This window comes from Bufo gargarizans, chromosome 10, assembly GCF_014858855.1.
Source record: "Bufo gargarizans isolate SCDJY-AF-19 chromosome 10, ASM1485885v1, whole genome shotgun sequence".
In the NCBI taxonomy this organism is placed as follows: domain Eukaryota; kingdom Metazoa; phylum Chordata; class Amphibia; order Anura; family Bufonidae; genus Bufo; species Bufo gargarizans.
Window position 1 is genome coordinate 42,163,105 of NC_058089.1, and position 288,358 is coordinate 42,451,462.

Here is a 288,358-nt window from a genome sequence, read left to right on the forward strand (position 1 = left end):
TGACAAGGAGAGAGGAGGAGGAGGCAGCTCTTTACCTCAGTGTTGTAAAGTAACTTGTCCTCATGTGTGATCAGGACAGGTTCTGTGTGAACTAATGGGACAGCGGCCATTTTGTTTCTCCTGGTGATTGCTCCCTAGACAAAATGAGCCATTATAAATAATGAAAGGTATTCGAGAATATATTTATAATAAAGTAATATTTAAGTATTTTCATTTTCTTAATTCCCGGAGAACCCCTTTAAAGGGAACTGATGTAAAGCAACAAAAGGACCATGACGCTCACAAAAACTGTTAAGCATTGTAAGACATGCTCATGTAACACTGGTATGGAACAGCTTTTTGTCAAACATTCTAAAATGTCAAAACTCAATGTTCTGATGGTCAGTGAACTCTGATAAAAGTTCTGTGCTATATATAATTTATGTATCTGTACCTAAACCTCTAAAGACTCGAAGGCACAATCAAATTATAATAAGGCCCCTTCACAAATACAAAAATAGCAATAATATAAACTGAAAATTAAAGAGCAGCTAACCAGGTACTCTAAGTGTAACAATGACCTCAGCATAATAAAGTATCAATATATAGCTATTGTTTTGCGCAAGGATATATAGTTTTGTAGAAATCATACAAAGATGTGACAGATGCACAACTAGAATACTAAAGCAGTAAGGTCTGCATTGTATAATAAGATATGGCACTAGGTCTGTTTGTCCTATCAGGTGTGATGACAGACCCGTCTCATCTGCAGCTTTTATAATATATATATATTTATTTTTTCAGTCAGCTTTGCTGGTCAAAAAGGGAGAATATACTGAAGGCTCTGATTTATTTTCCGTATTAGGTTATTTTCAATAAAATTGTTCTAGCTCAGACTGTAGTAGTGTCTGCTTTAAAGTGCAGGGCAAAAATACAAAACACTGTGGTTCCCTATTCCTGTCATAGAATGTCCTTGTCTTTCTATATTGAAGAGGACCTGTCACCACTCCTGCCATGACTGTCTCAGTAACTACAATTCTGGAGCATCTGTTCTTATGACACTATATTGTGCCAATCTGTTATTCCTAATAGAAGATGATTAGGAATTGCCAGCAGTTTACAAAAACGATGCTCCTGATTGCTAAAAGTTGTGGTGTGTCCCTGCAACGTGTCAGTATCAGACTGTGCATGGACCCCCCCCAGTAACACCCAGTTGTACCAAGTATTACTAAAATACAAACATGTCAGGAGAGGTGACATTTCTTCTTTAATGAGAAGATCCAAGATAATTAAAAATCTTGGATCAGCCCCCTGAATAGCCTAAATTAACAAAGGATGCTACATTTATCTGTTTCTTCAGCTGGAGAAAGAGGCAAGTATAGCAACCTTTTTTATTTTGGACCATTAGGGGTGTTGTCCAAGATTTTTTATTATTTTAGACAACCCCTTATGTAGGGAATGTGTAGATAGGTTTGGTCATGAAGGTTGGAAAGCGTATATAGAAAGGCACTGTTAGCATATCTTCTTAGGTGGCATTGCTGGAATGGCTGTGGTTCAAGATGGTGACTTGGGCTGGCGGCCGGCAGGAAAGACGTGGTTTATTCAGCTCTGCCATCACTTTTGTTTCTTGCGTTCGGGGGGAGCGCCAACCGCTGGCTCCGTAAAGTGACGGGTGGAGTTGCCCAAGCGGTTTGTAGCCTGTTGTGGTATTCAAAGCACAAAAAAGCATTATTTCAGTTAAGCTTATAAAAAGGCATATACAGAAATTTATATTATGACATTTGCTAAAATACACACCACACCAATAATGTTTATACATACTAATATATGGCTGGACAAACCCCATCTGCTTTGGTGACTAGAAATGTGGCTGCTCCTGCATGGAAGAATGAGCAAAGAGACTGCTGGAGAAAAGGGACCGCTAGGAAGTTCTGATGGAGCTCCTGTAAGTGCTGGAGAAGTTGTGCATGGGGTGGGCTACGGTGACTACCAGGAAAGAAGTGGGATTGCTCTGATGACTGGAAAACACTATTTTTAGTACAAGTAGAAAAAAGGATCCCTGCTGTGTCTACAATTAAAGGGGTTCTACGCTTTTTTTTTATATTGATGACCTATCCTCATTGCCAACCAACTGTATGATGAGAACCCAGCACTCGTGAGAGCGACGTGTTCTCTTCACTGTTAACCAGCTCTCGTCGACACTGCAGCGTCGAGCTGTGTAATTATAGCTCCTCCATCCCATTCACTTCAATGAGACGGCTCTGTTTTATTGGTCTTGCTGATCGGATATTGATCAATATAGGAAAAGCGGAGAACAGCTTTAAAAGGGTTGTCTCATCTCAGACAAAGGGAGGCATATGGCTAAGATATGCCCTCGTTGTCTTATAGGTGCGGGTCCCACAAAGCAACGCAGCCCCACAAAGTGGTGGCTGGAGGACTCAGGTCCAGGCACCATCAAGCACTCTCCCCATAGAAGTGAATAGGAGCGCACGGTGCATGACGGGCTGCCGTTCCCATTCACTTCTATGGGCTTGATGGAAATAGCCGAGCCAGTGCTCGGCTATTTTCGGCTGCCCCTTAGAAAATGAATGGAGGACGGCTGTGCATGCGCAGGGTGCAGGTCCCAGCATCAGGAAAATTACATCAGGGACTGGGAGGACCCGAGAGCTGGAAGCAGCAGGGGGGAAAAAAAGGGGGAAAGCATGGTTTCTTTTGTTATTTAAACACATGTACAGAGGGGGGCTGAGTTTTTATTTAACTAGAAAAACAAGCAAAGCGATCGCTCATCAATTGGGTTGCTGGCTCCAAATATTCAGAACTGGCAACTGGTAAGGATCTATCCAGAGCCACTTCTGCAGAGTGGTTTTCCCCATAAACTTCAATGGGGTTGTGTACATAAACAGAAAATCCACACCAAAACCGTGAAAATTAGTCTGGATTTTTTTTTGCGCGGTTTTGGTGCAGATTTCATGCAGATTTTCTGCACACAGATCAGCGCCATGTACAGGCACTCTAAAGGTGATGTGTTACACGCGCGGCTCCAGCCTCAGTTATCTCACTACAGTTAGCATTAGTTTCCAGGGAGCGGTGTGAAACAGCAATTTTGCCACTGTTCTTTCCCCATTGTTCACTGTGCAGGTTTAATGTCATGTTAATACTCTGGCTGTAACGAGTGCGGGATAACATACGTGCACAAGTTTTGTTGTTTTTTCTCAACACTTTTGCATAATAAAACCTTTTTTTTACTGATTAAAGTGGAAAACCTGTCCATCACAGGCACTGCAGGGTTGGCAGAGGGAGGCTTTTCCCTCTAACTCCATACATGCCACAGTCGCTATAGCCTTTAGTGTCTAAGGGGTAAATAAAACAGTGCTATGTCTCCCCAGTGAATGCTGCTGTGCAATACAGCAGTGCCACCTGGTGCCAGCACATGAAAACTTCAGTAGTCCTTTAAACACAGTGCTGAAGTGTAAAAGGGGTTGTCGGAGATAAAAAAAAAATCTTGGACAAGCACCTAATGGTGTAAAATAGTAAATAAAATAATATTGCAGTGGGGATGTACCATACACATGCACGTCATTGTCAAGGTGACATGCATAGTGATTGTTAGGTATTTGGCACCACTACAGCCAATCGCTGTCCTCAGAGGTAGATAGATGAAGCGGTGATTGGCTTCAGCGATAATGTGCTATATACCAGCATGTCAAGGGGGATCAAACTAGTGGTGCAGAGAATGGGGTTGGAAAAACAGGTTCGTAGAAAATAATTTTTTTTTTTCTTGGGCCTTGTCTAAGAATTGTCATTATCTCGGACAACCCCTTTAAGAGAGAACACTTAAAATTGGTCAGCAGTTCACAAGTACCATAGTTATTAAGGTCAATGTAGCAAATTTGCTGAAATTTTAATTGCGACCTACAGTACATTTAGTATTTTTTTTACTTCACTTGAGAATTTTTTAAGTTAGTTCATATGAGCCAAACCGCAACCCAGTCTGCAGGCAGCACTGCGTTAGGGTTCTTGTACCTCATCAGTACAGCGCAGGGTACTGGCCGGCTGAATGAGATGGCGCAGACGCAGCTCTCATTGAAAGACTCAGCATTGTATGGAAGGCTGCTGAGCTGCATCTAAGGCACTTTATTCTGCCAGCAGGTACCATGCTCTGTACTGATGAGGGACAACAATCCCAAAACAGTGCTTCCCCGGATGGGGTTCTGGTTACACAGATTAGTCTCTGTTCCAATTTTTTCTAAACTATAAAACTTTCTCTCTAGAGGTTGAAGTGAAAGAAAGCCCTATGTAGGTTCAGACGTCTGTACTAGCCTGTCTGTCAATTTATACACCAATTGCCAATTTCAATGGGGAGATGAAACGGTTACAATGAAATGAAATCCCAGACTTCACCTTACCTGATCTAGAACATAATTTGCACTGGAGTCTATGACTTTCCCAAGGTCTCTGTACTGACCCGAATACTTGATGTAGCCCCAGGTCAGGAGTGCAATGAGAAGCAATCCCATTGCACAGTTAAACAGCTGTGCCACCACACCTAAGCCCACAAAGCCTGTGATGCCAGAGGCCATATACAATGCCGCCACCAGGGCAAGTAGCACAGCTGGGGTGCGGAAAGCAGTGAAGATGTTTTTGCCTTCATTGTGCTTGCAGAAAGCAAAGTACATGTCCCCAAGGTCCTTCTCCAGCTCCTCTCTGTACTGTCGGCTGAACTCCACTCCTCCCATTTTCTTTGCCCTGTCGAAAGAAGACAGTGCCTCCTCTCTGCAGCCTGCCTCTCGATCTCGCAGGACATCAGGAGACACATATGGTTTTTCTCCTCCACAAATCTGTTGAGAGATGACAGAAAGAAAACAAGCATTACAATTAAATGTATGTTATGAAGGAAAGTGCCATGCAAGGAGAACTAGAAACCTGTACTGCCACATCGGACTCCATTGTGTTAAAATTAAAGGGTTCACCCTATCTGGACAACCTCTTATTATAAGACCTCTTTGGGCAAATGGACAAAATGAGACACAGCAAAGCTTTATTCTCACGGTGTTGGATTCAAAGTGACCATATATTATATGCAAAAAATGCGGATCGGATGCGGACCCAAAACACAGTTGTGTGCATGAAGCCTTAGTTGGAGACACTTTAGTGCCTCAGACTCTTCTAATGCCTCCTTTGACATACAGCCTCCCTGGCGAGGATCTGCGACCTGCTGCTTTATGGCTTCTCCTCTTTACATGAGAGTTCAGTAGTTGGCACTTCTCACATCCAATACTGATAGCTACACCAGTGTTATCACACTTGGCTATACTGTACTAGCCTATGTGGCGTTTGGCGCTGTATTTTTATTTGGTTGTTTCAGCGCATATTTTATGGCCACCCATTTATTCGAACAGGCACCTCTCAGCTTACCATCAGGGGTTACAGAAGTCACACCTGTGGTAGTTCCTTTGCCAGATTCTTTTTATTTTTACGATACAGCCAAATGTTAGCTGATAGGAGAAATGCTGGCAATGTTGAAATATAAGAATATAAGAGTCACTACAAACAATACCAAATTCAGGATTTTTATGGCTTACCAGTTTTGCAAAATTAAAACACTTTCTAAAAATTGTTTTTGTGCCATCAGCCATAACTTTTGAAACATTTTTACATCAAAGGATTTCTGTGAGACATTAAAGAAGATAAAGAAACACATGAGATAGAAATAATTATCCATACTAATAAAATCCCTGTGTGCGACCTGAGGGCTGGTGTCCGTGCGCGTGTGCCGATTATTGAAGTGTGCATGCGCAGCACACCACACGCTCCAGCGTCAGTGACAGGAGAGGACAACAAGGATGGCGCTGGGGACCGAGGGTACAAACGGACTGGGGTTATTGTAGTAATGTCACTCAGTGTCACCTGTAGACTGGAGGTGGTCACTGGCAGCTGTCCATGCATACAATACATACTATAGATATGTAAAGGGATGCCGAGCCATACATGTAATAATACACATACTAAATATATATATATATATATATATATATATATATATATATAAGCTTCGCACAGGTATATTTCATTTAATGTTTGTGTGTGTCATTAAAAGATATCGACAGTATCCCCCATAACAGTGACCTCTACAGCACCACGCCCCACTGTCTGCTGAGCTGTGTATCCAATCCTATCCTGTGTGATACTGTCTGCTGAGCTGTGTATCTAATCCTATCCTGTGTGATACTGTCTGCTGAGCTGTGTATCTAATCCTATCCTGTGTGATACTGTCTGCTGAGCTGTGTATCTAATCCTATCCTGTGTGATACTGTCTGCTGAGCTGTGTATCTAATCCTATCCTGTGTGATACTGTCTGCTGAGCTGTGTATCTAATCCTATCCTGTGTGATACTGTCTGCTGAGCTGTGTATGTAATCTTATTGTGTGTTTTACTGTCCACTGAGCTGTGTATCTAATCCTATCCTGTGTGATACTGTCTGCTGAGCTGTGTATCTAATCCTATCCTGTGCGATACTGTCTGCTGAGCTGTGTATCTAATCCTAAATGTGAACTTATATTGGCTGATACACGTCATATGACTGAATATTTAAGGAACTGCAAACTGCTAAAACCTGTGATCAGTTGTTATGGAAACCTGGAGTAGGACCTCCGAGCTTCTATTGGCTGATAAGGGACATATGACCGTGTGTATGGCAGTTGGCATATGAAGAGAAACACTTGCAGGCTTGTATTGGCTAAAGCAGGTCATTTTTTGGGAATAGCTCAGAAACTGTACGTCCTAGAGAGCTGAGACCAGGTCTAAAAGCTTCCTGGACACCTGATGTACCTGTGTGCCAAATTTGGTGAAGATCGGTCTAGTCGTTAGGTCGCGCATAAAGAACAGACAGATGTCCACACAGACAGAAACTCACTTTTATACACAGTACAGACCAAAAGTTTGGACACACCTTCTCATTCAAAGAGTTTTCTCTATGAAAATTGTAGATTCACACTGAAGGCATCAAAACTATGAATTAACACATGTGGAATTATATACATAACAAAAAAGTGTGAAACAACTGAAAATCTGTCATATTGTAGGTTCTTCAAAGTAGCCACCTTTTGCTTTGATTACTGCTTTGCACACTCTTGGCATTCTCTTGATGAGCTTCAAGAGGTAGTCACCTGAAATGGTCTTCCAACAGTCTCTAAGGAGTTCCCAGAGATGCTTAGCACTTGTTGGCCCTTTTGCCTTCACTCTGCGGTCCAGCTCAACCCAAACCATCTCGATTGGGTTCAGGTCCGGTGACTGTGGAGGCCAGGTCATCTGGCGCAGCACCCCATCACTCTCCTCCATGGTCAAATAGCCCTTACATAGCCTGGAGGTGTGTTTAGGGTCATTGTCCTGTTGAAAAATAAATGATGGTCCAACTAAACGCAAACCGTATGGAATAGCATGCCGCTGCAAGATTCTGTGGTAGCCATGCTGGTTCAGTATGCCTTTAATTTTGAATAAATCCCCAACAGTGTCACCAGCAAAGCACCCCCACACCATCACACCTCCTCCTCCATGCTTCACGGTGGGAACCAGGCATGTAGAGTCCATCCGTTCACCTTTTCTGCGTCGCACACAGTGGTTGGAACCAAAGATCTCAAATTTGGACTCATCAGACCAAAGCACAGATTTCCACTGGTCTAATGTCCATTCCTTGTGTTCTTTAGCCCAAACAAGTCTCTTCTGCTTGTTGCCTGTCCTTAGCAGTGGTTTCCTAGCAGATATCCTAGCAGGCCTGATTCACACAGTCTCCTCTTAACAGTTGTTCTAGAGATGTGTCTGCTGCTAGAACTCTGTATGGCACTGACCTGGTCTCTAATCTGAGCTGCAGTTAACCTGCGATTTCTGAGGCTGGTGACTCGGATGAACTTATCCTCCGCAGCAGAGGTGACTCTTGGTCTTCCTTTCCTGGGGCGGTCCGCATGTGAGCCAGTTTCTTTGTAGCGCTTGATGGCTTTTGTGACTGCACTTGGGGACACTTTCAAAGTTTTCCCAATTTTTCGGACTGACTGACCCCATTTATAAGGCAAGAAATCTCACTTATTAAACCTGACAGGGCACACCTGTAAAGTGAAAACCATTTCAGGTGACTACCTCTTGAAGCTCATCAAGAGAATGCCAAGAGTGTGCAAAGCAGTAATCAAAGCAAAAGGTGGCTACTTTGAAGAACCTAGAATACGACATATTTTCAGTTGTTTTACACTTGTTTGTTATGTATATAATTCCACATGTGTTAATTCATAGTTTTGATGCCTTCAGTGTGAATCTACAATTTTCATAGTCATGAAAATAAAGAAAACTCTTTGAATGAGAAGGTGTGTCCAAACTTTTGGTCTGTACTGTATATTACACACACACAAAGCTGCACTGATGAAGATTGTTTAGAATGTTGCTTAAATTTTGTATTTAGGAAGCAAATGAACAATAAAAAATACAAGAATACATTTAGTACATAAGGAGTCCATAGCCTTTAACCCCTTAGGGACACAGCCTTTTTACACCTTAGGACCAGGCCATTTTTTGCAAATCTGACCAGTGTCACTTTAAGTGCTCATAACTTTAAAACGCTTTGACTTATCCAGGCCGTTCTGAGATTGTTTTTTCGTCACATATTGTACTTCATGACACTGGTGAAATGAAGTCAAAAAAATATTTTTTTTTGCACCAAAAAATACCTAATTTAACAAATTTTTGGAAAAATTAGCAAATTTCAAAGTTTCAGTTTCTCTACTTCTGTAATACATAGTAATACCCCCAAAAATTGTGATGACTTTACATTCCCCATATGTCTACTTTATGTTTGAATTGTTTTGGGAATGATATTTTATTTTTTGGGGATGTTATAAGGCTTAGAAGTTTAGAAGCAAATCTTGAAATTTTTCAGCAATTTACAAAAACGACATTTTTAGGGACCAGTTCAGGTCTGAAGTCACTTTGCGAGGCTTACATAATAGAAACCACCCAAAAATGACCCCATCTAAGAAACTACACCCCTCAAGGTATTCAAAACTGATTTTACATACGTTGTTAACCCTTTAGGTGTTGCACAAGAGTTATTGGCAAATGGGGATGAAATTTGAGAATTTCTTTTTTTTGTCAAATTTTTTATTTTAACCCATTTTTTCCACTAACAAAGCAAGGGTTAACAGCCAAACAAGACTGTATCTTTATTACCCTGACTCTGCCGTTTACAGAAACACCCAATATGTGGCCGTAAACTACTGTACGGCCACACAGCGGGGCGTAGAGTGAAAGGTGCGCCGTTTGGTTTTTGGAGGGCTGATTTTTATGGACTGGTTTATTTACACCATGTCCCATTTGAAGACCCCTGATGCACCCCTAGAGTAGAAACTCCCTAAAAGTGACCCCATCTAAGAAACTACACCCCTCAAGGTATTCAAAACTGATTTTACATTCGTCGTTAACCCTTTAGGTGTTGCGCAAGAGTTATTGGCAAATGGGGATGAAATTGGAAAATTTCATTTTTTTGTCTAATTTTCCATTTTAACCCATTTTTTCCACTAACAAATCAAGGGTTAACAGCCAAACAAGACTGTATCTTTATTACCCTGACTCTGCCGTTTACAGAAACACCCAATATGTGGCCGTAAACTACTGTACGGCCACACAGCGGGGCATAGAGTGAAAGGTGCGCCGTTTGGTTTTTGGAGGGCTGATTTTTATGGACTGGTTTATTTACACCATGTCCCATTTGAAGACCCCTGATGCACCCCTAGAGTAGAAACTCCCTAAAAGTGACCCCATCTAAGAAACTACACCCCTCAAGGTATTCAAAACTGATTTTACATTCGTCGTTAACCCTTTAGGTGTTGCGCAAGAGTTATTGGCAAATGGGGATGAAATTGGAAAATTTCATTTTTTTGCCTTATTTTCCATTTTAACCCATGTTTTCTACTAACAAAGCAAGGGTTAACAGCCAAACAAGACTGTATCTTTATTACCCTGACTCTGCCGTTTACAGAAATACCCAATATGTGGCCGTACACTACTGTACGGCCACACAGCGGGGCGTAGAGTGAAAGGTGCGCCGTTTGGTTTTTGGAGGGCTGATTTTTATGGACTGGTTTATTTACACCATGTCCCATTTGAAGACCCCTGATGCACCCCTAGAGTAGAAACTCCCTAAAAGTGACCCCATCTAAGAAACTACACCCCTCAAGGTATTCAAAACTGATTTTACATTCGTCGTTAACCCTTTAGGTGTTGCGCAAGAGTTATTGGCAAATGGGGATGAAATTTGCAAATTTCATTTTTTTGTCTAATTTTCCATTTTAACCCATTTTTTCCACTAACAAATCAAGGGTTAACAGCCAAACAAGACTGTATCTTTATTACCCTGACTCTGCCGTTTACAGAAACACCCAATATGTGGCCGTAAACTACTGTACGGCCACACAGCGGGGCATAGAGTGAAAGGTGCGCCGTTTGGTTTTTGGAGGGCTGATTTTTATGGACTGGTTTATTTACACCATGTCCCATTTGAAGACCCCTGATGCACCCCTAGAGTAGAAACTCCCTAAAAGTGACCCCATCTAAGAAACTACACCCCTCAAGGTATTCAAAACTGATTTTACATTCGTCGTTAACCCTTTAGGTGTTGCGCAAGAGTTATTGGCAAATGGGGATGAAATTGGAAAATTTCATTTTTTTGCCTTATTTTCCATTTTAACCCATGTTTTCTACTAACAAAGCAAGGGTTAACAGCCAAACAAGACTGTATCTTTATTACCCTGACTCTGCCGTTTACAGAAATACCCAATATGTGGCCGTACACTACTGTACGGCCACACAGCGGGGCGTAGAGTGAAAGGTGCGCCGTTTGGTTTTTGGAGGGCTGATTTTTATGGACCGGTTTATTTACACCGTGTCCTGTTTCAACCCCCCTGATGCACCCCTGGAGTCGAAACTCCCTAAAAGTGACCCCATTTTGGAAACTACGGGATAAGGTGGCATTTTTTGGGGGAGTATTTTTAGGGTAAATATAATTTTTGGTTGCTCTATATTACATTTTTGTGAGGTAAGGTTACCAAAAATTGAAATTCTGATATTTCATCTCCATTTGCCATTAACTGTTGAGGAACACCTAAAGGGTTAATAAAGTTTGTATAATCATTTTTGAATACCTTGAGGGGTGTAGTTTCTTAGATGGGGTCAATTTTAGGGAGTTTTTACTCTAGGGGGGCATCAGGGGGGCTTCAAAAGGGATATGGTGTCAATAAAAAAGGCCATCAAAATCGGCCTTCCAGAAACCATGTCGGTCCTTTCCTTTTGCAGCCTCCCTTTTACGGATACAGCAGTTTACGACCACAAATGTGGCGTTTCTGTAAACTGCAGTATCAGGGTAATAAATTTTAACTTTTGTTTGGTTGTTAACCCTTGTTTTCTTACCGGAAAAAACGGACTGAAATGGAAAAGTGCCAAAAATAGCGGTTTTGGCACCGTTTTTTTGTTTTTTTTTTAACCGTGTTAATCTGGGTAGTTAGGTCATGGGATATTGTTATAGAGGAGATTCTTACGGACGCGGCAATATCTAATAAGTCTACTTTTTTTTACAATTATTTAGGTTTTTGACTATATTATCTTTTTTGATACAACTTTTTTTTTTGGGTATCTCTAAAGTCTAAGTGTAATTTTTTTAATTTTCTTTTAGCCAATTATCTTATGTGGGGGCTCATTTTTTGCGGGATGAGCGGACGGTTTTATTGGCACTATTTTGGGGGCTATATGACTTTTTGATCGCTTGCTATGAAACTTTTTGTTATGTAAGGTGACAAAAAAAAATTTTTTGCACCTATTTTTTTTTTTTTTTTTTACTGTGTTAATCTGGGGGGTTGGGTCATGGGGTATTTTTATAGAGGAGATTCTTACGGACGTGGCGATACCTAATAAGTCAACTTTTTTTTTACAATAATTTAGGTTTTAGACTATATTATCCTTTTTGATTCCCTAAAAAAAAATTTGTATCTCTAAAGTCTAAGAGTCATTTTCAATTTTTTTTTTTATCTGATTATCTTATGTGGGGGCTCATTTTTTGCGGGATGAGATGACGGTTGTATTGGCACTAATTTGGGGGCTATATGACTTTTTGATCGCTTGCTTTTTATTATGTAAGGTGACAAAAAAAAACTTTTTTTGCACCTTTTTTTTTTTCTGGACCGTGTTAGGCTACTTTCACACTAGCGTTCGGGCGGATCCGTTCAGAACGGATCCGCCCATAATAATGCAGACGGAGGCTCCGTTCAGTACGGATCCGTCTGCATTATTTTAGCAAAAAAAAGCTAAGTGTGAAAATAGCCTAGTACGGATCCGTCCAGACTTTCAATGTAAAGTCAATGGGGGACGGATCCGCTTGAAGATTGAGCCACATTGTGGCATCTTCAAACGGATCCGTCCCCATTGACTTACATTGAAAGTCTGGACGGATCCGTACGGATCCGCACGGCCAGGCGGACACCCGAACGCTGCAAGCAGCGTTCAGCTGTCCGCCTGTCCGTGCGGAGGCGAGCGGAGCGGAGGCTGAACGCCGCCAGACTGATGCAGTCTGAGCGGATCCGCCTCCATTCAGACTGCATCAGGGCTGGACGGCTGCGTTCGGGTCCGCTCGTGAGCTCCTTCAAACGGAGCTCACGAACGGAATACCGAACGCTAGTGTGAAAGCAGCCTTAATCTGGGGGGGTTAGGTCATGGGGCATTTTTATAGAGGAGATTATTACAGACGCGGCAATACCTATGTCTACTTTTAATAAATTATTTTAGTTTTTTTGGGTGTCTCAAGTCTGAGAACCATTTTTTTTTTTTATCCCATGTCAGTCCTAAATTGGGATATAAATTTAGTACTCCATGGAAGTGTGATACTCCCTGAAGCAACCGTCAATGCAGAGGCCCGGATGATCGGGGCATGTGTCGCACTGAGTAGTCGTGTCCTTCCGTATCCCCCTCCTGCGACACACTCTGCACTTTTTTTGGGTTCGTCCCTTCTTTCCAGTATGGGGGACCACACCTGGAAAGTGTTGGCCAGGGACGATCCGGGCGCCTACAGTTCCCGAGGTACTCCGGCCTGCTCTTTCCCGGTCCGAAAAGATCAGGGCCTTGAGGACTGCCTCATAGAACTGGAGGAATGTCCCTGTGCTGCCAGCGCTTCGGGATAGTACAAAAGAGTTGTACATGGCAACCTGCACCAAGTAGACCGCAACTTTTTTGTACCATGCCCGGGTTTTGCGCATGGCGTTATATGGCTTGAGGACTTGATCCGAGAGATCAACTCCTCCCATATACCGATTGTAGGCGACGATACAATCGGGCTTGAGGACCGTTGCCGCGGTACCTCGCACAGGGACAGGGGTGATGCCGTTACCATGAATTGTGGACAGCATAAGGACATCCCTCTTGTCCTTATACCTGACCAGCAACAGGTTTCCAGTGGTAAGGGCACGGGTCTCACCCCTGGGGATGGGTACCTGGAGGGGGTGGGCAGGGAGGCCGCGTTGATTTTTCCGCACGGTCCCACAAGCGGACGTGGATCTGGCGGCAAGGGACTGGAACAAGGGGATACTGGTATAAAAGTTATCCACGTACAAGTGGTAACCCTTATCCAGCAGTGGGTACATAAGGTCCCACACGAGTTTCCCGGTAACACCCAGAGTGGGGGGACATTCTGGTGGTTGAATCCGGGAATCTCGCCCCTCGTACACACGAAATTTGTAAGTGTACCCTGAGGTACTCTCACAAATTTTGTATAGCTTCACGCCATACCTCGCCCGCTTGGAAGGCACATACTGGCGGAAAATGAGTCTCCCCTTGAACGCAATGAGAGACTCATCAACCACGACCTCCCTTCCAGGTACATAGGCCTCCATGAATTTGGCCCCAAAGTGATCGATGACCGGCCGTATCTTGTACAGACGGTCATGGGCAGGATCACCTCGGGGTGGACATGCTGCATTATCGGAATAATGCAGACATTTCCTGATGGCCTCAAACCGGGAGCGTGTCATAACCGTACTGTAAAGTGGGGTCTGATATAGGACGTCCCCACTCCAGTACAGCCTGGCACTGGGTTTCTTGACCAGGCCCATATGCAGCACGAGGCCCCAAAATGTCCTCATTTCGGCTGCACTGACCGGCGTCCAGCCACCGGGCCTGGCCAAAAAGGAGCCCGGGTGTTGAGCGACGAACTGTTGGGCGTACAGATTCGTCTGCTCCACCATCAGATTTACCAGTGAGTCACTGAAAAAATGACAAAAAAAGTCATATTCAGTGTAGCCCACTGTGGAAATCTGGATTCCTGATTGGCCTACAAAATCAGGAATCACGGGCTCGTATCGCTCTGGGCTACACCAGACAAGTTCACCGGCAGGGTGCTCCGGTGGATTTAACTGGTGGGCCGGGAAACCAGTACGAGCCCCAGAGCTGCTCGTACTAGTGTGGGCCACAGGGTCCCTAACATGGCGGTCCCCTTGCTCCGCCTGGCGGCGTCTCCGCCGCCTTGGGGGCTCATCATCATCGCTAGATGATGAGGAGGATGCGGATGACAACAGGAATGTGGGGTCATCCTCATCCTCACTGGGACTCTCGGACTCGGAGGCAAGCTGGGCGTATGCCTCCTCGGCCGAGAACGTCCGGCGGGCCATAGGGGAGTGTGTGTCTGCGTGTATATGTGCGTGTGTGTAACTCTTTATTTGGTGTGCGTGTGTGAGGGGGCACGGGTGTTCACGAACTCACCCTAAAACTAACAGAAAAAAATAAATAAAACTAACTAAAAAAAAGGGCAAAAAAGTGAGGAAAAAAAATTCAAAACTGCTGATCAACCGTCCGAAGTTGATCAGCGGTGGGGTGTGCGATGCGCTTACAGTGGCCGGACGCTAAGTGCCGGTCACAGTCAGCGAACTCAAAAAAAAAAAAAAAAAAAAAAGCACCCCAAAAAAGGTGGGGGGGGGGGGGGCAAGTGGCAGGGGGAGGGGGGCAAGTGGCAGCACCCCTGGGGGGTCTAGGGTCACACAGCTGTGCTGTGGACCCCAGACACCCTAACTAGGGTGATGCAATAAAAAGTAAAAAAAAACTAACTTTCCCTTTTTTTTCCCTGCCTATCCCAAACTTTCCCTAGCTGTCCCTATGTACCTGATGGGGTGCTGGGGCACAGATCGGGTCCTGGGGGCACAGATCAGGGGTGCTGGCAGCGATGGTGGACACAAGCAGGCAGCTCCTCTCTCCTCCGGCGCTGGAACACAAAAGGAGGAGGAGAGGGGCGCCTGCCTCTTTTGAATCTGCCGCCGCACCGCCCCCTGACCAATCAGAAAGCGATCCTGAGTGGTGATGTCACCATCACCACTCAGGATCGCTGGATGGTGATTGGTGGAGTGAAATCACACCACCATCACCATCCTGTTCCGGGTTATCGGGTCTTCAGAGACCCGAATAACCCGGAAACGCAGAAAACCGCAGGTCTGAATTGACCTGCGGTTTTTTGCGATCGCATACATGGGGGGGTCACCGGACCCCCCGACGCATTTGCCCCAAGTGCCTGCTCAATGATTTGAGCAGGCACGGGGTTCCGATCGCCGCCGGCCGCGCGGCGGTGATTGAAAATGCACAGGGCGTACATGTACGCCCTGTGTCCTTAAGTACCAGGGCACAAGGGCGTACCTGTACGCCCTGTGTCCTTAAGGGGTTTAAAGGGGTTGTCTCACTTCAGTAAATGACATTTACCATGTAGACACAGTTAATACAAGGCAGTTGCTAATGTATTGTGATTGTTCATATTGCCTCATTTGCTGGCTTGATTCATTTTTCCATTGCATTATACACTACTCGTATCCAGGGGTTACAACCACCCTGTAATCCAGCAGCAGCGTCCATATGGGCCATTTACAGTATACGCACAGGATAGGTCAGAAATATCTGATGGTTGCGGGCCCCACCTCTGGGACTCTTTCTTATCAGCAGAACGAGGCCCTGTCACACCCGACGGGAATTGAGGTTAGTGCTCGGCTATTTTCAGAAGTGCCATTAAAGGAAACCTGTCACCGGGATTTTGTGTATAGAGCTGAGGACATGGGTTTCTAGATGGCCGCTAGCACATCCGCAATAACCAGTCCCCATAGCTCTGTGTGCTTTTATTGTGTAAAAAAAAACGATTTGATACATATGCAAATTAACCTGAGATGAGTCCTGTACGTGAGATGAGTCAGGGACAGGACTCATCTCAGGTTAATTTGCATATGTATCAAATCGTTTTTTGACACAATAAAAGCACACAGAGCTATGGGGACTGGGTATTACGGATGTGCTTGCGGCCATCTAGCAACCCATGTCCTCAGCTCTATACACAAAATCCCAGTGACAGGTTCCCTTTAAAGTGAATGGAGAGAGCCACGCATGCACGGCCATCTCTCCATTCCAAGAAAGACATGATGAGGCCCTGTTCTTGACATAGCATGAGTCCCACCTTTAGAAACCGATCCTATTTGACATTTAGACACATCCTGTGGATATGACAGAAACGTCCTAAATAGGAATACCCATTTAATAAAAATTACTCACCTTCTCCATATTGCTGTTGTATAAATCCTTAGCTGAAGCTACAGCTGCCAGGTTATTGGCTTCTGCTGTTGCCTGAGAAGAGAGGGGCACATGTTTTTTTTTGTTTTATTTACACACAAAAACTGGACAACATAGAAGGAGTTTTTGTAATTTGCAAAGAACTACAATGTTAGTCGTACCTGTAGCATAGATTTGGGGTGGGGTAAATCTTCACCTTGATAAATCTTTATGTAGGCCTTTAAAAAAAAAAAAAAAGATACGAACACATTATTAATCGAAAAATGTAATTCTTTAAAAGATTATTATAACTGAAAACCACAAAGCAGTAAGAACATAACGTTGGTCTCCAACACTGTGCAACTAATTTTATTAATCAATATTTAACTGATGAATCAATGCTGGCACATGGAAAACCAATGAAATGTAAGGAGCAGACTGAGGATAAAAGGTGATTTTGTGTATATGTTTTCATTCCTGCCCTGGGTGTTCCTTGGGGATTTACATCACTTTTGATAGCAAGGATAGCGAAGCATGCAGAGCTGATCTTGTCCATCAAAATGAAGAAAACTTTAGCAGACCAAAGATATAACCATTGTCAAGCAATAGGGTTCACTGGGCGCTGTTTGGCTCCACCGTATGATGGCTTCTGTTACAAACAGATTATTCAAAAATTATCTGTAAAGAAATATATACAATAGATTCAAGCTAATATTTTGCTATTGAACAGTTTACCTTAAAATACTCCAGAAGTCCTCTGCAGGTTACTTTCGAGCCATTTATCTCTTTTTCCATCAGGCTTTTGGGGCCAAGGACAAGAGGAACCAATTCAATGAGCTGCTCTGTGAATTCCGGAGCAATATCTGTAAGAAAAAAAAAAAAAAAAAAAGCAACTATAACTATGAGCAAGCCAGGCATATTTAATTAAAATAGGAGCTATTTTTTATCAATTCTAATTTGCCTTGACCAGGGTCTGCAGTCTGCCTGCGATGCCATGACTCACTTCGCTGGGCGGCTTCTGCGCTGCTGAGAAAAGTGCCCGGCGTAGGCGCAGAACGCAGAGGCTGAAGCGGCCTCAAAGCAGAGGGGACGCAGGCGCGCTGTGATCCCGGGCGCATGCGTCGGATCTCGGAACGTCGGGGACAGCAGAAGCCGCCCAGCTAAGTGAATATTGATGAGCTGGGCGGCGCTTCAGAACGGTGGTTGGGGGAGGCTGCCTCGGCAGAAGTAAAGCTGAAACGCCGCCCGGTGGGCAGAAAGACGAGCAATTCTAGCAGGTTATAAAAACATCATTTTACAGTATTCATAAGGTGGACAGGGGTTAGACTTATATGTTTTTATTACACAATAGAAGACCTGTGCATACATATATACAGCTAATTATGCTTATTCGGCCTGTCAGTGTCCCTTTATAGTGTGTCAAAAAAGCCATTTTTTGTCACCTTACATCACAAAAAGTGTAATACCAAGAGATCAAAAAGTCATATGCACCCTAAAATAGTACCAATCAAACTGTCATCTCATACTGAAAAAATTTAGCCCCTACATAAGACAGTCAACCAAAATGAAAAAAATAAATAAAATATGGCTTTCAGGATATGGAGACACTAAAAAAAATATTTTTTTTCCAAAAATGCTTTATTATGTAAAACTGAAACAAACAACCAAAAAGTCATATTTGGTACTGTCGTGTCCATAACAACCTGCTCTATAAAAATACCACATTATCTATCCTGTTAGATTACCATTGTAAATAACAAAAAATAAAAACTGTGCCAAAACAGCTAATTTTTTGTTACCTTTCGTCACAAAAAATGTAATATAGAGCAACCAAAAATCATATGTACCCTAAACTAGTACCAACAAAACTTCCACATTATCCTTATGAAGGGTGTGGTTTCTAAAATGGGGTCATTTTTGGGTGGTGTCTATTATGTAAGCCTCACAAAGTGACTTCAGACCTGAAATGGTCCTCAAAAAGTGGGTTTTGGAAATTTTCTGAAAAATTCAAGATTTGCTTCTAAGCCTTCTAACGTCCCCAGAAAATAAAATGGCATTCGCAAAATTATCCAAACATGAAGTAGACATATGGGGAATGTATAGTAATATTTATTTTTGGAGTTATTACTATCTATTATAAAAGTAGAGAAATTGATATTTGCAACCGTTTCCAAATTTTTGGTAAATCTTGTATTTTTTTTTATAAATAAAAATGAAAGTTTTTGACTTAATTTTACCACTATCATGAAGTACAATATGTGACGAGAAAACAATCCCAGAATGGCCTGGATAATTAATAGTGTTTTAAAGTTATTATCACATAAAGTGACACATGTCAGATTTGCAAAAAATGCCCTGGTCCTGAAGATGAAAAATGGCAAGGTCCTTAAGGTGTTAAATCTTCATTAAAGAAGACCCTTCACTGTTTTTTTTTCCTTAACTGAGTATCTGTACATGGAGATTACCCTCCACTAGGGGATTTTTCTTTTTTGAAACACGCATTGGTTGCCCCGCTGTGACCCCAAAGTTTTGGCGCCATATATGTTAATGCAGAGCATTGGTAGAGGGAGGAAGAGACTCAGTGGGCGTCTCCTTCCTGACGCTGTCCAATCGCAGCGCACTTCTTCACGGCTAGGGAAAAGTGTGGAGTGCACACAAAAGGTATCCATATTTTTCAGAAGTATGGTTTGCAAACCAAAATATGGATGGGGCTGTGAGCTTTAAAAGAGGACCTTTCACAGTTTTTTTTTCTCAGCTGAGTATCTGTATATAGAGTAGGGCTGCACGATATGTGCTAGAGATCTATTTGCTTGTATTTTTAAGGCAAAAGCGCACACACAAATTACTGATTATGCTGAAATGTAGTTATGCTCAACTCAAGAACTGAAATGCACAGCGTTTTTCAAAATAAAACATCCTTTACTAGATTAAATAACATATTTGCAGGGAGGGGCTTTTTATATAATTTCCTCCCAGCACTAAGCACTGCTGGGAGCATACGTACGCCGCCAATCACGTTAGGGGAGAGCAGTCAGGTGGACTGCTGCTCCAATCATCACCGCCGCCTCCACAGAAGCGCTTGTTGGCAGCACCGGAGCCCAAGGCGACGTCACAGTTGTCCATGCTGCCGCCATAGGACACCATGCCTCCGCCAAATCGCCATATTGCAATCAATTATCGCGATACGATTGCTTTGGCGCTATAGCGTGCAGGCCTAATATAGGGAATACCCTCCGCTGATGCTACAATAATTTATCTTTTTTGAAACGCCCCTTGGTTGCCCCGCTGTGATTCCCTGAAGTTTTGTCGCCATATATCTCAATGCAGAGCATCAGTACTGGGTGGAGACGTCCGCTTTTCTCAGTGGCCGTCTCCTTCTTCCTGGCAGTGACGCTGTCCAATAGCGGTGGGGAAGATCTCACAAGAACAGTCTATATAAGCAAGTACTATACTCGCTTACATAGCCTGTTCTCGTGAGATTCACCAGATCTCAAGAGAACAACTCTTTTCTCACTCCCATCAATAGAAATTACTATTCTTGTCCACCATAAAGACCAGAATAGAACATATTCCAGAATTTGCAGAACGGCAACATGGATGTGCAAAAAATACAGATGAGTGCATGGCCCCATAGAAATGAAAGGGTCTGTGTGCTAGGTGGATAGGTCACTGAAGAAAAATACGGCTGTGTGTATAAGGCCTAGAGGAGAAAAACTATGTAATCTTAAAAACCTCTAACCAAAACAGTAATGTTTACACCCAATGTAGAAGGTGTAAATGCTGATCAGACCTTGGAGTAAAAATCAGATGGAGAGAAATTAAGCTGTTTGTATTCAAATGAATATACTCAGTTTTTTTTTGTTTGTTTTTTATTTAGTTAAATGTCACATATTTTAAAAGGATACAAAACAGGCGTAATCATAGCAGCAGCTAATTATTTTTTTCCCTCGGAGACCACAACAGGTATATGAAAAAGCCTAAACCAAAATGAAGTCCTCCTGTGTATGATCTAGGGAAGACTTTTTCACTCTATATGGGTACTTTCACACTTGCGGCAAGCAGTTCCGTCGCTCTGCATGCAAACGGACAGCATTTGTAGACGGATAAGGATTAGTCTCACAAATGCATTGCAATAACGGATGCGTCTGTCCATTTGTCAGACGGAACCGTTTCTATAATTTTTTTTCACAGTTTTAAACGTCTGCGCCTGTGCAGACCGGAAGGACGGATCTGGCATGTTTAATGCCGGATCCGGCACTAATACATTCCTATGGAAAAAAATTCAGGCAAGCGTTTTTTTGTCCGTAGATAAAACCGCAGCATGCTGCAGTATTATCTCCATCCTGAAAAGTCAAAGAGACTGAACTGAAGACCTCCTGATGCATCCTGAGCGGACTTCTCTCCATTCAGAATGCTTTAGGATAAAACTGATAAGTTATTTTCTGGTATAGGGCCCCTAGGATGGAACTCTATGCCGGAAAAGAAAAACGCTAGTGTGAAAGTACCCTTACTCAGAATGCCCATTTGAAAAACGGTGTAATATTTTAATTATTTCAACAGGAGATAACACATTCAAAACATACAATGCTCATGACTTCAAGCTGGGAATAAACACTGGATACAATGTTTGTTACAGAAACAAAGCAGGACAACTCATCCCAGCAAAAATTACTTTGTACATACATAGACAAAATCTGTTCTTCTAGTGCCGAAAAGTATATAGGCAGCGACCATCACATCAGACCTCACTGAATGTAGGGGGTACGATCTCTTCTTGGGGAGAGCGCCTTAATCGGCGTGAGGAGGCTTATAGGCCATACATGCTACTCTAGAATTCTAGGAAGAAAGGGATGTAAATGAGCTCTTGGCAAGCTCTGCCTCTAATGCCACCAGAAGTAAGGCAGCTATCCTATAAGTCAGTGATCGACCCTTTAAATGGGCCTTTGCTGGTATTAGAGGCTGAGTTTGTTAAGAGCTCATTTGCATCCCTTTCTTTAAATCCTGACTTGGGCCTCTCACCCAGTTAAGCCAGTACTCTCTGTTCTAGACTGATGAGAGGCAATCACCCCAAAGCAGCTGTCTGCAGAGGAGATGCTGGCTTACTTACTATCCAAGTCATGTCTCAAGGCCTATTTAAAGGGTTGAACGCTGACTTAGGCCTATTGCACACGACCGTATGGCTTTTTCAGTGTTTTGCGGTCCGTTTTTCATGGATCCGTTGTTCCGTTTTTTGTTTCCGTTGTGTTTCCGTTTCTGTTCCGTTTTTTCCGTTCGGCATATACAGTATACAGTAATTACATAGATAAAATTGGGCTGGGCATAACATTTTCAATAGATGGTTCAGGAAAAAACGGAACGGAAACGGAAGACATACGGATGCATTTCCGTATGTGTTCAGTTTTTTTTGCGGATCCATTGACTTGAATGGAGCCACGGACTGTGATTTGCGGGCAATAATAGGACATGTTCTATGTTAAAACGGAACGGAAAAACGGAAATACGGAAACGGAATGCATACGGAGTACATTCCGTTTTTTTTGCGGAACCATTGAAATGAATGGTTCCGTATACGGAACGCAAAAAACGGCCAGTAAACGGGAAAAAAAAACGGCCGTGTGCAATAGGCCTTATAGGATAGCTGCCTTACATCTGGTGGCATTAGAGGCAGAGCTTGCCAAGAGCTCATTTGCATCCCTTTCTTTCAATACCTCACCGAGAAAGGAAACTGCATAAGTTTTCCAAAAAGTGCCCGTGTTTTGCAGTTTGGATGCTAGAACTCTTTTGACCGGTGATGTCACTTAGAATGCCACCATCTGGAGAGCATCCACATTAGAACAGAGAGCACAGTCACAACTGATCGTTTCTGGACACTATCCTGCCAGTCGATTATCAGTGTCCGTATTGATAGACTATTCTACACCAACATAGAAGAGGATTCTTTACTGTGAGAGCAGTGAACTCTCTGCCTGAGGAGGTGGTGATGGGGAGTTCACTAAAAGAGTTCAAGAGGGGCCTGGATGTATTTCTGGAGTGTAATATTACAGGCTATAGTTACTAGAATTCTGTAGAAGGGTCATTAATCCAGGGACTTATTTTGATTGGAGTAGAGAAGGAATTTTTCCCCTAAAATGAGGAAAATTGGCTTCTACTTAATGAGAGCTTTTTGCCTTCCCCGGGATAAACCTTTGTAGGGTGAACTAAACAGACGTATGTCTTTTTTCAGCCCAAGTTACTATTAATAGACTATTATTATTGATAGATTATTTTATTGTGAAACATATTTAGTCATCGGTATATTGTCCAATGAAATATAGTGGAAGTTGAACCACTGGTTGGATTTTGGATGGTATGTAGGAGCGAGATCGTATTATTGGATTTAGTCAACTTAATATTATGCTTTTAATGAAAATGTTCACAAACCTTTCAGACGGCCATCAAATTGAGGACTAGTTGCAACCTTAAGCCCAGGGTGTGGGAGAAGGAAACAGCTCACACTGGTAAAACAGGAGTGAATGTGTTTTCTTACATTCTGGATCTCTTCATGCTGATCTTGCTTTACCTGATCGGCAAGGGTAGAAGGTTACAAATTAGAGTTTAAATACAAAAAGCCAGGCTGTCTCAACAATGAGCTAAGAACATTTCTCCATAGCTATCCCTCGTCTTCTGAGTTAATGATGTTTTACCTTTCAGTCTCAGAGCAACCAGAGCATTAGTGGTATCACACTGGAAGCCCATGATGACTCTTACTTCATTGCATAGTTAGGGTACTTTCACACTTGCGGCAGAGGATTCTGGATCCGTCTGACAAATGCATTGAAATACCGGATCAGTCTCTCCGGTGTCATCCGGAAAAACGGATCCAGTATTTATTTATTTTTTGCATTTTTAAAGGTCTGTGCATGCGCAGACCGGAAATCAGGATCCGTTTTGCTGGAACACTTGGGGCCGGATCCGGCATTAATGCATTTTAATGGAAATTAATGTTGTATCCGGCATTCCGGCAAGTGTTCAGGATTTTTGGCCGGAGAGAAAACTGCAGCATGCTGCAGTATTTTCACAGAACAAAAAACGTAAGCGGGACTGAACTGATGCATCCTGAACGGATTGCTCTCCATTCAGAACGCATTAGGATAAAACTGATCAGTTTTTTTCCAGGTATTGAGCCCCTAGGACGGAACTCTATGCCGGAAAAGAAAAACGCTAGTGTGAAGGTACCCTTATAGGGAACCTATTAAATTTATGATATGGATGTGTACAATGTATACTAAGAGAAATGCCACACAGTCTATTTAATGTGTATCATAATTTTTGCTACAGAAACTTTGTAGCATCATTTTTCCTAAATGTGCACAATTGAGAACTAAGGGAACCTAGGAAGAAAGCAGGCAAAGTCAATCCTTTAAGTATATGTTACTTACCCTTAATCTCTTTTCTAGAAACTTATTACCTCCCTCAGCTCCATATGGATACTCATAGGGAAAGCTCCAATCACGAACCAAAAACATCAAGGTCTAAAAGAAAAATTTAAGATAATAAAAGAAATACAGGCAGATACTTAGCGGTCATGCAGTACCATCAGGAAGGCATCTGATTAACTCCAAATGTATTCTGCTGCAGGACAACAACCCCAAACATACAGCCAATGTTATAAGGAAACATCTTCACTGTAAAGAAGAGCAAGGAGTCCTGGAAGTCATGATATGACCCCACAGAGCCCTGATCGCAACATCATCCAGTCTGTCTGGAATTGTATGAAGGATGTGTGCAAGCATACATCAGCAGACGATCTCCGGTTAGTTCTCCAAGAAATTTGGAAAAACCACCTTACTGAGCTTCTTCAAAAACTGTGTGCAAGTGTACCTAGAAGAACTGATGCTGTTCTAATGGCAAAGGGTGGTCACACCAAATACGGATTTGATTTAGGATTGTTGCGTTACGAAAAATTTTATTCTATTTCAATACAGTAAAAAAGTATTATGATACCATGCAAAAAAACTAAACCACCAAAAAAGCCGCGTGCATTCAGCATAAAAAAAAAAATGGCGAATCGCGCAGTTATTTATTTTTTCTGTTTCGGCATTCACTGCATAGGAGATTTTTTTATTTATATTTTAATAGTTTGGACCTTTTGGACGTGGCGATATGTTTATTTATTTACAAAACAGGGAATGTCGCACTAAAATGGGGTGGAGAACCACACAGAGGTGCACCCACTTAACAGACAACACCCAGTCTGAAAGTGATAAATAGTATAAATAATGGAAGTGGGGCACACTCTAAAAAGTATAGGGATCTTTATTAACGCTATTAATGGTAAAGCAATAAAATGACAACAAGTGTGTATTAAATTGCAGACAAAAATTACAGCAGGTAAAATGTGGACAATAAAATAAATCCTAAATATGATCATAAAAACACAGTATCTAAAAACACATTAAATACGGCACTATATTTAGTTTGTGCATGGATCCCAATATAAACTTTAGATTCGGATAGCCGATAGATTCGGATGACCGATCAAAGGTATAAAGTCACTGGTTTTACTTGGTATAAAGTCCTATTTGTGGGGTTAATATGAATAATCCTCTCCTGCAGAAAATCTTTACTCGCCAATAGTGGCAGTGATCAAAGGCGTATGTAGACTGAAAGTTTAGTCATTCAATAATCAGACTATCCATACGCACAGCGGCGTCCCGCTGTATTTGATGTGAAAGCGATCGCTTGTTAAAGATGTATAGAGGCTTACCCGAGGGTCTTTTGATACTGGATCATAGGCTCTCGACTCGGCGTACCTATCTTGGCTCCGGTCTCAAGAGCTGATGCTCAGATTGGAATTTTTTCGCTCCAGTGAAGTTCGTTTGTTGCACGCGGTGTAGATGCCCTGCGTCACCGGCGTGATAGCAATAGTTCGTTTCAACGGTTCACTGTTAAAATAGCGCTTATCCAGACTTCCTCGGTTTTACAAGATCTCTCTATATAGGGGTATTAATACCAATTAATCCCCCTATATAGAGAGATCTTGTAAAAGATTAACCCCACAAATAGGACTTTATACCAAGTAAAACCAGTGACTTTATACCTTTGATCGGTCATCCGAATCTATCGGCTATCCGAATCTAAAGTTTATATTGGGATCCATGCACAAACTAAATATAGTGCCGTATTTAATGTGTTTTTAGATACTGTGTTTTTATGATCATATTTAGGATTTATTTTATTTTATTGTCCACATTTTACCTGCTGTAATTTTTGTCTGCAATTTTTTAGAGTGTGCCCCACTTCCATTATTTATAATGTTTATTTATTTATTGTTTATACATTTTAAATTTTAAATTGGGAAAGGGGGTGATTTATACTTAATATTTTGGTGTGTTTTTACTTTTTTTTACATTTTTTATTTAATAATTTCCCCACTTAGGGGCTAGAACCTGGGATCTTTTAATCCCTTGTCCTATTCACCCTGATGGAGCCTTATTAGGGTGAATAGGACTTCACACTCTCCCTGCTGCCCTGTGCATAGTACACACAGCAGCAGGGATGTTACCATGGCAGCCAGGGCTTCAGTAGTGTCCTGGCTGCCATGGTAACCGATCAGAGCCCCAGGATTACACTGCTGGAGCTCCGATCAGAAGCTGCCACTAATGAGAAGCGGAGGGGACCCTGTGGCCACTGCACCACCAATGATTTTAATACTGGGGAGAGGGGGCGCACTGCGTCACCAATGATAATTAACCTTTAATACAGGAAGCGAGTGTCAGAAGCAGATCAGCGGCAGTTAACCCCACAGGTGCCACACCTGAGTGGGTTATCTGCCGCTGATCGCAGCTCCCTGTCAGAGGCTGTGTGCCGGCTATATGATTCTGCTGCCGGCACCTGCCTCCTGTATTAAAGCTTAAAGAGGACCCTTTCATGGTCCAAACATTGTAAACTAACTATCAGGATATGTAGAGCGGCGCCCAGGTATCTCACTGCACTTACAATTATTACTGGGCGCCGCTCTGTTTGCCCGCTGTGGCCCCCGGTATATTCTCCCGCTCTGTATGCTAATTGCTAGCATCGGAGCAATGGTGGAGGAGACTGTCCTTTTTCTCAATGGGCGTTCCTTCTCCCTGGCTGTAGCACTGTCCAATCAAAGCGCAGAGCGTCACAACCAGGGAGAAGGTGAGGTGTTTTTTTTCTCCTCTTTCTGGCGCTCTGCGTAGTGATTGGACAGCACTACAGCCAGGGAGACGGAATGGCCATTGAGAAAAAGGGCAGTCTCCCCCCCATTACTCCGATGCTAGCAATTAGCATACAGAGCGGGAGAATATACCGGGGGCCACAGCGGGAGAACGGAGTGGTGCCCAGGAATAATAGTAAGTGCAGTGTGATCCCTGCGCACCGCTCTACATATCCTGATAGTTAGTTTACAATGTTTGGACCCATGCAGGGTCCTCTAATTTCATTGGTGGCGCAGTGCGCCCGCCCCTCCTCCTCCCGTCTCTCTTCTTATTGACAGCAGCAGCGGCACAGGGGGAGGGAGGAAGTGACTCCTTCTCCCCTGTGCTGCTGAGGGAACATGACTGGCTGACATGTTCTCGGATGCTAGGCTGCGCAGTAAACTTGCTTTGCATTTTTTTTAGTTCATTAAATAACTATTCACACTTCTATTTTAAAAAAAAATCTTACTTTGCAACATTTCCACACTGGCCTAAAACGTTGGCAAAGTACTGTAAAGAACAAAAAGGAGTCACATAGTATATAACAAGACGACAGTTTCAGGAAACAGAGTACTGAGATGTGACAGAACAAGTTCATAACCATCACTGGTTAACCTTGATGGACTGGTGTCTTTTTCAGCCTATACTTATATAAAAGTGAGGTGGAGCAGCCACTTCTCTAGTCTTGGACGCAGTGCAGATACTGTATTGCCAGTTCCTGGGCTACAATGAAAACAAACAAAAAAACAGGAAAACTGTTCTTCAGCCACCTGAACGTAGCTTATTTTTGTTGAAAGTCTCAGACTAATGCATCTCAGATACCTAGTGGCCAACAGGTTTATTTTTTATCATGAATACCGGTGTGACTCACTTGGAATGGCTTCAAGAAGATTTCGTCCATAGCTAAACGTCCATATTCAGTAAAGAGCTGAAAATAAAGAAAGGGAAAAGTCACTATATGAAATGATCACCAATTATCGCCTAATGCTGAGCCCTCCTCTTATGGCATTGATCACGCATTAACACTAGAAAAGAAGTGACCCTGTGCAACATCACCATTCAGCATCACTATATCATTTTTTTAAAGGAACCCGTCACCAGAGTTTTCATTACTAAATGGGTATTTCCATCCGGTAGGATAAAAGTCCAATAGGTGAAGGTCAACCTCTGGAACCCTCTCCTATCTCAGGAACAGCACCCCAAAAGAAATGCTGAACAAGATGCTGATGTGCGGCCATCCCTCTATTCATTCCGAAAACAGTTGAGCCTTTAGGAATTCCTATAGCAGTGAATACTTTTGGAGATAAGAGCAGGTTACAGAGGTGGAACCTGCATCTCTTGAGATGTATGGCTCAAATGTCCCAGATGGGACAACCCCTTTAAAATACTATGATACATTTTGCAGACATGTCCATGTGGAAATTGCTTGCTTTACTAGGAGGGAGAAAAAGAAGTAATAAAATCCCTGTGCAGTGCTCTCCGATAGTCACCTGGCTGTGTGTTTTTGCTTGGTAACTAATGGTGTAGGGTAGGATGTACACACAGCATTTTAACAGGTTTCTTGTGCCATTTTCAATCACATTTTGCCACTACAGCCAGATGTCACTTTAAAACAAAAATACTGTAAAATCCACATACACAGCATTTTTCCAGCAGTGTTTTATAGTGTGCTTTAGATTTTTTTCCCTGCTCTTTATTTCTATAGACTTCTCTATAGGATTTAAAAAAAAAAGTAAAAAGATAAAATAAAAAAATTGTGCAAAATGTAATAAAATAAAAACATCATGAAAAGTAACTGGAAATGTGAGGCTTTTTTCTTGCAAAAAAAAAAAAGCATGTGAAGAACGCTTAATAAATACACCCTAATATAACATGACAGAGCTGAAGTCCAGTGTTGATCCAGATGGTAACCGCATCTTCCTACACCTACATAAACATGCATACTCAGACTGGCCGAGAATGCATGTTTATTATAAATTAAAAAAAAGAAGAAGAAAACTAGTACAATGTAGATGCAACATGGACAATTAGAGCCTAAGAATTCTTCAACTTAGTAAAAGGGGTCATTAGGTAATTAGTATTGATGACCCTGCATCAGGCCTGACACCCTGGACCCCACCGATCAGCTGTCAGGAGACGCCAGATGCCTCATGAACGCTGCACCCAATTCCTAGGCCTTGTGATGTCAGCATACATCGGTCACATGGCTTACTTTCAGCTAAGCCCCATTCAAGTCAATGGGGCTAAGCTGCAATAGCACGCACTGCAAGTCTGCAACTATACAATATATGTCGTGGAAAGATCACCGATATTATTTCCCGGATAACAACTTTAATTACTAATGGCATAGGAACTCTGAAGAAAGTAAGCAGTGATCAGCGGAGTGGTGACACAGGAGCTGGGGAGGGGTGAGCATTTATTTTATTTCATTCCTTGCTCTTGTCCACAAATTGCTAAAGTTCAGAAAATCCCACAGATGCTGGTGCTTTGGCTTCTTAGAGAACTACAGACTACAATCTACTTTCACAATATTTCAAGTTCTGGTAATGTCACTGGTTTCCAGTGGTAGTGTGCAAATAGACTACTAGTGAAGAGGGAAACAATGGCAATCACATAAAATACTGCAGTGATACAAGTACCGTAGGCAATCCGGGTTTAACGTTAACTCATAAATAATCATTCTTTACGCCATGCCCCAAAAAAATGAAACCTGAAAAACTATGTAAAATAACTAAAGATAATTATCCTACCTGAAGTTGCTGGAGGTCGTCCTCTTGTATGTTCTGGGACAAGTTGTAAATCTGTATGGTAGAGATGTAAAAAGAAGAACTAGATGCCGTCATCAGAAATTCAGAAGGTGTTATGTTCAGGGCTGCAGTAAATGATTATTTTAGAAATAGAGTATGCTTAATCGATTATGTTTTTACAATTAATCAAGTACTCTAATAAGAAAAAATTAATTGACTTTTTCTTTATAAAAACTCATCAGACCCCCCTGCCATCAGTCCCCAACACCCTTAGTTCCCACCCAGTGCCATTAGCTCAGCAGGGACAGTGATGTCACTGTGCAGGGACAGTGTGCACAGTGATGTCACCGTGCAGGGACAGTGTGCACAGTGATGTCACCGTGCAGGGACAGTGTGCACAGTGATGTCACCGTGCAGGGACAGTGTGCACAGTGATGTCACCGTGCAGGGACAGTGTGCACAGTGATGTCACCGTGCAGGGACAGTGTGCACAGTGATGTCACAGTGTGTGGTGTGATGTCAGGGTGCAGGGATATAGCCTCATCAGAGATGGGCTCAGGACTGTTGACACTTCCTTTCCCCCACAGGCTTCAGTAGGTTGACATGTAAGGTCACCAGCAACCTGAGACAGCAGCAACCAGGCAGCAGAGGAGACCCATGAGGGAAACAAGCAGAGAATAATAACAGTTATAAGTACTACAAGGAAACAAAACCCAAACCGCCCTGAACCAGCCCGTAACGACAGGGGGCGCTCTAACACCCTATGCTGCCAGTCATCAGCCCCTCTGAACAAGGCCAGTGAGCACTACTACCCTTACCATCCTCTGGCCATACCGACACACACAACTCTAACTAGAAGTCCATGCTCCACCACTGGGCGGTAAACATGTTATCATAGGGGTTCTCTGTGCCAGGACACACATGGCGAGCACTAATCACCCAGTGCCCCTCCACACGTGCAGCCACTTACCAGCCTTCTGTCGATAACACTCCGATCTGTATTGCCTCCTCCGCTGCTCTGCACACAGCGTCGGGTCATAGTGCGCGCTTATGTGCACTATGACCTGACGATGTGTCAGGATCCAGTACAGTGTGTTGCGGGCCGGCGGGTGACCACGGAGCGGTGAGTAATAGCAAATGCTTTACTCCTGCTCCGTGGTCACAAACGAATCCTCAATGCAAAATATTTGCATCGAGGAATTTTTGGGGGTCGAATTACTCGATTCAATCAAGTAATCGTTTCAGCCCTAATGCAGTTATTTATGGGTTAGATAGAATTACAAATATGTAGAAAACATGCAATATAGCTTTCAATGAAAGTGGACAGGAATATTAACAGACGCACCCAAGTATTGCTGAATATTTCAGGGCTGTCCAAAAAGCAAAAAATAGGCTAATATCAAGGAATATGCTAAAATAATAAAGTAACCAGTACTCACCTGTTATACCCCATACACTCTAGTGGTCCCTGACAGTCTTAAATTACTTTGCTGCCGTGATGACAAGCTGTACACCCATGTAGCCAATCATTGACCTCAGAGATGCCTGTATCTATGGCACAAAGCTACTGAGGCCAGTGACTGGCTGCAGTGTTCACATGGGTGTATGGGCAGGTCATCGCTGCAACAAAGTATTTTTAAATTTAACATATTAACAACTGTTATATAAACAACCCCCTTGAAGGCCTCAATAATGTGAGCAGACTGGTTGCCTCCGCTTGTAGAGCTGCCTGAGTGAGAGGGCATGACCTCACGACACACAGCGCTCTGGCACTTGCATATACTACACATTGGGGAGATTCCCATCAGGCTGCTTATTCATTATGGCATATCGTAGGCAGGATCACATCATTACATCTACTGTAGAGCAGTGCAGTGTGTAGTAGTGGAAACCAGTCCTGCTCACATCCTAGGGCGGGTTGCTTTTGGCCATTTTATATCACACCTGTAGAATCCCTTTAAGGAGAATGTGTCTAATGTACACAGGATCAGAAAATCTCTTTAAGAGGATTTCCTACACTGGACAATTAGTAACAGGACAAGCCATAAAAGTTGAATCATAGGGGGCCCACCAACTGGGATCCCAAAATCAATAGAGGGTAACAAGCTGCCCATTCCTCCTCACTGCAGGACCATGAAAAAGGAGATTTTTGTGAAACTCACCTGTAAAATCTTTTTCTCGTCTTTTCCATTGGGGGACACAGACCATGGGTATAGCTTAGAGGTATTAGTAGGAGGGACACTATGCAAATGAAAGAGCTCCTCCTCCTCGGGCTATACCCCCCGACTCCACCAGGAGGAACTCAGGCGTTGCACAAGCAGTAGGAGAAGGAGCAAGAAAAAATCATGGAAACCATCGGACCAAGCCATAAGGTCCAACCAGAAACAGAAAACTGAACTAAAGACCCCTCCTGCAACAGGAATAATGGGTGGGAGCCGTGTCCCCCAATGGAAAAGACGAGAAAAAGATTTTACAGGTGAGTTTCACAAAAATCTCCTTTTCTCGTACTTTTTTCCATTGGGGGACACAGACCATGGGACGTCCAAAAGCAGTCCATGGGGTGGGAAAAAATATCAGCACCGCCAGGAGGAACGCCCAACGGTCAAACAGGAACCACAGCCTGCAAAACCCTGCGGCCAAAGCCGCATCAGCCGAAGCCAGTGAATGCAACTGACAAAAATTTGCAAAGGTATGCAAGGACGACCAGGTGGCCGCCATACACAGCTGAGACGCAGAGGCACGATTGCGTCTTGCCCAGGAAGCCCCCACCGCCCTAGTGGAGTGAGCGGCAATCCTAGCCGGGGGAACTCCACCACAAGCGCGACAAGCCGCGGAAATAGCCAAGCAGATCCAGAGCGCCATGAACGGTAGACGGAAGCAGTAGCCGCGAGATACACCTTCAGGACCTGTACAACATCCAGGGAATGCAGAGTGCGTTCCTTGGGGTTAGCCGGAGAAGGACAAAAGGAAGGCAGGACAAGATCCTCATCAAGGTGGAAGGGAGAGACCACCCTGGGCAAAAAGAAGGGGACTGGACGGAGCACAACTTAATCCTGGTGGAAAACCAGAAAGGCTCCTGACAGGAAAGAGCGGCCAGCTTCGACACCAGTCTGACTTAAAAGCTCGTGATGGGATGTGAACTCACAGCCACTGCATAAAAGCCCAGAACTTTAATCACTACGCTATGTAGCTGTATCAGAAGCTATGGTCACAAGGAAGACCATTTTCCAGATGAGAACAGTCAGAGAGACCCTCCTCAAAGGCTCGAAGGGGGCCGACTGCAGAGCGCGCAGAACCAAATTGAGATCCCAAGGAGACAAAGGGGGAACATACGGGGAACCGAATGCGCCACCCCCTGAAGAAAGGTCACCACCGGACCCTTAAGAGCAAGGGACCTCTGACGGCCCGCGCCGAAACCTGACCTTACAGGGAACTAAGCGACAGTCCCTGCACAAGCCCAGACTGAAGAAAAGACAGTACCATCAAGATGGAAAAACGAAGGGGAGGGAACCCCGAACCCTCACAAAAGGACAGGAAGGCCATCCAGGTACGATAGTAAATCCGGGAGGAAGAAGACTTCCCCGGACTGAGCATGGTCCTAACCACTGAATCCGAGAACCCCATCTTCATCAGGATGGCGGTTTCAACAGTTACGCCGGTAAACGAAGAGACCGTAAATTCTGGTGGAAGAACGGGCCCTGAGACAGTAGGTCCTGTCTGTCGGGAAAAGGCCATGGGGCGTCCGCCAGCAACCGAGCCACGTCCGAAAAACCACGCACGGCGAGGCCACTCTGGGGTGATGAGAACGGTCGGATTCCCTTCCGCCTCGAACTGGCGTAGAACCTTTGGTAGGAGAGGAAAACAGAGGAGGCTGAAGTCCTGCCACGGAGACACCTGCGCATCCATCCGTACGCCTTCGGATCTCGGGCGCGAGCCAGGACCACTGGGATCTTGTTGTTGAACCCGGACGGTCCCATCTGTGGCAGATTTCTTCGAACCCTTCTGGATGCAGAGACCACTCGCTTGGATCCACCTTGTTGTGGCTTAGAAAGTCCGCTGTCCAGTTGTCCACTTCTGGAATGTAAACTGCTGACAACACCGGAACGTGCGTCTCCGCCCACGTCAGAATTCTCTTCACCTCCTGCATCACCATCCGGCTGCGGGTCCCGCCCTGATGGTCGATATAGGCCACGGCCGCGGCATTGCCCGCTTGAACCCGCACTGGGAGGCCCGCAAGGAGAGAGGTCCAATAGGAGAGAGAGAGCGGAAAAAAATCACCCTCAGTTCCAGAAAGTTGATTGGAAGGCGAGACTCTGCCGCCGACCAAATCCCTTGAACCGTGCGAGACTGGAAAACACCCCCCCAACCCAGGATGCTGGCATCGGTGGTGACGATGTCCAGGAGAATGTGAGAAAGGAACTCCCCGACCTCAGGTTCATTGGGAACAGCCACCAAGGGAGAGCTGCCCAAACCCGCTGAAAGGTAAAGGATCTCCTGTTGCGCCAGGCGAGTGTGAAACTGGGCATATGGAAGGCCTCGAAAGAGGCTACCATAAGACCCAGGACCTGCAAGTATTCCCGAATGGAGAGGCACGGGGAGCGCAGCAGATGCGACACTGCCCCCTGGATCTGGGAGGACTTGAAGGCTGGCAGAATACTTTGGCAGCCGAGGTGTCCAAAATCATCCTCCGGAAGGAGAGCCTCTGGGACGGGAAGAGGCAGGAGTTTGGGAAAGTAACCAGCCAGCCGAACCGTTCCAGAGTCTGAACAGTGATCCGGACTCTGTCCTTGGTCTGCGGTAGAGAGGGGGGCCTCTATCCGGATATTGTCCCGATAGGGCAGCAAAGGAATGCCCCTGGTACGAAGAAGCGCCATGAGCGGTCCAGGACCGTGGCAAGGACCCGCGGGGTGGTCGCCAACCCGAAGGAAGGGCGACAAACTGACAGTGTCGACCCTTAATGGCGAAGCGCAGGAATCGATGGTGGGATTCCGCAATCGGGACATGTGATAGGCCTAGGAGCAGCAGGGCGGGCTGACTGGGCCCTCTAGTGCCGGGAAGGCTGGTGTAAAGGAAGGCCTCTTTGCGGGCGACCTGAGACCCCCGGCGGAGGAAGCAGGCGACGGCCTACCAGATGAGAAACGGCAAAAGGCATGCAGAGATGAACTCGTCCAGCTGATCCCCATAAGGTCTGGAAACCCCAAAGGGGAGATTAGCAAGGGAACGCTTGGTGGAGGCGTCAGCGTCCCACACCTTCAATCAGATCTCTTCGCGCTGAGTGACAGAGATGGCCAACCTGCGGGCAAAGAGGGAAACAATGTCCCTAGAAGCTTCGCAAAGAATCTTAGAAGCCTGAGACATCTGGAGAACCAACTCCAGTGTGTCAGTAGCCGCATCTCGTACCGCCAGTTCCTGGTGGTGGTGCTGTAACCACACCGAGAGAGCACTGGCTACCCCTGCTGAGTGAAAGGTAGGTCACAGGGACGTGCTGCCAGCGAAAAAAGGACCTGGAAGAGAGTCTATGCGTCTGTCTACAGCATCCTGGAAAGAGGAACTGACTAAGACAGGAAGGGCCATATAATTGGCTAATCCGGCCACCGGAGGATCCACCTTAGGGGGAGGAGACACCTCTCCTCGCCGTCAGCAGGGAAAGGAAAGTATATTCATGCGCTGGGTGGTCGAGAACCTTATTAAGACTACCCCAGGCCCTGGACATGACCGCGGAAAAATCCCTCATGGACCGGGAACATGGTAGTCTCCGACTGCCTGGACGGAAAAAGGGGGAACTCCTGACCAGTGGAAGGAGGAGAATCCCCTTGGAGAATAAAGGTGTCTCGGACAGTCGCCACTAAGTCAGCCACCCTGGTGGAGAGCTTAGGCGAGGGGTCCCGCTCCATGACCTAATCAGAGCCGGAAATTCCCCTTCAGACTTGCGCTCCCTAAGGGAGGGGAGAGTCGCCCGAACGCGCCTCTAGACGAGGGGGGGGGGGGGAGAGCCGGAGCCATCCGAGGAGGGATGCTGCTGCTCACGCTCCCTGTTAGTAGTCGGGCGTCTTCTGTGGAAAACCACTTAGAGAGGTGGTTGGCGTCACAGGATTTGAAAATGCCCTATAGTCCAAAAAGGACCTGGCTCGTCCGAGCCGGATAATTCCCCTTCGGATTACTCTCCCTAGGGAGGGGGAAGAGCAGTCCGAAAGCGCCACAGGCGAGGTGAGGGGGGTGGAGAGACGGAGACATCCGAGGTGGGATGCTGCCGCTCACGCTGCCTCTTCGTAGTCAGGCACCCACTGTGGGGACCACTGAGAGAGATGGAGTCGTTAGCGCCACAGGATTAAAGGACATGGTTGCCTTGGCGACTAAGACCAATTTAGCGGCCGCGCTGGACATGGCAGATGCCCAAGCGGGGACCGCAGGCTCCCAGGGACGTGGAGGAGGGGTGGAGGAGGGGGGTAAGGCAGGGATGCAGGTAATACTTATCTGCTCCTGCAGATCTTCTCCCTCGACTCCAGGACCAGCAGGGATGCACCTCTTCAGGCTTCTGACTCCTTGTCCAGGAGTGCAGTGTTCTGGTGGAGGGTGGCAGCAGGAGACCCAGTAGCTGGTGGGATACCGGAGCTGCAGGTCGAGCCCGGATCCACTTGTCTTCTTTGGGGGGCAATGGAGGCAGCCAGGCAGCGTCCAAGGACAGCGGCGGGCACTCCACGGGGGACCAGGAAGGCGCCATGCCGACCTGTGTCCCCATCTAGAAAGAAAATAACAAAACGGAGTAGAGTGATGAGGAGCTGCACGGCCGTGAGCAAACAGAGTCTCCGGTGTAAGGAGAGTCAGAGCGGCATGCCGAGGCTCCGCCCCCCCCCCCCCCCGAACGCGTCATTATGGCGCGAAAAAAGCGCGCGAAATAAGCGCGCACTAAAAGAAGCGTGCGCGCGAAAATATGCGTGAAAATAAGCGCACGCACGAAAATATGCACGAAAATAAGCGCGCGCACGCGATTTAAACAAACACCACGACTCCCCTCACGTGGTGCAGCAGGGGTTAACGGGGCCATGGAGGAGCGGCCTGCCGGCGGGCGCTGAGAGAGCGCAGCAGCCAAGGCCCGACGAGAGAAGCGCTGAAGCCCACAGTTTAAGGGGGAAGAGATGCCAGTACTCCAGTGCCAAAATGAAGAAAAATGGATTTTTTGTACTCACCGTAAAATCCTTTTCTCGTAGTAGGCATTGGGGGACACAGCACCATGGTATATGCCCAGCTGCCACTAGGAGGCTGACACTAGAAACAAAAAAGTGTTGGCTCCACCCAGGTGGGCTATACCCCTCTGCTAGAGCCAGAACAACTCAGTCAGTACCAAAAGCAGTAGGAACGCCACACCTGAACCAAAAAGAAACGGAGTGCCAACAAGTCTTGAACTGGGGAACCCGACAACCACAAGCAAACGCCGGAACCACGAACAAGAACAAATGCTCCAAAGAAAGGGAGGGATCTGTGTCCCCCAATGCCTACTACGAGAAAAGGATTTTACGGTGAGTACAAAAAATCCATTTTTCTCGTGCGTGGCATTGGGGGACACAGCACCATGGGACGTCCCAAAGCAGTCCCTGAGGGAGGGAAGAAGATCGCCAGACGGCAACCTAAAGCACCGCTGCCTGCAGAACCTTACGCCCCAGGCTGGCATCAGCAGAAGCCAGGGAATGAATGTGGTAGAATTTAGCAAAAGTGTGAACTGACGCCCAGGTGGCGGCCCGGCAAAGCTGGGCAGCCGAAGCCTGATGACGCACCGCCCAGGAAGCTCCGACTGCCCTAGTCGAATGAGCGGTCAACCTGGAAGGGGGAGCGCGACCCTTCGCGGCGTAGGCCTCCTTGACAGCCGACCGAACCCAGCGAGAGATGGTGGCCTTGGAGGCAGGCAAACCTTTACGAGGACCCGCCGGAACCAGGAAAAGAGAATCCGAACGACGGAAGGGTTCCGTGAGGCGAAGGTACCAGCGGAGGGCCCGAACAACATCCAGGCAATGGAGAGACTTCTCCCGAGGGTGAGAAGGATTAGGGCAGAAGGAAGGAAGGATAATCTCCTCATTGATGTGAAACGGGGTGACAACCTTAGGGAGAAAAGAAGGAACGGGACGCAAAACGACCTTGTCCCGATGGAACACCAGAAAAGGCGACCGGCAGGAAAGCGCCGCCAGTTCGGAAACCCGACGGATAGAGGTGATAGCCACAAGGAAGGCAACCTTAAATGACACAAACGACAGAGAGATGTCTGCCAAGGGCTCAAAAGGAGAGGACTGAAGAGCATCAAGAACAAGATTCAGGTCCCACGGCTCCACCGGAGGACGAAAAGGAGGGGCTCGGCGCGCGACACCCTGCAGAAAAGTCTTAACCTGAGCCCGCGCGGCCACAGAACGTTGAAAAAGGACCGAAAGGGCAGAAATCTGCCCCCTGAGAGAAGCCAGGCGAAGCCCCTTATCAAAACCAGCCTGAAGAAAGGCCAGAATATTAGGGACCGAAAAAAGGAGAGGACGAGAACGTGCGGACTCGCACCAAGCAAAATACGCCCTCCAGGTCCGATAGTAAATACGGGCCGACTGGGGCTTCCGAGCGCGAAGCATCGTCTGAACGACAGAGTCCGAGAGACCACGGGCCTTCAGGATCGCGGTCTCAACAGCCACGCCGTCAAACGAAGCTGCGGTAAATTCGGGTGGAACAGAGGGCCCTGCGAAAGGAGATCGCGACGCAGGGGAAGACGCCATGGAACGTCGGCGAGCAGGAACACGAGATCTGCGTACCACGCCCTGCGGGGCCAATCTGGGGCCACCAGAATCGCCGGCACCCGGGCCGCCTTGAGACGCTTGAGCACTCGAGGCAGAAGAGGGATGGGCGGAAAGAGATACAGAAGGTCGAACTGGGACCAAGGCAGAACCAGGGCATCGACCGCAAGAGCTTGCGGATCCCTGGACCGCGCAACATAGCGCGGAAGTCTGTGATTCAGGCGAGACGCGAAGAGATCCACGTCCGGAACTCCCCACCGGAGACACAGTTGATGAAACACTTCCGGGTGGAGAGACCATTCGCCCGGGTCGACGAGCTGACGACTGAGAAAGTCTGCCGCCCAATTGTCGACCCCGGGAATGTGGACGGCGGAGAGAACGGGAACGTGTTCCTCCGCCCATCGCAGGATCTGAGAGGCCTCTCGCAGGGCCATCACGCTCCTGGTGCCCCCCTGATGATTCAGATAAGCCACGGCGGTGGAGTTGTCCGTTTGAATCCGGATCGGGAGGCCGCGCAGACGGGAAGTCCAGTGCGACAGTGCTAAGAAAATTGCCCTGAGTTCGAGAACGTTGATCTGCAGGGAGGATTCCTGAACAGACCACAGACCCTGAACCGTGAGGGACTCGAACACCGCTCCCCATCCCGAGAGGCTGGCATCGGTCGTGATCACGCGCCAACTGGGGGGGAGGAAGGACCGGCCCAGGGACACCGTCCGGGGAAGCAACCACCAGGAGAGATCCAGGCGAATCTGAGGAGGGAGACGAACGAGGCGCTCGAGACCCTCCGGGGACTTGTCCCACCTGGACAAGATGAACATCTGCAGGTCCCGAGAGTGGAATTGGGAATAAGGAATGGCTTCGAATGAGGCCACCATCCTCCCCAGGACGCGCATACATGTCCTGATGGTCAGAGAGGACGGCCTGCGGAGAAGATGTACCCCCGCCTGAAGAGAAGACACCTTCTCCGGGGGAAGGAACACCCGCCCGAGGCGAGTATCGAACAGCATTCCCAGAAAGAGCATCTTCTGGCGTGGGACAAGGGAGGACTTGGAGTGGTTGACAAGCCACCCGAACTGAGCAAGAGCCGAGAGGGTGATGCTCAGGCTGGACAGATTGTCCTCGGGAGACGGGGCCCGAATCAGAAGGTCGTCCAGGTAAGGCACCAGGGCGACCCCCCTGGCACGAAGAAGAGCCACTAGGGGAGCTAACACCTTGGTGAAAACCCTTGGTGCGGAGGCCAGACCGAAGGGAAGGGCTACAAATTGGAAATGAAGCGAACCCACCGCGAAGCGAAGGAACCTTTGATGGGAGAGGGCGATGGGAACGTGGAGATAGGCATCCTGAATGTCGACCGACGACAGGAACTCGCCCAACTCCAGGGAGGCGATCACGGACCGGAGGGACTCCATGCGGAAATGACGGACCCGGACAAACCGATTGAGCGCCTTCAGATCCAGGATAGGGCGGAGTGAGCCGTCCTTTTTGGGGACGGTGAACAGGTTCGAGTAGAAGCCCCGAAAACGTTCTGACTCTGGAACCGGAACGATGACCCCCAGAGCGCGCAGGGAATGAATGGCCTGAAAAAAACTGTCTGCCCGGGCGGGAGACATGGGGGGGGACGTCAAGAAGAAACGACTGGGCGGAAGGTCGGTGAATTCGATTCTGTACCCAGAAGAGACCACCTCGAGAACCCAAGCGTCTTCTACGTTTGCCCGCCAAACATCCCGAAAGACAAGCAGGCGCCCTCCCACCATGACGGGGATCGAGTCATGCTGAAGGAGGCTTAGTGGACTGGGGACGAGCGGGCTTGGGCTTGGCGTGCCAAGAGGGCCTGGACTTGAAGGAAGGCCTGGAAGGCTTCTTGTCAGATCGGGCAGGAGGGGCCCGAGAGGACCGAAAGGACTGCGTCCGGGAGGACGACCCGGGGAAACGACGGCGGCGAGGCTGATTCTGAGGAAGAAGAGAACTCTTACCTCCAGTGGCCTCGGAGATGAGCTCCTCTAAGCGTTTCCCAAAAAGCTTTCCACCGAGAAAGGGAAGAGAGATAAGAGCCTTCTTAGAGGCGGCGTCCGCCGCCCAGGAACGAAGCCAGATGGTGCGGCGGATAGCCACAGAGTTGGCGGCCGCACGCCCAGAGCGGCGAGCCGATTCCATAGAGGCGTCACAAAGAAACTTGGAGGCCTGATAGATCTGGGAGGCAAGCACTGCCAAGTCCCCCTGGTCAGAGTCAGCAGGTAAGGCACGGAGAAGCTGCTTTGCCCAAACAGCGCATGCCTTGGCGACCCAAGAGGCGGCAAACGCAGGGCGGATGGCGGCGCCCGCCGCTATGAAAACAGACTTGGCCAAGGAGTCGACCCGTTTATCAGCGGGATCCGACAAGGAAGCCGCATCAGCCAGGGGAAGTGTAGTAGCCTTCGCCAGACGAGCGACCTGAGGATCCACCAGGGGGGGAATCGTCCAGAGATTGACCGAATCCTCAGAGAAAGGATAAGGGACATCAGAAGCCTTGGTGAGATGAAGGCGCCGGTCAGGGTGACGCCACTCCTTGGCAAGGAGAGCGTCCAGATCCTCGTGATTGGGAAAAACCACCGTGGACCGCTTAGAGCGGCGGAAGGACACCGCCTCCAGGGAGGAGGACGAGGGGACGTCCTGTACGTGGAGTGCGTCCCGAACGGCCCTGATGAGATCCTGCACGGCTGCCGACATCGCCGAACACCGCTCAGATTCAGAATCTGAAGCGGAGGAGTCCCCAGGAGCGGCGGAAGCGGCTGAAGAAGAAATCTCACCGGACTCAGACCTAGCCGGGGAGCGATCCGGGGAAACTGAGGAGGAGTGGGACCCAGCCGAGACCGTACGTGGTCGTTTGCGGGACCGAGAGCCGGAGCGAGGATGGGAACCATCGCCAGGCGCATCACCAGCGGTAGAGGCCCTGCCAGAAGCGGCCGCAATCTGGGCAGGGAGACTGTCCAGAGACTGTGCCAGGGATTGGGAGAGGCTAGCAAGGCTACCTATGGCCTGGGACAGGGTAGCAGCCCATTCCGGGAGAACCGACAAGGTAGAGGCCGCAGGAGCGGACTGGGCGGGCCCGGGGGTGAGGCACTGCACACAGAGGGACGTAGGCTGGCCGCATGGGAACTTCCTATTACACACAGAGCAGGCGTAATGAGTGGAAATGGCGGCAGGGGGAGTGGGGGCCTGACCAGAGGAAGACATGATGGCGGTGGTGGAACCTGAAAAGAAGAAGTCAGCCAGAGGCTGCCTACCACGACCAATGGTGCTGTGTCCCAGAAAAAACGAGCGCTGGAGATCCGGAGCGCAGGAGGATATGGCGACGCACGCGACCGCTCAGCCCAGGCACAGAGAAACCGTTCGGCAGAAGAACCGCCCCCCTAGCAGCCCGCGCTGGCGCTGGATTGGGCCGAAGGAAGAGAGACCTCGGGAGGAACGCCCACAAGGGGAGGGGCAAGAGAGGAAGCCCGGGAAGCGCAGGAGGCGGAGACGACGCCCGCCCACGTGACCGCGGCCTAGGCCGAGCAAAAGCCGCGGCCTCTAGTATGCGCTCCCCATCCTCAGGGCGCAGTCGGACGCAGAGGAAAGCGCCGCCGCCGGCAACCCCCGCCCGCCAGCGCAGGAATAAAACAGACAGCGCCGAGGACAGGCAGAGGAGAGGACACAGCCACCGAGGTAGGAAAGGGCGAAGGCCGAAAATGGCCGTCTTAAAGGAGCCGATCTCCATTAAAAAAGGCTCCAGAAGGGAGACCCCCCTGAGAAGGAGAGTGAAGGAGAGGTGCCCCCCCAAAGGCCCAGCTATACTAGGGGAAGATGGGTTGGGGCTGAAGCTCATACTCACCCTCCGATTAGTTCAGGCGCAGCATGACCACCCCCTCGGCGGACTCAACACGGAACCGTGGGTCCGCCGGAATCCACTGCAGAAGCAGGTCACGTTGGGGACTGGGTGGCTGCAAGGTACCGAGTACGCGCCCGCAGGGGGGCAACTAAGGTGGAACACGATGGAGCCGCCCCTGCAACCTGTAGAGGAAAAAATTAAAAGAAATAAAAATAAAATAAAAAATTAGCAGAAAAAGGACCTGCTAGCAGGTCATGTCTGCCTCCTACGGACACTAGAACTAGACTGAGTTGTTCTGGCTCTAGCAGAGGGGTATAGCCCACCTGGGTGGAGCCAACACTTTTTTGTTTCTAGTGTCAGCCTCCTAGTGGCAGCTGGGCATATACCATGGTGCTGTGTCCCCCAATGCCACGCACGAGAAAGTGCCCCATTAGGATCCTTCTTCAAGCTCACCCAGGTAGCCACAGACAAACAGACACAGAGGGAGGGGGAGGGACTGGGCAATACTTATCTGCTCAGCATGCTCCCTCGATGTCCAGACCAGCAGGGATGCGCCTCTTCAGACTTCTGACTCCAATCCAGGAGAACAGTGCTCTGGAGGAGGGTAGGCAGCAGGCGTCCCAGCAGCTGGTGGGATGCCAGAGCTGACATGTTGAGCCTGGATCCACTTTTCTTCTGTGGGGGGATGGGAGGTAGCCAGGACACGTCGAAAGACGGTGGCAGACACTCCACGGGGGCCAGGAAAGCGCAATGCTGACCTGCGTCCCCATCTGAAAACAGAAAAAAATAACAAACAGGAGAAGAGTAAGCGTCACCTCCTTGGACAGACACTAAGCAAAGACTGAGTTCCTCCTGGTGGAGTCGGGGGGTATAGCCCGAGGAGGAGGAGCTCTTTCATTTGCATAGTGTCCCTCCTACTAATACCTCTAAGCTATACCCATGGTCTGTGTCCCCCAATGGAAAAAAGTACGAGAAAGTAGCATCCTAATGTACTCGATTGCTTCTGTCAGCCCAGACAATGAATAGAGAAGCAGTGCGCTCAACCGTCCCTTTCTTGAAAGTTTATGGGCCTGATGGAGTAGCTGCCTACAGGTGTTTTTTTGAGCCCATACACATTTATGGTACCTGCACACGATTCTGATTACGCATGGTTTCCCGCGCAGAAAATCCACAGATTAGTACAGTACCAGCAAATATATGAGAATAGACAATTCACATGTACACTTTACGGATTTGTTCTGCACAAAAATTGACTCAAAATCTGCAGTATGTCAATAAGGTTTGCAGTTTTAGCTGCAGATTTAACCATTTTCAAACGAAGGGTGAGATCTGCTGTAAAACCGCATCAAATCTGCATAGAAATGTTTAAAGATCTTCTGCGTGTTCACCTGCCCCCGTGTGCCGGTACCCTTAGAGGGAATCGGTCACCTGGTTTGACCATATTAAGCTGTCACCATTGCCATGTTTAATAAAATACCTTATTTCCTGCAATGGTTTCATTTTGTTAAAAAAGCGATTTTTGTATTATGCAAATGAACCTCAAAGGTGCCCAGAGGGGTGTTATTCTTCACCCTCTGAGCCCAGTAACGCCCCCCTGCAGTCCTTATTACAGGGGAATGCATGTAGGTGTTAATACAGGCATGTCAGGAGTGGTGAGAGCTCCTCTAATGTCTGGAAGAAACCAAGCACTGCTCACCACCTGCCCAATACCATCCCTACAGTGAAGCATGGTGATGGCTCGATCATGCTGTGTCAGTGTTTTTAAGCGGCTGTGGCATGAAAACTGGTCAGGATTGAGGGAAAGATGGTATGGAAAAAAAGAGATATTTTGAATGATAATCTGATCTGTGCTCTGGACCTCAGACCGGGCCGGATGTTCACCTTCCAACAAAACAATGACCCTAAGCCAAGACTGTGCCGGCATACATACATAATTCCTCTAGGTAGCCATCTTATATGCTTCTGGCATATGTAAAAAAAACTGTGAACTCTCATCTTCCTGAAGCCTGGGTCACCTATGATATAGATGGACACTTATTACCACTACTCTGTGAGGCCAGCTATAAAAAGGTCATAAAAGCTATACCAGGCCCAGCTCATCCTGTCCTATAAGATAAGATCAGCTCGCTGTCAAGCCTGGCTGGAGCGTGACATCATTAATTTCCAGGTCTGGTTTGAGGAGAGCTAAAAGCCCTTAACCACTTCAGCCCCGCTAGCTAAAACCCCCTTCATGACCAGGCCACTTTTTACACTTCTGCACTACACTACTTTCACCGTTTATCGCTCGGTCATGCAACTTACCACCCAAATGAATTTTACCTCCTTTTCTTCTCACTAATAGAGCTTTCATTTGGTGGTATTTCATTGCTGCTGACATTTTTACTTTTTTTGTTATTAATCGAAATTTAACGATTTTTTTGCAAAAAAATGACATTTTTCACTTTTAGCTGTAAAATTTTGCAAAAAAAACGACATCCATATATAAATTTTTCGCTAAATTTATTGTTCTACATGTCTTTGATAAAAAAAAAATGTTTGGGTAAAAGTTATAGCGTTTACAAACTATGGTACAAAAATGTGAATTTCCGCTTTTTGAAGCAGCTCTGACTTTCTGAGCACCTGTCATGATTCCTGAGGTTCTACAATGCCCAGACAGTAGAAAAACCCCACAAATGACCCCATTTCGGAAAGTAGACACCCTAAGGTATTCGCTGATGGGCATAGTGAGTTCATAGAACTTTTTATTTTTTGTCACAAGTTAGCGGAAAATGATGATTTTAATTTTAATTTTTTTTTTTCTTACAAAGTCTCATATTCTACTAACTTGCGACAAAAAATAAAAAATTCTAGGAACTCGCCATGCCCCTCACGGAATACCTTGGGGTGTCTTCTTTCCAAAATGGGGTCACTTGTGGGGTAGTTATACTGCCCTGGCAATTTAGGGGCCCAAATGTGTGAGAAGTACTTTGCAATCAAAATGTGTAAAAAATGGCCTGCGAAATCCGAAAGGTGCACTTTGGAATATGTGCCCCTTTGCCCACCTTGGCTGCAAAAAAGTGTCACACATCTGGTATCGCCGTACTCAGGAGAAGTTGGGGAATGTGTTTTGGGGTGTCAGTTTACATATACCCATGCTGGGTGAGAGAAATATCTTGGCAAAAGACAACTTTTCCAATTTTTTTTATACAAAGTTGGCATTTGACCAAGATATTTTTCTCACCCAGCATGGGTATATGTAAAATGACACCCCAAAACACATTCCCCAACTTCTCCTCAGTACGGCGATACCACATATGTGACACTTTTTTGCAGCCTAGATGCGCAAAGGTGCCCAAATTCCTTTTAGGAGGGCATTTTTAGACATTTGGATCCCAGACTTCTTCTCACACTTTCGGGCACCTAAAAAGCCAGGGCAGTATAAATACCCCACATGTGACCCCACTTTGGAAAGAAGACACCCCAAGGTATTCAATGAGGGGCCTGGCGAGTTCATAGAATTTTTTTTTTTGCATAAGTTAGCGGAAATTGATTTTTTTTTGTTTTTTTCTCACAAAGTCTCACTTTCCGCTAACTTAGGACAAAAATTTCAATCTTTCATGGACTCAATATGCCCCTCACGGAATACCTTGGGGTGTCTTCTTTCCGAAATGGGGTCACATGTGGGGTATTTATACTGCCCTGGCTTTTTAGGGGCCCTAAAGCGTGAGAAGAAGTCTGGAATATAAATGTCTAAAAATGTTTACGCATTTGGATTCCGTGAGGGGTATGGCGAGTTCATGTGAGATTTTATTTTTTTGACACAAGTTAGTGGAATATGAGACTTTGTAAGAAAAAACAAACAAAAAAATATATATATTTCCGCTAACTTGGGCCAAAAAAATGTCTGAATGGAGCCTTACAGGGGGGGGTGATCACCCATATACACTCCCTGATCACCCCCTGTCATTGATCACCCCCCTGGTAAGGCTCCATTCAGACGTCCGTATGATTTTTACGGATCCACGGATCGGATCCGCAAAACACATGCGGACGTCTGAATGGAGCCTTACAGGGGGGTGATCAATGACAGAGGGGTGATCACCCATATACACTCCCTGATCACCCCCTGTCATTGATCACCCCCCTGTAAGGCTCCATTCAGACGTCCGCATGATTTTTACGGATCTATGGGAACATGGATCGGATCCGCAAAACACATGCGGACGTCTGAATGGAGCCTTACAGGGGGGTGATCAATGACGGAGGTGATCAGGGAGTGTATATGGGTGATCACCCCTCTGTCATTGATCACCCCCCTGTCATTGATCACCCCCCTGTAAGGCTCCATTCAGACGTCCGCATATGTTTTGCAGATCCGATCCATGTTCCCATGGATCCGTAAAAATCATGCGGACGTCTGAATGGAGCCTTACAGGGGGGTGATCAATGACAGGGGATGATCAGGGAGTGTATATGGGTGATCACCCCTCTGTCATTGATCACCCCCCTGTAAGGCTCCATTCAGACGTCCGCATGTGTTTTGCGGATCCGATCCATGTATCCGTAAAAATCATGCGGACGTCTGAATGGAGCCTTACAGGAGGGTGATCAATGACAGGGGGTGATCAGGGAGTGTATATGGGTGATCACCCCTCTGTCATTGATCACCCCCCTGTAAAGCTCCATTCAGACGTCCGCATGTGTTTTGCGGATCCGATCCATGTTCCCATGGATCCGTAAAAATCATGCGGACGTCTGAATGGAGCCTTACAGGGGGGTGATCAATGACAGGGGGTGATCAGGGAGTGTATATGGGTGATCACCCCTCTGTCATTGATCACCCCCCTGTAAAGCTCCATTCAGACAGGGGGTGATCAGGGAGTGTATATGGGTGATCACCCCTCTGTCATTGATCACCCACCTGTAAAGCTCCATTCAGACGTCCGCATGTGTTTTGCGGATCCGATCCATGTATCCGTGGATCCGTAAAAATCATGCGGACGTCTGAATGGAGCCTTACAGGGGGGTGATCAATGACAGGGGGGTGATCAATGACAGGGAAGTGATCAATGACAGGGAAGTGATCAATGACAGGGAAGTGATCAATGACAGGGAAGTGATCAGGAAGTCTATATGCGTGATCACGCCCTTGTCATTGATCACCCCCCTGTAAGGCTCCATTCAGACGTCCGTATGCGTTTTGCGGATCCGATCCATGTATCCGTGGATCCGTAAAAATCATACGGACATCTGAATGGAGCCTTACAGGGGGGTGATCAATGACAGGGGGGTGATCAATGACAGGGGGGTGATCAGGGAGTCTATATGGGGTGATCAGTGGTTCATAAAGGGTTAATAAGTGACAGGGGGGGGGGGTGTTGTGTAGTGTAGTGGTGTTTGGTGCTACTTTAGTGAGCTGCCTGAGTCCTCTGGTGGTCGATCCAAACAAAAGGGACCACCAGAGGACCAGGTAGCAGGTATATTAGACGCTGTTATCAAAACAGCGTCTAATATACCTGTTAGGGGTTAAAAAAATCACATCTCCAGCCTGCCAGCGAACGATCGCCGCTGGTAGGCTGGAGATCCACTCGCTTACCTTCCGTTCCTGTGAGCGCGCGCGCCTGCGTGCGTTCACAGGAAATCTCGGCTCTCGCGGGAGGACGCGTATATGCGTCCACCCAGTAGAGCAGGGCCGCCGCCAGGACGCAATCCTGCGTACGGCGGTCCTGAGCAGGTTAATTAGCTCTGGGCATAAAACCAGTCCACTTTCATATTTCATTTATGAATCAACTTATGCCCTTTCTGACGCCAGATCCAGACTCTACAGAGTATTGTGGTTAATTGGGTATCAAATATGACTAGAGGATGTGATTCTGTAGCTGACCTATGGGTGGTAGAAGAACTACAGGTCCCAGCATTACCGTGTGTGGTCTCATTCTGTATGTAAATAAATAAGGATCGCAAATATGTATTCTGTATAAAAATATGCCAATGTATCAGGGAGATACGGGCTTAAGTATAATCCTCATTGTAGGAACTGAACTTTGATGGGGTCATAAAACACTTGGGGGCCAATCCCTAAGCTTCACAGTCACTCTGCTGCCATTGGCTGACAGGAGTAAGTCTCCTGCCCATGGGAGAGTTCATAAAAATCCATGCACAAGGACAGAGGAGAGAGACCCATGGAACATCACCAGACACTTAATTGGACATTGACGGCATATCCCTGTATCAGAAGAACTTTGAGGGTCTCCCCTGATACATACTGAAAAGGGGTTTGCAAGGATTCAAAAAGGACATATGAACGACCATCTGAAACCCTCCAGAGAAAATAAGTATTCTTTCATCTTTTTCCCTTTCATTTGAACTGTCGTGATTATTTATATTGTTATTATTATTCTGTAGATTTATAGTCATTTTCATTAGACTTGTATGCACTGCCTTTTACCGCCTATTAAAGATTATAAAATATTCTAAGCTGCTGAACAACGTACCTTGCCTTTGAAGAGACGTTACCAGGTAGTTAGTTAAATTGCATTTAGGAATTGTAGTTGGGGGTGATTGACTGCGGTTGGTCAGTAAGTGATATCCGGTTCATCCACTGATCTGTGTGATAGTGAATTACCCGGATAGTCGGCTCGTGGACCGGGAACCCACGTGGTGGCAGTTACCGAAGTATAGTGGGGGGTGTTAGCCAGATGGTAATACCCCGGTCACGTGAGGTCTCTGTGTGTGCGCAGACTCCGTCACAGACCACTACGTCACAGCTGTGGGATCCGGAGCGATCGGATCCATAGTTCGTGACAAAGACAACATAGGAATGGTTTAGGGACAACTCTGGGAATGTCCTTGAGTAGCCGAGACAGAGCCCTGACGAACCCCATTGAACATCTCTGGAGAGACCTGGAAATGGCTGTCCACCGACCATCCCCATCCAACCTGACAGAGCATGAGCATCTGCAGAGAAGAATGACAGGAAATCCCCAAATCCAGATGTGGAAACCTTGTAGCCAAGACTGGTGACTGTATTTGTGGCCAGAAGTGCTTCAAATAAGTACTGAGTAAAGCAAGCATGTCAAACTCAAAGGCTAACATGGGCCAAAAAAACTAAAATTTAAGTTTATGTGGGCCGCATCAAAAAAAAAAAAAACGGGAACGGGAAGCCGCAGGTGTCGTTATGACGTAATGATGCTCGCAAAAATATTGTGGTTACTAGGAAACCAGCTAAACCGCAAGACCAAGCCGACGTGGCAACTAGGTAATAAATCAACAAATATCAAAAAGTGAAAATGTATTCACGATAAAACCACCAAGGAGGAATGATTATTATATTTATATATATATATATATATATATATATACAAATATTAAACTTCACTATAAGACGCGCCTAGGTTTTTGAGGAGGAAAATAAGAAAAAAATATTTTTAACCATAAGTTGTGCTTTTGGTGGGCTTTGAATTAATGGTGGTCTGTGGATGGCACTGTTATGGGGGATCTGTGGATGGCACTGTTATGGGGGATCTGTGGATGGCACTGTTATGGGGGATCTGTGGATGGCACTGTTATGGGGGATCTGTGGATGGCACTGTTATGGGGGATCTGTGGATGGCACTGTTATGGGGGATCTGTGGATGGCACTGTTATGGGGGATCTGTGGATGGCACTGTTATGGGGGATCTGTGGATGGCACTGTTATGGGGGATCTGTGGATGGCACTGTTATGGGGGATCTGTGGATGGCACTGTTATGGGGGATCTGTGGATGGCACTGTTATGGGGGATCTGTGGATGGCACTGCTATGGGGGATCTGTGGATGGCACTGCTATAGGGGATCTGTGGATGGCACTGTTATGGGGATCTGTGGATGGCACTGCTATGGGGTGGGATATCTGTGGATGGCATTGTTATGGGGTGGGGGGATCTGTGGATGGCATTGTTATGGGGTGGGGGATCTGTGGATGGTGCTGTTATGGGGGATCTGTGGATGTCATTGTTATGAGGTGGGGGATCTGTGGATGGAACTGTTATGGGGTGGGATATCTGTGGATGGTACTGCTATGGGGTGGGATATCTGTGGATGGCATTGTTATGAGGTGGGGGGATCTGTGGATGGAACTGTTATGGGGGGGATCTGTGGATGGCACTGTTATGAGGTGGGGGGATCTGTGGATGGAACTGTTATGGGGGATCTGTGGATGGCACTGTTATGGGGATCTGTGGATGGCACTGCTATGGGGATCTGTGGATGGCACTGCTATGGGGTGGGATATCTGTGGATGGCATTGTTATGGGGTGGGGGGATCTGTGGATGGCATTGTTATGGGGTGGGGGATCTGTGGATGGTGCTGTTATGGGGGATCTGTGGATGTCATTGTTATGAGGTGGGGGATCTGTGGATGGAACTGTTATGGGGTGGGATATCTGTGGATGGTACTGCTATGGGGTGGGATATCTGTGGATGGCATTGTTATGAGGTGGGGGGATCTGTGGATGGAACTGTTATGGGGGGGATCTGTGGATGGCACTGTTATGAGGTGGGGGGATCTGTGGATGGAACTGTTATGGGGGATCTGTGGATGGAACTGTTATGGGGGATCTGTGGATGGAACTGTTATGGGGGATCTGTGGATGGCACTGCTATGGGGTGGGATATCTGTGGATGGCATTGTTATGGGGTGGGGGATCTGTGGATGGCATTGTTATGGGGTGGGGGGATCTGTGGATGGTGCTGTTATGGGGGATCTGTGGATGTCATTGTTATGAGGTGGGGGATCTGTGGATGGAACTGTTATGGGGTGGGATATCTGTGGATGGTACTGCTATGGGGTGGGATATCTGTGGATGGCATTGTTATGAGGTGGGGGGATCTGTGGATGGAACTGTTATGGGGGGGGGATCTGTGGATGGAACTGCTATGTCATCCACAGATCCCCCTCATAACAGTGTCCCCCAATACACCGGCCCTCTGCTCACCGAAGTATTTATAAACGTGAATCCTTATCCTGTTATTAAGTTGAACTAACGCTGCCCTCTCCCATGTTCCCCTGTATCCCCACAGCACTTACGAACACGCTTCCATAGCAGGCAGAGCGGACGGCACCAGTAATGTTACTCACTGACGTCGCGCGTCTGCTCCGCCTGCTTCATTCATAAAGTGGGCGGAGCAGGCGCTCGACGTCAGTGAGTGACGTTACTGCTGCTGTCCTCTCTGCCTGCTATTGAAGCTTAAGTAAGGGGGACATGGGAACATGGGAGAGGGCAGCGTTAGTTCAACTTAATAACAGGATAAGGATTCACATTTATAAATACTTTGGTGAGCGGCGGGGCCCGGTGTAAGAGTACAGTGACTGCACCGGGCCCCGCCCCTAGTTACGGACTCCAGCCCCTCCTCTCTCCCGGCTCATACATAGCAGTCTGCGATGCTGCATCTTTGCCGGGCCGCATGTTGACACCCATGGAGTAAAGGGTCTGAATACTTATGTCAATACAAGATTTTAGTTTTTCCTTTTTAATAAATTACCAAAGATTTCAAACATTCTGTTTTGATTTTCTTATTATGGGGTATTGACTGCAGAATTACGGGGAAAACTTGAACTTTTATTTTAGCGCAAGTCCTCAATATAACAAAATATGTACAAAGTGAAAGGGTCTGAAGACTTGCTGAATGCACTATAGCCCTTTTCCTCAAAGAGAATGTTCAAGACTGGATACAACTGTAGCAGCTGTACTTAGAAGGGCCTTTTTGGGGCTTTAGGTTCTGGATGTGACAAATTACAGCAAACATATATCCTGAAAATTGTGAAGATTGGGAAAAAGTAAATTAGAATATATTTATCTATGCTGAATAATGATTAAAAAAAAACTAATATGGCTACAGCGGTATTAAATGTTAGCATCTCAGGCTTTATCTTTGAGCAAGAAGCAGAGCATGTGAATGATCGTACAAAATAAAACTTTAAAAAAGGATATAAAATTAAGTGATGAACAGAGAAGCATGTAACTAAAGAAACAAAAACAGGAATATCACATCAAAACCCACTCAAATACAAAAATAAAACAGCAGGGTGCACTGACCTGGATGGAACTTGTCATGGTACTTAGAGCAAAAATGGTAGCGCAGTCTTTTACTGTGGACTGACTGTCAAAGGCACCTTGTGTGTCCATCAGCACCACCGCAACCTGACCAACAAAGAAAATAAAAGATTGTAAAGGGGCACATCCATCAAAGAAGGGTATTCAACTCAATATTTATAGAAAGGGTTTCTTTTTTAATTGTTGGCTGTTTTTGCTTGTCCTTCTGCAGCAGTAATCACAGAGATAAATGTTCTCAATGAGAGAGCAAAGCAACCTCAGATTATGACTGCTGCACAGGGAAGGGACAATCTGCAAGGCAATCTGGCTTGTTGCAGTGGTGACATACTATTAGATTACCATGCTCAAATTCAGCGAGTAGTGATGAGCAAACTTCATGCTTTGAAGTTCAAGTTCAGGGTTTCGGGTTTTCTGGCAATTCCGTTATGGATTCCATTATGTTATGTTCTGTGATAACAGAATTAATAACGGAATTGCCAGAAAACCAGAAGGCCAAACTCGAACTTCAAAACATGAAGCTCGCTCATCACCATCAGTGAGCTCTTTAGAACGGCATGATCTTTCACAAATGTTTGTAAAGGCAGACTGCACGGCTGGGGGGCTGGATTTTATACTACTGTGGCAATGAGACTGAATGAAGCACCACAAATGTCTATAGGTGGGCTTGCTGGTATCTAACTCCCACAGACTGTAATAGGAAGGCCACACACACACACATCCACCTAACTCCCCTTGCTTCTCTGTACCTTTGTGGCAGCCATCATGCCCTGGAAGAAGCGTAGTTGGACCATATGAAGAACCTTTAACACTGGATGTTTTAAAATGATATATGCTTCTTTACTGTGGATGTTTGGGAGTATAATAAATCACCTTTTTGTGGAGATCCCAAATGCTGGAGTTTTGTGTCCCACATTTCCTCTAATGTAGGGATCGTAGATGAATACAGGACTCTAAAAGGAAGAATTGAATCCTATGGCAGCCAGGAGCTGAGCGGATATCATGTTCCTTGGGACGGTCTCCCTATGAGAATCGATTGCTAATGTGTCCGTCCCACTCACAAAGCTGCGTATATCGCAGATGTATTGGAAAGGTGGTCTAACTTTTATTTGGCAGAGCTCGGATTAGAAACTGTGACTATTTTATTTTTTTTTATCCAGCTTAGACTGCACAATGCAAGGTATGGACCTCCACGTTTTCCCTAAAAATGGAAGTCTTAAGGGTAGAACTCCGACTTATCAGATATTTATAGAATAATAAAGGTCTGTTACCATACATGCATTCCAGCAACATATGAGTAGTGTTACTTAAGACAATTAAATCAGTGTATCTCACCTCCTTACCATCCGGTTTATACATGGTGAACACCTCACTCCAGATTTGGATACCAGTGGTGTCTGGTTCAGAGCCCCCTTTCCAAGAGAATCCAGTAAGAGGATCATCTTCCTTCCCCAGCCAGTTCTGTACATCACCGTTTTTCTGCAGACAACAAAGACCAAAGAGTTTCTTTATAGTCCCAAATTATGCAGGATGAGTTAGCAAGTCGTACTGTAAGAAATTAGACGCTGAGGTACAACATTATCATAGGCATGGATATCTAATAAATATGGAGGCTGGAGTAAAGGGCACTGTATTATATGCTTTACTTTAAATAAAGTGCATTATTTGGGTATAATAAAGTCACTTATGTATGGAGTATAAAGGTAACATGGTGCCACCTCTGAGGGAACCATTAGATGGCTCTAAGGCCCCTTTCAGACGAGCGAGTTTTACGAATTGTACTTGCAGCATGAGTATGCGGCAGCTCCCGTCCTGACCTCCCAGCACTGAAGGGGGTCGCATAGCATTATATTGATTAATGATGCCATGTAACCCTTAGAGGTCTGGAATGTATTGGATAACACTGACATAATGCTTTCAGTGTTATCTAATACATTCCAGAACTGTATAGATTACATAGCATCATAAATCAATATAATACTATATGAGCCCAGGCAGTGCTGGGAGGTCAGGACGGGAGCTGCCGCATACTCATGATGCATGTTCGGAGTGTGAAACTCTCTATTCTGTAAGGGGCCTAACCCTTTAACTGCACAAGATGTATGTACAACATCTTGACTTTAAATGCTTACCATAGACAGAATAAAAAGGATACAGCTGAGATCTTAAATGGGTTGTCCGCTTTTTTAATATTGATGACCTATCCTCAGGATAAATCATCAATATCAGATCAGCAGGGGATCGTCACCAAGTACCACCGCTGATCAGATGTTTGAAGAGAAGGCTGTGCTGGCGCAAGTGCTGCCTTCCTGTTGACATCGGACTGGCGAGCAAGCGCAATTACACCTAAGCCATACCATTTACAGCTCATTCTTATGCACTTCAATTGTTGTGGAAGTGTTGTGGCTGCAGCTCATCTACACAACCTGGAAGCTTTGGTTGGAAGAAATGGAGTAGGACTGCAGTAAACGATTATTTTAGAAATCGAGTATTCCATTGATTATTTTTTACGATTAATCGAGTAATCTAATAAGAAAAAATAAATTAATAGACTGTTTTCTTTTATAAAAACTCAACAGACCCAACACCCTTTGTTTACCCTTGTGCGATCAGCCCAAGTGCATCAGTTTACCCAGTGCCATCAGCTACACTATCCCCCAGTGCCATCAGCTACACTATCCCCCAGTGCCATCAGCTACACTATCCCCCAGTGCCATCAGCTTGTCCCCCCGAGTGCCACCAGTTTGCCCTCCTAGCCATGTCCCCAGCAACAGTACTTACCTTTTCTGCAGGGGCGCCGCTCCACAATCTTCTTCTCTGGGCGCTGCACTGTCGTCCTGACGTCACACAGCTTCGGGTCATAGTGGGCGCTTATGTGCACTACGGTGCGGGCCGGCGAGTGACCACGGAGCTGTAAGTAATAGCAAGTGCTTCACTCCTGCTCCATGGTCACATGACACAAACGGATCCTCGATGCAAAAAAAAAAAAAAAGGAGCACAGAGGGTGCAAGGAGATTGAAGTGAAGACTCAGTAAAAGGTGACAGGTGCACTAACCTCTTAATTGTATGTATACTAATGCCAGAAGCCTGACTAATAAAACTGGTGAACTGGAATTAGTGATGTGTGAGGAGGACTATGACATAGTGGGAATAACTGAGACATGGATGGATGATAGCTATGACTGGGAGGTTAACATACAGGGTTACAGTCTGTTTAGGAAGGATCGCCAAACCGGAGAGGGGGAGGGGGTCTGCCTTTATGTAAAGTCCTGTCTAAAGCCCACAGTCCGGGAAGATCTAAGTGAGGAAAATGAACATGTGGAGTCACTGTGGGTAGAGATACATGGAGGAAAAAACTATAATAAAATACTAATAGGAGTTTATTATAAACCACCTAATATACCAGAGTCCACAGAAAATCTACTACTAAACGAGATAGAGGAGGCGGCAAATCATATTGAGATCATTATTATGGGGGGCTTCAACTACCCAGATAAAGACTGGGAAACTGAAAGCCGTAAATCTCATAAAGCAAACAGGTTCTTGGCAATAACCAAAGACAATTACCTCTCCCAACTGGTTCAGGACCTGATTAGAGGGACGGCCATACTGGACTTAGTATGAACCAATAGGCCTGACAGAACAACAGATGTGCATGTTGGGGGACACCTGGAAAATATAGTGACCATAAAGTAATAACCTTCCAATTGTCATTTAAAATTCAGGGAAGAACAAAAATACCAAACTTCAAAAAAGCTAAATTTAGACAACTAAGAGAGGCCATAGGCCTAACTAGCTGGGACAAAGTCATCAAAAATAAAAATACAGCCACAAAATGGGATATTTTTAAAAGCATCCTAAAATCTAATTATGAGAGGTACATACCGTATGGGAATAAAAGGTTAAGGAACAAGAAAAAAACAATGTGGATAAATAGAACTGTAAAGAAAGCATTTAAATCACTAAAAACAGGAGGGTAGCGAGGAAGCACTGAAAAACTATAAAAAGGAAAAAAAAATAGAATATGTAAAAAACAAACAAAAGCAGCCAAACTAAAGAACGAGAGATTAATTGCCAAAGAGAGCAAAACTAACCCTAAAATGTTCTTCAATTATATAAATGGTAAAAAGTATAAATCTGAAGATGTCGGCCCTCTACAGAGTAATGAGGGGAGAGTTGCAGAGAGCGATAAAGAGAAAGCAAAGCTGTTAAATATTTTTTTCTCCACTGTATTCACTGAGGAAAATAAACTGGCAGATGATATGCAGAATGCAAAAGTAAATTCCCCATTAAAAGTGCCCCGTCTGACCCAGGAAGAAGTACAGCGGCATCATAAAAAAGGTTAAAATAGACAAATTGCCAGGACCAGATGGCATACACCCCTGTATCCTAAGAGAATTAAGTAAGGTCATAGCCAAACCCTTATTTCTGATATTAAAGGGTTGTATACTGACAGCGAGCGTTCCACAGGATTGGCGCATAGCAAATGTGGTGCCAATATTCAAAAAAGGTCCAAAAACAGAGCCTGGAAACTATAGGCCGGTAAGTTTAACCCCCTTCAACCCTGGGCTTGATTTCACCTTCCTGTCCAGGCCATTTTTTGCAAATCTGACATGTGTCACTTTATGTGATAATAGCTTTGGAACACTTTTACTATCTAAGCCATTCTGAGATTGTTTTCTCGTGACACATTGTACTTCATGATAGTCATAAATTTGAGTCAATATATTTCACCTTTATTTTGTGAAAAAATCCCAAATTTACCCAAAATTTTTAAAAATTCCCAAATTTTCTAATTTCAATTTCTCTACTTTTATAATAGATAGTGATACCTCATATAATAGTTATTACTTTACATTTTCCATATGTCTACTTCATGTTTGGATCATTTTGAAAATGACATTTTATTTTTTGGGGACATTAGAAAGCTTGGAAGTTTGGAAGCAGATCTTGAAATATTTCGGAAAATTTCCAAAACCTGCTTTTTAAAAAGGACCAGTTCAGGTCTGAAATCACTTTGTGAGGCTTATATAATAGAAATCACCCAAAAATTACCATTTTAGAAACTACACCCCTCAAGGTATACAAAACTGATTTTTACAAACTTTGTTAACCCTTTAGGTGTTCCACAAGAATTAATGGAAAAATGGAGATGAAATTTCAGAATTTCACTTTTTCCAGTAACAAAGCAAGTGTTAACAGCCAAACAAAACTCAATATGTATTACCCTGATTCTGTGGTTTACAGAAACATCCCACATGTGATGGTAAACTGCTGTACAGGCGCACGGCAGGGCACAGTAGGAAAGGAACGCCATATTGTTTTTGGAAGGCAGATTTAGCTGAACTGGATTTTAGATGCCATGTCCCATTTGAAGCCCCCGTGATGCACCCCTACAGTAGAAACTCAAAAAAGTGACCACATTTTGGAAACTATGGGATAAGGTGCCAGTTTTGTTGGTACTATTTTGGTATACATATGATTTTTAATGAGGCAAGGTAACCAAAAAAATAGATGTTTTGGCACCGTTAATTATTATTATTTTTTTAACAACAATAATCTGACAGGTTAGATCATGCGCTATTTTTATAGAGCAGGTTGTTACAGATGCAATGATATCAAATATGTCTACTTTCTATGATGTTTGTTTCAGTTTTACATAATAAAGCATTTTTGAAAACAAAAATTAGGGTTTCTGTATCTCCATTTTCTGAACGCCCTATTTTTTTTATTTTTCTGCCGATCCTCTTGTTCGGGGGCTTTTTTTTTCCAGGAAGAGCTGACGTTTTTATTAGTACCATTTTGGGGTACATGTGATTATTTGATCATTTATTATTACACTTTATGGGGCAAGGTGACCAGAAAATTGGTTGTTTTGGAGCAGTTTTTTATTTATTTATTTTAACAATGTTTACCTGAGGGATTAGGTCATGTGACTTTTTTATTGTTACAGACGTGGAAATACCTAATATGTCAACTTTTTCTTATTTATTAAAGTTTTACACAATAATAGCATTTTTGAAACCGAAATAAATGATATTTTAGTGTATCCATAGTCTGAGAGGCATAGCTTTTTTATTTTTTGACCAATTGTTTTAGGTAAGGACTCATTTTTTGCGGGATGAGGTGACGGTTTGATTGGTACTATTTTGGGGGTATATGCCTTTTTGATCGCTTGGTGTTGCAATTTTTGTGATGTAAGGTGACAAAAAATTATTTTATTTTATTTTTTTTTATATAGAGCTGGTTGTTACAGACCTAATATGTATATATATTTTTTATGCATTTCACTTTAGCACAATAATGATGTTTTAGTGTCACCATGTTCTGAGAGCTATATTTTTTTTTATTTTTTGGGCGATTGTCTTAGGTAGGAGCTCATTTTTTGCGGGATGAGGTGACTGTTTTATTGATTGATTCTGTGGGATATACGCTTTTTTGACCGCTTGGTGTTGCCAAGGTGACAAAAATTGCTTTTTTTTTTACACTGTCTCTATTATTATTTTTTATGGTGTTTATTGCACAGGGTGGATCAAGTGATATATTTATAGAGAAGGTCATTATGGATGCGGCGATACCAAATATGTGTCGTTTTTCTTCAGTTTTTTTTTTATAATAAAATATGGGGAAAGGGGCGTTTCTTTTCTTTTTTTACTTTATAAATTTTATTAAAAACACTATTTTTTTTACTTTTTTTTCTTTACTTTATTTCTGATGTTAACTTTCGGGGGTCTGATCCCCTCTGCAATGCATTACAATACATCTGTATTGTAATGCATTGCCTGTTCGTGTACTACAGTGAGTAGTACACAAACAGGTTGCCTAGGAGACCCAGCCTGAGGCTGGATCTCCTCGGCACCCATAGAAGGCAGGTCCCGATGCCGTGCAAGGCATTGGGCAGCCTCTCCACGGCATCGGGCTGCCTTCTAACACATCGGGTCCCCGCCACAGCAGCGAGGGGACTCTATGCTCTCCCTCACCCGACACAAACCTCTTCTATGTCACAGTCAGCACAGACCTCGGCATAGAAGGGGTTAATCCGCTGGCATCGGCTTTTGCAGCGATGCCGACAGATACAACAGGGGCCCGGCTAACAAGGGATTGCCGGGCCCCTGCAGTGATCGCGCGCGCACCGCTCCGGTGCCTGCCCGATCGCCATGACGTACTATTACGTCAAATTGCGGGAACGCAGTGGCTTCCATGACGTAGTAGTACGTCATGTTTTGGGAAGGGAACATCTGTTGTGGGTAAACTGTTTAAAGGGCTTCTGTCAGCCCACTAAACCCTTTTTTTTTGTTTCCGTTAATATTAATCCCTACACTGCAAGCTCCCTGTACATATGCTAAATATAAATTTTCGTTCAGTAGATATTGTTAAAAATCAAGTTTTATCATATGTAAATTACCTTGCTACCAGCAAGTAGGGCGGCTACTTGCTGGTAGCAGCCGCATCCTCCTCTAATCATGACGCCCCCTCCTCCGTTTGATTGACAGGGCCAGGGAACGGGTTCGTTCTCTGCTGGCCCTGTTCGAATTCAAAATATCGTGCCTGCGCCGTACCTTTCTTTAATCGGTGCAGGCGCACTGAGAGGCGGCCTCTCTCCCGGCCGCTCCATCCTCAATGCGCCTGCGCCGGGTGTAGATGTGACGTCATCGGCGCAGGCGCATTGAGGATGGAGCGGCCGGGAGAGAGGCCGCCTCTCAGTGCGCCTGCGCCGATGACGTCACATCCACACCCGGTGCAGGCGCATTGAGGATGGAGCGGCCGGGAGAGAGGCCGCCTCTCAGTGCGCCTGCACCGATTAAAGAAAGGTACGGCGCAGGCGCGATATTTTGAATTCGAACAGGGCCATCAGAGAACGAACCCGTTCCCTGGCCCTGTCAATCAAACGGAGGAGGGGGCGTCATGATGAGAGGAGGATGCGGCTGCTACCAGCAAGTAGCCGCCCTACTTGCTGGTAGCAAGGTAATTTACATATGATAAAACTTGATTTTTAACAATATCTACTGAACGAAAATTTAATATTTAGCATATGTACAGGGAGCTTGCAGTGTAGGGATTAATATTAACGGGAAAAAAAAAAAAAAAGGGTTTAGTGGGCTGACAGAAGCCCTTTAAAGGTTTTTTAAGAGATGCCATCTTGGAGTACCTCAATAAAAATAAGCAAATAACGCCATATCAGCATGGCTTTATGAGGGATCGGTCACGTCAAACTAATTTAATCAGTTTCTATGAGGAGGTAAGTTCTAGACTTGACCGCGGCGAATCAATGGATGTCGTATATCTGGACTTCTCCAAAGCATTTGACACTGTACCACATAAAAGGTTAGTATATAAAAAGAGAATGCTCGGACTGGGAGAAAATGTCTGTATGTGGGTAAGTAACTGGCTCAGTGATAGAAAACAGCGGGTGGTTATTAGCGGTACACACTCAGATTGGGTCACTGTCACTAGTGGGGTACCGCAGGGGTCAGTATTGGGCCCTATTCTCTTTAATATATTTATTAATGATCTTGTAGAAGGCTTGCACAGAACAATATTAATTTTGCAGATGACACTAAGGCTAATTTCACACTCACGTTTGGTGCGGATCCGTCATGGATCTGCACAGACAGATCCGTTCAGATAATGCAAACGTCTGCATCCGTTCAGAACGGATTCGTTTGTATTATCTGTAACATAGCCAAGATGGATCAGTCTTGAACACTACTGAAAGTCAATGGAGGATGGATCCGTTTTCCATTGTGCCAGATTGTGCCATAAAAAACGAATCCGTCCCAATTGACTTATATTGTGTGCCAGGACGGATGTTTGGCTCAGTTTCGTCAGACGGCCACAAAAACGCTGTAAGCAGCGTTTTGGTGTCTGCCTCCAAAGCGGAATAGAGATGGATCAGAGGCAAACTGATGCATTCTAAGCGGATCCTTTTCCATTCAGAATGCATTAGGGCGAAACTGATCCGTTTTGGACTGCTTGTGAGAGCACTGAACAGATCTCAGAAACGGAAAGTCAAAACGCCATTGGAAAGTAATTAACATGGAAGAGGACAGTATACTGCTATAGATAGTTCTGGATAGATTGGAGGCTTGGGCAGAGAAGTGGAAGATGAGGTTTAACACTGACAAATGTAAGGTTATGCACATGAGAAGGAATAATGCAAGTCACCCGTACATACTCACGCTGGGTTCACACCTGAGCGTTTTACAGCGCGTTCAAACGCGCTGTAAAACGCTCAACACATGAAAACCGATGCTTCCCTATGGGAATGGTTCACACCTGGGCGTTTTACAGCGCGTACGATCGCGCTGTAAAACGCCCTACGCTCAAAAAAGTACATGAGCTTCTTTGGGGCGTTTTGTCGCGCGTTCCCGCACATAGACATTTGGGAACGCGCGACAATGAGCGTTCGCTTGTCTCTGTATGCGCGATTGTAAACGCCGGTACAATCGCGCATACAGAGCGCTCCTTTCGGAACGCTCAGGTGTGAACCCAGTGTAAATGGTAAAGCACTGGGTAACACTGACATGGAAAAGGACCTAGGAATTTTGGTGAACCGCAAACTAAGCTGTAGAAACCAGTGTCAGGGCAGCTGCTGCCAAGGCCAATAAGATAATGGGTTGCATCAAAAGGGCATAGATGCCCGTGATGAGAACATAGTCCTACCACTTTACAAATCACTAGTCAGACCACACATACTGTGGACAGTTCTGGGCTCCTGTGAACAAGGCAGACATAGCAGAGCTGGAGAGTGTTCGGAGGAGGGCAACTAAAGTAATAACTGGATTTGGTGGACTACAGTATCCTGAAAGATTATCAAAATTAGGGTTATTCACGTTAGAAAAAAGACGACTAAGGGGCGATCTAATAACTATGTACAGTTGTGTTCAAAATAATAGCAGTCAGACATCACTAACCTGATCAATCACAGTTTTTGGTAGAAATTATATTTCTACATGGCAAATAATTTACTAGCAGGTGTAGTAGAGTAATAGAAACCCAATAGACATGACATGCATGCTGCTGATTTTCTGTAATTCAATCACTTATTGAAAGGGGCAGGCCCATCCTGGGCTGGAATACCTGTTCACAGGGGCCAGAAGTTGGCTGACTCCATGCAACACAGATGTACAGCCGTTCTCAGAAACAGCGGTTATACTACTGAATATTAGTTCAGTGATTCAAAGGAAAGCAAAATCTTCAAACATTTTTCAGTTTATATAGTGAATGTTTGAGTTTGTAAAGAAGAATAAAAACTGCTATTTTTTTGAACAATCACTTTTTCACTTTTCTTCAATATTTTTTAGAGGAACAACACAAATTTTATATATTTTTTTCATGTTTTGATTTGGAATAGAATGTGTAATGTTCCCAATGCATTTGTGTGTATGGAAATAAAAGCTATTAGAAGGATTTTGAGGTTTATTTACATTTTTAAAACACACTGCTATTATTTTGAACACGACTGTATAAATATATTAGGGGTCAGTACAGAGATCTCTCCCATCATCTGTTTATCCCCAGGACTGTGACTGTGACGAGGGGACATCCTCTGCGTCTGGAGGAAAGAAGGTTTGTACACAAACATAGAAGAGGATTCTTTACGGTAAGAGCAGTGAGACTATGGAACTCTCTGCCTGAGGAGGTGGTGATGGTGAGTACAATAAAGGAATTCAAGAGGGGCCTGGATGTATTTCTGGAGCGTAATAATACTACAGGCTATAGCTACTAGAGAGGGGCCTGGATGTATTTCTGGAGCGTAATAATATTACAGGCTATAGTTACTAGAGAGGGGTCGTTGAGAGTTATTCTGATTGCCTGATTGGAGTCGGGAAGGAATTTTTTCCCTTTAAGTGGTGAAAATTGGCTTCTACCTCACTTCTTTTTTTTTTTTGCCTTCCTCTGGATCAACTTGCAGGATAACAGGCTGAACTGGATGGACAGTTGTCTTTTTTCGGCCTTATATACTATGTTACTATGTTATTATGCTCTCAAGGAGACTAGACAAGGTTGAAACAATTAAACAACATTTTCAAGATCCTGCACCACCCCTTTAATGGGTAGGAGGCCATGCACCACAGCTTCTGGTTGGCTTCTATAGCAGGAATGAGTATGTCAATTTTCATTTTCAGCAATGCAGAATTCAAAATTAATTAGAGGCAGAGGAAGCATTTTTCCAGGTAGATTTCAGGTATCCGCGTCAGAAATTGCATGTGAACAAATCCTAACTGTCATCTCTCCTGCTGTTTAGCTTGTGAACCCAAGGGTTTATACAGGAACTTTTCTTCAGGTTATCACCCTCATAGGATATGTGCTTACCAAATATCACATCTAGGGTTTTGCTTTTCCTCCTACTAAAGAGGGAAAAAGATGAGCAGTTGCCCACTGCACCTAATCGAGACAGCATTCAACTCCGTAACTTATGTTTATCGGTAGCTAGACCACATATCACATATCTTTGATCTATTAAGGTCCGGTGATAAGAACTGTGCAGGTAGTAATGGGCATAAGCAAAATGTATCAACTTTATACCTCTTTCACTTTTATGTTTAAGAGGATGTGTACACCTTCGAGAGTGTAACGTGCTGGGAGGCATTTACGCAAGGTGCCATATTATTTACAGAACATATGGGTATGAATTATAACATCATTTTATATTTTACAGTTCGGGTTTTGGAGTCAAAAGTGTGAACATTGTTCAAGTGTAAGGCTACTTTCACACCAGCGGTTTTGCTGGATCGGGCAGGGTCCAGCAAAAATGCTTCCATTACTGATAATACAACCATCTGCATCCGTTATGAACGGATCCGGATGTATTCTCTTTAACATTGCCAATCAGTTTTCTATTGTGGCAGAGAAAACGGATCCGTCCCCATTGAGTTGCATTGGGGGTAATACCGGATCCATCTTGCTCTGCATCCTAGGACGGAAAGCAAAATACAACATGTTGCGGTTTGCTCTCCGGTCTGGGAACGCAACGGAACGGAATGCATTTTGGCGCATTCCGTTCTGTTCAGTTTTGTCCCCATTGACAATGAATGAGGACAAAACTGAAGCGTTTTTTTCCGGTATTGAGCCCCTATGATGGAACTTAATATCGGAAAACTTAAACGTTAGTGTGAAAGTACCCTTAAAGTGAGTCTGTCGCCTAATCTGAGCGTTTTAGACCGCTCAGATCAGGTTATAGACTCTTTGACCCTCATAACAATTGTACCTTTCTTTTCTGTGTCCCTGGTCGAGATCACGAAAAAGACACTTTTTAAACGAAAGCTAATGACAAGTGCCCAGGCCCCTCGGAGATATGCCCAGAAAAAACACATCTCTTTCAGCTCTCTGGCCTGCCCTTCTCTCCTGTTATTACCTCATCCTATGCCCCCAGATCTCGCACGTGCACCGCTCCACAGTTGGCACCTGTGCACTGCGCATGCGCTGGCCAACTACAGACAGCTGCGCTGAGACTTGTCGGCCTCTGGTGCCGCTCGTGACTTCCGCCGCCTGGAGGCGGTCTAAAACGCTCAGATTAGGTGACAGACTTTAATGATTTCAGTCTTGGCTGTGTTAGAGGACAGTTTTATTCATCTCTATAGCTACACTGAATTCTGTGCTGGCATTATTCATGCAGGAAGTAGAGAATAGTCGGGCAAGGTTACCTTTTTTTTCCCACCAGGCTGAGATGTTTGAAATATATTTATACATTTTTTTCACTGAAAAACCTCAATTAGAAAACCAACACTAAATGGGTCTGAGCCGCAATACCGACAACTTCAGAAATAACCTTGGTTATGGTGTTCTAGCAAATGCCGTGGCCCCATACATTTAGCTTGCCCCAGATTGTGGAGGGGCTGAATACCAGAAATAATATAAAAACACTTATGGAAAGTACAGACTGCAATAATACCTTTCTGCTGTAAGAAATGTATGTGGAAATATACATCACCTGGCTGTACACATATCTCAGCATGAAGTCGAGAAGAAAAGATTTTCCTTTTCGGAATGCACCAGCCACGGAAACAACTACAACATCCAAGTCCCGAATATGGTCCTGGAGTAGCACAGAGGCAAGAGCCTCTTCATCGAGCTGGAATGAGTGGTCTTCCTTTCGTACTATAACTACCTGGACGGGGCCAGGAGTTGAAGAGGCCATGTCTGCAGACGAAAAACAGCAAGGGGTGAATATCAGATTGAACGCATAAGGCGAGCCTTTTATACAGATTTATAGAGTACTTGTCACCATGAAACGCAGTGCAAACTGCAGGCAGCACGTTATAGTGCAGGAGGAGCTGAGCAGATTAAAGGGGTATTCCGGTAAAGTAACTTAATTTTTGAAAACTGCATTAAAGAGGACCTTTCACCCAAAAAACATGTATAGAAACCGTTAAATTATTTAACAGTGCGGCCCCCAGTGTTGTATTTCCGATTATTATTTTTTCAGAGGACCCCCCCCCCCCCTTTCATTCGCTGTGGTCTCCGGTAGTTCTGGCTCCTCATATGCTAATGAGGCCATTCGGATCGAGTAGGGGTGACTAGAATTTGTATAGGGCGCGGTTTTCTTCTCCCTGGCTAGGAGCGCATCCAATCAGAGCTCCGCGCCCTTAGCCAGGGAGAAAAAGCTCTGAGAACTTCAGCTTTTACACATCCTGAGGCGTGCACCATCTTGGAGTCCCCGGCAGAGAGGATCGCAGCGGCGGCATAGGCGGCAGCAGCATCCTGTCAGTAAGTTTTCATACTTGCTGACAGGATGCTGCTGCGATCCTCTCCGCCGGGGACTCCAAGCTGGCGCACACCTCGGGAGAACTTGAGCTCCTTCTCCCTGGCTAAGAGCGCGGCGATCTGATTGAATGCGCTCTTAGCCAGGGAGAAAAAAAACGTGCCCTGTACAAATTCTAGTCACCACCTACTCAAACCGAATTGTCTCATTAGCCTAGGAGGCGCCAGAACTATTGGAGACCACAGTGGACGAAAGGGGGGGGGTCCTCTGAAAAAATAATAATCAGAAATACATTACTGGGGGCCGCACTGTTACTGTTTCTATACATGTTTTTTGGTGAAAGGTCCTCTTTAAGGCTGAAAGCTTGTTCATGAGTGTTGATGTTTATTGATTGGCTGCTTGATATTCCAGCCCAGTCATGTACACTGAGCATGCTCGACCTAACAAAGGCTCAGAGCTACAGGTCGATGCCATGGTAATGTATGAGGAAACACAGTGGGAAGCACAGGAAGAAAAGTACTTTTATAACTACTGAACGGTAAATATGTGATATGTACATTATATTAGGTCATTATTGATGATGAATTAGTCTAAACCAGATTCATATTTATGGTAACCGGAATACCCCTTTAATATATAGTTTTATAGGAAAATATTTAACAGAACTCACATTTTATTAAAGGGGTTGTCCTGATTCAGGGCTGAACCCGGACATTTTCATCCAGACAGCCCCCCCGATATGAGCCCCGGGCTGACTGCTAGGCGGAAGCCTCCACCTAGTTTTACCCATGGAGAGCCCAGTACTTCATCGGATCTCCCCCCCCCCAACAAAAAAAATAATAATAATAATAAAAGCCTTTGCTCTGCGTAACATAGGGCAAAGAAGAATATTGGAGCACAAAATGCCCCGATGCTCCTATCAGGGGGGCTGTCTGGATAAAAATGGGGATATGACAACACCTTTAATCTAAATTTCAGCTTCTTCTGAGCTCAGCAGTCAGATGGGCAGTCCTATCGGGGACTGACCGCCATCTCTGTGTACACATACAGGAAACGCTATTAGTCACTGATAAGACGGCCCACATGGCTGCTGAGCTCAGAAAGAGCAAAGATTTACGTGTAACATTTACAAGTTTTGCTTAAAGGGGTTCTGCAGTTTATTTAAACTGATGATCTACCCCCTGGATATTTTTTGTTACAAGCCTAATTGGGCTTCTTGGGATAGTTTTTCCCACAAGCTCAATTTAGTTGTTTAGCCATAATTTGTATCCCCCTTATGGGTATATGGTTAGTATAACGCTGTTTAGGGCCTCAACAGGGCATCCAGCGTAGGACCAGAGTTCCAGTCGGGGCCACCCCTTGTAGGGTTTTTTTTGTACCCCGTTCCAAGGATACATTAGTAGGGTGGACTAGGACAAGTAGGGACCTGGGACCTAATCGGGTCAGTGTATACACCATACCATTACCCCCCACTTCCCTGACTTGATACATATCATTCGCTAGACCATTACCAGTGCCCACGGTGACATTCAAGCTTCTCATGGGATTCCTTCTGTAGGTACCTAGCTGAGCGCTCTACTTTGCGCTATGCACTGTGTGGCTACTCTTTCTACCTGATGGTCTTATAGTAGCCTTTGTGGTTTTATATTTTTTTGACCACACAGGTTTCTATATTACCTTTTCTTACATGTTTGTTTGCCTGTAGGGGCCTTTTTATCCTTAATATGATTAAAAGTGATATTTTACTTAGTTACTGCGCCCTCACAATAGTTTAATTCTCAGCTTTGGAGCAGCGTTCAGGTAGGGCTTTAACCTCTCATCCTGTTTGACCTTTTTTGTCTATCCCCTGGATAGATCATCAGCATCTGATCGGCGGGGGTTCAACACCCGGGACCCCCGCCGATCAGCTGTTTGAGAAGGCAGCGGTGCTCCAGCAGCGCCGCAGCCTTTTCAGTGTTTAATGCAGTCCCAGTAACGTCACGACTGGTATCACTGCCCTGGGCGGGTTCAAGTGAACGGAGCTTAGCCGCGCCCAGGCAAGTTGATACAAGTCGTGATGTCACTGGGCCAGTAGTAAACAGTGAGAAGGCCGTGGCGCCGCTGCCTTCTCAAACAGCTGATCAGCGGGGGTCCCAGATGTCGGACCCCCGCCGATCAGATGCTGATGATCTATCCAGAAGATAGATCATCAGTTTAAACAAACTGCAGAACCCCTTTAAAGAGGCTTTCTGGTCCTTTTATACTGATGAATAGGATAGGCTATCAAAATCTGATCAATGGGGGTCCGACACTATGCATGAATCAGCTGCTTGAGAAGCTTACCGCTGGCAGATGAAGTGAATGGGAACAGTGCTGCACTAACCAGCTCAGTCCTCGCGGTGGATGGAGCTGGACTTCTGGTGCTGGAGCTACTGCAGAACAGCTTATCGGCAGGGATGTGGGAGTCCGCTCAGTGTAGTCCACAAGCTCAGGAGTCCCTGACGCCAACCTGTTCCCCAGCAGCTCTCTTCCTATAGCAATCAGGGGGCAGGGACAGCCCAGAGCTCATGACTAGGAGGACTCCTCAGCTTATGCTCCCTAATAAGTGGACTCTAGCGCTCAGTACTTATTTAGCAAAACGACTGAACCAATTTAAAAATGTGACGCGCCTTTTTTGCTCAGCAAACTGGTATAACTGACACAAGAACAACCACAAATGAAAAATGGCCCACAGTGCGTATTATGCGTGTAATCCAGTATCAGCTAAGTAATTGAGACTTTCAAAATCTCATCTACATGGTGCGGAAACTTTCCACACAGAAACTGATGTGCAGCGCAGATATTGAAAACCGCAGCATGTCAACTATTTGTGCACATTTCACCCTCTGCAATGAAAAGAGTAAGATCTGAGACAAATCCACAAGTGAAGCCTCATTCACACGTCAGTGTTCGGTCAGTGATTTCCATCAGTGATTGTGAGCCACAACCAGGATTGGAGCCGCCACAGATATAAGGTATAAGGGAAAGATCTGCACCTGTTCTGTGCTTAGAGCCGCACCTGGTTTTGGCTCACAATCACTGACGTGTGAATAAAGCCTCATGCAGACGTCCGTGGAACACGGTCCGTGAGATAACGGACTAGCATTGCAGGGGCGCACGGCGTCATTGGTTGCTATGACGCCGTGCGCTTCGTGCCACTGCTGCTGTACAGTAATACACTTGTATAGATCATACGAGTGTATTACTGTACAGCAGCGGCGGCACTAAGCACACAGCGTCATAGCAACCACTGACACCGTGCGCTCCTGCACTCAGCAGGATACCAGTCCGTTATCTCACGGACCGCGTTCCACGGACGTCTGCATGAGGCTTAAGGCATAACACATGTGTGGTGTGGAAACACTACATGGACGTCCTATTGAAGTGAATAGGACCACTTAGGTGTACTTACACCCTGCTCACCACTGCGGATGAGACCGCGAGCAGGTAAACAATGAAGAGGAGGGAGCACTGGCACAGCACGCGCCTTCTCTTAAAACAGCCATCTGTCCCACACCCGGCACCCCCGCCTTTCTGATATTGACGACCTATCCTGAGGATAGGCCATCAATAAAAATAACTTGGACAACCCCATTAAGGTGAATTTTTCTTTTGAACCACCGGCCGCATCAAACACAAATCTCTAATCTAGCAGTATGATCTCTCGTTATCAGACAAGCATACGGTCACACTATATTATAGAACAGGCATCCTCAAACTGCGGCCCTCCAGCTGTTGTAAAACTACAACTCCCACAATGCCCTGCTGTAGGCTGTTCGGGCATTGTGGGAGTTGTAGTTTTGCAACAGCTGGAGGGCCGCAGTTTGAGGATGCCTGCTATAGAAACATCAGCTCCAACAGTAACAAGAGAAACATCAAGTACTAAGCCTAGAAGTGCAGGAGCAGGGATATCCACGGAGGAGGCCCACACCCGCTACAGGAAATGTAGGCTCCTGGGCCAACACATATGACTAACAGGACCCAAAGCTAGATTATGCACATACATTCATTTCATAAACGATTAGGAGGCATGGAAATAGTGAGCGGACTAATACAGATGTTGTAAGAAGGGGAGGGGTGAGTAAATGTGCCATGCAGAGAAACGGTGAAAAACCTCAGAGAAATAGGAGGGAGCAAACAGAGGACAAGCTGTAGAAGGGCACGCAGAACGAGACTGCTGTATAAGCAATAAATAGTGCAGTCAGCTGGATCCTTGACAGACCTGCAAGTCAAGAACTGTCTCAATTTTGGGGAACCGACACAGAGAAAGCTACACCCGGAGGAGGTGCGGTCAGAAATTTTTTAGCAGGAATGTTGGCAGGTGTACTCCAGAGGAGGAAAAAGAAATCAAAACAGACAAGCTGTGAACCGACGGACCACACCCTCACACATACCAGCCGAGAAAGGGATACATCAGGGTTATTCCACCAAAAGCATTTCTAAGCAATGGACAGTGAATTTCACAAGCCCCAATTTCTTTTTCAATTTACATTAAACTTTCCAGTTTGGTAGCACCCCCTGCTGCTTATTCTTCTGGTCCACCTTCCCCTCCATCCAGTGGTGGACTGACATGCTCAGTAGCCTCCCTGCTCTCTACCTCCTCTCTATGCTGGCATAGCGATTAGAGATAAGCAAGTCTACTTCGGATGGTACATCCAAAGTCAATTCGCTAAAAACTTTGTTGTAATACTGTACGGAGTTCCCGTTCCGTACAGTATTAGAATGTATTGGCGCCGGTGAACCAAAGTTATTACTTTGCAAAGTCTTGTGAGACTTCGTGTAATAACTTCTGGAATTAATCATTACTGGAAAAAACCTTGGCACCCAACTCGGGTTCGGTTCGAAAGTACCACTTGGAACCGAACCCGAGTTCGGGATCAAGATTTTTTACAGTAATAATGAATTCCTGGACTTATTATATGAGGTCACACGCGACTTCACAAAGTAATAACTTTGGTTCATCAGAGCCAATACATTCTAATACTGTACGGAACGGGAACTCCGTACAGTATTACAACAAAGTTGTTAGTAAATCGACTTCAGATGTACCATCCAAAGTCAATTCACTCATCCCTAGTAGTGATCTCTAGGCGATCCAGTCTCCTTTCATTCATAGACGCACATATTAGAGATGAGCGAATCACTTCTGCCAAATCGATTTATGCCAGCAGCAGTGCTTCTTCACCTATGGGGGCTGTTCATGCAGATGAAGAAAGCGCCCACCTGCCGCTAGGTTGACAAGGCTGGACATTTGGCGCAGTGGCGGCTCCGGAACTGAGGCTCTGCCTTTGCTCTGCTAAACGGAGCGATGCGGAAGGCCGGACATTGTCAGGAGCACGCTAAATGTCTGAGCCTGTCAATCTAGCGGCAAGTGGGCACTTCTTCCCCTGCAGGGACAGCCTGCCACGGTTGAAGAAGTCCTGCTGATGAGACATAGCTATATACTAGAGATGAGCAAATCGATACATCTCTCTCTGGACAGTGGAGAAGGAAATGGTGGGGACATTATATACCATACGTGAGGGACTATTTTCTATGCAGGCGAGGTAGAGGGTTAACTCCTTAATGACTGCCCACTGTCTTTTGACAGCTGGAGATGCAAAGCCTCAGCCTACGGCAATGGAGGTCATTTACGAAGATTGGCTTTTTACACCGGTTTTTGTTTCCCTCTGCGCTGCTGGAGGATTCGCCTAATATATGACAAGGCTTATCCGTGTGCAGAAGCAGCAGCGGCAGTGCAGGGACTAGGAGCGGTGCCGGGGCAAGTATATTACTGGTGAGGGGCTAGACATGTGGGGGAGGGGGGTTTGAGAAACCCTTTCAGCCCCGGAGTTTTTTTTTTTGTGTTTTGGTTTTGCGCTCCCTGCCTTCCCAGAGCCATAACTTTTTATTTTCACATAGCAATATGAGAGCTTATTGTTTGTGGGGCAAGTTGTACTTTCCAACTCCACCATGTAATATTGAATGTGATGTAGTGGGAAGCGGAAAAAAAAATTATATTCCAAATGGGGTGAAATTGCAAGAAAAAAGCTATTCCACCACAGTTTAACGGTTTTTTATTTTATTTATTTATGACGTTCGATGTACAATAAAACTGACCAGTTACTGTTATTCTACAGGTTAGTAAGAACCCAGAGATACCTTATACATGGAGTGCAGAATTATTAGGCAAATGAGTATTTTGACCACATCATCCTCTTTATGCATGTTGTCTTACTCCAAGCTGTATAGGCTCGAAAGCCTACTACCAATTAAGCATATTAGGTGATGTGCATCTCTGTAATGAGAAGGGGTGTGGTCTAATGACATCAACACCCTATATCAGGTGTGCATAATTATTAGGCAACTTCCTTTCCTTTGGCAAAATGGGTCAAAAGAAGGACTTGACAGGCTCAGAAAAGTCAAAAATAGTGAGATATCTTGCAGAGGGATGCAGCACTCTTAAAATTGCAAAGCTTCTGAAGCGTGATCATCGAACAATCGAGCGTTTCATTCAAAATAGTCAACAGGGTCGCAAGAAGCGTGTGGAAAAACCAAGGCGCAAAATAACTGCCCATGAACTGAGAAAAGTCAAGCGTGCAGCTGCCAAGATGCCACTTGCCACCAGTTTGGCCATATTTCAGAGCTGCAACATCACTGGAGTGCCCAAAAGCACAAGGTGTGCAATACTCAGAGACATGGCCAAGGTAAGAAAGGCTGAAAGACGACCACCACTGAACAAGACACACAAGCTGAAACGTCAAGACTAGGGCCAAGAAATATCTCAAGACTGATTTTTCTAAGGTTTTATGGACTGATGAAATGAGAGTGAGTCTTGATGGGCCAGATGGATGGGCCCGTGGCTGGATTGGTAAAGGGCAGAGAGCTCCAGTCCGACTCAGACGCCAGCAAGGTGGAGGTGGAGTACTGGTTTGTGCTGGTATCAAAGATAAGCTTGTGGGGCCTTTTTCGGGTTGAGGATGGAGTCAAGCTCAACTCCCAGTCCTACTGCCAGTTTCTGGAAGACACCTTCTTCAAGCAGTGGTACAGGAAGAAGTCTGCATCCTTCAAGAAAAACATGATTTTCATGCAGGACAATGCTCCATCACACGCGTCCAAGTACTCCACAGCGTGGCTGGCAAGAAAGGGTATAAAAGAAGAAAATCTAATGACATGGCCTCCTTGTTCACCTGATCTGAACCCCATTGAGAACCTGTGGTCCATCATCAAATGTGAGATTTACAAGGAGGGAAAACAGTACACCTCTCTGAACAGTGTCTGGGAGGCTGTGGTTGCTGCTGCACGCAATGTTGATGGTGAACAGATCAAAACACTGACAGAATCCATGGATGGCAGGCTTTTGAGTGTCCTTGCAAAGAAAGGTGGCTATATTGGTCACTGATTTGTTTTTGTTTTGTTTTTGAATGTCAGAAATGTATATTTTTGAATGTTGAGATGTTATATTGGTTTCACTGGTAAAAATAAATAATTGAAATGGGTATATATTTGTTTTTTGTTAAGTTGCCTAATAATTATGCACAGTAATAGTCACCTGCACACACAGATATCCCCCTAAAATAGCTAAAACTAAAAACAAACTAAAAACTACTTCCAAAAATATTCAGCTTTGATATTAATGAGTTTTTTGGGTTCATTGAGAACATGGTTGTTGTTCAATAATAAAATGAATCCTCAAAAATACAACTTGCCTAATAATTCTGCACTCCCTGTATGTATAGTTTTTCTTTGGTTTTGATTAAATTAAAGTGTGAAAAAATAAATGTATTTTTTTTGTCGCCATATTTTGACCCCTATAAACTTTTTAGTAATTATGTCTACGGAGCTGTTTGGGGGCTCATTTGTTAAGGGGCGATCGGAACTTTTGATTGATACCATTCTGGAGTGTGTATGACTTTTTGATCACTTTTTATTGAATTTTTTTTAGAAAATGAAGCAACCAAAAACGGCGAATCAGCCATTTAGACGGTTTTTTTCTGTTTTGCTGTTTGCCGTATAAGAACCATATTTTTATAATATGTGTGTTCTTGCACATCACAACACCCATGATGTGCATTTTTTTATTGATTTTAGTTAGTTTATTTTTATTTTGGGAAAAGGGGGCGATTAGAATTTTTATTTATTTATTTTTTTAACTTTTTTTATATATTTTTTTAAAAACTTTTTTTTATAGTTCCCATAGGGAGCGCTCAGGAGCGGGCGCCATCTTTAAACACCCGCCCAGTGCCATACATGTACGGCAGTGGGCGTGAAGTGGTTAAAAGGGTGAATACGGGGGCGCGACTGGAATAACACCCTTGGGGTGTTTGGCCTTATGTCAAACTGGTTACTTGGCACATTGGTTCCACAAGCATTGTCCGTACCCAAGTCCGTAACAACAGGCCTTACAATCTATTAAAACATGTCCAGAGCAAACAATAATGGCCTTCATGGCAGCATTACTCGTCTTGTGACTACATGCTTGTGGTATGCTTCATGTACAGGTCATGCTTGTTAAACCATTACTAATAGCTGAAATTCTCCTTCATCAAAGGAGGTTTCTTGAACAACTCACAAATGTAAAGACTAAAGCTAGTTTTATAGAAATTACTGCCATTAGTAAAACCAAACCTTCATTTTTACAAGTAGTGTTTTAGCGGTGTGGCTTTCTTCTCACCATTTCCCCGGGATCACGTATTGCCCGTTTGTGCAGTATACAGGGCAAGTAAACGGGGTTAACAAACCACATTCACTTCTAGAGCTATAAAAATCCAAAAGCTGCATGCCGCAGATTTAGGAATGGCTGCGGATTAGTAGCCTGGTTTATGCCCTTTCTCCTTGCCTTCCACCACTGCCATATATTATATAGTGCTGTGTTCACACTTAGCCCTTGCTCACCTGCTACATCTCCGCTGCTCCGGCACTGCTGGTCTATCTTTTGTTTGCCTGCAGTGATATCCTACCCATGTGACTGCTGCAGCCAATCACTGGATATGTTTAGAGGATGGAAACGTACTAACTAGCGTGGTATGCTATGTTACAGAAATGTAAGCAGTGACAAACGGAATCAAAACTATGCACTCTTCCCCAATTATAGTCTTTGGGTTTTTGCTGTACGTCATGTGAATACGTTTGTAAACAGAAAAAAAAAAAAAACGTATAGAAACTGGCTTGAGCCACAGCAAAAACAAGTTGTGAACTGCCCCTAAATCGCATCTGTGGCACTCCAAGTGGCAGGTGCTGGTGTAAACTTGAGCTATAACTTACACCAGGTTATGGTGTAAATTACAGTAAATTTAGTATGCCGCACTAAGCCCTGCCTCTCCCTTTAAGCCACTCCCCTTTTTGCCATTTCATAACAGTGGCAAAAAGCTTAAAAAGCCGCAAATTATGGTGCAAAAATGTTGTGCACCATAATTTGCGGCCTCAGAGACTTTATTTAGCAGACCCAGATCAGCTCTGCACGGACACGGCTCTAGTCCCCCTAGAAATGTCACACCTAGTTATAGGAGAACACCAGAATAAGGAAAAATAATAATGATACAATATGGTCAAATGTCCCCCAAAGGTCTTGGGCAAAATGTGATAAAACACAAATAAAGATTTAAAAAAAATAAATCAGAATAAAATAAAAAGGCCACACAAGCCCGCCCCGCAGCTTCTAGCCCAGCCCTCTACAAAAACAGAAGGAGATCCAATTTTAAAAGCAAATCTATGTTGCACTTTGAAAAACTGAAAAAAACTGAAAAAGAATTGTCTTCTATTTACAGGGAAGGATAGGGGGATGATTGGCGGGGGCTGATCACAAGACATGAGTGACCACTGCTCCATTCAAACTGGGGAACATGGGGCACAATTTTTTGTGATTGGCAGGTGCCCCAGCAGTCAGATCACTGCCACACACTTATGCCCTATCACGACCTATCTTCTGAATGGGGGCAATTGGTTTTTGTGTGTCAAACCCTGCAAATAACGGAAAAAAAGTTATTGATTTCAAAGCTGCGCACAGGTGAAACTTGAAAAATTTGAATATCGTGCAAAAGTTCGTCTATTTCAGTAATCCAACTTAAAAGGTGAAACTAACATATGAGATAGACTCATTACATGCAAAGTGAGATATTTGAAGCCTTTAGGGCTCTTTCACACCTGCGTTCTTTTCTTCCGGCATAGAGTTCCGTCGTCGGGGCTCTATGCCGGAAGAATCCTGATCCGTTTTATCCTAATGCATTCTGAATGGAGAGAAATCCGTTCAGGATGCATCAGGATGTCTTCAGTTCAGGACCGGAACGTTTTTTGGCCGGAGAAAATACCGCAGCATGCTGCGCTTTTTGCTCCGGCCAAAAATCCTGAACACTTGCCGCAAGGCCGGATCCGGAATTAATGCCCTTTGAAAGGCATTAATCCGGATCCGGCCTTAAGCTAAACGTTGTTTCGGCGCATTGCCAGATCCAACGTTTAGCTTTTTTAGAGTGGTTACCATGGCTGCCGGGACGCTAAAGTCCTGGCAGCCATTGTAAAGTGTAGTGGGGAGCGGGGGAGCAGCATACTTACCATCCATGCGGCTCCCGGGGCGCTCCAGAGTGACGTCAGGGCGCCCCACGCGCATGGATGACGTGATCGCATGGCACGTCATCCATGCGCATGGGGCGCTCTGACGTCATTCTGGAGCGCCCCGGGAGCCGCACGGACGGTAAGTATACTGCTCCCTCGCTCCCCACTACTACTATGGCAACCAGGACTTTAATAGCGTCCTGGCTGCCATAGTAACACTGAACGCATTTTGAAGACGGATCCGTCTTCAAATGCTTTCAGTTCACTTGCGTTTTTCCGGATCTGGCGTGTAATTCCGGCAAGTGGAGTACACACCGGATCCGGACAACGCAAGTGTGAAAGAGGGCTTAGACTGACTTACCCCATATTTAACCACCTCAGCTCCCCTAGCTTAAACCTCCTTAATGACCAGACCACTTTTTACACTTCTGCACTACACTACTTTCACCGTTTATTGCTCGGTCATGCAACTTACCACCCTAATGAATTTTACCTCCTTTTCTTCTCACTAATAGAACTTTCATTTGGTGGTATTTCATTGCTGCTGACATTTTTACATTTTTTTATATCAAAATTGACCGAAATTTTTGCAAAAAGTGACATTTTTACTTTATGTTGTAAAATTTTTCCAATAAAACTCCATTTCTATATACATTTTTCTCTAAATGTATTGTTCTACATGTCTTTGATAAAAAAAATAAAAAATGAAATAAGTGTATATTTATTGGTTTGGGTAAAAAAGTTAGTGTTTACAAACTATGGTGCAAAAAAAATAATTCACACACTCTGACTTTCTGAGCACCTGTCATGTTTCCCCGAGGTTCTACAATGCACAGACAGTAGAAACACCCCACAAATTACCCCATTTCGGAAAGTAGACACCCTAAGGTATTCGCTGATGGGCATAGTGCGTTCATGGAAGTTTTTATTTTTTGTCATAAGTTAGCGGAAATTGATTTTTTTTTTTCTTACAAAAAGTCTCATATTCCACTAACTTGTGTGTATTCTGTGTGTGGCATGGCGAGTTCATAGAAGTTTTTGTTTTTTGGCACAAGTTAGTGGAAAATGATTATTATTTTTTTTCTTACAAAGTCTAATATTCCACTAACTTGTGACAAAAATACTTCAATTACTCTTACCGGTAATATGTTTTCCATGAGCCCATGACAGCACCTGTGAGAGATCCTCCTCCCTCCGGACAGGAAACAGGAACTTCCCAGATCTTTAAATTGGTCCCGTGCCTTCTACCTTCAGTATTTGACAAGATTCCTGGGACCAGCAACGCACCTATATATAGTGAGAACTAACAACATAGGCGAGAAAACATAATAGACAAAAAAACTCTGCGCCAAATATATGCCAGGCATATCTCTTCTTTGGCACCATACTAAAGAGTAGACTTCTCTTTTTTCCCATTATTCTTTATATATAAAAAAAAATAATATATATATTTTTTTTATTTATTTTTTTAATTAAGGGAGGGAATTATGTAGGTGCTGTCATGGGCTCATGGAAAACATATTACCGGTAAGAGTAATTGAAGTATTTCCATTACGCCCCATGACAGCACCTGTGAGAGACTAGACTAGATAACTATTAGGGAGGGACTGCAGCCTGCAGCACCTTTCTCCCAAAGGACATATCCTGCACAGATGAAAGGTCCAACCTGTAGTGTTTGTAAAACGTAGAGGGGGAACTCCACGTTGCAGCCCTACAGATCTGTTCTATGGTAGCGCACCCTTTTTCTGCCCAGGAAGAGGCTACTGCCCTGGTGGAATGGGCTGAAAAATCTGAAGGGACCTGACAATCTGATAGTGAATATGCCAAACCTATCGCTCTCTTGATCCATCTGGCTAAGGTACGGCTTGTAACCTTGGAGCCCCTGTTCTGACCCTGAAATTGAACAAAGAGTTGCGGGGTCTTTCTAAAGTCCTTCGTAGATTCTAAATACTCACAGACACACCTTCTAACATCTAAAGTATGAAAGGATTTCTCTCCTTCATTCTTTGGGTCCTGACAAAAGGAAGGGAGAACTATCTCCTGAGACCTATGAAACACCGACACTACTTTGGGCAGGAACGCAGGGTCTGGTCTGAAAACAATCCTATCCTCCAGAATCTGGGTATATGGAGGGGAAGAGGACAAAGAGGACAGCTCTCCAACACGTCTGGCAGATGTAATGGCCACTAAAAATACAGTCTTATAGGACAGCATCTTTAAGGGGATGTCCCCCAGAGGCTCGAACGGAGCCTTGGTTAGAGCAGAAAGAACCAGGTTAAGGTCCCATGGGGCTGACTTAGATCTAACTACAGGACAAAGTCTAGAGGACCCCCTAATGAACCTTTTGACCCAAGGATGAGTAGCCAAACGAAAGTCAAACTGGACACTCAGTGCCGAGACCTGCACCTTGAGAGTGCTGGGTTTAAGCTTTTTGTTCAGGCCTTCCTGCAAAAAGTTCAAAATTAACGGGATGTTGGGCGAGTTCAAGTCTAAGCCTGGACCTGCAAACCGAAGGAAGGCTTTCCATACCCTCAGATCAGTATTCTGGACCTGAATTGGGCCCACCTCACTGCTGGAATACAGGCCGTCATCAGACCCAGAATAGACATCGCTTTTCTTAAGGGGACTTCCTTGATCTTGCTGAAAGACCTGATCTTTTGCTGAATCCCCTCTTTCTTGACTGCTGGAAGATAAGATTTCTGAGTCTGAGAGTCTAACAGGATGCCTAGGAAAACACATCTGGATGTTGGAATCAGGGATGATTTGTCCCAATTTATTAGCCAGCCCAGGCTCGTCAGGATCCCCAGGACCTTCTGTATGTGAGATTTCAGCTGCTCTGGGGACTGCCCTACCAAGAGAAGGTCGTCCAGGTATGAGACTATAATGATGTCCGACCTCCTTACTTCTGCCATTACCTCCGCCATCAGCTTTGTGAAGAGCCTCGGCGCCTGTGATACCCCAAAAGGAAGAGCTCTGAACTGTAAATGAACAATTGATTCCCCTATCTTCACTGCCACCCTCAGGTATCTTTGGGACAAGGGATGGATGGGCACGTGGTAGTAGGCATCTTTTATGTCTATTGAGGCCATCACACAGTTGGGGAACAGATGGAGGACCGTGGAGGAGATGGACTCCATCCTGAATTTCTGATAGGACAGATACTGGTTGAGACCCTTCAAATTTATAATCAGTCTGAACGTTCCGTTGGGCTTGGGGACCAGAAATAGGGTTGAATAAAATCCCTCTCCTTGCTCGTCCTTTGGGACTGGAACAAGGACTGCCTTTTCCAGGAGGCTGTTTATTTCCTCCAAAAGTGCCACCTGTTTTGGAGAATTTTGGCTTAATGAAGTAACTTTGAAAGTCCTGGGCGGTAGTCTCTTGAAGTCTAGGCGATAGCCTTCCTTTATAATATCCTTTACCCAAGCGCTTGCGGTAATATTTCGCCAGGCTGGAAAAAATAAAGAAAGACGACCGCCCACTTGGGGTCTGGCGTCATTGTTGAGTGGAACTTGAGGTTTGAGGTCTGGATTTAAACAGCACACTTTTTGATTTATCAGATCTCCACTCCCTCCTTTTCTTTTGATCCCCAAAAGCCTTCCTTCTTTCATTACTCCGAAATGGCTTCCCCTGTTTAGGAAAGGACGGTGCTGGAAAACCTTTTTTCCTATCGGATGCCTTATCTAAAATGTCATCTAAGGCTGATCCGAATAGAAAGCCCCCTTGGCAAGGTAAGGCACAAAGCTTAGATTTTGAAGCTACATCGCCCTTCCACCCTTTCAACCATAACGACCTTCTGGCTGAATTGGAGAGTGCAGCCGCCCTAGCGGAAAGCCTCAATGCGTCAGCGGAGGCATCAGAGATAAAGTCCACTGCACTGGACATAGTTGGTATCGCCTCCAGCAGCTGATCCCTAGGAGTCTTATTCTCTATATGAGACTCTAATTCCTCCAACCAGAGCTTTAATGACCTAGCCACCGAGGTAGTTGCTATATTTGGCTTAAAGGCAGAAGTGGAAGCTTCCCAATTCTTCCTTAGGTATGCATCAGCCCTTTTGTCCATGGGATCTTTAAGGGACCCTAGATCCTCAAATGGGAGAGCTGACTTCTTATTTATCTTGGCTACGGGAGCGTCTACCCTCGGTACCTCCTGCCAAGCTGACACTTCCTGATCATCAAAGGGGTACTTTCTCTTGACCGCTCTAGGGATAAAGAATTTTTTATCGGGCTTCTCCCATTCACGTTTAATCAGATCCTTGATACAGTCCTGAATGGGGAAAACCCTAGACTTTTTAGGCTTTAGGCTCTCAAACATTAGCTCTGGTCTAGACCTGGACTCCTTTTCCTCCTCAAGCTCCATCGTGGATCTAACCGCCTTCAATAACAGGTCCGTATCTTCTGCTCTAAACAACGGCTTCCCTGTCAAATCCTCAGAAGAGGAATCCGAGTCTGCAATAGCGCCTTCCTCAGACCCAGAGTCCACAGCATCCTCCGCTACCGCCTGGGGCCTCTTATGCCTGGATGAGCTAGGCAGAGATTTTTTAAGCTCCTCTACTGACGAACAGACTTCATTTTTTACTAAATTCTGGATACTCTGTAATAAAGATGGCGACTCCTCGGCCACTAACTTATCCAGACATGGTTGACAACATGTCTTGGAGTAAGATGGATCCAGCTTCCTCTTGCAAATTCCACACTCCTTAGCTCTTTTGTGGGAAGCTTTCTTTGGGTGCTCTTTAGCCTGCATTTAATAAAACAACCCATCAGCTTAACCTGACCATAAAAACAACAACTCCCCAAAGGGAGATGGTGGGGGTTAACCCCTCTTACCCCCAGGAGTACCATGCTTGGTTCCAAAAGCTGCTCCTGTCCGTCGGTGCGCTGTTGTACATCCCCTACTTCTTGCATCATAATGCTGCGTAAAGGGGGGCCAATTGAGGGCTGTAGATGCCGCTTGTGTCCCGATCGATCTCCTGCTGCTACTCACCACCACGCTGGCTGGCCGGCGTTCCCTTTTTCAAATGGGCCGCGCAGCGCCCCCATGTTAAGCTCCTCCCCTTCCGGCCGATGGAACGCACGCGTCACTTCCGGTGCGACGCGCACGTCCAGCACAGCCAGCCTCAATGAGAGGGGAAGACGCACCTCCCCCCTCATGCCGCAACTTCGCCGGCAGGCAGGGACACGAGGCAGCCCAGGCATCCCCCCATGGCTCCGAAAAAGGGAATGAAATGCAGACGCCGGGCTTCTCAGCGGCTCCTAGTGGAGACTTACGCCGACAGTTACCTCCACTAGGTTTCGGTTTTAACCCTAGAGGTCCTGCAGCCAAGAAATAGACCTGGAAAGAAATCCTCCTGTCCCTGGACAGGAAACAGGAAAGAACTGAAGGTAGAAGGCACGGGACCAATTTAAAGATCTGGGAAGTTCCTGTTTCCTGTCCGGAGGGAGGAGGATCTCTCACAGGTGCTGTCATGGGGCGTAATGGAAAATAAAATTTTACATGAACTCGCCATGCCCCTCACGGAATACCTTGGGGTGTCTCCTTTCCAAAATGGGGTCACGTGTGGGGTATTTATACTGCCCTGGCATTTTAGGGGACCTAAAGCGTGAGAAGTAGTTTGGAATCCAAATGCGTAAAAAATGCCATGTGAAATCCTAAAAGTACTCATTGGAATTTGGGCCCCTATGCACACCTAGGCTGCAAAAAAAAATGTCACACATGTGGTATCGCCGTACTCAGGAGAAGTAGGGCAATGTGTTTTGGGGTGTATTTTTACATATTCCCATGCTGGGTGAGATAAATATCTCTGTAAAAGACAACTTTTCCCATTTTTTTAATACAAAGTTGTCATTTTACAGAGATATTTCTCTCACCCAGCATGGGTATATGCCCCTCACGAAATATCTTGGGGTGTCTTCTTTCCAAAATGGGGTCACATGTGGGGTATTTATACTGCCCTGGCATTTTAGGGGCCCTAAAGCGTGAGAAGTAGTTTGGAATCCAAATGCCTAAAAATGCCCTCCTAAAAGGTACTCATTGGAATTTGGGCCCCTTTGCGCACCTAGGATGCAAAAAAGTGTCACACATATGGTATCGCCGTACTCAGGAGAAGTAGGCCAGGTGTTCTGGATTAATTAGCTGACTACAGTGTGACACTTTGAACCTAGAATATTGAATCTTTTCACAATATTCAAATATTCTGAGACTGAGACTTTGGGGTTTCATAAGCTGTAAGCCATAATCATCCAAATTATACCAAATAAATAAAGGCTTGAAATATCTAGCTTTGCATGTAATGAGTCGATCTCATGTATTAGTTTCACCTTTTAAGTTGCATTACTGAAAAATATGAACTTTTGAACGATATTCGATTTTTCCAGTTTCACTTGTATTATAAGAAGCGTAAATGTGTCTGGTCATGAATGGGGAAAGGTGTCTTTCGAACAGTTGTTGAGAAGTCATGATGAAAACAATATGAAAGAAATCCAAGACCTTCAACATGATGCATTCTGAAGAACGTAAGTGACCACAAAAAAGTAAAAATGAAAACATTGGATACAAACATTTTCAGAATTTCAGATTATCCAGCAAATAAAGCTGCTAAACGCCGTCTGAGAGCGACCTAGACCTCCTGGTCAGTGTGCAGCACTGCATGCTCTTACGCTTAGGATTAAAATGTCTCATTCCCTGAAATATTTTCACTAACCCTGTGTTCACACCTGAGCGTTCTGAAAGGAGTGCTCTGTATGCGTGATTGTACCGGCATTTACAATCACGCATACAGAGACAAGCGAAACGCCCACTGTCGCGCGTTCCCGAAAGTCTATGTACGGGAACGCGCGACAAAACGCCCCAAAGAAGCTCAAGAACTTTTTTGAGCGTAGGCCGTTTTTCAGCGCGTTCAAACGCGCTGTAAAACGCTCAAGTGTGAACCAGGGCCATAGGGAAGCATTGGTTTTCATGTGTTGAGCGTTTTACAGCACGTTTGAACGCGCTGTAAAACGCTCCGGTGTGAACCCAGCGTAAGCCTTAGGCCCCTTTCACACGAGTGAGTGTTCCACTCGGGCGCAATGTGTGATGTGAACGCATTGGGCCCTGCACGGAATTCGGACCTATTCATTTCAATGGGGCTGTGTACATCTGCGTTGGTTTTCACGCATCACTTGTGCGTTGCATGAAAAATATTTGCATGTTCAATATTCTGCGATTTTCACGCAACGCTGGCCCATAGAAGTGTATGCAGTTGCGTAAAAGTCGCATCGCATCCGCAAGCAAGTGCGGATGCAATGCGTTTTTCATGGATGGTTGCTAAGGGCTCTTTCACACTTGCGTTGTCCGGATCCGTCGTGTACTCCATTTGCCGGAATTACACGCCGGATCCGGAAAAACGCAAGTGAACTAAAAGCATTTGAAGACGGATCAGTCTTCAAAATGCGTTCAGTGTTACTATGGCAGCCAGGACGCTATTAAAGTCCTGGTTGCCATAGTAGTAGTGGGGAGCGGGGGAGCAGTATACTTAACGTCCATGCGGCTCCCGGGGCGCTCCAGAATGACGTTAGAGCGCCCCATGCGCATCGATGACGTCATCCATGCGTGTGGGGCGCCCCGGGAGCCGCACGGACGGTAAGTATCTGCTCCCCCACTCCCCACTACACTTTACCATGACAAACAGGACTTTAGCGTCCTGGCAGCCATGGTAACCATTCAGAAAAAGCTAAACGTCGGATCCGGTAATGCGCCGAAACGACGTTTAGCTTAAGGCCGGATCCGGATTAATGCCTTTCAATGGGCATTAATTCCGGATCCGGCCTTGCGGCAAGTGTTCAGGATTTTTGGCCGGAGCAAAAAGCGCAGCATGCTGCGGTATTTTCTCCGGCCAAAACACGTTCCGGTCTGGAACTGAAGACATCCTGAACGGATTTCTCTCCATTCAGAATGCATGGGGATAATCCTGATCAGGATTCTTCCGGCATAGAGCCCCGACGACAGAACTCTATGCCGGAAAAGAACAACGCAAGTGTGAAAGAGCCCTAAGAGATGTTGTTTGTATACCTTCAGTTTTTTATCACGCGCGTGCAAAATACACTGCACCCGCGCAATAAAAACTGAACGCGATCGCAGACAAAACTGACTGACTTTGCCTGCAAAATCACGCAATTTTCACTGAATGTATTCGCAACGCATCCGGACCTTTTCCAGACACGCTCATCTGCAAGGGGCCTTAAGGTTACATAACGTTGCAGCTATTTAAATGGTTGCCCCAAGCATTAAAACCATCTCCTACCCACAGGATAGGGCAGTGATGGCGAACCTTTTAGAGGCCGAGTGCCCAAACTGCAACCCAAAACCCACTTATTTATCGCAAAGTGCCAACACGGCAATTTAACCTGAATACTGAAACATACTGGCCAGGCTAAGATGTGGGGGCATGGCTTAACAAAAGCGCCATTAAAATAAATGACCCCTTTGGTGCCCCCTAGTATTAGAAATGGCCCATTAGTAGCCACAAGTATTAATAAGGCCCCCATTAGTTACTCCCAGCAAATTGCAGTCGCCAATGCACGGGCACCGGCCATGGGGCTGCCACATGCGGATCGCGACCCAATTTACTTGAATTGACTTGAAGTTCTATCTTTTTCTGTGCAGAGGCATGGAACAGAACCCACGGAAGCAGTCTCTGTAGTGCTTCCATAGGGTTCCGTTCCGCACAGCATCTCCGGATTTGCGGACCCATTCAAGTGAATGGGTGCGCAGCCATGATGCGGAATGCACACGGCCGGTGTCCCGTGTATTGTAGACCTACTGTTTGCGGTCTGCAACACAGGCACCACGGTTGTGTGAATGAGACCTAACACTCAGGGCTCATGCACATAAACATATTTTTTGCGGCCCGTATGCGGAACCATTCATTTCAATGGGGCGGCAAAAAAATGGAAATGGCTCATATGTATGCCCACAAGTCCGTTACGCAAAAATAAATAAAAAATAAGATAATATATAGAATGTTCTATTCTTGTCCATTTTGTAGGCAAGGACAGGCATTGTTACAATGGATCCGCAAAAAACACAGTAGTAACGCAGACGTCATCCTTTTTTGCGGATCCTTTTTTTGTGGACCGCAAAATACATACAGTTGTGTGCATGAGTCCTTACTGTGCATCTCTTCACTATGTAGATGGGAACTATCCAAACCATTCCTAATGTAAAACAAACTGGTTAGGCATCCGTACGACAGACACAAAATCTGGCACCTGCCCAAGTGGCAGGATGTCACCACGACACTATCCACCCACTGGGGGCATGGAAATGGCTATACTGTACTGCAACTAAGCCAATGATACAGACACTGACTGCTGCACACCTACCTCTCCCAGGCAAACCTGTTTGTCAGTGAAGCCAAGATAAACATGAATTTATGCTGAGACAAAGTGCACTTTGTAAATCACTGTGCCACTGGCAGCGGGCACCTGCATCTCTATGCAGTATACATGGACAAATTACTGTGATAATGGTTCTTTTCTCATACGCCAATATTATTGCTGAATGTGTCGCCGGCCGCAGGTCTAATGACATGAACTGATAGACATGGACCCTATACCTGCAGTAACACGGGCTCTTGTATATAGGCCTCATGCACATGACCGTATCAGTTTTGCATTTTGCAAACCACAAATCCGCAGAATATGGATAAAGTCTGCGTTGTATCCTCATCTTTTCCAGTTCCATTGACTTCAATGGGACCACGGTCTGCATTGTGCAGGCAAATATAGGACATATTCTATCTTTTTGCAGGACAGACATATGGATCATACGTATGCTTTCTTCATCCATAAGTATGTTCCACAAAAAGATAGACTATGGGCCAGATTTATCATTAGATCAAGTCACAATAATGGAGTGAACTTAAAGGGAGCTTAAACTGCACGACTTTTATTGGCTCTGCACTATGCTCGCCAGTTTTCTGAAAGGGGGCGTGTTTTCTTATGTAAATGAATCTCTAGACAGATTTACTATTGGGACTATTTAAAAAGTCGCAAAAAAATGCGCAATTTCACTCCAGTGAGGACCATGCTTATCTTATGCGACTTTTTAATAGAACATGCAACTTTTTCGTAAAGATGTGCGACTTTTGTAAAGCTGCTTACTAACGGATAAACGGCTACCGTCAAACCACATTTATTACAGTCTTAAAGGGCCGATCATAAATCTGACTTGGCTAAAACTGACTTTAGCCATATGTGAAAGTGGAGTGAGCTGTCAGAGTAATGATAAATCTGGCCCTACGTCCGCAAAATGTAGACCACGGGCCCATTGAAAACAATGGGTCCACAAATAAAATGCAGATGGCACGGGGACCGCATTAGTATTTTGTAGATCTCGTGTGAAACTAGCCTAAAGGCATATTCTCATATAGCAGATACTCTGCAGATTTTCCGTCCAGCTAACGCTGGGTTCAGACCTGAGCGTTCTCGATGGAGCACTCTGTATGCGCGATTGTACGGGCGTTTGCAATCGCGCATACAGAGACAATTGTCGCGCGTTCCCGCTGAAGTCTATGTACGGGAACGCGCGACAAGACGCCCCAAAGAAGCTCCTGTACTTCTTGGGGCGTCAGGCGTTTTACAGCGCGATCGTACGCGCTGTAAGACGCTCAGGTGAGAACCATTCCCATAGGGAATCATTGGTTCTTGCCTGTTGAGCGTTTTACAGCTCGTAGGAACGCGCTGTAAAACGCTCAGGTGTGAACCCAGCCTTAGTGGGTGAGAAATCTGCAGCATTTTAGAGTAGACGCAAAGTGGAACAGTCTACCCGACTCCAGAGATTAGTCCGGCCTTGCTCCAAACTATAGGCTTATATTTAGCTTTGGTTTGGTGCCTTTTTAAAGGGGTTGTCCCAAAAAAAGATTTTCAAACCAGCACCTAGATCTGAATTATTTTGTAATTGCATGTAATTAAACATTTAGCATAGCCACTGAGTTATTCAATAAACTCTATCTGTATAGCTCCACCTGCTGTTTTTTTCCCCTTCTTATTTCTTTGTCCTGCTGACTGAGATGGTCGCACATGCTCAGTTTCATCCTTCCAACTGCCTCCTGAGCTGTGATAGGGAGAGCATGGACACGCCCCCTGAGCTGTGATAGGGAGAGAACTACAAAATACACACCCCCTGAGAAAGACACTCCCCTTGAGCTGTCAGCTTGATGTAGATCAAGCAGAGCAATGAATGAGGAAATCTCTGGATCCATTTTTAGTGTCCTCAGCGATGAAGATAAATACATGAAGACAGTGATAAGATGTAGTGTCAGGAGGAGATACCGTCACACTGCGCCACTTCTTTTTTTATCTTATCTGTTCTATCTTTTTTTGCGGTGCAGAGGCCTGGAACGGAACCCCAGGAAGCACTCCGTAGTGGTCCATTGCGTGCTTCCGATCCGCATCTCCGGATTTTCGGACCCATTGAAGTCAATGGGTCTGCATCCCTGAAGCGGAATGCACACAGAATGGTGCCCATGTATTGCGGATCCATAAATGCGGTCCGCAATACGGCAACGGGCAGCACACGTTCATGTGAATGAGCCCTGCTCTTTAAGAGCACTTTCACACTAGCGTTTTTCTTTTCCGGCACTGAGTTCCGTCCTAGGGGCTCTATACCGGAAAAGAACTGATCAGGCATATCCCCATGCATTCTGAATAGAGAGTGCCTGATCAGGCATGCGCAGACCTTTAAAAATGAGAAAAAAATAAATACCGGATCCGTTTTGCCTGATGACACTGGAAAAACGGACCTGGTATTGCAATGCATTTTTCTGACTGATCAGGCATTTTTCAGACTGATCAGGATCCTGATCAGTCAGAAAAAAATGACATGCGTTTGCACACAGTTTGCCTGATCAGGCAGTCAGTTCAGGCAACGGAACTGCCTGCCGGAATCAAACAACGCAAGTGTGAAAGTACCCTAAGGGGGTTATCCAGGAAAATATATTTCTGACACCCAGGACCCCCGCTGATCATCTGTTATAAGAGGTCTTCAGCAATGTAACCTCTTCTGAGGCCAGTAACATCACTGTACATAGGTCACATGGCCTAGTTGCAGGTCAGCCACATTCAAGTCAATGAGGCTGAGCTTCAATACCAAGCACTGCCACTATACAAAGAACGGCGCTGTCCTCGGAAAGCTGCCGAGAGCCTGCATCACTCCAGTGATCACAGCGTCCCCTTGAAACAGCTGATTGAGGGAACTTGAACCTCTGCTGATGTGATAATGATGACTTATCCTGAGGATAAGGGCTTATGCACATACATTTATTTTTACCTGTGTCCGTTTTTTTGAAGCCCGTATGCGGAGCCATTGATTTGAATAGGGCCACAAAAAAAATATAATAAAAAATGACTCCATGCAGTCCGCTATACGGTATAACCCCTGCACCGTGCAGTCCGCTATACGGTATAACGGCACTATGTAGGGGTTAGTGCTTGTGCACACGAATGTATTTTTTTGTCGTGTCTGTTCTGCTTTTTTTTGTTTTAGGCCCTTATGCAGATCCATTCATTTTAATGTGGCCGAAAAAAGAAAAACAGAAATTACTCTGCGTGCATTCCGTGTCAGTATGTACGCAAGTCCGTTCGACAAAAAATAAAAATAGAACATGTCCTATTCTGGTCTGTTTTGTCATCCGTTTCTTTTGCAGACCACAAAATACATATGTCATGTGCATGAGCCCTTATACCGTCCATCACGTGTATGCTACATGTTTATACTATAAACACACACTGTGAACCACATGAGAATGTACAATCACTTGGCCCTGGGGATCTTGTACTCCACTTCTCCTACTTTCACTGGAAGTGCTGCTTCGTCAGCAGACAAGGGGGAAGATTTATCTAACTGGTGTTAAGTAGAACTGGCTTAGTTGCCCATAGCAACCAATCAGATTTCATCTTTCATTTTCCAAAGGAGCTGTGAAAAATGAAAGGTGGAATCTGATTGGTTGCTATGGGCAACTAAGCCAGTTCTACTTTACACCAGTGTGATAAGTCTTCCCCAATATTTCTTGTTGGATATTCCTGGAAGGGCAGGAACTGGGGTTGGAGGGGGGCTGAGCGCAGTCACATATGGGCAAAAGTGCGTAAAATGAGCTGTGACATCACTGCTGTTTCGATTAGGGTTTACGGTAACGGTTGATCGGTCAACCTAGATTAATGACTCCAGGGGGGAGGACTTTTACTCCCTCCATTACAGGGTACTTTCACACTTGCGTTTTTCTTTTCCGGCATAGAGTTCCGTCCTAGGGGCTCTATACCAGAAAAGAACTGATCAGGATTATCCCCGTGCATTCTGAATGGAGAGTAATCCGTTCAGGATGCATCAGGATGTCATCAGTTCAGTCTTTTTGCCGTTTTATCTCCGTCCAAAATTCCGGAGCACTTGCACACATTTTTTTTCCATAGGAATGTATTCGTGCTGGATCCAGCATTCAAAATACTGCAATGCCAGATCCGTCCTTCCGGTCTGCGCATGTGCAGACCGAAAAAAATTAGAAAAAAAATAAATGCCGGATCCGTTTTGACACCGGAAAGACGGATCTGGCATTACAATGCATTTATAAGACGAATCAGGATCCTGATCAGTCTTACAAATGCCATCAGTTTGCATACGTTTTGACGGATCCGGCAGGCAGTTCCGGTGACAGAACTGCCTGCCGGTGTTCTGCCGAAAGTCTATAGCTTGCCGAAAGTCTATAGCAGAAGTGACGTGGTGCGCTGCGCAAGCGCACAAGCGCACTTTCACAAATCATCAGAATCATTGTCTTAAAGTGACAGTCACCTCCAGTAAAATACAGCATCTACATTAATTTGTACCCTCGCTTCGCTCGGCATTTAGTAAAGCTGACTCTATGCCGCCATTGATAGTAAAGAAGGAAAGGGATGGTAAAGAAAGAGATGGATAGTCTCTTTCTTTACCATCCCTTTCCTTCTTTACTATCAATGGCGGCATAGAGTCAGTTCTACTAAATGCCGAGCGCAGCCAGGCCGAGCCCGATGTGTGGCGAGCGAAGCGTGCCCGCGAGGGTACAAATTAATGTAGATTAATGAGCGCTGGGGAGGGGGGGTGGCGGCGGAGCTGTATTTTAATGGAGATGACTGTCACTTTAAGAAATCTATACCCTTAAATGTGCGCAAGCGCGGTGTGCGAACTACTGCAGTGGAGGCTGCAGGAATGCTTCACGGAAGTACGCTTGTGCGCTTGCGCAGCGCGCCACGTGACTTCCACTATAGACTTTCGGCAAACTATAGACTTTCAGCAAAATACGGGTTCCTCTGCCGCAAGTGTGAAAGTAACCTTAGAGGCGCAGAACAAAAATAACGGTTCTAGCACTTAAAGGGGTTGTCTGGGTTCAGTGCAGAACCTGGACATACCGCCATTTTCACCCCTCCGGCTCTCCTGATATGCTTCTCAAATTTTATGCTCCAAAGCTCTCCCTTGCCTTTGTTTACACTTTACATTGCTAGGCAGAGGCTTCCGCCTAGCAGTGTTCCCGGTGATGTCACCGGCACTGATGGGTGGGCTTTTTGTCCTGCCCTAGCCGTTTTACAGGCTAGGGCAGCGCTAAAGTCCGCCCATTAGTGACAGTGATGTCACTGGGCTCTCTGCTAGGCGGAAGCGCTGAACCTGGACAACCCCTTGTCTTGTTACACAATCGTTAAACACAATTGTGTGGTGACAGTAACCTTTTCCTCACCCATAAAAACTAGGGCAAAGAGATACAATGGCAACCAATCACAGCACACCTTCAAGTTCCCAAACTGCCCAGGAAATATGAGTGCTGCAATCTGATTGGTCACTACTGCTCTCACTCCCCCATTACCTCTGTCACATTGATTTGTACTATTTTCTCAGTGACAACCTATAGTTGCACCCTAAGGGCTGGACAGTGACACCCAGAGACGCCCCCGACACCCAGGTGTGTTTCCCAGCCTTCAGGTATGCGTCTACTATATATTAGCACACAGAGAGCTCTAAAGTTACCACATAAACTGTTACGTAACATAAAGAAATACCCCAACGGCATTATCTAGCGGGAAGCAAACACTACTGCTAGCTGACAACCCACCTGATGCTTTCCGGTAGTTCCGCGACTCAACAGGAGAAATACAAGGCGGGGCAGACGAAATATGCAGAGGCCTGCAGGGAAATGTAGTTCCGGAACCGAGTCACACTGACCAGAAACCTTTAATACAAACTACAAGTCCCGAACGTCTCTGCGCGCTTTTTAAACGCCACAACTTTATTTAAAAAAAACATTATTTTTTTTATCAAATGAGTCTAAACGTACTAAAATCAAATGAAATCGACGCCCTATGCCTTTATTATTACGAACACGTGATAACAGTGCTTGAACGTCATCTCCTAAAGCGAAATATAGCAAACGTTTTCACGCATCTAATTTCTCACATAGATAATAATACGTCAGTAAACGTCGCGTCGGAATTTCTTTCACGTTAACAAATCATTAAAACGTCATAGCTTTCAATCAGAATACAAATGTTGCAACAGTAGCTAAGTGTTAATAAAGTTTATTATATACAAAGAAAGCGAGAGAAGACGGGCGGAACCTGCGATTATGCAGACTGCGCATGCGTTCTAGCTGCCCTTGCCTGTGACTCCGCCCTTTGATCCTGAAGGCGACGCCCAAATGTTATAATTTCTGCTGGCTCGAAAAAAAACGCCCCTGGAGTAATAGCCCCGCCCTCCGCTAACGTCGCCCGTTCGCTGCGTCATTGTGTCGGTGTCGCGCTTGTTCGCTCGGTGCTAGGAGAAGGACCCGGATACGCACGTATATATTGTCTCCTACTGTATTCATGTCATGGCTGTGGTTCCCGTTGTAATGCTGTATGGGTGGAGCGTGTCGGGAGCAGTGCGTTATCTGTGCGGTGTGACCCTGCGTTCTGTCTTTTCTCCCGCATTGTCCGGCTGTAGGTGCCATGGTGGGCAGTGGCAGTGCCTTGTGTGTGGCTGGTGGCCTGGCCTGCTCGTTGGGCGTGGAACGTGTGTGTGTGAACGATCCTATACGCATATGTTGCAATAGCATCTGAGGATTGCACATCGTGGTCTCTATGGGCCCAGACTGATTGTATGTGACTGTGTGCATGATGTAGCTTTACAGTTATTGTGCATGCCAAAATCCATTTTCTGGACGGTTTTCCCATCTATCCGCCCATTGCTGTCTCACGGCCCCCTCCATGTAAATGGGTGAGGCGGAGATGATGGGGAGAGTTGTCCTGATGAGACACCTTATTTATTAATTAGGACCCCTATGTAATTTACATGGCGTGCGGGCAAAGATCAGTGCCTGCATGTCCCATCCCTGGTGCAGGGTGAGGCACTGAGCCATAGACTCCCTGGTACGCTCTGATATGGCTGTCAGCCTCCTGGATGCTCATGCCTTCTCAAACATCCCCCTGTTGTCTTCATGCAGTGATTGCCAGCAACATGGCCGAAACCGGTGGGAATCAGTCTTCACACATCTCTTCATCGGTTGGAGAGAAGGGCGGCAGCTGCTGCAGGTAGATTTCCAGTATTTCTAATCGTATATTACTGTGACACGAGCTTCTTATCTATATGCTTGCAGATGTATGGAATTGCTGGGGCACACCTTATGACTCAGTGGGAAGCCTTCACCATGAGAATGCAGCGCATGTTGTAGAGCAGGAGGAGCTGAGCAGATCAGTATAGAGTTTTTATTGGTTCAAAGGGGTTATCCGAGACTAAAAAAATGCCTCCATATGCCGGGCCTATCACACTGAATTTACTTGCCTTGCTCCCTGCGCTGCTCCTGGTCCCCGCTCCGCCGCAACTGCTTCTCCCCGTGCGCGGATGAAAACATCTGGGGGGGGGCGACAAGATTCCCTAGCATTGCGGTTGTCGCTAGGGAGGCTCCCCCTGTCACCGTCTGCTATTGGGTGCGCCCTCCCGACACAGGATGTTTCCATCCGCGCGGGGCTCAGGTACGGAGATTCTGTGTGAGGCGCCTAACGTATGGGGGACACTTTTTTGTCTTGTATAACCCCCTTTAAATCTCAGCTTTTTCTAGCTTAGGAGTTGAGTGGGCGTTCCTCCTCAGTGACAGCTTACTGCATGATTTAGCGTAGTTATCTGTCAGTCAGTCAGTCGGACCGCCCTTATGACTCCTGGCATAGAATGAGCTAAGGTTTAAAGGGGTTCTGGACTTTGTTTTAACTGACGATCTATCATCTGGACAGATCAGCAACTTCTGATCGGCGGGTGTCTGACACTCGGGACACCCGCCGATCAGCTGTTTGAAAAGGCAGCAGCGGCGAGGCCTTCTTACTGTTTACCGCAGGCCGAGTGACGTCACGACTAATATCACTGGCCTGGGCGCGGCTAAGCTCTGTTCACTTGAATGGCCAGGCCAGTTGATACAAGTCATGACGTCACTGGGCCTGCGATAAACAGTGAGAAGGCCGCAGCGCTGCTGCCTTTTCAAACAGCTGATCGGCGGGGGTCCCTAGTGTCGGACACCCGCCGATCAGAAGCTGCTGATCTGTCCAGAGGATAGATCATCAGTTTAAACAAAGCGCAGAACCCCTTTAATTAAATTATACTTTGTACTGAATCTTTTCCCATAGAACTCTTTATCCATCTGCTCAGCTCCTCCTGCTCTTTAACATGCTGCCTGCAGATTGCCCTTCATTTATATGCTGACAGGTTCAGCTTAAAGGGGTTTTCCAGGTCTTCCTTTTTGATAGGTCATCTATATCAGATTAGGGTGCAAAACCTGGCACTACCACTATTCAGCTGTTACTGGCAGGGGATAGAAGGCAGTGTGCATTGTGTGGCGCCTGCGTTGGCGTACCGCGGCAGGGGACCCAGCCTTCTGCTTCTGGCTCTGCCCTCTGTATAGTTCTTGGGACTGGTGAATGCCTGGAACGTCTGATCAGTGGGGCTTGGGGTGCCCCGCCAATCTGATATTGATGACCAGTCCTGCGGATAGCACCTCAATATATAAGTCCTTGAAATAAACCACATTAAACTAATGGATTCCTAGAATGTCCTGTATGCAAAATATCTGGTTTCATAGTGTACTGTATATGCCTCAAACTGTTGAAGCAGCAAGTAATACCTTTAGGCTCTTCACACCTGGAGCAGTTATATTTGGTAACAGGAAGAATGCAGTAAGTCGCGCTCTTCTGCCAGACTCCATTGTAAATGCTGAAGATAAGTGCTAGTGTGAACTGGACCTTGGTATTATGCATATGAAAGACACTAAAGCTGGCCGTGCCCATTAGTCTTTTGTCTCCCAAGCCTGCAAATAACGGCCGGTTCAGCCGACACCCTTATGTGTGTGGGGAGCTCCTGACTTCCCCCGACAGATGATGTAGGGGGACACAAGGATCAGGCAAAATGAATACTTTTGCCTGATCCTTTTGGTCTCCCGGGAGATAAGTGTCTGGGAGCTGCTTTCTCTGCTGTCCCCATAGAATATACATTCACGTTCGGCTGAACATGTATGTGTGTGGGGAAGCTGGGAGGGAATCAGGAGAGATGGCTGCCGGCCAAAGGATCGTTCAGCGGCCAACAGCTTTTGAATGTGTATGGGCACCTTAAGGGGGAAGCCACTTTTATGGTGTAGAACAGTCACAAATTATGATGCATGCTGTATATCGCCGTGTACGTTCTTTAATTTGCCTCGTAATCAGGCGTAGATTTCAATTTTGGCCATAAGGGAAGGCAATGGTGCAGCCAATTTATTAGAGGAACCTGTCACCACTTGTTCCCCCCACAAATTAAATGAATCTGTGTTTACAGCGTGACTACTGCAGACAGGATAGCGCTGATCGTTTTATAAATTGCTCTACAGGTGAAACTCGAAAAATTTTAATATCGTGCAAAGTTAATTTATTTCAGTAATGCAAATTAAAGGTGAAACTAATATATGAGAGACTCATTACATGCAAATCGCGATATTCCAAGCCTTTATTTGTTATAATTTGGATGATTATGGATTATAGCTTATAAAAACCCCAAAGTCACAATCTCAGGTCCCCTTTGCTCAGGGGGTATGGATTCATTAGCTGACTAGAGTGTGACACTTTTAGCCTAGAATATGTAAGCTCCTGGAGATCTCCTTAAATATTTAGCAGTGTCTCTTTTTGGAGCCTAAGTGATGAGGAAATCAAGCCTGTTTTAAGTTTGTGATGGAGGTAGGTAGCCCTCTGTACTTATTGCATATAGTAGGGCAAGAGGATCTCTTAGTTGTCTGTCTCCTCCTCCTACTACCTATAACAACAATTTCTCTTTAGCAATTTTCCAAAATTATGGGTAACCCCTTGCAGTGTCTAGAGCACATGTGCACTCCAATGTATTCACTTCATGGGGTAAACATGTAATGACGCGTCCAATAATCCAAGGTCCCCCTATTCATTTCCCAAAGCAGTGACCTTTGGGATTCTGTAAGAGGTTAAAGAAGCACCCCTTTTAGAAAGTTACATGATCTAAATTATAGTGAAGGTACTCTTACCAGTAACTTTATTTGTAAGTTCTAACCTCCCTTCTGGAGGTCCAACTGACACAGAAAAGAAAGTCAGTTACTTCTCTATTCTGTCCTATGAGACTGATGTTGAGGCTTCCATGGTCATACATAGAGAATCTGGCTACCTGCACACACACTAAATGCTGTGTCATTTGGAGAGTCAGTGTTGGTCACATGACACAGCTGAGGATCAGAAGGGAGGGGATAACTCACAAATACAATCACTGGTAAGGCTGGCTTCACACTGCCTGTGCAGCTCTCTGGTGTAGAATGCCAGGAATCGGCCGGACAAATACGCTATTTGGCTGGCCGATTTTCTGCATATTTGCACTTCACCTCCACTGAACAAGCAGCTGACTGTTGGGAAGGAACGCTTCCTTCCCGACAATCTACTCCTCATCTGCACTTGTAAATGCACCTTTAGTCCTACCCCCAAGAAGAGGAATCCTTGAAACATGTTTTGAGAGAACCTATTCCATCACCCGTCTAACATAAAATGGATGTAGGGCCAATTGCTGTGACTAGATTTGCATGTATAAGTACCAAAGCAAAAGGAGGCTTTGGCACTTGCACACACTTAATTGTACTTCTAATGGTGAGGTCTTGAGAATTGTCTACACATGACAATTTAAAGGGGTTGTCTGGGTTCAGAGCTAAACCCGGACATAGCCTTATTTTCACCCAGGCAGCCCCCCCTGAGGCTAGCATCGGATCATCTCATGCTCTGATGCGTTCCTTTGCCTTGTGCTAAATCACACAGGGCAAGGTCTCTTTTGTTTTCAATAACACACTGCCGGGTGGAAACTTTCGCCCAGCAGTGTGTTCGGGGACGTCACCGGCTCTGATGGACGTCACCGGCTCTGATGGGTAGGATTTAGCACTGCCCTAGCCGTTTTACTGGCTAGGGCAGTGCTAAATCTCACCCATCGGTGCCCGTGATGTCACCGGGCTTCCTGGCAGCTCCATGAAGAGACCCGGTACGTCACCAGATCTCCTAAAAATGCCTTTGCCCTGCGCGATTTAGCACAGGGCAAAGGAGTGCATCGGAGCATGAACTGCTCCGATGCTCCTGTCAGGGGGCTGCCGGGGTGAAAATGGAGGAATGTCCCGGTTCAGCTCTGAACCCGGACAACCCCTTTAAGGAACAGATCAGCGATGGGGAGGCTCAGGTGATATTCAGGTGTGAATATCAGAGGTAATAGAGCGACTTGTTCAGTTGCTCTCATGCACTAGTTTTATTACACCATCACTACCTGATCAATATTGAATATATGTAGTAGTTTTTGTTGAAATAATTAGAAATATAATGGTTGCGGAGAGCGCCATTTTTGTAGGATAGCCTTCTGGAGATTAAAAAGGGTCCGAGATGGTGTGAGTGTTGTGTAGAGAACAGAATGGACAAGAGGGAAAGATTCTGTTTACGGGAGCAGCCCCAGAATCAGCGAGGAGATCTGCATCCCACTGCACATATTTAGGGCAAGAGAGGGAAAGGAAAGTAACCATAAGGAAGTTTTGCATTGTCGAGATCTTGGCCCTATGTGTAAGTTTATGTATAACCATTTTTTTTATTTTTTATTTATTTATTATTATTATTAAAGTCTAGAACAGGGGTACTCAAGTACTTTTTATAAAGGTTCAGATACTTGAGTCTGCTGTAGGATGAAGGTCCGAGCTGCAAAACAAAAAATATATAAGGAGGGACAACACCATTGGCATGTAGGGCTGCATTATTATTATTATTTTACAATAATCCACACCTCCATGCCTACCTAATCTCCATTCTGCCAACCAAACAGTAAGAATGTCTTTTCAGTGCCCCCTAACAATAATGATGCCAGACAGTAAGATATGCCTTTAATGCTCCACAAAGTATGATACCCCTAAGTGCACCCTCACAGCAGGGTGATCCCTTGGTGCCCCCACACATTATGATGCTCCTTAGCGCCCCTGACACCTTGCAATGCCTCCTTAGTTCCTCCCCACAGAGTATGAATACCCGTAATGCCCTATCTGTGCCCCTTCAAAGTTGTAATGCCCTCTTTCTGCCCCCTTCACAGTAATAATCCCCATTGTGCCCCCTTCACAGTAATAATCCCCATTGTGCCCCCTTCACAGTAATAATCCCCATTGTGCCCCCTTCACAGTAATCCCCTCCACGCTAGCAGTGCCCGTTGTGCCCCCTCCACACTCTCACTTTGTCCCGTTCCTGAAGCTCACAGTCCTCTCTCCCCTGCAGACACTGATCGCTCTGCAGCAGTGTGGGCGAAGCTTATGCAGATTTCGGGGTTGCAGGCCCCGCCCTCACATGCCAGCAGCGCTTTCTGGGTCTGCAGGCTGAATGGAGAAGGGAAGAAGTCTTGCTGCTTCACCATTCAGGGTGCCGCTGGCCCAAAGGAGGGGAGGATCGGGGAGCTGAGCGGTAAGTGACAGGACCCAGCTCTGTGCGCTCATTGCTTCTGGACTCTGGCACCCCCTGATAGCCAGCACCCGGGGCAGACCATCCCCCACTTAGCATGCCACTTCAGGGGTCCAGACAGCTGGCAACCGCGGTCTGGATTTGGACCGAGGTCCACCAGTTGAGTACCCCGGGCTAGAATATAAACAATAACAGACATGTCAAATATGTATGTTCTGATACAGAATTAGACGTAAATCCAAATATGTATACAAGCACATAAAACATAACCCAGCATATAAAGTCAAAAATACTATTAATAGAATTCCCAACCCTACTTCTGTTTATAGAGTCATTGGGGAACATTTATCTTTCTTTCTATGCCACAATTGTGACGTAAAAAAAAGTTGCAAATTAAGGCACACTGCATCTGTGCACCATAATTTGCGACTTTTTGTGGTTCTCTGCACTTTTCCGAAGTGCCGAGGAAAGGGGTGGGGCTTAGGGCATATACGACACTTTTTGCCACACTGCAGGACAGAGGTGCGCCAAATTTATTAGGAGGCTTCTGCCTCTTCACAAATCAGGTGCATCTCACGGCAATGCAGGGAGATCAAGGCTGATGGATGGATCCGCCAGCCTTGATACATCTCCCCAACTGTATTTTCACACTATTTCATTTAATAGAGAATCGTGTAAAGCAGGGGTGCACAACCTTTTTTGGTCTGGGGGCCGCATTGTCACATTGCACTATTTAAAGGGGCCGCAAAAAAAGGTTGATTTTGTGATGATTTTTAACACGTTCCTCCAGCCTGAAACAGAAGATTCACACTCTCCTGATCCCTGCCGCTCCCGCTGTCTCCATCTTGTGGTTCCGGCGCTGGTTACATCCGGTTAGATATGGGCATAGTCACTTGTACCGCTCCAGACAATGACTGGCCTCAGTGGTGATGTGGCCACAAGCAGCGTTTCACCGCTAAAGTCCGTCATTTGCTGGAGAGGTGCTCCGGGACCGGAAGATGGCGACAGCGAGAGCTGCACGGAGCAGGAAAGAAGGAATCTTCTGTTTCAGGGACCATGCTGCAGGAACTGGTTAAAAATCATTTTAACTAGGAAACTCCTTAAAGTGCCTTCTATTCACTAATGAGTGCTTTACACTGCAGAGGATGGCGCTCACTGTTTTTTACTGCCTTCTGCAGATATACTGTAGGTGCCCTGAAATAACCAGTAAGCATTTCCACTGAGGGCTCACGCACGCAGCCATTGTTTTAGTCTGTATCGGAACCACATTTTTATGTGGCTTGGATGTGGACCCATTCACTTCAACGGGGCCACAAAAATGTAGAACAGAAAAGGTACGGTTGTATGTATGAAGCCTTACTAGCCGAGAAAGCGCTATGTATTTAACACATTTTTATTAATTTTTTTACTTTTTTAACATATTTCTGCTACAAAAAGACCTTTGGGGACACGAGCGTGATTTCCGCGCGGGTGCAATGCGTGAGGTGAACGCATAGCACCCGCACTGAATCCTGACCCATTCATTTCAATGGGTCTGTGTACATGAGCATTGTTTTTTTACGCATCAGTTCTGCGTTGCGTGAAAATCGCAGCATGTTCTATATTCGTTTTTCACGCAGCCCTGGCCCAATAGAAGTAAATGGGGCTGCGTGAAAAAACGCATTGCATCTGCTAGCAAGTGCGGGTGCGATGCGTTTTTCACTGATGGTTGCTAAGAGATGTTGTAAACCTTCATTTTTTTATCACGCGCGTGAAAAACGCATCAAAACTAGGGCTGCAGCTAACGATTATTTGAATAATCGATTAGTTGCCGATTAATTTCTTCGATTAATCGGGAAAAACGACAAAATTACAAAACAGAGGTTTATATGATCTTACTTGAAAAATTATGTTCAAAGGCCATATTAAAACAAATTGTGGGCGACACTATTATGGGGGATCTGTGGGCGACACTATTATGGGGGATCTGTGGGCGACACTATTATGGGGGATCTGTGGGCGACACTATTATGGGGGATCTGTGGGCGACACTATTATGGGGGATCTGTGGGCGACACTATTATGGGGGATCTGTGGGCGACACTATTATGGGGGATCTGTGGGCGACACTATTATGGGGGATCTGTGGGCGACACTATTATGGGGGATCTGTGGGCGACACTATTATGGGGGATCTGTGGGCGACACTATTATGGGGGATCTGTGGGCGACACTATTATGGGGGATCTGTGGGCGACACTATTATGGGGGATCTGTGGGCGACACTATTATGGGGGATCTGTGGGCGACACTATTATGGGGGATCTGTGGGCGACACTATTATGGGGGATCTGTGGGCGACACTATTATGGGGGATCTGTGGGCGACACTTATGGGGGATCTGTGGGCGACACTTATGGGGGATCTGTGGGCGACACTTATGGGGGATCTGTGGGCGACACTTATGGGGGATCTGTGGGCGACACTTATGGGGGATCTGTGGGCGACACTTATGGGGGATCTGTGGGCGACACTTATGGGGGATCTGTGGGCGACACTTATGGGGGATCTGTGGGCGACACTTATGGGGGATCTGTGGGCGACACTTATGGGGGATCTGTGGGCGACACTTATGGGGGATCTGTGGGCGACACTTATGGGGGATCTGTGGGCGACACTTATGGGGGATCTGTGGGCGACACTTATGGGGGATCTGTGGGCGACACTTATGGGGGATCTGTGGGCGACACTTATGGGGGATCTGTGGGCGACACTTATGGGGGATCTGTGGGCGACACTTATGGGGGATCTGTGGGCGACACTTATGGGGGATCTGTGGGCGACACTTATGGGGGATCTGTGGGCGACACTTATGGGGGATCTGTGGGCGACACTTATGGGGGATCTGTGGGCGACACTTATGGGGGATCTGTGGGCGACACTTATGGGGGATCTGTGGGCGACACTTATGGGGGATCTGTGGGCGACACTTATGGGGGATCTGTGGGCGACACTTATGGGGGATCTGTGGGCGACACTTATGGGGGATCTGTGGGCGACACTTATGGGGGATCTGTGGGCGACACTTATGGGGGATCTGTGGGCGACACTTATGGGGGATCTGTGGGCGACACTTATGGGGGATCTGTGGGCGACACTTATGGGGGATCTGTGGGCGACACTTATGGGGGATCTGTGGGCGACACTTATGGGGGATCTGTGGGCGACACTTATGGGGGATCTGTGGGCGACACTTATGGGGGATCTGTGGGCGACACTTATGGGGGATCTGTGGGCGACACTTATGGGGGATCTGTGGGCGACACTTATGGGGGATCTGTGGGCGACACTTATGGGGGATCTGTGGGCGACACTTATGGGGGATCTGTGGGCGACACTTATGGGGGATCTGTGGGCGACACTTATGGGGGATCTGTGGGCGACACTTATGGGGATCTGTGGGCGACACTTATGGGGGATCTGTGGGCGACACTTATGGGGGATCTGTGGGCGACACTTATGGGGGATCTGTGGGCGACACTTATGGGGGATCTGTGGGCGACACTATTATGGGGGATCTGTGGACCACACTATTGGGGGATCTGTGGGCGACACTATTATGGGGGATCTGTGGACCACACTATTATGGGGGATCTGTGGACGGCGTAGTTATGGAGAGGGGGATCTGTGGACGGCGTAGTTATGGAGAGGGGGATATGTGCACTGTTATGGGCATAACAGTGCACAGATCCCCCTTCCCATAGCAGTGCCATAGACAGATCCTCCCCCCTCCCCATAGCAGTGCTATACACAGATCCTCCCCCCTCCCCATAGCAGTGCTATACACAGACCCCCCTTCCCATAGCAGTGCTATACACAGACCCCCCTTCCCATAGCAGTGCCATAGACAGATCCCCCCTACCCCCTAACAGCCCCGGCCCCGATGCTTGCATCTTTATTTTACCTTTTTACAATGACGCTCCCGCTCCTGTAACAGCCAGGCAGAGCGGACGGCGGCGTAACGTCACTCAATCACGTGACGCGCCCGCTCCGCCCACTTCATGAATGAAGGAGGCGGAGCAGGCGTGTCACGTGAGTGAGTGACGTTACGCCGCCGTCCGCTCTGCCTGGCTGTTACAGGAGCGGGAGCGTCATTGTAAAAAGGTAAAATAAAGATGCAGCGACCGCCCGCCCGCCCGAATAGCAACGAATCGGCGATTATTCGATAACTGGATTCGTCGACAACGAATCCAGTTATCGAATATAATCGATTACATCGATTAATCGTTGCAGCCCTAATCAAAACGCATTGCACCCGCGCGGAAAAAACTGAACAACTAAACGCAATCGCAGACAAAGCTGACTGAACTTGCTTGCAAAATAGTGCGAGTTTCACTGAACGCACCCTGAACGCATCCGGACCTAATCCGTCACGCTCGTGTGAAAGGGGCCTAACTCTTTTTTTATTTTGCACATTTTCCTTTTTTTTTTCTTTTTTTTTGTATGTTTTTTATCATCACTTTATTATTAAAATATATTTTTTCCACATATGACAGTGAACACTTTTATTTAGCATTTTTTCCTTTTTATAGTTTTCTTTTACTTTTATTTATTTTACATCTTTTTGCTAAAATAGTCTTTCTTCTTTTTTTTTTTTCTTTTAAATATATTTTTGCAGCGCTGTATGTCCCCCAAGAGGTCTTTAACCCCTTAAGGACACATGACGTATCGGTACGGCATGTTTCCCGAGTCCTTAAGGACACATGACGTACCGGTACGTCATGTGTTGTTCCGATCACTGCCGTGCGGCCGGCTGTGATCGGAACAAGGTGCCTGCTCAAATCATTGAGCAGGCACCTCGGCTAAATGCGCGGGGGGGTCCCGTGACCCCCCCATGTCCGCGATCGCAACAAACCGCAGGTCAATTCAGACCTGCGGTTTGTTGCGCTTTCTGCAGTTTCTGATCGCTGCGGTCCCTGACCGCGGTGATCAGAAACTTTAGTGTGGCGAAAATATATATTTATCACCCCCCCTGCACCTCTGAATGATTTTAGCCCGGTGGGAGGTGCAGGGGGGGCGGTGGGGGAGGTGCGGGAGGCGGGCGGTGCGGCAGGCGGGATCGCGATCCCCCGCCCGCCTCCTATTGCGTAATCGTTGGTGTACAGTGGGTATACCAGGGTGCCAGCACATTGCTGGCACCCTGGTATAAACGGCTGACATCTGTGATGCGATGTCAGCCGTTTAACCCTTTCCATACAGCGGTCCGTACGGACCGCTGTATGGAAAAAGTTAACAGTAAGAGGGAGCTCCCTCCCTCTCCGATCGGGGGGCTGCAGTGCCTTTGCAGCCCCCCGATGGAGAGGGAGAGAGCCCCCAGACAGCCCCCCCAGAGCCCCGTCCTTACCCTTCCCCGTCTGCGCAGTTCTGACCATAACTGAGCAGACGGGGAAGGTTCCCATGGCAACAGGACGCCTCTCAGGCGTCCTGCTGTCCATGGTGCTGAACAGATCTGTGCTGAAAGCATAGATCTGTTCAGTGTAAGTAAAATATAGTACAGTGCAATATATATTGTACTGTACTGTATTATGCAGACATCAGACCCACTGGATCTTCAAGAACCAAGTGGGTCTGGGTCAAAAAAAAAGTGAAAAAAAGGTAAAAATCAAAAAACACATTTATCACTGATTAAAAATTAAAAAAATAAAATTCCCTACACATGTTTGGTATCGCCGCGTCCGTAACGACCTGATCTATAAAACGGTCATGTTACTTTACCCGAACGGTGAACGCCATAAAAATAAAAAATAAAAAACTATGATGAAATTGAAATTTTGTCCACCTTACTTCCCAAAAAAAGGTAATAAAAGTGATCAAAAAAGTCGCATGTACGCCAAAATTGTAACAATCAAACCGTCATCTCATCCCGCAAAAAATGAGACCCTACTTAAGATAATCGCCCAAAAACTGAAAAAACTATGGCTCTTAGACTATGGAAACACTAAAACATCTTTTTTTTGTTTCAAAAATGAAATCATTGTGTAAAACTTACATAAATAAAAAAAAGTATACATATTAGGTATCGCCGCGTCCGTATCGACCGGCTCTATAAAAATATCACATGACCTAACCCCTCAGGTGACCACCGTAAAAAAATAAAAATAAAAACGGTGTAAAAAAAGCCATTTTTTGTCATCTTACGTCACAAAAAGTGTAATAGCAAGCGATCAAAAAGTCATATGCACCCCAAAATAGTGCCAATCAAACCGTCATCTCATCCCGCAAAAAATGAGACCCTACTTAAGATAATCACCCAAAAACTGAAAAAACTATGGCTCTTAGACTATGGAAACACTAAAACATCATTTTTTTTGTTTCAAAAATGAAATCATTGTGTAAAACTTACATAAATAAAAAAAAGTATACATATTAGGTATCGCCGCGTCCGTATCGACCGGCTCTATAAAAATATCACATGACCTAACCCCTCAGGTGACCACCGTAAAAAAATAAAAATAAAAACGGTGTAAAAAAAGCCATTTTTTGTCATCTTACGTCACAAAAAGTGTAATAGCAAGCGATCAAAAAGTCATATGCACCCCAAAATAGTGCCAATCAAACAGTCATCTCATCCCGCAAAAAATGAGACCCTACTTAAGATAATCACCCAAAAACTGAAAAAACAATGGCTCTTAGACTATGGAGACACTAAAACATTTTTTTTGTTTTAAAAATGAAATCATTGTGTAAAACGTACATAAATAAAAAAAATTGTATACATATTAGGTATCGCCGCGTCCGTGACAACCTGCTCTATAAAATTACCACATGATCTAACCTGTCAGATGAATGTTGTAAATAAAAAAATAAAAAACGCTGCCAAAAAAGCTATTTCTTGTTACCTTGCCGCACAAAAAGTGTAATATAGAGCAACCAAAAATCATATGTACCCTAAACTAGTACCAACAAAACTGCCACCCTATCCCGTAGTTTCTAAAATGAAGGTCACTTTTTTGGAGTTTCTACTCTAGGGGTGCATCAGGGGGGCTTCAAATGGGACATGGTGTAAAAAAAAACAGTCCAGCAAAACCTGCCTTCCAAAAACCGTATGGCATTCCTTTCCTTCTGCGCCCTGCCGTGTGCCCGTACAGCAGTTTACGACCACATATGGGGTGTTTCTGTAAACTTCAGAATCAGGGCCATAAATAATGAGTTTTGTTTGGCTGTTAACCCTTGCTTTGTAACTGGAAAAAAAAAATTTAAATGGAAAATCTGCCAAAAAAGTGAAATTTTGAAATTGTATCTCTATTTTCCATTAAATCTTGTGCAACACCTAAAGGGTTAACAAAGTTTGTAAAATCCGTTTTGAATACCTTGATGGGTGTAGTTTCTTAGATGGGGTCACTTTTATGGAGTTTATAATCTGGGGGTGCATCAGGGGGGCTTCAAATGGGACTTGGTGTCAAAAAACCGGTCCATAAAAATCAGCCCTCCAAAAAACAAACGGCGCACCTTTCCCTCTACGCCCCGCTGTGTGGCCGTACAGTAGTTTACGGCCACATATGGGGTGTTTCTGTAAACAGCAGAGTCAGGGCAATAAAGATACAGTCTTGTTTGGCTGTTAACCCTTGCTTTGTTAGTGGAAAAAATGGGTTAAAATGGAAAATTAGGCAAAAAAATGAAATTCTCAAATTTCATCGCCATTTGCCAATAACTCTTGTGCAACACCTAAAGGGTTAACGACGTATGTAAAATCAGTTTTGAATACCTTGAGGGGTGTAGTTTCTTAGATGGGGTCACTTTTAGGGAGTTTCTCCTCTAGGGGTGCATCAGGGGGCTTCAAATGGGACATGGTGTAAATAAACCAGTCCATAAAAATCAGCCTTCCAAAAACCAAACGGCGCACCTTTCACTCTACGCCCCGCTGTGTGGCCGTACAGTAGTTTACGGCCACATATTGGGTGTTTCTGTAAACGGCAGAGTCAGGGCAATAAAGATACCGTCTTGTTTGGCTGTTAACCCTTGCTTTGTTAGTGGAAAAAATGGGTTAAAATGAAAAATTAGACAAAAAAATAAAATTCTCAAATTTCCTCCCCATTTGCCAATAACTCTTGTGCAACACCTAAAGGGTTAACAACGTATTCAAAATCAGTTTTGAATACCTTGAGGGGTGTAGTTTCTTAGATGGGGTCATTTTTGGGTGGTTTCTATTATGTAAGCCTCGCAAAGTGACTTGAGACCTGAACTGGTCCCTAAAAATTGAGTTTTTGTAAATTTCTGAAAAATTTCAAGATTTGCTTCTAAACTTCTAAGCCTTATAACATCCCCAAAAAATAAAATATCATTCCCAAAATAATTCAAACATGAAGTAGACATATGGGGAATGTAAAGTCATCCAAATTTTTGGGGGTATTACTATGTATTACAGAAGTAGAGAAACTGGAACTTTGAAATTTGCTAATTTTTCCAAATTTTTGTTAAATTTGGTATTTTTTGGTGCAAAAAAAATAATTTTTTTGACTTCATTTTACCAGTGTCATGAAGTACAATATGTGACGAAAAAACAATCTCAGAATGGCCTGGATAAGTCAAAGCGTTTTAAAGTTATCAGCACTTAAAGTGACTCTGGTCAGATTTGCAAAAAATGGCCTGGTCCTTAAGGTGAAATAGGGCTGTGTCCTTAAGGGGTTAATATACGTCTGGGGGACACAGACTTTTTTTTTTTTTTTTTTTTTTTTTACTTTTAATATATTTTTGCCCCATAATTTGTCCCCAAAAGGTCCTTTGGGGACACAGACTTTTTTTTTGCACTATTTCCACTGTAACTGGAGCTTCCAAAGAAGCCCCAGTTACAGGACAAAACCAGCCTGCTGAGGGGGGCTTTACACAGGCAAATGTGCTGGTGACAAAGGGCAATTCTAGGTGTCGCATGAAAGATGCATCCACCTGACCTGGTGATATGTAGCACCTTTAGGTGGGCGGATTATTGTTCATATAGACATTTGTTCACAATTGAGTCCATCCTCTGTCCCTGTAATAGGGTTCCAGGGGCTGATAGATTCTAAAATGTAAAAATAAAAAAAACTGAACATCCAATACTTCAAGTGACAAGTGTGTCTGTCTATATAGTGGAGTCCATGGGACCTACCTACCCCTAAATCGGTTTCCAAGTAAGCACACCAACATGCAGGCTAGGTGCCCTGAAACATAGCCATACATTTGTTTGTGAAAATCTGGCTCTGTAATCCTGAGAAATGCTTTTCATTTTTATGCAAATACAGTTTTTGGGGCACCATAGGCGGGCCTCCATTTAAAGCAACTGGTGTCATTACCAGCTCTGGAATCTCAGGGACTGCTAATCAAACAGGAGGGAAAGTTGCTGGGGTGAGCAATGGTGCACCCACCAGTGGCCCTGTATGCAGTGCACCGAAAACCTTCTTTCTGTTAAAAAAAAATATATAGAATAATTTCTCAAGATTAGCGGGCAGGATTTTCAGAAAGAAAGTATAGTTCTGTTTTGGCACATGATGGCCTGCTGTTGGCTGCACCATCCGCCCCCCATGTCGATGGATGTTATCTGCACAGAGGATATGCAAGGACTGCCGTGGAAGGAGACTGGCACCAGGGACCAGGTGAGAGTCCGTATCACAAGTTAGGGCATAGTGGAGAGTTGTTCAGTGGCAGATAACCCCTTTAATGGAATGCCCTACTTGGATTGCATATAGTTGCATAGTAAATGGAAAATCAGTCTGTTAGAAAAGCAAATTTTAATATTGAGTGATGATTTGCAAATGTTTGTAATTTCTCTTGCGATAGAGGAGGCGGCGGTGCAGGCCGTTAGCTGAACGATCCCTTTTCTGTGTTAGTGGGAGGTGGATGGGGTGAAGTTTGCAGCAGCAGCATTTCTTTGCCAGAAACCACCTACAGGTTATTTTTAACAATGTCTTGCGTGTTTGTGGATTGGCCAGATTGTGAGTAGATGGTATACCCTGAGCCTGTGTACCCTGCTGATGCCAGGTACAGTATGTTCTGCTGCGGGCATAGTGTTTTGTTGTTAAAGGAGTCAGTCTGATTATGCTTGAGGTTTCCCCAGTTCATTGATCTTTATATCGACCTATTTACCTACATCTACTGTATATCTGGATTCTGAAATGGCTTATTTATCTCCAATTACTTTATTAGGGTTTTTCTGATACTTTAATACTGATCAGTATTTGATCAGTGGGGGTCCGACACCTGGGACCCCGGCCAATCAGCTATTTGAGAAGGCCCTGGCACCCCTGTGAGCGATGCAGCACTCTCTGTGCTCACCAAGCACAGCGCCATAAATAGCATAGTGGCTGTGCTTGTCCACATTCACTTCTGAGGCTGAGCTGCGCCTAGGCCACGTGACCGATGAATGTGTCGTCACTAGCCTAAGAAAAGCTGAGAGAAGGCCGTGGCACTACTGCAAGCGGCGCTGATCGGGTGTTAGATCCCCACTGATCAGGTACTGATGACCCATTCTCTGGATAGATCATCAATAAAACCCTGCGCTACCTGAACATGATGCAGTTTATGTGCACTTTTTCCGTATGGAAAAAACACAGCATATTACAGTACCCGCAAAGTGTAAGAAATTAGACAAATCTTATTCACGCTTTGTTTTTTTTTTTCTTCCATGCAAACATTGACCTGATGCGAGATCTGTGGCAAAACCGCATCAAGTCCACAACAGAAAGTTACACATGCAGTTTTGGTATAGAAATGCACTGAAAACTGCAAGGAATTGTGTGTATTTTCTGTAAGTAAACCTGCATCCGTGTGTAGGTACCCGAATGTGGATCACACGGAGTAATTCTGTGCCTTCAAGACCATTTATATAACATCACAGTAACAGCCAACATAAATGGACTTACTGTTACTTCCCTTCTCTCCTTCCTTTATATAACCCTCTCCTCTCTGGGCCCTGCTCTTCTTTACATTTTAGGAAAGCAGTAGTGGAAAAGTCACTCTGCCCGTAATTGTCGGTCATAGTGGATAGGAGTTATAGTAACTTGGCCTAGAGGTGATTTTATTGGCATAATAGTAACGCATTTTGGAGTTGAACAGGCCCCTTTGTCAGATTCAAACCAATTTTGGGAATGTTTTCATGGCATTCTCTGGACCTACTCCTCCAAGTGGAAGTCACTCCAAAACGATTTGGGTTTGAATCCTTCCTTGTAGATCACATGCACCATACATGATGATCGTCTTCCCAAGGGCGCATGTTCCAGCACGAGAATGTGAAATGTCACATGGGTCGAAATGTCCGACATTGGTTGGAAGAACATGACCAAGACTTCCGACTACTACTCTGGCCCCTTGATTCCCCAGACTTGAACTTAATTGAGCGTCTGTGAGACCACCTCGATTATTGTTCCTCTATGGATCCTCCACCCACGCACCTTCCAGCAGCTGTGAGATGCACTGCAGCCAGCCTGGCTCCAGATACCAGTGACAACCTACCTGGCAGGGTTGCCAACCAGAATTTCTTTTTTCTGGACAACTTGTACCAAAATCACGGACAGACAACATTTTTTACGGACAAATTGGAAAACCATAATGAAATGATAAAAAATAATAAGTAATCCATGTCTATAGCTCAATATACTGAGAATATTGAAGAACTCATCACCAGCATGTACTGTGAGCTGTAAAATAATTACCATCAAAATAATAGTCAAGTACCATCAGCCTCAAAAACAAAAAAATCAGACACATTTTACACTGACACAGGAAAAAAAGTCGCTTATTTTTACGGACTGTACAGAAATTTCTAGCAACCCTGCTACCAAGACCTTACTGAGTCGCTCCCAGCCCCTCCAGTGCTGTACATGGGGGTTATTCTGGGTATTGGTTAGTGGTCTATATAATACGCACATACTTTACCTTCTAAACGCATGAGCCTGTCATTGGTAAGATCGTCATAAGACTCCTACACATCAACCATCCACACCAGTATTTTCTGAGGCAAACACAACCATGTCACTGGAATGTATTAGGTGTGTACCAACCAAGTTGGGCTATTCACTCGTTTTTGTTTTTTCCTTGTAGTTTTTAGCCTAAAGGAGCCTTTGCACCTTCAATAACAGCCGGCTGAGCGATTGCGGTGTCTACCAGCGCCCCATACACATACAGTCAGTTTCAGCGGGGAGAGACGTGGCTACTGCCAGAGAACTAAAGGGTCGGGTGAAAAACTTAATACCTTTAGTTAGAGCTAATTGGTTAGTCCAGCCATAATATTTCAGAGTTAAAGGGATTGTCCAGGATTACTGTAAGAGCAGCGAGACTATGGAACGCTCTGCCTGCAGTTATCAAGGAGGATTCACTAAAAGTATTTAATGGGGGCTCGAGTTCCTTTCTAGAGTAACAATGTGCTTTAGCCCCAGCTGAGATTTCAGTCAGGCAAATACATTTGAATACCTGAAAACAGTATGCCAACATATATCGCGGCAGGTACTTCAGTGAGGCAAATCTTCGGACTCCATTTGACATGCTTGCCATTTGTTTCTGTGCCCGCCCAGACAGAATAGCAGAGTCTAAAAAGAACTGGAAGTTTTTATGTACTTTGCAAATGTGGTCATATATAAACCCCCTGTACACATGTATGCCCGGCCAAGTGTGCATGTGTTCTGAATGAGGAGAAAGCCACTACTAAACACTTGTGGCAGCGCCATGGTTTCCCTGAGAACAAAAGGATCTGTTGAAATCCAGCCGCCCAAGTTGACGGGGCCCCATACATATTACAAACCTCATAGTAAAATCAATCTGATCATTCCGCTCTTGTGTGTCAACTCCCTTCTTCCTCTGTAGCTCATTACCAATTTTTTTTATAATTTTTTTTTTTTAACTGTTTGTTTGTTTTTCCGCACCGCCTTTGCAAAAACTCCCACCTAATTTGTGGCACTTCTGCCACATCTCTTTTCCCTAGAAATAAGATCTATGCCAGTTATATTGAAATGTGCAGTGCTTTGTAATGCACCACTTGCATCTCAATGGTTAATGTAACAGAATTGGACTGCAGTATATTCTCTGATTTACAGAGACCCCAATTTCTCCTCCTTTAATCAGGCGAACTGGCAGAGGAGCATGGGAGGGTATACACCTCTGGGGAACAGGTATGGTGGGGACTTTTTGGATAAACTCGGACACCTAAAATCATTGTCTTGGAGTCAGCAGTACAAATGACAGTACAGATCCCCTTAATGGTTATGTATAGAAAGCGTTGGTATCTTTAAGATTCAGGGAGTCTGATATTTTACTATTATCTTTATTTTTATAGGATCAGCCGTTTACACAGTATAAATGCACAGTATACATAGCGAGTGGGCAGGAAGTCTAAGGCCCCTTGCAGATGAGCATGTCCGGATGCGTCCCAGGTGCATTGCAGCAAACCCGTGCGAGTAGGTACCAATTGCAGTCAGTTTCGACTGCGATTGCGTTCCGTTGTTCAGTTTTTTTGCACGCGCGTGATAAAAAACTGAATGTGGTTCCTAGACCCGAACTTCTTCACTGAAGTTCAGGTTTGAGTTCGGTGTTGTGTAGATGTAATTATTTTCCCTTATAACATGGTTATAAAGGAAAATAGCAAAAGGTTAATTGAGGGTTCAAATTTTTTTTACTCGCCTCCTCCAATTGATCGCGTAGCTGCCGGTCTCCTGTTCTATCTTCAGGACCTGTCAAAGGAAGGACCTGTGGTGACGTCACTGAGTTCATCACATGGTCAAATCACATGGTCCATCACCACGGTATTGGACCATGTGATGTGACATCACCACAGGTCCTTTAGCCGGCATCTCATGATTAAAAAAGTAAGAAGAGATCGGCAACTACGCGATCAAGAGGAGGAGTTATATTTTTTTATTTTATTTTTAACCCTCAATTAGCCTTCTAAGCATTCTGTATAAAAGAATGCTATTATTTTCCCTTATAACCATGTTATAAGGGAAAATAATACAGTGAATAGACTGTCATCTTAGGCTACTTTCACATTAGCGTTCGGGGCTCCGCTTGTGAGTGCCGTTTGAAGGCTCTCACAAGCGGCCCCGAACGCATCCGTACTGCCCTAATGCATTCTGAGTGGATGCGGATCCGCTCAGAATGCATCAGTCTGACAGTGTTTGGCCTCCGCTCCGCTCAGCAGGCGGACACCTGAACGCTGCTTGCAGCGTTCGGGTGTCCGCCTGGCCGCGCGTATCCGTCCAGACTTACAATGTAAGTCAATAGGGACGGATCCGTTTGAAGTTGACACAATATGGCTCAATTTTCAAACGGATCCGTCCCCCATTGACTTTCAAGGTAAAGTCTGGACGGATCCGTCCGAGCTACTTTCACACTTAGATTTTTTTTTTTTAAATATAATGCAGCCGGATCTGTTCTGAACGGATCCCATCGTCTGCATTATATGAGCGCATCCGTCTGTGTAGAACCCAGACGGATCTGCTCTGAACGCAAGTGTGAAAGTAGCCTTAGCAACCATGCGTGAAAATCGCACCACATCCGCACTTGCTTGCGGATGCTTGCGATTTTCACTCAGCCCCATTCACTCCTATGGGGCCTGCGTTGCGTGGAAAACGCACAATATAGAGCATGCTGCGATTTTCACGTTCAAAATCACAAGTGATGCATGAAAATCACCGCTCGTGTGCACAGCCCCATAGAAATGAATGGGTCCGGATTCAGTGCGGGTGCAATGCGTTCACCCACACGGAAAACTCGCCTGTGTGAAAGGGGCCTGAAGGAATCCACATCATATCTGTTTTGTGTTTTATTCCAATCCTAAAATTACTTGACTTGTAAGATGCGTTTTAGTTATTTTTTTTATGTGTATTTCTTAGCAGTATTTTCGCGGTATGAATTGTTACATCACAGCTCAGTTTCATCCATCCCTTTCCTCATAGACACCCGGGTCATGTGATCCCAGTCTGACTACCAGTGTCACATTTGCTCTCCTGTGTGGAGGATTTCAGTCTATCCTGTGTGGCTAACTTCCTGTGAACTGCAACATTATTTTGCCATCTATTAGATCCTTCCTGGCAGTTCTCGGATACCTCTGCTCCCCACCTGTCTGTCCTCCTTGTTAATCCATATTTTCAGACAAAGTGCTTCTGAAGATATAGTTTAGCCCTGAAGGGGGGTTTAGGCGCTCCGATGTACAGCTGATTGTCGGGTAGGAAGCCTTCCTTCCCAACAGTCAGCTGCTCGTTCAATGAAGAAAACTGCTGCATTAACATGCAGCAATCTCCTTCACAGTATGCGGACGAGGGATCGCTACTGCGATCGCTTATCCCCACACACAATAATTTATCTGGGCAGCAGTTCGCTGTTTAGACAGCACGATCTGCTGCCAAGACATTATAATTGGTGTGCATGCACGAACGACAGGATCACCCGATAAGGAAGCGTTTCGCCCGTTCATCGGGTGATCAGTGCTACATTTAGACGGGTAGATAATCGGGAACGGATGTTTGCAGGAACTCGAAACCAGTGAATTGAGTGAGGGGACATAAGTTTTATGTCACTGATGTGTAAATGGCTGCCATTAGGCTCCAGTCACACGTCCGCAATTCTGTTCCGCATTTTGCGGAACGGAATTGCGGACCCATTCATTTCTATGGGGCCACACAATGTGCTGTCCGGATCCAAAAATGTGGACCCGGACTTCTGGGTCTGCATTTCTGTTCCCCAAAAAAATAATAGAACATGTCCTATTCTTATCTGCAATTGCGGACAAGATTAGGCATATTCCATTAGTGCCGGCGATATGCGGTCTGCAAAATGCGGAACGCACATTGCCGGTGTCCATGTTTTATGAATCCGCAAAACACACACTGATGTGTGAATGGACCCTTAGTGTGACAAGACACTGTCACCTCTGTCTCTTCAAAGCCAGGTTATAATGGAAAATGTATGCACGCTTGAAAGTAAGAAACAAGATGGCTGACAACCCAGAAATCGCACATAAACTCAAACATGTATACACAAGAGCCTGCACGTTATTCTTTAATAATAGCATGTGCTGCAATATATAGGCAAAAAAGTGCCTATATATAGTGCCTAATTCTCCAAAGTGTTGTGTGCGCCATTGCTGCTGCTTGTGCCTAAGGGCAATCAGTAGAGAACACTAAGCCATTGTGAAAGGGGTAATATTTTTCCTGTATGTATAATGTGAGTTTGCAAACACAATGCAGCGGAGTGGCACAGAATGTGAGCTGTGTAATCCCTGCCTGCATACCTTCCAAGGTTTACAGTGTATTTGTAGAGTTACAGACCCTTTTCTATTGCTGAAATGCTTCTTTGTTTCCTGAGAATTCTGAGGGATTGATGGTGTTGGAGAATTATATATGTTTTCATAATCCAAATACCGTATGTGTTTGCTGAAGTAGGTTTACCACTTTAAAAAGTATCGGTCACTGGATCTTTTTTTTCTGAAACTAATACCTTCTATAATCCTCCAACAGATGATGTTGCTCTTTGTCTTTTTATGATTGGCACCTACGTTACACTGCTATGCCCTGAGTTCTATGCCAGCACCTAAGGGTACTTTCACACTTGTGGCAGAGTGATCCGGCAATCTGCATGCAAACGGACAGCATTTGTAGACAGATCCGGATGTGTCTCACAAATGCATTGCAAGAATGGATCAGTCTGTCCGTTTGTCATATGGACAAACGCATCCGCTTCAATTTTTTTTTTACATTTTTAAAAGTACGCGCGGACTGGAAAGACAAATCCAGCATTGCGGTATTTTTAATGCACTAATGCATTCCTATGGAAAAAAAGGCAAGTGTTCCGGATTTTTGTCCGTAGATGAAACCGTAGCATGCTGCGGTATTATCTCCGTCCTGAAAAGGCAAAAAGACTGAACTGTAGACCTCCTGATGCATCCTGAACGGATTGCTCTCCATTCAGAAGGCATTAGGATAAAACTGATCAGTTCTTTTCTGGTATAGAGCCCCTAGGATGGAACTCTATGCCGGAAAAGAAAAACGCTAGTGTGAAAGTACCCTAAAATGCAAAGGTACAGGTTTCTGTCTGTGATGCTGTCCAGTCGCTACGGACTGCTTCAGCGCCAGGGTGAAGACATGCTGTTCCGTGAGATTTGGTAAATCTCACAAGAACAGGCTATGTAAGCAAGTAATAAGCTTGCTTACATAGCCTGTCGTGAAATTTACCAAAACTTGCAAGAACAGCTCGTCTTCGCCCTGGCGGTGAAGAGCTCCACAGCAACTGGGCAGCGTAGTGTTGCAGATGGGGAGAAACATACGCCCACTGAGGAGAGCTGAGGTCTCCTCTTCCCTGTACCTTTGCAGAGGGGCCAATCTGGGTTAAAAAACAAACAAACTGAGATGCGTCTGCTGGAGGACGACTACAGATGAAGGTATTAGTTTTAGAAAAAAATGTCAGGTCCTCTTTAAAGTTTTATTTGCCTATTTTTGCTTCCCTCTTCTAAATCGCTGATTTATTAAGAGATTTTCCAAACTCCTCCACAGCGGCACGGATTCACAGAAAGGTTACCCCGCCTCCCCTAGGGACAGGAAACAACGTGGAGATCTTTAAATAGTCCCCTCATCTTACCTGCTCCAGTTTCCTGTCCCTCTGGGATGTGTGGAGATCCTCCTGTAAAGGGCACGCAGCGGCAGGAGTTTTCTTAGACGCCCAGCTGAAGATTCCATGGAGCACTTCCTAGTATGCTGGGCGGAGAACGGGGCTCGCGGTCCGGCCCTTCCTGCTTCTCTGGCATAAGTCCTCCGGTGGAGGCAGCCCCGGGCAATGTCCTGTGCGTGTCATCGCGATAGGGTGGGCGGGTCACGTGTTCGCAGGCTCGATCTCGGTGGGCTCGATCTCGGGAGCAGCTGTAGCTGACATACTTCCCCTAGGCAATTAGCGCTTTAAAAAAGAGAGGGACAAAACAATTCCCAACGTCTTTCCGGGGAGAAAGACGACCTTGGATGATGTCTACTCCAGGTGACTCAGACATTGTCTGGAGGTCTGCAGACTCGACCAAAGCCCTCAGCTCAGTAAGCTCTTCTCCCCTGCGGTGTGGGGGAGGGGGGTTAAATATGATTTTTCTCAGTTGTGTTTCACTGAAGTAGGCAGGGAAATTTCTGTTTCACCAGTTGGGTGAGATGTACAGTATTTTTTTTTATGGCTAAAGGCTGCTTCTTTCTGAATATGTATTTTTATATATTCCCCCAGGTCAGGGATGCTCAAAAATCTGCTGAATCTGCTCAGTGTATCAAAAAATGTTCAATTTGCAAAAAGGGACTGCCTTCTGGGCATAAAAAAAACCCGTCTGTGGGAAATGTTTGGAAATAATTGTATCTGTAGAATCTCCTTCCCTTCTGGATAATATCAGAAACATTATAAGAGGAAGTGAGCAGCGCTGTGGACTGTAAAATGGCATCCACATCTCAAAAACCTTCCACCTCCATGTCAGCAATGTCCGCCCCTTCTGAAATAGATCTGCAGGAGGAAGATTTTGATGAAGGGGAGTTACTTTCCAGGTCCAACTCTGATTCCACTGAAGACGAGTCCGGTTGTCCCCTTTGCTCCATTGAAGACAGTCTCTCCTAAAAACCATAAGGGCGACTTTAAATCTGGAGAACTCTAAACAACCAAAATCCAGTACAGGACCTTATGTTTACAGGCTTGGGGGGGAAAGGGTTTTTCCACTGCTTTCTAATATTGTCAGACTTATTAATAAAGAATGGACTGACCCAGAGAAAAAGCCTGGAGTCTCCAGAATTTTTAAAAGAAAGTATCCATTTACCGAAGAGGATACCACCCTTTGGGATAAATGTCCTAAAGTTGATGCTCCAGTAGCAAAAATAACAAAAAATCTGCTCTCCCTTTTGAGGATGTAGGTCTTCTAAAAGACCCCATGGACTAAAAAAGTGAAGCTCTTTTAAAAAGATCTTGGGAAGCTTCTATGGCCATTTTAAGACCAAGTTTAGCGGCCACTTATACTGCCAGGTCCGTGGCCATTTGGATTAAGATGGAGGAGCATTTAGTGGCAGGAGCTGAGGTCCTCGTCAGGGGATTCAGCCTCTAAAAATAAATTATGCTGTATCCCCTGTGAAGGAGACAGAGTATTCGGGTCCGTACTCGATGATATCCTTGAAAAAAGCCACAAATAGGAAAAAGGTTTTCCGTCAGAACCCAGAATTTTCATCAGACGAAATTTAGGCTCCTTGTTTTTTTTTTTTTTTTTTTTAGGAAGATGGCAGACAGGTAGGGGTAGAGGTCTTCTCTTTAACCCAGCAAATTCCTCTCAAAAACCTATGCCAGAAGTGCCGTAGGAGGAAGGCACTTCAGTACTCCTAAATCAACAGATTCTGCTTCAGAAAAAAGCCATCATTCCTTTTCCACCTGGAGAAGAAAAGACAGGCTTTTATTTCCAAATTTTCCTAGTGAGAACCAAATGGCTTTCACAGAGCAATTACAAATTTTAAGGGCCTAAATCGTCAGGTCCAGTACAAGCTTTTCAAAATGGAAACTATAAAATCTACAATAAATCTTCTCGGAAAAGATGTTTATATGGCAACCTTGGATCTGACCGATGCATATTAGCATATCCCTATATGCAACAGTAATCACAAATATCTAAGGTTCAGTTGGGAAAAAAGGTGTTCCATTTTCAATTCCAGGTCCTTCCCTTTGGCCTAACGTCAGCCCCCAGAGTCTTCTCAAAGATCATGTCAGAGGTAGTAGCAAGTCTACATCAGAAAGATACTTGTTATCCCTTATCACTTGAACATAGTACAGCAGGATCTGAAAGACCTAGGCTGGATTGGAAATCTAGAAAAATCTGATCTTCATCCCGAAAAGAGGAAGGTTTTTCTTGTCATGTTGGATTCTCATCTTATGAAGACTTTCCCACTAGTAGAAAAGCTATCAAAAATCAACCACAAATGTTCTCTTTTTCGGAGCAGGAGAAGAGTGGCTATTCGGGTAGTTATGAAGGTGCTGGGCCTTATGTGATCTTCAATTCCTGCAGTAAGATGGGCAGAAGCACACTTGGGTCCTACAAGTGTTCATGTTAAAAAATAAAAATAAAAAATGGGACAAAAGCATATTCTCGTTAGAAAAGAAAGCGAGTCCCTCAGCAGGTAGAAGACTCTAATATGGTGGCTAGACAAAAAAAAACCTATGCGACAGAGTATCATGGTGACAAATAGACCCTATAACAATAACAGACTTCAGCAGATACAGTTGGGGGGGCTAATTCAGACCTGTCTGTGGCACAGGGGACATGGTGTCAAAATGTAATCCTATCCTCCTCAAATCTAAGGGAGTTATCAGCAGTGTCGGAAGCCCTTAACGCTCTTCATTTGGAAGTAAAAGGAAGAGAGATTAAAATCCTATCAGCCAATATCACTACGATCACCTACCTGAACAAACAAGGAGGTACAAAAAGTGCATCATCTGCAAAGGTATCAAGAAAAATCTTTCGATGGGCAGAAAGGAATATACAGTCTATTACTGCAGTCCATATAAAGGGAAAAGACAACAGGATTGCAAATTTTCTAAGCAGAGATACCTTGAAAGAAGGAAAATGGAGTTTAAATCGAGAGGTGTTATTTTTTATTTATTTTTTTCTTCAGATAACAAAGATGTGGTCGATACCACACCTAGACCTGTTTGCGACCCGGCAGAACAAACAGACAGAGAAATTTTGTTCCCTAGCCTACAAAGATCACCCTTTGTTCATGGATGCACTCCTATCCTTGGCCAAACAAGATCCTGTACACATTGCCCCCATTTGCCCTAATACCCCAAATTCTGTCAAAAAAAATTACAAGAAAAGTCCAAACTAAACTCCATATTGGCCAAGAAGATCTTGATTTCCCCTATTGAACATGTCAGCAGGGGATTACTGGATCCTGCCGCCTCTTCCAGACCTTCTTCATTAAGGTTCTATCTTGCACACCAAGTTGGCACCACTACGTCTGGCAGCTTGGAACCTGAGCGGGAATTGTTGAGGAAAAAAGTTTTCAGAGGCAGTAATTTCTATCATTTGATGTAGTCGAAAACCTATAACTTCTAAGATTTAAAAGTCTGGGAGGCTTTTTTAAAATTTTACTAAGAGAGGTTAAAATCGGCTGAGGCCCTAGATGTATCTGTCATTCTATATTTCCTGCAAGCGGTCCTAAACAAAGGTTTAAAAGTCGGTACCATTAAAGTCCATATCTCAGCCCGAAGTGCCTTTCTGGATACAAAGTTGGCAGATCGACATCTTCTTAAATTTGTAAAAGGGGCACAGAGGAATGAACCTATAGTCAGATCCATAGTCCCTCCTTGGAACCTAAATTTAATATTGTCCGTTTTAATTGATTACCCATTTGAGCTGTTATCGGAAATTCCTTTAAGATTGCTGTCCTTTAAAACAATTTTCATCATTGCAATTACTACAGCTAGAAGAGTGGGCAAAATACAAGCGTTTTCATGTAGACCTCCCTATCTAACTGTAAGAAATGACAGGATAGTGCTAAAACACTCTCCCTCTTTTTTTTTTTTTTTTTTTTTTTTTTTTTAAACCCAAGGTTGTTGCCATCATTCGGTTCTCCAGCAGGTTGTCCGGAAGAGAGGTGTTTTCAGAATCTGGACGTTCGCAGATGTGTGTTAGCTTACCTTAAGGCAACAGAAATTTTCAGGAAGGCAGACAGGCTCTTCATTCAGTTTGCTGGGCCAAATAGAGGACAGGCTGCAAGCTAGACTACCATTGATCAGATCGGCAATCCTTTTTTGCTACAACTTCAAAGATGTCATTCCTCTAAAGGGACTAAAAGCTCATTCAACTCGATCAGTTGCAGCTTCCTGGGCAGTCAGCGGACGTCTCTCTGGAACAAATATGCCGGGCAGCCACCTGGTCTTCGCCTTCTATTTTTTTTCGACATTATCAATTAGATGTGTTAAAAAATAGGGAATTATTATTTTCTCGCAGAGTGTTATCTGCAGTGGTCCCACCCTAGTTATTTAATTTCTGGTATCCTCCTGTGATTCTGTGCTGCTGTGGAGGCCTTTGGAAAGATTACAATTACTTACCGGTAATTGGTTTTTCCTCTAGCCTCCACAGCGGCACAGGAAATTTCCCCTCCACATTTATGTAATAATTTGATGCTCTATTCTAGTATTTTATGTTATTTGAAAAATAGATAAATAACATTATGTAGCATCCATTTCAGAGTTTCTCGGTTATTTACTGGAGCAGGTAAGGGGAGGGGCTATTTAAAGATCTCCACATTGTTTCCTGTCCCTAGGGGAGGCGGGGTAACCTCCTGTGCCGCTGTGGAGGCTAGGGGGAAAAACCAATTACCGGTAAGTAATTGTAATCTTCTTGCCTCAGGAAATTAAGATAAGATTGGGTGCCCCATTTAGGGCCATCTATGAAAGCAGAGGGCATGGGGCATTTCCTACAGCAAGATGCCCCTTTTTGAATCGCTTATTTTCCAAGTACTCTTCTGACTAAAATAGGAATTATCCTGATCTGGGCAACACATTTTGTCAGATTGTGCATCCACTTAGTGGCCAGACAATTTCAGCGAGGCCAGCTGACCATCCAGTGCGTATTAAATATGCAGCAGTTTGTTTTGCAGATGTCGTTTTTTTTGGCTATCATAACTACATGATATTGGTCTCCTTTCATATCCATTCAAGTCTAGATGGGCAGAGAGAGGCATTTCCAATATGGGAATACCCCTTTAATACTGCAGTGTTCTTACTGGTTGTCCTGTTATCATAAGCTGTGCCAAATAAGCTCTGCTGTTCTCCATCTGAGTGTTTACATAGTTACGTATTGATGTTGGTAATTCACAAACGATATGGAGAAAATCAGGTATAAAAAAAATAAATCTAACTAAATATTGGCAAAAAAAACTTTATGGGTGTTGTAGCTCATGCCCTCTTGTTTTCTTCTGACCACATTTTTGATTACGCTATCATTGAGTGAGTTGTAGAAGTCTTTGCTCTGTCATAAAAAAGGCAATGTTTGTTATCCGGAGACTTTACAGACTTTTCTCTGACACCCTTCTCTCCAGAATTTCATCCTAAACACCCCAGTCCAGAGTCTCCTGGGTCTCCTTTTGAATTGATTGCCAACAGCTCAGGTTTTGACTTCAAGAGCTGTGAAGACAAAACTATCAACCATGGACTTTCACAAATTTCTGCACAAAGGCCATTCCACGACCAATCTCCTGATACTGATGAACCATTCTTGGCTGGCCACAGAAGCACACGTTTTTCTGGTGATGAGGAGGAGCAATTTGTTATGCAGAATGTCATAACACATAAGCCAGATTACTTTGAGTCTGGATCTTTGGGGTCTGTTGAATCGCCAATTAAATCATCTGACCATCAGATTGAGTTTTTGCAGAAGTGCATAGAAGAAACTTGTAAACCATCCCACATTGAAGAATGTGTAGGAGACAATGTGGACACATGTGTAGATCTTAGTTCTGTAAAAAATGAGGCCTGTTCTTATGATCCAAAGACTGATCTTCGATGGCCAGATGCAGAGGAAGACTTGGATAGCTCTGGAGAGTCTGATGACACAGTTATAGATGCTGGATGGAGAGTTAAATCTTCAGTGACTAATCAAAAGGAGCATGCAGAGGATGGCTGGGTTGAGCTCAGTGACACACACCAAGGGAATGAACCTGGGAGAGGAAACCTAACAATGTCTAAGAATGCCATCATAAATTCCAATACTTTGCCTTTAACAGATAGGGTTTCTGAGAAGCCTGGCCATGCTATTTCCAAGACCCCAGACTCTCCACTTAGTGAAGGTTTCGTTGACCTGGCAGAAACCTGTGTTAAAGAACCTCACACAGGAAGTATGTTCTATTCAGAATCTGAATCCTTAGAAGATAAGGTTCAGGAAAATCTGACAATTGAAGCACTAAAAGCACTGGCTTCTGGGGTGCAAGACTGGAATTCAGAAAGTCGTGAATCCTCCCCAGAAATCCTGTCTCCCCAATTAACCAACTTTCCGGAATTAAAAGGGAGAACAGATCAAGCAGAACTGCACCTCGAATCTACTCTTGGCATTACAACTGTCAAAGGTAAAGAAGATTTGTTATCCAATGCACAGTTGGCATGATCCTCACATTTTAGACTTGCACCATTCATGCCCAGTCATCTGTTGTTGGCATGCACTGTTGGCATGAGCCATGAACCACCGGCATGCTCTAGATGTCTTAATACCCATTGCAGATATGCATCAATAATGCCCAGCGGCACATCTTTGACTCACCGCATGTGCAACTTCCTATTGGCACAGCAACCTACCCTTTCTGTACACATTGCTGCCATGCACGGCTATCCAACTTTACCTTTACCTGCTTCTTTTACCTTTATGTACTTCATGTAAATTTGAATTGGCATGTGTATCCTCCCTGTGTACCTTTCCTTATCTATTGCGCATTTAATTGTATTAATTTGTTACATATTTCTCAGTCTTTCTGTAAAAAAAAAAGGTGTATTACTAATTTATATTATGTTTTATAGTTTATTTAAAAAAATTCAGGCTCCACATATTGATGACCTATCCCAACTAAAGGTTATCAATATCATCATTGTGGGGCCAAAACCTGGTTACCCCACCGATCAGCTGTTCCTTGCAGCCTCTGGTGCTGGAAATGGCACTTGGAACAGAACCAGAAGCACAACTCTGTTCATTGTGTACTGGTTGTTCTAGCTCCGCTCCCACTTAAATGTAGGCTTTCAGGAACCCAACTGCTGTTGGTGACTAGTAATGCAAATAAGTATTAGGGCGATCTAAATCTATAAATGAATGATGAAAGAAGCAAGGTAAACATGCCAATACTATTTGTTAGTCCGTAGGATTTTCCTGTAGTGATCATATAGAAAACTTAGAACACAGATGTTACTCTCTTTCTGATCTCTTCCATGTTTTTGGCTGAGTGGTAGGGTTTAACATGGTCTGCCTCCTGTTACAGAGCTGTATTGGGAGGCTCCTGCTGCAGTCGTATGTGAGAAATAGGTGGGGGTGCACATAGAGAAAGGGTTCTTTATATGCCCCAGTTTCAGTTGCTATTTGGCAAAAAATAGCATCAGTGTAGAAAGCCTATTATGGGAGGAGATCCTGGTATATTTCTATGCGCGTTTTCTAGGTTTGATGTTCTTCACTGTAAACTGTGTAATTAAAGGGAATCTGTCAGCAGTTTTGACCATGCTAAACTGCTGACTAGATAAGGAGAGTGAGACAAACATACCTCTTGTGGAGCTTTTATCAAGAGTAGTGTGACTGTGAAGTTACATTCTGGAAGATTCGGCCCCTTCAACTGCCCAGTAGCCGTTGATTCACTTTAAAAGGCTTCATTGAGCGGCTTCACATCCCCTTAGCGCTCAGTGACAGCTGTAGTGGTCTCCTGGCAGAGGGGATGGATGTGAAGGGGCTCAAAGAAAGCAGAGAACACTTTAAAGTACAGCATGGCCCACAAGTGGTATGTTTGTTCTACCATCCCCAGCCCTGTCTGCTTTTTAGCATGGTCAAAACTGCTGACTATTTTTAAGGGTTTCTTTGGGGAAGAAATTAGAGGGTGGGCACTGTAGATTTGCCTGTTTTACATCCGCTGGCAATTGTCTTTTGAGCTGGACCTATAAAACTAGGTTATTTGCTCAGTTTTCTTTCTCTTGACCATGCTATAGGAATACACATTAGTTATCAGCTGAACACTTGTTTAGCCAACAGCCATTTATTCGGAGCCCTCTATACACATGCACGGCCGGCTTATGTGTCCAGATCTGTCCGGCTCTAGTAGCAGCTTATCTGCCAGAGAACAAAAGCATTGGGCAGTAGAGATCAAACAGCCCAATTCAGTCGGGGAAGCCAAACCCACTGAAATCGGCAGTTTCCGCCAACATTTGTCTAATGTGTATGGCCAGCTTAAAAGCCATGGATATCTCAATATGTTTAGTATCTCTTCACATAGAGAATATAATGCTTGGCAGAGCAATTTGACCTCTTAAGAGGAGTTGATGAAAAATTGTGACTGCTGGGGAATACCTGGTCTTCTGAACATGACCAATTATTATTTCTTCTATTGTTCTCTGTTCTAATGTACACTCATTGACAAAAAAAACGCACGGGGGAGTAGTTGGAATTGAATGAAACTTTCTGTGTATGTAATCATGTTTGTTTATTGAGGAAAACTGTTCAATTGAAAGGAGACACTAGTACCATGTTGGGCCACCTCTAGCCTGGATACAAGATGAGATGTGGTTGGGTGTGGAGCCATACAGGTTCTGTATGGCATCCTGTTGCACATTTGCTCATACGTTGCAGCTGGGCCTGTAGATCCTTCACTCTCATAGGATGCAGAAGCTGACATCCCAGCTGATCCCATAAATGCTCGATTGGCGATTTAAATCTGTTGACTGGGCAGACCAAGGAAGGGTTGCAATCTGGCTGCGACATTCCTGGGAAACCCTTCCTCTGTGTGGACGAGCATTATCCTGCTGAAAAATGCCAGTTTAAAGCCCTGCCAAGAGAGGCAACACATGTGGCCGCAGGACGTCCTGCACCATATCGCTGACCTTTTGGTGTCACTCTTATCACTACTAGGAGTGACCAACTCTGGTATGCAACAGCTGCAGTAGTTGGGGCAGTGTGTCGCTCCACAGCAAAGGCAAGGTTGAAGCACTCTGCTCGAGGCCGACCATCATGGGATCTCAAACAGAACCAGTATTCCTTGCTAAAACTATCTTTTTTCCAGTCCATAACAGTCCAGGTTTCTTATTCACAACACCATTGGGAAAAAAAGTTAAAGGTGGCTGGCTGTCTGGCGGAACATGTAATGGGTGCCATGACACGGAAATTCCTCCTGCTAACGTCTGGGCAGAGACAGGAGTGTATAATGAAGATGTCACCTGTATCTGGGTGGTAAACAATGAAACTGTTGGAGCTACTTGTGCCTGTCGGCTGATAAAGCACTGGTGGTCTATCTGGGCCGCCTGGTGCCTGTTCACCCATTGTTTGTGTCCTCACATAACCTCTGCTCTCAACACCATTGGCGTGCAATTTGTTGAAACAACCATCCTGCTCAGTTCAATGATGCACCCCCTCTGTCTTTCAACTGGGCAAAATGTCTTTAAGTGTCTTGTAGGGGCATGTCTAGCAGTCGATAATCTTTCACTAAGAGGTACACTACCCAATAGTAGACTTTTGAGAGCCTTTTTTTTTTTTTTTTATAGGACAACACTTTTACGCCCTGTTGTGGTCAGACCCAGTGTCTAATCAGACCACAACTGTAATCATTTATATATCTGCCGGAGACATAACAAAATGCAGAATTTTACAGCAATCTAAACTTTTCTATCTGGGTGCGTTATTTCTTTTTGTCATGAGTGTATTTTAGAAAATTGGTGGACCATTCTAGTGTGTTTATTTTTATCTGTACACTATTATAGGGGCAACTATATTATTGCCTGAACTATTGTACAGCATTTGGAGAGATGTTTACAGCAGCCACATAGGCCATAGACACAATTGTCTGGTGGGGGCTCATTGACATCTGAGTGTTGTGGGCATGCTCTGTGACCTTTGCAGAGGTCACTACTGGGTGGGAGGAGTATATGAGCTGAGGCCATTACCTGTTGTGAGTCGTGGATCCTGTTATATGGACAGCCGCGTTATCTGTTGTGATCCTGCCTGTGATAACAGGATGACTGGTGAAAAGTGATCTGTACTGAATAGGAATTCTCATTGCATGATGGGATTCAGTGGCCAGAGTGAAAACTGAAAGAGTTCAGGGTTTTATTTAAAGAGCCTCTGTCGGCATGATCAACCCTAGTAATTCAGGCATTTTGCCTAGTAGAGTTGACCATGCAGTTTAAGGGTACTTTCACACTAGCGTTAGAAGAATCTGTGTCTGTATTACGGACATGGATAGGACAGCTCTATGGAGGGCAGGAAATTCTGTTCCGCAAAATGCAGAAACACGCAGAAAGTATGCGTATTTTGCAGATCGCGGACCACAAAAATGTCAACGGCTGTGTGCATGAGCCCTTAGACTGGTTTCCTTCTCGTTAGAGGCAACATACAGCACTAGGAATAAGGCCCATAGGGACTGACCTTTTTTTTTATCATCTCTGCATGTCTTTGAAAATGCATATCTTCTCAATTTTATCTCTTGAGTCTTCATGCCTTACTAAAGTTTTTTGGGCTTATAATCCCCCTCCGCGCTCAGCATCTGCGGCTGCATCTCCCCTCTCCTTCATGTCTTTCTATTTGCTGTATACAGCTCCCCATACAAATGAGTCTCTTGTTGAATACACATACATGTTCAGCCGAGTCAGGAGAGAGAGTTGTCGGCCAAATGATTGTTCAACTGACCGTTTTTGAATGTGTAATGGGGCCTTTTCTCCAGATTAATGTTCCTCAATCCAATCCTTGTGGAACCCCAACATGAAATGTATTGAGGATTTCTTTAATATTGTACAGTGTTTTTTAATTGGTTTTACTAAATCAGTAGCTCTGTATGCATAATTTTCAATACATGACCTGTTAGGGTCCCTTAAAAGGGTTGTCCAATTAATTTTGAAAAATAACTGCAGAATGTTATAAAATAGTAAAATAACTGCTACAGCACCGATGTTCCAGTGGTCCCTGCCAGTCTTATTTTTATTTTATTTGGCGCAGCGGTTTTTTGGATGTACGTGATATCATCGCTGCAAGTCCATCACTGGCCTGAGCTGTCTTGGGTAGTACATGCTAGCAGCATTGATGCAGGGTTTCTTAATGAGGGCTTTCTGGGACCCAGCTGGTCCTACAGATCCTCCTCCAGTACACTTTTTAAGGGGTTATCTGACCATTTGTTAACTGATCCAGTGGTGGCTAACCTCCAGCTGTGGTGAAACTGCGACTCCCAGCATGCTCCATTCAGTTCTGAGAACAGCCAAGCAATTGTACGTCTTGGGAGTCGTAGTTTTACCACAGCTGGAGTGCCGGAGGTTAGCCATCACAGACCTATCATCAGCATCTGCTTGGGGGCCATCACTGAATCAGATCAGTAACAAATAGTTGGATATACCCTTTAACATCCCTGTAGGAGAAAGTTTGTAATGTACTTACCATTCTGAAGTTACAAGAATTAGCCTCTCGGGGACCTGGTCACGTGACACTCCTTTTCTGAAAATTATGCTGATGACACATCCTTTGCCAGTGGATATGGATGAGGAATCGCTTTGGCTGCGGACAGGGCCAGAACTATTTTTCTGCCTGGTACATGTGCAAACTCCTAAATCCACCTCCTCTATGAATGGCTGAGCCATGAAACTTTGAAACAGCAAGTATATTACAAACTTTCTCCTACAGGTGTTATGAGTAATTAAAGGGTTATGCTATGATGTAAGAAATGAAAATGAGACCTAATATAGTACATGACTATCTAACAGAGCAAAACCCCATCCTGTACCTACATGGATCCAGAGATCTCCCCATTTGTTGCTTCAATTGCTCTGCTAGATTCCTTTCAGGCTGACAGTTTAGGGGGCATGGTCTTTCTCAGTTAAAGGATGGAACTGAGCATGTGCGACCACCTGGGTAAGCAGACTTGCATATCATTAGACACATTAAACACTGGGGGACATTATTATAATAAAGAGAATATCTCACAACTGTATCATTTGTGCAACAAAGTACATTACAAAAGTAACTAGTTTTTCATGCTGAATTAAAGTAAAAAAATTTTTTTAAATAACATGTAATGGTGGCACAACCTCGGCATTCCATGTAATGTTTGTCAGTGGTGTCACAATGTGCCCACAACATGCTGTGACTATGACGCAAGAGTCTCGAACTTCAGACATGTCGGATTTTGTGTCGCTATTTGCATGTAACTTTTCCTCCGTTGATTTTAATGCAACTTGGATGTGTTTTCGCCGTCAAATCACAGTTGTAAAATAGCTGCAGACATATCACACATGCAACTTTTCTGTGTCTTGCCGTTGTCAGACACGTCGCCATGTAGCCGAACCCCTAAAGTGGGATTTAAAAAATTAAGCTGCTCCAGAACTGATGCTTCAGTGGTTGAAGTGAATGAGAGCAGCACTGCAGTAACTAGATGCGTGCATAGTGGGTGTAGGTCCTGCAAACAGATCTTCGGGGGGATGCTGGAAGTTAATCTCTGCCAGTCTGATATTGATGACCTAGCCCAAGGATAGGTAGTCAAACTTAAAGGGGTTGTCCCACAAAAAATATTCTACAGTTTTCAAACTAGCATCTGGATCTTTTGTAATTGCATGTAATTAAAAATTCGGCAGTGCCACGGAGTTATTCAGTAAAATGTATCTTTATAGTGCTACCTGCTGTCTGAGATGGTCGCACATGCTCAGTTTCATCCTTCAGCTGCCTCCTGAGCTGTGATGGGTGGAGCATGGGCACGCCCCCTTAGCTGCAGCAGAAAAGACACTCCCCTGAGCTTGATATAAATCTAGCAGAGCAATGAATGGGGAGATCTCTGGATCCATGTGAGGGCTGGTGCTAGAAAGTCCTGTGCTAGATTATGTCTGATTTTCATTTAAGGACTGGAGTAGGAAAACATCTGATTTCATGTGGGTTCAGAAGGTCTGCAAACATTTACAGAAAGCCTACATTCACACACAAGGGCGCTATGGGCCTGTGGAAAGTGGGGCAGATTCCATTTCCCTTAACTATATTCCATTTTTATTTTATTTTTTTAGGCTCATATGTATTACTGATTTATGTGTATACTTTTACCTCAGTTTTGTATTTCCTTACTCTGCTGTTCTATACCTTCTCTTCAATTTAAATATAGTCCACTGTGTTTGTGAGGAGAAACTCCTTCTGCCCCAGAATTCATGTCCCTTTCAGGAGTGTTTGACCTGCTGCCATCTGTCTACATACATGGCAGCCACCATTCACTTTGTAAAGAGCCGGGGGCAATGTCCTGATGAGTACAGTGGAATTATAGCTATGAGAGTAAGGGGAGTGGACCTCACCCCACACTATGCTGTCCTACACAGCAGTAAAGGCTGACAAAAGATCCTTTTAATAAGGGGATTTTGTGTCAGTCTACGTTTTTGACCAGCTGTCATAGTTATGGCTGACATGAATATGCTTCTTGATTGATGTAATCTTTCATATGTCTGAACTGTTGCCACTTCTTACCGGATGCAGAGCAGTGTTAGTAACTAGGTTTCATGCGACTAAGGCCCCAGGCACATGAACGTATTTGTTTCCTTTCAGTTTTTTTTTGCGGATAGGATGCAGGCCCATTAATTTCAATGGGTCCGCAAAAATCACATCCGTATGTCCATTCTATAGCCCCGCAAAAAAGATGGAACATGTCCTATTCTTGTCTGTTTTGTGGACAAGGATAGGCATGGTTATAATGGATCCGCAAAAAAAACTGATGCAATACGGATGCCAAACGGACATTATACATATTTTTTGCGGATCCGTGTTTTTCTGATCGCAAAACATATACAGTCGTGTGAATGTAGCTTAAGGCTGAGTTCACACTTCAGTTTTTTTCCCCATCAAGTTATTGTTTACCAAAACCTGGTTTGGCTTGAAACCACAGAACAGGAGCAGATCTCTCCATTACACCTGATCTGCGTAGGCTTCACTGCTAGTTTTTGCTCACGATTACGGATTTGAAATGACTGATCAAATAACTGAAGTGTGAACTCGGCCTAAGCGCTGTAATCTAGAACCATTAACACATGCCTGCAGGGCTACCCTAGCTGTATACTTCTAGACTTTACTAGATTCCATGCTGTGCAGATGAAAGAATATTTATTCTAGAGTTGTTAATAATATCCCTCTCTTTTCCTCAGTGCACGACCTGCTATTCTGGAGGGACGTGAAGAAGTCTGGAATGGTTTTCGGAGGGACCATGATTCTGCTCTTGTCACTTGCCGCCTTCAGCATCATTAGTGTTGTTTCCTATCTGATTTTAGCTCTGCTGACTGTCACAATTAGCTTCCGCGTCTATAAGGCTGTCATGCAAGCCGTCCAGAAAACTGATGAGGGTCATCCCTTCAAGTAAGACACTTGTTTTGTCTCCTATTGGTGTACATTTTGCGTGGGTTTGTGGTAGTGCCTTTTAAGAGACTATGTAAACCTCTGCACAGAATGCTCTTTATGAAAGGTTGGTGAATTAAGTTATTGGGGTTTTCCCATGTAGGACACCCGCACACATTGCGGATTACTGAATTTTTTTTTCAGCGCAGATTCTTGTGCGGAATAACCCAGCCTAATGTAGTACCAGCAAAGGGATTGGTATAAGACAAATCCCATGTAAGCTGTGACTTGTGTAAATGAACCTGCTGTGCAGCATGTCAGTAGTTTGCAATTTTTGTGGAAATTCTGTTTCTAAACACACACCAGTGTGTAACATGTCCAGTATGCAGCTGGAAATAGCCAAACACTCCACTTGCCATAAAGAGGGTGGCACAGGACCTCCATTCTCGTGGTTGGTGGGATCCCCATGATCACAGCCTATTCCCTCATTTGTGGATAGGAAATCAGTTTGTATTGTTGAGAAAATCCCTTAGAGTAATCTAGAAAACAGTTTAGATATGGTGTGGAAGTGTAACATGGATTTAGGCTCATCTTTGTCTTTGTTCATTAACTTTGCTTGAAGGAGTTGTCCCATTAAAAGACCTTATCCCGTACCCAGGATAGGTGATAGGATACGACCTCTGGTATCCCCTCAGATCCTGAGAACAGGGGCCCGTGTTTCCCCATTGAACGGAGCAGCAGACACACATGCATGTCCACTACACCATTCAACCCTGTGGGGCTACCGTAGATAGCGGAGTACATGCTCTTGTGATGGGACACCCCCTTTAACTTTTTTTTTTTTTTTTAACCTAAAGTTGTCAAAAGAACATTCAACTATAATCAGAAAAGTTTGATTGTAACTGCATATTCTTATATTCATATTTCATTCTTAGGCTACTTCACTAACAGAAGTCCACCGTGCTGGCGGAAGTCCACTCCGGCCTCGTTCACTACAATGGGGCGTGCTGGAGGTCCGGCCGCTGCATGGCAAACATGCCAAGAGGCGGCCGGACAAAAACCGCCCCATTATAGTGAATGAGGCCGGAGTGGACTTCTGTTAGCACAGATCCTGCAGACTACCGCCAATGTGAAAGTAGCCTTAGACTTCAATTTATTTTGTGTCTGAATAAAACATTGCCTTAACTGTTATTTAAAGGAATTGTCTAGGATTTAAAAATGACAGTGCAGGAAAGTTTCTAAATATTTAAAAAGAAATAAAAAAATTAAACTCGCCCATCCATCTAGCACTAGTGATCGCTACTGGTGGTAGTTTACATCCCGTCAATGATGTGTTATACGTGCACAAAGTGCAGCTAGTCATCGGCCTCAGCAGTGATTTTAGCATGTGCAACATGTGGCCTCTGGTGCCAGTGGTGTTTTTGGCATCATCACTGCAGGACAAGTAAACGGATACCAGCGAGGCCATAATTTATTTATTACTTTTTATCAGATTGCCTGCTTTCAGCCATTTTTGAAATCCAAGACAACCCCTTTATATTGGTTGGTATCAGAAAATGTGACCAGTAGTGTGATTTGATGAGGCATTTAAAATGTAGACTTAAGGATGGTTGCAACGATCAGTGAATGTGGCTCTACTGTACCAAGGAGTGGTAGGCTGCTGACCCACAGGGATCAGGGACACCAGAGAGGCGCACCAGAGGAATCAGGCTAACTTGTAGTCGGGAACAGGCTGCGGTCAAAGTCTAGGAAGACAACTGTCAGTATAATGACAGGTAGACCAAATATAGCTCAGACAGTCAGGTAAAGCAGACTAGCAGAACCTAGCAGGACCTGTGATGATCAGGAAAAGAATGGGACAAGCAGGTATTTATAGGGGAGCTGGTGAACTAGTTAGTCAGCAGCTAGACTGTAATGCCTCATGCATACGACCATATGTTCGGTCCGCATCCGATCTGTATATATTATTATTTTTTCTTTCCATTTATTTCAGTGTAGCTGCAAAAGATGCGGATTGTCCGCATGCCTTTGTCAACTTTGCGGCTCCGCAAAAAGATACAACATTCTTATCCGTTTTGCGGACCAGGATAGGACGTTTCTATAGAAGGGAAAAAGAAAATGGTGACATGCACATGTCCTGGATCCGTGATTTGCGGACTGCATAACTGATGTGGTTGTGTGCATGAGGTCTAACACACACTGCAAGGAAATAAAGGGGGTATCCCCTACAGTGCAGAACCTGAGGCGAGATGCACTGACCTAAGCTCCTGTTCACACATACACATCGGACAAACATAGGGAGTGGAGCGGCGGACACAGGCCATTGACATTACCTAGATAAAGTAGTGTAACATTGTGAATACATTGTAGTTTGTATCTTGTATTGATCCTGAATTACAGCACCTATTATAGCCCAGATCTGCATGTGCAATTCTATATATGTTCTGTACTGTACTACATTTTGTAGAGTATTAGGCCCCTTTCACAGTTTTCCACGTGGGTGCAATGCGTGACGTGAACTAGGGCTGAAAGGATTACTTGATTGAATCAAGTAATTAGACACAAAAAAATAATCAATGCAAAAGAACGGCCATGTGAATATGCCCATAGACTTTCACTGGTGCTAAATGGTCACATGGCCATTTTTCACTGTCGTGTGCATGTAGCCTAAAGAAGCTCTCTAGGTTTATTTTACATATATAAATAACTCGCCACCATTATTATAGAACTGCCATTTGTTACATCCTAAGTAAGTTGCGTCCATTTTGAACCTTTTCATTATGGTAACCTGGTCGTGTCACCCGAAGTCTGACCACCAGCCCAGAGCATGCTCTAATGTGTAAACAGGAACTCTGTCTCTTCCCTGTGCCTGACTTCCTCTGAACTCAAATTTCTCCTGGCAGCTCTCAGGCCGTATCCTCCCCTCCATGTTCCTCTGTGTATTCTGTTGAAGATGTTCTGTCTCTCCTATGTCAAGCGTTAGGAGTGCAGATCTGTACTATCTGTGTGTGCTGACTCTCCAGTGTAGTTCTGTGAACTGTAGCTTCATACTGGTCTCCTGCATGTAACGGTTGACAGGGAAGAGAAAGATGACAAGGCAGAGAGGGGAGACAGGCTTAAGCTGAATCGCACAGGAGAGCGTGGGGAGCCTGCAGTGTGAGGGGATAGCAGCTGTGTCACTAATCTATCATGGATGCATTTGCAGCATCAGTGACTAACATTTTGAAGCCATTTATATTTGTGACATCTAAAAACTCAATGCAAATAGTTTACATTTTGAGTCTTTTCTTAGTCAGACTTACCAGATGCTGGATTAAACGAGTTGTCCCAGCTGGACAACCACTTCTGAAAAAGAAACTCCTCTACATATCTGCTTCTGGAGCAGTGACTGTTCATGCGCTGTTAGAGCAGCAGCGCAGGTGCAAGATGTCCAGCCCTGTCAGTAAAGCAGCGGGAGGGGAGCTTCTTGTTGATGAGGAATCTATTTACTCATCACTAATCTCATCCTGTAATCTATAGCTGCATTAGGGCACATCCTTTCTACTCAGTAGTAATTGGGGCCATTGCCCAAGCAAACAGAATGTGCGAACACTTGTTTTCTAATGATCCGTGTGCTCAGCAGCGCCTTTGGACAATCACATTTAGGCTACTTTCACACTAGCGTTCGGGTTTCCGTTCGTGAGCTCCGTTTGAAGGAGCTCACGAGCGGACCCGAACGCAGCCGTTCAGCCCTGATGCAGTCTGAATGGAGGCGGATCCGCTCAGACTGCATCAGTCTGGCGGCGTTCAGCCTCCGCTCCGCTCGCCTCCGCACGGACAGGCGGACAGCTGAACGCTGCTTGCAGCGTTCGGGTGTCCGCCTGGCCGTTCGGAGGCGTGCGGATCCGTGCGGATTCGTCCAGACTTTCAATGTAAGTCAATGGGGACGGATCCGTTTGAAGATGCCACAATGTGGCTCAATCTTCAAGCGGATCCGTCCCCCATTGACTTTACATTGAAAGTCTGGACGGATCCGTCCCAGGCTATTTTCACACTTAGCTTTTTTTTGCTAATATAATGCAGACGGATCCGTTCTGAACGGAGCCTCCGTCTGCATTATTATGAGCGGATCCGTTCAGAACGGATCCGCCCGAACGCTAGTGTGAAAGTAGCCTAACCCCCTGCCTGACAGGGGAATATAAATAATAAATGCAATTACTTTACTGCTTTCACAGGGTTCTGCTGGACAAGGATATCACTTTGTCCTCTGAAAGCCTTCAGAAGAGAGCGAATGCATCCCTTGCTCATGTCAACCATGCCCTGAAGTACATCATAAGGCTCTTTCTTGTGGAGGACCTTGTAGATTCCCTCAAGGTAAAAATAAATAAAAAAAATCCCATGAATTGTATTATTCTGGAAGAGTTTCTCACCCATTATGCTATATTGTTACTATGCACAACCGGCAATGTGCATCTGTCTGCATTTCTATAAAATATGTAATATTTTGCATTCTAAAATATGTACTGATTATACAGATATTAATTACTTCCATATGGAAATACTTTAAGTTGCTTTTCACATTTTCTCCCACCAGTTTGCCCTCCTCATGTGGCTGACGACCTATGTTGGAGCTGTGTTCAACGGGATCACAATTCTCATTCTTGGTAAGGAACCATTCTGTAAGCTTTATGTTGTGCCTATAGATAGACTTCAGTGACTCCATTGTCTGTTTTCATCTTCCCGTAGGAGTCCTGATCGCCTTCACTGCTCCGGTTGTGTATGAGAAATACAAGGTACGTTTATTCAAGATAGTTTGTGCCTACACTAGTAAGTTTGCTAAAAATCATACTCTTAAGCTCTCCCACAAACCTTTTTATTTTCTGACTTGTTAGAAAGGTACATGATGTAAACTGTATTGAAGGTAATCTTACCAGTGACTGTATTTGTGAGTTATAACCTGCCTTCTGATCCTCAGCTGTGTTATGTGACTGACACTCCAAATAACACAGCATCTTATGTAAGGACAGGTAGCCAGTTTCTCTATTCATTCCTATGGCAGCCTCAATGTTAGTCTCATAGAAATAAATAGAGAAGTAACTGACTTCCTGTCCTGTGTCAATTGGAGATCTGGGTGTTGGTCACATGACACAGCTGAGGATCAGAAGGGAGGTTATAACTCACAAATACATAAGTACAGATCTATAGAAAGTATACAGGATCAGAATGCCACAAGCTCAAAAAGCAGAGCTGAAGGTGCAGACCACTCTGAGCAGCACTTCTGCCCCTTTGTGCTTTGTTTTACAACGGTTTAGGTACCCTTTAAAGGGTTATCCCATCAGGTCATTTGGATGTCCTATAGGCGATTCCTCTGGACCCTCTTCACTTGCCAAAGCGGAAAACTGCTGCAAACATTGGAGGTCCCTATGCACCCATGTACTACGTGGTTGATCATTATATAGCAACCTTTCCTCTACAGTGTCACATATCGGCCCGCGACCTCAGGGTATGTCCACATGAGACTGGTCCGTTGTGGGTTCTCTGAATTCTACAGCAGCAAAATCAAAACAAATGGCGTTGGTTCGTTGCAGATTTCATAGCGTGAATGCTGCAGATGTGACCAGTTTCACTCTCTGCATTGGAAAGGTTGAAATCCATGGTGGGAATCCTACATTGACATGCTGCAGATTTAAAATCCGCACTGCAGATCAAATTTGTGTGGATTCCTTGGCAGACACTTTCTACATCTACTTTGCTGCTACTCCATTATGCTGTGGGTTTTCCTCATGCGTTTCTGCTGCGGAAAATCTCCAGTTTGTCCCCCATGTGTGGCAATACCCTTAACTTGCAAATGCTTTTTTTTTTCTATAGATGTCCTTTAATGTATGCCAACTATGCATTGTGGTTTTCATGTTCTGCTCATTTCTGTTTGTCGTAGGTACAAATTGACCATTATGTGTCTCTGGTGCAGAGCCACATGAAATCTATAACTGAGAAGTAAGTTTTGTTTTATCCTACAAAAAAAAGACAAGATATTCAATTGTATTTTATAATTAAAGAATATAGATCACATAGAAAATAAAATGTAAGCCTGCACCTTCCACAGAGTGAGATTTATGGAGCAAGGGTCTTGTTCTCCAGATCTTACAGTGCAAGAGTAGTAAGGCCATGTTCACATGTGACGTACAACACCTGCAGCAAAAGTGACGTATACTGCATGTGTATAGGATTGTACACACTGCAGAAAAGCATGTTTTTCAGGGCAAGCCATCTCCAGCCTAAAATGCAATTTTTTTTATTAAAATGACCAGATATTATTACAATATTATATAAAATATTATTACAATGGCCAGGTAAAATCCAATTTGTATGTATTTAAAAACAAAAAAAACTAAAAACACTAACCTAAAAATAAAAAAAACTCACTGTGTACTTTCCTTTAAAGGGATTCTGTCACCTCCCCTAACCCAAAATCGGATTTTAAAGCAGTCATGCAGCACAGCTTACCTTGAATAGGCTGTGCTCTTCTATCTTGTAATCCGTCCAGTAGTTTATGTGAAAATTGACTTTTATAGTTATGCAAATTAGCCCTGAAGGTGCCCAGAGGGGCGTTTTGATTCCCCTTAGTGAGCCCAGTACCGCCCCTCTTACAGTGCCCAGCCCGCCTTCCTTCCGACTGTCTAACCGCCCCCAGCCTGCCACAGCCTCTCCTCCCCCTCCCTCACGGCCAAACGAACTCTCGCACAGGCGCAGTACCCACTGAGGGCTGCGCCAGTGCGATCAGCAGGAGACTGAGGGCAGGAGCTTCATCCTCGTCACTGGGCATGCGCTGAGCCCAGTGACGTCCGATGCTCGCTCTTCCCTCAGTCAGCAGGGAAGAGCGAGCATCGGACGTCACTGGGCTCGGCGCATGCCCAGTGACGAGGATGAAGCTCCTGCCCTCAGTCTCCTGCAGATCGCACTGGCGCAGCCCTCAGTGGGTACTGCGCCTGTGCGAGAGTTCGTTCGGCCGTGAAGGAGGGGGAGGAGAGGGAGGAGAGGCTGGGGGCGGTTAGACAGTCGCAAGGAAGGCGGGCTGGGCACTGTAAGAGGGGCAGTACTGGGCTCACTAAGGGGATCAAAACGCCCCTCTGGGCACCTTCAGGGCTAATTTGCATATCAATAAAAGTCGATTTTCACATAAACTACTGGACGGATTACAAGATAGAAGAGCACAGCCTATTCAAGGTAAGCTGTGCTGCATGACTTCTTTAAAATCGGATTTTGGGTTAGGGGAGGTGACAGAATCCCTTTAATGTGAGGTGACCCGCATCTATGTGACATTGATGGCATATCCTATCATTTAATGTAGCTCTTTTTATCACGTTCCCCTTTCCCTGATATTGCAGTATACATGATTCACACTTTATAAGGAAGAGGTGACATGAGGAAGCCATGTTTACTAGGCACTTTGGGATTTTCAGTGCATCTCTTATGGATTACTGTGTTGTTTCATATGGCTGGAAGTACACATCTAAGGCTACTTTCACACCTGCGTTTGGTGCGGATCCGTCTGGTATCATTCACTTTGTCAGGACGGGTCCGTTTGGCTCCGCATAGTCAGGCGGACACCAAAACGCTGCAAGCAACGTTTTGTTGTCTGCCTCAAAAGCGCAACGGAGAAATGCAGCCAAGCTGATGCATTCTGAACGGATCCTTATCCATTCAGAATGCATTGGGGCTGAAGTGATCCGTTTTGGGCCGCTTGTGAGAGCCCTGAAACGGATCTCACAAGCGGACCCAGAAACGCCAGTGTGAAAGTAGCCTAATACTGCTGTAGCTGACACATCTGTCCTGCGTATTAGAGGTCCCATTCTGAATATGCTTTCTGCCCCCTGCTGTCTTCTGCCATCTCCAAGGACTTGAGTTCTAGATTTGTCTAATACTTACTGTTGCCAGCCATGGCTATGCCTTAGAGCTTAAATTGTTCCTTTTTATTGTCTCCTCTTTTAGGATTCAGGCAAAGCTTCCAGCAGCACTGAAGAAGAAAACAGAGTGAAGGATCAAAACGTTGGGAGGGTGGGTGGGCTGGGGGGGTCTTACAGTATACACACTGGCTACATATCTCATTACTACTCCGTAAATTGGCTGCCTTTATATAGCTCACAGGAACCTTTTGTATGCATGTATTTCATGTATACCTACGTGTACATGGTTCCTCTCTACTAGGAAGAGAGTGTCTGTTAACATGTCATGGATTGTAAGAGTTATTCCTTGTTTTATACATCCTGAAGAGCCGGGTAGGGACCTAGCAACCCAACTGTAATTCCTGCATCTTACACACTCATCCCTCCCCCATCTGCATCACTGAAAAGTGATCGGCACACGGCCGCTGCATTATCTTCCTCCATTTTTATTCTGCTTTCATCATCTCAACCTAATCTACTGGTGCCACTACTGTCTCATCCTTAAAGGGGTTGGCCATTTTCAGGCTTCTGCTAACAATGGGCATGTAAGGTGACTATGACACTAATATATCTTTTTTTGATGTTCTGTGTTTGCTCTATTTCATTAGCTATATCCCATTATTTGGGTAAATTGTCTGGGCTGTCAGCACACAGGTCCTGTCAATGACATGGCTGCTGATGGAGGGTCATGTGCCTCCTCCATTCAAACACACTGCACTAAACTCTGCATAGTCCAGATGAAAAGTGCAGTGATTTGCCTGGTCACATGACCCTCCAGCAGCCATTTTATGGACAGGGACGTCTGTGCGGATAGAACAAAAGACTTGGCCAAGGGACATGCCTTTTTAAAATGGTGCAGAATTTCAACAAAAGCCATGGTAATAAGTGCCATATAGTCATCTTATATACACACTGATCAGCAGTAACCAGAAAGTAGCCAACCCCTTTAAATTAACTTGTCCATTTCCTTATACACACACTTTTCACATGCTATGGTCTTTCTTACATACTTCTTTTATGGTCTTCAAATGTCATTCATCTTATTAAAATTATTTATTGTTAGGCCTCCATGTTGGTGTCCCTAAACACCTTGCCCCTCCCCCGCACAGACACGCTGCCCTCACACCCCTCACTGTTTTAAACTTTTGTCTGTTTTTATCCAGCTACTCAGTTCAATCACTGTTCTGTTCCACTTATTGCCACATTAACCAATATATTGGAGTTTCTTACACTGCAACCAGGTTTTTTTATTTAATAATGCAGAATTTAATTTATATTTCATGTCTATACTGAGAATTAAGTGTAGAAATGTGTTAAGTTGCATAACTAAAAAAAAAGTTATGGAGAGTTGCTTGTGTTTTCTGGAATACTAAGACTTCTACGGTGTTCCTCTCTTCCTTTCTGTGCTTGTATCTTATCCCTTACTCTTCCTGGCAGCAGGAGAGATGGGACATGTCCTACACTGCAAAGAACAATGCAGTCTCGCCCTTTGATCATAGAGAAATTCATGTGTGAAAATGTCACGCCTGGTGAACGGGCCAAAAAAACAACCGACACAAGAGGTCTATTGTTGTACACAATCTTTAAAGTGAATCTCCACCTTTTATCATCATGTTGTTTTAGGTCTGAAATAGTTTGCCGATTAGTTTTTTTTAAAATATATCTTCATAGCCGTCCAAGCTCCATTTTTAGACCCAAAAATCCCCTGCATAGACATAGACTTAAAAACAAGCACATACTGACTGATTGTAGCCACCACTAGAGGGAGCTTAGGAGCTAACGGCATATAAACACACTATGCAGAAAGCTCCTATATTCCCTCTAGTGGTGGCTACAGTCTGCATGGTATGTTTAAATTCTGTAAATGCGAGGGCTTTGGAAAAGGTACCACTATAAGGATATATTAAGGAATTAATCTGTGCATAGTTTTGAAAGTTTTTAGGCTAAAAAAATAAAATGATGCTTAAGGATGGACATTTACTTTTAGGGGTTTCTTTGATGTGGTAATCTGGCCATGGGATTTTAACTTCTAAATAATAAAAGTATTTTTGGCTCAACACCGTAGTGGAACAGAGCATGAGGAGTCAGTAGTTAGCCAAATTCTGTGATGGAGACACTACAATAGTCAGCCAGAAGATCTGTTAACTCACCATGGTAGTTCTGTGTCTTTTCTTGGGTTCTGTATGCATCAGCCTGGTTCCACGTATGTCGTGGAAACGAGTACGATCTGATTTATTCCCACCACACAGGTACTAGAATTGGGTGGCACGTTTCTGTCCTGTGTCAGCAGTACAGTAATACCTCAGATGATGGGAAATGTGGTTCCACTGAGTAGGTGCTGTATACCTCTCCATGGAGTGCAATCCACTATTGTGTCGAGCTGATCATGCTGGACTTGAAGAGTGCATTTGTTCTCAAGCAGGGTGGGTTGTTTTATTAATGTGATTTGTGTTGCACTGAGCTTCTAACTATTTACTGTGTGTCACTATAAAATGTTGTTTAAAAGAGAATTGCTTTACTGTTACTTTAAGACTGGAGAAGGGAACAAGCTAATGAAGTATTCACGAATAAGCCTGTAAAGTAGCTTGTTATTGCAGGAAGAAGTGTTTTTATTTGGGGGTTGTCCGAAATAAAGTTAATTTCTTTTATTTTACTTTTTAGTTTCTGTGGAACAAAATTCTATATATATTGCAAATACATGTGGTATTAAAGAGTAGGACACAAATAAAGAGTGTTGCTTGTTCTTTTCATCTTGTGGAATTTAAATGGAGTCTGTCACCAAAATATGACATTATGCACCACTTACATGGCTCTCTAGCATACCTATCCATGATTCAAATGCTACATTTGTAATTTTCTTCTGACTTTCACCAGCAGGAAAAACGCTGTTTAAATTCAGATACCCAGCTACAAGCTGAGATCCTTGTCGGGAAGGTCCGGATCCAGGCTGTCGAAGGTCATGTAGAGTACTAGTTACTCAGATCTGTAGTAGACCTCCTTTACAAAGATTGTTTTATGGTAGTCCTGGATATAAAGGATGTGCATTTCCATCTGCCGATTTTATCCTGGTCATCAAAAATTTCTGAGTGTGGCACTGCATCTGAAGGGGAGAGTAAGACACTTTCAGTTGCTTCCGTTCAGTATTTCTATGACTACCCGTATATTTACCAAGTTGGTGGCGGAGATGGCTGCTCACATAACAGAGGACATCTTGTTTGTTACCTACCTGGACGATTTTTTAATAGCTCCATCCAGGTAGAATTGTCTTTCACAGGAAGACAAAGTAATTCAGATCCTTGAATCATTGTGTTGGATAGTGAAAATGGAGAAATCCAGGATGATACCCCTACAGTCGCCGAGGTTCCTGGGGATTTTGCTCGACCTCCCAGAGATCCTTTCCGACCTTGGAGAAAGTGAGTGAGTGTGAGATCTAATTCTATGCCCTTACGTTTCATTCAGGAAAGCTATGTCTGTCCTTGACATCATGCATTCCAGCAGTTCTGTGGGCTCAGGCTCAATCCAGGGATCTCCAGTCATGGTCAGGGATCCCAGAGGAGCTGAACAGCAAGATTCTAATCTCCAGGAAGATCCGTCGGTCACTAGAATGGTGGCCGATACAGGAAAATCTACATCAGGGGGTCCCATGGAAGGTGGTAAACCCTTTAGTAGTCCCTACAGACACCAGTCCGTCAGGGTGGGGGGGCCCATGTTCTGGACTGAGTTTTTCAGGGACCCTGGGACAGTGCAGATTGGGAGATTTCTTCCAATGCCAAAGAATTGACAGCAGTTCTGAAGACTATGCAGATCCTGCCTTGGCTTCAGAGCCGGCATTTAAGGGTTTTGTCCGACAATGGTTCCGTGGTGACCCAATCCAAGAAGTTGATGGGAATTACGAATCAAATATTTCCCTTGTTGGAAGGGAAGGTGTTGTCACTATCAGCCCTTCATATCAGGGGTATAGACAACTGGACCAGAGAGTGGTCCTTGAAGCAGGACATATTTGCAAAGATAGTAAGCCTGTGGGGGTTGCCAGACATAGACCTCTCTGCTACAGGAAGGTGAAAATGTTCTTTTCTCTTTGTCCAGGGGATTCTCCCACAGCAGTGGATGCTTTCCTTCAGCCCCGGGGCAGGGGTCTTCTGTATGCTTTACCTCAATTACAATTGATTCCCAGGGTGTTGAACAAAATAAGGGAAGATGGAGCTTCTGTGCTCTTGATAGCCCACTTTTTGGTCCCGTCGAGCATGGTTCACTGGGTTAAGACTAGTTGGTCAGGGAGCCATGGGTCCTTCTGGAAATTCCTGATCTCTTGTGTCAAGGCCCAGTGATACATCCCCCAGTCAAGGGCCTTCACTTGACAGCTTGGTTTTTAAAAGGTCGCTACTGATCCAAAAGGGGCTATCGGGGTCAGTAGTCTCTACCTTATTAAAGAGTAGGAAGGAAGTGACTACAGGCATATACACTACAGTATGGTCGGTTTTCTTAGTTTTTAGGGATACCTCCTTCCCCTTCTTGTCAGCTTAGCATTCCTAGGATTTTTGAGTTTCTCCAGAGGGGATTAGATAAGGGGTTGGCCTTGAGTGGTTTTTTTATTTATTTTTTATTATTCAACTCTAGCTGCTCATCCTTTGATTGTTAGATTTTGTAAGGCTGTTACTAGGAACACCCTGGCTAGGATCGCTAGGTCCCTCCTTGGGACCTTTTGGCCTGGTCCTTCAGGCTTTGGTTAAGGCGTCCTTTGAAGCCCACATTAAGATTCTAACGTTAAAATGTGTCTTTTTAGTGGCCATCACATCGGCCAGGAGATTAGATGAGATGCAAGCTTTCCATCAACCCTCCTTATATGTCCATTTAGGAGGACAGGATTACTCTTCGCCACTATCCAGCATTTCTCCCCAAGGTAGTCTTAGATTTTCACAAGGGCCAGGAAGTGTTTCTCCCTTCCTTTTGTGATCACCCCAAGGAAGCTGAGCTCTATCATTTGCATGTTAGAAGATGTGTGCTGACTTATTTAGAGGCTACAAAGTGGTGGATGAAAACAACCTCTTTGTTTATATAATTTTCAGGCCCTAATAAAGGAAAATCTGCTAGCAAGCCTGCCTTATCCACCTAGCGAATGAACGCTATCTGTTTAGCTTACATTTCCCTACAGAAGCCGGTTCCCCGGGGATGGTCGGCTCACTCAACAAGAGCGGTGGCAACTTTTTGGGCAGAGAGCATAAGCTTCAATCCAAGACATCTGCAAAGCCGCAACTTGGTCATCTCTTGACCTTCTTTAACCTCTTCAGGACACAAGGTGTACAGGTACGCCCTTATGTCCTGGTACTTAAGGACACAGGGTTTTGGCGTCCGCCTGGCCGTGCGGAGCCAAACGGATCCGTCCTGAATTACAATGCAAGTCAATGGGGACGGATCCGTTTGAAAATCTTGTACACCCTGTGTATTTCTGATCACTGCCGTGCAGCGGGCGGTGATCGGAAGCCGGTGCCTGCTCAAATCATTAAGCAGACACCTTGGCTAAATGCCAACCTGCGGTTTGCGGCTTTTCTAAGTTGCGGCAGTGGGCGGAGCCATCGGGTCCCCATGCGGCTGTGGGGTGGGTGGGTGGGGGGGCGGGCGATGGCATGGAAGGCATCGCGCTGCCTTACTGTGAAGTGCCTGTGAGATCCAGCCCCCTAGATCTCACAGGCCATGGAAGCTGTATGAGTAATACACACAGTATTACTCATACGGCCAATGTATTCCAATACAGAAGTATTGGAATGCATTGTAAAGGATTAGACCCCAAAAGAATTAAGTGGAAAAAAAAGTTTTCCCCCCAAAAATCCAGTTTCAAGTAAAAAATAAACAAATGTCATTTTCCCCAAATAAAGTTAAAACAAGTTGGTAAAAAATAAGGGGGGGGATTATACATATTGGGTATTGCCGCGTCCGTATTGACCGGCTCTATAAACATATCACATGACCTAACCCCTTAGATGAACACTGTAAAAAATAAAAACTGCTAAATAAACAATTTTTTTTTGTCGCCTTACATCACAAAAAGTACAACCGCAAGCGATCAAAAAGGCGTTTGCCCACTAAAATAGTACCAATCTAACCCTCACCTTATCTTGCAAAAAATGAGCACCTACCTGAGACAATCGCCAAAAAACAAAACAAAAAAAACTATGGTTCAGAATATGGAGACGCTAAAACATATTTTTTTTTGTTTTAAAAAAGCTGTTATTGTGTAAAACTTACATAAATAAGTATACATATTTGGTATCGCCGCGTTCGTATCGACCGGCTCTATAAACATATCACATGACATAACCCCTCAAACACTGTAAAAAATAAAAACTGTGCTAAATAAACAATTTTTCCATTTCGTCCACCATGACGGCTCTACTATGAGATTGATTCTTGACCTCTGTAGAGGCAGGAACACACAGAGTTTAAAAGGCCACCACCCACTCTCACCCTCAGTGTTTCCTGTCCCTACGGGGGCAACTCACAGAGAGCCCTCCTTATGGAGGGGAAGAACGTTTTATTATTTTAAAAGTACCTGAGGATTTGTGTCCTCTTCCTCTGCCCTCCTGCGGTTCGGTCCAAAGCTGGGCAGAGGATACATGTGGAGTTGATCTCATTCCTGTTGCAGGAGCCTGTATCTCTCCCACAGCGTCGGTCCCCCTTCCCTACATTGAGGAAGTTGACCGCACGGAAGCAGAGCATGCTGCACGCCGACTCCTCAGCACTACACTCTGCTCTGGGCCGGCAGGAGGTGGAAGGGGCGGAGCTTGGACTGGGCGCACAGCGATGACGTCAGATGCCGCGCTGACTATTTGAAGCGGCAGTTTTGAATAAGCAGTAGCATACAACCGGTCTTCCTCCTGGAGCAGACACACTACAGATGTCTGTCTCTGACGCCCCTGCAGTCCAGATGGAATCTGAAGCCCCCTCAGCTACTCCAACAGTGGGTTCCCCTGTGGGGAGAGGAAAATTGATGTATAATTTTTTGACTTGTTTGTTTATCTTGTCTATTGATACCTGGCTGCTCCTCTCTTATAGGGAGTTAAAGAGCCCAGAACAAGAACTATGGGAAGGCGTTACAAGACAAGGTCTCCAGAAAACACCTGAAAATCTTTTCGGACAATGTAACAGCGGTCGCATATCTGAAACATCAAGGGGGCACAAGATCAACAAGATTAAAAGAACTGGCGGAAAAAATATTCTTCTGGACCGAAAGGAATGTTCTCTCCATCACAGCTATCCATTAAAAGGGTACAGAAAACATACAAGCGGACTTCCTCAGCAGGATGACCATTGATCCGGGAGAATGGGCCCTAAACTCAGATGTATTCCATCATATCACCAGAAGATGGGGGACCCCCCAGATAGACCTGTTTGTGTCAAGAAAAAAAATGCAGAAATCCATCCTTTCTGCTCCCTAAACCCAAGGGACAACCCTTGGGCAACGGATGCATTCTCAATCAGGTGGACTTGGGATCTAGTCTATGCCTTTCCCCCTTGGCCGCTAATACCCAGAGTGCTGCAGAAAATAAGGTCGGACCCAGTAATCGTTAATTTCTAACGATAATTTGTTTTCCCTTAGTCCTAACAGCAGCACAGATGGGGTTAACTGCCCCTGTGGACTGGTAGGACCGGCGGAATTTTAATGAGCCCAAGAACCAATAAACGATCTTCAGCTCCCTGAAAGGGAGGAGATCACCCCCCAGCCCACCGTGTCTTTAACAAGTATGATGTAAGTTAGGGAGGGATATTTGTGTGCTGCTGTTAGGACTAAGGGAAAACAAATTATCGTTAGAAATTAACGATTCCCTTACGTCCTACCAGCAGCACAGATGGGGAGATAGCAAGATAAAACCCCTAGGGAGGGTCCTCATGCCTGGCAGAAGTAAGAACTGTCTGCCCGAAAGCCGAAAACTCTGCCATCCTAGCATCTATCCTATAATGGGAGATGAAGGTTGACTCAGAGCTCCAGGAGGCCGCCTTACAGATCAACTCTAAGGGGAGAAGGCTTCTTTCCGCAACCGAGGTGGAGACCGCCCTAGTAGAATGGGCTCTCACAAACTCGGGAGGATCTAAGGTTTGGGAGACAAAAGCTTCCTTAATGGCCTCCTTGATCCAGCGACTAATGGTGGCTTTAGACGCTTTACGGCCTTTAGACTTACCGGCAAACAGGATAAGGAGATTCTCATCTATCCTGAACTCTCTGGATCTATCCACATAGATCTGGAGGCATCTAGAAATATCCAGCGGATCTCTAGCTGGAGTATCAGAGGAGGAGGCTGTAAACAAAACTGGTAAGGAGATTACCTGGTTGATATTTTGAAAAGTAGGCACCTTAGGTCTGAAGTATGGTAAAAACTTCAGGAGTACTCTGTCCTGTAGGAAGATGATGTATGGATGAATTGCAGAGAAAGCCTGCAATTCAGAGACTCTTTTGGCTGAGGCTATAGCCAGAAGAAAAACCATCTTTAAAGTTAAATATTTGAAATCAACCTCCTCCAAAGGCTCGAAGGGGGGAGATGCTAGACCCCTGAGCACTGCTGAAAGATCCCACTGGGGAATGGGTTTCAGTATAGTAGGCTTTAGTCTTTCCGCTCCCTTCAGGAAGCGTTTGATGAGTGGGTCCCGAGAGTATGGCCTGTTGAGACAGGCCGAGATGGCACACATTTGTACCTTCAAGGTAGCTGGAGATAGGCCTCTATCTAATCCGTCCTGAAGGAAATGTAGTATCGCAGGAAGGGGCGGATCTGCAGACGCCACCTGTTTGGAATCACACCATGCCACGAAGATTCTCATGATCCTGGAGTAGGCCTTGTTTGTAGACTCTGCTCGGGAATGCGACAAAGTTCTCAGGACCGACTCGGAAAGCCCTTCTATGTTGGGAAGGGGCTGATCAACCTCCAGGCTGTCAGGTTGAACCTGTGCAGATCTGGGCAGAGGTGAGTGTCCCACGACACCAGGGTCTGCTCCGGGGGGAGTCTCCAGTATTGTCCCCGACTCATCTGAATGAGCTGGGTAAACCAGGATCTTTTGGGCCAAAACGGTATGATGGCTATTACCGAGGCCTGATCCTGACGGATTTTCATCAATACCCTCGGTATCATGGAAAAAGGAGGGAAGATGTAAGCCAGCCTGAACCTCCACGGTATCGACAGAGCATCTATCGCCAGGGGGTTGTCTTCCCGGTACAGGGAACAGAACCTCAGCACCTTGGCGTTGAACCTGGTTGCCATGAGGTTCACCTCTGGCATACCCCAACTGTGAACTAGCTGCCTGAAGATCTCCGGATGCAGAGACCACTCCATGGTCGGTAATCCTCGACTTAAGCGGTCTGCTATCATATTGAGGGAACCTCGGATATGAACGGCAGATAGATGGGAAAGGTTCAGCTCTGCCCACCGAAGGATCACCCCGATCTCTGATAGAAGGGGTAATGACCTTGTGCCTCCCTGCTTGTTTATATAGAGAACCGCAGTCATATTGTCTGACTGGACTTTCACCGCTTTGCCCCGAATCTGAGGGGCGAAGTGAAGGAGGGCTAGCCGGATAGCTCGAATCTCGCGAAGATTGGAGGAAAGATGCCGCTCCAGGGGGGACCAAGATCCCTGCACTTGGGATCCGTCCAGGTGAGCGCCCCAGCCTACGAGGGACGCGTCTGTAGTCAATATGACCCAAACTGGTTGGGTCATAGACTTCCCTGCTGGCAGTCGAAACCACCATCTGAGGGAATTCCGGGTCTGACCGGACAGGGAGCACAGGGAATCTAGCCCCGCAGGGCTGCCGTTCCATAAATGTAAGACCTCCGACTGAAGAGGACGGAGGTGCCATAGCGCCCAAGGGACTGCGTCCGCAGCCGCTGACATGAGCCCCACCATCTTCATGAGAGTCCGAATAGAGACTCGACGAGGGACATGAAGGACCTTTGCCAGGTCCTGAATCCGCGCTTTCCTTTCTTGAGTCAACCGGAGGGACATCTCCACAGAGTCGACCACGAATCCTAAATATTGGATTGAAGATGATGGGCTCACATTCGACTTCTGCCAGTTGATGATCCAGCCTAGGCGGAGAAGAAAGGAGATTGCGATCTGAAGACGGTGGGTAAGGATCGGAACTGAAGAGGTTATGAAAAGCCAATCGTCCAGATAAGGAATGATAGTCAGCCCTTGGAGTCTCAATGCTGCCACCACCGATACCACCACCTTGGTGAAGATAAGGGGGGCAGAAGAGATTCCGAAGGGGAGCGCGGTGAACTGAAAGTGCCTGCGAACCCCTGAAATCTGGACCGCGATCCTGAGAAATTTCCGGAAGGCGGAATGGATCGGAATGTGAAGATAAGCATCTTTGAGGTCCAGAGTAGCCATGACATCCCCGAGGTTGAGGATATGGGTGACTGACCTTATGGTTTCCATGCGAAACCTTGTTTTCCTTATAAATCGATTGAGAAATCTCAAATCGATGATAATCCGGAGGTCTCCCGTCTTCTTGGGAACCAGGAACACTGGTGAATAAATGCCTAGGCCTCTCTCCCCTGCCGGCACCTCCTCTAGGGCTCCCTTGGAGATATAGTCCTGGATGTAAGATTCCAGGACCATTTGTTTGGCCGGCCCGAAGTTTCGTGTAGCGACGAATCTTTCTGGGGGGAGAGAGAGAAAGTCTACCCGGTACCCGACGGAGACTAAGTTCAGAACCCAAGGGTCTGCGATCAACTGACTCCAGGAGTCTTTGAAATGGGAGAGACGGCCCCCCACCCACATCCACGGGAGTCTGAGAGGGAAAAGAAGAGGGGAGGGGGACACCCCGCTCCCCGAGGTCCCCAGGTCCTGGTAACCTCTCATTCAATAAGCGCACCACTCCCTTAATGGAATCATCCACATATGTTTTTAAATAATTCTTAAAAAAAGGGTGAGGATAGGACCTCAGCCGCGCTGCGGAAAAAACCGGAAGTGACGTAGCGCAGCTAGTGCGCGTCACTTCCGGAAGATGGCGGCGCCCATAGCGCCACGCGTGTGTGGCGATGGGGGAACGTGTAAAAAACCGGGGTGATCCTTTACATTAGAAAGAAAAAAAGGATCCCCTAACTCTCAGCTCCAAAGGGGAGCGATACGCCAGTCCAACCTGTCCAAAGGACAGAAAAAAACACGGTGGGCTGGGGGGTGATCTCCTCCCTTTCAGGGAGCTGAAGATCGTTTATTGGTTCTTGGGCTCATTAAAATTCCGCCGCTCCTACTAGTCCACAGGGGCAGTTAACCCCATCTGTGCTGCTGGTAGGACGTAAGGGAACAATAATACTGGTTGTTCCATACTGGACAGAAATAAATTGGTTCCCAGTACTAAAGGAACTAGCTCTGGAGAATCCCCCCACAGGAGAACATTATTTCTCAGGGCCCAATTCTTCACCAGAATCCAGGTCTGTTCAAATTATCAGCCTGGATCCTGAACGCAAGGTCCTAAAAAGCAGGGGGCTATCAGAAAAGGTTATAAATACACTTATATCTAGCAGGAAAGAAGTAACCTCTGCGATATATGAAAGAAATAAGCTTTCCCTTTCGTCCTAACCAGCAGCACAAGTGGGGTATTTGCCCCAGTGAAGCTGGTCAGGACAGGCGGAATTTTAATGAACAAAAATTTCTGCCTAAGTATCCTAATTAGCAATTAGCTAATTAAGCCCCTACCCCATATAACCCGGCCCCAACTGGACGGGGTTGCTTTTTTATTGTCCTGTGGACTCCAGGACAGGCTAGACTCCTTACTGGAGTCTCCCAGTATTAACCATAAAGTTATAAAGTGGTTATTATATTCTTTAACTCTGCCTTTTTTCTTTTCCTAGGTATCCTGAACCTGTCTCCGCCTACCTTGGGTGCCTCCGGTGGATCTCCATCTGTGTCAGATGTCCTGGCTGCCGCAGGGATCTGAAGGCAGTGCCAGTTGCAGGGGGGAGATGGCGCCGATTTTGGCTCCCTGCCTCCCTCCTCGTGTGCCGCTGAAGCAGTCGCTTCGCTCCGCCGGCATCGCGCGTGTACCGGAAGTGCGTCACTGTTGTCACTTCCGGTCCGCGGCTCCGGCTCCAGCGCTGTGTTCAGCGCTTTCAGCAATACAAAGTATACTTTAAGTTCGTGCCCCGGTTGCTGGGGCACCAAAAGGAGAAAAGATTGGGGAGATTAGTGCATAATTATTAAAATTATACCTTTTAACCGGGATTCCACCCCCTGGGTGGGGGAGTGACGGTAAGCTCCTCCCCCTTGTGCTATTTAAGGCACCTGTGTGAGGCAGGTCAATGTTGCTCTCAGTTTTCTGAGCTCAACTGACTTCTGCTGTTGATTACTCCTGCGCCCAGGAAGTTTTCCTTGAAGTCACCTTGCTTGCTTCTAAGATGGCATCGCCACCTCACGGTAAGGTACTGCTTCCCTTTTTTGTACCAATTTGGGTCCAAATTCTTATTCTGTGCTCTGTGTCCTAGGCAAATCTACCCAGAAGCAGAAACATCTCGCCTGCTCCACCTGCAGCACCCCATTGCCGGATTCATACGAATTCCATCGATGTCCAGGCTGCCGTCCCAGACCAGCGGACCCAGAACCAACGATGGTGGATATGTTTTCATGGATGAAACAGTTCATGGATACGTCTATTGCCGAAATTAAAGGAGCAGTCTCCAACAAGAGGCCCAGACAGGCTTCTCCTGGGCCTGTTCCCATGTCTGAAGACGTCGTCTCCATTGAAGACAATTCTTCCTCTGAGGAAGAGAGTTCGGCCTTCCTCTTTCCGGCCGAAAAAACTCAGACTATTGCGCTCCATCAGGTCGAGGGACCATGATGTTGAGCAAGGGGAAGCTCCACAGTCCACCTCTAGGGGGCCAAGGGCCTTTAAAGTGGACGAGTCTTTAAAGAAGTTAATGGCAACCGAGTGGAAACACCCGGAGAAGGGGCCAGTGTTAACAAAAAGATTTAAACTAATGTTCCCTCTACAGGATGCGGACTCCTTAGTTTGGGTTCCACCTCCAAAAGTGGATATGGCCATATCAAAGCTCTCCAAGAGAACCCTAGTGCCTTCAGACGACGGCAGCAACCTAAAGGACCCCTTAGATAGACGAGCAGAGTGCACGCTTAGACGCAACTACTCGGCTGCCTCCGCTTCTGCCTCGGTTGCTATAGCGTGCTCTGAGGTATCGGAATTCATCCGTGCACGCACTCTCAGAATCCAATCAGACTTGGATTCTGGGGTTGCCCGGGACGACATCTTGGACCAATTCAAGACCCTCTTACTGGGGATCGATTTCTTAACAGACTCCTCCCAACAACAGTTAAAATTAGCGGCCAAGTCGATGGCGCTTTCCTCAGCCAGTGGCGCCCACTCTGGTTAAAACCATGGGCGGCGGACAACACGTCCAAATTTAACCTTTGCTCCCTTCCCTACGAACCTGGTAGATTGTTCGGTTCCGAGTTAGATGCTCTCATGGAGAACCTAGCGGACAAGAAGGGTAAATCCCTCCCCCAGCAGTCCTTTCGGGGTCGAGGAAGGGGTAGAGGAGGAGGAGGAAGATTTCAGGGGGGAGACAGAACCCAGAGGCGTTCTGAAAATAATAAGAGAGGTAGGGGTCGCGGTCGTGGAAACCGCAAGCCTGATCTATGACTCTCCACAGGCCGTCAACCCCCCTCCCCTCCCCCCTGGTGTCCCAGAGGAAGGAACAGTTTTCAGTTCCCCAGTCGGTGGACGTTTGAGTCTATTCAAAAAATTTTGGGTGCAAAAAATTCCAGACCCTTGGGTGCTACAGGTGATAGCGTCAGGGTACACAATAGATTTTATTTCCCTTCCTCGGGACAAATTTGTCCTAACAAGGACCTTAGCACCCGACAAACAGTTAATCCTGGAAGACTCCGTCCTCCAGTATATACAGAAAGGAGCATTAGAGGAGGTTCCTCCTCGCGAATGGCGGCAGGGGGTTTATTCCCCCATCTTTCTGGTGCCAAAACCGTCAGGAGACTGGCGGATGATCATCGATTTACGTTATTTAAATCGCTTCATCAGGAAGAAGCGTTTCCGGATGGAAACCATTCGCTCTGTATTAAACATCCTGAACCCAGGAGATATGATGGTAACCATAGACCTGAAGGATGCTTACCTTCATGTTCCCATCTGCCCAGCACACAGGAAATATCTCAGAGTTGCTGTGGCCTTGCAAGGGGTAGTGAAGCACTACCAGTTTGCTGTATTGCCCTTCGGCATATCCTCAGCTCCGCACACCTTTACAAAGGTAGTGGCTCCTTGGGCTAGAGGTCGTACCGTACCTGGACGATTGGCTTTTAAAAGCCGCAAACGTAGACGTCCTGCAGAGTCAGCTTCAACAAGCTCTCCAGATTCTCCAGGGTCTGGGTTGGTTGATAAATTGGGACAAGTCGCACTTAGTCCCATCAACCACGAGAACGTTCTTGGGCTTTGTGATCAATTCACAACTGATGACCCTATACCTGTCCCCTCAAAGGAGGGACAAAGTAATAAAAGCCGCACAGTCTCTTATACCACCCAGACGAGTCTCCATAAGGGTTCTTATGAGGATGTTAGGCCACATGTCAGCATCTGCAGAGGCAGTTCCGTGGGCCTTATGGCACTTACGCCCTCTTCAGGAGGAGGTCTTAGCAGCTTGGACTCGCAAGCCCAAAGACCTAGACAGAATGCACTCCCTGTCGGTAGAAGTCAGTTCTTCGCTCAAGTGGTGGAAGAACCTAAAGGATGGGAGGTCTCTGATCCAACCTCCTTGGATCACCTTGACCACGGACGCTTCTCTGCTGGGCTGGGGGGCCCATCTGGAGGACAATCCAGTACAAGGTACTTGGAATCCCCAGGAGAAAATCCTCTCATCCAACTGGAGAGAGCTGAGAGCGCTCAAACTAGCCCTCCTTCATTTTTCTCCTCTCATCCGCGGTCAGGCGGTGAGAGTCCGAACAGACAACACTACTGTGGTCGCTTACCTAAACAGACAGGGAGGGACGAAGTCCCTAACCCTCCTGAGGGAGGCGGGTTCTATTCTCTCTTGGGCAGAGATTATTCTATCCCACCTAATGGCAGTCCATATCAGAGGGGATCTCAATGTACTGGCAGATCGCCTGAGTCGGGGTCTACCAGTTCCAGGGGAATGGTCCCTGAACGAGAACATCTTCTCTATGATTGTCCAGCGGTGGGGCACGCCGGAAATCGACCTGATGGCTACCCGATTGAACGCCAAGGTGAGCAGGTTCTGTTCCCTTTACAGGGAGGACAACCCGGTAGCGATAGACGCTCTGTCCATAACGTGGAGGTTCAGGCTGGCATACATCTTCCCTCCAATTTCCATGATACCGAGGGTATTGATGAAGATCAAGCAAGACCAGACCTCGGTGATTGCCATTATGCCATTCTGGCCAAAGAGGTCTTGGTTCACCCAGCTCATGAAGATGAGTCAGGGCAATTATTGGAGACTTCCCCTAATACAGGACCTTGTGTATCAGGACACAGGTCCCTGTCTAGATCTGAGGAGACTCAATCTGACAGCCTGGAGATTGACAGGTCCCTTCTAGAAGCTAGAGGGTTATCTGTGGAGGTCCTGAGAACAATCTCTCACTCCAGAGCGGAATCTACAAGCAAGAAGTATTCTAGAATCTACAGAATATTCATGCATTGGTGTAATAACAGAGAGGTAGTTGCCTCAGACCCTCCTCTCTCCGCTATTCTACAATTCCTCCAGGATGGTCTAGACAAGGGTCTAAGCCCATCTACTCTCAGAGCTCACGTCTCTGCCTTATCGGCATGCCTTAGCAGACCGATTTCTCAGGACCCCCTAATCAAGAGGTTCCTGAAGGGAGCCGAAAGACTTAAACCCAGAGTCCTGAGACCAATCCCACAGTGGGACTTATCGGTGGTTCTAAAAGGGTTATGTGTTCCCCCTTTTGAGCCTTTGAATGAAGTGGACTTGAGGTTCCTATCCCTAAAGATCACATTCTTACTAGCTATCACATCAGCTAAGAGAGTTGGGGAACTTCAGGCTCTGGGGGCTTCTGAGCCCTATTTAAAAATCCTTCAGGACAAGGTCCTGTTAAGGTTTTTACCAACCTTTTTACCAAAGGTTCCTACTTTTTCTAATATCAATCAGACGATATGTCTGCCCACCTTTTCACCGGCTGCAACTTCTCCCGAGGAGGAAAGGCTCCGTACATTGGACATCTCAAGAGGTCTTAGAATATATTTGGACAGAACAAGCGAATTTAGAAGATCGGAAAACCTCCTTCTGACCTATGCAGGGAAAAACAGGGGTCTGAAGGCCTCAAAACCCACTCTGAGCAGGTGGATTAAAGAGGCAATCCGTCTGGCCTTTCTGTCCCAAGATTTGACGCCTCCTTCTTTCGTCTCCGCCCATTCTACCAGGGCTGTATCCACCTCTTTTGCGGAGAAGAAACTGATCCCCCTGGATCAGACTTGTGCAGCCGCCTCTTGGAGTTCTCTGAACACCTTCATTTCGCATTACCGTCTAGAGTCTAGACAGACGGAGGGAATGGCCTTTGGACAATCCGTTTTAAGTGCCGCCCTCTCCTGAGAGGGGAGTAGGGAGCCCTCCCAATTTGGGTGAGGTTCTTGCTACTTCCCCACTTGTGCTGCTCGTTAGGACGAAAGGGAAGCGTCAATTTTGACGTAAATTTGTTTTCCCTTAGTCCTAACAGCAGCACACAAATTTCCCTCCCCTTGTATGATTTATTGTCATTTACTTGTTATAAAGCAACCCCGTCAAGTTGGGGCCGGGTTATATGGGGTAGGGGCTTAATTAGCTAATTGCTAATTAGGATACTTAGGCAGAAATTTTTGTTCATTAAAATTCCGCCTGTCCTGACCAGCTTCACAGGGGCAAATACCCCACTTGTGCTGCTGTTAGGACTAAGGGAAAACAAATTTACGTCAAAATTGACGCTTCCTAGTGGCCATAACTTCAGCCAGACGACTGGGCGAAATCCAGGCACTGTCCTGCCGGGAACCATACCTTACTATCTTTTCCAGACAGAATAGTTTTACGTCCTGGATCCGGGTTTCCTGCCGAAAGTGGTATCGGACTTTCACAGAGATCAGGAAATTATTCTTTCATCCTTTCCCAAAGATTATGCTATCATAAAGTACCTAGATTCAACAAAGGAATTTAGGAAGGATGATAATCTTTTTGTTCAATACGCAGGTCCAAACAAGGGAAAAAAGGCATCCAAAGCCACCATTGGAAGATGGATCAGATCTACCATTATTTGTTGCTATCAGAAGTCGGGTCTAAACAGCCCCACAAATATAAAAGCTCACTCTACAAGAGCTATGGCTTCTTCGTAGGCAGAGAAAGGGGGTGTCTCCTTAGACAAAATTTGTAGAGCGCCCACCTGGTCGAGTATAAATACTTTTATCAAACATTACCGCATTAATGTTTCGGCTTCTGCAGACTTGACCTTCGGTCAGAGGGTTCTGCAAGCAGTTGCCCACCCTATTTAATAATCTGGTAGTTCTCATAGTAGAGCCGTCATGGTGGACGAAATGGAAAAACCGTAATTAGACTTACCGGTAATTCTGTTTCCTTGAGTCCACCATGACGGCCCAAATCCCCCCCCCCCCCCCTGATATTTAAGGAGGGGTTGAGTATGAATTAATACTCCAAAAAAAAATATATATAGGTATATATTGCCTAGATTAAGGCTGCACCCACTTGGTAATTTGGAAAGCACTGAGGGTGAGAGTGGGTGGTGGCCTTTTAAACTCTGTGTGTTCCTGCCTAAGATAATCGCCCAAAAACTGAAAAAATTATGGCTCTCAGACTATGGAGACACTATAACATGATTTTTTTTTAAATAAATGATATTATTGAGTAAAACTTAAGTAAATAAAAAAAAGTATACATATAAGGTATCGCCACATCCGTTACGACCGGCTCTATAAAAATATCACATGACCTAACCCCTCAGATGAACACCGTAAAAAAATTAAAATAAAAACTGTGCTAAATAAACAATTTTTTGTCACCTTACATCACAAAAAGTGTTATAGCAAGCGATCAAAAAGTCACACGCACCCCAAAATAGTGCCAATAAAACCGTCATCTCATCCCACAAAAATCATACGCTACCCAAGGTAATCGCCCAAAAACTGAAAAAATTATGGCTCTCAGACTATGGAAACACTGAAACATGATTTTTTTTTTGCTTCAAAAATGAAATCATTGTGTAAAACTTACATTAAAAAATAAAGTATACATATTAGTTATCGCCGCGTCCGTGACAACCTGGTCTATAAAAATACCACATGATCTAACCTGTCAGATGAATGTTGTAAATAGCAAAAAATAAAAACAAAGCCAAAACAGCTATTTCTTGCAACCAAAAATCATATGTACCTTAAACTAGTACCCAAAAAACTTCCACCTCATCCCGTAGTTTCTAAAATGGGGTCACTTTTTTGGAGTTTCTACTCTAGGGGTGCATCAGGGGGGCTTCAAATGTTCAAATGGGACATGGTGTAAAAAAAAAAACAGTCCAGCAAAATCTGCCTTCCAAAAACCGTATGGCATTCCTTTCCTTCTGCGCCCTGCCGTGTGCCTGTACAGCAGTTTACGACCACATATGGGGTGTTCCTGTAAACTACAGAATCAGGGCCATAAATATTGAGTTTTGTTTGGCTGTTAATCCTTGCTTTATTACTGGAAAAAATTGATTAAAATTGAAAATTTGCCCAAAAAATTTAAATTCTGAAATTTCATCTCCATTTGCCAATAACTCTTGTGGAACACCGAAAGGGTTAACAACATTTGTAAAATCAGTTTTGAATAACTTGAGGGATGTTGTTTCTTAGGTAGGGTACATTTATGGAGTTTCTACTCTAGGGGTGCATCAGGGGGCCTTCAAATGGAACATGGTGTCAAAAAAACCAGTCCAGCAAAACCTGCCTTCCAAAAAACGTATGGCATTCCTTTCCTTCTGCGCCCTGCCGTGTGCCCGTACAGCGGTGTACGACCACATATGGGGTGTTTCTGTAAACTACACAATCGGGGCCATAAATATTGAGTTTGGTTTGGCTGTTAACCCTTGCTTTGTAACTGAAAAAAAAATATTAAAATGGAAAATCTGCCAAAAAAGTGAAATTTTGAAATGATATCTCTATTTTCCATTAATTCTTGTGGAACACCTAAAGGGTTAACAAAGTTAGCAAAATCAGTTTTGAATACCTTGAGGGGTATAGTTTCTAGAATTGGGTCATTTTTGGGTGGTTTCTATTATGTAAGCCTCGCAAAGTGACTTCAGACCTGAACTGGTCCCTAAAATTGGTTTTTTGAAAATTTCAGAAACATTTCAAAATTTGCTTCTAAACTTCTAAGCCTTGTAACATCCCCAAAAAATAAAATATCATTCCCAAAATGATCCAAACATGAAGTAGACATATGGGGAATGTAAAGTAATAACTATTTTTGGAGGTATTACTATGTGTTATAGAACACAATCACAGAGTATCATGTAGTAATCTGAAAAGCTATCATCAAAAAGTGTCACAGAAATGGGGGGCGGAGCCTGACCGCGGACTGGAATGGCTGCGTGAGTTGGAGCTCTCCCGCCACACACACACTCGTACAGCCTGGAATACCTTAGTTTCAGCTTAAAGATGGGCAAAGTTGGACGTTTTCCACAAGGAGAAAGCAGAGCATCGGGCAAACCGCCTCTGAACCAGGGGGATGTCACCGATTTCTTTGAAAAGCGGCACAAACAGGTCTCCGCGTCTCCCTCCAAGATGGCGCCGTCAGAGCGGGAAGAGGAGAAAACCTCAAGTGACGAGGAGGAAACGGCCGGAGAGCAGGCTCTCACAGCAACGGTCCTGAAGGAGACTCTGCGACAAGCTCTGCAGCCAGTTAGAGATGATCTAGCAGAAATAAAAGCGGATCTACAAGCCATAGGCACCCGCACAGAGGTTCTGGAAAACACATGCCTCAGCTTGACTTCTCACGCCGAGACCCTCGCGGCCAGATCGAACCAACTAGAGATACATGTGAATACTGCCCTCACCCTGATAGAAGATCAGGAGAACAGGAGTCGTAGACGGAATATAAGATTTAAAGGCTTACCTGAATCCTGGGCTAAAGACGCTCTCCCTAAAGTGGCTCTAGAAATATTTGCTGGCCTGTTAGGCCCAGAGCGCGCAGAAAAGGTAACCATTGAACGCATTCACAGATCCCTGCGGCCCAAGCCTAGACAAAATGAAGCTCCCAGAGATGTTATCTGTGGACTGCTATCTTATGTGGACACTGCTCTTATTTTACAAAGTGCAAGGGAACAAGCCCCAATACACTATGGAGAGGCAGAAGTGGCCCTTTATCAGGACATAGCACCATCCACACTGCGAAAACGCAGAATACTAAAACCGCTGTTGGATCAGCTAAGAGCAAGAGACTTGCAATACTCATGGCTATTCCCTTTTGGATTGTCGATCCTTAAAGAAAATAAGCGCATAGTAATAAAATTTCCTGCAGACCTTGAAGATGCCTGGCAGAAGCTGGAGATGACTCCGATTGACATACCTTCCTGGTCGCTGGAAATGGATGTAGAGGCCTTACCCTCCCTGCCAGCAAGAGAAGAGTGGACCACTGTGACGCGTCCTAAACCGCAGAGATCCAGGCCTTACAGAGGAGCTACGTCTACACCACATCGCTGAAGAGAGCTCGGACGAGTTGTACCTTCTACTTTTTACCTCAAGAAGTTTGCCAATAAAGGAGACCTACATTTCGTCAAGAGGACGTTTACTCTGCAGATCGCCTATAGAAGGAGCGGAACTGTTCACCCTTAAAGCGCCGAATCACGTATAGTATCATAACACCATACTGATGCGATCATTTCTACCCTCTCCCCCCCCCCCACCTTGCCAGAGATTGTATGGGTGACACGTACAGTTCTATTTCATAGGCAGATAATGTGCTGCAGCATAGGTCTTATTCTGGCCAAGTTGCGAATTGTTGTGCTCTTTTATATTACCCTCATGATGGTGGTCAGCACCTGAGGGCTAGTTTCATGTTTCATGTTTCATGTTACAGAACTGTTCATTGAGAGGTTCATTTCTATGTATCTTGCAATTGAGGTACATTTGTTTGCAATGTTAAATGTGCAGAAATGTGCTACCAGAGAGAATACATCACAGTGGATGTTATCTGATAGCTATATAATGGTTAAGTTATTATTCGCTGTTTTATTCTTCACTCATTACTCCTCATGATAGCCACTGAGTAGTAGTTAATGCCACTGATATGTGCATGGTTTAGCCTACATTTATTCATTGAAGCTTTAAAACCTGCCTAATTAGCCCCAGTGTGAACTATCCGCTTGCTGGTCCCCACTTGGCACTCTCGCTGGAGTCCTGATGGACATCAGCGATACGAGATAGGGTCTATACGGTTTGACACTAGTACATGTACATCTGACTGGAATATTTAATGTTCAGCCAGAGCCTTCATGAATAATTAGAGGTTTTCTGGTGAGTTAACTTAGAGCTCCAACCTATCTACGTTGGTCGAGCCATAAATAACTACGAATCCAGAGGCAATGTGCTTAGTCGCATATTAAAGTCGATTAATTGGATTGGAGGAGCTAGAGCCACATGCAAGGTTCTCATCAGAAAACTATCCAAAACTCGAACGAGATAAGATACCTTTTATTTTTTCATAATGTCATAAATGACACTGAACCCATACCCTAGGGCTAGGCCCCTAGGTGTAGCGCTGTTATGAGTGTGTGCCACAGGTCAAGGCACAAACTAATTTTGACCAATCCCCCCTCGCCATTTCACACTTCATTTTTTGAACAAACACACAGGTTCAAGACAGAACCAGCTCCTATCTGACCTCTACAGGTCAAGTGAAGTTTTCTTTCATACCGTCTGTTAATATCTTATTTATTTTCTATTTTTTATTGTTCGTTTTTCTTTTTCTTCTTCTTTCTTTTCTTTCTTTCTTTTCCTTTTCCAACTGTCTTAGCAACCCCTCCCTCCTCCCTTATCCTTCTATCTTGCCCAGCATCACGTTGAGAGCGTCTCAGTAGTATACAGGGAAAACACAAATAGTGGTAGCCACACAAAAACTCCGGAACACCTTTACAAATATATAGCTGGTCCTTTTCTCTCCTCTCTTTTTTCCTCCCATCACATTAGGAAGTCACCTTCCCATTATCTGCCATCTCGGGGGGATAGAAGGTAGCGAAATCATGAGTAGCATAGGAATAGTTTCCTTTAACGTCAGAGGTTTGAACACCCCTAACAAACGGTATCATGTAATGGATATTGCCAAAAGACTGAAGGCATCTGTGGTTTTCTTACAAGAGACACATTTTAAGCAGACTAAAATACCCAAATTGCCAACGAAACTTTTCAATAGCTGGTTCCACTGATGTCACCCTACCTCAGCCTCCAAAGGCGTGTCAATCGCCATACACAAATCTTTACCACTAAAAGTGACAGGTCAATTCTCTGATTCCGAAGGTCGACTACTTTTTTTAAGGGCTCAGATATACACAACAAAAATCACTCTAGCAAATATTTATGCTCCCAACCAGGACCAGGTCCCCTGGCTGTTGAAAGCGTTAGATTCCCTTCAACTATTTGCAGAAGGACCAATCATACTAGGTGGGGACCTCAACACGCTACTTAATCCTTTACTAGACTCATCTACTACAAGATCATCCACCTCTATGACTGCCCTAGCAAAGTTACGCTCTAAACTGTCTGATCTTTCCCTTGTAGATGCATGGCGCACCTGGAACCCCTCCGCCCGTGACTACTCCTTCTTCTCGCAGGTTCACAATTCTCATCAACGACTTGACTATCTTCTGGTACACAGGTCACTCCTTCCATGTATCACAGCCACAGGTATCTCGGTCATCTCCATTTCTGATCACGCACCAGTACACTTGTCCCTCAGTTTAGCAGATCTCCCGAAAAAAGTGTGTCGTTGGAGACTAAATGAATGCATTCTGGAGAATGCGGTGGCCTCGGCAGATGTTGAGTCCAAGCTAATAGAATATTTTAAATATAACAATGACTCAGGCCCTTCAGTACCGTATATTTGGGAAGCCCACAAAGCTTTTATAAGAGGTATTTTTATTTCCTGGGGCTCGAAACTAAAAAAGGATAGACAAAAAGAAATAGACAACTTACTCAACCAGATAGAAGATTTAGAAAAGGAACATAAACGTACCAGATTACTCAGTACACAGTCTGAACTAAAAGTCCTGAGGGAAAGACTAATCTCGGCTTTGCAGGATAAATCAGCGAAAGCATATCTACACTATAGGCACAGGTTGTATGCGCATGGGAATAAAGGGGGGAAGCTTATGTCCTCCTTACTAAAAAAGGAAAGAGCCAGGCAACACATACATGGAATTCGGAAAACAACAGGGTTGATGACTTCATCCCCCCTGGAGATGGCGGAAGCCTTTCGTCAATATTATTCAGCACTGTACAACCTAGAACAGGAATCTCCCCCAGACGAAACCCTACCAAAACAAAACAAAAACATAAAAAATCAAAAACAAGAGCTCATTGATAGCTTTTTGAAGAACTTAAATATGCCGGATCTGGATCAGGCAATGGCGAATTCGCTTATAGTTCCTATAACCGAGGAGGAGGTACGAGCGGTTGTCTCGTCCTTCCCCCCGGGCAAGAGCCCCGGACCTGACGGTCTGCCTCTGCTTTACTACAAAAAGTTCAATGCAATATTGATCCCTCAGCTCACTAAATTGTGTGAATCTCTAATGAGAGGGGAATCCCTACCCAAACAGTCGCAAGAGGCCCACATCACACTTATTGCCAAGGAGGGTAAGGACCCCGTGGATTGCGGAAGCTATAGACCTATATCACTCCTTAACCTAGATATCAAAATTTGGGCAAAGCTTCTCTCGACTAGGATCAAGGTGCTTCTACCGCACCTGATTGGTGAGGAACAGTCCGGGTTTGTTCCTGGCAGGGAAGGCAGAGCCAACACCGCGAAACTCCTTGCAGCAGTACAACATGTACACTCCTCAAACATTCAGATGGTCCTTCTCGGTGTAGACGCCGAGAAGGCGTTCGATAGGGTGAGTTGGGCATTCCTAAAATCTGTTCTACTTAAAGTAGGCTTCCCAACCATATTTCTAGATGCAATATTTACCCTGTACTCTCAACCATCAGCCTCTATACTTGTGAATGAACACATTTCTGCCCCCTTCTTAATCACTAATGGCACACACCAAGGGTGTCCATTGTCTCCCTCACTCTTCATAATAGCGATGGAAGCATTGTTGCAAAGCATTAGACAGAACCCCACCATTAGTGGAATTCGTACACTTAAGGGGGAACTCAAGATGTTAGCGTTCGCAGATGATTTATTATTTCTCCTTACAGACCCTTTAAAGGGCCTCCCGGAGCTAGTACGGATATTTGATAGCTTTAGTGATGCTTCCAACTTCAAGGTGAATGTGTCAAAATCAGAGATCTTAAATATAACACTAGATAGACGGCGTGTAGAGTTGCTCAAAAATAGCTCTCCATTTGCTTGGGCCAAGTCAACAATTAAATACCTGGGTGTCCATATCCCATCCAAATTAGCTCAGTTGTATGATACCAACTTTAAACCCTTATTAGAGGAAATAAAATCCACCTTGGCAGAGTATGATATACCTCTAATATCATGGATAGGGAGAAAAAATGTCATACAAACGTATGTAATCCCCAAAATAACCTATAAGTTACAGATGCTTCCAATTGCTCTACTGCAGGCCTTCTTCAAGGCTGTAAAAACTGCCTTCTCAGGGTACTTGTGGAAGCAGAAGAAACCGCGCTTAGCTCACTCGCTCCTAACCAAAACTAAGGATAGAGGTGGACTTGGACTGCCTGACGTCCAGACCATCTATAAAGCAATACAACTGGGGCGTTGGCTGGCTATGGCTTTTCCTCAGGATTATAGTCCAAACAAAATGGAGTTGTCAGACACCTTGAAGGGGAGTTCTCTCAGGAATCTATGGCTTCCTCCCAAACCTGGCAGCCGAGTCAACAAATCAAAAATAGACCTGTTGAGGGGAGGGCCTTCACAAACCTGGCACTCACTTTCCCCACAGTTAGCCCCTCTCACCTCCCCACTACTTCCGGCAAGCCTGATACCTGTGGCTGTGGGGAGAGACTCGCCGTCCTTTGAATCAATGTGGGAACATTTTAGTCAAGTACCGGTTGGGGAGTTTCTTGCGGGCGGAGGAGTTCCTGACCTGATGACCTTGAAAGGATACCTATCAAACTTCTCACTCACATTCCTGCATGTAGCCCACTTCAACAGGTGCTGCAGAGAATTTATTGGCAGCTTCTTCCCCTTACGGGATAAGACAGAGTTTGAGTTATCAATATCCAGACCTGAAGGGCGAGTGAAGAAACTATCAAAACTATTGCTTATCTACAGAGAGGCAACAGACACGGGTTTCCCGGGTTACTTGGCCTCATGGGAAAAGGAATTAGGAGTCAAGTTCTCAGATACAGATAAAAAACATATACTTCAAAATTCGCATGGTTACTCACGGTGTGTCCGGCTGCAAGAGACTCAATATAAGGTGATTTCAAGATGGTATAAAACCCCTGAATTCCTTTATACACATGGTTTGTTGCCCACAAACTTATGTTGGAGGTGTAAGACAGAGATTGGCTCGCTCACTCACATATGGTGGTCTTGCTCCGAGATTAAACCCTTTTGGAATGATGTGGAGCGAGTGATAAATGAATTCAGAGATAAATACTTAGCTTTAACACCTATCATAGCTCTGCTGGATGGTGTCTCGGAAAACTATAGACCTTCTGTCTCAAACTTGATAACTCACATGTTGATGGCAGCCAGGTCCTTGATCCCCCTGAGATGGCTAGATACTTCGCCCCCCACGTTGGACCAATGGTTGGAGAAAATAGGTCAAATATGTAAATTTGAGGAGATGTGTAGCAGAGCATCCAGATCGCACCACAAATTTCTCTTAGTCTGGGCTCCATGGCTATCATCCCACCACGGTATGAGAAATAAGTGATGTGCTCATCCCCCCCCCCCCCCCCCTTACTTCCCTCTCCCCCTTACGTACTGTTTTTTTTTTTTTTTCTTTATCTCTTCTCTTTCTTTCCTTTTTTTACTCTCCACTATAACTTTCCATTTTAATCTTAATCCTAGTTTACTTACCACACTAGGAAGCTCTTCAATACCAAATCTCACCATTATAGCATTTACACTGCACAATAACGACCCATAGAGTTTTTGGTCCCCACTGACTATGCTGTTACACATGTAATTTGTTACTCGCATTGATAAATTTGAGTATCTGTTGACAGAGAGACAAGAGATTGTCCTTCTGCAAACGTTATATTATGCAAATGCCTGACACTGATGTTTTTTTTTTGCGGGGAGTCTGCGAACTCCTTTATTGTACCTTTACAGGCCTCTTACTGGCTGATCATTTGTAAGATGTAACTGTTGTTTTCATTGTCAATAAAAACATAGTTGACAAAAAAAAAAGTGTCACAGAAATATTAGCTATTCAATTTAAAATATAACTTTTAATCGATAATGGTTAAGAGAAGTATTCATTCCAAATATTTCTTGATATATTGTCAAATTGCCAGAATAAGGGTAGAATCGAGACCCATCGTGGACATCAGGGCGGTAGGTAGTTCAATAATGAAGGTAAGAGATAAGGCACTTATAGTTGGATGGTTCATGTATAGCTGAATCAAATCCTGGTGAGGTCAGGAGGAATATTTATCCCTAATGATACCCTAAGGTGTCTATCCCTGCCTACAGGCAGAGCACCCACCCCGAAAGGGGCGACCCCACCTCTCGGTGGCTAAACCCTTTCCTTACCCTCACGTGACCCTAGGTGTTACCTCACGGTGGGCTACAAGATTCTCCTCTGTTCAATGGACGAAGGTATCAGTCCTATAAGTATTTCGTTGTCCCGACGCGTTTCCCCAAGTAGTGATTCCTTGGTTCCTCAGGGGACTATGTTGATTGTATTCCCATAGCCGAAGGATGGTGGCTATATGCTGGCGATAACAGTGGCTGATGATATGCAGCCTCTGTGTCTTACTAGCAGGGTTTAAATAGCAGAGTTTTTGGCGCCATATGGGTGGTACCGCCCCCCTATTCGATTAGGGAGTGATTGATCTCAAAGGTAGCCAATCATCAGTGATGCCCCACTGTGTTAGTTGTACCATTGGTTTAGGTTCTGGGTAATGAAATGATGAAATACCTGTCAGCCAGTGCCGCTTGCTGGTTTCTCCGAGAGCGCCGGTAAACCTATACGTCATATCCGGTCATGTGATCGGGAGCTCAGCCTCACATGATCACTACTTCCTCTCTATGGAACGCAAGCCAGGCGGCTATGGAACGCATTGGACATCACTTGTGTTGGTTAATGCGATCAATCTGATTTCACTCTTACTTTGTCACTAACCCTGCAGCTATGTACAGATAATAGAATAGAATAGAATGCTTATTATAATAATTAGATGTCTCAAACTGATATGTAGTATCAGAAGGTATATAAGACTCATGAACCAATTTCGGTTCAGATAAGTTCTGGAATCCTGGTCTTGTTGATATATTTACGGATCAGGTGTTAAATAGTTAGTTTAGCTGGAGACATAATAAGGAAGGGGGGGGGGAGAAGGGGGGGAAGGATTACACTAAATAAAGCATGTATATGAAATTTGTTCATTAGGTCCCTGGGGGTACGCTGATTTCAATCTATGGATCCACTGGGCTTCCTTTCTCAATATTTTGTTATCCCAGTCACCACCCCTAGGTGACTGTCTCACCACCTCAATCACCTGAAACTTAAGTATTTTCACATCTCCACCATGATGTTCATTAATGTGGCGTGCAATTGGTTTGTCCCTTTTATTCCTTATATCACCTAGGTGTTCGCCTACCCTTCGCCTAAACTCACGCTTGGTTTTGCCAATATAGTCCAATGGACAGTGACATGAACACATATATATTACACCTTGTGTACGACAGTTAGCAAAGTCATAATTTTGATATGTAATACCTGTACTACTGCTACTGAAAGAGTTAGATTTTAGTATGTGTGGACAACATACACAGTCATTACCACATTTATATGTTCCTGGAGGTCTATTCCCAAGCCAGGTGGGATCACTTCGTGGTCTTTGATAATGGCTGTGTATTAGTCTGTCACGTAGTGATCTGCCACGTCTATATGTGATGGCGGGTGTAGTTGGTAGGAATTCCGCTATGTCGGGATCGGAAAGTAAGATATCCCAGTTGTTATTTAGGATATCCCTCACTTTCCGACTTTGTTTATCAAAGGTGCCGATAATTCTTGTAACCGTTTCAGTTTGACCAGAGGGGGCATTTGCCACAAGAAGAGAATGACGATCTCTCTGATTAGCATATTGAAATGCCTCCCTTAGTACCTGATCCGGGTATCCCCGCTGTAAAAACCTATCCCGTAGGTCTGCAGATTGTTTAAAAAATGCGGAGTGGGATGAGCAATTTCTCTTCATGCGTAAATATTGGCCCCTAGGGATGCCTCGTTTGAGGCTTATCGGATGGTAGCTATCCCACTGAAGCAAACTATTGGTGGAGGTGGGTTTCCTATAAGTTTCAGTATATAGTTGGCCCAGATGTTTAGATATGCGAACATCAAGGAATGCCAGGGTTTCCTGATTAATTTCGGATGTAAACTTAAGGTCAATCTCATTGACGTTTAGATGTTTCACAAAATTTGAGAATTCCTCTCTCTTACCATCCCATAAAATGAACACGTCATCGATGTAGCGACCCCAAAATAAAATGTTGGGGGTCCATCGATGACATGATTCATTGAACACCAGTGTGTCTTCCCACCAGCCCAGGATCAAGTTGGCGTAACTGGGCGCACATGGGCTACCCATCGCTGTGCCCCTGAGCTGGTGGTAGAAGCGCGTTTCAAACAGGAAGTAGTTATGTGATAATGTGAATTCTAATATTTTGATAATAAAATCTGAATGACGTTGGTACTGAGTGCCACGTGTGCTTAAATAGTATTTGATAGCAGAGATACCCCCAGAATGGGGTATGCTGGTGTACAGTGCCTCAACATCTATAGAAGCAAGATAGATGGTATCTGCAACCTCAATGTTCTCAATTTTAAGCAATAGATCTGTGGTATCTCTAATATGGGAATGGATCCACAGGATTTACTTTATGCTGTTAAAAACAAAGCAGGGCGCACCATAGGGTAATACCGTTGGTAGACAGATAAAATAAATGGTTCCAGTACAGGGCTCACCTTTTGTGGTTGTGCTATTTGTAGGCACAACTCTAGTAAAAGCTTGTCAATGACTGCGATGGAGTCACAGTTCACTGGTGGATCTGCAGCCGCGGAGGGATGACTTCTTGTCGGAGATCCCTGAAGTCTCCAAGAAGTGGTAGGATACAGATATAAATAGATAAAATATCCCAGGGCGCAAGAATCCAGTCCAGATAGTAATAGTAAGTAGACAAGTATTTATTGCAGAAGTACAACGCGTTTCGGGGAGTAGTTCCCCTTCATCAGGTACATAACACTGCATATGAAAACACATAAACACACAGCATTTAAATACACTCAAAAAACCGCCAAAAAAGTGGGCGGGGCTAAGAAAAGGGGGCGGGGCTTATGGGGAGGAGTCCCCAGCCGATGTGCATAGATAAAAAAGTTCAATAGTTGCTGATATAAAATATATATAATGATAACAATGCAGAGGCACCAACAATGCTGGTGAAGCCAGAAACGTGGGGGTGTAGTGCTCCGATCAGTTTATCTGCCTCTGATCCAGGAGTGCTCGTATTGAAGGGGGAGGTCACATGATTGGAACCCGGTCACGTGATCGTGGCTTGCTGGCAGCAGATAGTATCCTGGTTGCTGGGTAACCAGGACGCTTAGTGGCCACACTGATGTATTGCGGACACGAGCGCAGCGAGGATGACATTATATCATTATTAGAAGTGATTAATCCTTTTAGCACCAAGTATCATCAATTTATCTGTTTTGAGCGTCTCATATTCCTACTCCCTTCAGCCCCTGATCCGGATAATATGACAGAGCCTCCCCTTGCTATCAACAGATTTCACACCACAGGTCCGCCCTCCCTGCAACACCGACTCCACCTCCCTCCCCTGTCATCCTCGCTGCGCTCGTGTCCGCAATACATCAGTGTGGCCACTAAGCGTCCTGGTTACCCAGCAACCAGGATACTATCTGCTGCCAGCAAGCCACGATCACGTGACCGGGTTCCAATCATGTGACCTCCCCCTTCAATACGAGCACTCCTGGATCAGAGGCAGATAAACTGATCGGAGCACTACACCCCCACGTTTCTGGCTTCACCAGCATTGTTGGTGCCTCTGCATTGTTATCATCTAATATAGGAAGGCAGAGAGAGAACAAAAGGTCTCAACACTTTGTCAATATATGAGCTATAGAAGTAGAGAAATTGTTATAGAAGTAGAGAAATTGAAACTTGGAAATTTGCAATTTTTTACAGATTTTTGCTAAATTTTGTATTTCTTTATAAATAAAAATGATTTTTTTTTTTTACTTCATTTTACCAGTGTCATGAAGTACAATATGTGATGAAAAAAATATCTCAGAATGGCCTGGATAAGTCAAAGCGTTTTAAAGTTACCAATACTTAAAGTGACACTGGTCAGATTTGCAAAAAATGGCCGGGTCCTTAAGGTGAAATAAGGCTGTGTCCTATAGGTTGGATCTTTCTTCTTCTTCTTCTGACTTGTCTTTTGGTCGTAAGGTTCTCCGGGCTGTGGTCCACCCTAGTTCTTCTCTGGGATCTCTCATGGTGCTGTCATGGACGATAGGGAAAAATGATAATCACACTTACCGGTAATTTGATTTTCAAGAGTCCATGACAGCACCCCTAAATTTCCCACCCTTTTTATTTCGGTGTTGGTGACGGTTCTTGGGTATGGTCATGAGGTGTGCAAAATATTTATATATATACACTCACCTAAAGAATTATTAGGAACACCTGTTCTATTTCTCATTAATGCGATTATCTAGTCAACCAATCACATGGCAGTTGCTTCAATGCATGTAGGGTTGTGGTCCTAGTCAAGACAATCTCCTGAACTCCAAACTGAATGTCAGAATGGGAAAGAAAGGTGGGCTACAACAGCAGAAGACCCCACCGGGTACCACTCATCTCCACTACAAATAGGAAAAAGAGGCTACAATTTGCACGAGCTCACCAAAATTGGACTGTTGAAGACTGGAAAAATGTTGCCTGGTCTGATAAGTCTCGATTTCTGTTGAGACATTCAAATGGTAGAGTCCGAATTTGGTGTAAACAGAATGATAACATGTATCCATCATGCCTTGTTACCACTGTGCAGGCTGGTGGTGGTGGTGTAATGGTGTGGGGGATGTTTTCTGGGCACACTTTAGGCCCCTTAGTGCCAATTGGCCATTGTTTAAATGCCACGGGCTACCTGAGCATTGTTTCTGACCATGTCCATCCCTTCATGACCACCATGTACCCATCCTCTGATGGCTACTTCCAGCAGGATAATTCACCATGTCACAAAGCTCGAATCATTTCAAATTGGTTTCTTGAACATGACAATGAGTTCACTGTACTAAAATGGCCCCCACAGTCACCAGATCTCAACCCAATAGAGCATCTTTGGGATGTGGTGGAACGGGAGCTTCGTGCCCTGGATGTGCATCCCTCAAATCTCCATCAACTGCAAGATGCTATCCTATCAATATGGGCCAACATTTCTAAAGAATGCTATCAGCACCTTGTTGAATCAATGCCACGTAGAATTAAGGCAGTTCTGAAGGCAAAAGGGGGTCTAACACCGTATTAGTATGGTGTTCCTAATAATTATTTAGGTGAGTGTGTATATATATATATATATATATATATATATATACAGACGTGGACAAAATTGTTGGTACCCTTTGGTCAATGAAAGAAAAAGTCACAATGGTCACAGAAATAACTTTAATCTGACAAAAGTAATAATAAATTAAAATTCTATAAATGTTAACCAATGAAAGTCAGACATTGTTTTTCAACCATGCTTCAACAGAATTATGTAAAAAAATAAACTCATGAAACAGGCATGGACAAAAATGATGGTACCCCTAGAAAACACAGAACATAATGTGACCAAAGGGACATGTTAATTCAAGGTGTGTCCACTAATTAGCATCACAGGTGTCTACAACCTTGTAATCAGCCATTGGGCCTATATATATGGCTCCAGGTAATCACTGTGTTGTTTGGTGATATGGTGTGTACCACACTCGACATGGACCAGAGGAAGCAAAGGAAAGAGCTGTCTCAAGAGATCAGAAAGAAAATTATAGACAAGCATGTTAAAGGTAAAGGCTATAAGACCATCTCCAAGCAACTAGATGTTCCTGTGAGTACAGTTGCACATATTATTCATAAGTTTAAGATCCATGGGACTGTAGCCAACCTCCCTGGACGTGGCCGCAGGAGGAAAATTGATGACAAATCTAAGAGACGGATAATCCGAATGGTAACAAAAGAGCCTAGAAAGACTTCTAAAGAGATTCAAGGTGAACTTCATGCTCAAGGAACATCAGTGTCAGATCGCACCATCCGTCGTTGTTTGAGCCAAAGTGGACTACATGGGAGACGACCAAGGAGGACACCATTGTTGAAAACGAATCATAAAAAAGCAAGACTGGAATATGCCAAACTACATGTTGACAAGCCACAAAGCTTCTGGGAGAATGTCCTGTGGACAGATGAGACAAAAATCGAAGTTTTTGCCAAGGCACATCAGCTGTATGTTCACAGACGAAAAAATGAAGCATATCAAGAAAAGAACACTGTCCCTACTGTGAAACATGGAGGAGGCTCTGTTATGTTCTGGGGCTGCTTTGCTGCGTCTGGCACAGGGTGTCTTGAATCTGTGCAGGGTACAATGAAATCTCAAGACTATCAAGGAATTCTAGAGAGAAATGTACTAGCCAGTGTCAGAAAGCTTGGTCTCAGTCGCAGGTCATGGGTCTTGCAACAGGACAATGACCCAAAACACACCGCTAAAAACACCCAAGAATGGCTAAGAGGAAAAAATTGGACTATTCTAAAGTGGCCTTCTATGAGCCCTGACCTCAATCCTATTGAGCATCTTTGGAAGGAGCTGAAACATGCAGTCTGGAAAAGGCACCCTTCAAACCGGACACAACTGGAGCAGTTTGCTCATGAGGAGTGGGCCAAAATACCTGCTGAGAGGTGCAGATGTCTCATTGACAGTTACAGGAAGCGTTTGATTGCAGTGATTGCCTCAAAAGGTTGCGCAACAAAATATTAAGTTAGGGGTACCATCATTTTTGTCCATGCCTGTTTCATGAGTTTATTTTTTTACATAATTCTGTTGAAGCATGGTTGAAAAACAATGTCTGACTTTCATTGGTTAACATTTATAGAATTTTAATTTATTATTACTTTTGTCAGATTAAAGTTATTTCTGTGACCATTGTGACTTTTTCTTTCATTGACCAAAGGGTACCAACAATTTTGTCCACGTCTGTATATATATATATATATAGATATAGAATTTTCAAAGAAGAGGCAGCACTCCAGAATTTCAGTAAAAAAGACCCACTTTAATCTCCCCTGTGCAACGTTTCAACTGCTCCTTGCAGTCTTTTTCAAGCATGAAAAAGACTGCAAGGAGCAGTTGAAACGTTGCACAGGGGAGATTAAAGTGGGTCTTTTTTACTGAAATTCTGGAGTGCTGCCTCTTCTTTGAAAATTCTATAACCATACTTGACCGAGTGGCCTAAGGTCAGAGGACTTCTGCACCCGACTACATCCACAAGTGCTGCTGCTCTTTCTTTGTATTATATATATATAGATAGATATATAATTAAACGGGAAGAGGAAGAGAGTATATTCCTTCACCCAAGCAAGCGAGGAAAGTCGGAGGATTGGATTATGGAGCTTCTCGTCTCCGAAAACCACAGAGGAATAGAGAGGCTCCTCCTTTTTTTTTTTTTATACCTGTGGGTTTCCTGTCCTGGAAGGCGGACCCTCTCTCATGGTGCTGTAAGTGTAATTGTCATTTTCAGGCACCTGATATTGGAAATTCATTCCAGATGCAACGTTTTGGCTATAGAGTCTTTATCAAGCATGATAAAGGCTCTATAGCCGAAAAGTTGCTTCTGGAATAAATTTCCAATAAGAGGACGTGCTGTCACCATCCATTTTTTTTTTCTAATCACATGCGACTCCCCATGAGCTGTCAGCTTGATATAAATCTAGCAGAGCAATGAATGATGATATCTCTGGACCTACGTGAGGTACGGGGCTGGTTCTAGCTTTGTTAGAAAGTGGTTGTCATGTCCTATATGTCTGATTAAAAAAAGAAAATTTAATTAGCCATGCGACAACCTCTTTAATTAGGTATTCTCAGGTACCTCAAAAACCTCTTTAATATGCTGATGTATGGCAACTCGGTTAAGTACTATATCCCCCGGAATACCTCTGTGATAAGTTTATTGAATAAAGTCCCTTTTAGGAACCCTCGGGATATTATTAGTAATGACACATCTATGGTCTATTCAGACCCAAATTCCCTGTAGGGGTCCCTAACTGAAAATAAAAATATTTCTTTATTAGTTATTATTTTAAATGAACCAAACAACTATAGAAAACCATCCATAGAGGTCACTGTTCGTGCTAAAATCACTCATGTGGCATACTCAATTCCACTCCTCAGACATTGAGGAGTGGAATTGAGCATGCCACATGAGCGATTTTAGCGCGAACAGTGACCTCTATGGATGAAATAGAGCAGTCAGTAGCACAAAAGTGGAGAGTTTAGCCTAGAGACAAGTGAATTGAGCAGACTAGTGGCAGCTTCAAAATTACACACAAACCTAGCAACATTGTTTCACTATTGTCCAGCCTGAATATAAAGGCTGAACGATAAAAGGATCTTAATAGGAGCGCCCAATCTGCCATCACATTGTATGAATGCACAAACAAAGTATTAGCAGAGGCTTGTAAGTGCAGCTATACCCCATACAAATGAATGGGAGTTACTGCACTCCATAGTGGCTACATGTGACAAAGGCAAATACATTTATACACTCCAATTGTACCCTCTATCAGACACTGATAATTTTAATAGTTTTCTATAGTTGTTTGGTTCATTTAAAATAATAACTAATAAAGAAATATTTTTATTTTCAGTTAGGGACCCCTACAGGGAATTTGGGTCTGAATAGACCATAGATGTGTCACCTCTGTGATAAGACGCGCAATGAAGTTTTTGTATGAAACTGGAGGTAAAGTATAGGCTATGGAGGGCACATGCGCGCGGCTTGCAGGGAGGACATGCCTGTGTGAGCTCCACACCGACCGCTGACCTATTCCCCCTATAAGTGCCGTTATCCTGGCTCCACTAACCTCATGCACACATGCAGGGGACACAGAAAACGTTCCGCGGCAAGGGGAAATCTAAAACACCCGCTACGCCCGCTCCATCTCAGACAATACCAGAGATTTTCAGGAGCACGCGCCAATCCATCATGGCGGACCAGGCCGCATCTCCGACAAGCCCAGCTTCCTCCACTGATAGTGGACACCGGCCCGCTCCTGAAGAGGTTTCCACAGGTCAGACAGATCTCTACAATAATATTGCATCCCTTTTTCGCACCGAGCTCTCACAGGCGGTTGCAGAATTTTCTCGGCAAATCCAGGACCTGGGCAATAGAGTCTCCGACCTGGAGACCAGAGCTGATGAGTTTGGAGACGCCCTTGGGGCCGACAGGGCGGACATTGATTCTCAAACAGCCCAACTGCAGGAGCTTGAGCTTAAAATCAAAGACCTGGAAAATAGGTCTAGAAGAGGCAACCTCAGAGTTCGGGGCTTACCCGAGTTTTTTCTGGATCTTCCCGCAACGATGGGCTCTTTGTTTGCGGAATTGCTGCCGGACGCGCAACCCGACCAATTAAAGATGGACAGAGTCCACAGATCCCTGGGGAAACCGAGAGTCCGGATATACCAAGGGACGTCGTGCTCAGATTCCACCACCCAGAAATGAGGGATAAGATTCTGGCTGCAGCATGGAACCTACTTAGCTTGCCTGGACTCCCTTCCTCAGTACATCTATATGCAGACCTGGCGCCGTCCACGCTATGGAAACGCAGGGAGATGAGGTCTGTGACCCAAGCTCAAGTGAAATACTGCTGGGGGTTCCTTTTTGCCCCCTCCTTCCAGCTGAATACTCGTGCCCAATCCGCACCCCGGCAGAAGGAATCGAGGCACTACAGAAGGCCGGCATCGCCGTGGACCGCCCAGAGGGTCCATCTGCACATCCCAGGCCTCAACGCCCGGCTCGAGTGTGGACAAAGGTTTCGTCAGCAGTTATGTCTGGAACCAGATCATGGGTACATTGACTGCCGTGCTTCAGACTGTCTCCTTTTCGCTGGAATTACAGAGGATCAATGTGACTTGGTAACTCAGTAACTTTCCATACCTTTCTCCTCTCCCCCTTTTTTGGGATACTTACAGGGACCATCAACATGTCCCATCTTTTACCCCTCCTTATCCTTCCCCTGCATGGTTCACCTATTTTTATAAGGGGAATCAGCGACTCGGACTTACTTGTTGCCCGTCCTTATGGGATCCTTTCTTTTTGTGGGGTCAGGGTCACTTGTTGCTTCCCTGGTAACCACAACTAACCCTTCTCTATTTGCTGAACATGTGAAGTTCAGCCGTTTATATTGCTATGTTGCACTCCTCAGTGCTTTAGTTCTTGTAATAGTTTCTAATTTTCCTGTTTATGTCGGAGATCATATATTTTGTCTATTATGGTGCGCGGTAACAGTCACTATGGCCCGTTTTAACAATACTCCATATCCACATGCTATGTGTAAGGTCTTAACTAGGGATGAGCGAACCCGAACTGTATAGTTCGGGTTCGTACCGAATTTTGGGGTGTCCGTGACACGGACCCGAACCCGGACATTTTCGTAAAAGTCCGGGTTCGGGTTCGGTGTTCGTCGCTTTCTTCGCGCTTTTGTGACGCTTTCTTGGCGCTTTTTGAAAGGCTGCAAAGCAGCCAATCAACAAGCGTCATACTACTTGCCCCAAGAGGCCATCACAGCCATGCCTACTATTGGCATGGCTGTGATTGGCCAGAGCACCATGTGACCCAGCCTCTATTTAAGCTGGAGTCACATAGCGCCGCCCGTCACTCTGCTCTGATTAGCGTAGGGAGAGGTTGCGGCTGCGACAGTAGGGCGAGATTAGGCAGATTAACTCCTCCAAAGGACTTGATTAACTGATCGATCTGCAGCTGTGGATCATTGAGCTGCTGATCCTCAATTGCTCACTGTTTTTAGGCTGCACAGACCGTTTGTCAGTCTCATTTTTCTGGGGTGATCGGCGGCCATTTTGTGTCTTGTGGTGCGCCAGCACAAGCTGCGACCAAGTGCATTTAACCCTCAATGGTGTGGTTGTTTTTTGGCTAAAGCCTACATCAGGGTGAAGCTGTGACACCAAGTGCATTTAACCAGCAATAGTCTGTTCATTTTTTGGCCATATACAAAATCAGGGGCAAGCTGCGCCTGTCACCAAGTGCATTTAACCCTCAATGGTGTGGTTGTTTTTTGGCTAAAGCCTACATCAGGGTGAAGCTGTCACACCAAGTGCATTTAACCAGCAATAGTCTGTTCATTTTTTGGCCATATACAAAATCAGGGGCAAGCTGCGCCTGTCACCAAGTGCATTTAACCCTCAATGGTGTGGTTGTTTTTTGGCTAAAGCCTACATCAGGGTGAAGCTGTCACACCAAGTGCATTTAACCAGCAATAGTCTGTTCATTTTTTGGCCATATACAAAATCAGGGGCAAGCTGCGCCTGTCACCAAGTGCATTTAACCCTCAATGGTGTGGTTGTTTTTTGGCTAAAGCCTACATCAGGGTGAAGCTGTCACACCAAGTGCATTTAACCAGCAATAGTCTGTTCATTTTTTGGCCATATACAAAATCAGGGGCAAGCTGCGCCTGTCACCAAGTGCATTTAACCCTCAATGGTGTGGTTGTTTTTTGGCTAAAGCCTACATCAGGGTGAAGCTGTCACACCAAGTGCATTTAACCAGCAATAGTCTGTTCATTTTTTGGCCATATACAAAATCAGGGGCAAGCTGCGCCTGTCACCAAGTGCATTTAACCCTCAATGGTGTGGTTGTTTTTTGGCTAAAGCCTACATCAGGGTGAAGCTGTCACACCAAGTGCATTTAACCAGCAATAGTCTGTTCATTTTTTGGCCATATCCCAGTCTAATTCTGTCACTAAATCCATACCGGTCACCCAGCGCCTAAATACTAGGCCTCAAATTTATATCCAGCTAAATCTGTCCCTAGTGCTGTAGCTGGGCGAGTTATTTAGTGTCCGTTCAAGCACATTTCTTGTTCTGGGTTGAAATACAATTCCCAATTTAGCAATTTCATAATTTAGTGGTTCCTGCTATATCAGAGCTCTTTGAAATCTATCCCAAAAAGGGTATATAATATTGAAGGTGCACATAGGGTCATTCAGAGTAACTTCACACACACCCGCTACTGTGTATTTCCAAGTCTAATTCTGTCACTAAATCCATACCGGTGACCCAGCGCCTAAATACTAGGCCTCAAATTTAATTCCCTCTAAATCTCTCGTTACCCACCGCTGTACTGTTGTTGCTGGGCAAGATATTTAGTGTCCGTCAAAGCACATTTTTTGTTCTGGGTTGAAGTACAATTCCCAATTTAGCAATTTCATAATTTAGTGGTTTCTGCTATATCAGAGCTATTTGAAATCTATCCCAAAAAGGGTATATAATATTGAAGGTGCACATAGGGTCATTCAGAATAACTTCACACACACCCGCTACTGTGTATTTCCAAGTCTAATTCTGTCACTAAACCCATACCTGTCACCCAGCGCCTAAATACTAGGCCTCAAATTTAAATCCCTCTAAATCTCTCGTTACCGTTGTCCTGTTGTAGCTGGGAAAGTTATTTAGTGCCCGTCAAAGCACATTTTTTGTTCTGGGTTGAAGTACAATTCCCAATTTAGCAATTTCATAATTTAGTGGTTCCTGCTATATCAGAGCTATTTGAAATCTATCCCAAAAAGGGTATATAATATTGAAGGTGCACATAGGGTCATTCAGAATAACTTCACACACACCCGCTACTGTGTATTTCCAAGTCTAATTCTGTCACTAAATCCATACCGGTGACCCAGCGCCTAAATACTAGGCCTCAAATTTAATTCCCTCTAAATCTCTCGTTACCCACCGCTGTACTGTTGTTGCTGGGCAAGATATTTAGTGTCCGTCAAAGCACATTTTTTGTTCTGGGTTGAAGTACAATTCCCAATTTAGCAATTTCATAATTTAGTGGTTTCTGCTATATCAGAGCTATTTGAAATCTATCCCTAAAAGGGTATATAATATTGAAGGTGCACATAGGGTCATTCAGAATAACTTCACACACACCCGCTACTGTGTATTTCCAAGTCTAATTCTGTCACTAAACCCATACCTGTCACCCAGCGCCTAAATACTAGGCCTCAAATTTATATCCAGCTAAATCTGTCCCTAGTGCTGTAGCTGGGCGAGTTATTTAGTGTCCGTTCAAGCACATTTCTTGTTCTGGGTTGAAATACAATTCCCAATTTAGCAATTTCATAATTTAGTGGTTCCTGCTATATCAGAGCTCTTTGAAATCTATCCCAAAAAGGGTATATAATATTGAAGGTGCACATAGGGTCATTCAGAGTAACTTCACACACACCCGCTACTGTGTATTTCCAAGTCTAATTCTGTCACTAAATCCATACCGGTGACCCAGCGCCTAAATACTAGGCCTCAAATTTAATTCCCTCTAAATCTCTCGTTACCCACCGCTGTACTGTTGTTGCTGGGCAAGATATTTAGTGTCCGTCAAAGCACATTTTTTGTTCTGGGTTGAAGTACAATTCCCAATTTAGCAATTTCATAATTTAGTGGTTTCTGCTATATCAGAGCTATTTGAAATCTATCCCAAAAAGGGTATATAATATTGAAGGTGCACATAGGGTCATTCAGAATAACTTCACACACACCCGCTACTGTGTATTTCCAAGTCTAATTCTGTCACTAAACCCATACCTGTCACCCAGCGCCTAAATACTAGGCCTCAAATTTAAATCCCTCTAAATCTCTCGTTACCGTTGTCCTGTTGTAGCTGGGAAAGTTATTTAGTGCCCGTCAAAGCACATTTTTTGTTCTGGGTTGAAGTACAATTCCCAATTTAGCAATTTCATAATTTAGTGGTTCCTGCTATATCAGAGCTATTTGAAATCTATCCCAAAAAGGGTATATAATATTGAAGGTGCACATAGGGTCATTCAGAATAACTTCACACACACCCGCTACTGTGTATTTCCAAGTCTAATTCTGTCACTAAATCCATACCGGTGACCCAGCGCCTAAATACTAGGCCTCAAATTTAATTCCCTCTAAATCTCTCGTTACCCACCGGTGTACTGTTGTTGCTGGGCAAGATATTTAGTGTCCGTCAAAGCACATTTTTTGTTCTGGGTTGAAGTACAATTCCCAATTTAGCAATTTCATAATTTAGTGGTTTCTGCTATATCAGAGCTATTTGAAATCTATCCCTAAAAGGGTATATAATATTGAAGGTGCACATAGGGTCATTCAGAATAACTTCACACACACCCGCTACTGTGTATTTCCAAGTCTAATTCTGTCACTAAACCCATACCTGTCACCCAGCGCCTAAATACTAGGCCTCAAATTTAAATCCCTCTAAATCTCTCGTTACCGTTGTCCTGTTGTAGCTGGGAAAGTTATTTAGTGCCCGTCAAAGCACATTTTTTGTTCTGGGTTGAAGTACAATTCCCAATTTAGCAATTTCATAATTTAGTGGTTCCTGCTATATCAGAGCTATTTGAAATCTATCCCAAAAAGGGTATATAATATTGAAGGTGCACATAGGGTCATTCAGAATAACTTCACACACACCCGCTACTGTGTATTTCCAAGTCTAATTCTGTCACTAAATCCATACCGGTGACCCAGCGCCTAAATACTAGGCCTCAAATTTAATTCCCTCTAAATCTCTCGTTACCCACCGGTGTACTGTTGTTGCTGGGCAAGATATTTAGTGTCCGTCAAAGCACATTTTTTGTTCTGGGTTGAAGTACAATTCCCAATTTAGCAATTTCATAATTTAGTGGTTTCTGCTATATCAGAGCTATTTGAAATCTATCCCTAAAAGGGTATATAATATTGAAGGTGCACATAGGGTCATTCAGAATAACTTCACACACACCCGCTACTGTGTATTTCCAAGTCTAATTCTGTCACTAAACCCATACCTGTCACCCAGCGCCTAAATACTAGGCCTCAAATTTAAATCCCTCTAAATCTCTCGTTACCGTTGTCCTGTTGTAGCTGGGAAAGTTATTTAGTGCCCGTCAAAGCACATTTTTTGTTCTGGGTTGAAGTACAATTCCCAATTTAGCAATTTCATAATTTAGTGGTTCCTGCTATATCAGAGCTATTTGAAATCTATCCCAAAAAGGGTATATAATATTGAAGGTGCACATTGGGTCATTCAGAATAACTTCACACACACGCTTCTGTGCATTTCCAAGTCTAATTCTGTCACTAAATCCATACCGGTGACCCAGCGCCTAAATACTAGGCCTCAAATTTAATTCCCTCTAAATCTCTCGTTACCCACCGCTGTACTGTTGTTGCTGGGCAAGATATTTAGTGTCCGTCAAAGCACATTTTTTGTTCTGGGTTGAAGTACAATTCCCAATTTAGCAATTTCATAATTTAGTGGTTTCTGCTATATCAGAGCTATTTGAAATCTATCCCTAAAAGGGTATATAATATTGAAGGTGCACATAGGGTCATTCAGAATAACTTCACACACACCCGCTACTGTGTATTTCCAAGTCTAATTCTGTCACTAAATCCATACCGGTGACCCAGCGCCTAAATACTAGGCCTCAAATTTAATTCCCTCTAAATCTCTCGTTACCCACCGTTGTACTGTTGTTGCTGGGCAAGATATTTAGTGTCCGTCAAAGCACATTTTTTGTTCTGGGTTGAAGTACAATTCCCAATTTAGCAATTTCATAATTTAGTGGTTTCTGCTATATCAGAGCTATTTGAAATCTATCCCTAAAAGGGTATATAATATTCAAGGTGCACATTGGGTCATTCAGAATAACTTCACACACACACGCTTCTGTGCATTTCCAAGTCTAATTCTGTCACTAAATCCATACCGGTCACCCAGCGCCTAAATACTAGGCCTCAAATTTATATCCCGCTGAATTTGAATACAATACATTGGGCCAAATAATATATTTGTTGTTGTGGTGAACCATAACAATGAGAAAAACATCTAGTAAGGGACGCGGACGTGGACATGGTCGTGGTGGTGTTAGTGGACCCTCTGGTGCTGGGAGAGGACGTGGCCGTTCTGCCACATCCACACGTCCTAGTGTACCAACTACCTCAGGTCCCAGTAGCCGCCAGAATTTACAGCGATATATGGTGGGGCCCAATGCCGTTCTAAGGATGGTAAGGCCTGAGCAGGTACAGGCATTAGTCAATTGGGTGGCCGACAGTGGATCCAGCACGTTCACATTATCTCCCACCCAGTCTTCTGCAGAAAGCGCACAGATGGCGCCTGAAAACCAACCCCATCAGTCTGTCACATCACCCCCATGCATACCAGGGAAACTGTCTCAGCCTCAAGTTATGCAGCAGTCTCTTATGCTGTTTGAAGACTCCGCTGGCAGGGTTTCCCAAGGGCATCCACCTAGCCCTTCCCCAGCGGTGAAAGACATAGAATGCACTGACGCACAACCACTTATGTTTCCTGATGATGAGGACATGGGAATACCACCTCAGCATGTCTCTGATGATGACGAAACACAGGTGCCAACTGCTGCGTCTTTCTGCAGTGTGCAGACTGAACAGGAGGTCAGGGATCAAGACTGGGTGGAAGACGATGCAGGGGACGATGAGGTCCTAGACCCCACATGGAATGAAGGTCGTGCCACTGACTTTCACAGTTCGGAGGAAGAGGCAGTGGTGAGACCGAGCCAACAGCGTAGCAAAAGAGGGAGCAGTGGGCAAAAGCAGAACACCCGCCGCCAAGAGACTCCGCCTGCTACTGACCGCCGCCATCTGGGACCGAGCACCCCAAAGGCAGCTTCAAGGAGTTCCCTGGCATGGCACTTCTTCAAACAATGTGCTGACGACAAGACCCGAGTGGTTTGCACGCTGTGCCATCAGAGCCTGAAGCGAGGCATTAACGTTCTGAACCTGAGCACAACCTGCATGACCAGGCACCTGCATGCAAAGCATGAACTGCAGTGGAGTAAACACCTTAAAACCAAGGAAGTCACTCAGGCTCCCCCTGCTACCTCTTCTGCTGCTGCCGCCTCGGCCTATTCTGCTGCTGCCGCCTCGGCCTCTTCCTCCGCCTCTGGAGGAACGTTGGCACCTGCCGCCCAGCAAACAGGGGATGTACCACCAACACCACCACCACCACCTCCGTCACCAAGCGTCTCAACCATGTCACACGCCAGCGTTCAGCTCTCCATCTCACAAACATTTGATAGAAAGCGTAAATTCCCACCTAGCCACCCTCGATCCCTGGCCCTGAATGCCAGCATTTCTAAACTACTGGCCTATGAAATGCTGTCATTTAGGCTGGTGGACACAGACAGCTTCAAACAGCTCATGTCGCTTGCTGTCCCACAGTATGTTGTTCCCAGCCGGCACTACTTCTCCAAGAGAGCCGTGCCTTCCCTGCACAACCAAGTATCCGATAAAATCAAGTGTGCACTGCGCAACGCCATCTGTAGCAAGGTCCACCTAACCACAGATACGTGGACCAGTAAGCACGGCCAGGGACGCTATATCTCCCTAACTGCACACTGGGTAAATGTAGTGGCAGCTGGGCCCCAGGCGGAGAGCTGTTTGGCGCACGTCCTTCCGCCGCCAAGGATCGCAGGGCAACATTCTTTGCCTCCTGTTGCCACCTCCTCCTTCTCGGCTTCCTCCTCCTCTTCTTCCACCTGCTCATCCAGTCAGCCACACACCTTCACCACCAACTTCAGCACAGCCCGGGGTAAACGTCAGCAGGCCATTCTGAAACTCATATGTTTGGGGGACAGGCCCCACACCGCACAGGAGTTGTGGCGGGGTATAGAACAACAGACCGACGAGTGGTTGCTGCCGGTGAGCCTCAAGCCCGGCCTGGTGGTGTGTGATAATGGGCGAAATCTCGTTGCAGCTCTGGGACTAGCCAATTTGACGCACATCCCTTGCTTGGCGCATGTGCTGAATTTGGTGGTGCAGAAGTTCATTCACAACTACCCCGACATGTCAGAGCTGCTGCATAAAGTGCGGGCCGTCTGTTCGCGCTTCCGGCGTTCACATCCTGCTGCTGCTCGCCTGTCTGCGCTACAGCGTAACTTCGGCCTTCCCGCTCACCGCCTCATATGCGACGTGCCCACCAGGTGGAACTCCACCTTGCACATGCTGGACAGACTGTGCGAGCAGCAGCAGGCCATAGTGGAGTTTCAGCTGCAGCACGCACGGGTCAGTCGCACTACAGAACAGCACCACTTCACCACCAATGACTGGGCCTCCATGCGAGACCTGTGTGCCCTGTTGCGCTGTTTCGAGTACTCCACCAACATGGCCAGTGGCGATGACACCGTTATCAGCGTTACAATACCACTTCTATGTCTCCTTGAGAAAACACTTAGGGCGATGATGGAAGAGGAGGTGGCCCAGGAGGAGGAGGAGGAGGAGGAGGAAGAGGGGTCATTTTTAGCACTTTCAGGCCAGTCTCTTCGAAGTGACTCAGAGGGAGGTTTTTGGCAACAGCAGAGGCCAGGTACAAATGTGGCCAGCCAGGGCCCACTACTGGAGGACGAGGAGGACGAGGATGAGGAGGAGGTGGAGGAGGATGAGGATGAAGCATGGTCACAGCGGGGTGGCACCCAACGCAGCTCGGGTCCATCACTGGTGCGTGGCTGGGGGGAAAGGCAGGACGATGACGATACGCCTCCCACAGAGGACAGCTTGTCCTTATCCCTGGGCAGCCTGGCACACATGAGCGACTACATGCTGCAGTGCCTGCGCAACGACAGCAGAGTTGCCCACATTTTAACCTGTGCGGACTACTGGGTTGCCACCCTGCTGGATCCACGCTACAAAGACAATGTGCCCACCTTACTTCCTGCACTGGAGCGTGATAGGAAGATGCGCGAGTACAAGCGCACGTTGGTAGACACGCTACTGAGAGCATTCCCAAATGTCACAGGGGAACAAGTGGAAGCCCAAGGCCAAGGCAGAGGAGGAGCAAGAGGTCGCCAAGGCAGCTGTGTCACGGCCAGCTCCTCTGAGGGCAGGGTTAGCATGGCAGAGATGTGGAAAACTTTTGTCAACACGCCACAGCTAACTGCACCACCACCTGATACGCAACGTGTTAGCAGGAGGCAACATTTCACTAACATGGTGGAACAGTACGTGTGCACACCCCTCCACGTACTGACTGATGGTTCGGCCCCATTCAACTTCTGGGTCTCTAAATTGTCCACGTGGCCAGAGCTAGCCTTTTATGCCTTGGAGGTGCTGGCCTGCCCGGCAGCCAGCGTTTTGTCTGAACGTGTATTCAGCACGGCAGGGGGCGTCATTACAGACAAACGCAGCCGCCTGTCTACAGCCAATGTGGACAAGCTGACGTTCATAAAAATGAACCAGGCATGGATCCCACAGGACCTGTCCGTCCCTTGTCCAGATTAGACATTAACTACCTCCCCATAACCATATATTATTGGACTCCAGGGCACTTCCTCATTCAATCCTATTTTTATTTTCATTTTACCATTATATTGCGAGGCTACCCAAAGTTGAATGAACCTCTCCTCTGCCTGTGTGCTAGGCCTAAATATATGCCAATGGACTGTTGCAGTGGTGGGTGACGTGAAGCCTCATTCTCTGCTATGACATGCAGACTGATTCTCTGCTGACATGAAGCCAGATCCTCTGTTACGGGAGCTCTCTCCTCTGCCTGGGTGCTGGGCCTAAATTTATGACAATTGACTGTTGCAGTGGTGGGTGACGTGAAGCCTGATTCTCTGCTATGATATGAAGACTGATTCTCTGCTGACATGAAGCCAGATTCTCTGTTACGGGACCTCTCTCCTCTGCCTGGGTGCTGGGCCTAAATTTATGACAATGGACTGTTGCAGTGGTGGCTGACGTGAAGCCTGATTCTCTGCTATGACATGCAGACTGATTCTCTGCTGTCATGAAGCCAGATTGTCTGTTACGGGACCTCTCTGCTCTGCCTGTGTGCTAGGCCTAAATATATGCCAATGGACTGTTGCAGTGGTGGCTGACGTGAAGCCTCATTCTCTGCTATGACATGCAGACTGATTCTCTGCTGACATGAAGCCAGATTGTCTGTTACGGGACCTCTCTGCTCTGCCTGTGTGCTAGGCCTAAATATATGCCAATGGACTGTTGCAGTGGTGGGTGACGTGAAGCCTCATTCTCTGCTATGACATGCAGACTGATTCTCTGCTGACATGAAGCCAGATTGTCTGTTACGGGACCTCTCTGCTCTGCCTGTGTGCTAGGCCTAAATATATGCCAATGGACTGTTGCAGTGGTGGGTGACGTGAAGCCTCATTCTCTGCTATGACATGCAGACTGATTCTCTGCTGACATGAAGCCAGATTGTCTGTTACGGGACCTCTCTGCTCTGCCTGTGTGCTAGGCCTAAATATATGCCAATGGACTGTTGCAGTGGTGGGTGACGTGAAGCCTCATTCTCTGCTATGACATGCAGACTGATTCTCTGCTGACATGAAGCCAGATCCTCTGTTACGGGAGCTCTCTCCTCTGCCTGGGTGCTGGGCCTAAATTTATGACAATTGACTGTTGCAGTGGTGGGTGACGTGAAGCCTGATTCTCTGCTATGATATGAAGACTGATTCTCTGCTGACATGAAGCCAGATTGTCTGTTACGGGACCTTTCTCCTCTGCCTGGGTTCTGGGCCTAAATTTATGAAAATTGACTCTTACAGTGGTGGGTGACGTGAAGCCTGATTCTCTGCTATGATATGAAGACTGATTCTCTGCTGACATGAAGCCAGATTCTCTGTTACGGGACCTCTCTCCTCTGCCTGGGTGCTGGGTAGTGTTGAGCGCGAATATTCGAAAAGCAAATTTTTTTCGCGAATATCGCAACTTCGCGATTTCGCGAATATTTCGAATATAGTGCTATATATTCGTAAAAACGAATATTCGTTTTTTGTTTCCCCCCCCCCCCCCACAAAATTACAGTACACATATAATTGATTGTTTCCCAAAGGTCCAACAGCTCAGATCTTACTCACATTGCCTAGAAAGTGATTGAGGCGCGAATCTTCGTAAGGCGATTTTATTAGCGCACATGCGAATATCGGCACGTCCCAGAACAGAGGCAAAGGGCTTTGCATTCATACATTAGTGAATTGAGTTGCGAATCTTCGTAAGGCGATTTTATTAGCGCACATGCGAATATCTACACTTGTCCCAGAACAGAGGCAAAGGGCTTTGCATTCATACATTAGTGATTGAATTGAGCTGCGAATCTTCGTAAGGCGATTTTATTAACGCAAATGCAAATATCTACACTTGTCCCCAGAACAGAGAGGCAAAGGCCTGTGCATTCATATAGTATAGCACCATATTCGCGAATACGTAGAACTTCGTAAAATTCGATTTACGAATATTCGTATTTTTTATTTTACTTTCCACCTTACAGATTACATTGATCTGTACTCTGTCAACTACTGTCATCACCCCCCACTGTATCTCGATTGATTCCCAAAAGTCTCACATTCCCTAGAAAGTGATTGAGGTGCGAATCTTCGTAAGGCGATTTTATTAGCGCACATGCGAATATCTACACTTGTCCCAGAACAGAGGCAAAGGGCATTGCATTCATACATTAGTGATTGAATTGAGTTGCGAATCTTCGTAAGGCGATTTCATTAGCGCACATGTGAATTTTGCATAGCATATGTATTATGCGATAATTCGAATTATCGCATATGCGAAATAATAACGAATTTGAATAATCGCGAATATTTTACGAATATTCTTTCGAATATTCACAAAATTTCGCGAATTCGAATATGGGACATGCCGCTCAACACTAGTGCTGGGCCTAAATTTATGACAATGGACTGTTGCAGTGGTGGGTGACGTGAAGCCTGATTCTCTGCTATGACATGCAGACTGATTCTCTGCTGACATGAAGCCAGATTGTCTGTTACGGGACCTCTCTCCTCTGCCTGGGTGCTGGGCCTAAATATATGCCAATGGACTGTTGCAGTGGTGGCTGACGTGAAGCCTCATTCTCTGCTATGACATGCAGACTAATTCTCTGCTGACATGAAGACAGATTCTCTGTTACGGGACCTCTCTCCTCTGCCTGGGTGCCGGGGCCTAAATATCTGAGAATGGACTGTTCCAGTGGTGGCTGACGTGAAGCCTCATTCTCTGCTATGACATGCAGACTAATTCTCTGCTGACATGAAGACAGATTCTCTGTTACGGGACCTCCCTCCTCTGCCTGGGTGCTGGGCCTAAATATATGCCAATGGACTGTTGCAGTGGTGGCTGACGTGAAGCCTCATTCTCTGCTATGACATGCAGACTAATTCTCTGCTGACATGAAGACAGATTCTCTGTTACGGGACCTCCCTCCTCTGCCTGGGTGCTGGGCCTAAATATATGCCAATGGACTGTTGCAGTGGTGGCTGACGTGAAGCCTCATTCTCTGCTATGACATGCAGACTGATTCTCTGCTGACATGAAGCCAGATTCTCTGTTACGGGACCTCTCTCCTCTGCCTGTGTGTGTGCTGGGCCTAAATATATGCCAATGGACTGTTGCAGTGGTGGCTGACGTGAAGCCTCATTCTCTGCTATGACATGCAGACTGATTCTCTGCTGACATGAAGCCAGATTCTCTGTTACGGGACCTCTCTCCTCTGCCTGTGTGTGTGCTGGGCCTAAATATATGCCAATGGACTGTTGCAGTGGTGGCTGACGTGAAGCCTGATTCTCTGCTATGACATGCAGACTAATTCTCTGCTGACATGAAGACAGATTCTCTGTTACGGGACCTCCCTCCTCTGCCTGGGTGCTGGGCCTAAATATATGCCAATGGACTGTTGCAGTGGTGGCTGACGTGAAGCCTCATTCTCTGCTATGACATGCAGACTAATTCTCTGCTGACATGAAGACAGATTCTCTGTTACGGGACCTCTCTCCTCTGCCTGGGTGCCGGGGCCTAAATATCTGAGAATGGACTGTTCCAGTGGTGGGTGACGGGAAGCCAGATTCTCTGCTATGGAACCTCTCTCCAATTGATTTTGGTTAATTTTTATTTATTTAATTTTTATTTTAATTCATTTCCCTATCCACATTTGTTTGCAGGGGATTTACCTACATGTTGCTGCCTTTTGCAGCCCTCTAGCTCTTTCCTGGGCTGTTTTACAGCCTTTTTAGTGCCGAAAAGTTCGGGTCCCCATTGACTTCAATGGGGTTCGGGTTCGGGACGAAGTTCGGATCGGGTTCGGATCCCGAACCCGAACATTTCCGGGATGTTCGGCCGAACTTCTCGAACCCGAACATCCAGGTGTTCGCTCAACTCTAGTCTTAACACGTGATGTTCGGGGTTTTAACTCCCCGAGAAAAGGAAAAACTGCGTTTTCCTCCTACTCCAAACATAAGCCTGATATTATCTGCCTACAGGAGACCCATTTCACCCCACCTCCCACCCTAGATACTTTCATCCTCAGTACACGAGGTTTTATTCATCCACATTTCAATCTAAGAGCAGAGGGGTCATTATCATGTTAAAAAATGCCTTCCCATTCCAGGTATCCCATACCATTGTGGATTAAAATGGTCGTTATGTCATTTTATTGGGAGACTATGGAGGTGAAGTGTGGTGTTTGGTGAATGTATATGCTCCTACTGATGAGCCTCTTGTGTTCTTCACCCATATGCAGCATAAGCTTGAGTCTCTTACTTATGATAAGCTAGTGTGGTGTGGAGACTTTAATTTTGTACTAGATCTTTTACTGGACCGGTCCGCACCTCTCACTACACCACGTCCAACTTCACAAAGGGTCACTATTAAGAAGGTTTTGGAGTCTCTCTCTGTAGCAGACACTTGGAGGGAGCACAATGGCTCACAGAGGGGCTATACCTATTGTTCTCCGGCACATCGTTTATATACACGTATTGACCTTATCTTGCTTTCCACCTCTCTTCTCCCCTCTTTGTCCTATAGCAGACATATCGTGTCCTCCTGGTCAGACCACGACATGGTCATGATTGAGGTTGCACCAACCGCACCCACAAGTCGACTATTTACATGGAGACTGAATGAATCACTTCTGACGCGACCAGCCATCCGTGATCCGCTTCAGGGGGACATGAAGTTTTTTTTTTGCGGAGAACGTAAGCCAAGACGTGGAGCCTTTAATAATATGGCTTACACATAAGGCTTTTATGCGGGGCAGGCTGATCAGAGAAGCGCCCCATCTAAAAAAAAGAAAGGCAGGCCACTCTTCTAGCTTTGGAATCTAAGCTTGGCAGGTTAGTGCAGGCGCATCAGAGGTCACCCTCCCTATATTTGCTTAAAGCAGTTAAAGACACTAAAATGCAAATAAATTTGATTATGTCAAATGATACGGAAAAAGCCCTACGGTGGACAACTTCGTATTATTACAGGTATGCGAACAAACCTGACAAAATGTTAGCACGTCAACTGAAAGCCAAACAAAAAATCAACCAAGTGTTTCAAATCCGCTCACGCTCCGGACACATATCCTCTAATCCGAACACCATTTATGATACATTTCACGCTTTTTATCAACGGCTTTACGGAGGTTCGGGAACTGGACAGGAGTTAGCTGAGGACAGCTTCCTGTCTTCAATTTCTCTCCCTCAGGTGACCTCTGATGCGCTGCATGAGCTAGGCAAACCCATTAGCTCTGAGGAGGTAGTCTTCTCGATCAATTCTTTAAAGCTAGGAAAAGCACCCGGGCCAGAAGGCCTATCAGCCTTGTATTACAAAAAATTTGCTTCGTTACTGATTCCGCATATCACTCAGTTCTGCAATCACTTGCTGAACGGTAACACTCCTCACCCTGACTTCCTTTTCGCTAATATTACAGTGCTTCCCAAGCCTAAGAAGGACCCCTTGTCACCTACAAACTATAGACCGATTTCCTTATTAAATTTGGACACCAAAATTTTTATGTCAATTCTGGCAAGGCGCCTTAATATTGTTCTTCCTGGCCTCATACATAGAGACCAGGTGGGATTCATCCCCGACAGAGAAGCTCCAGACAACATCAGAATAGTTCTTAATGTAATCCAGGTGGCTAACAAAAGGAACACTCCTCTAGCCATTTTAGCCCTGGATATAGAAAAGGCCTTTGATACAGTTAAATGGGATTACTTGTATAAAGTTTTACTTAACATGGTTATCAAAGGCCCTTTTTTACAGGCTGTTCGTGCTATATATTCAGTTCCTGTTGCTTATCTTAAACTCCCGTCAACACATCCCACTCCTATCCAAATCCTCAGAGGCACACGTCAGGGATGCCCCCTCTCCCCTGCTTTATTTGCCCTGGCCATGGAACCCCTTGCTATCTCCATCAGGAATGACTCTAATATCACAGGCCTTAGGGTGGGAAGCACTGAATATAAGCTTATTTGCTGATGACCTCCTACCATCCCTCTCCAATCCTCTTATCTCGATCCCAAATATTCTGAAACTGCTGAAAACCTTCTCCGCAGCCTCAGGGCTCAAAATTAACCAAAAGAAGTCTGAACTTCTATTACGTAACACCCCTCCCTCACTCCAATCTCTCCTCTCACAAAACTTTCCTTTCTCTCAATTATCCACACATATCCAGTATCTGGGTACTCTAATACCCTCCAAACTGAATATGACATACAAACTTAATTACCTTCCACTATATCGCAGAATTAGAGAAGATTATAAAACCTGGAGTTCTCTGCCGGTATCATGGATTGGGCGAATACATATAGTTAGAATGGTAGTTTTACCTCGACTACTGTATTTATTCCGAACCCTTCCGGTTCACATTCCTAGCAGTGATCTCCGAAGTCTACAAGCTGACACGATGAGATTTACCTGGGGTGGTAAACGAGCTAGAATCTCCAAATCCACGATGTGCAGACACAAAATTCAGGGAGGCCTTTTAGTTCCTGATTTTATTAAGTACTATAAGGTGGCAGGTTTGGCTCAATTATTTTTGACCCACTTGAAATCAGAGGCTCACCCCTTGTGGGTGTCTCTGGAACAATCCCTCTTTGCGCCCTGGACTTGGAGAGCCTTGCTTTGGAATTCCATTCCCCTGCCACCGGTCATTCGCTCCAATTCACTATTGTCTCATCACTCATTGTTACTGTGGCGGTCTGTTAGGTTCAAAGCAGGTCTTCAATCTAAACATACGCCGCTTTTTCACCTGTTTGGCAACCCGGCTTTTCCACCGGGACTCCACACTGGGGCATTTTATTGGTGGATCTCTAATAAGTTTACTTCTCTTCATAGATTTTTGATCAGGGGCAAACTTATATCACTACCTGACTTTAAAGAAAAATATAGCCTCCCGGATAATGAGTCTTATAACGCTAATCAAATCTTCTCTTGCCTCCAATCCCTGAAGATTAGTAATATGACCTTGGATTTTACTCCCTTTGAGAGATTCACTATTTTTTCATTGTAGAAACGGGGGTTACTGTCCAGAATTTATGGGATACTTAACACCACACCGGATGGGGTCAAGCTGCCATATATGTCGGAGTGGGAGAGGGACATTCAAGAGGATCTCTCTGTAACTAGATGGCATCAATGTTCCCAGACCTTGACTAAGACCTCGTGGCAAATTACTTTGGCAGAGACCTCCATTAAAGTTGTTCACAGGGCATACTTAGTACCCTATAGATTACATCGTATTTACCCAGAAGTCTCTCCCTTATGCTTCAGGGGATGTGGGGTGGACGGTACAGTCTATCACATCTGGTGGTCATGCCCAGTGGTACAGCAATTCTGGAGCAGGATTTGTAATCTGATCTCCTCTGTCCTGGACTGTGACTACCCACTGTCACCTGCCCTGTGTCTTCTTGGAGACAAACCTTCGTGGCTAACATTCTCTAAATTTAAATTAGCTCAGCACATGCTATTAGCTGCCAGGATCCATATTGCCTATGAATGGAGATCGGCAAAGCTCAGCTTTCAGGCAGTGGTTGATAGAATCAACAAAATATTGCTCTATGAGAGACTTACGGCTATTCGCCAGGACACGTATGAGTCTTTTGAAAGGCTCTGGGAACTTTGGATGTCCTCCTCCTACTCGATGAATCTTCAACTCTGTATGAAATTATAGGTGCCAGGAACCTTATGAGATCTTACTTAAATGCATGGAATTGTGGGCTATCTAGTGCATGAAAAGCATTGAAAACAACTAAATTGCTAACCATGTCTTCTCTACGTGATCTCCTTTTGATAGTTATTTTTGTATATTTTCCTTTTTTGTTTTGTTCCTTTTGAATATGGTGAAATCACTGCCAAATGTACAAGCTGCCTCCTATAAAGTATGCCGTTTGTGTACTCTGTATATGCCGCTTTATATCTATGATTTTTATTCTTTTGAATAAATAAAACACTTTTGAAACTAAAGTACAGGCTATGGGAAGCATACAACATAACTTTAATAGGTCTGTGTGCATGGTGTTATTTTATGATATATATATGGTTTATTTTATTTTTATTTTTTACCAAGCCGGTATAACAAAATTCTATTAATAGAATTGTCTGGAATGTTAAACCTAAAACCTATTCTGAGTTCAGGACACTCAACAAAACTTAACATGATCACAAAAAAAATATTCACTTCAATGGGGCTGCAATACCAGACACTCCCAGTCATATTGTGCTGTTTCTGAACAAAAGCAATGTTTTTCCAGTTCTATATATGAGTCTCATTCTCATGAAGTTGGTTTCACATGGCTGGTCTTTGTGACTGCTGGTCTTTGTGACTTTGTGTCAGACCACAGCTTGCCTGACCCAAAGTCATATTATCATAGTGATTTATAATGCTGTGAGTTCCTGCCCAATGACTGGTCTGTTCTGTACCTACTGGTCAGTAGCAGGGGCTACTGGAGTTCAGACACTGCTCTGGTCCACTGCACTACTGCTTGCTGAGTGGTTTCCTGCATGTTAAGCTGGGAGCATGAAATGGAGAGCAGCAGGATCCAGAGCAGCTTATTTTAACCCATTCTAACTTTTTAATAATTTCTGCCCTTACAAAATCACTGTATTCACACAATTTCATTTCATAGAGAATGGTGTAACTAGCAGACCTCTAAATTGCTTCATAAAAAAAAAAATATACACTCACCTAAAGAATTATTAGGAACACCTGTTCTATTTCTCATTAATGCGATTATCTAGTCAACCAATCACATGGCAGTTGCTTCAATGCATGTAGGGTTGTGGTCCTGGTCTAGACAATCTCCTGAACTCCAAACTGAATGTCAGAATGGGAAAGAAAGGTGATTTAAGCAATTTTGAGCGTGGCATGGTTGTTGGTGCCAGACGGGCCGGTCTGAGTATTTCACAATCTGCTCAGTTACTGGGATTTTCACTCACAACCATTTCTAGGGTTTACAAAGAAAAGGGAAAAACATCCAGTATGCGGCAGTCCTGTGGGCGAAAATGCCTTGTTGATGCTAGAGGTCAGAGGAGAATGGGCCGACTGATTCAAGCTGATAGAAGAGCAACGTTGACTGAAATAACCACTCGTTACAACCGAGGTATGCAGCAAAGCATTTGTGAAGCCACAACACGCACAACCTTGAGGCGGATGGGCTACAACAGCAGAAGACCCCACCGGGTACCACTCATCTCCACTACAAATAGGAAAAAGAGGCTACAATTTGCACGAGCTCACCAAAATGGGACTGTTCAAGACTGGAAAAATGTTGCCCGGCCTGATGAGTCTTGATTTCTGTTGAGACATTCAAATGGTAGAGTCCGAATTTGGCGTAAACAGAATGAGAACATGTATCCATCATGCCTTGTTACCACTGTGCAGGCTGGTGGTGGTATAATAGTGTGGGGGATGTTTTCTGGGCACACTTTAGGCCCCTTAGTGCTAATTGGCCATTGTTTAAATGCCACGGGCTACCTGAGCATTGTTTCTGAGCATGTCCATCCCTTCATGACCACCATGTACCCATCCTCTGATGGCTACTTCCAGCAGGATAATGCACCATGTCACAAAGCTCTAATCATTTCAAAATGGTTTCTTGAACATGACAATGAGTTCACTGTACTAAAATGGCCCCCACAGTCACCAGATCTCAACCCAATAGAGCATCTTTGGGATGTGGTGGAACGGGAGCTTCGTGCCCTGGATGTGCATCCCTCAAATCTCCATCAACTGCAAGATGCTATCCTATAAATATGGGCCAACATTTCTAAAGAATGCTATCAGCACCTTGTTGAATCAATGCCACGTAGAATTAAGGCAGTTCTGAAGGCAAAAGGGGGTCCAACACCGTATTAGTATGGTGTTCCTAATAATTCTTTAGGTGAGTGTATGTCTGCATCCACCTGAAAAAAAAAGCTGTAAAGGTTTTGGCCACTAGGGATCTCATTTCCACTTAATTTGTAGTCTACTGCCTGTCGGCCAAGATCCTCCCCTAGTAACAGACACTGAAGAAGACTGACAGAAAGAGGATGCATGTCAGAGCTAGCCTAGATCCTGAGCCCGATAAAAGAACTGCTTCTACACAGCTTTTGAAGATTATAGGAGCCTCATGTGTGTCTGTAAATTTGATTTTATCCCCCCCCCCCCCCCCTTATCTGTTCTGTGAGTTCTGAAGCTGAAAACATAAGGGAAAGTAAGAGAAAGGAAGTCCCAGCACTACAATGCTGGCAGAAGGGAGACGCCCTCTGCTTGTGAGTGAAATGCATCTAGCTGTGCAGCTGAAACACGGAATAATATGGTCAAAAAAGACTTTAGGGAAGCCCCAAAAACACCTGTTGCTTCTTCACAATTATGATTGTGCAGAAAAGTACAGCCATAATACAAAGTTGTTGTTTTATTGTCAGGATGCTTTAAAGTACACTGATATATTCACATTATGCAAACAATGGAACTAGTCATTGTACCAGAGCCAAAGCTCCCCTCCTGTAGACAGACCTTATTGTTGAAATACAGCCTCTCATTCTAGTTGAAAGAAATATAGACTACAATAGTCCAAAAATAACACAATTTATTTGAAAATCACAAAAAAGACACATGATCAGCACTGGTCACAAATAGAACAATACACACAGGTTACAATACACATTAAAAACCCCTTGAAAAAGCTGTACGCGAAACGTGCGTTGGGGAGTGGACCGGTGGTGTTGCTACACGATATACTCAAATCAATTGGTCAGTATTTTTTCCATCATGTGCTGAATTTAATTTCGATCATCGTTACTGTCCTAGTTCTGACAAATTTGGTGTATATCTCACACCAACTTTGTGGCAAACTTTGATATATATGCATGTGGATATTATTGTGGTATCTAAGAGCTATAGCTTGTAGATACTATATGTCCATCAATTGATGACCAATTGGGTATAGTTATGCACTTGCACTTTATTGTTAGATATATATATCGGCAGCTCACCATCGGTCCCCTTGGTTTTTAATGTGTATTGTAACCTGTGTGTATTGTTCTATTTGTGACCAGTGCTGATCAGGTGTCTTTTTTGTGATTTTCAAATAAATTGTGTTATTTTTGGACTATTGTAGTCTATATTTCTTTGAACTAAAGTGTATTTTATTTATCTCACTCCTTCAATCGGTTATATATATTCTAATTAGGGGTGAGCCCTCAATTTTGTTAGGGCTACATATAGGTCTTTCTCATTCTAGTTGGTCTCTGCTTGTGTCTAAATTGATTCTTTGGTTTGTTTCTTGCTGTCTGACAGTGTTATGGGAGAGGTGCTTTATAGCTCCCAGTGGATAGCAGTGTTTCTGCTTCCATGGTGATGACAAATGCATGCAATCAAATAGGGTAGAAACTCTGAAGGCATTAGCTTTCAACCCATGAATATACTATTGGAAGCTGCACAGTGCATGAGATAATGTGCTTTTTGTTGTATGAGGTTCTGGAGATCATCTTCTCTTAAGAAAATGGCTACTTCAGAAGATACATGTAGATGACTTGTTTTGATTTAAAATGTGTATTCATTATTTTCAACAATAGGAATGAATCCCACCATGGGCAAGTAAGGAATCCCTTCTGCACTGAACACGTTCACACACAGCAAATTTGTAGCAGAAATTTCTGCAACTGAAAAAAGACTGAAGGGCTTCAAAAACAAAAATCGTCTTCAAAGACCTCGTCTCCGTGAACGCCACAGAACTGCTCGTTTGGACTTTGCAAGGGAGCACCAAACATGGGACATTCAAAGGTGGAAGAAAGTTTTACTCTCCGATGAGAATTTTTTTTACCTTGATGGTCCTGATGGTTTCCAACGTTACTGGCATGACAAGCAGATCCCACCTGAGATGTTTTCTACGCGCCACAGTGGAGGGGGCGCCATTATGGTCTGGGGTGCTTTTTCCTTCAGTGGAACAATGGAGCTTCAGGAAGTGCAGGGGCGTCAAACGCCCATTGGTCGATGTCCAGATGTTGCAGAGAGCATTCCTCATGACTGAGGGCCCTCGTCTGTGTGGTAACAACTGGGTTTTTCAACAGGACAACGCTACAGTACACAATGCCGGCAGGACAAGGGACTTCTTTCAGGAGAATAACATCACTCTTTTAGCCCATTTTGCGTGTTCCCCTGATCTAAATCCAATTGAGAACCTTTGGGGATGGATGGCAAGAGAGGTTTACAAAAATGGACAACAGTTGCAGACAGTAGATGGCCTTTGTGCGGCCGTCATCACCATTTGGAGAAATGTTCCCACTCACCTCATGGAAACACTTGCATCAAGCATGATAAACAATAACGGCGGAGCTACTCATTACTGAGTTCATGTTTGGAAGTTGGATTTCTGTTTTTGGGGGGGAAGGGGTGTTACTTTTTTTTGGGAGGTGTGGCCCTAAACTTTTGATCAGCTAAAAAACAACCTGTTTCCGTTTATTCGTTGTTTTCATTAAATTGAATGCTCAAAAAATGTTTTGTCTCACTCCCATTTCTTCTTGTAACCTTGGTAAGATCCAGCCATGCTAAATATGAGTTTTTGCCATTTTTCAAGTGGTCTTAAACTTTTGATCAGGACTGTATGTGTGCATTAGCTAAGGCCTAAGGTTATCATTAGAGATGAGCAAATTTCATATTTTGAAATTCTTTCACACTTCGTTTGTTGTTAAAAGGTGAATTGCGTTATGGATTCCGTTACCATGGATCATAACGCAATTCTATGACCGAATGCATAACGGAATGTCTTTAGAGGCATTACGTTATTCATTCCATCATAATAGAAGTCTATGGGCTTCAAAACGGATCTGTCCCATTTCTGGTATGCAAGGGGGGGGGGGGGGGGCAGGACGACTATTTCCACCAGCAGGCTCGGACTGGTCCACAGGGGTACAGGTAAATCCCCTGATGGGCCCCTAGTCTTCCACCCCCTGCAGAAGTGGCACATAACACAGTAGACTTACTGCACTACATATATACAGTACAGACCAAAAGTTTGGACACACCTTCTCATTCAAAGAGTTTTCTTTATTTTCATGACTATGAAAATTGTAGATTCACACTGAAGGCATCAAAACTATGAATTAACACATGTGGAATTATATACATAACAAAAAAGTGTGAAACAACTGAAAATATGTCATATTCTAGGTTCTTTAAAGTAGCCACCTTTGGCTTTGATTACTGCTTTGCACACTCTTGGCATTCTCTTGATGAGCTTCAAGAGGTAGTCACCTGAAATGGTTTTCAGTTCACAGGTGTGCCCTGTCAGGTTTAATAAGTGGGATTTCTTGCCTTATAAATGGGGTTGGGACCATCAGTTGCGTTGTGGAGAAGTCAGGTGGATACACAGCTGATAGTCCTACTGAATAGACTGTTAGATTTTGTATTATGGCAAGAAAAAAGCAGCTAAGTAAAGAAAAACGAGTGGCCATCATTAAGAAATGAAGGTCAGTCAGTCCGAAAAATTGGGAAAACTTTGAAAGTGTCCCCAAGTGCAGTCACAAAAACCATCAAGTGCTACAAAGAAACTGGCTCACATGCGGACCGCCCCAGGAAAGGAAGACCAAGAGTCACCTCTGCTGCGGAGGATAAGTTCATCCGAGTCACCAGCCTCAGAAATCGCAGGTTAACAGCAGCTCAGATTAGAGACCAGGTCAATGCCACACAGAGTTCTAGCAGCAGACACATCTCTAGAACAACTGTTAAGAGGAGACTGTGTGAATCAGGCCTTCATGGTAGAATATCTGCTAGGAAACCACTGCTAAGGACAGGCAACAAGCAGAAGAGACTTGTTTGGGCTAAAGAACACAAGGAATGTACATTAGACCAGTGGAAATCTGTGCTTTGGTCTGATGAGTCCAAATTTGAGATCTTTGGTTCCAACCACCGTGTCTTTTTGCGACGCAGAAAAGGTGAACGGATGGACTCTACATGCCTGGTTCCCACCGTGAAGCATGGAGGAGGAGGTTTGATGGTGTGGGGGTGCTTTGCTGGTGACACTGTTCGGGATTTATTCAAAATTGAAGGCATACTGAACCAGCATGGCTACCACAGCATCTTGCGGCAGCATGCTATTCCATCCGGTTTGCGTTTAGTCGGACCATCATTTATTTTTCAACAGGACAATGACCCCAAACACACCTCCAGGCTGTGTAAGGGCTATTTGACCATGAAGGAGAGTGATGGGGTGCTGCGCCAGATGACCTGGCCTCCACAGTCACTGGACCTGAACCCAATCGAGATGGTTTGGGGTGAGCTGGACCGCAGAGTGAAGGCAAAAGGGCCAACAAGTGCTAAGCATCTCTGGGAACTCCTTCAAGACTGTTGGAAGACCATTTCAGGTGACTACCTCTTGAAGCTCATCAAGAGTGTGCAAAGCAGTAATCAAAGCAAAAGGTGGCTACTTTGAAGAACCTAGAATATGACATATTATCAGCTGTGTATGTATATATATATATATATATGTATATATGTATGTACATTTGTTATGTTTATAATTCCACATGTGTTAATTCATAGTTTTGGTGCCTTCAGTGTGAATCTACAATTTTCATAGTCATGAAAATAAAGAAAACTCTTTGAATGAGGTGTGTCCAAACTTTTGGTCTGTACTGTATATTAAATGTACAGCACCTCAATCAGCCTATGTTCATATATATATACATATACATATATATATATATATATATATATATATATATATATATATAAAAAAGCTGGCAGTGCCTTCTCCCCGGGACCTACCTTCTCAAAGTTGCTGCAGGGCCCCTCATATTCAGTCATTTGGTAGCACCTTGCTGCTGTGTGAGCCAGTAATATCTGAATGTATCCATACGGTGGGCGCTAGGCACCCCAGTCTCACACTGCACTAGTACCATAGAGAGGGATACATAATTGCTGCTCCATTTAAACAGGGGCACCCAGATTGGTGGGGATCCCAGCAGTTGGACCACCACTGATTAGACAATTGTCCCCTATCTGTGGATATGGAATACCACCTTTAAGGTATAATCTTCTCAATCGTGTGTAAATATGTTACTTGTTTTAAAGAGGTTGTCTATCTTTAGCTATTCATGACATATGCTTCATCAGTGATATCAATATCAGATTGTTGACGTCACAACACCCGGCACCTCCAGCAAACTGTTGCTTGAGAAAGCGGACGGTACTGGAAACATAAAAGCCTTCTGCTTCCGGCTCGATCCACTGTATGTGTGGCTGTGCTGGTGTACTGCAGCTCATTCCCCTCGCAAGTGGAAGAGGGGCCATCAATGTCTAAAAGGTAGACAACTCGTTCAATTCATCACTTTCAGCTTCATACTTATTTTGTAACCATTCCTTGTTTGGGCTTCTTTCAAAAACTGCATCTGAATGCAAAGTGTTCACTGGGCTGGTTTCAAGGAAATATAATACACAAAGGGGAATTTATCATACATCTATGATATCACCTGCACTGATAAAGGATGCGCCTAATTTATGGTGAGGTGCAGGCCTCGCCATAAATTAGACTCATCCTCCAGCAGTCCATATGCCTAGAATGAACAGTAGCGTAAAAGAAGATAAATATGTTGAGTCTGCTGACCACGTCCCCTTCTGGAAAAGTGGCAAGGGCGGCATAGAAACACCACTTGTGTCTAGATTTAAAAATAGTGCATGTCCTATTCTGATCCATTTTTCTTGATCAGACTCACCCTTTGAAATGTATGGGACTATGAAAAAAATAAAAATAGATTTCAAACAGCTTCAATTGTGCAATAGCACCACAAAAGTGGAAACAGAAAATGGCTTGGAGGTAGCCTGGTGAAGACCTGTACATTACAGGAGACACCGATGAGGACCCTGTTTCCACACTATAAACCCACCTGAACACCCTTTTGGACCACGCCTCCTTCTGATGATGGGCCTGAATGATGGGACTGGAGGTTGTATAGTCATCAAACCTACCTGCTCAAAGATGCGTCATGGGAGGAGGTGGTCAGGCAACTTTTTGAGTGGAACGTGAGAAAATCGGTGTGACAAAAGAAAGCCTTTTTCCCTATATAGAAACAGTGGACAAACACCATGGAAATGGACACCAAACGGATATAACTGGGAAAAAATGAAAAGTATTGTTTTAGTTTTGTTTTTTCCTGACTAAAAACAGGTGGAAAAACGAGTCTCCTGTGCATGAGCCCACACGCGATAGAGTTTTATCAGTGAAAAAGTGACAACGTTCTTTTAGTTTTTTGAGCAACTGCCTTGCAATTTTTTTCCCAATGAAGTTATTGGTTTTCATCAATTTTCCACATCAGTGAAAAATAAACACCTAGCATCTCCTAGCAACCATCACTGAAAAACAGACTGTCGTTTAGTATGCTTCAGTTTCTTTTTTCCATTGACTTTAATGGTCAAGTCCTGCATGGATGCATGGCGCTTTTTTTATTTTTTTAACTCCTGCAGAAATGTCCCATCCTTGTCCACAAATCCTTTTTATTGTTTGCAAGGCTATTTAGATGAATGGGTCCGAATCCGATCCAAAAAAAAACAAAAAAAAACACGGATCAGATGTGGGCCAAAACTACGGGTGTGTGCATGAGCCCTAAAGGAAAACTTCAGACAAAACTGATGTGTAATAGCCACTGCAGGTCCTGCAGGGGTGCCGCATGCCCCTGATCTCTCATGTACCATCTTCGTTAGGTCCTGCCCAGTGCTCCGCAAAGAGGACCTTTCACCGGTTCTGACATTACAATAGCAATTCCTCGCACTGTAGGGCATGTTTAGGAGATGTCATTGTGCTCATTTTCTTTCTGATCCGCTGCTCTGTTGTGGATTGTGCAACAAAAATAATGTAAAACCAGATAATTCTGTCAACTAAGTGATTTTACTAAGATTTAGCAGAAATAGAAATGATGTGCTCACGTGAAGAAAGATAAATACAATAAAAAGAGCAAGCATACAGAGTAAGGGCTCATGCACACAAACGTATTTTCTTTTCGTGCCCGTTCCGTTTGTTTTTGTCGACCGTATGCGGAACCATTCATTTCAATAGAGCCGCCCAAAAAAAAAAAAAAAAAAAAAAAAGGAAGCTACTCCCTGTGCATTCCGTATGTCCGCTCCGCAAAGAATAGAACATGTCCTAATATTGTCCGCATTACAGACAAGGATAGGACTGTTCTATTAGGGGCCAGCTGTTCCGTTCCACAAAATACGGAATGCACAGGGACGTCATCCGACACAGCGCTGCAGCAGATAAGAAAATTTATATGATGATATCTAAACATGCCCTACATTGATATTCTAATTTCAGAAGTGGTGAAAGGTCCTCTTTAAAAGCCGTCCTGTCAAACCATCTATGCTATCATCTACTTGTGGGCAGCATAGGCTGAAGGGGTAGGCACTGGTCTCCCACGTAGTATTTGAACGATCGATTCAGTTTTGATTTCCAATAACAAGAAACATGTTCACACCAGGATTTATCAAACTGGTGATAAGGAAAACTAGCTCTGTAGCCCAAAGCAACCAATCAGACTCCACCTATCATTTTCCAAATCTCCCCTTATGTTCACACTTGGTATTTGGACAACTGCTCCCGTTTTCAATGCTATGAACAGCAGTGTTATCATTTGGTATGTGAACAGTCGGTCTAGTAATAAGAACCAGGTTCACACTTGGCATTTAGAACCAGGTGCAATTCATGAACCTTTCATCTAACAGTGCAATAATAGAGCTTTCAGTTTGTTATTCAATATATAATGTAGTTACTGACAAGAGGCACCTCCCATACTATTTGTAAGTTCTCCCACTATATATATATATATATATATATATATATATATTTTCCACACTAAGGGCTCATGCGCATGACCATATTTTCTTTCCGTGTCCTTTACGTTTTTTGCGGACTATATATGGAACCATTCATTTCCAATGGGTTCGTAAAAAAAAACAAAAAAACGGAAGGTACTCCGTATGCATTCCATGTCCATTCCAAAAAACAATGTCCTATTATTGTCCACATTACAGACAAGGATAGGACTGTTCTGTATTTTTTTTGCAGACCACATAATACATACGGTCGTGTGCATGAGGCTTAAGGCCTCTTTTACATTTCCATGTCCATTTGACATCTGTGAAAACAAATCGGTTTGCGTTTCATCTCCAAAGGATCCGTGTGTCATCCGTATTCCATGGACACTGCTAGGCTGATAATTTCCAAAGCATCTCCTTCCAGTGTTTAGTGAAAAATGGACCAAACACAGATGCCATCCATGTTGTGTCCATGTTTTTTTATGGACCTAAGTAGTACATGTCTCTGTGATTTTTTTTCACTGACCCACGGTCAGTAGAAAATATTGCCATGTGAACAGAAACATTACAATGATTGAGTGTGTGCGCTGTCTGTAGCACACAAGTTAGTGAAAAAACAAAATGTGAAGGAGACCTCAGGGTGCTGCAACATGGTGTCACGGACTCACAGCCGGGTGTCAGCACTTCCGGAGTCACATAGCATTATATGGATTTATGATGTTATGTAACCCTTAGAGGTTTGGAATGTACTGGATAACACTGCCATAATGCTGTCCGTGTTATCCAATACCTTCCAGAACTGCAAGGGTTACATAGCATCATAAATCAATATAATGTAATGCCACCCCGGCAGTGCTGGAAGGTCAGGCCGGGTTCTTGCGGGAATCCCGCTCCATGTGAGAGAGCGATGGTGCGACTAGACTACAGAAGTGCAGGACACCATCATGATTGATAAAGCTGTGTGCCTCTGCCTGACCTTTCTGTAACAGAACCGTACTTACATAAAGCTGTCACTATGAATCTGGTACAGCGTTCTGAATCATGATAATGCCCTGCGCTTTTGGAGACCAGACGATTCCTGCAAGGAACAGCTCGTATTAAAGAGCCCTAAAGATTAATGAACAAATTTCAAGACATGAAACATTGTACCAAACTCACTGCCGTAAGGACACGGATGCTGTCTGAAACGCGGAGGCATGGTTTGAAACGCTTTGTAACCACCTATGTGTTTTTTAAAATAAACCCCCGATTTACGGATTCAGAGACTATTTTTTAGTTTAGATTTCTACAGTCGTGGCCAAAAGTTTTGAGAATTACATAAATATTGAAAATTGGAAAAGTTGCTACTTAAGTTTTTATAATGGCAATTTGCATATACTCCAGAATGTTATGAAGAGTGATCAGATGAATTGCATAGTCCTTCTTTGCCATGAAAATTTACTTAATGCCAAAAACAACTTTCCACTGCATTTCATTGCTGTCATTAAAGGACCTGCTGAGATCATTTCTGCAATCGTCTTGTTAACTCAGGTGAGAATGTTGACGAGCACAAGGCTGGAGATCATTATGTCAGGCTGATTGGGTTAAAATGGCAGACTTGACCTGTTAAAAGGAGGGTGATGCTTGAAATCATTGTTCTTCCATTGTTAACCATGGTGACCTGCAAAGAAACGCGTGCAGCCATCATTGAGTTGCATAAAAATGGCTTCACAGGCAAGGATATTGTGGCTACTAAGATTGCACCTCAAACAACAATTTATAGGATCATCAAGAACTTCAAGGAAAGAGGTTCAATTCTTGTTAAGAAGGCTTCAGGGCGTCCAAGAAAGTCCAGCAAGCGCCAGGATCATCTCCTAAAGAGGATTCAGCTGCGGGATCGGAGTGCCACCAGTGCAGAGCTTGCTCAGGAATGGCAGCAGGCAGGTGTGAGTGCATCTGCACGCACAGTGAGGCGAAGACTTTTGGAAGATGGCCTGGTGTCAAGAAGGACAGCAAAGAAGCCACTTCTCCAATAAAAACATCAGGGACAGATTGGTCTTCTGCAGAAAATATGGTGAATGGACTGCTGAGGACTGGGGCAAAGTCATATTCTCTGATGAAGCCTCTTTCCGATTGTTTGGGGCATCAAGAAAAAGGCTTGTGCGGAGAAGAAAAGGTGAGTGCTACCATCAGTCCTGTGTCATGTCAACAGTAAAGCATCCTGAGACCATTCATGTGTGGGGTTGCTTCTCATCCAAGGGAGTGGGCTCACTCACAATTTTGCCCAAAAACACAGCCTTGAATAAAGAATGGTACCAAAACACCCTCCAACAACAACAACTTCTTCTAACAATCCAACAACAGTTTGGTGAAGAACAATGCATTTTCCAGCACGATGGAGCACCGTGCCATAAGGCAAAAGTGATAACCAAGTCGCTCGGGAACCAAAACGTTGACATTTTTGGTCCTTGGCCTGGAAACTCCCCAGATCTTAATCCCATTGAGAACTTGTGGTCAATCCTCAAGCGGCGGGTGGACAAACAAAAACCCACTAATTCTGACAAACTTCAAGAAGTGATTATGAAAGAATGGGTTGCTATCAGTCAGGAATTGGCCCAGAAGTTGATTGAGAGCATGCCCAGTCGAATTGCAGAGGTCCTGAAAAAGAAGGGCCAACACTGCCTCTTTGCATAAATGTCATGTAATTGTCGATAAAAGCCTTTGAAACGTATGAAGTGCATGTAATTATATTTCACTACATCACAGAAACAACTGAAACTAAGATCTAAAAGTAGTTTAGCAGCAAACTTTGTGAAAACAAATATTTGTGTCATTCTCAAAACTTTTGGCCACAACTGTACATTTACAAGCAAAGTCTGCACAGCACAGCTCCTGGGACCAGAAGGAAGAGGGAGCAGACTACAAACCTTTATCCATACACGCTGATCTCCAGGTTATATAATTTTCAATAATTCAGTATTTTCATATTAAAAAAAAGCTATTTCAATTCTGCCAGGACTCAGAAGCTTGCGAGTCCTTCTTCCCCCATCAACAATGATTGACAGCTTTCCTTATGCGAGTTTATATAGAGTGCTGTCAATTATTGTGGGTGGGGGAATAAGGACTCACAGGCCTGAAAAAACTGATTGAAAACAATATACCCCCAATCTTCCTCTATATGACATGTAGCTCTCTAATAAGAGTAACACAGGAGATCTGCTATAATCTACCTGTAGGAGTCGCTGGTGGCTCCTTGTGTCTCCCAACTGTACCATGACAAATGCTTAAAAAAGCTAAAGTGTTGGGTAAAATCCAGATTCCATCAGAAACTTGACTTGTCTCTCGCTCATATACAGTACAGACCAAAAGTTTGGACACACCTTCTCATTCAAAGAGTTTTCTTTATTTTCATGACTATGAAAATTGTAGATTCACACTGAAGGCAGCAAAATTATGAATTAACACATGTGGAATTATATACATAACAAAAAAGTGTGAAACAACTGAAAATATGTCATATTCTAGGTTCTTCAAAGTAGCCACCTTTTGCTTTGATTACTGCTTTGCACACTCTTGATGAGCTTCAAGAGGTAGTCACCTGAAATGGTTTTCACTTCACAGGTGTGCCCTGTCAGGTTTAATAAGTAGGATTTCTTGCCTTATAAATGGGGTTGGGACCATCAGTTGCGTTGTGGAGAAGTCAGGTGGATACACAGCTGATAGTCCTACTGAATAGACTGTTAGAACTTGTTTTATGGCAAGAAAAAAAGCAGCTAAGAAATACGAGTGGCCATCATTACTTTAAGAAATGAAGGTCAGTCAGTCTGAAAAATTGGGAAAACTTTGAAAGTGTCCCCAAGTGCAGTCACAAAAACCATAAAGCGCTACAAAGAAACTGGCTCAATGCGGACCGCCCCAGGAAAGGAAGACCAAGAGTCACCTCTGCTGCGGAGGATAAGTTCATCCGAGTCACCAGCCTCAGAAATCGCAGGTTAACAGCAGCTCAGATTAGAGACCAGGTCGATGCCACACAGAGTTCTAGCAGCAGACACATCTCTAGAACAACTGTTAAGAGGAGACTGTGTGAATCAGGCCTTCATGGTAGAATATTTGCTAGGAAACCACTGCTAAGGACAGGCAACAAGCAGAAGAGACTTGTTTGGGCTAAAGAACACAAGGAATGGACATTAACCCAATGGAAATCTGTGCTTTGATCTGATGAGTCCAAATTTGAGATCTTTGGTTCCAACCACCGTGTCTTTGTGCGACGCAGAAAAGGTGAACGGATGGACTCTACATGCCTGGTTCCCACCGTGAAGCATGGAGGAGGAGGTTTGATGGTGTGGGGGTGCTTTGCTGGTGACACTGTTGGGGATTTATTCAAAATTGAAGGCATACTGAACCAGCATGGCTACCACAGCATCTTGCAGCAGCATGATATTCCATCCGGTTTGCGTTTAGTTGGACCATCATTTATTTTTCAACAGGACAATGACCCCAAACACACCTCCAGGCTGTGTAAGGGCTATTTGACCATTAAGGAGAGTGATGGGGTGCTGCGCCAGATGACCTGGCCACCACAGTCACCGGACCTGAACCCAATCGAGATGGTTTGGGGTGAGCTGGTCCGCAGAGTGAAGGCAAAAGGGCCAACAAGTGCTAAGCATCTCTGGGAACTCCTTCAAGAATGTTGGAAGACCATTTCAGGTGACTACCTCTTGAAGCTCATCAAGAGAATGCCAAGAGTGTGCAAAGCAGTTATCAAAGCAAAAGGTGGCTACTTTGAAGAACCTAGAATATGAAATTTTCAGTTGTTTCACACTTTTTTGTTATGTATATAATTCCACATGTGTTAATTCATAGTTTTGATGCCTTCAGAGTGAATCTACAATTTTCATAGTCATGAAAAGAAAGAAAACTCTTTGAATGAGAAGGTGTGTCCAAACTTTTGGTCTGTACTGTATGTCTATGGCCAGCTTCAGGCTTTCTTTACACTACTGTATGAATGGTCACGTAAGTTTTATATGCTTTGTCCCAGCAGAATGTGAGCATGTTTTTGTTACAAAGTGTTCCCCCGACTAAAAGGATTCCTGCTGACAAATCACACATGCTTGACTGTCAATCATAACTGCTAATGCAGTGCCTAAAAGGTACCTAATGATTGGTCTAAAGTTGAGCAAAATGAACTATTTCAACCAAAACACTAATTCGTCGGGTGAAATTTAACTAAGAACGATTGTCTGCTGTTTTTGAAATTGTGTTGTGTTGTGTGAAGGGGGTGCTGTGTGAATCGCCCATCTGGATTTCAGATAAGCCTTTGATGTAGTGCCACAAACAGCTGATTAGTTAGTGAAAATTGGGTTTAATCTCTGGACAGTTCGGTGGATTTGTGGTTGCAGTTCAATATTTCCAACTAGAACTAAACATTAGTGAAGAGGGAAATCTCTGAGTAGCCCATTGGCAGTTCTATGTTAGCCAGGACTTAGGGAGACAAGGATATAGGGGTTCTGATGCAGTTAGGTCTCCTTCAGCATGTTTTAGATTGTGTTACTGTCAATGATTTAGTTTATATTAAAAAAATAAATATATTATATTATATTATATTATATATATATATATATATATATACATACATACATACATACATACACATATGCAAATTATCTTCCAGAGGGACTGCCCCTTACGCAGTTAGAGCCCAGCCACGCTACTTCCCCCGAAGCCCAGCACCGCCCCACATCCAAAAATGCCCTCCTTTCAGCCCCGTCACTGCTCAGAAGCACCATAATCCCGCGCATGCGCACAGACACATGCATTCCCTGAAGTTGCTGCCAGCACAGGGAAAGAAGACCGAGCAGGATTACGGCGCTTCTGGGCAGTGACGTTGGGGCCGAAAGCAGGGCATTTTTGGATGTGGGGCGGTGCTGGGCTCCAACGGCGTTAGGGACATCTATACTATAGATGTAACCGCCAGGTGCATTACACACATATAGGGGGAATGGATTATACCTTCTGCGCCATTAGTCTGATGTGTCAGTAGCACCCTTTTGAGCATGTCCCATTTCAGCAAAAATGTGGTACTTCTGGGTGTTAAAAAAAAAAAAAAAAAGTAGGTGCGCCCAATGTGTTTCAAATGATTATAGTTGATGGCACTCCTTATGTAGCTGTTGGTGTTCAGTGGGAATAATCAATTTGAAATAGGAAGTAACCATGGCACTTGTTCAGATGAAAGATAATTCATTTATTTATTGTCCATCCCAAAGTGATCTTTTGAATAATGGCCAACGTTTCGGTCCACTAGGACCTTGTTCACGGCCTTATCGTTGTGGATCAGAAGATTGAGTCCCCCCCTGACATTTCCTGATCCACAACGATAAGGCTGTGAACAAGGTCCTAGTGGACCGAAACGTTGGCCATTATTCAAAAGATCACTTTGGGATGGACAATAAATAAATGAATTATCTTTCATCATCTGAACGAGTGCCGTGGTTACTTCCTATGCCCAATGTGTTTAAGCACATTTATTATAATTTACACCAGAAAGGCGTGACATATTAGAGAGAACAGCTTCCCGGAGGGTAATCCTGATCTCCGCCAGACCCCATTATGGTTAATAAGGACAGCAGGTATTCTGGTACCGCCCGGCAATGCCGGATCCAGAGCGCTTCCTGCCAGATCTCATACCGCAGGGATGCTCAACCTGCAGCCCTCCAGCTGCTGCAAAACTACAATGCCCTAATAGCTGTAGGCTGTCCAGGCATGCTTGGAATTGTAGTTTTGCAACAGCTGGAGGGCCACAGGTTGGGCATACCTGTCTTACCGCATATGTAAAACTAGCCTTAGATGGTGTAGATTTCAGTTCTGCGGCATGGACTGCCACTCTTAATAAATTTCCCCCAGGATGCTGGGAGGGTACTTTGAGCCTTGAGCAGTTTCTATATGCTCCAAAATTGTCACAAAATTTATTCAACCAATGACTGGTGTAAAGTTAGCCAACCAATTGGCTGCACCAGAGTCTCATTCGGTGTGAAGCACTGTGATAAATGTGGTGTGAATTCACACTGTCTAAATACTAAACAGGATTAGTAAATCTGCCTTATCGAGTCTCTCCTTTAGGGCACATTGTAATTCACTCACTCACATTGAAGCACCAGGTGAAGCATTGTACATCATGTTATACAGCAAATCTGGGTCTTGCAGGGCACCGGGCAGTCCCTTGAAATGTTGTACTAAGGGTATGTGGAATAACTGCTACCGAATTACAAAGTGAATATGACAAAGAGATATGACAAAATGTAATCCAGATGCTGCCGATTTTCACCCTTTGTACTGCACAGTGTGAAAAACGCAGCAAAGGGAATTTGGCGTTAATTGCTGAAAACCTGTACCCTAGAGAATAACTTATTGAATATTTTTTTATCCGTGGGTGTTCAGACTAAATACAAGGATGATAGGGTTTCATCACTCTATAGGCCGAGTCCTTTTCCCACCCATACACAGGTCCCCAGGGTGAGCCAAAAATGTATGGTAAAACATCTGAGAAACTAATAAGCAAAAGGACATCGTATTCATCCTATAGATCAGTGTTTCCCAACTAGTGTGCCTACAGCTGTTGCAAAACTACAACTCCCAGCATGCCTGGACAGCCTTTGGATGTGCGGGCATGCTGGGTGTTCTCGTTTTGCAACAGCTGGAGGCACACTGGTTGGGAAACACTGCTATAGATAACCCCCAGGTTCTGCACAGTTGCATGTAACGACCTCTGTCATCTCAAGAAGCGGTGACATCCAACGGCGTTAACTGCAGCAAACTTGCACGAGAAAAAGTCACATACTGCATGAGGGAGCCAGCTTTATCTGCAACATACAATTATCACAGTTTATTTCATAGAGCATCATCATTTTCATATTTATAAGCAAAAAAAAGAAGGAAAATTGATGAATGGGTCCCCAGAGAAGCTGCCAAATTGTGTTTCAGTATGAAATGTAACATCGGAAATGCTTTCCTATAAATGAAAGCCAAACTGAGGCAGATTAGAAAAAGAAAATAGTTCAGGTTAGGAATTAGAACAAGTCCTCTTTGAAGCCACGTTTCTGGTGCATTCAACAGTAATGACCCCAGATGCTCAAGTGCTTACCAGAAAAATATCCAACTGCGGACCAGCAGTACGAGCGCTGTCATACTATACAATTGAGACAAATTATGTATGTGCATCAGCATTGCTGAAAAGCCAGTAGGGTTCATTATGTCTGAGAAGATGCATAAAATGCCTGCACTGTATTTTCCAAGAAACAGTCCATTGGGAAACAATTAAAATCTTCTTTACTGCAGCATACTTCTAGCAACAGAGGGTAACATGTATTTGGGGGAGAGGGCAATTCGTTTGGTGAGATTAAAGCATTTACGGTAGGTAAATATATATATATATTAAAAAAAAAAAAAAAAAAAAAGGGCATTGCTCACCATGCATTTTACCCTATGGAGAAATATGTAATGGACCATGATTTCACAGTCACGTGGCAATATGATGAAAAGCCACAAACATGTAAAGTACAGAATGCATAGTTACAGCCTGCTCATACAGGGGCATTTAGACAAAACATACTTCTGGAAACAACTAAAGGATGCACGGTCACTGAAGCGAGAGAAGAATTATGGGATATTCCAATCCTAATCACCAATGCCAGTTCTGAATGGGTAGTAAATCCTCTACCGTCTATGAAATAATGGGCTAAAGACTGTAAATTGGGCATAAAAATAACATCTTAATGTGCAAAGACTACACATTACGCCAAGTCAAAGGTGGTGGTTATTTCTTTACACTTTATGGTATGAATATTGGGGTCTTCACGACTCCTCCATAGCAGTGGACTTTCGCTTGCGTCCTTTTGCTTCCTCTTGGGGTTGAGTTTTAAAGCACTCCTCAGAATGAATATAATGTAGAGCCATTTCACTGTAGGCCTCCAAGATCCTCTGACGTTCTTCAGCTGTGAAATCTAAGGAGTAAGGGTGCACCTGGACTATGTGGCGCTTGATCGTGCTGACTTTCAGGGTGGCTAATGTCCCACCACATACCATGCAGATGAGACCTTGACGACGACAGTCATAATCCATCATGAACTCTGTGCGCCAGCGGACCTGGTAATTGCGCTTTGCACTATTGCATGGGGGTGGCAAGCTAGGGGTAGATTTAGGAGTCTTGGAGAAGGTTGGTAGAATGACTTCAGGATGCGGACTGCTGGCTGCAACACTTGATCCATTTGTTTCCGAGGTGCTCGAGTCTTCTGTGTTATAGAAAAGAATAAAAAGCCCAATCAGGATATTACAGTTTAGAAATGATAAAGTGGTATAAAACCAAAAAAATGCTTTATGTATAAAAGCAAAGTCTGGGAGTGTAAATCTGACTTCAGAAGATCTAGAATGATATCCAAAGGAAATTACAAAAAGGTATACCCACTCTTGGACACTGTTGCCACAACAGAGTGCCAATGACTGACTAAAAGCTGCATTAAAGGGGCTGTCTCACTTCATCAAGTGGCATTTATAATGTAGAGAAAGTTAATATAAGGCACTTACTAATGTATTGTTCTCATCTATAATGACTCCTTTGCTGGCTTGACCCCTTTTTCTCTTACATTATACACTGCTCTTATCCAGCAGTTAGGACCACCCTGAAATCCACCAGTGGTGGCTGTGCTTGCACAATATAGGGTATAAAAAGCTGTCTGAAACCATGATAGTGTGCAAGCCCGGCCACCTCTGATGGATTGCAGTGTGGTCATAACCCCTGCATACAAGCAGTGTATAATGTGATGGAAAAAGTAATCTAGCCAGCAAAGGAAGCAATATGGACAATCACAATACATTAGTAAGTGCCTTGTATTAATGTTACATAATTACATAGTTAATACGGTTGAAAAAATACATAAAGTCCATCAAGCAGGGGACGCGAATCCCAGAAAGAAATGAGACTCCGATTTCTACACGTTTTCATAAGCATTAATGTCATTTACTTTTAAGAATTAATCTAAACCCTTTTAAAACGTTCCACTGTTCCTGCTGTGACCACGTCCTGAGGAAGTCTATTCCACAGATTCACAGTTCTTACAGTAAAGAAGCTTTGACGCTTCCGGAGACTGAACCTTTTCTTCTCCAGTCGGCGGCAGTGCCGCCTTGTCTTTTGAGGGCATTTTACATGGAACAGCTTTTCACCTTATTTTTTGTATGGCCCATTTATATATTTGTATAGGGTACTCATGTCCCCCCTTAGAAGTCTCTTCTCAAGACTAAATAAATTCAATTATTTTAATATTTTTTCATAACTAAGACCCTCCATGCCCCTTATCAGTTTAGTCGCTCTCCTCTATACTTTTTCCAGCTGCAGAGCATCCTTTCTATGGACTGGTGCCCAGAACTGAACTGCATATTCCAGATGAGGCCGCACAAATGCTTTGTAAAGTGGAAATATTACATCCCTGCCCGCAAGTCCATGGCTCATTTAATGCATGACAGTATCCTGGTGGCCTTAGAAGCAGCTAATTGACATTGTGCGCTGTAATTTAATCTACCATCAACAAGGACACCCAAATGCTTCTCTGTAAGTGACTCTCCCAGTGTTACATCCCCTAGGGCAGTGATAGGCAAACTGCAGCTCTCCAGCTGTTGCAAAACTACAACTCCCACCATGCCCTACTGTAGGCAGCCTTTGCATTCTGGGAGTTGTAGTTCTGCAACAGCTGGAGAGCCGCAGTATGCCTATCACTGCTCTAGGACATATGAAGCACAGAGATTATTACTACCAAGATGCATAACTTTACATTTATCAATATTAAACCTCATTTGCCAAGTTGATGCCCAATCACTCAGAATATTCAAGTCAGCTTGTAGTTTATGGACATCTTGCATAGACTGCACAGTACTACATAGCTTAGTGTCATCTGCAAAAATAGAAATGGTGCTATTAATCCCGTCCTCGATTTCATTAATAAATAAATTAAATAATAAAGGACCCAGCACTGAACCTTGGGGTACACCACTTATAACCCAGGACCATTCTGAATAGGAATCATTGACAACTGTGCACACGGTCCTTTAGCCAGTTTTCAATCCAATTACAAACTGTACTTTCCAAGCCTATAGACCAGGGATGTCAAACTCGTGGCCCTCCAGCTGTTGCAAAACTACAACTCCCATCATGCCTGGGCATACTACAGCTATCAGGGAATGATGGGAGTTGTAGTTTTGCAACATCTGGAGGGCCATGAGTTTGACATCCATGCTATAGACCTTAATTTACCTATTAAACGTCTATAAGGGACACTATCAAAAACCTTTGCAAAATCCAGAAGCACTACATCCACAGCCGCCCCTCTGTCCAGGCTACTACTCGCCTCCTCATAAAAACATATCAGGTTAGTCTGACAACTCCTGTCCTTGGTAAACCCATGCTGGTTATTACTTATAATATTATTTATAGTCATATACTCCTGTATATAGTCCCTTAAGAGTCCTTCAAACATTTTCCCCACAACAGAGGTTAAACTAACTGGTCTATAATTACCTGTGAAAGACCTAGATTCTTCTTTGAATATGGGCACCACATTTGCCTTGCACCAATCACTTGGCACTGTACCAGTACCTAGAGTATCTTTAAAAATTATCAACAGGGGCACAGCAATGCCTGAACTCTGAACTGAGCTCTGTAAACACTCCTGGGTGTAATCCATCTGGACCCGAAGCCTTGTTCACATTTACCTTATTTAACTTGTCTTGGACCATATCTACAGTTAGCTAACTGAGTATATTACTGGATGTACTAACAGTCCCAGCACCACAGATATCAGCTCCTTTTGTATATACAGAGCTAAAAAAAAACAAAAAACATTTAGTAAATTTAGTAGCCTTTTTCTCATCTTCAGTGACTAAATCCCCTTTACCATTATTTAGGGAACCTACCTGGTCAGACCTTGGATTTTTAGCATTTATATATTTAAATAAGTTTTGGGGATTTGTTTTGCTCTCTTTTGCCATCTGCTGTCCGTTTTGTATTTTTGCTAATTTTTGTAATCTTCAAACGCTCCAGCTAACCCCTCAGATTTGCATTTTTAAATGTCCTTTTTTTTGTCATTTATTGCCCTTTTTACAGTATGGGGGGTTTAATTTTAGCTGTTTATACTTGTCACCTAAAGTAATACATTTTTAGTGCAATTACTCAATGTGGATTTAAAGCTCTCCCATTCATCCTCAGTATAAGGGCTCATTCAGACGGCAGTATGCTAGCCGCAAAAATGCGGATCCGTTTTTTTGCGGATTAGATGTTGACCCATTCACTTCTATGGGGCCCTTTTCTATTCCACAGTTCCGCAAAACAAATGAAACATGTCCTATACTTGTCCTTGAAAATCAGGAAATGGCCCCATTGAAGTCTATGGGTGTGCAAAAATACTGAATGCTATCAGTTTTTTTGCAGATCCGCAAAAAAAAACAAAAAAAACAGATAGCATTCTGTATTTTTGCAGACAGCATACTGTCTGAATGAGCCCTTATTATGTGACAGTAGCTGCTCCCAGTCTATGCCCTGAAATGATGCCCTCAAACCAGGGAAATTAGCTTTTTTTAAATTCAGTATTTTCGCTCTGCCTGACAGAGTTTGCTTCTGATAGTTTAGGGGGAATATAATTATATTGTGGTCACTATTACCTATTGTTTCTCAAACAGTAACATTTCCAGCAAGCTCTGCATCATTAGAAATTACCAGATCTAACAGAGCATCGCCCCTAGTGGGAGCTCCTACAAACTGTCCCATAAAGTGGTCCTGAAGCAAGTTGAGGAATCTTCTCCCCTTTGCGGTTGAGGCAGAATCATGACCCCAGTCAATGTCTGTGAAGTTTAAATCTCTCATTATGACCACTGTACCAGCTAGTGCTGCCCGCTCTATTTGGTTATACAGTTGAGCTTCTAGCTCTTCTGTGATGTTAGGGGGTCTATAGATTACACCAAGTGTTTTTTCAGTGTTTATATCCCTTTGAACTTCCACCCATAAGGTTTCCACATCCTCACCCACAATTGGCTCTTTCACACTTATCTTCAGATCACTCCTCACATATAGGCACACACCACCACCTTTTCTATTGACCCCATCTTTCCTAAATAGTGTAAAAGCCTCAATATTAACAGCAAAGTCATGCGAAGAATCCAACCATGTCTCAGCCACATCAACTACATCATGTGTTCTTCTAGTACCATCGCCTCCAGCTCCCCCATTTTGCTAGCTAGACTTCTGGCATTTGTGAAAATAGCTTTTAAATTACTATCACCTGTAAAGTGAATATCTGGGATTTTTGGGTTACCTTGGTTGATGTTTGTATGTAACAGGTTCTTGTTATCAGCAGTTCTATTTTTCATCAGTGTATAGTTCTGCCCAGTCTTCTCCCTACTTTCCTCACTAACCCCAGACCCCACTAAATCCCTAATGTCCCCTCCTATATCCCACTCTCTATCTACACCATCTACCCCCTTATTAGTATGACCCCCCCCCCCCCCATATCCTAGTTTAAAAGCTCCTCCAGCCATCTAACCATGTTGTCCACATGATAAATGCCATTTGCCTAAGTGAGACAACCCCTTTAACCACTTCAGCCCCGCTAGGTGAAACCCCCTTCATGACCAGAGCACTTTTTACACTTCGGCACGACACTCCTTTCACCGTTTATCGCTCGGTCATGCAACTTACCACCCAAATGAATTTTACCTCCTTTTCTTCTCACTAATAGAGCTTTCATTTGGTGGTATTTTATTGCTGCTGACATTTTTACTTTTTTTGTTATTAATCAAAATGTAACAATTTTTTTGCAAAAAAATGACATTTTTCACTTTCAGCTGTAAAATTTTGCAAAAAAAAAAACACGACATCCATATATAAATTTTTCGCCAAATTTATTGTTCTACATGTCTTTGATAAAAAAAAAAATGTTTGGGCAAAAAAATAAATGGTTTGGGTAAAAGTTATAGCATTTACAAACTATGGTACAAAAATGTGAATTTCCGCTTTTTGAAACAGCTCTGACTTTCTGAGCACCTGTCATGTTTCCTGAGGTTCTACAATGCCCAGACAGTAGAAAAACCCCACAAATGACCCCATTTCAGAAAGTAGACACCCTAAGGTATTCGCTGATGGGCATAGTGAGTTCATAGAACTTTTTATTTTTTGTCACAGGTTAGCGGAAAATGATGATTTATTTTTTTTTCTTTTTTTTTCTTACAAAGTCTCATATTCCACTAACTTGCGACAAAAAATAAAAAATTCTAGGAACTCACCATGCCCCTCAAAGAATACCTTGGGGTGTCTTCTTTCCAAAATGGGCTCACTTGTGGGGTAGTTATACTGCCCTGGCAATTTAGGGGCCCAAATGTGTGAGAAGAACTTTGCAATCAAAATGTGTAAAAAATGACCGGTGAAATCCAAAAGGTGCACTTTGGAATATGTGCCCCTTTGCCCACCTTGGCAGCAAAAAAGTGTCACACATCTGGTATCGCCGTACTCAGGAGAAGTTGGGCAATGTGTTTTGGGGTGTCATTTTACATATACCCATGCTGGGTGAGAAAAATATCTTGGTCAAATGCCAACTTTGTATAAAAAAAAATGGGAAAAGTTGTCTTTTGCCAAGATATTTCTCTCACCCAGCATGGGTATATGTAAAATGACCCCCCAAAACACATTGCCCAACTTCTCCTGAGTACGGCGATACCAGATGTGTCACACTTTTTTGCTGCCAAGGTGGGCAAAGGGTCACATATTCCAAAGTGCACCTTTCGGATTTTGCAGGGCATTTTTTACACATTTTGATTGCAAAGTTCTTCTCACACATTTGGGCCCCTAAATTGCCAGGGCAGTATAACTACGCCACAAGTGACCCCATTTTGGAAAGAAGACACCCCAAGGTATTCCGTGAGGGGCATGGCGAGTTCCTAGAATTTTTTATTTTGTCGCAAGTTAGTGGAATATGAGACACTGTAAGGAAAAAAGAAAAAAAAAAGAAAAATCATCATTTTCCGCTAACTTGTGACAAAAAATAAAAAATTCTAGGAACTCGCCGTGCCCCTCACGGAATACCTTGGGGTGTCTTCTTTCCAAAATGGGGTCACTTGTGGCGTAGTTATACTGCCCTGGCAATTTAGGGGCCCAAATGTGTAAGAAGTACCTTGCAATCAAAATGTGTAAAAAATGGCCTGCGAAATCCGAAAGGTGCACTTTGGAATATGTGCCCCTTTGCCCACCTTGGCTGCAAAAAAGTGTCACACAGGAGACGCCTTACTCAGGAGAAGTTGGGCAATGTGTTTTGGGGGGTCATTTTACATATACCCATGCTGGGTGAGAGAAATATCTTGGCAAAAGACAACTTTTCCCATTTTTTTATACAAAGTTGGCATTTGACCAAGATATTTTTCTCACCCAGCATGGGTATATGTAAAATGACACCCCAAAACACATTCCCCAACTTCTCCTGAGTACGGCGGTACCACATGTGTGACACTTTTTTGCAGCCTAGATGCGCAAAGGGGCCCAAATTCCTTTTAGGAGGGCATTTTTAGACATTTGGATCCCAGACTTCTTCTCACACTTTCGGGCCCCTAAAAAGCCAGGGCAGTATAAATACCCCACATGTGACCCCCACTTTGGAAAGAAGACACCCCAAGGTATTCAATGAGGGGCATGGCGAGTTCCTAGAATTTTTTTTTTTTTTTGCATAAGTTAGCGGATATTGATATTTTTTTGTTTTTTTCTCACAAAGTCTCACTTTCCGCTAACTTAGGACAAAAATTTCAATCTTTCATGGACTCAATATGACCCTCACGGAATACCTTGGGGTGTCTTCTTTCCGAAATGGGGTCACATGTGGGGTATTTATACTGCCCTGGCTTTTTAGGGGCCCTAAAGCGTGAGAAGAAGTCTGGAATATAAATGTCTAAAAATGTTTACGCATTTGGATTCCGTGAGGGGTATGGTGCGTCCATGTGAGATTTTATTTTTTGACACAAGTTAGTAGAATATGAGACTTTGTAAGAAAAAACAAAAACAAACAAAAAATTTCCGCTAACTTGTGCCAAAAAAAATGTCTGAATGGAGCCTTACCAGGGGGGGGGTGTTCAATGACAGGGGGGTGATCACCCATATAGACTCCCTGATCACCCCCCTGTCACTGATCACCCCCCCTGTAAGGCTCCATTCAGACATCCGCATGATTTTTACGGATCCATGGATCGGATCCGCAAAACACATGCGGACGTCTGAATGGAGCCTTACAGGGGGGGTGATCATTGACAGGGGGGTGATCACCCCCTGTCATTGATAACCCCCCTGTAAGGCTCCATTCAGACGTCCGCATGTGTTTTGTGGATCCGATCCATGTATCCATGGATCCGTAAAAAATCATGCGGATGTCTGAATGGAGCCTTACAGGGGGGGTTATCAATGACAGGGGGGTGATCAGGGAGTGTATATGGGTGATCACCCCCTGTAAGGCTCCATTCAGACGTCCGCATGTGTTTTGCGGATCCGATCCATGGATCCGTAAAAATCATGCGGACGTCTGAATGGAGCCTTACAGGGGGGTGATCAATGACAGGGGGTGATCAGGGAGTGTATATGGGTGATCACCCGCCTGTCATTGATCACCCCCCTGTAAGGCTCCATTCAGACGTCCGTATGCTTTTTGCGGATCCGATCCATGTATCCGTGGATCCGTAAAAATCATACGGACGTCTGAACGGAGCCTGACAGGGGGGTGATCAATGACAGGGCGGTGATCAATGACAGGGGGGTGATCAGGAAGTTTATATGGGGTGATCATGGGTTTATAAGGGGTTAATAAGTGACCGAGAGGGGGGGGGGGGGGGGGGGGGGGGGTGTAGTGTAGTGTGGTGTTTGGTGCGACTGTACTGAGCTACCTGAGTCCTCTGGTGGTCGATCCTAACAAAAGGGACCACCAGAGGACCAGGTAGGAGGTATATTAGACGCTGTTATGAAAACAGCGTCTAATATACCTGTTAGGGGTTAAAAAATTCGGATCTCCAGCCTGCCAGCGAGCGATCGCCGCTGGCAGGCTGGAGATCCACTCGCTTACCTTCCGTTCCTGTGAGCGCGCGCGCCTGTGTGCGCGCGTTCACAGGAAATCCCGGCCCTCGCGAGATGACGCGTATATGCGTGACTCTGCGCAGGGCTGCCACCTCCGGACCGCACATCTGCGTTAGGCGGTCCGGAGGTGGTTAAAGAGGAGAACATGCCTGGTGTAATAGCTACATGCATTCCCCATGTGATAACAATTCTGGGGCACCTATTGTTATGGTTCTATTTTGTGCCATTACTTTATTATTCCTGCTAGAAGTTATGAATGAATTGCAAGCAGACTGTAGTAAGGGTACAGAGGGGTGGTAACCACTTGGGGTTGTGTCCCTGCACAGTCTGACTCTATCCAATCAGTGCTGCCATTGTCAGACTGTGCAGGTACACCCCCCTCCCCCTCAAACTGGTTACCACCTCTCTGTACCCTTACTGCAGACGGTTAGCAATTAATTCATATAAAATAAAAAGATATGACGATACGTAGGTTTTGGTAAATAATTGCTCTCCTGCAAAGTAACTTAAAACATTAAAGCGACTTTCCTGTTCAAGAGAAAAAAAAATTACATTAACTGGGGAACAAGCAGAACACACAAGGCTAAAGTACACGACCATGGTTTCTGTCCGCCTATGATCCGCATCTGTATTTCTGTTGCGAAGCACCCGCAAAAAAATAGAACATGTCATAAGACAGTTTTATAGAGGGCAGGGTGCTTTTTGCAGAAAGCACACGGGCGGTAAAAAACGGCTACGGCTGTGTGCGGTAAAAAACGGCTACGAGCCCTTACCTAGTACCTTCCTTTTCATCTGCAGATCCACCAATTTCTGGTCTTCTATTCTGTCATCCAATATAGACACGTCTTCTCAGACTACCTTTTCCTGCTTGCCCACCCATCCATCCATCCATTTTGGATGACAGGAGAGAAGCCTCGGAATTGATGGATCTGCAGCTGAACAGAACACACATTTAGGCCCCGCAAAATCTCCTTCGTACTTCTGACAATAGATCTTCATTCGGTTTTACAAAATTCCATAATTTCAGTGAGTGTACAGGATTTTTTTATTTAATTTTTTTAATGGTCAAAACAGGAAGGAGAATTTTGGATTCTGCTGGATTACCAGACAGAAATGCACTGTAGAGGAGTTCAGGTGACAGTGGAGCAAAAGTGGTATGGTGCAAACAAGCGGACCTGAAAATTGGACAAGTACTGTAAGCAGTTATGTACATAAATGACCTATAAATAATCCAGAAAAGTTCCACAGTCATCTTACCATTTATTTCAAAGCAGATTTCATCCTCGTTGTGCTGCTGTCCTGCTTCTTTTTTGCCAGCAGTCATTTTTTGCTCCCACTCTTCCATAACGACAGCCTTCTCCTGATCACTCAGGTACGTCGTGTCCGGGTGCTTCTGCTGGATGTGCATCTTCACTGTACTGATTTTTGGATTCATCAATGTTGCACCACACACCATACAGATTAATCCATCCTTTGCTGGAGTGTAGTCCATTAAGAACTCTAGCTTCCAGCGGTCATGTTGATATTTACGAGGGTCCTTTACTTTACCTTGAAGTCTTCCAAATGCAAACTCCCAAGAAGCACCTTTACCTTCTGGTAGTACACCAGACCAGATAGGCTCTTCCTCCTCAGGTTCTACAGGGTCACAATCTGGTGCTTTCACAATACTCAAGCCTGGATCTGAAATGATAGAAATGAAGAACAGGTGAAATACCTATAAGCAAACTTAAGAGGTTGTCATATCAAGGTACCTCAATTTCAGAGAAAAATTAAAGGGAATCCGTCATCATTTTTCTGCTGCCCTTAATTGTAAATCTTAACATCTCCAGCACATGCCAATAAGTCCTCTAGGGCTGCAACGATTAATCAACTTTATCGATAATATTCGATAACAGGATTCGTTGTCGACGAATCCAGTTATCGAATAATCGCAGATTCGGTGACAACACGGGCGGTTTACTTTAAATCAGCGCATCTTCATTTTACCTTACAATGAAGCTCCAGTAACAGGCAGAGCGGACGCGGCGTAACGTCACTTACTCACGTGACACGTCTGCTCTGCCTCCTTCATTCATAAAGTGGGCGGAGCAGGCGAGTCACGTGAGTAAGTGACGTTACGCCGCCGCCCGCTCTGCCTGTTACCTGAGCTTCATTGTAGGGTGATAAAGATGTGCTGAGTAAAAGTTACTGCCAGAATAGTCTGCTGTGAGCAGCGCGGCCGGGGCTGTTATGGGGAGGGGGGCATGTGCACTGTTATGGGAGGGGGATCTGTGGATGACACAGAGCATAAGATGCTCTATAGTGCCATCCACAGATCCCCCTCCTCATAACAGTGCAATCCACAGATCCCCCATAATAGTTTCATCCACAATTTGTTTTAATATGGCCTTTGAACATAATTTTTAAAGTAAAATCCTATAAACCTCTTTGTTTTGTAATTTTGGTGTTTTTTCCTGATTAATCGATTAAATTAACGACAACTAATCGATTATTCAAATAATCGTTAGCTGCAGCCCTAGAGTCCTCATATTCATGAGCTCACGGCTCTCCCCGCCCACCTGCCTCTGACCGCTTTTTTATCCATATGAATCAGGAGCAGGTGCGCGGGCAAAGCCAGGAGCTCATAAATATGGGGGCTCGATCGATCATACGCTCGAGCTGTTTGGCACAAGATTATAGCAAAATGGCTGGATCAATTAACGAACGTGACCCAGCATTTTACTAAGGAGATCACTGGTCACAGATTCCCTTTAATCATAAAATGAATGGATACCATGTAAGACACATGGATTGCTGAAGTCAGCCACACAAAGAGCCGTCAAGGCTCACAGAAGAGAGTTTCCCTGTTGCAAGCTATGTAACTCCTCACCGGACAGAAGGCTGATCACTATATTGGCAGGAGATTTACCAGTGTTAAAATCAGTTTTATGGCACTAAAGTGGCAAACTATGGTGCTTATTTGTGCCTTTACCCACTAAAGTGGTCCGAAAAGTAGCTGAGGCTTAGGGCTCATTCACATGAACGTGTGCTGCTCGTTGCCGTATTGCGGTCCCCATTTGCGGATCCACAATACACGGGCACCGTTCCGTGCTCAATCCATGCTGTATTTTTTTGCAGAACAGACGGATCGCGGACCCATTCAAGTGAATGGATCTGCGATCACCATGCGGCTGGGTCACGGTCGTTGCCCGGTCCACAGCACGGGCTTCACACAGTCGTGTGAACAAGCCCTTAGTAAAAGGGACCATTGCTGATCAGCTGTTTGGGAAGGCAGAGGATAGAAAAACTGCTTTAACCCCTTAAGGACCCAGCTATTTTTAACCTTAAGGACCAGGCCATTTTTAGCAAATCTGACCAGTGTCCCTTTATGTGGTAATAACTTTAAAACGCTATCAATTATCCAGGCCATTCTAAGACTGCTTTCTCGTCACATATTGTACTTCATGACAGTGGTAAAATAAAGTTAAAAAATTTCATTTTTATTTATAAAAAAAAAAAAATACCAAAAATGTAAAAAAAAAATATGGAAATTAGAAATTTCCCAATTTCAATTTCTCTACTTTTATAATAGTAATAACTCCCAAAATAGTTATTACTTTACATTCCCCAAATGTCTACTTCATTTTGGGAATGCCATTTTAATTTTTGGGGACATTAGAAGGCTTAGAACCAAATCTTGAAATTTTTCAGAAAATTTCCAAAACCCACTTTTTAAAGAGAACCTGTCACCGGGATTTTGTGTGTAGAGCTGAGGACATGGGTTACTAGATGGCCGCTAGCACATCCACAATACCCAGTCCCTATAGCTCTGTGTGCTTTTATTGTGTAATAAAAAAAAAAACTATTTGATACATATGCAAATTAACCTGAGATCTCAGGGACAGGACTCATCTCAGGTTAATTTGCATATGTATCAAATAGGTTTTTTCTTACACAATAAAAGCACACAGAGCTATTAGGGACTGGTATTGTGGATGTGCTAGCGGCAATCTAGCAACCCATGCCATCAGCCCTATACCCAAAATCCTGGTGACAGGTTCCCTTTAAGGACCAGTTCAGGTCTGAAGTCACTTTGTGAGGCTTACACAATAGAAACCACCCAAAAATTACCCCATTTTAGAAACTACACCCGTCAAGGTATTCAAAACTGATTTTACAAACTTTGTTAACCCTTTAGGTATTCCACAAGAAGTAATGGAAAATGGAGATAAAATTTCATTTTAATCAATTTTTTTCCAATGACAAAGCAAGGGTTAACAGCCAAACAAAACTCAATATTTATTGCCCCGATTCTGTAGTTTACAGAAACACCCCATATGTGGTCGTAAACTGCTGTACGGGTACACGGCATTGCGCAGAAGGAAAGGAACGCCATATGGTTTTTGGAAGGCAGATTTCACTGGGATAAGTTTAAGTTACCATGTCACATTTCAAAACCCCCTGATGCACCCGTAGAAACTCCAAAAAAGACCCCATTTTGGAAACTACGGTATAAGGTGGCAGTTTTGTTGGTACTTTTTTAGGGTACATGTGATTTTTGGTTTCTCTATATTACTTTTGTGAGGCAAGGTAACCAAAAAAATAGCAGTTTTGGCACAGTTTTTATTTTTTGTTATTTACAATGTTAATCTGACAGGTTAGATCATGTGGTATTTTTATAGAGCAGGCTGTTATGGACACGACAGTACGAAATATACCACAATTTTTTGGGTTGTTTGTTTCAATTTTACATAAAGCATTTTTGAAAAAAAAAAATTGTGTCTCCATATTCTGAAATCCATATAGTTTTTTTAAATTTTTGGGGCGACTGTCTTATGTAGAAGCTCATTTTTTTCGGTATGAGGAGATGACGGTTTGATTCGTACTATTTTAGGGTGCGTATGACTTTTTGATCACAAGCGATTACACTTTTTATGTTGTAAGGTGACAAAAAAATAAAATAATGTTTTACACCATTCTTATTTAATTTTTTTTACGATGTTCACCTAAGGTGTTAGGTCATATAGTATTTTTATAGAGCAGGCTGTTACTGACGCAGCGATACCTAATGTACTTTTTTTAATTTATTTTTTATTTAACACAATATAAGCAATTTTGAAAAAAAAAAAAAAAAAAAAATCATGTTTTAGTGTCTCCATAGTCTGAGAGCCATATTTTTAGGCAATTGTCTTAGGTAGGGGCAAAATTTTTGTGGAATGAGGCGACAGATTGGTACTATTTTGGGGGGGCATAAGCCTTTTTGATCGCTTGGTTGGTTTTGCACTTTCAGTGATGTAAGGTGATAAAAAAAAAAAAAATTTCTATTTGATTTTTTATGGTGTTTATCTGAGGGGTTAGGTCATGTGATATTTTTATAGAGCCAGTCGATACGGACGCGGCGATACCTAATATGTCTACTTTTCTTTTTTTACTTGAAACTTTACTTTTTTTTTTTTACTTTTTTTCAATTTCTTTTTTGTCCCACTTTGGGACTTCAACATTTCAGGGTCTGATCCCTGTTTCAATACAGCACAATACATTAGTATTGTGCTCTTTTGAACTGTCAGTGTCTAAGGGTCCATTCACACGTCTGTTGAATAGGTCCGGATCTGTTCCACAATTATGCGGAACGGGTGCGGACCCATTCATTTTCAATAGACCCATAGACTGTAAGACGCTAATAGCTGCCTAGGAGACCCAGTAGCTGGCAGTCCGGATGCCTGTTCCCGATGGGTATATACAAGCTGCCGCTAACCCCCTGTATGCCGCGGTCACCATATATCCCCATCAGGAACAGGCTACGGGACTGCCATCTATGGAAGCCCAGGAGATCTAGGCCCAGGGCCGAGTTTCCTAGGCAACTATTAGCATCTTACAGTGTAAGGGTCCATTCAGACATCCAGGGGGTTAATCTGTCAAAACACCGATGCCGGCAGATACAGCAGGGGCACGGCTGTTAGTATCAGCTGGGCCCCTGCTGCTGATCGCGGCAGCGCGTTAACCCTAGGACAAGAATGCTCATCCTAGTGCCCGAAGTACCGGCCAGTTAGGACGAGCATTCTCGTCCAAGGTCCTTAAAGGGACACTGACAGGCCCATATAAGTGTATGTATATATATATATAACACTGCACAGGTCTTCTAATGTGTAATAAAAACATAAAGATAACCCCTGTCCACCTTATAAATACAGTAAACTGATGTTTTATAACCTGATAGAATAGTCTTCTTTCTGCCCAAGGGGCGGCGTTTCAGTTCACTTGCGCCCAGCCAGCCTCGCCCCAACCGCCGTTTTGAAGCGCCGCCCAACTCATCAATATTCACTTCGCTGGGCGGCTTCTGCTGTCCCAGACCTTCCGAGATCCGGCGCATGCCCAATAGAAAGCTATGGGCATCGGACTCCATTTCAGCTTCAGGGCATGCGCCCCGCACCCTCACTGGCCGGGATCGCATCGCGCCTGCGTCCCCTCTGCTTCTTTGAGGCCGCTTCAGCCTCTGCGTTCTGCGCCGGGCACTCTTCTGAGCAGCGCTTCAGAACGCTGCTCTCAAACACATCTGAAGCCGCCCAGTGAAGTGAATATTGATGACCTGGGCGGCTCTTCAAAACGGCGGTTGGGGCGCGGCTGGCTGGGCGCAAGTGAACTGAAACGCCGACCCCTTGGGCAGAAAGAATACGATTCTATCAGGTTATAAAACATCAGTTTACTGTATTTATTAGGGGTGCACCGAAATTTCGGCGGCCGAAAATATCGGCCGAGAATGCACCTAATCTGTTTCTGCCGATATTTTTACATATCGGCCGGAAATAGCGGGGAGGAGCTGGGGGCCGGTGCGTTCACTGTGCTCCGGCCCCCAGCTCCAGTAGTTATAAAATGTTGTACAATTAATAAGCATTCTATTAATTTGGCCCCCCTCTGCAGTATTACATTCAATACAGCCACATCCTACTCACAGGGCTGTGCTGGCCGGCCGGGCAGACGAGCGGCAGCATCACGACTGACGTCACATGCCTGCGCCGCCTCCTTCATTCAGAAAGTAGGCCGGGCACATGACGTCAGTTGTGACGCTGCCGCTCCTCTGCCCGGCCGGCCAGCATTAAGATGACAGCCCTGTGAGTATGATGTGGCTGTATTAAATGTAATACTGCAGAGGGGGGCCAAATGAATAGATTTCTTATTAATTGTACAACATTTTATAACTACTGGAGCTGGGGGCCGGAGAACAGTGAACGCACCGGCCCCCAGCTCCTCCTCCCAGTTCCTCCCCGCTATTTTCTATTAATCTATTAATTGTACAATGGGGCTGTGGATGGCACTGTTATGGGGTGGGGGTCTGTGGATGGCACTGTTATGGGGTGGGTGGGGGTCTGTGGATGGCACTGTTATGGGGTGGGTGGGGGTCTGTGGATGGCACTGTTATGGGGTGGGTGGGGGTCTGTGGATGGCACTGTTATGAGGTGGGGGGGGTCTGTGGATGGCACTGTTATGGGGTGGGTGGGGGTCTGTGGATGGCACTGTTATGGGGTGGGTGGGGGTCTGTGGATGGCACTGTTATGGGGTGGGTGGGGGTCTGTGGATGGCACTGTTATGGGGTGGGTGGGGGTCTGTGGATGGCACTGTTATGAGGTGGGGGGGTCTGTGGATGGCACTGTTATGAGGTGGGGGGGTCTGTGGATGGCACTGTTATGGGGTGGGTGGGGTCTGTGGATGGCACTGTTATGGGGTGGGTGGGGGTCTGTGGATGGCACTGTTATGAGGTGGGGGGGTCTGTGGATGGCACTGTTATGGGGTGGGTGGGGGTCTGTGGATGGCACTGTTATGGGGTGGGTGGGGGTCTGTGGATGGCACTGTTATGGGGTGGGTGGGGGTCTGTGGATGGCACTGTTATGGGGTGGGGGGTCTTTTAAAAGTTTTTGGGCAAAAAGGCAGTTTCGGTTTCGGTCAAGGGGTATCCTGAATTTTCGGTTTCGGTTTCGGACCAGAATTTTCATTTCGGTGCACCCCTAGTATTTATAAGCTGGACAGGGTTTATACTTATATGTTCTTATTACACATTAGAAGACCTGTGCAGTCATATAGATAGCTAAATATGCTTATTAGGTATGTCAGGGTCCCTTTAAGGCATTAAAGGGGTTTTCCAAGATTTCTTTTTACTGATGACCTATCCTCTGGAAAGGCCATTAGTATCGGATTGGTTGGGGTCCGACACCCGGGAGTGATGTGGCCTTCTCTCTGCTTTTCCTAGGCCAGTGACGAAACGTTTATCAATCACGTGGCCTAGAAGCAGCTCAGCCCCATTGAAATGAATGGGGCTGAGCTGCAATACCAAGCACAACCACTACACTATGTACGGCGCTGTGATTAGTATGCTGCGAGAAGGTAAAGTGCTCACAGGAGCAGCTGGTCGGCGGGGGTCCCAAGTGTCGGACAGCCACCGATAAGTAAAAAAATAAATAAAAAATATATATAAAATCTTGGAAAACCCTTTTAATCAAGCATGATTAAATGCAGATTAAATTTTCCAATGCATTCCCCCTTGATGCATGATTCACCTCTATCCCATTTCCCTGTACATTAAAAGTTCGGGACTCTCTTCAAACATGGACTATTTAGTATGGACATTATTATACTGTATGCGTATATTCATTGTAACTGAAGTAAACAGTAAAGCCGAGTTTTGGGCGTCCTAGTTCCAATTTCTTTCATGGATGATGCACACATGAGCCTCATATGGAAGGACGACTAAGGATATCTGCCTTTTGGCAGTGCCACTTACTAATAATTGGTTAAAGTCTATTCAGAGAGCCAAACATTTTTAGCCCTTTTGCTGCTAGGGGTATTGGAAAGTTTGCACCCTATGCAGCCAAAACTAATTTCACAGTTTTGACATGTGAAAATAAAATCCGAAATTCCAAAATAAAAACATCACCCTAACCCCCACACCCATATATTTTTTCTGAAAGCAGACACCTAGCACATTGTCACATTGCCACTCAGCACTTTATATACAGACACTCTCATGCAACCTTGCATCAAACAAATTTTCATAAAAGTTATTACTCAGTAAAAGAGTTAATCAAGCAGAAAGTTATATACACCATAACTCGTAAAAGTTCAACACGTGCAGAGTTCGTAGATGCCACATAGACCCAAATTTACATACACAGAGTGGCCTCTCAAGTTACAATATTAATTTGTTCCAGGGCGACCATTGTTGAAACCATTGTAAACTTGAGTAATCATTCCAAAACCCCCAACAGAAAATGAAGAGTTAATTAAACTAAGCAGATGACTAAGACAGATGAAAAAAGTCCTTACATATACCAGTCAGGAATAGCTGCTAACTAGCAACTAATGCAGCTATATTACCAGAGAAGTGGCCTTGGATCTGAGTCTGAGACATTGTAGGTCGAGTCAGAAAAGACCATTGTATTGCTACTTAGCGTTTTTTGCGGATGCGTAATGGATGTGCAAAAACGCTTCCGTTACAATAATACAATTGCATGCATCCGTCATGAACGGATCCGGTTGTATTATGTCTTATATAGCCATGACGGATCAGTCATGAACACCATTGAAAGTTAATGGGGGACGGATCCGTTTTCTATCGTGCCAGATTGTGTCAATGAAAACTGATCAGTCCCCAGCGACTTACATTGTGTGCCAGGACGGATCCGTTTTCTATTGTGCCAGATTGTGTCAATGAAAACTGATCAGTCCCCAGCGACTTACATTGTGTGCCAGGACGGATCCGTTTGGCTCCACTTAGTCAGGCAGCGTTTTGGTTTCCGTCTCCAGAGCAGAATGGTGCCTATATGGAGGCAAACTGATGCATTCTGAGCGGATCCTTTTCCATTCAGAATGCATTAGGGCAAAACTGATCCATTTTGGGCGGCTTGTGAGAGCCCTGAACGGATCTCACAAACGAAAAGCCAAAACGCCAGTGTGAAAGTAGCCTATGTTGAAAATATTGTATACTGATGCCATTTTATCCCCAGGGAGCACGGTATCTTCATACAATCACTGTCGGTTCTATCTGGTTTTAGGCTGGAAATAAAATTTAAAAAAAGTAACAACCTGAAAAACACAGATTACACTCCTCAAATAGTAAGTGCACCCCAAAACTTGTACATTTCCTGAAAGCAGACATCCTGATGATTGCAATTGCTTCGACAGACTGTTGACAACCATGTCCACCTTCATGTAACTTTGTGACAAACAGTATTTTAACCCCTAAAGGACCCATGACGTACGTGTACATCATATTTGGACGGAACTTAAAAAAAACGAAACAAAAAAAAAACCAAAAAAAAAAAAAAACACTGATGCCGGCACATTAACCGTTGCACTGCCACGGTCAGCGCTGACCGCAGCACATGTGGTATCCTGCCGGGTGCAGGGTGGCCATCGGGTCCCCGCAGTCCTGTAACGGGGACCCGATGGCAGCCCGATGCCTTCCTTAGGCATCGTGGCTGCCTTCTGTGACAGACTGAGATACAACCCCCTGGATCTCACAGGAAGCAGGCTGTAAGTGTATTACAGTGTGTAATACAGAAGTATTGTAATGCATTGTAAAGGGGATCAGATGCCAAAAGTTGAAGTCCCAGAGTGGGATAAAAAATAAAGTGAAAAAAATAAGTAAAAAAAATAAAATAAAGTTTTACAAAAAAATTAAAGATTAAAGTAAAAAACAAAAAAAAGTCCTTTTCCGAAAAGAAAGCAAAAAAAATAATTGTAAAATATAGGGAAAAAAAGAAAAGTAGACATATTAGGTATCGCAGCATCCGTATCGACCGGGTCTATCAAAATATCACATGACCTAACCCCTCAGGTGAACACAGTAAAAAAAAAAAAAAAAAAAAACTGTGCTAAAAAGAACTTTTTTGTCACCTAACATCACTAAAAGTGCAACACCAAGCAGTCAAAAAGGCGTATGCCCCCCAAAATAGTATCAATCTAACCATTAACTCATCAAAAATTAGCCCCTACCTAAGACAATCTGCCCTGCAACTGCCCCGTACAGCAGTTTACGAACACATATGGGGTGTTTCTGTAAACTACAGAATCAGGGCAATAAATATTGAGTTTTGTTTGGCTGTTAACCCCTGCTTTGTTACTAGAAAAAAATTATTAAAATGGAAAATCTGCCAAAAAAGTGAAATTCTGAAATTTAATCTACATTTTCCTTTAATTCTTGTGTAAAACCTAAAGGGTTAAAGTTTTGAATACCTTGAAGGGTGTAGTTTCTAAAATGGGGCCATTTATGGGTGGTTTATATTATGTAAGCCTCACAAAGTGACATCAGACCTGAACTGGTCCTTAAAAAGTGGGTTTTGGAAATTTTCTGAAAAATTTCAAGATTTACATCTAAACTTCTAAGCCTTCTAATGTCCCAAAAAAAGAAAATGTAATTTAAAAAATGATCCAAACATGAAGGAAATGTAAAGTAATAACTATTTTAGGAGGTATCCCTTTCTGTTTTAAAAAGCAGAGAAATTGAAATGTTGAAAATTGCGAATTTTTCAAAATTTGGCAAATTTGGTATTTTTTTCATAAATAAAAAGGAAATATTTTGACTTAAATTTACCACTGTCATGAAGTACAATATATTATGAGGGAAAAAAAATCTCTGAATGGCTTGGATAAGTAAAAGCATTTTAAAGTTATCACCAAATAAAGAGATGTCAGATTTGCAAATGGCCTGGTCCTTAAAGAGGACCTTTCATCTGTTTTACTCATAGGAGCTACCTGTACCTGTACTTGCCTTTTTTTTTTTTTTTATATCGCTCCAGCGGACCACTGTGCCCTCTAGAGTTTTCGTGTTCAGTATGCCAATACTGAGCATCGGAACAGGGAGGAGGAGACGCCAGGGTTTCTCAATTGGTGTCTTCTCCCTGGCTGTGCCAAGATCCAATCACTTAGGACAGCATCACAGCCAGGGAGGTTTTTCCTCCCTGGCTGTGACGCTCTCCGTTGTGATTGGATCGCGGCAGCGCCAGGGAGAACGAGACGCCCATCGACAAACCCTGGCGTCTCCTCCTCCCTATTCCGATGCTCAGTATTTACATACTGAGCGCGAAAAAAAAAAAAATGGGTGGCAGCATCAGCGGGGGTACCCAGCAAGTACAGGTATTTTTTCGGACTGATGAAAACTTTTCCATCTGTCAGAAATACAGTAGTGTAAAAAATAAATATAATAATAATAAAATAGCGGTGCGCATAAAAAGCTAATATAGCGCAAAATCACATTTCATTCCAAATCAAAAAGTATCCAGTTTGGGTTAATCCTTTATAGAAAGTAAAGAAAAAGGAATACTAGGCTGTTCAAAAATAGCAGGACCAGAATTTTCTTTCAAAACTGAAAAATGTTGAGATTTCACTTTACTTTGAATTACTAAACTAATATTTTGTGGCATAATCATTGTTTCTAAGTTGCATGAAGTCGACCTCTGAACAGGTAGGTATTCTAGTCCAGGACGATTGGACTACATTCCACAGTCTTCTGCATTTTGGGGTTTTGCTTCATAAACCACATTTTTAAGTCACCCACAAGTTCTCTGAGGTTAGAGGCCATGGGATTAGGCTGGCCACTCAATTACCTCGATCGTGTTTGTAACCAAGATGCTGTTCGCTTACTGGTGCCTCTTGAGTCATTGTTGGTTTTAAAACGCCTATTTCAAAGGCATTTCTTCTTCGGCACGGGGGAACATTATCTACTTAAGTATTCTGATGTATTAAAACTGATCCAGGATCCCTGGTATGCGATAAATAGGCCCGACACCATGGTATGAAAAACATCCTCATATCATGATTTTTGCACCACCATGCTTTACGGTCTTCACAGGGTGCTGTGGCTTGAATTCGGTGCTTGGGGGTCGGACATACTATCTGCGGCCACTGGACAAAAATAATTTTGCTTTCACCTGTCTGCAAAGTATTGCGTCATTTCACTATGTGATTCTTGGAAACTTTTAACCTATTCAGGGACATGTGTGTATTTTTAACAACGGAACTTTACAGAGAGTTCTTGCTGGTAACTTGGCTCCATTAACTGTCACTGGTAACTTCAGATCTCGGATCTTTCTGGAGGTGATCACTGGCTGAGCATTTGCCAGTTTGACTTATCCCTAATCCATTTGAACACTAGTTTCCCGCTTCCTTCCGTGTCTTTCAGGTTATAGTTGCCAATTCAAGGCATTTGAGATCATTTTAGCTATAAGAAGCCTATAATTTGCTGCACGTCTTTATCCTCCTCTAATCAATTTATGGAACAATCCATTTTCTCCAGTATTTCAGAAGAAAATGCAAAATAAACAACATGTGTGACATTTGCCACCCTACTACCTAAAATAAGGGCTAAAATTGACACCCGTTATATCATAGAATGAAGACTTCACCAATGTAACTCCTCAGCTATTATTTTGAGCATGCAGCATGGCATGCATGTCCTAATTGTTGGGTCTGTTTTTTTTTTTTTCTATTACTTACATCTCTACTACTTACAAGCCATTTTTCACCTGAAGATCCAAGCCAAATTTTGGAAACCTGACATGTCACTATATGGTAATAACTCTGAAATGCTTTTACTTATCCAAGCCATTCTGAGATTTTTTTTTTCTCGTCACACATTGTACTTCATGACATTGGTAAATTTGAGTCAATATTATCCACCTTTATTTATAATAAAAAAAATAAAAAATAAACATTTACAAATTTCTATTTCTCCGCTTTTAAGACAGGTATTGATACATCATTACTTTACATTTCCCATATGTCTACTTTATGTTGGCACAAATTAGCAAAAAATTTTTTAATGCAATTTTAAAATTTTTAAAGAAAAGTATTCAAAACCCACTTTAACCCATTCGATACCAGCACCGTACATGTACAGCACTGGAGCGATGAGCAAACATAGTGCTCGCTTGCACGTGCAACGGGCGTCATTGCCAGAGAGTTTGAAAAAGCAGAGACCCGCGGCTAATTACTGCGACCGGCAATAATGCCGAATGCGGCAATCAAGTGAGATCACTGCATCTAAAGGGTGAAAAACACGGAAGCTTGCGCTTCTGGGATTCTTACAGGAATCCTCTGCGGCCAATGAGAATGCTGGTAGTTGCTTTAAATGCGCTGGGTCTTGCGCAAGACATTTAAGCTGCAATTCTTATTTTGGCCAGCAGGTGGCAGGCTAACATAAGAAATGAGCAGTTCTGAGAAATAAATGTAAAAAATCCATTATTGTTCAGAATTAGATAAAAATTTGATTTTGTAAGCTCAAATACGAGCTTTAAAATCACAACAAAAATGTTAAAAAAAATTAATAAATATATAAAAAAAATTAAAGTTTAAATCACCCCCCTTTCCGTATAATAAAAAAAAAATACCCCAAAAAAAAAAATCATGGGTATCACCCCGACCGAAAACACTCGTTCTATTAAAATCTAAAAATACTTTTCTAATTTTAGTCGTTCATATGAGGCCATGTCAAGCATTGACATGGCATTGTCCAGTTTGGATTCTGTGCACCATATGAAGTATGAAGTCCACTGCATCTCTGATCATTCTCCCATTCTCCCATTTTGTGGATATTCAGAGAAAAGGAATCTTCCTGGAAAACCAGGAATTTTCAGCTGAATCCACATTGGATCCTATTAGTTAAGGAACAAGAATACATAGGTAATGAGATTAAAGAGTTTTGGATATCCATTTTGTTTGGGATGCCCTAAAGGCATTCCGAAGGGGATTATACAAGTGTAAAATAAAAGGAAATAAAATTAAATTAGCTAAATCCAAGAAGCAGCTTGAGGAGAGGGTAAGGGCACTTTAGGTTGACATTATTAACAATAATAATTTGGAAATCCAACACCAATTAATCAATGCTAACCAGGAGTATAATAACTTCCTCAATAATAAGGCACAGCACAGCGTTTTTTCCTCTGGTCAGAAATATTTGTGCAAGTCAGGTAAACCTGGATGACTGTTGGCATCTGTAATTCAGAATCAAAAGGGAAATAAAATTATTTGTATTAGAACGAGGAATGGCAATGTCTCATCTGACCCCAAGGTTATTGAAAAGGAGTTTTTAGCATATTTCTCCTCCATGTATAAATCTGAGGCAGTAGGGAAAGAGGGGGATATTGATTTATTTTTAAATGATTCCTCTCTCCATGTGTTAACAGAGGGTGAAAGTGCTTTACTGAATGCCCCAATTCTACTAAGTGAGTTACAAGAGGCCATAAGAGCAACTCGTGGTAACTGCCCCAAGTTCTGACGGACTTCGATTCGAAATTTATAGATGTTATGGGGATGCGCTGTTGCCCCATTTATTGCAGGTTTTTAATGAATACTTGGAATCTGGAAATGTATCTCAATCAAAATCATAAGTGGTCATTACACTTATCTTAAAAAAGGGGAAGGATGGAAAGGAGATTGAATCACATCGGCCAATATCACTATTAAACACCGATTTTAAAATATTTGCGAAAATACTGGCCAATAAACTTAGGAAAGTTAGAAATAAGTTGATACATCCTGATCAGACTGGGTTTATCCCCAAGCATCATGCCCAGTCGAATATTCAACGGGTCATGGTTAATATTCAAGTGGGAGAGGGGGAGGACCGCTTCATCATGTCACTAGACGCCCCTAAGCGTTTGACAGGGTGGAGTGGCCCTTCCTGACCAGGATGAATCTGGGACCTAATTTCATCAAATGGGTTCAGTTATTATATAGTTGCCCGACAGCAAGAATAAACATTGATGGGGTATGTTTAGAATCGTTTGATTTATATAGAGGCACCAGACAGGGATGCAATTGCACAAATATACAACATAGATTAATACAATTTAATATCGTTCACCGTTTATAGTATACCCCCCTTTTGTTATCTAAGATATATAAAGAGTCAACTCATAAGTGTCTAAAATGTAAAAGCAAACAAGCCGGCTTTATTCATTTGATATGGAGCTGTCCTGTTATGCAACTGTACTGGCACAGAATCCATGCGAAACTTAGTAGGGTGACCAATTTAAATTTTGTATTCGGAATAGAACTTGCAATTTTGGGTCTCATCCTGCTAGAGAACATTAGCAAGAGGGATGAAAAAGGATGGTTGAAAGGGTTAATGTTACCTAGTCATCATTGTTAGAAAATAGGGATCTGAAAAACAACTCGAATTTGCCGAGTGGAACTGCCTAATGAACAAGATTATGAAAGAGGCTTATTTGTGGAAAAACAACAGTTGGGACAATGGGCTCAGATATGGGTAAATTGGAGTTAGGCTACTTTCACACGTTTGGTACGGATCCGTTTGTATTATCTTTAACATAGCCAAGACAGATCAGTCTTGAACAGCACTGAAAGTCAATGGAGGACGGATCAGTTTTCTATTGTGCCAGATTGTGTCATAGAAAACGGATCCGTCCCTATTGACTTACATTGTGTGTCAAGCAGCGTTTTGATTTCCGCCTCCAAAGTAGAATGGAGACGGAGCGGGGGCAAACTGATGCATTCTGAGCGGATCCTTTTCCATTCAGAATGCATTAGGGCAAAACTGATCCGTTTTGGACGCTTGTGAGAGCCCTGAATGGATCTCACAAACTGAAAGCCAAAACGCCAGTGTGAAAGTAGCCTTAGTCGTTTGTAGGTCGATGTGGATTTGAACCCTTGTGGATTCCCCCTGGCTTTATACAGAATCCTTTAGAATTGTGTGGGAATGAGGGAAATTGGGTGGGTTGGTGGGTAGGGCTTTTATGATGGATATGTTTATAAGAATGATAACTTGGCTGTGTATTAATTTATTTGAAGAGAAAGTAATTTAAGATTACTGGACTAGATACTGACTGAGTATTTTTTTCAACTAATAAATATGTATTTTTGCTTATAATGTATTTTGTCCCAGGAATGATTCTCTTCATGTTTGCTATTAACAATCTTTTGTATTGTGATATTTATTTTCTCTAATAAAAAAATAAAAATAATTTTCCAATATGGCCTAAGGGAAAAAGGGTCAAAATGGCCAATTTGCAATTTTTTTCCATTGCTTCTCTTACCCCAAAAAAAGTTATAAAATTAGATAAAAAGTCACACACCCGCAAAAAGTGAGCCCCCACACAGCTCAGTAGATCAGAATATGGTGATTTAAAAAAAACAAAAACAAAAAAACACCTCAAACTCTACATTTATTTTTACACTATTTAGACATAAAAACCTATACATATGTGGTATCATTATAATCTTACTGACCCAGAGAATGAAGGGCACAGGTCAGTTTTGCTGCAAACGGAACGTTGTGGGATAGAGAGAGAGATATATTATATATATATATATATATATATATATATATATATATATATATATATATATATATATATATATATATATATATATATATATATATATACGGTGCCCAATTCTGTCCCATTTAGAATTTTTTTTCCTGCTTCCCAGTACATTCTATGCCATATTAAATGGTGGCGTTAGAAAGTACAACTTGTCCCACAAAAAATAAGCCCTCATACAGCTATATGAATGGAAAAATAAAGTTATTGGTCAATGAAAATAGGGAAGAAAAATGAAAACGCAAAAAAGGACCAATTCAGGTTAAGGACCAATACAGTCATGAAGTCACTTTGTGGCGCTTCCATAATAGAAACCACACAAATTACTCCATTGTAGAAACTACATCCCTTTAGTTATTCAAATATGAGTTTACAAACTTTGTTAAACCTTTCGGTGTGCCACAAGAATTGAAGGAAAATATATCATATAAAAATATCACTTTTTTTTGCAGATATTCAATTTTAACCCTTTTTTTTATTCCTGTAAGGCAGCATAGGTTAATAGCCAAACAAAATTCAACATTTATAACCCTGATTCTGCAGTTTACAGAAACACTCCATATGTGGTCGTAAACTGCTGTATAGGCACACGACAGGGCAGAGAAGGGCACAAGCAACATATGGATTTTGGAGGGAAGATTTCACTAGGATAATTTTAAGTTGTCATCTCGTATTTGAAGACCCCCCCATACACCCCAACAGTAGAAACTCCCAAAAAGTAACCCCATTTTGGTAACTACTGGATAAGGTGACAGATTTATTGGTACTATTTTGGGGTACATATAATGTTTGATCGCTTGATATTATGCTTTTTATGAGGCAAGGTAAAAACAACAACAAAAAAACTGCTGTTCTGGCACAACTTATTTTTTACAGCATTCACCTTACAGGACAGATCAGGTGTTTTTTTTTTTTTTTATAGAGCAGGTTGGTACGAACACAACGGTATATGTCTATTTTTATATTTTGTTTCAGTTTTACCTAATAAAGCACTTTTGAAAAACAAATCATATTTTTGTGTCTCCATTTTCAGAAAGCAATTTTTTATTTAATTTTTTTCTGCGGATCGTCTTGTGTAGGAGTTTTTTTGCAGGAAGAATTTACATTTTATCGGTACCATTACTGGGTACATGTGATTTTTTTTATCAATGTTACACTTTTTTGGGGCAAGGTCAAAGTTTTTTTTTTTTTTTTTTTTTTTTTTATGGCGTTCACCTGAGGGGGTAGGTAATGTGATATTTTTATATAGGATGTCGTTACAGATACAGCAATACCCAATATGTCTTTTTTTATCTCAATTTTACACAACAAGCATTTTTGAAAAGAAATATAAAAAAATCCTTCTTGTGACTCATTATCTGAAAGCCATATATATTTTTTTTTCTGCCCATCATCTTGTGTAGGAGTTTGTCTTTTGCAGGAAGAATTAACGTTTTTATTGGCACCATTTCTAGGTACATATATTTTATTTGATCATTCAATATTACACTTTTTTGGGGCAAGGTAACCAGACAATGGCTGTTTTGGCAAAGTTTCTTTTTTACAGCGTTCACCTGACAAGGTAGGTCATGTGATATTTTTACAGCCGCTCATTAAAGACACGGCAATGCCTAATGTCTATTGTTATAATAATAAAAAAATAAAAATAAAAAAAGAACGCTAAAGGCTTCTTTACATTGAAGCCATCGGCCCCCTGTCACTGCAGAGGGGGGGATGGGGGGGGGGGGGGGTAGTGATGGAGAGGCAGAGGGAGCCCCCTGCCTCTGCAATCCTCTTATGTGCCACGGTCAGTGCTGATTGCAGAATATAAGGGGTTAATCCGCCGGCATCTGCACTTACAGTGATGCCACTGGATACAGCAGGGGCCCAGCTATCAGTCACAGCTGGGCTCCTGCATTCATCGGAAGTGCGCAGCTCCGATGCCCACAAGATCATGACAATGTACTAGTACATCAATTTGCGGGAAGTCATTTTTTATTAGGGTTGTCACGATAACAAAATTTTGATTCGATTTCGATACCATTAAAAAAGTATTGCGATACTCTATACCACACTAAAAATATAAAACACCAAAAAAGCAGCGTGCATTCCAAATATTATGGAACGCAATCGAACAGTCCGATCCTATTTTTTGGGTGGACAAGGTGACTAAAAGTGGCAAATCGCACAGTTTTTCTTTTTTTTTATGACATTCACCGCATAGGAGATATGTAATATGTTTATTATTTATATATTTTAGATGTAAAATTGGGAAAGGGGGCGATTTTTATTTTTTTTTAAACTTTATTTAAAAACTATTAGCCCCCTTAGGGCCTAGACCCTTTAATCTTTTCATCCCTTGTCCTATTCCCCCTCATAGAGCTCTATCAGGGTGAACAGGATCTCACACTCTCCCTGGTGCCCTGTGCATAGTACACACAGCAGCAGGGAGGTTACCATGGCAGCCAGAGCTTCAGTACAACCGATCGGAGCCCCAGGATTACACTGCTGGGGCTCTGATCCGAAGCTGCCACTGCACCACCAATGAGGAGGGGACTCTGTGGCCACTGCCACAGATGACTTTAATACTGGGGGGATTCAGGGGGGCGCACTGCACCACTAATGTTTTTAGTACTGGGGGGAGAGGGGGCGCACTGCGCCACCAATGAAGATGATTAACCTTTTAATACAAATACAGGAGGCGGGTGCCGGCACCCGACCTCTATGACAGGGAGCTGAGATTCGCGGCAGTTAACCCCTCAGGTGCCAGTATAAAAAGTATCAATTGGGTATCGATAATTCGATACCCGCTACAACCCTATTTTCCATTGTGACTCACTAGTAAGTGATATGTCACAAATGGGTTAATGATATTGGACTGTTTTTTTTTTTGTTTGTTTTTTAACACTACTGTATATTATATCCCTGTCTGCTGATGATCATTATTACTATTACTGCAGCATGTAACGGACAGATACTTGTTAGATATTTAACTCTCTAGATCTAGTATGGACAGGATACAGACTGTGTACTGTGTAATCTTTGTCAATGCTTGTGTATTTGTGTTGTATTAAGTGCAACAATTTTGGCTCTGTGATCCAGTTGCTGATAAACATCCAGTTCACAGTGTCAATAAACGGCCTAATTAAGCGCAGAGGGGGGATTAGATGAGCAAGTGATCGTCTCCACTCCTATTCTGAAAAAAACCCACATATGACAATCAAAGAGCAAGCATGCTGATTGATGTGGGAAGGGGGTTGATAACATGCACAGAAATTCATGTTACCCTAGCCCCAAGGTTAATGTACAGTTACATAGGGAGGGAGTATCTGTCTTCTCATATGTGCACCTTGTCAGCATATCCCCCACTGGCTGACATCTCAGCCAGCTGAAGGGTGGACATCTGCTTTATCCTGGAATTTCTCACACTCCGTAGATATAGACCTCAGAAATCGGTTCAGAAGGGAGAGCTGCAGGTATATGCAGTTTTCATTGGGACCCAATTCTAAGGGCTGTGGTTTGTGATGTATTGCATCCAACAGCCACAATCCTGGTCTTGCTTTAAAGATGAGATTGCCTCTCTTTCATCCCTAGTTGTTTTACAGCCTGAGATCCAACCAACTGTAGCAAGAACATATGATATATATTCTTGGCTACTAAAGGGCCACCCTGCAAAGACTTATGACATACAGTGGCATGCAAAAGTTTGGACATCTGTACAAAACTATTGTGAAGGTTGTACAATAAGGTCAATACTACAGTGAGGGGGTACAATTTTTAAGTATTGGGGGGTGCCAGCTCAGATAAGCCCCCCAAATCCTCATCAGACCCACAAAATAAGCCCCCCCAGTGCCCACATAAGACCCCTAAAATCAGACACCGCATGCTCACATCTCTGCTATGTCAAATCACCCCCACATACATGATCTCAGAATAGGGGTGAGAGGGTCATCTGAGCATGAGACGGACTGAATACAAGCCAGATTTAAAGGAATTCTGTCACCAGGTTTCACCCCCTCCAGATAAAAATATGGTTATGTTCAGGGAGCTTTAACCATTCCTAATGTGGTCTTATAAATGTAATCTGTAGGCTCATTTTGCTAAAAAATACGCTATTACTAACCTGTCATTCATAAAAATGAGGTGCCCAAGGGGATGTAAATGGATCCAAGCTGCCGCCCGCACCCGCCGCCGTTCGTGCCCAGCGCCACCTCATAATCTTCTGTGACTCCTCCCGCTCTCCCTCCCTCCTCCTTCTGTAACATCGCTGGGACGCCTCCCCCTCCTCCTCCTGCTGCAACATCGCTGTGACGCCTCCCGCTCTCCCTCCCTCCCCCCTCCTGCTGTAACATTGCGATGTTACAGCAGGCGGAGGGGGGAGGGAGGGAGAGCGGGAGGCGTCACAGCGATGTTACAGCAGGAGGAGGGGGGAGGGAGGGAGAGCGGGAGGCGTCACAGCAATTTTACAGCAGGAGGAGGGGGGAGGCATCACAGCGATGTTACAGCAGGAGGAGGGGGAAGGCGTAACAGCGATGTTACAGCAGGAGGAGGGGGAAGCGTCACAGCGATGTTACAGCAGGAGGAGGGAGGGAGAGCGGGAGGCATCACAGAAGATTATGAGGCGGCGCTGGGCACGAGCGCGGCGGGTGCGGGCAGCAGCTTGGATCCATTTACATCCCCTTGGGCACCTTATTTTTATCTGGAGGGGGTGAAACCTGGTGACAGAATCCCTTTAAAACCTATTGTGAAAAACAAAGATTGCCAGAAGTCTCACTAAAGCGGTCTACATTACAGGTAGAAAAGGTGGTTTAAATGAACTTTTAAATGTTTGATAACTTAATTGCAGTAATACTGTCGTGTGCACGCATATTTGTGTAAGGCCTCTTTCACACTACCGTTTTTTGTTTCCGTTTTGCGGACAGTTTTTTGCGTTCCGTATACGGAACCATTCATTTCAATGGGTCCGCAAAAAAAACGGAATGTACTCCGTATGCATTCCGCTTCCGTATTTCCGTTGAAAGATAAAACATGTCCTACATTTGGCCACAAATCACGTTCCGTGGTTCCATTAAAGTCAATGGGTCCGCAAAAAAAAAACTGAATGCATACGGAAATGCATCCGTATGTCTTCCGTATCCGTTCCGTTTTTTGCGGAACCATCTATTGAAAATGCTATGCCCAGCCCAATTTGTTCTATGTAATTACTGTATACTGTATATGCCATACGGAAAAACAGAACCGAAATGGAAACACAACGGGGGAAAAAAAAACAAAAAAACGGAACAACGGATCCATGAAAAATGGACCGCAAAACACTGAAATAGCCATACGGTAGTGTGAAAGAGGCCTAAATGTATAGCTTGTGGCTCCTGGCAGTCATACTTCTTTTTTTCTGGCTCTTTGTGTCTGTACGGTTGGCCACTCCTGTTCTAGAGCATGAGGAGCGGAGAAGATCGGTATATGTTTTTAATTGAAAAGATTCTGTTTAAACTTGTCAATTATAGATTTAAATTCCTGCTTATTCTGGGCTTTGAAGTCCAGCTGACGGTCCTATCAGTGATTGATAGCCATCTATGAATGCCCAGTCCTAGAAGGAAAGCTTTCAGTCACTAATAGGATTGACTCCACTTCAAATTCCAGATTGAGCAGGAATATAAAATGTATAAATGACACGTTTTACTAAATCTTTTCCCATAAAACTATACATCTGCTCAGCTCCTCCTGATCTATAACATTCCCCACAGCTCAAACACCATATTAAACATGACAGGATCCCTTTAAAATCTGGTTTCCACACTCCTTACCAAAGTGTCAAATGATCTCCTGATTACTTAAAGGGGTTCTGCGGTTTATTTAAACTGATGATCTATCCTCTGGATTGATCATCAGCATCTGATCGGCGGGCCTCCAACCCCGGGACCCCTGCCGAACAGCTGTATGAGAAGCCAGGAGCGCCGCGCCCTTCTCATTGTTTCCCACAGGACTAGTGATGTCACAACTAGTATCAACTGGCCTGGGCTAAGCTCCATTCAAGTGAACAGAGCTTAGCCGCACCCAGGCCAGTTGATACAAGTCGTGACGTCACTGGGCCTGCGGTAAACAGTGAGAAGGCCGCGGCACTCCTGGAGCGCCGCTGCCTTCTCAAACAGCTGATCGGCGGGGGTCCCGGGTGCCAGACCCCCGCCGATCAGATGCTGATGATCTACCCAAAGGATAGATAATCAGTTTAAACAAAGTGCAGTACCCCTTTAATCTAAAGTTAACCTCTCCCTACTCATTATTCTTCATCTCACTGCCGTTTCTAACACTGTAGGTCACCAACTCCTACTCTGTGTGCTCCACAGTGTGCTCTCGGTTTTCTTCAGTGTATCTTATGCTGGCTTCTCCTCTTCTGCTTGCTGTTGGGGTTCCTCAGGGACCAGTCCCTATTGGATAGAACGTCAGCAGATTTGTTTCTTTAGTACCATCTCTATGCTGATTACACCAAATTATATATATCTCTTCCTGTGACATCACACCCGAACTACTACAAAACACTAGTCACTGCCCGTTGTCTCTAATATGTTTTACTTTTTCCAAAACTCAAACAAACTGAATGAGCACCTTTCAATTCAGTATGTGGCACTACCATAAATACTGAGCACACCCACTGTCTTGGGATTGTGCTCGACTTCAATCAATGCTCACTCATGTTACCTGAGCCTCAAAAACATCTGCCCACTCCTTACTGTTACAGTGCATAAAAAGAAAAGCAGAAGAGCATAATGTGCAGGACTACAGGAACAAGTTAGGAGAATGACGACAACTGGCTGTTCAGCTTATAGTGCTGTGCTAAGAGCGCAACGTCTCTCCAGGCTTACACAAGTTTGGGTTCGTAGCTGCACACCGTCCTTAATTAACACATGGAGATGTGGGCAGAATAAAAGGAGGATACTGTGCTGCTGTATACCCGACACAGATGGTTACTGTAGACAAACTATCAGTTGTAGGTATGAGCAACGCATTTCAGGAACAAACACTCATTTATCTGGTTCGTAAAAAAAAAAAAAATTATATATATATATATATATATATATATATATATATATATATTTTTTTTTTTATTTATTTTTTTTATTTTTTTTTTTTTTAACCGAACAAACCTAACAAAATGAAACTTCAGAAACACTGATGGGAGCATACGTTTTCACAAGAATTACCTTGAAGGAAGTTATCTACCACAAATGAAAAATTAAAAATGAACGTCCAGACAAAAATAGAAGGAAAAAAATAAAAAGGAAATATGTAAGGACTGATTTGCACCTTTGTTAAAACTAATATTTATTCGAATTCTAATATTGTACCTGCAATTACCTATGTAAATCTGTCATTATACTTTTGTCTCCTGTACAATTCTCAGTTTTGTTTTGTTTTAAAAGTGTAAGACTGAGTTCACACGGGCGAGATTTCCGCGCGGGTGCAATGCAGTAGGTGAACGCATTGCACCTGCACTGAATCCTGACCCATTCATTTCAATGGGGCTGTGCACATGAGCGTTTTTTTTCATGCATCACTTCTGCAATGCTTTAAAATCGCAGCATGTTCTATATTCTGCGTTTTTCACGCAGCCCTGGCTCCATAGAAGTGAATGGGGCTGCGTTAATAACGCATTGCATCTGCAAGCAAGTGCGGGTGCGATGCGTTTTTCACTGATGGTTGCTAGGAGATGTTGTTTGTAAACCTTCAGTTTTTTATCACGCGTGTGAAAAACGCATCAAAACGCATTGCACCCGCGCGGAAAAAACTGAACAACTAAACGCAATTGCAGCCAAAACTGACTGAACTTGCTTGCAAAACGGTGCGAGTTTAACTGAACGCACCCTGAACGCATCCGGACCAAATCTGTCACGCTCGTGTGAACTCAGCCTAAAACCCAATAAACGCTTTAATTACAAAAAAAGAATATTTATTAAATTCCATATAATAAAAAGTATAATACAATCAGAAAAACGGTTAAAAACGGGTCCCATAAAGCAGCATGTGGCAAGTCGCACATAAAAACATACAGAGATTTATGCGTATCAAAAAATGCCTTTAAAAGTCGACTAATCAGAAGGTCCCATATCCATCAGTACACCAATCCTGAAAGTCAGGATGATTCATATAGCTAGGTAAAAAGTTCCCTAGCCAAACTACAAAGCCACATGCTGCTATATGGGATCCATTTTTAACCGTATCTCTGCAATTGTATTATTATACTTTTTATTATATGGAATTCAATATTATATTTTACATTTTTGTAGTGTGGTTTTTTGGGTGTTTTCTGTTTAGATGGCCACACACGTCTTAGAATCATTGCCGTTTTGTGGGAGTATTGACCTTTGTTAAAACTCCAACATTGTATTATCAAAAAGACAAACGCTATCTAGTACTTGACTGCATCCCTGATGAACAACAGAAGCTTATTATATCCTATGTAGATGACCTTGACCAACGTGGCCCCCAACCCCCACCAACTGCCTCAGAGCTTGCATGAGGATCCACAAAATAGTGGGACATTTCACAAACTGGTATAACTCCCTTTCATACCGGCAAGGTTCATATTCAGAGACCTGTACTGAATCCAACCAAAAGTCTGCAAGGAGGGGCAGCAGTAGGGGCTTTTCAGCTAAAATGGTCATCTGGGCAACACTCCAGTAATATAACCTGCTGTCTTTGTATCACAGCGGTCATATTTGCTTGACTAGCATTCACAAATTTGTATTGTTGTCTACAAAAGTCTGCCTTCTTCAGGTTGAAAGTGAAATAGTGACTTGAGAACGCCCCAGCCACGCAGTATTTTACTGTATCATGTTTGCGTAGTGTTTCTGAATGGACATGAAGATGATAACACACTGCTGGAGTCCCAACAAAGGGCTGATCAGTCCTCACACAGAGATGTCTGTAACATCACCATTTAGAATGAGGCCTTTGTGTTTCTATCAAACGTCCAGTGTCTTTTTCCCCCCCTAAATGTTTGTCTTGCCCTTCATTTCATGTGCAGTAGACAATTACCTGGCAAGTTAATTCTTGTGAGAGATTATACTCCAGTAAAATTTTTCTGTTTCTGAAGTTTAAGGGTGCATTCACACGACCGTAAGTGTTTTGCGGCCCGCAAATTGTGGATCCGCAAAACACGGATACCGGCCGTGTGCTTTCCGTATACTGAGGACCGCACATGGCCGGCGCTATATAGAAAATGCCCATTGCGGAACGGATGCGGATCCATTTATACTGTCGTGTGAATGCACCCTAATTTTGCTAGGTTTTTTTTTTTGGTTAATGTATTGAAGTACACAATTTTGCGATCTTTTTGCATATTTACACCACTCACTCCAGTTTTGTAATGTGGGTGGAAAAGTGGATGTAGTAAGCAATGTTAATGAGTTTCAGTCACACAAAAAAAGTCATAATCTCACTCCAGGAGAAGGGTGGAGTAGGAAAACTGGGGTAGCTTCTCTAGACAAAAGGCTTAGGTCCAAGGATAAGAGAAATGTATCAAGTAATATGAGACATTTGATAAATGTAAAAGTACTCCAATGCAGACTAAAGCAAAACGGACTTCAAATGTCCCCCTCATGATACATTCTCCCTATTGTTAGTACATGCCTTCAGTAACCATTTGAGTGCAGTATACAGCAGCGCCGCATCCTCCTTTCCTCCTGCCCATATCTCCATTTCTTACTATGGAACTACTCTCATTCTTGCTCTGATTCAGCCTCACTTTAATTACTGGAACAGATTACTAATCAATCTTCTTCCCACTAAATTCTCCCCTTTCCAATCTATCCTGAGTGCAGAGGCTAGGTTTAACCCTCTGTCCAATAGATGCACTGACGCTTCCACCCTGTACCAGTCGCTACAACTCTCCACAGTGCCGCACCAGACAGCATCTCCTCCCTTGTCTCAGCCTACAACCCTACCTGCGCTCTACAATCTACGACCTACATCGTGCCGCACCAGACAGCATCTCCTCCCTCGTCTCAGCCTACAACCCTACCTGTGCTCTACAATCTAAGACCTACATCGTGCCGCACCAGACAGCATCTCCTCCCTCGTCTCAGCCTACAACCCTACCTGTGCTCTACAATCTAAGACCTACGTCGTGCCGCACCAGACAGCATCTCCTCTCTCGTCTCAGTCTACAACCCTACCTGTGCTCTACAATCTAAGACCTACATCGTGCCGCACCAGACAGCATCTCCTCCCTCGTCTCAGTCTACAACCCTACCTGTGCTCTACAATCTAAGACCTACATCGTGCCGCACCAGACAGCATCTCCTCCCTCGTCTCAGCCTACAACCCTACCTGTGCTCTACAATCTAAGACCTACATCCTGCTGCACCAGTTCTCTGGAACGCACTACCACAGACAATCAGATTAATGTGCAACATTCAAAGTTTAAGAAAGCCTTAAAAACCCATCTTTTTAGGCAGGCCCATCAACGTTCCCCAAGCTAACTCTTCTATAGTTAACCTCCGCTATTTTCACTCTTCTCATTTCACCAAATGGTATCCCCCACACTGCTTGCACTCAAGTGCCCTTGACAACTGTGCATTCAAAGATACTGGCTGGTGCCTGGCTCAATACATTTTCTTTGTGGCCTCCCTTTTTCTAACAAACAGTCAGACCACTGTACAAAACCAGCACCTTTACCTTTTCTGTCTCCTCTTTTTTTTCTTCACAGATAGTAAGCTCCTGCGAGAAAAATTTCTAATACTAGTAGATAGTGGGGCTACCACATGGATTAAAAATGCATTGTGTTAATGCACACTAATCAGACAATACTGACAGTCTTCCATGCTTGTTCTCCATTCACTGCTTTAGGACTTTTTGGAAGACCCATAGGAGTAAATGTACAGCTAGCTGCAAATAGGCACTGTGATCTCCTTAACTTCTGGGGCCCTGTTCTGGAGATAGCAGCGGAGGTGAGCCCACACATATCTGACATTAATGGAATATTGCTAGGATATGCCTTCAATGTCCCACATGGGAATACCCCTTTAACATACAAGTATACCCACCAACTCTGTGTGTGCCAATTTTCCGATAATAACCAAATATCTGTTACTATGCTTACCTGCTATAACTAAGCCTTCCTTGTTTGGGTTTTCTGCCATCATCTTCATTTCAGACAACTTATTCTCCCAGTCAAGTATAACTGCCGCCTTCTCCTCGGCAGTGAAGTTTAAAGTATGTGGGTGCTTTTGTACGATGTGTCTTTTGAGGCTGCTCTCTTTTAGTACACTTAGAGTGGAGCTACAATACATGCAGACCACACGCCCACGTACTCCATTGAAGTCCATCATGAATTCTGTGCGCCAACGCATTTGGTATGTGTTGCTTTGGATAGGATTTATGGTGTTACCCCTCCACACACTAACCTCCCAAACCGTGGGGTCAACCCCTGCAGGAGACTGGGGAGTTTCAGTGCTAGCAGAGGGTGGTTTTTGGAGGTCTGTAGGAGAGACCTTGGGAGCAATGACCCGCCAAGTTTTTGAGATATCAGAAGTGGAGGGTTTGGGTTTCGGTGGCTGGATGATTGTATGTTCTGGGATAACTGAAACTTGTGCTATAATTATAGGTCTTGGAGTTTCCACTGAAAGAGAAGCATAAAAGCTACTTGTTAGGTCACCAATATACATATTTAACATCTTTATATACAGTATTATAAGCTTTATTACAGACATTTAAAATTATTGTAAACCCAAAATACTAATAATGGTAGGTATACAGGTACTTCTCAAAAAATTAGCATATTGTGATAAAGTTCATTATTTTCTGTAATGTACTGATAAACATTAGACTTTCATATATTTTAGATTCATTACACACCAACTGAAGTAGTTCAAGCCTTTTATTGTTTTAATATTGATGATTTTGGCATACAGCTCATGAAAACCCCAAATTCCTATCTCAAAAAATTAGCATATCATAAAAAGGTTCTCTAAACTAGCTATTAACCTAATCATCTGAATCAACTAATTAACTCTAAACACATGCAAAAGATTCCTGAGGCTTTTAAAAACTCCCAGCCTGGTTCATTACTCAAAACCGCAATCATGGGTAAGACTGCCGACCTGACTGCTTGTCCAGAAGGCCATCATTGACACCCTCAAGCAAGAGGGTAAGACACAGAAAGAAATTTCTGAACGAATAGGCTGTTCCCAGAGTGCTGTATCAAGGCACCTCAGTGGGAAGTCTGTGGGAAGGAAAAAGTGTGGCAGAAAACGCTACACAACGAGAAGAGGTGACCGGACCCTAAGGAAGATTGTGGAGAAGGACCGATTCCAGACCTTGGGGGACCTGCGGAAGCAGTGGACTGAGTCTGGAGTAGAAACATCCAGAGCCACCGTGTACAGGCGTGTGCAGGAAATTGGCTACAGGTGCCGCATTCCCCAGGTCATGCCACTTTTGAACCAGAAACAGCGGCAGAAGCGCCTGACCTGGGCTACAGAGAAGCAGCACTGGACTGTTGCATGTCATTCGGAAATCAAGGTGCCAGAGTCTGGAGGAAGACTGGGGAGAGGGAAATGCCAAAATGCCTGAAGTCCAGTGTCAAGTACCCACAGTCAGTGATGGTCTGGGGTGCCATGTCAGCTGCTGGTGTTAGTCCACTGTGTTTTATCAAGGGCAGGGTCAATGCAGCTAGCTATCAGGAGATTTTGGAGCACTTCATGCTTCCATCTGCTGAAAAGCTTTATGGAGATGAAGATTTCATTTTTCAGCATGACCTGGCACCTGCTCACAGTGCCAAAACCACTGGTAAATGGTTTACTGACTATGGTATTACTGGGCTCAATTGGCCTGCCAACTCTCCTGACCTGAACCCCATAGAGAATCTGTGAGATATTGGGAAGAGAAAGTTGAGAGACACAAGACCCAACACTCTGGATGAGCTTAAGGCCGCTATCGAAGCATCCTGGGCCTCCATAACACCTCAGCAGTGCCACGGGCTGATTGCCTCCATGCCACGCCGCATTGAAGCAGTCATTTCTGCAAAAGGATTCCCGACCAAGTATTGAGTGCATAACTGAACATAATTATTTGAAGGATGACTTTTTTTTGTATTAAAAACACTTTTCTTTTATTGGTCGGATGAAATATGCTAATTTTTTGAGATAGGAAATTTGGGTTTTCATGAGCTGTATGCCAAAATCATCAATATTAAAACAATAAAAGGCTTGAACTACTTCAGTTGGTGTGTAATGAATCTAAAATATATGAAAGTCTAATGTTTATCAGTACATTACAGAAAATAATGAACTTTATCACAATATGCAAATTTTTTTAGAAGGACCTGTATATAAAAAAAATTAAAATAAATAAATCACAAAACTAATTTTCATCCATTTACTCACTTTTTAACACAGGAAGTCCAATTCCCAGTACAGTTGGTGCCTGCTGCACTTGTTGCAATTTTATTACACGCTTCTCTGGCTCACTACGAAGTGTTTTTCCACCATCCAACTTTTTTTCATGAATTGTTATTTTTTCAGGTTGAATATGATTTGTAGTCTGTGTCCTTTCTTTTTCATTCTTAGGCAGTTCGGCATACTGATGATCCTCTATTTTCACGTGTATTTCTTGATCCACATTCTGTACTTCCCTTGTTAACCCTTGGACCTCTTTCAAATTTCCGTGTTGTTCATTCGGTTTCTCCTGTTCCAGTCTCTTGGCCTCCTTAACCATCTGTTCTTCTAGCTGCTGTGCTTCCCTATTTTTTGACTTCTCCTCATTCAGAAGCTGGGCCTTCTGAGCTTTCCTTTTCTCTTCCTCCTGGGCCTCTTTGTCATTTTTTTCTTCCCCCAGCAGCTGGGTCTCCAAGGCTTTCCGCTTTTCTTCCTCTGTCAGCTGGGTCTCCATAGCAGTCTTCTCCTCCTCCAGCAACCCAGCCTCTTTACCTTTCCTCTTTTCTTCCATCAGCTGAGCCTCCTTTACTTTTTGTTGATCCTCTTCTAACAGTGAAGCCACTCTGGCTGTCTCCTGTTTTTCCAACAATTGTCTTTCTCCATTTTTTTCATCCTTAAGCAATCGTCTCTCCCTAGTTTTGCTCTTCCCCTCCTCCATAAGATGCCCTTGCCTAGCTTCATGTGTCTCTTCTACTTTAGTTTTCTGCTTTTCCTGTTGATTTTGCAGTTCTCTGGCTATCCGTTGTGATTTCAGAAGATGCTTCTTCCTTGCTTTCAAATCATCATCAGCCACTAGTTCTTCAGTTACTGGTTCCTCTTCCTCCAGGAGCTCCAAATCTGTAGACTCAGGTTTCTCCACTTTCGTCAGTTGTGCACTGCAACTATTAATATTACTTTTTCTTAAATCGTGGACAGATTCTTTATCTTTATCCATTAAATCAACAAAACGTTTAGCTTTCTGCATCCTATTAGAAGGTTCTGGCTTTGTAGTAGCTTCTACCACTTCATCATCTTTAGCAAATTCCTCTTCAGCTTCATCATCATCATCATCATCATCCAAGTCGTCTTCTTCTGCCTCTGGAGTCATGCCTTCTTCTGCCTCCATCTCTGGAGTCATGTCTTCCTGAAGATCCTCTGGAGTCAAGTCCTCTTGAAAATCCACATCTGGAGTCATGTCTTCTTCCACTTCTGGATTCTCCTTACGATTTATCCAGGCATCTAGAATCACACTTTTCTGAGAAGAGCTGAACTGCAATGAGGTGGGATGATTATCTAAAATGTGATGTTTGACATCGGTAAGACTCAGACTTGGTAAGGCAGTTGCACACATCATACAATGGAGCTGGTTTCCTTGGTAGTCATAATCCATGAGAAATTCTAATCTAAACCACTGCTGAAGAGACTCATTCATGTACTGCTCCAGCAGGGTTTTGTCCGGTGGTGAAGGCAGAGGACATTCTGTACCCAGCACAGGCCGCCATGTTCCTTTAGCCACTGGCGGCAGACGCCGTCTTTTCTTTTTGGGGCCAGTTCTGGCTTTCATGCTCTCTGAATAAAGAAAATGAAACACTAAAAATAAGATACTAAATAATAAACCTAAATTGGCAAGTACAAAATAAAAACATGAGCGAAGAAAAAGACAACATTAGCATCTAATTATAGACTAACCTGTTGCAAGCAACATTTTAGTCAGCCTTTGAAATCTAAACTTCCCTCTACCTTTCCTTTTTTTATGGCCTACAGGAATCATAGAATGGAATTTAAGTGATTTTGTGAAGTATTTAAACTTTTCTTGGGTTAAAAAAAAGTAATTTGTTGTGTAGCCTTCCCATCTTAGACAAAGATAACCTTTGCACATCAAACTGACTTATGAACCAAAATACTTCCCAGCTTGATAGGCTGCGCTATTGTAAGGGCAGTGGTATATAGCTACAGGTCCATACTCCTAGTAGCCAAGTATTGCAGACAAATTATACTTATACAATAATTAATCATTATGACAATAACCAAGTCTAATGAGATTACTATAAATCCATGTTCCAATTTGCACTCTGGAAGTATACTTTTTATGCCAGACACTGTACAGTAATGCAATGTGGGAAACATTAAAACCCATACACATTAGTCTAAAGATGGTCAAAACAAATTACGTCAACCAAAAGGAATATTCTTCAAGTAACATTTAACAACAAACAATCATTTTAGCCAACCAATGTGACCAACATTGTCTGAAGTCGACATAGTTGCATTTTTTGGGCCAAAAGTCAGATGAGCAATTTTTTGATCAAAGAAAGATAGTTTGTGGATGAAGGATCTAAAGAACATTCCCAGAAAGATCTTTTGTCCCTCTGTTCTACTGAACAGGTGTGGCCAGTTTTAACGACTGTAATAACCAATACGGACTATAATATGTATGGCTGTGTCTGCAAAACGACTGTTCACCAGACGATCACTCATGCAACCATCAACCTACTTCTATCTTATGTGTATGGCCACTTTAAAAGGGTCACTGAGTTTTCATAAAAGAAAATTGGTATGTCAGACCCCCACCAATCACTAGAAGGAGGAGAGAGGCGCGCTTGCATAATGCAGGTGAGTAAATTAAGACTGGCCCCTAGTGATTCTATTGAGCCTGTCTCGCTTCCTTTTCTGCAGCGAGGAGAGCGTGATATGAGTGTTTCTCTCGCCTCGTACTAGAGATCAGATCGGTCTCAGCACTCAGACCTCAACCATTCAAAACCTTTCATATGTCTCTATGACATATCAAAAAGGTTTTATGAGAGAAAAACAAAACAAAAAAACTCAGTGACCCTTTAACTTCCAAACTGCATTATAAGAACTAGCCCTTTAGAGACATGTCTAATAACTTTTTCAAGAAACAATTAGCGGTAGCTGAATTATGAATGCAGCCATGTTCTGTAATACAGGCTGTTTCTCAGGATCTGCACAAATATAAGAAAAGCAATGTATTCACTAAATATAAATACATTTCAGCCACAGAGTTGTACGTAAATCTTTAAAGGGAACCTGTCATCAACTTTGTGCTGCCCATACTGACGGCAGAATAAACAGACAGTGATTTCAGCGGTCTGTCATTTATCAGTTAAAGGTAAGTGGTTGCCGAGAACCAACATCACAATCATTGCAGACTGGGCCTGGAAAAGAGTCATGGCCACCTGAGAAGAGTCCTGGGTTTTCATGAATTCCTGCGCTCCCTGCCCACCTGCTGATGACCGAGTCTTCTACCTCGTTTCTCTCTAGGAGAGAACTGCAAATCAGCAGCACATGGATGGGGAGAGCAGGAGATTATGAATAACCATGACTCCTAAAGGGAACCTGTCACCTCTACTATGCTACCCTCACTGAGCGTTTCTAAATATTCATTGTGTTACCCTAAACATATAAATTACACTTTTAATTTCATTTGCAGATGAATTCAATAAGTATTCAGCATTTTTGTACTTCCCGACTTTTATGCAAATTTACATAAGAGTCATATCTTACTTGTGTGACCAGAGAAGAGTCATATTTTCAAGCTCTGACTCATCTCAGGTTAATTTGCATATGTATTAAATCAGGATTTTTTACACAATAAAAGCACACAGAGCTATGGGGACTGGGTATTGCGGATGTGCTAGCGGCTATCTAGCAACCCTTGTCCTCAGCTCTACACACAAAATCCCGGTGACAGGTTCCCTTTAAGTAAATTTGACTCTTCACGTCCTATGCTGCAATGGTTATGATGCTGGTTCTCAGCAACCACTTACTTTTTGCTCATGAATGACACCACTGAAATCAGCATTTCTGTCACTACTTTATGCTGCCCTCAGTGAGGTCACCATAAAGTTGATGACAGGTTTCCTTTCTCACCGACACCCATCCCCATCCATCCTGCAAACAAGTGGATCAATCAAGATTAATCCTCATTTACCCCCATAACATGGAGCAGTAAACTTTAAACAAGTTGTCCGTGATGATTAAGAATCTCTGACAAGTCCCCATCCCCAAATGGTCTAAAATAAAAAAGTTGTGTACTTTTTCGACTTTGTACTATACCTTTTTCTCCAGCACTATTGTCCTAACCACCAGTCTGGTTCTGTGCTGGTACAGGCCTTGTGTCCGCTGCAGCCAATCAATGTCCTCATACCGGCACATGACTGCTTGTAAACAAGCAGCGATAGGAGGACCAGACTGGAGGTGCAGCGAATAGCGCTGGAGAAGTCAGTTGGACCTATAGTCAGGCAATATAAACTTCCTAGACGTCAACAGAAAACAACCCAGAAAGTCCTCAATATACATTCACATCTAAACTCTAATACCATTCTTTTAAACTGTGTGTAAAGGTGAGCATATCTGCTAGACATCTGCCTATCACTAAGCCCTTAGTGACCACCAATACGCCTTATTACGGTGGTTACTAAAGGGCCTTAGGCTGTACTGCTTTTTACTGGTGAATGTCAGCATAGCACTGACAAAAAAAATACACTGCATTGCATTAGGTCCCTTGTAGGACTAATACATAGCTAAAAAGTTATTTAAAAAAAAGCTTTTCAATGGAAATAATAGCTAAAATAAAGTCCCCTCAAACATATTTGGTATTGCTGCATCCGTAATGACTTGCACTACACAATCATCATGTAGCTTATGCCGTATGGCATAAAAAACAAACATGGCTGTAAATAAAATAAAAAGAATTGCTGTTTTTTGTTAATTTGTCTCAAAAGAAATCTACCGGTAAATAAAAAGCTGGTCTTGGGATATGGTAAAAAAAAAAAAAACTGGCATCACTGTAATCGTACTGACCCAGAAAATAAACTTATGCTATTAATGCCGAAAATATATTGCTGCAAAATCCACACCCACCCCGTTAGCCCACATACAGCTATATCCACGAAAAAAATTTAAGATTTTTTGTATATAGCTATTGGAATGCAACAATGAAAAAAAATAAAAAGCGCTTGGTCGCCAAGATCCAAAACAGGCTGGTCACTAAGGGGTTAAGATGCAACTGGTGACTCGAGATTAATTTTTAAGAAATTAGGTCTAGCAAATCTATAAATTGTGGTATCAGACAAATCAAAAGAAATCCTTCCGTCATCTCTCTATACATTCTGATCAGCAGCTCCTTCTTCCTGTGCCAGTTGTAATATTTGATGTTCTTTCCTTGTAATACAGTAAAACCTCTTCAAAGACGACCACCCAAAATTGTACTCAAAAATGGTCTTCTACAGCAGTGGTCTTCAAAAATATGATGTTTACATAGTATACAACAGAACTCAATGTCAGTCACAGGAAAGGAAATCTGGTCTAGATAAAGATCTTCTCAAAGAGGTGGATTGGAGAGGTTTCACTATATACAGTCTTCAGAGTTAGTAAAAGATTATGGGGGGTTTTTCTGCTACTAATTAAAACAACATCAACTGTACTTTGGGAGTTACGAGCAGAAACCAGGCAAACATTCATAACTGGCACAGAATTACCTGCCACGTGCTCTTCACTTCCAGCAAGTGTCTGAGCATCAACGCATAAGTGCGCATCCCAGCTACCAGTGATGACCTCCTTCTCACAAGGTGTCCAGTTGAGGGAATAAGGGTGCTTCTGGCGTATGTGTCGCTTGATGGTGCTGAGTTTTAAAGTGGCCAGAGAACTGCCACAAACCATACAGATCATACTATGGGAGCGGGCATTAAAGTCCATCAAATACTCTAGTCTCCAGTGATTATGGTAGTAGCGCCTGTGGTCTTTTCCAGGGATTCGGCTATTTCCTGGTCGTGAAGCCCTTTCTTCACAGGCTTCTTGCCCTGTTTCTCCTCCAACGTTGTTTCGCCCTTCACTACTACTATCTGGGGAACTCCAATCAAAAGAGGTAGAACATGGGAAAAGCCCTCCAGGAAATGAATCAGACGGATCTGGATACATGGCATCTATTGAGCTTGCATAACTTGTATCTAAGAAAATAAAAAAAAATAAACTGATAGCCCGCAACAGACAAACAAGTCTTTAAAAAGACAGAAGAGAAATTATCCTATTTTTTTGTTGTTTTTTTTTAACCTTCAAATCACTGTTTCTACGTGGCACTCAACAACTAAGCTACAGTACATATAAACATTTATTAGAGCCTTATGTCACCCTGAGCTAATAACTTGATATCAAACTGACAACAAACCTGCTTTGCATGTTAAGAAATTGTTAGAAAAAAGGGTGGTCCTGCCATCTGAGGCCTGGTCAGAAGTGTTAAAAAAAAAAAAAAAAAAAAAAAGAGCCCACTCACTGCCATCCATATAGCCACCCCAGTTTTGGCATATATGATGTCATTTTAGTCCATAGGCGCAAGTTTGAAAGCCCCAAAGCATACATAACCGCTGGAATCTGGCGTTTAGTGCTTGCTGGCCCATCTCCTCTTCTTATGTGCAGTGTGATATGCATCGGTGCATGGCCACTTTGTGTGGGGGCCAGAAGTAAGGGTGATAATTTACCATAGCAGTGGGATTCTGAGCAATCCATTCCCCATCCAGATGGAGCATCTGTAAGTGAGGCAGTCTGTGCCAGGCCTTCACTGTGGAAGTGTGGCTAGGGACAGCTCCTGAAGGTGCAGCCTGCTCTGGTTTATGTACAGGTAGACTGCCACCTCAGTACAAGATATATTACTACCCCCATGGCATTCTCCACCTGCCACTGTCGATCTACCCACTAACTTGCGCCCCCTACCTGTCTACTTTCCTCTCCTTACAAACACTAACGCACACATGAGGGAAGAGGTTCCACGAGGCCTGGATCCTCCCCACGCCATGAGAATACGCCTAGTTCTGAGGTCCTGCCTCCTTTCTGGAACTGCTGCTCTGAGCCGTGTAGTGCTAGCAGGAGGATGTAGGATGCATCAGTGCACACAACTTTCAGGCACCCTGGGGCGTCAAAATTTAGCACTGATTTGCTGGAAATGAAGAGGACCTGGCAAGTGAGATGCAGTAAATATATGCTACAGATTTTGATCAAAAAGGTGTCGGGCCCATCTACCAACGAAAGGTGGCTACAGTATAAATAAGTAGAAGTTTCATGATGCTCACATTTCACAAGATGTGCCTTACATTATATCAGTTAGAAAATATAAAAAATAATTCAACTTTGTACTATAAAAATGCTATAAGGAATATTTCAGGAGGTTGTAAACTTAAAAAGGCAAAGTTTAAAGGGGTTATCCCATGACTAATGTAAAAAATGAAAATCAGACATCATATAGTACCTGACAACCTCTTTCTAACCAAGCGAGAACCAGCCTTGTACCTCACATGGATCTCCCCATTCATTGCTCTGTTGGATTTATATCAAGCTCAAGGGGAGTGTCTTTTCTGCTGCAGCTAAGGGGGCGTGTCCATGCTCCACCTATGACAGCTCAGGAGACAGTTGAAGGATGAAACCGAGCATGTGCGGCCATCTCATTGAGCAGGTCAAAGAAATCATAAAAAAAAAAAAAAAAACGAACAGCAGGTGGCGCTATAAAGACACTTTATTGAATACAAATTTTGCACAGCCACTGAGTTAATTACATGCAATTACAAAAGTGTTCGGATCCAGGTGCTGGTTTTAAAACTGTAGAATATATTTCATGGGACAACCCCTTTAAATCTCTGCTGTAATAATGCTGTACCAGATCAGTCACACAAACCTGAATGATCCCATTATTTGGAAGCAGCATTTATTCCATGGTGCTGTACATCAAGAGGGGGTTACATATACATAATATAAAAAAATACAAATACGATAAACATGAAACTATTAATAGACGGTACAGAGGGGGAAGGACTCAGCCCATGAGAGCTTACAATCTACAAGGGAAGAGGATGGACACAGTAGGTGAGGGTAAAAGATGCTCATCTGGCTGTGTGGTGGCCGCATACTTATTGCAGGTGGTAGGCTTTCCTGAAGAGGTGGGTTTTCAGGTTGCTTTTGAAGGTTTGTATGTTGGAGTTACGTCAGATGCACTTGGTAGTAATTTCCAGAGTATGGGGGATGCACGTGAGAAATCTTGTAGACGACTGTGTGAAGAACAGCCCAGGGGAGAACTGAGAATTAGGTCCTATGAAGATCGGAGATTACGTGTGGGGATGTATCTGGAAAGCAGGTCAGAGATGTAAGGAGGAGACAGGTTGTTGGCGGCCTTATGTGGTTGTTAGCATTTTAATCTGAATTTGCTGGACAATGTGGAACCAGTGAAGGGATTGGCAGAGGGGAGAGGTGGATTAACTGGGCAAAAGAGTTGAGAATAGATTGAGGGGTACGAGAGTGCTACATGGGAGGATGTTGCAGTAGTCTAGGTAAGAGACTATGAGGGCTACACTAGCATTTTAGTTGACTCAGGATTGAATAAGAGGAGCAAATACAAGAGATGTTCTTGAGTTGAAAGATGAAGATGGAGGTAAGGTAAAGAACACAGCAGAATCAGAATCTTATCCCCAGGCAGCGGACCTGTGAGACTGGAGAAAGTGTTGTGCTATTAACTGAAATGGATAAGTCAGGTAAGGGGGCTGAGTGACATGGGGTAAAGATCCATGCTGGGATTCTAGATAAAGAAGGGAAGGGACATCTGGGCTAGAGAGGTAGATTTAAATATCATGAGCATAGAGGTGGTATTGGAAGCCCTGGGACTCTATGAGCTGTCCCAAACCGAATACATAAATGGAGAAAAGTAGGGGACTCTGGACAGAGCCTTGAGGGACACCAACAGAGAGGGGGTGTAATGAGTAGATGGTGTATGAATGGGAAATACAGATGGTTCTGTTGGTGAGGTAAAAGGAGATCCAGGAGAGGGCCAGGTCTCTGATACCGAGGGATGAGAGGGTTTGGAACAGGATAGAGTGGTCAACTATGTCAAAGGCAGAGGAAAGGTCAAGAAGGGGGAGCACAATGCAATAACATTGAGCTTTGGCATCTAGCAGATCATTGACAACTTTGGTTTGGGCAGTTCCAGTGGAGTGATTGAGTCTGAAGCTAGATTGTAGAGGATCAAAATGTAAGCTGAATGAGAGGTGGGAAGACTATTCAAGATGGACATGTCATTCAATGGGATAATAGATGGATAAAGAAGATGGGTCCAGGGAGGGCTTCTAGAGTATAGGCGTGATGGTTGCATGATTAAACTAGAAAAGGAAGATATCGGAGGTTAGCGATAGATTAAAGAGGTGGGTTAGGGCAGCGATATATACAGTGGTGAGGTTAGGGATGAGGCAGGATGGGATTGGGACAGCACGGTGGCTCAGTAGTTAGCACTGGTGCCTTGTATCACTGGGGTCCTAAATTCGAATCCAACCATGGACAAATTCTGCATGGAGTTTGTATGTTCTCCCTGGGTTTGCGTCTTTCCTCTGAATATTCGGGTTTCCTCCCGCACTGCAAAGACATACTGGTAGGGAACTTATTGAAGTGTGATACTAATGTCTGTAAAACACTGCAGAATATGGTAGCACTATATAAGTGCTTAAAATAAATGAATTGGGTCAAGGGATCAGGTGGCGAGGTGCAATTTGGAGATTAGCAAGAAAAACTTTTCTTCAGTGAAAACTGGGTTATGTAGAAAGACTAATGCGGTCCACCAAGCTTCTGTTACCGTATTTTCCGAAGTATAAGACGACTTTCTAACACTTGAAATTCTTTTTAAAAGTAGGGGGTCGTCTTATTCACCAGGTATAAGGCAGCACAGCGGAGAAGGAAGCAGTCCCTCCCTCTCCCTGTGCTGCCCGCTGCCACCAATGATGATAGCGGGGCAGAGGAGGGGCCTGTGGTTAATTTATTGCAAAAAAACTATCTTATACTTTATACAAATTACCAGTACCAATACCTTTGTGCCCAAGGGGCTGTCGCCGTTTTGTGCCCAGCCGCGCCCTGAATTCTGGATCTCAGTGCTGCCCCTCTCAATTAATTCACTGCACTTCCGTATTTTTATCTTCTGAAGCCGCTCATAATCTCGCACATGCGCAGTTAGTTGGAGCACTCGCTCGTTCTTGCTGTTAGGGAGGAGGGAATAGAGGAGACAGCGCCAACTAACTGCGCATGCGCTAGATTACGAGCAGCTTCAGAAGATAAAAAAACCTTAGTGCAGTGAATAAATTAAGAGAGGGGCGGTGCTGGGATCCAGGATTCGGGGCGCAGCTGGGCACAAAACGACGGAGGGACAGCCCCTTGGGCACGAAGGTACTGGTAATTTGTATATCTATAAAATCACTTTTTTGCAATAAATACAGTAAACCACAGGTAGGGTTAACAATAGTACAGTATGTTTTTTAATTTTTATTTAGTGTGCTTTGGAAGAGGGGTAGTCTTATACGGCGAGTATAGTCCAGGTTTTGTCCATTCAGCGTTTTCTTTGCAGCAAAACTGACCTGTGTCCTTCATTCTCTGGTTCAGTACGATTACAAGGATACCACATATGTATAGATTTTATATCTCTAAATACTGTTTTAAAAAAATGGTTTTGCATCACCATATTCTGACCACCATAACGATTTGTAGTTTTTATTGATACCATTTTGGAGTGTGTGAATTTTTGATCACATTTTATAAAAAAAATTCGGGTAAGAGAAGTGATGAAAAAAATGGCGAATTGGCAATTTTTATACTTTTTTTCGTTACACCATTCACCATATTGGAAAAATATGTTTATATTCTAAATGTACGGCAGTATTCAGATGCGGTGATGCCTATGTTTATATTTTTTATTTCTGTGTTTATTATTTTATTCTAAGGAAAGGAGGGTGATTAAACATTTTTATAATTTTGTATATTGCTTTTACATATTTTTTTTGTAGCCACTGTAGGCGGCCAGTAATAACTGTTTAGATGCAGTGATCACACACAAAAAAAAGGGTAAGGAAAAGTAGGTAAGGATTGAAGATTAGAACACTTATCTCTCATTTATAATGTGTGACTTTTTAAAAAGTAGCAAAAAAGTCACATCTCCATGTCATGCAAACCCCTGGTGTATTTTTACAGACATAGGAGTACACCATATTGCATTTGCTCCAAATATATTATCAATGTTCCCCATATGTATACTTTATGTTGGCATCATTATGAAAAAGTAATTTATTTTTTTATTTTTTTAGGGCATTATAAGTTTAGAAGCAATTCCAAAAGAAATTTACGAAAATTTCCAAAACCCACTTTTTAAGTACCAATTCAGGTCTGCAGTCTCTTTGTGGGGCTTACATAGTGGATACCCCCATAAGTGACCCCATTATAGAAACTACACCCCTCAAGTTACTCAAAACTGATTTTACAAACTTTGTTAACCCTTTAGGTTTTCCACAAGAATTAAAACAAAAATTGAGATAAAATTTCAAAATTTTGCTTTTTTGGCAGATTTTCCATTTTATTACATTTTTTTTCTTTAACACATCGAGGGTTAACAGCCAAATAAAACTCAATATTTATTACCCTGATTCTGCAGTTTACACAAACACCCCACATGTGGTCGTAAACTGATGCAAGGGCACACGGCAGGGAGCAGAAGGAGAGGACTACTGCATGGATTTTGGAATGCATATTTTGCTGGACTGGTTTTTAGATGCCATGTCCCATTTAAAGCCCCCCTGATGCACCCTTACAGTAGAAACTCCTAAAAAGTGACCCTATTTCGGAAACTAGGGGATAAGGTGCCAGTTTTATTGGTACTATTTTGGGGTACATATGATTTTTAATTGCTCTATATTACGTTTTTGTGAGGCAAGGTTTTGGCACAGTTTTGTTATTTTTATTTTTTTACAAGATTCCTCTGACAGGATAGATCATGTGCTATTTTTATAGAGCAGGTTGTTACGGACGCAATGATATCAAATATGTCTACTTTCTTTGTTTGTTTCAGTTTTACATAATAAAGCATTTTTGAAAAATAAATTATGTTTTTGTGTGTCCATTTTCTGAACGCCAATTTTTTTTTATTTTTCTGCCGATCATCTTGTGCAGGGGTTAATTTTTTGCAGAAAGAGTTGACATTTTTATTTGTAACATTTTTGGGTACATAGGATTTTTTGATCATTCATTATTACACTTTATGGGGCAAGGTGACCCAAAAATTGGCTGTTTTGGAAGTTTTTATTTATTTTTACAGTTTACAGCGTTCATCTGAGGGGTTAGGTCATGTGACAGTTTTATAGAGCAGATCATTACGGACGCGGCAATACCTAATATGTATACTTTTTCTTATTAAAGTTTAACACAATAATAGCATTTCTGAAACCCAAAAAAAAATATGGTTTTAGTCTCTCCATAGTCTGAGAGCCATAGCTTTTTTATTTTTTGGGCGACCGTCTTAAAAAGGGTATCATTTTTTTGCAGGATGAGGTGACTGATTGGTATTATTTTGGGGGGCATACGCATTTTCAATCGCTTGGTGTTGCACTTTTTGTGATGTAAGGTGACAAAAATAGCATTTTTTTTTTACACAGTTTTTATAATTTTTTATGGTGCTTATCGGATAGGGTCGATCATCTGATATATTTATAGAGACGGACGTGGTGATACCTAATATGTGTAAAAAAATTATTTAACTTTTTTTTACTTTTATTATTTTCACTTTTTTTTTAATCAAGTCGCACCAGGACACATTACCTGATTTCAGGCTCTGATCTGTAGAGCAGCGCAGATCAGAGCCTGGAACAGGCACTTTTACACTGCCGTGATCCGCTGGTTAGTCTGCACAGGCTAACCAATCGGATTGATTGCCGGCAAGGGACCACTCTGATTGGTCCCTTGCCGGCATTACTGAACTGTATGCTGTCCGTGACAGCAGTAGTGCAGGGGCAGAAGCTTTAATCCAAGCGTTTTGCAGCACTTGGATTAAAGAGCTGCCATGACTTCCATACACATGCTAGCTGCACGGGGTATGTGCAGCTAGCACGTATATAGCCGTATGGCAGTCGGGAAGGGGTATTCCCATGTTAGACATTGGTGGCATATTGCTAGGATTTGGTTCCACCTCTGGGATCCTCACCTATCCTTAGAACAGAACCTGCAACATGCCGGAGGGAGTGCCAAAACAAGCCAAACAGCACGCTGGCCTATTTCAGGAAGTCTCATTAAAAATAATGGGAAGTGCGATGTACAAGCGCGACCACTTCTATGGGGCGGAGGGAAATAGGCAAGCGGCACACTGGGTTATTTTCTGCGCTCCCATGGGAATGAATGGATGGTGGCAGTGCATGCACAGTGCACCCTCCAGCACTTTGCAGGCTCCGTTCTAAGTATACCCGCAGCTATCAGACATTGGGAGCATATCCTAGCAATATACCCCTAATGTCTGAGATGGGAATACTCCTTTAAGGTGCGGCCACAAGCTCAGAACGCGAAGACAGACTTAAAGGGGTTATCCAAACCTATAACCCCACCACAATGCCCGGGACTTTCATACATAGAATACTTACTTGGTCCCCGACAACTGTGTCCTTTTGGATCACTCCACGGCAATTGTGGACCAGGTAAGTATTCTCTGTAAGAGGAACCCAGGCATTGTGGGGAGGGGAGGGGTCGTCGATGCAGGATTTTCCCTTTATTCTGCACTGTCTTCAATATAAGAAAATGTGGATATACTACAAGTGATGAGCATATCAATTTTATTTTTATTACACAGAAAAGTTATACAGTTGATAGTGTGTGGCCTAAGGCCAGGGCTTCACAACAGATGTAGGCTGTCAGTGAATCATACCATGACTCACATGCAACCTCTAGGGATCCCTATGAAAGAAAAAATGTGACGTGGACACTCTCACTAAAGAGAAATAAGTATCTAACTGGTGATACCTACAGAAGATCTCTAGCCTGAGGCTACATTTGCACGTCTGCTTAAGAAACAATGGCAGTTATTCACACAGCAGTTGTTTTTTTTGACTGATCGTGAATAACACAAAAAAATAAGACATGTTCTACTTTGTATGTTTTCATGGACCAACAACCCCGTACAATTGAAAGGAACTGTTTTTAACATCTGTTTCTCAGAAAGGCATCAGTGAAAAAACTGCCGTTAAAAAAACAAACAAAAAAAAACAAAAAAACAGTTTTGCAGTTTTTAACCGCAATTTTTTTCACTGTTGTGTGAATGTAGTCTAAATCTTTATTAGGCTGGTTTCACACGGGCGTTGCGGGGAAAATGTGTGGGTACGTTGCGGGAGTGCAAAACATTGTAATGCGTTTTGCACTCGCGTGAGAAAAATTGCGCATGTTTGGCACCCAAACCCGAACTTCTTCACAGAAGTTCGGGCTTGGGATCGGTGTTCTGTAGATTGTATTATTTTCCCTTATAACATGGTTATGAGGGAAAATAATAGCATTCTGAATACAGAATGCATAGTAAAATAGCACTGGAGGGGTTAAAAAAATAAAAATTTTACTCACCTTAATTCACTTGCTCGCGCAGCCGGCATCTTCTTCTGTCTGTCTTCTGTGCAGGAAAAGGACCTGTGGTGACGTCACTCCGGTCATCACATGATCTTTTACCATGGTGTCGGATCATGTGATGACCGGAGTGACGTCACCACAGGTCCTTTGACTGCAATCAGCAAAGAAAGAGAAACCATGTTATAAGGGAAAATAATAAAATGATCGGGTCTCCATCCCGATAGTCTCCTAGCTTGCGATTTTCACGCAGCCCCATTCACTTCTATGGGGCCTGCGTTGCGTGGATTATTGCACCGCAACGCACAATACAGAACATGCAGCGATTTTCACACAACGCATAAGTGATGCATGAAAATCACCGCTCGTGTGCACAGCCCCATAGAAATGAATGGGTCCGGATTCAGTGCGGGTGCAATGCGTTCACATCACGCATTGCACCCGCGTGTAATACTCACCCATGTGAAAGGGACCTTACACTGGCAAAATCTCATGTAGCAGCTGTGGCTCAGTCAAAATAAAAAATGTTTCAATATGCGATTTTGCCACAAAACATAGTGACTTTTCTCTTTTTCCTGTAAAAACTATGCAGCTTTAGGCCTCTTTCACACTTGCGTTGTCCGGATCCGGCGTGTACTCCACTTGCCAGAATTACACGCCGGATCCGGAAAAACGCAAGTGAACTGAAAGCATTTGAAGACATATCAGTCTTCAAAATGCGTTCAGTGTTACTATGGCACCCAGGACGCTATTAAAGTCCTGGTTGCCATAGTAGGAGCGGCATACTTACAGTCCGTGCGGCTCCCGAGGCGCTCCAGAATGATGTCAGAGCGCCCCATGCGCATGGATGACGTGCGATCACGTCATCCATGCGCGTGGGGCGCCCTGACGTCACTCTGGAGCGCCCCGGGAGCCTCACGGACGGCAAGTATACTGCTCCCCACTACACTTTACCATGGCTGCCAGGACTTTAGCGTCCTGGCAGCCATGGTAACCATTCAGAAAAAGCTAAACGTTGGATCCGGCAATGCGCCGAAACGACGTTTAGCTTAAGGCTGGATCCGGATCAATGCCTTTCAATGGGCATTAATTCCGGATCCGGCCTTGCGGCAAGTGTTCAGGATTTTTGGCCGGAGCAAAAAGCGCAGCATGCTGCGGTATTTTCTCTGGCCAAAAAACGTTCCGGTCCTGAACTGAAGACATCCTGAACGGATTTCTCTCCATTCAGAATGCATTAGGATAAAAATGATCAGGTTTCTTCCGGCATAGAGCCCCGACGACGGAACTCTATGCCGGAAGAAAAGAACGCAGGTGTGAAAGAGCCCTAAACCAGCACCGATTCACCGTAAAACTGAATGCCAGTGTGGTTTTCTCCTGTTACCTATGGCCATACCGAAAGAATCAGCTCAAGTCACATAACTTGTCAGTAATCAAATGTGTGCTCTTAACCCCTTAGGGATGCAGCGATTTTCAGTTTTTCTGGGGGGGGGGGTTGCATTGTCTCACCCATATAAAAGGATTGTGTTTTGTGGGACAACTTTTACTTTTCTAAGGCTTTGTCCACATTTCCATGCCTGTGACACATCTGAAAAAAGCGTACATGTTTCATCCGTGAAGCATCCATAGTTCCAACATTGCTCAGCTGAAAATTAATTTCCAAAGAATTTCCTAGCAACTGTTTGAATGCAGAAGCCCACTCCTGGTGGTGGCGCTGTGTGAAGTGTCGACAAATTCACCACATACATTAACCCCTTTAAGACCAAGCTAGTTTTTACCTTCAGGACCAGGCCATTTTTAGCAAATCTGATGTGTCACTTTATGTGGTAATAACTATAAAACACTTTTACTTAGGGCACTTTCACACTAGCGTTTTTCTATTCCGGCATTAAGTTCCGTCAAAAGGGCTCAAGGCCGGAAAAAAATTGATCAGGTATACCCGCATGCATTCTGACTGGAGAGTAATCCGTTCAGGATGCATAAGGATGTCTTCAGTTCAGGTCATTTTGACTGATCAGACAAAAGATAAAACCCTCCCAAAAAACTGAATACTTGCCTGAATGCCGAATCCGGCATTTTTTTCCATAAGAATGTATTAGTGCCGGATCCAGCATTCAAAATACCAGAATGCCGGATCCGTCCTTCCGGTCTGCGCATGCGCAGACCAAAAAAAAAGGTTACAAAAAATAAATGCCGGATCGGTTTTGCCGGATAACACCGGACAGACAGATCCGGAATTTCAATGCATTTTTCTCACTGATCAGGATCCTGATCAGTCTTACAAATGCCATCAGTTGGCATATGTTTTGACAGATTCGGCAGGCAGTTCCGGTGACGGATCACTCTGCCGCAAGTGTGAAAGTAGCCTTATCCAGGCCATTCTGAGACTGTTTTCTCGTCATATAGTGTACTTAATGACAGTTGCAAACTTCCAAATTTCAATTTCTCAACTTTTATAACAGACAGTAATACATCCAAAAATAGTTATTACTTTACATTCCCCATATGTCTACTTCATGTTTGGATCATTTTAGGAAGGACATTTTATTTTTTGGGGACGTTACAAGGCTTAGAAGTTTAGAAGCAAATCTTGAAATTTTTCCGAAAATTTCCAAAAGCCACTTTTTAAAAGGACCAGTTCAGGTCTGAAGTCACTTTGTGAGGCTTACATAATGGAAACCAGCCAAAAATGAGCCCATTTTAGAAACTACACCCCTAAAAGTATACAAAACTGATTTTACAAACTTTGTTAACCCTTTAGGTGTTCCAAAAGAATTAAAAAGGAAAATGGAGATGAGGTTTCAGAATTTCACTTTTTTGGCAGATTTTCCATTTTAATCCATTTTTTCCAGTAACAAAGCAAGGGTTAACAGCCAAACAAAACTCAAAAAATGGCTTTTTTGATAGTTTATTTTTTTACGGTGTTCACCTGAGGAGTCAGGTCCTGTGATATGGTTTATACAGCAGGTGATTACGAACGCGGCTATACCTAATATGTATACTTTTTTTTATTAAAGTTTTACACAATAACAGCATTTTTGAGACAAAGAAAATCATGTTTTAGTGTCTCCATATTCCGAGAGCCATAGTTTATTTATTTTTTGGGGCGTTTGTCTTAGGTAGGGGCTCATTTTTTGCGGGAGGAGATGACGGTTTGATTGGTATGATTTTGGGGTGCGTATGACTTTTTGATCGCTTGGTATTACACTGTGTGATGTAAGGTGACAAAAAAATTGGCTTTTTTACACCATTTTTATTGTTTTTTATGGTGTTCACCTGAGGGGTTAACTCATGTGATATTTTTATAGAGCAGGTCGTTCTGGATGGCAATACCTAAATATGTCTACTTTATTTATTTATTTGTTTGATACACTATTTGAGAAATAAAACAAAAAAAATCATGCTTTAGTGTCTTCATAGTCTGAGAGCCATAGTTTATTTTTATTTAATTTTTTTGGGGCGATTGTTTTAGGTAGCAGCTCATTTTTTGATGCATGAGGTAACGGTTGGATTGATACTATTTTGGTGGGGAAACGCCTTTTTGATCGCTTGGTGTTGCACTTTTAGTGATGTAAGGTCACAACTTTTTTTAGCACAGTTTTTATTTAACTTTTTTTATATTTTTTTATATAGTGTTCAACTGAGGGGTTAGGTCATGTGATATTTTTATAGAGCTGGTCTATACGAACGCAGCGATACGTAATAGGTCTACTCTTTTTTTTCTTTGAAAAAGGATGGGTTTTTTTTATACTTGAAACTTTTTTATTATAAACTTTTTATATTTGTCCTACTGGGGGACTTTATCTTTTCAGGGTTTGATCCCTGTTTTAATTCAGTACAATACATTCTGTATTGTACCGAAATGAACTGTCAATTGTGTGAATTAATATAAATTAAATTAAAATTTAGTAACATTAAAGGTTTAGTTTAATTCAAGATAGAAAAGCATAAAAAGTTATTGTACAAAACTTGTATGCAATGCATTTCTTTCATAACATAGTATGTATAACTCACCTTCAATTTAAGGGTACTTTCACACTAATGGCAAGACTGATCCGACAGGCTGTTCACCCTGTCGGATCTGTCCTGCCGCTATTTCGCCGCTCCGTCCCCATTAAATATAATGGGGGCGGAGCTCCGGCGCAGCATGGCAGTTCGCGGTGAGAGGCTGCCGGACTTAAAAGTCGGACATGCAGTACTTTTTGTCCGGCGGCCTTTCGCCGTGCTGCGCCAGAGCTCCGCCCCCGTCCCCATTATAGTCAATGGGGACGGAACGGCGGTCCGGCGGCATGGCGAAATAGCAGCAGGACGGATCCGACAGGGTGAACAGCCTGTCAGATCCGCCCTGCCGCTAGTGTTAAAGTAGCCTTAGTGGGAACAGTGTTGCTAAGGCTCAAAGTCTGGAGTTAACTTTGTTGTTGCAATTCCCAGAATAGATAATGTGCCAGTATATAGGGCCCCAATAGTGCCCCCCATATTGTGCCAGTATAAAGGGCCCCCATAGTGCTTCCCCTCTTCTCTATAGTGCCCACCCCATATTGTGCCAGTATATAGGGCCCCCATAGTGCCCCCCATATTGTGCCAGTATATAGGGCCCCCATAGTGCTACCCCTCTTATCCATAATGCCACCCCCCTAATTGTGCCGGTATATAGGGCCCCATAGTGCTTCCCCTCTTCTCCATAGTACCAATCCATATTGTGCCAGTATATTCCTTCTTGCCACAGTATACTATAAATAATAAAAACAATAAACACATATACTTACCTTATGCTGCTGTCAGTGATGCGATGCAGGCCTCTTCCGGCCTGTGTCCTGCTCTGTACGGCTCAGGCGCAGCGATGACCTCATCGCGCCGCCTGCACTGGCCTCCGATGGGCTACAGGCACTAGGCCTGTAGCCTATCAGAGAAACGGGCAAGGAAGACGCATCTCCCCTGCTCCTCTGCACCATTTATCTGTATCGCTGTCCTGAGCTCCGGACAGCTCTGCGGGTCACATAAAAAGGTCCGCCGGGCCATAGTTTGCCCATCACTGTCTTAACCCCTTTCTGCATGGACATCTTCAAACTGCTATAGAAATCAGTATAGGCAACACTGTGAAAGCCCTGGAAACTGTACAAAGCCTCCTCCTGTGCAGGGATACTAGACCATACCAGTCCACTGACCCGCAGGAATGGTTTCTCACTGTCTAAATAGGCAAATCTTAGACCCATCAGTGTGGAAAAGTTGGATTACAAGTCTTGTGGATCTGTACACATTGTCCAGATAATGCTACCCTGAAGATGTGCAAGTAACCCAGCTTTCCCAGGACTTTTTAGGAGTAAAGAGGGGGATTTATGTTGATAGATTTGGTATTCTGCAGTCTATTACAGTTCCACAAGGTGATAACCCAGCTTTCCCAGTACCCTGAAAGGCTTGGGATTTGTCACGGGAAATAATACTCTGCTTTTCCAGGCTCCTGGTCCAGCTAGGTATTCTATAATACTTGGCATTTACCGATTCATGAACAGACTGTTGCCCAGACAACAGAATCAATCTCCGACTCCGTGGCGCGGTGATGGGGGCATACTGGTTATATGAAATACACACGTTGCCGTCCTGATATACTGCATCTATCATATGGTACCACAGCAATAGCATCTGTTGTCACCAATGCAGATGTAAAGTCTTGTAACCCAGCTTTTCCAGGACACTGAACGGATTTATCACTACACAACTAGGCAAATTTGGAACTCAGCAGTCTGGGAAAGCTGGGTAACAACCTCTGAGATGTATTCCAGGCCAACCTTATTACATATATTCTGTATACACTATTGGGGTCATTTATCAAACTGTCAATCAGATTCCACCTTTCATTTTCCAAAGGAGCTGTCAAAAATGAAAGGTGGAATCTGATTGCTTGCTATGGGCAACTAAGCCAGTTCTACTTTACATAAATGACCCCATATATCCACAACTATATCCGGACAACTGTGATATTCTGCGCATGTAGTTTGGTCTCAAGCATACCTCCACGTGCGGAAAGGCAAATCTGGAATTATCACTGCCTAACTGGGCAAATTAGCTCTTCAGCTGTATATGCCATGGCTGCTACTATGTACATACTACAGCTGGTACTACTGCCCCGTTGGATGGCACCGTTAGCAAATCTATTTTGTACTATTACCATCAAGGAGATTCATTCTAACAAAATGGTCACTCCTAGGCCTCATGCACACGACCGTGCCATTTTTTTTTTTTTTTGCGGTCCTTAAACAGCGGATCTGCAGAAAACGGAAGCGCCCGTGTGCCTTCCGCAATTTGCGGAACGGAACAGACGGCCCATTGTAGAAATACCTAATCTTGTCCGCAAAACGGACAAGAATAGGACATGCTATATTTTTTTTGTGGGGCCATTAAAGTGAATGGGTCCGCATCCGAGCCGCCAAAAAACTGCGGCTCGGATAATGAGGCCTTACTGTGTGGACAGAAATGATCCAGACGAAACCAAGGCCCTTCCTCCTATACTGCTGGGCTCATGTGCACTAGCATCAGAGGGGGAGACAAAGTAGGTAGAATACTGGCTGTAGCCCAAGCCCAATGCACTGCTTTTCTACCGTATTTTTCCTGGTCTGCAATTGTGATATCTTAAAGGGGTTATCCAATTTCTTAAACCCCACTGGTTATATACTTACCCTGAGCCACTCCTGGTCCCTGCACAGCAGCTGCTGCTTCTCCCTTCACACGGATGAAAACATCCGGTGTCGGGTGAGTGCAGCCAATGGCAGGCGGGCACTGGGACGAGCCTCCCTAGTGTCACCTCGTCCATGTCTTTTATTGGCTGCTTCTTCCCCACCCCAGCCCCAACGCCGGATATTTTCATCCGTGTGCAGGGAAAAGCAGCAGCGGCGGTGCGGGGACCAGGAGCGGGGTACGTATATTACCAGTGAGGGGCCCGGCACATGTGGGGGTTGAGAAATCGGATAACCCTTTTAAGAAACAAGAGCAAATAACACCTAAAGGAGAAACCTTTTTTTGTGTTTCGATTTCCTTTAAAGATGGAGAAGAAGAAAAAAAAATAAAATAAAAAATAATTAAATAAATAATTAAATAATTTTTTTAAAAAAAAACAAAAAATAAATAAAAAATAATCGCTGCAAAACATCAGATTTAAACCGATCTTCTCCTAATCCCCCCTGCCCCTGGACATAGCAAATTCTGGGCCATTCTAACACATGGTTTCCGATTAGGAAAACCCCTCTAAAACATGCCACCCTGGGTAGGACATCCTGGAAAGCACTGCATCATATCAAGAAAAGACTAAATTGGCAGAGAATTTTAAAAGGAAAATTTGCTACCGGGAAAGACCCCTTTTAAAGGAATATTTTTCAGCAGTGGTAAAAATCTTGCTAGCCAAGGAGGAAAAAATTATTTGGTATTGAATGTAAAATGGGGTTTCCTCCTCTCCTCACTGAGCGAGTATGTACATGGGGGAGTCAGTGACTTGTCTGTGCAGCTGCCATAGTAAGGGCTAGGCCCTAAGGATACAGTGGCATAACATGCCAGTATTTTTACTGAATACCGTTGTAAACAGCGTAAACACACCATAAAAGAAAAACGGCTGGACGAAAGCCAAAAGAAGACTGTTTTGGCCCTCACAGGATGAATGGGCTTTTCCTATCATACATGCTAACTACAGGACCCAAACGTGATGTGAATAGAATCTGAGCAATCTCAATGTTGTCTGGGGGAGGGAGGACTACTCATGTCACATCACCACATGACCCCATCTTAAAATGCCCACAAATTATCCCCAGAGGTAAGTACTGCAGCTGCAGAAATCCACATAACCCATTTAATTGGCAGGTGTTTGATGCAATGACACTGACTACACATTACCAGTCTACACAGAGCACCTGTCAGCACCACTGCCTGGTAGGGTTGATCCTGCTGATTAAAATGATACCGTCCTGCAATAATTAGTTGAGGCATGCTCTAGAGAAAAAAGACGGTTATGCAAATGAGGCACTAGAAGGTCAGGTGCACATAAGGGCTAAATCCCACCCCATTGCTGCACCAAATCCCAAATTTGCATAAATACTAGCATTTGTCTTGGGTACACCACAATTGACTTCCACAAGACAGGTTCTAATATAATCAGCAGGATCAACCCTACCAGTATGCCTGGTAAAGTGTAACTACTTGCATAAAAAAATCTCTCCTCACCGCTGAAGACTCAACAGAAAGTCTAGGACGGGAATTTACCATCCCCCCTTCCAGATTTTTTTTTACGCCCAAAAACTAACACAAAACAAAAAAAAAAAAAACTATTTTTCCAACAATCTAGGCACGAGTGCTGTTTTAGCGATGCTCTCACCATTTTCCAAAAAGTGGGCGTGGTGAGAGCAGGGAGGGGACGGAATCAACACATTTATCTTCTACGCCACTTTTCTTGCGTAAAATTCTAGCTGCCGGAGCTTTCAGTTTAGAAAAGAGTTTACAGGAACCCAGCTATTTTCTCCCTAGGGTAAGGACTCGTGGCTCCTAAATGTAGTCGGAACATTGAATACATGAGGGTACGACCATGGTGCAGTTGGCTGCATGTTGCCAAGCTGCGGCCACCCACAGCAGCCAATGGTCGCGGGTGGTCGTAGCTGGGCTATATGTGTGGAGGTGAACTGTAGGGTTATACGCTCATTGTGCACGCACAGGACACGTCCCGATAAGGCTCCATTCACATGTCCGCAATTCTGTTACGCATTTTGCGGAACGAAATTGCGGGCCCATTTATTTCTATGGGGCCACACTATGTGCTGTCCAGATCCAGAAATACGGATTCGCACTTCCAGGTCCGCAATTCCGTTCCCGAAAAAAATAGAACATCTCCTATTCTTGTCAAGATTAGGCATTTTCTATATAGTGCCGGCAATGTGCGGTCCACAAAACGCGGAACGCACATTGCCGGTGTCCGTGTTTTGCGGATCTGTAAAAAACACATACGGATGTGTGAATGGACCCTTAGGGCGGGGCTTCCCCTCACATGAATCGCTGCTCAGGCAGGGCTTATCCATGTAGGAGATATTAGAAGGGATAGCACTATTCTGTACAACATGGACACCTGCTGGAGAATGAGCGTCTCTGTACATACAATGTAACAGCATATTATACAGGAGCTTGTGATGTGACAGAAAACCAAACAAAATAACCAAAAATTATCAAAAAATTGCTCTTTTCATTGACCACGTCTTACAGTCCAATGTTTAGGGTCTTTACTAGAGATGAGCAAATTTCATATTTTGAAATTCGTTCACACTTCGTTTGTTGGTTAAAAGGTGAATTGCGTTATCGATTCGGTTACCACGGACATAACGCAATTCTATGACGGAATGCATTTAGAGGCATTCCGTTATTCATTCCATCATAATAGAAGTCTGTGGGCTGCAAAACGGATCCGTCCCGTCTCCTTTATGCAGGGGAGTCCTCTCCGTTATGCAGGCCAGACTTCTATTATGACGGAATAAATAACGGAACGCTTCTAAAGACATTCCGTTATGCAGTCCATCATAGAATCGCGTTATGGTCCGTGGTAATGGAATCCGTAACACAATTCACCTTTAACCAACAAAGTGTGAATGAATTTTTACAAGCTGAAATTTGCTCATCTCTAGTCGTTACCCCTAAAAATGCAATAAAGAGTGTCTTTGTTGGGCCTGCAGTTATAACATCCAGCCCCCCCTAGCTGTCATTAGTAATACCCACATTACTTTACAGCCCTGTGCCCCATCTACTGTAAGCGTCACTACACGTTGGAACACTACAGATATGAGGAGATATTAAAAGTATTACATCTAAGGCTACTTTCACACTAGCGTTCGATCGGATCCGTTCTGAACGGATCCGATCATATTAATGCAGACGGAGGCTCCGTTCAGAACGGATCCGTCTGCATTATATTGGCAAAAAAAAGCTAAGTGTGAAATTAGCCTGAGCGGATCCGTCCAGACTTTTACATTGAAAGTCAATGGGGGACGGATCCGCTTGAAGATTGAGCCATATTGTGGCATCTTCAAACGGATCCGTCCCCATTGACTTACATTGTAAGTCTGGACGGATCCGCACGCCTCCGCACGGCCAGGCGGACACCCGAACGCTGCAAGCAGCGTTCAGGTGTCCGCCTGCTGAGCGAAGCGGAGGCTGAACGCCGCCAGACTGATGCATTCTGAGCGGATCCGCATCCATTCAGACTGCATCAGGGCTGGACGGAAGCGTTCGGGTCCGCTCGTGAGCCCCTTCAAACGGAGCTCACGAGCGGACAGCCGAACGCTAGTGTGAAACTAGCCTAAGTCTCATGCATACGGCCGTTGTTTGGGTTCGAATCCGAGCTGCCGTTTTTTGCGGCTCGGGTGCGGACCCATTCACTGCTGTCCACATCTGTTGCTCCGTTCCGTGGCCCTGCAAAAAAAAAAAAAAAAAATAGAACATGTCATATTCTTGTCCGTTTTGCGGAGAAGAATAGGCATTTCTACAATGGGCCGCCCGTTCCGTAAATTGCGGACGGCTTCGTTTTTTTGCGGATCCGCGGACCGAAAAAAAAAAAGGAACGGTCGCGTGCATGAGGCCTTAGTCTTTAACCCTTACGGGACCTTGTGATTTTCTGTTTTTGTTTTTCATTCCCTGCCTTCCCAGTGCCATAACTTTTTTTTCCATTAACATAGCCTTATGAGGTCTTATTTTGGTGAGACAAGCTGTACTTTCTAATGGCACTATTTAATATTGCATATAACATAGTGGGGAGCTGAACTTTTTTTTCCCAAATTCAAGTTTTATGGGGGGGTTAAAGCATTCACTATGTGGTAAAACTGACCTCTTGCCTTCATTCTCCAGGTCAGAACGATTACAATACCACACTTGTATAGCTTTCCGTGTGTTTTAATACTTACAAAAAAAAAATTAAAAATTAAACCTTTTAATCACCATATTCTGCCCCCTATAACTTATTTGTAGTGAAAGCAAATTTTTGGGGCTGAACGATCTGTACTTTTCAGAGAAACCATTTTGAAGTTTGGGTAACTTTTTGAGCACTTTTTATAAAAAAAATTTGGGCGGGGAAGAAAAAAAATGAAAAAAAAGGAGGGGAATTGGACATTTTTATTTATTTTCCTTTATGCAATTTGCCGTATGGAATAAATATTGTTATGTTTTAATAGTACGTTTTCACATGCAGCAAGGCCCATGATGTGCATTTTTCTTTATTGGTTATTAGTGTTGATCGAGCAAAGTGCTCGGGTGCTGTGGTGTTCGAGTAGAACACTTTGGGATGCTCAGGTGCTCTACAGAGCACAATGGAAGTCAATAGGAGAACCTGAGCATTAAACCAGGTACCCCCTGCTCTGAAGAGGGGAGGGTGTCTGGTTCTTAGGAAAAGGTCAGAAATTGATGGAAACACCAACACCAACGTTGCGCTAATATATTTCGCAGCCAGATAAAGCAATAGTCCTTAAAAAAAAACAGGCACGCTCAACCTGCGGCCCTCCAGCTGATGTAAAACTACCACTCCCACAATGCTCTGCTGTAGGCTGATAGCTGAAGGCTGTTCGGGCATGCTGGGAGTTGTAGTTTTGAAACAGCAGGTTGAGCATGCCTGCCTTAAAAAGACTGTTGTGTCTCTAACACCTTTCAACACTCCAAACAAAAAAATCCCTGTCCCTACACTATGTCCCTTCCGCTGCAGCTCGCCCTGACTAAGTCTGAGCCGAACCACCAATACACTATGTCCCTTCCGCTGCAGCTCGCCCTGACTAAGTCTGAGCCGAACCACCAATACACTATGTTCTCTCTGCATCCACATTTCCGGAGCGCGGCCCCGAACTACCGGTCCGCAAGAAAATAGAGCATGTCCTATTCTTGTCCGCAGCTGCGGACAATAGGACTTCTCTATTTAGTGCCGGCCATGTGCAGCCTGGTGTACTGCGGATCCGCAATACACCACGGACGTGTGAATGGACCCTTAACATTGAAAAATCTCTCAGCAATTTTAGGACTGCTGTCTGACTAGAAACACAGATTACTGACCAGAACTATCCATTCCTTTCTATTTACAGACCATCTACAGTCACAGGAGAAATCTGGCGCAATTATGTGGTTAAAAAAACAAAAAACATCCTGCTAATCCTGGGAAAACATCCACGTAAGGCTAAACGCACACGACCGTATGTGTTTTGCGGTCTTCAATTTGCGGATCCGCATAAAAAAAATAATAAAATAAAGACATCCGTATGCCATGATTTTTTTTTTTTTGTGGATCCATTGTAACAATGCCTAAAATGCACAAGAATAGGACATGTTCTATTTTTCTGGCAGGGGTATGGAACGGACATACTGATGCGGACAGCACACGGTGTGTTGTCCGCATTTTTTGCGTACCCATTGAAATGAATGGGTCCGCATCCTATCTGCAAAAAAAATATAAAAAAATTACAGAACAGACACGGAAACGAACAACGTTCGTGTGCATGTAGCCTAAACCTGTCTGAAAAGTATGAGGAAAAGCACTGCATGGGCGGAGCTTGAACAGAGGAATGGCCCTGCCCCAATCAGAACATCTCCTGAGAGGAAGCCCCGCCCTGAAGCAGGGATTATCTGCACTGTAAACACTTTCTGACAAATCTGCACCAAACTGAGACTTTTAGGGGAGATTTGGCTGCAAAAAATTAGCTGGACAGATTTTCTGTCACATATAGAGACAAGCCTGAGTGTTCCCATCAGGTAGCACCTTTAGGACCTGCTCCTATCACCACAATGGGGCCCTGTCGGATGCAGTCGGGAATGGTTAGGTGGCGGCGCATGCGCAGGCCCTCCATTCACTTCCATGAGTGCGCACTCAGCTATTTTTGGATGAGCTATCAAAGTGAAAGGGTGAGCAGGGCACATGCAGGCTCCGTACCATATCCAGCCAGGTGACAATAGGCCATGCACACAGTGATGCGGCTACCCTGTGGGTTCCTACAGGTCTGCACTACAAGACACAATACAGTCCAGGCCTCGGCAGTACCACTGTCATACACCATCATAGGCCTCAAAACTCCTAGCCCCCTCCTCAGCACCCTGGAAGGGCATTCCCTGTGTGTGTGTGCGCCCACCTGACATACCAGGTGGAGAAGGAATAGACAATCCCGTTAGTGGCATTGGGCAGTGTTCACACACTGCAGTCATGATGTAAAATTGCTACGTTATAGTGGGAGCTGTCACGTCTACACAGCAGGAAAGCTCTAAAGCCTCAGGACCCCACGCTGTGTACCGCACTATGTGCACCCGCTCGTCACGAGTTCTGCTCTAGTGTGCAATAACCCCCGCGGCCACTGGGTGTCGCTAGACTCCCTGCCTTGTAGTTGCCGCCTCATCTCGCCATGTGTCACCTATCGCTCTAGGCTCCGCCACTCACCCCCTGCGGCCTCCTTTATTCCCAGCATCGAACTATCCAGCTCTAAGTCGCCGCTCTTGGGTGGTGATTCCCCGGCCGGGCCCAATTCGGGCCCCGTCGCCACTTCCGGCTCTTCGTCCTTATGCTTCGCTCGTTCCATATCTTCTGCCCCTCGTCCGCCCGTCGCCCGTGTTGTGCCGCTTCCCGCTCTTCAACCCTGAGCGTTCACAGCAGAGAAGAAGGGCCCGTGATACACGCCGCTCAGCACCGCACAGGAGGGCGGGGCCTTAGCCTAACGCCACGGAAGGGGCAGGGCCAGGCAGCGCCGCACAGGACTGAGGGGAGGGGACTATGGCGTCATTAGAAGCGGTATGGTACAGCGCCGCACAGGCCTGAGGAGGCGGGGACTGTGACGTCACGGGCCAGAGCGGGCCGCACAGGAGAGGAGGTGGTTAGGCTGCGTCTTGTGGGCGTGCCTCCCCGTCTCTATCATGGTGCCGCACGGGACGAGGGGCGGAGAGATGGGGCACCCTGGGGGCCCGACTCGAGGTCTGCAGCCTTGTCATTTGCTGGACTGAGGCACAGGAGCGCCGTGTACACGAGAGAGGGCGCAGCGTGCGTCTCGTCATGTACCCTGCGTGACCCGTGCGGTGGTCGCCATAAAGAAGTGTCCTGTGTGACCCTGACGGCCGAGTGCTGCGGAATGCTCTGCGGTGTCATGAAACGTTCTGCAGATCAGTATCCTACACAGCCCTGCCCCTCTGAGCAACCAAATGCTCTGCACCATAGTGCTATATAATGTTCTGCAACCTGCTCAGCACCACAGTGCTATATAATGTTCTGCAGATCTACAACCTGCTCAGCACCACAGTGTTATATAATGTTCCGCAACCTGCTCAGCTCTGCACCATAGTGTTATGAAATGTTTTGCAGATCTACAACCTGCACAGTTCTGCAGCACTACAGTGCTATGTAATGTTCTGCAACCTGCACCACAGTGTTATGTAATGATCTGCAACCTGCTCAGCTCTGCACCATAGTGCTATATAATGATCTGCAACCAGCACAGCTCTGCACCACAGTGTTATGTAATGATCTGCAACCTGCACAGCTCTGCACCACAGGGTTATGTAATGATCTGCAACCTGCACAGCTCTGCACCACAGTGTTATGTGTGCATGGACTAGCCTTCCTGCAGAAGTGGCAGCGGCAAATACAGTGGCGGAGTTTAAGCATGCATGGGATAGGCATAAGGCCATCCTTCATATAAGATAGAGCCAGGGGCTATCCATAGTATTTAGTATATTGGGCAGACTAGATGGGCCAAATGGTTCTTATCTGCCGACACATTCTATGTTTCTATGTAATGATCTGCAACCTGCTCAGCTCTGCCCCACAGTGTTATGTAATGATCTGCAATCTGCACAGCTCTGCACCACAGTGCCATGTAATGTTCTGCAGATCTACAGCTCTGCCCCACAGTGTTATGTAATGATCTGCAATCTGCACAGCTCTGCACCACAGTTATGTAATGTTCTGCGGCCTGCACAGCTCTGCACCACAGTGTTATGTAATGTTCTGCAACCTGCACAGTTCTGCACTACAGTGCTATATAATGTTCTGCAGATCTACAACCTGCTCAGCTCTGCACCACAGTGCTATATAATGTTCTGCAACCTGCACAGTTCTGCGCTACAGTGCTATATAATGTTCTGCAGAACTACAACCTGCTCAGCTCTGCACCACAGTGCTATATAATGTTCTGCAACCTGCACAGTTCTGCACTACAGTGCTATATAATGTTCTGCAGATCTACAACCTGCTCAGCTCTGCACCACAGTGCTATATAATGTTCTGCAACCTGCACAGTTCTGCACTACAGTGCTATATAATGTTCTGCAGAACTACAACCTGCTCAGCTCTGCACCACAGTGCTATATAATGTTCTGCAACCTGCACAGCTCTGCACCATAGTGTTATGTAATGTGCTATGTAATGTTCTGCAGATCTACAACCTACTTAGCTCTGCACCATAGTACTATGTAATGTTCTGCAGATCTACAACCTACTTAGCTCTGCACCATAGTGCTATGTAATGTTCTGCAGATCTGTAACCTACTCAGCTCTGCACCCCAGTGTTATGTAATGTTCTGCAGATCTGTAACCTACTCATGTAATCGGCTCTGCATTTGCTACCAGCCACCCATATCTTCTATGCTATAAAATGTTATGTAGAACGGCTGGGAAACATTCTGTGTGTCCGCATTACAGACAGCGGGGACATTCTCTAAGCCTCGTTCCACTGAATTCTTCACCTTGCACCCAAGATCCCCTTCACAGGCAGATGTGTCCTAGTGTTTTATTGTTCACTCAAAAAACACCATAGAAACCAGCCTCCAGCTTTTTCAATACCGCCTGTAGCTTTTTTCTATACCGCCTGCAGATTTTTTACATACTGCCTCTAGCTTTTTCAATACCGCCTGTAGCTTTTTTCCATACCGCCTGCAGATTTCTTTCATCCCGCCTCCATCTTTTTCAATACTGCCTGTAGCTTTTTTTCATACCGCCTGCAGATTTTTTCCATACCGCCTCCAGCTTTTTCAATACTGCCTGTAGCTTTTTTACATACCGCCTGCAGATTTTTTTCATACCGCCTCCAGCTTTTTCAATACTTCCTGTAGCTTTTTTACATACTGCCTGCAGATTTTTTCCATACCGCCTCCAGCTTTTTCAATACCACCTGCAAATTATTTTTCCATACTGCCTGCAGCTTTTTTCCATATCTCCTGGCGATTTTTTACATACCACCTCCAGCTTTTTCTATACTGCCTGCAGCTTTTTTTCTACACTGCCTACAGATTTTATGGCATTTTTAAGGCCTCATGCACACGACCGTTGTTTGGGTCCGCTTCAATGGGGCCGCAAAAGATGCGGACAGCACTCAGTGTGCTGTCCGCATCCGTGGCTCCGTTCCGCGCTTTGCGGACAAGAATAGGCATTTATATTGCCGGTTCCGTTCCGCATATTGCGGAAGGCAACAAGGGCGGCTTCAGTTTTCTGCAGACTGAAAAAAACGGCACGGCCGTGTGCATGAGGCCTAAGGGTGATTTTCTCTAAACAACTGTGTGCAACTTTGTTTCTTGTTTTTTTCCTTTAGAAAAAAATGTCAAAACGCCAGAAAAGCAAAAAGCTTCAACACGCTGGATGTTGGAGGGAACCTTTCAGCTGTTTGGAGCCGCTGAACCACAAGTTTAACTTTTAAATGACCCTTCACAACGTGTTGAGACACAATTATATTTTTGTTTTTACAAATGGTCCGTAAGACCAATGGCTGTCTCTAGGTTGACACGTGTGATAATTTTCTAAATTAAAACATAACATTTATTCTATTCGGTTATAAAAGATTCTGCACACTAGACTCACATTTAAAATTATCAGCTGAGCCTGCTATCTATGTGATAATTTTTTTTTAAATAGTGTTGATAGCGTCTAGAGATCCTGGTGGAAGTGCTGCTGTCTATCAGATTTAGGCTGCTTTCACACTAGCGTTCGGGTGTCCGCTCGTGAGCTCCGTTTGAAGGAGCTCACGAGCGGACCCGAACGCAGCCGTCCAGCCCTGATGCAGTCTGAATGGAGTGGATCCGCTCAGACTGTATCAGTCTGGCGGCGTTCAGCCTCCGCTCCGCTCGCCTCCGCACGGACAGGCGGACAGCTGAACGCTGCTTGCAGCGTTCGGGTGTCCGCCTGGCCGTGCCGAGGCGAGCGGATCCGTTCAGACTTACAATGTAAGTCAATGGGAACGGATCCGCTTGAAGATGTCACCATATGGCTCAATCTTCAAGCGAATCCGTCCCCCATTTATTTTACATTGAAAGTCTGAACGGATCCGCGCAGGCTACTTGCGCACTTGCGAAATTTTTTTAAGTTATTAATGCAGACGGATCCGTACTGAACGGAGCCTCCGTCTGCATCAATATGATCGGATCCGTTCAGAACGGATCCGATCAAGCGCAAGTGTGAAAGTAGCCTTATTTGGATATCCTAGATCTGTTTGGCTGCTTAGTATACAGTAGCCGCCACAGATACTAGCTGTTACCAGCTCTGTTATGCCACTGTAATGTGGTTCCTCACAGTAGCTGGTGCGTTCACACTCTTATCTATTGGTATCAACAACTATGCACAGTTTCCCCCGATCTACTGTCTGACTGCTATTTAACTTGCTCGTGTTTACTAATATGCTGCAGGCTTTCACTGTTTAAAACACATGCTTTACAGCACTCTGCCCCCCGACATGTTTCGCCAAATTAACTTGGCGTCTTCAGGGGATTGGGCAGTCTGCTGCTGGGGTGGGCGTGACCTGAGCTTATATAACCTCCCTTGGATGATGTCATACACATTGTATCCACTCTGGATACATTTCGTGACCCACATGTTACTCGGGCCTATCAGGGATCAGCTACTATTTTACCTTCATTTCCACCTACGTTTGCCGTCCATTCAGCTTCTCCGTTTCTTTTTTGTAGTTGCGCATGCGCTGACTATATCGCTGCCTACTACTGCGCATCCGCAAGTACTTAGACTCAGCGCTCTCTTTATGCGCTGAGCCCGAGGATGACAAACTTTTTATGCGCCTGCGTCCTTCTGTTGCTATGGTGCCGTTAACTAATCATGGACTCTGATGCGCATCTGTAAGATCTCGGGTGCCGCTCTTTCGTTATGCGCTGGATCCTGGGGGACAGATTGGCTGTACACCTGCATATCTACATGGCTGTACACCTGCATATCTACATTTTGTTGAAAAACTCAATAATAATACAGTAGGCCTCAAGTTCACAGCAGAAATAAATAGTAACAAACTTAATTTTTTAGATCTTACTATTGTCCTGGATAGAAGTGGCAGCATTGCTACTACAATATATAGAAAACCCACCGCCACAAACAATTTGTTATATTGGAGTAGCTACCATCCAACTCCACTCAAAAGAGGTATTCCGGTGGGACAATATCTCCGAGCAAGGAGAAACTGTTCCACAGATGAGGCGTTTGAAGAGCAGTGTAAACATCTATACGGGAGATTCATTGATAGGGGTTACCCTAAAAAAACATTACATAGGGCCTATAATAAAGCTAAAAAAAGCAATAGGAGTTCACTGCTCTCTGAAGTAAAAAATCAACGCAAAAACCAAAAAATTGTACGGTGCATAGGAAATTACGATAGCCAATATAATAAGATCCGAGATATATTAAGTAAACATTGGCACATTTTGCTCGCAGATGAGGAACTTAAAGAAATTCTTACCCCCCACCCTGCCATTACCTACAGAAGGGGACCTAATCTTAGGGACAAATGCACAGCCATTACACAGTAGGAAAAATATCAGGTAAACAAACATGGCTGAGCACTACAGGCTCTTATCCCTGTGGCGGATGCACCTTCTGTGCAAAAATGGTGCCCAAAAAGGACTTCACCAATCCGGTAGATAATAAAAAATATACAATCAGGGAATACATCAACTGTAAATCCACTGGGGTGATTTATGCCATCCAATGTGGGTGCCCCAAATTATACATAGGAAAAACCATCCAAGAATTGAGACGGCGTATATCGAAACATCTGAGCACCATAAACATTGGATCCGACACGTCCCTATCAAGACATGTCAGAACGGTTCATCAAGGGAATACAGATACTCTGACAGTGTGGGGAATTCAAAAAATGACAACAGGACAGCGGATGGGAGATTTAGACAGAAAACTCCAGCAAGAAGAAACGAGATGGATACATCGTCTCAAAAGCCTGGCCCCCCATGGGCTTAATGAGGGGTTCACATTTGTATCCTTTCTCTAAATGGGCAACCCATAGAGGAAGCTATACAGTATAATTGAAATTAGCCTACTGAATAAATAAGAGATATACACATCAATATAAATAAACAAATAAGAGTAACATGCGAATAGGGTGAGATCAATAGAGCTTTATATTAGGGCACCTACAAAATTATAACTAAAAACATGGTACATCAGGATGTATATAAAAAATCTATATTCCTCATTTTCAACCTCTAAAGTCAAGTCCATTAAATGGTATTACACTTACCTAGTTGAGAATGATCCGACGGATGAAGTATTCGGCAGAAAGAGCCTTTGAAAATAAAAAATAAAAACAAAAAATATAGAAAAACAATTAATTAATAAAAAATAACTAAAAACAATATAAAATAAAAATATAAAACAATGAAAAAGCTATAATAATGAGGAAAAGAAATCTAGACAAAGGGATAAGTAAAAGAAAATGTAAAGGCCATTTTATAAATAATGAATAGTTCAGAACTTTAGAAAATAATAAAAATTAAATTAATTTGAGGAGACTGTCAAGATGACTATATACATATAAAAAAGCGGATCACGTATCAATTATATATATACATAAAAAAGTGGATCCTGCATTAATAAAAGGATATAATTATTAATAGTCAAACATATATATATATAAAAATGTAAAGTTAAGTCTTCATAAGTAATCATGCAAAGGCCATCAATAGGGCAAGTAGTAATATGTCACAATTTTCATTAGAGATATCCCATTATTAGCAAAAAATAATGCAGATTTTATACACCCACCAAAAGAAATAGTTTAGGATACGATATCTAGGGAGCTAATGCCATGTAGATATGCAGGTGTACAGCCATGTAGATATGCAGGTGTACAGCCATGTAGATATGCAGGTGTACAGCCAATCTGTCCCCCAGGATCCAGCGCATAACGAAAGAGCGGCACCCGAGATCTTACAGATGCGCATCAGAGTCCATGATTAGTTAACGGCACCATAGCAACAGAAGGACGCAGGCTCATAAAAAGTTTGTCATCCTCGGGCTCAGCGCATAAAGAGAGCGCTGAGTCTAAGTACTTGCGGATGCGCAGTAGTAGGACGGGTAGCCGGCAGCGATATAGTCAGCGCATGCGCAACTAAAAAAAAGAAACGAAGAAGCTGAATGGACGGCAAACGTAGGTGGAAATGAAGGTAAAATAGTAGCTGATCCCTGATAGGCCCGAGTAACATGTGGGTCACGAAATGTATCCAGAGTGGATACAATGTGTATGACATCATCCAAGGGAGGTTATATAAGCTCAGGTCACGCCCACCCCAGCAGCAGACTGCCCGATCCCCTGAAGACGCCAAGTTAATTTGGCGAAACATGTCGGGGGGCAGAGTGCTGTAAAGCATGTGTTTTAAACAGTGAAAGCCTGCAGCATATTAGTAAACACGAGCAAGTTAAATAGCAGTCAGACAGTAGATCGGGGGAAACTGTGCATAGTTGTTGATACCAATAGATAAGAGTGTGAACGCACCAGCTACTGTGAGGAACCACATTACAGTGGCATAACAGAGCTGGTAACAGCTAGTATCTGTGGCGGCTACTGTATACTAAGCAGCCAAACAGATCTAGGATATCCAAATAAATCTGATAGACAGCAGCACTTCCACCAGGATCTCTAGACGCTATCAACACTATTTAAAAAATTATCACATAGATAGCAGGCTCAGCTGATAATTTTAAATGTGAGTCTAGTGTGCAGAATCTTTTATAACCGAATAGAATAAATGTTATGTTTTAATTTAGAAAATTATCACACGTGTCAACCTAGAGACAGCCATTGGTCTTACGGACCATTTGTAAAAACAAAAAAAAAAGCTGAACCACAAGGACACCAGTATGCAGCCTGGATTTAGGTCCCAAACCTAAGCATAGCAGACCCATCTACACCTGTAAAGAATAATAAATGACAATTGAACTTGCAGGAGAAAAGTCCAGGGGCCAGATTTATCATTAGCTCAGGTCAGAATAATGGAGTGAAAAAGTCCCAAACGCTAAAACTGCGCACAAATTTGCGACTTTTTTCTGCTCTGCACTATGCTCGCCAGTTTTCTGAAAGGGGGCGTGTTTTCTTATGTAAATGAATCTCTAGACAGATTTACTATTGGGACTATTTAAAAAGTCGCAATTTCACTCCAGTGAGGACCATGCTTATCTTATGAGACTTTTTTATAGAACATGCGACTTTTTCATAAAAACGTGCGACTTTTTCGTAAAGATGTGCGACTTTTGTAAAGCTGCTTACTGACGGATAAACTGCTACCATCAAACCACATTTATTACAGTCTTAAAGGGCCGATCATAAATCTGACTTTAGCCATATGTGAAAGTGGAGTGAGCTGTCAGAGTCATGATAAATCTGGCCCCAGGACTGTTTTCCAGAAACATCAGTCGCATGTGCACTGTGGTGATGCAGAACCTACACCTTGCTTGACATGAGCAGTGTGATGTGCAGCGCATGCGCAGGGAACTGAGGTGTACTGTTCTAGTCTTCCTCAGCAAAGACTGGAAAAGAGTCCTAGACTCTTCTCGCTGCACATTCGATTGTCATTTACTATTATTTGCAGGGGCGGATGGGTCTGATATAGGTGCGTTTGGGACCCTAAACACCAGCTACGTAATGGGATGCTGATGGTTCAGTTGCTCCAAACAGGTGACAGGTACCTTAAATAAAATATTAAAAAAACAGACCTAAAAAGCTCCACCTAATGCCAGTAAAAAAAAAACGCTTATGTGTCCTGGGCTACACCGCAATGTCACATAATTATGACCCACAGCTAATATCTAGGGACAGCAGCTAGACAGGCTGGGAGTAACTCAGTAAGAACCTGGTAGGTGGTCACAGGTATCTGGAGCCATACTGACTGCAGTGCATCCCACAGCTGCTGGAGGGTGCGTGGGGGAGCATCCACAGAGCGCACACGATTGAGGGGGTACGACTGATGCTCACTTGGGTTCAAGTCTGGGGAATTAGGGGGCCAGAGTAGTTCTTGGAAGTCTTGGTCATGCTCTTCCAACCAGTGTCGGACATTTCTAGCCGTGTGACATGTTGCATTGTCTTGCTGGAAGATCCCAGCATGTATGGGTGTACGTGATCTTCAAGGATGGATTCATACCCAAATCGGTTGAGGGTGCCTCCCACATGGATGAGTGTCTGATCTCTGAGGATCCAAGCAGTCATGTGTCACGGCCTCTGTTGTGTGCGCTGTGACTCGGTTGCCCGCGGCAACGTGTTGCAGTATGTAGGTGGCTCCTCCTTTCCCCTGGGTCCTTCCCTCTGGTGCCGGAGGGGTTAATTATCTGGCTGGTGGTGATTTAGGTGTGGCCTCTTGGCTCTTTATATGTTGTGTTCTGAGCGTGAGGTCAATGGCCCTCCAGCCTTTGTGTGAGCTGGAGTGTTGCTCCTTTCCTGGATATACCATCTGTCCAGTGGGATGGCCTCATAGCTAGACATTCTGTCACGGTGGGGGGAAACTCCCCACCATATAGCATAGGAAAACGGGGAAGCAGCTAGGCCTGGACACCAGGAAAAGGGAGCAGGTCACCTCCTATTGCTTCCCTAATCCTCGCCCTGACTCCTCACCATATGAGTGGACCTGAATGGTAGGATGGTTCATACCCAGGAACTTTGGACCCTGAGTCGCCCTGATAATCCCTTAAATAGAGAAAGGGCTGAGACGACCTGTTCATCCCAGACACGGATGAACAGGAGTCTCACCGACCAAGATGCAAGGAAAGGGACAGGCAGTGCACAGCTACGGAATCTGCAGGTAAGATCCCAAAAACAACTGCACTTAACTGCCATGGCAACAACAACAGCTGGAGCCCCATGCCGACAGGATGCATGGCGGCCCCTGGCATTGCTGCACACTGTCTTGTGGTTCCCCCTCTGGGGGAACCCTGAGACGCCCTTCCGGAGGCGTTAGCGCGGACAACAGCATGCACGGCAACTGTATCACGGCGCACACAACAGAGGCTGTGACACCATGAGAAGCGGGCTCCCAGAGTTCACCCCCTTTGTGTGGTTATTGAGGGTCCTAGTGGTTAGACCCCAATGATCAGACACCTTTCTCCTGCCCTGTTGCTAGGAGATTAATGTTCTTAGTGGAAAAACCCTTTCAAGAGGCACCACTGTGATAAGGTTGGTACATTTGCAGCTTCATCTAGTTTTAAAGAGGACTTGTTCCCTCTCCTGACATGTCTGTATTAGTAACTACTTGCATTCCCATACAGATGGGTGTAACCAGTTGGGGGGTGTCCCTGCACAGTCTGGCTCCAGCAGCACTAATTGGACAGAGTCCAACAAAGGCCCCAGTAAAATGAATGCCCCATTTTGCACCTCCTAGTATTAAAAATGTCCCATTAGTGGCCCCCAGTATTAATAAGGCCCCCACTAGTGGCTTCCAGTACTAATAATGCCCCGTTAGTGGCCCTTAGTATTAATAAGGCCTCCATTATTAATCCCCCAGTACTAATAAGGTCCCCATTAGTGGCCCCCAATATTAATCATGCCCCATTAGTGGCCCCTTGTATTAATAAGGGCCAAATTAGTAGCCCCCAGTATTAGTGATGCCCCATTAGTGGCTCCCAGTATTAATAATGACCCCTATTAGAGGCCAAAGTATTATTAATTCCCCCTTCCCCACTCTTTTTGTGCAAAAATAAAACTAACCTCGTCCATTTGATCGTGACGTGGTGAACACTCGTCACTCACTGGGACAGGACCTGTGACCCAGCGTGATGACGTTTCGCAGGTCCTGCTGCTTCCAGTCAATGCTACGAAACGTCATCACCCTGGAGCACAGGTCCT

The 288,358-nt window shown here is 44.3% G+C and overlaps 3 protein-coding genes across 4 annotated transcripts; 1 reads left to right on the plus strand and 2 right to left on the minus strand.

Moving 5' to 3' along the window:
* Positions 1-752: 752 nt before the first annotated feature.
* On the minus strand, positions 753-91,600 carry ATL3 (atlastin GTPase 3). Its single transcript, XM_044270978.1, has 13 exons — positions 91,555-91,600; positions 65,133-65,341; positions 53,534-53,677; positions 52,184-52,288; positions 29,522-29,572; positions 27,643-27,699; positions 23,991-24,083; positions 22,993-23,131; positions 17,308-17,435; positions 16,755-16,811; positions 16,576-16,647; positions 4,386-4,817; positions 753-1,677 (listed from the first exon to the last, which is right to left on the minus strand). Exons 2-13 carry the CDS (start codon positions 65,337-65,339, stop codon positions 1,594-1,596), a joined length of 1,569 nt encoding a protein of 522 aa, XP_044126913.1. The 5' UTR covers positions 65,340-65,341; positions 91,555-91,600; the 3' UTR covers positions 753-1,593.
* Positions 91,601-92,107: 507 nt separating this feature from the next.
* On the plus strand, positions 92,108-141,069 carry LOC122920174 (reticulon-1-like). Its single transcript, XM_044269428.1, has 9 exons — positions 92,108-92,277; positions 92,920-93,007; positions 121,447-122,469; positions 130,232-130,439; positions 134,633-134,771; positions 134,992-135,061; positions 135,144-135,190; positions 136,333-136,391; positions 138,387-141,069. Exons 3-9 carry the CDS (start codon positions 121,677-121,679, stop codon positions 138,430-138,432), a joined length of 1,362 nt encoding a protein of 453 aa, XP_044125363.1. The 5' UTR covers positions 92,108-92,277; positions 92,920-93,007; positions 121,447-121,676; the 3' UTR covers positions 138,433-141,069.
* A 68,806-nt stretch (positions 141,070-209,875) lies between these two features.
* LOC122920769 lies at positions 209,876-278,093 on the minus strand. 2 transcript variants are annotated; one of them, XM_044270491.1, is made up of 6 exons: positions 277,693-278,093; positions 255,377-255,844; positions 249,846-251,444; positions 247,565-248,083; positions 220,433-220,855; positions 209,876-211,325 (listed from the first exon to the last, which is right to left on the minus strand). In XM_044270491.1, the coding sequence occupies exons 1-6, from the start codon at positions 277,829-277,831 to the stop codon at positions 210,889-210,891; spliced, it is 3,585 nt and encodes a 1,194-aa protein (XP_044126426.1). In that variant the 5' UTR covers positions 277,832-278,093; the 3' UTR covers positions 209,876-210,888. The 2 variants fall into 2 exon arrangements, with proteins under 2 accessions (XP_044126426.1, XP_044126428.1); XM_044270493.1 differs by lacking the exon at positions 255,377-255,844 and having other exon boundaries at positions 277,693-278,088.
* Positions 278,094-288,358: the final 10,265 nt, after the last annotated feature.

Coding starts and splice junctions, on each gene's coding strand:
- LOC122920769 (XM_044270491.1), bottom strand. CDS start 277,831: ATGGAACGAGCGAAGCATAAGGACGAAGAGCCGGAAGTGGCGACGGGG. Junction 255,845..277,692: donor AATAAAGGAGGCCGCAGGGG/GTGAGTGGCGGA, acceptor TTATTTTCTTAG/ATACAAGTTATGCAAGCTCA. Junction 248,084..249,845: donor TGGACTTCCTGTGTTAAAAA/GTGAGTAAATGG, acceptor CTTCTCTTTCAG/TGGAAACTCCAAGACCTATA.
- ATL3 (XM_044270978.1), bottom strand. CDS start 65,339: ATGGCCTCTTCAACTCCTGGCCCCGTCCAGGTAGTTATAGTACGAAAG. Junction 53,678..65,132: donor TGAGATATGTGTACAGCCAG/GTGATGTATATT, acceptor TGTTGTCTGCAG/AAAAACGGTGATGTACAGAA. Junction 17,436..22,992: donor ATTTGATGGCCGTCTGAAAG/GTTTGTGAACAT, acceptor TTTTTCTTACAG/ATATTGCTCCGGAATTCACA.
- LOC122920174 (XM_044269428.1), top strand. CDS start 121,677: ATGCAGAATGTCATAACACATAAGCCAGATTACTTTGAGTCTGGATCT. Junction 122,470..130,231: donor TGGCATTACAACTGTCAAAG/GTAAAGAAGATT, acceptor TCTTTTCCTCAG/TGCACGACCTGCTATTCTGG. Junction 134,772..134,991: donor ACCTTGTAGATTCCCTCAAG/GTAAAAATAAAT, acceptor TTCTCCCACCAG/TTTGCCCTCCTCATGTGGCT.